The sequence below is a fragment of the Armigeres subalbatus genome, chromosome 1 (assembly GCF_024139115.2).
Source record: "Armigeres subalbatus isolate Guangzhou_Male chromosome 1, GZ_Asu_2, whole genome shotgun sequence".
In the NCBI taxonomy this organism is placed as follows: domain Eukaryota; kingdom Metazoa; phylum Arthropoda; class Insecta; order Diptera; family Culicidae; genus Armigeres; species Armigeres subalbatus.
In genome coordinates this window covers 304,351,208-304,595,642 of record NC_085139.1, presented here as the reverse complement: position 1 = coordinate 304,595,642, position 244,435 = coordinate 304,351,208, and the positions used below count along the sequence as shown (strand labels likewise).

At 41.7% G+C, this 244,435-nt stretch overlaps 3 protein-coding genes across 7 annotated transcripts; 1 reads left to right on the top strand and 2 right to left on the bottom strand.

The window, feature by feature from the left end:
- Nucleotides 1-2,291: 2,291 nt before the first annotated feature.
- Nucleotides 2,292-189,162, top strand: LOC134207863 (calcium/calmodulin-dependent protein kinase type II alpha chain). Of its 4 annotated transcripts, none has more exons than XM_062683815.1 (3): nt 2,292-2,504; nt 2,563-2,783; nt 186,759-189,162. In XM_062683815.1, the coding sequence occupies exon 3, from the start codon at nt 187,225-187,227 to the stop codon at nt 188,695-188,697; it is 1,473 nt and encodes a 490-aa protein (XP_062539799.1). In that variant the 5' UTR covers nt 2,292-2,504; nt 2,563-2,783; nt 186,759-187,224; the 3' UTR covers nt 188,698-189,162. The 4 variants fall into 4 exon arrangements, with proteins under 4 accessions (XP_062539799.1, XP_062539801.1, XP_062539798.1 ...); XM_062683817.1 differs by lacking the exons at nt 2,292-2,504; nt 2,563-2,783 and adding exons at nt 111,630-112,105; nt 129,814-130,084; XM_062683814.1 differs by lacking the exons at nt 2,292-2,504; nt 2,563-2,783 and adding exons at nt 111,630-112,158; nt 129,814-130,084.
- Nucleotides 189,163-193,246: 4,084 nt separating this feature from the next.
- On the bottom strand, nt 193,247-197,227 carry LOC134207532 (uncharacterized). Its single transcript, XM_062683235.1, has 3 exons — nt 197,097-197,227; nt 195,556-197,045; nt 193,247-193,386 (listed from the first exon to the last, which is right to left on the bottom strand). Exons 1-3 carry the CDS (start codon nt 197,225-197,227, stop codon nt 193,247-193,249), a joined length of 1,761 nt encoding a protein of 586 aa, XP_062539219.1.
- A 25,811-nt stretch (nt 197,228-223,038) lies between these two features.
- LOC134217201 (uncharacterized) lies at nt 223,039-224,223 on the bottom strand. Of its 2 annotated transcripts, none has more exons than XM_062695986.1 (2): nt 223,705-224,223; nt 223,039-223,634 (listed from the first exon to the last, which is right to left on the bottom strand). In XM_062695986.1, the coding sequence occupies exons 1-2, from the start codon at nt 224,213-224,215 to the stop codon at nt 223,615-223,617; spliced, it is 531 nt and encodes a 176-aa protein (XP_062551970.1). In that variant the 5' UTR covers nt 224,216-224,223; the 3' UTR covers nt 223,039-223,614. The 2 variants fall into 2 exon arrangements, with proteins under 2 accessions (XP_062551970.1, XP_062551974.1); XM_062695990.1 differs by having other exon boundaries at nt 223,039-223,544.
- Between the last annotated feature and the right edge of the window lie 20,212 nt (nt 224,224-244,435).

Genomic DNA, 244,435 nt, shown 5'->3' with positions numbered 1-244,435 from the left:
TGAACCTAGTCCTCCGACATCGACCGCCATATGCATGTTATGGTTGAAACTAGCGTCTTTGCACAAGGGTGCGATGGTTTGCGGGCTCGTGCTTCAACATACGCCCAATCGAATAACCCAACGGATTAAGACCCGGACTGCTAGGGGCCTACAATTCTTCCAACCAAAACTTCACGTTGTTCTTCAGCCATTGTTGGGTCGATTGGACGTGTGGTATGGCAACGTTTTGATCCTCGGGGAATTTGGCCTTCACCCAGGGAAGCACTTGCTCCTTAAAAGTACCGATAATCAATTCGGTATTCAATTTAACCCCAACATCAATGAAAACAGGCGACACTTTCAAACCGTTGGACGCCACCAAGCCAAACATCATGACACCAGCTGGATTTGTTTGGTATTTAAACTTCACTTTCTCCAGAATATCCGCAATTTTCTTCGGTGAAATGGCGTCAGCATCGATGCTGAAAATCTGTTCGCGTCGGAGAACAAGATTATATTTTTTTCCTTCTTCAACAAAGAAAGCAATCACGTTTGGCATACGTGCAAAGCACGGACGTTCACTTCCCGGCTTTTGCTGTTTAGACCCATCATGCAGAGACATTTTAAGGCAATAAACTGTGGCCAAAAGACATCCTACCACCTTAGCAATCTCATTCGGCATCTTCTGGGCGAGCAACAAACTAGTAATCACTTCTTTTGCGTACATTTTTACAAATTTGCAATAAAACAATTACAATCTCTCGGTGCGGCATTTCAAAGTAAACATAAACAAATATACTTTCAACAGAAATTAGTCACTAGCTAGTCGAATTAACCCAATATTCAAGTTTAAACATTTTCGCATTATTTTCTGCCGCACCCTGTAAGGATCAAAATATAGTTTTAATGGATCATTTTCCAAAAAATATTCTTTATGAAATCTCCTGAACTATTTTATGGATTTATGGTAGCGTTTTATGGAATATTTGGATGTTATTAATGGATCGTTTTTCATTTTTGTATGGATCCGTTTTTATTGTTTATACGCAAAAGTATGTTTTGCAAATGTAAACGGAGCGGTTTGTACAAGATGTCGCCGTTCTTTGGCTTAATTGTGAAATCAAGTTAGCAATTTATTCTCACAGATATATTCAACAACGCTTTTATCACTTGTCATAAGACGAGTTCATACAATCCCATTGAATTCCACCACTTAATTGTATCTTGACAGATACGTATTTCGACCTCAACAGTAAGGCCGTCTTCAGTGTCTCGTACTTGACTCGACTTCGAAGTCGAGTCAAGTACGAGACACTGAAGATGGCCTTACTGTTGAGGTCGAAATACGTATCTGACAAGATACAATTAAGTGGTGGAATTCAATGGGATTGTATAAACTCGTCTTATGACAAGTGAAGACATTCCACTAAAAAGCTCAAAACAATTTTCTTATCAACGCTTTTATGTTTGAACTACATTTATGATGTATTTCATACATAAATAATGACAAGAAAAGTGATAGATGTAGTCGAATCTATCACTTTCCAGAATTCTTTCACGAACTGGCTGTGTACGTGTAGACTGGACTAGACTAGAATAGTTGCAACAAGTGAAATGTTCAGTAGTGAAACAAGTTATGCTGCTTGGGTAGCTATTCCCATTGAGCACAAACGAAACCGCGAGGAATTCCGACGATCAGGTGTTGAATGCGGGCCATTTGAAAAAAAATTCGTTCGTCTTGGGTCTTGGAAGGATAAAAGGGCGTTCTAGGACGAATTCCTTAATTTCCTGAAGCACAATTCTCAAATTTTCTGAAAGATTTTTCGGAAAAAATGCTTATATTTGCCTGCCATATCTCGAGTTTAGTACCTGCCTATTTGGAATGATTGAATGAGAAGGATTAATCAGTAAGAGCGAGTGTGCGAGTCGTGACCTAAATGATCGTTGTACTTCCTTCCAAAAGTGAAATTTTTCCAACCAGATACGGATTCTTCCTCACCGTAACGTCGCCAGCGGCACAACTTTTGGTCACTTTGGACCATTTGCTCCACGAGTGACTGTTGAGTTGCATTGTGCTCATCAACTCCGTGTCACTTCACGAGTCGAGCAAGGTGCGTGTCTCGCTGCGAAAGTGTGTATGTGCATTTTTAGGAACGCGCAAGTGTGTTGGTTGCTGCCACTCTTCGGTGGGTACTCTCGACCAAAACGGAAAGCAAAAGTGCATAGATATCTATACGTTTGTAGTTCGTCTGAAATTCAGTAGCAGCCAGTAGAAGTACACAGGCCAGAACAGAGAACAGACTGCCAGTGTCAGTCAGTGGAGCGAGCTTGCCAACCCTGCCATCAACCCGTGTCCATCGTCATCTGTACGAGCAACCGAGGAGCAGGCCGTGAGAAAAGAGAAAGCACCGAGAACGTCGCCTGCTTCGTCGGCCTCCGTCAGTGTGGTGGATGAGTGTGCAAATATCTATCAGTGGTGATATCTGGTGAAGAAGCGATACACACTTCTATTGTGCTCTTGGGGTGTAATAAAAAAATAACCATTCAAGCCGAGAAAATAGTGACACCTCTGTTACTTTTCAGGATTAAAGCCTAAAGTGCAACGTGAGTGGAAGAGAATTTGCCTGTGGAAACGCTAATCTCCATCGCGAGAAGAACCGTACATTGTTCGATTGCAAGTGTCGTGAAAAAAAAACCCCTGGTGAAAAAGGACAGTCAGCGGGAGAAAATTTCAAAGTGGAAAATTCACAAGGTGGCAGAAAGTCGACTCCGGAGTAGCAGTCAAACCGTAGCATCTAGCAAAGGTATGTCAGTAGATTTAATTTTCCCATCCATGGCCGCTCTACAGGTATCCGCACCTTCTATTATGGAGTGGGATTCCCGGAACAGAAAATCAATCCATGGCTTGCAGGGATCTCCAAATCAGATCTCAAATATCAATTTAGATTTTCTTCCTCCGATAGGAGAGTCTCCCCGTCCTTCCGCCCTTGCCGTGCTGTCTCGCAACCCCTTTCTGATCTTTTCTCTTCGAATCCCCGGGTCCCTTTACCATCATTTGGGGGCTGGCTGCCGATGGTACTGTCGTCTTTTCTTGTGGGGTAAAATTATTACGACCCAATTTTCCTCAATTTTTTTCTCATTTTCATGCTCTCCCTCTCTCTAGCGTTGACTTTTCTACTCTATGTGCTTCCATCCCAGTTGTCCCCGAGTTGGGATGTTAATATTGACTGTTATTTTTGTATAAATAATAGGGCCAGTGCGCAGCAACCGGATGGTGGACCTGCGCAGTAGGCGACGACGGGATTTTCACGTTTCCGCCTGACTTCATGTCTCGTCGTCGCCTGCCTCGCCGTGTGTCCGCTGCGACAACAACAACAACAACAACGTCGATAACTCGACACAACACAGTTTCCTCCGAAAACGGAAGAGAATTTGACAAAAGATTTTAGCTGTTTATGGACTGTGCCTTCACAAGCGCACCGTTCCTTGGTTGTATGAAGGTCTGCTCTCCGTACGGGAGAGTGCGAGTCGCGAGATAAGTCGTTCACATCAGAAGCAAGGAGCGATGCGGAGAACGAAGCTAATAAATGGTCTCGGTCAGTCGCATCAAGAGGGCTGCTGGGCCGATATTATCGTCGTTTCGCGCTCTCCAGAAAACCATCATGGTTGGTAAACAACGCCTGGTTTTTCTTTCGAACTCAGGGGCGCAGATGAACTTATCTACCGTGCGTCTCCATCGGTTGTTGTCTCATGGCGAGCTTCATCAAACGGTAAAAGTGCATTTCGCAAGCAACTAAAGTGCGGAATCGTTTTGAGCACCGCAATCAAAATCTTGCAAAGCCAACTTTTCAAACAATATCAGTCGTTTATATGATATTATATCGTGTTTGATACAGGCAGAAGTTTTATTTTCCATATGACGTTAAAATATGTAATGAAACAGTTCCAGAAATCTTATTTTTTTCTACTCTGGTAAAAAATCATGGTTATTTTTTTAATTATTTGGCTAGGTCGAATGGAATGTTACATAAAATTATTTCCAATTTATATTGGATTTTTATACTCCAAAATGTCAGATTTGTTATCGCGAACACGATTACAATTGCCTAACACTTTCCAGTAAACCGTTTTGCGGTGTACAATTTTGTCCTATGCTATAATTTTTCGATATTTTCTCCAAAAAAAAATCTGCTTCCCTAAATCTGAAAAGTTTCCTAATTCTGAAAGTTTTTCCTAAATTTCCACGGGTGATCTCCTCGGAAAACCACGTCAACTTAATTTGAATACTAGCTGGCCCGTCGAACTCCACCCAGCCCAAAATTAATTAATTTATAAATGCTACATTTGGTTCCATTTGCTTTTTAGTTCTCGAGTTGGAAATTAGTATTTTATTTATATAGCAGCCCCCTTCCTTCAAGCTAAAATTTGATTTGGGAAATATGACCTTACACCTTACTGTGGATTACAATTTCCTGGATGGTATTCTGATGATGACGTCGGATATTTCGTTCCAAAATATTGCATCATCTGAGTGGGAGCTACCAAAATATTATCATCCCAGGTCTGCAACGGAAAATCTACTTAACAAATGATAATTGGGATGGCTACTGGATTTTGCTTTCAAGAGTGGATATAAATTAAAAATTAAACCCTTCTGTCTCTTATAAATTAACCGTCATCATCAGTTTGCAATGGTGGTTTTACAGTACTTAACAGATTGTACCCTGTTTGGCATAAAGTCGTTTGGCATAATGTCCGTTTGACATAATGAATGGTCGTTTGGCATAAGGTCATTTGTTATAATTGTTATTTGAGCTATGTAATGGATAAGATTTATTGAACCATTCAGTTACGTGGTTTCCTTACATGATAATTGGAAACGGTATTGTACGGCGTGACAAATTAAGAATAAAGCCCTTAACCTACCAGCAAGATAGATTACATTGAATTAAATTGACATTGGTTGCTTGTTTTGTTTTTCATGTAAGGAAAAGCCAAAAAACTTGCCCATTTTTCCCTTTTATTATCAAAAGGTTTCTAAGAAAGAATCATATCTCCCCTTGCATTGAACCGAGCAAACCAAATGCTCGAATTGAAATAAGGGGCCATATCCTCTCTGGCTTCTGCTGGGAAAATGCATCCTTTGAAAAAAGAGATCATTACTTCCCTTTTCTTAAGCCAACAAATGCCTGAATTGAAGAAAGAAATCAGATCGTCCCTTGCCGTCTGCCGGGCAAATGCATCCGTCAAAAGAAGGGAAATGTCTTCCCGTGTCTTGACCTAAGCAATTTGAACTAAGGCCACTACCCCCAACGCCATTCCCCCCAATGACATCACCCCGAGTGGGACACTACCCCGAATGAGCCGAGTAAATGCTTGAATTGAAAGAAGGAAGCATATCATCTTTTGCCTTCTGCTGGACCTTTTGACATCCTTTGAAAAAAGGAATCATATCTTCCCTCGCCTTCCCAACTTTATTTTAGTATCCCGAGGCAAAACAATTGCATGGAACAACTGCCCTGATATGTAAAGCAACTTTATCCAATGGAAATCAGCAGGAAATCGATAATTTCAGCGTTAACTTTTGGTTTTTGTACAGGGGGTCCATTATACGCACGAGGTCCATTACTAGCACTTACTCACTACGTTCTGTAATCGGTTTCTTTAATAACAGAAAATGGGGTAGGGAGTGAATGCTAGTAATGGACCCCGTGCGTATAATGAACCCCTGAACAAAATCCCAAATTAAACGCTGAAATCGACTTTTTTCTGCAAACTTCCGCCGGGAGGAGTTGCTTCATGTAAGAGGACAGCAGTTCCATACGTTTGTTATAAACAGGGAAGAAGGAAATTAGTTATATTAACTAATTTGTAAATGTAAATATGCTGAAGGGTTCATTACTAGCACAGAAGGGGGGTCCATTATAGGCACGAGGAACATGTGGGAATGGAACATGTAAATCAAATGCGGGGACCATAATACGTATATAAACAAACTCGACGTTGCGTATTATGGACCCGGGGGTGGCCAATAGTGAAAATTAATGTTTTAGCTGGTTTAGGTACTAAACACGATGCTGATACCTGTTGCTTGTCACCTGGTGCAGCAGAACTACAATTTGTTGAGGCTCGCTGTAGCGAAGCGATTGAAGTAATCTTTAGTCGTTAAGGGGTCCACTACTAGCACTCACTCCCTAGAAACGCTGTGCAGCATCGTTTCTGATGTTCCTTCTTGTAAAAATATGCCTGAAATATGTCTACAAGACCATCTTTGGCGGTGTGCAAGAAGACGGTGTGTGGCGGCGAAGAATGAACCATGAGCTCGCCCAACTCTACGGCGAACCCAGTATCCAGAAGGTAGCTAAAGCCGGAAGGGTACGATGGGCAGGACATGTTGCAAGAATGCCGGACAGCAACCATGCAAAGATGGTGTTCGCTTCCGATCCGGCAGGTACGAGACGGCGTGGAGCGCAGCGAGCGAGATGGGCAGACCAGGTGCAAAACGACTTGGCGAGCGTGGGGCGTATCCGAGGATGGAGAGATGCGGCCTCGAACCGTGTATTGTGGCGTCAAATTGTTGATTCAGTGTTATCTGTTTAGATGTAAACTAAATAAATGAAATGAATGTCTACAAGTGGAAGCCATGATGCAATCAATATACCTACAGATAGGACCTTAGAAGCCATGTGTATGATTCAACCATCTAGATTTGTTTAAATTGTTTAAATTCTTAGTTCTCTAAATTGTCCTGTAGTTCAGACCAATTGAGCTTGAGCTCGATGACCGCACAGTTCGTAGTTGCTACTCCGTGATTGACCAGAACAATCAAAATTGCACAGGGAATCAATAGTTGGGACTTGGGATTAGCTCTCCAACGTCATTGTACACAGATCGAGAGTTCAGTAATTAATGGATCGAAAACGGTGCCGGCCACGTCCTTACGGTCATCTGGGATTGGAAGGAATAGTTGGTATGACATGTGTTGTTACTAAAGACCGAGATCACCTCTGCATCTCCACAGTTGTTACAGGAGGGATTTATGCTAGTTGGATTGGGTAATTAGTTGCACAGATCAGGATTCACCTTGGTAAGTGATGCGACCCATGTAATCTCAAAAAGATAAAAAAAACATGCTTTGTATTATTTTGATCAAGAGTTTAATGCTAACGTAAGTCGTATAATAACATAATAACATAATAACGAACCACTCAAAGATTTTTCTTTAATACGAAAACGAGAAGCATGCTTGAAACCAATGTGTATGATACGAGTATAGAAAGTTTACACATGTTGTGGAAAGCCGTAAAAAGAATGGAGCATGTCTTTTACAATCAAAAGTTGCTCTAAAGCGTCTTATTCCCCAGCGTTTAGCCTTTTCAGACTCTCTAGACGGTCCTACTATGGATTCCAAACTAGGAAGTTGTCATGAAACTTTCAAACAAATAGACCTTGTGCTGTATTCACTTCAAAATGTTTACATCTAAGATGAATGTTTGATTATTAAATATCCCAAATATGCAATTACAGCACAAAAGGAGCCACCAACATCTTTCATAGTGACATGGACCATAACTACATAATAAGAGAAAAAATGGAGAGCCTTCGGTGCTTTAATTCATTTATTCTGAAAATAATAGATGAGTACTCTTTTGAACTACATATCGGAAGGGCAATGGTGAAATGCTGGATATATTGGGCAACTCTAAAGACTTTGAAGACGGGGTAACTTTAACAGAACATGAAATATTCCTAACTCAAGCAACCAGAAGTTCGGATAAGAAGGGGATGTTTTGGCTAATCAGATCGCATTTTAAGTATTTTTTTTGTTGTATGGTGGGAGCGTAAAAGTTTTGTTAAGGTGCTTCGAGTTGAATACGAACACATTTAAGTACAATTTGAACTTCTGGTTGCTTGGGAAGTCTTGATGAAAAGTTTTTTTTTCAAATTCATACTCTTCAAAAATCGAGATTGAATTTGTACGTTTTGCATGATGTATAAAATATATTTGACATATATGTATCGTGTTAAATTAACCATACATGAGTTCTATATGAAATATACAGCCATTGGAGAGGAGAAAATGTATATATATATATATATATATATATATATATATATATATATATATATCTATATATATAAATACACCAAGCTTGTATTTCCAAACAAGAAATATTCCTCTTTTTTGATAGAAAACCAGAAAACAAAATTTGTTAAATATATAAAATATACATAAAAAAGAAAATCAAAATATTGACAATGTAGGGTTTCTTACCCCATTCCCGGCCTAACATGCGTACGACTGCATTATTCAATCGATATTTATGACAGGAAGCATCTTTTCCTGAATTTTGTGGGCTGTATAAGACTGTATTGGGGTTCACTTCTGCTTAAAAATAGCTATTCGTGCTAAATATCGTTCAAAAAAGCTTTTATTTGATTTCATTTAACGAGAAGCAGCACTCATTTCAGTCATAGCGATTGCCATTCCGGCATACCATAAAACCAATTCCCGGCCTAAGCCAAATTTCACTCAATCTCTCAACATTTTACTCTCATTCTCTCTCGGGACGATAGAAAATGCGACGTAAACAAAAATATGCACGATCCACGACATCAAGATGCTAGATGGTATTATTCATAATCATTTTTATTTGGTTGAGAAGAAATATTTACTCATCCAAATTTCTCCCAAATACTTAAAAACAATATGTTTTCACCTTTTGAAATTGAGAGAATTATAAATAACATGATAGCGTCAACGTATTCGACAGTTTTTCTATTTACGATGAAGGATCATTTTGATAATCCTGGCCTTTCGGCAGCACGGTGCGGCTAGAAGTTCTTGAGCCGAGGTGAATTTTTGTTCGGTTTGAGGATACATTTTTAAATGTATTCTAATATGTTTATAAAAGTCCTGGTGAAACAAACAAATAGGAAGGATCGAAGTGCGTTAGTTTAGAATCATTGTGTGGTGTTTAACAGCTTCAAGCAATGATTGTATCAAGAACTGTGACGATTTTCAGGTAGGTGTTTAAATGATGATACCGTTTTGTAAAAGTGGAAAGAATCACTCCGGCTCAGTGGTGTGGCATCGGAGAGCGAAATTTTGAAACCCACATTTTTATTTTCTACAATTGGATCAATTAGGAGTAAAACAAGTGATTGAAAAATATTGAGTATTGTGAAAAATAAATAGGAGATTTTTTAAAAATTATCAATCATAATCCTACGGCTTCCAAACAGTATAAATCATTAGTTTTTTGTGCAGTGAGCCGGGAACCGGGTCCATAGGCCCAAGTAGTGATTTACCCTATGAAAAGAAGCGACCGATTTTTTTTTTTTTTGAACTTTTGTTTTTTGCGACAGATATCGCCAACAGGCCTATAGACTCCGACACATCCATTCAAACTGTAACTACAGTGCACGTAGCTGCACATACGGAGGTCGTTGTGAATCAGTTCCGAAAACTCTAGAAACAACAACAAACCTTTTATAATGAAATTAACAATATTTATTTTTTGTAGTTATGACAATTAAATATCAATGGTACCGATAGAAGCCACCCTACATCTACATGAGTAAACGATAAGCTTCACACTAGTTTACAGATATACATGTGTTCAGAAGAATAGCAGCGGAAACTGACTTTCATATAAAATATCCAACCCTGACAAGCCACAAACCTGCTCCCCGACAAACACCCATAAAGCCACATACCACAATTATTAAAACCCCTAGATCCAAAAATTACACACCTGGTTCAACCGTTCAAAATAATAGCAGTTTCTATTTTGAAAATATTTGAAAAACAATAGATTGAAATGTTATCAGTTGTATGTATCAGTTGTACGTTATGTATAGTTGCGTATTATATTAAAACATACGAATAGTAGGACATGGCATTTGGATTGGCCAGTATGTCATGAGCATGAGCATGAGCATTATGACCGCACAATTCGTAGTTGCTACCCGACCAGTAGATAGTAACAGATATATATCAGACCTTGTTATTCTGTTATAGCAGTTTTGTATAACAGCGGTTGTTATAAAACATGTACCATTAGTAGTTAAAATAACAAAAATTGTAACAAAATCTCTTCTAGTTTTAACAAAATTATTACTGAATATGTTATTAATTTAACAAAAATATAACTCGTTGTGTTACATAAAAAGTGGTGAAAATAGCTTGTACTATAGCAAATTATGTTCCTGAAAAGATTATGATTATCCATAATGTAGGCAATTAAGTTTGTCCAGCTGGTTCAACTTTGGATGTAGATTCAAGTTATACTGTAGGTGGTACCTCACTTTTTTTCCAATTCTTATCTACCAAAATGTAGGCAATTTTTTTTTTCGGTAGAAATAAACATAACACATTATGTTATAATCATGTTATGACGATCAAAAAAAATATTTTTCTTCCATCTTTGGCAGAGAATTTATAACAAAATTATTACAAGTTTTGTTATGTGTAACATATATTGATATAATTGTGATAAAATTTTGTTATGACTAACTAGTCGGGTACTCCGTGATTGACTGAACTTGCGAAATTGTACAGAGAACACAATGATTGGGCTTGGGATTAGCTACCCATTCTCAATGTACACGTTTCGGGAGCTCAAATATCTAAAGTCAATAACGGCACCGACCACGTCCTTACGGTCATATAGGAAGGAAAAGATTGTTAGTTCGGCTCTCGTTGCTACTAGAGACCAAGTATACCTCTGCAGCTCCACAATTGTCTTGGGATAGGCATAGGATATCGTATAAGTTACAAAGGATAATGTATCTGGATTCACTTCGGTAAGTGATGCGATCTAAGGGATGGGAAATGACATTAATACGAGTTAAAAGTTAAAAAAAACATGCACGCCCGGTGGCATATGAAAGCTAAGGAGATTCGCGTTTTGAACGACCGCACGGAAGCGCAGCACTCTGTACTCACTTGTTCGATGGCTACAGCAAGCTATTAAAGAAGTCCCTTTTTTTCGACCGCGCGCGACATGCGCATGAGCCACCGAACACAAGATAGATACTTACTTGTTCGATAGCTACTCTTATTACCGGCCGCGCAATGCAGAACAAATATTTCGGCCGATCGCGCGATCATTCTGCAGTCCGAAACAAGAGAAATCTCGCACTGAACTGATTTTTATTACCGGCCGCGCAATGCAGAACAAATATTTCGGCCGATCGCGCGATCGTTCTGCAGTCCGAAACAAGAGAAATCTCGCACTGAACTGATTTTTATTACTGGCCGCGCAATGCAGAACAAATATTTCGGCCGATCGCGCGATCGTTCTGCAGTCCGAAACAAGAGAAATCTCGCACTGAACTCGTTTGGATTTGCCAGTATTTCATAATCAAAAACTGCCACTGCCCCAAACAAGCAGACTCTCCTAACGAGTGGCCCGAAAAAAATCTACACTTAGTATACGCATGCGTACTTTAAGGTCACTCCTGACGGAATCCAATTTTCAAAATCACACTTTCGCATAAAAACCACTAGATTTTTTGGTTACGTAATTCTCGCTTAACTTTTCAAAAGGACCTAAGTAACATTTTTTTCATGAATTAATTTGAATACTGCCATCAATAGCTCTCATGTTGTTCTGATGATTGCGCTATTCAAATTAATTCATGAAAAAAATGTTACTTAGGTCCTTTTGAAAAGTTAATCGAGAATTGTTTGGCGTCGGTATCGGAATCATAGCGCCAGTGTCGGTCCGAGCATCGGCTGTCGGCGGATGCTACAGCAATTTATTACCTACACGGAGATTTTCATTTACCCAATAATGGCTACTTTTATGAGGCATCTCTTTCTCCCTGTAGAAAAATTTACCCATTTTTTGAAGTTCAGCATCATAACAGACAGATATAAAAGTACCCATTAATGGGTAAATAATGGGTTTGCTCGTAGATGAGCCCGTACATACGCTTGACTCCTCCACGGCGAGCCAACCGACGGATTGCAGGCTTGGAGATGCCCTGGATGTTATGGCGCTTGGCCCCTTCTCTGCCGCGGCCGGTTATTATTATGTTAGTGGACTACTGGTGGGTGTACGTGTCTATATGTATGCCTAGCTGGTCTATCTGTGCGATCTGAAATAGCATGCACGGGATTTGAATCCTTTGGATTATTCATCCCCAATGGTGTTATTCAAAGTTGGCGTAGCAGTTTAGTTCCGACCAAAAATTGGAACAATATTTCTTCACATGGAGGAGACAAAATCTCTTCAAGTGTGCCGCTCAAATTCATGGTCAAGCGTTATTCATTATAACTATTGCATTGGACTAGGACATGCACCCAACCGGCGGTTGTTAGATTTTCTAACAATTCTGTATAATAATCTAATAAAACCTGTATAAGAACTGGGCATATGCGAAATTTTCTTATACGAAAAATGTAAGCTATCAAACAAATATTGTTAGAAAAGCTTACAAAATTGTTAGATTCTTATACAATACTTGTATAAGAATCTAACAATGTCGCGTGTGCCCAGTTCTTATACAGGTGTTGGTAGAGTCGTATACAGAAGTGTTAGAAAATCTAACATCCGCTGGTTGGGTGTGGTTGATTGTCAGGGGATACCACAAGTGGTGCAGATTGGGGGGTATTCTTTTGTGATCCAGTAACTATGGGTGAGACGGATGTGGCCAATTCGCAATCGGGAGAGGGTTCTACGGTATTTAAAGATGTTATTATCAAGCCAAGGTAGGGTGGAAGGTTTTATTCTCCGGAATGCAGTGTTTCTTTTCGAGAACCAGCAAACCAGTTCCAACTATCTCGGGTTTTCTCCATGATCCATCTAACAGCATCTATAGATTGAATGGGAACATCCTCCCGAGAAGCATCCCGGCCAAGGTCGGCAGGCGATTTGCCCTCTCATTGCCTTAGATGCAAGAGTGACCTGGGATCAAACAGAAGACAATATTGTTGGCTAGAGCTCGCCTTTCAGCCACCTGTAGCCTCAGGGAGGAGGAACTCATTTCCCGGGAACAGTTAGCAAAGTCACTAAAAACAACAGTGGGTCTATTGTGTTGAGTGGGGTTTGGGATGGAGGGTATCATCAAATGGAGCAGGTTGGGGGAAGGGAAGAACTGATTGTCGGGATATCCTTTTGCACAAATTGAAACACTAAACACAAAACTGAATAATCTTATCAATACTTTTTTTTATTACTGGCAGTCATTTTTCTTTTCAGAGTTTTCTTTTCTTTTTTTTTTCATTATCCACACGCGTCCGTTCTCATCAATCTTCGTCACAAAACTGATCTCTCGTATTTCTTCCATGCTGAAACAGAGCTCCTCTTTTCTCTTCGCTCAGCATATATCGCGCTCTCAGCCCAAATAACGAATACGGTCTCTAACAATTGAATACAGCGCTCGTTGAATAAGAGGCATTTCAGCATTTCTAAGATTGCATATCGGAATGGTATTATAAATGTTTTTAAATATACCAATTTTTAATATCCAATTTCAATACACCCAATATTTTTTTACACGGTTGGTATTCTTTAATTTCCCGATCAACCTGATTTTTCTCAGCTTTCTAAATGCCACCTGAATTTTCTTTTTTTTTTGTGAATTTTTTCATGGGGCTAAATCATAGTTTCATAAACGCTGAAGGTCGTTATCAACTAAAACCCACCCTTGTAAAAAAGAATCGGGTGTATCATATTTTTATTCTATTATATTCCCTACATCCTTCTTCTCCCTACTCTTGAAATTTTAAACAAAAAAAACATCCATTTCTGAAAAGAGAAAAATCATTAGCATTTTATATAAGAAAAATATATTTGAAACGGGACTTACTAATAATTCACCACTTAAGCATCAAGCTGCTAAGCATTTTATCACATCGTCAAAATCATATTTCATTTCATGAAATTTTTCATCATTTCAAATGTTATTTCATCCACCTTTACGAATTTTCATTTGAGAGTTTATTTTTGCTGTCATGGAAGTTTTCCAGGCTTAAGAATTTCAATCATGCATATAAATTGAGTTTCATGCAATTATGGGTAGAGCGTACTAGGCTCTAGAAAATCAATCTAGCATCAACAACAGAAAAAATCAACAATACTCTTAGTTCATCTCAGTTTACACTTGCCAACTCCTTACAAAAGGCAATAGCTGATCTTGTTCATGCAGTCATGGGCAGAGCTTACCAGGCTCTAGATAGTCAATCTTGCATCAAAACCAGAAACTAATTCAACAATGTCTCGGTTCATCTCAGTTAACACTTTCTATCTCTATACACAAGGCAATAGCTGATCTTGTTCATGCAATCATGGATAAAGCTTACCAGGCTCTAGAAAGTCAATCTTGTATCAAAACCAGAAAATTTTCAACAATTCGCTTAGTTCACCTCAGTTTACACTTTCTATCTCTATACACAAGGCAATAGCTGATCTTGTTCATGCAATCATGGATAGAGCGTACCAGGCTCTAGAAAGTCAATATTGCTTCAAAACCAAAAAGAAATCAACAAAATTGTCAGTTAATCTATGGTTACTCTTCTTGTTCTATACACAATATCATATCTGATTTTATCATGCAGTCATACCGTCATGGAATTCATAACTCGGATATCAAAATTGCCTGTTTAGATCGATCGGATTTATTCGCATTAAACGTCCTCTCAGAGTCGCACCCACCCACTCGGAGATTGTATTTTCTTTAATTTGGTCAACCCGGATCAAACATCATCTCAAAGACGCACCAACTCGAAGATTGGATTTTCTTTTATGTGACTCGCTAGTTTTAGGGATTGAATGTACAGTTTATTAGTTTAAAGCGGGCTTGGTAGTCATAGGGCTACTGCTTCTGCCTCCTACGCGGGAGGTCGTAGGTTCAATCCCAGGTCCGTTCCATTCTCCTACTTTATATCTTTCTCTTTATTTCTCATGTTCTAGCAATCGCTAGAACTGGAAATGGACTTCCATACCGTTTCCATTACTATTCCTATACCTTCAACTTGAGTATTCTATCAGTAATCTGCTAGAATTGGAAATGAACTATAGAGCTCGTTTCCTACATCCAATTAGAAATTCCATCAGTTACCTTCTCCTATCTATCACATTGGCAGCTCGTTAACCAAGACGGACCTCTGCCTCTCCAACCTAACCCAGAAATTCCAACAAATTCCGCATGAACTCGTGGCAAGTGCAGAGGTATATTCGGCTTGCAGTGGGCGAGTGATTGCATCATCATTTCCTCCCCTTCCCTACATTGACTTGCATTCTGACGTGGCAGGCGCCAGTATGACCTAACAAATGAGATCACCAGTACTTGTACATTGAAGATGTGTGCTAGTCCCAAGCAAACATCTGTTGGTTCCTTGTGCAAGAACAGCTGATCTGGTCATAATGGAGTAGCAACTACAAGCAGTCAATCAAGCTCAAGCTCAAGCTCAAGCTTGAATGTACAGTTTATGAGTTTATCACAATAGAGCCTTAATAAAACTTTAAACGATTTTCAGTGATCTCTTAATATAGTATCCAAACGCTTAGCATTTTTTAATTATGCCATAGAAGATAAAATTAAGCGCACACCAGGGTCACACTATTGCTCTTTGTAGTAAATTTATTGAAAAACAAAACATTGCGAAAAACTGCGTCCTCAAACTACCTTTTGATATACTCAAAACTATCTTGACTAAACATGTACTGTACATTTACAAAACAGCATTATCCAGGATGAATTACGATAAAATGAAGCACTGAAACTAACACCACAAAAATTATTACAAATAAACGCTCATTTCTGATTTTTAAATTTCATGGCTACCAACTCGACAACTATTCTTTCGTTGCCGAGTCTACCCATAAGCAAAAGGTTGTGGGTTTCTTGCACCACAATTTTAAACACCATTATTTATGTAAAATAAAATATGTTCTCTACCATTACGGGAGACTGATAAGCTGATCCGTTAAAAGACAAAGTAAACAAACCAAACCTCCATTTATCAAAATTGGTGATTTTTGTTCTAGAAAAGTTCAAGAAAACAGTCATCAACTTACGTGTATTATTGGTTGCAGAAGCATCATTGAGCAGACACATTTTCCTTTAACAACAATCTGAAAATGGCTTAACAAACACTATTTTCCACTTTGCTGCACAAAGGTTATTATTTCCGCATAAAAGTTCCATAAATGGCACCAAAAATTGGGAGCACACAACTTCTACCGACCATGCCATTGTCGGGATTTCCTTTTGCACAAATTGAAACACTAAACACAAAACTGATTAATCTTATCAATACTTTTTTTTATTACTGGTAGTCTTTTCTTTTCAAAGTTTTTTTTTTCTTTTTTTTTTCATTATCTACACGCGTCCGTTCTCATCAATCTTCGTCACAAAACTGATCTCTCGTATTTCTTCCATGCTGAAACAGAGCTCCTCTTTTCTCTTCGCTCAGCATATATCGCGCTCTCAGCCTAAATAACGAATACGGTCTCTAACAATTGCTAAGAATGCATATCGGAATGGTATTATAAATGTTTTTAAATATACCAATTTTTAATATCCAATTTCAATATCATATTTTTTATTCTATTCTATTTCCTACAAATACGTTATGCTGAAAATTGCGAAAAGTCTGGAGTTTATTAGGCAAAGATATTAGCATTTTACTGGAGTGTTGTAGGGGTGAATTTATTTCTTTTCAAAGGTAAAAGAAACGAAATTTGCTCAAACCCCATTTCAGAGCAATGCTAATAACTTAGCCGGGCAAACTCTAATCTTCTCGCGGTTTTCTGCATAACAATCTGTATTAAATTCTTCAATATCTGAATGAGTATCATAGTTCTTCATCGTAAGTTGTGCCGTCCAACTGCAATTAACTGTTTTTGGTTGTTTCTGCATACATATTTGCATATAAACTTACAACGAGTTTAGCACTGCCCAAACGTTGACCGATTTCAAATAGGACCGAATAAGAAGGCGGCCCATCAAAAAAATTGGAAAAAGTTTTTCCCATACTAATTTGAGCCACCCTAATGTAGAGCTTAGTCTTTGTTTCCGAAGCTTCTAACAGTGGTTCCAATAAATGTTGTTGCAATAATCTTGGATTATCATTACATTGATTGCTAAGCTATTTATTTCAAGCGCTTCTCTTTTTCTTGGTTCAAGATTTTTTATGTCTACGATTGCTTATTCCTGTTTAGTTATAACAACAATTGAAAATCCATTAAAACCACTGTTGGCACATCCAACGATGCACTGTTCACTAAACCGCAGATCTTACGTTGTTTCTGTGCATCCCTGCATCTTTTTCCTAGAGAGTTCTTCAAAAATTGTTGGGTAGGATTGTCGGACCTCTCTGGAGAATCGCTCAAGGTTTAGAAACCTTAACCATGCCTTAAGTATCTGTACCTTTTGGTTTCCAATTTTAATTTCCAGCTATTCCCCCCAGGTGAATGCAATGATCAATACAAACCATGTTATTAGTTCTGCTATACCATTCGTATTACTGCAACGCGATGTTGAATGGCAGGCACGAAATATCATTACTAGAGCTAGTCATAGGGTCGGTGCATTACCAGGCCACCTGAGTGACTTCTAAACGTACTGAAGGATTGGATGGGTTCGAATATCACATTCTACTTTGGTGATGGTGTTCTAGCTCACCGTTCACTGGGGTACGTATCTTAGGCTCTGTCTCATTTGGAGAATTAAACCGAAATTAAACTTAAAAGTGACATTTCAATAATTATCAAATAACCCTGCCCGCAGAGCAAGATTACTTTGACAGATATCGAATCATTTTTATCAATGTCTTATTGAATTGCTGGCTAGCACCAGCCATTCTTATGACTGGGTGATTTTTAAATTTCCGAACTGTCACTTTTAAGTTTAATTCTCCAAATGAGACAGAGCCTTAACGAGCGCTCGCTACGTGGCTGGATCCAGCAATGGCTGACGGGACACAACAGAAATTGGTGATAAAATGGCGGTACAGCTGGTTTAACGAATTCTGGAGCTGATTCTCGACTACAGCTGCTTGCAAAAGGCGTAGTTAACCGACGTTAGTAAAGCAGTAAAGCCGCCATTTGTTGAGCTGAGGGTGGTAATGGTAATTAGGGCCACGGTTCGAGAGCTTTGTCCTCCTTTATATGTATTTATGGACTAGAGGAGCAATGGCGCTTCTTCAAAAATATATTTCGGATTTCATTTACGTTCACCTGACAAGCGGTCTCCTGACAAGCCAATCAGAAGGCTGTCTTAATAAAAATATCGCAAAAAGTCCTATCGAAAGGACATTCAAGGATCAGTCTCAACCCATCAGTAGTGCGGAGTGGGTTTAATCACATGAACATTTTTTCCACAAGCACGACTGATCTACACGCTTGCATGTTTCAAAGTGAAAGTTAATTACTCGCCAAATGTCGCAGAACCCTTAAGCCCGTCCATCACGGTATTGTTCTATCATAATTTGATTTTTTTACGGTTTCAACTTTGAAGAGGTGATTCAGGATCGAAATCTGCTGGTAGTTTTCCACATTCTGTGTATTCCCCGTTTTGTGAATACGATTGATGCAAGCTTTCAATCATCAGGAAATACTCCCTCAGTCAAGGATCGGTTGAAGATTACAGTAATTGGTGGAAGGGCACAAAGTTTGATGAAAGCGGGTGGTAAGCAATTGGACTTTTGATTCATCTACAGAGCTGCGAGCCTCAAGAATGTTGGGGTTTTCGGAGGTGGCCAGAGGAAGACGGGGACCGTATTGAACTCGTTCATACATCTCCTTGGCATTCTTTAAATTATTCATGTTTCCTAATTTTTTGTCGCGGAAGTAACGTTTTCTACTTTTTCTTATGAGATTGCGCAGGTTACGGAGCTGAGATATCCACCATGGTTGGTTGAAGCGATAAGAAAAAACATCGTACTTTAAAAGGAATATTTTCTCGAATGATTTGTTCGATGCAGTTGTAGTGATCGAGTAGAGTAATTGATTCCAGTCTTCCAGTCTGAGCGATTCGTGAGCAGATGATCTGCTGATCACAGCGATTGAAGTCACAGTCTTTACCAAGCACCGAAGTTGATTCTACTGCATTATCAAAAGTCCACAACTAAAATAAATGGCTTTAGGTGTGCATCTAATTTTAAAATGACAGATTTAGACCTAAACAGATCTGCGATACATGGGCCATTTACGAAAACCAAATTAACATTTTGCTGTTCGCGTTTAGATTGTTTGATAGTACAAGCCAATTGATATCATTGGCCCTACGAGAGCAAGTTCCTTTTTGGTTGTAGCGTTGATTGACAAGTATCCAGTATGGACTCAGAAAATTTTTATGACCAAAACACTATTTTCAATCAATTACAAGAACGGAACCATTACATATATGTGATTGAATCAGTGGTTTTCGGATTAATGCTTGTTCCAAATCTGACTTTAATAACTTCAAACTTATTTCTGCAATCAAGCACCAAGCACTATTGCAAACTTTTCTTTTATCACATTAAATATTCGTGAATCAAAACTCATTACATAGATTTTAAATCTGAACATCCTTCTGGGGAAACGCATCTTTGTCTACAAAATCTATCTCCCGCCCAATTTGAATCACTTCTGTAGATTAGTTTCAGTTTCTCTAATTATAAATTTTGAATTTATGCGAATGCGTTAAGTTCTAATATTATCCAGAGTTGTTATAATATGGTATAAAACAATGTAGGGTTCTACAAGTTTGAACCAGCATCAGAAGTTATAGATGAGATGAGCGGTGGCGATCTTTTAATAGACAATTTGATTATCGTTCAAACATTCTTCTTCTTCTTATTGGCATTACATCCCCACACAGAGCCGCCTCGCAGCTTAGTGCTCACTTAAGCACTTCCACAGTTATTAACTGCGAGGTTTCTAAGCCAAGTTACCATTTTTGCATTTGTATATCATGAGGCTAGCACGATGATACTTTTATGCCCGATACAATTTTCAATCCAAAAATTGGCTAGACCGGCACCGGGAATCGAACCCAGCCACCCTCAGCATAGTCTTGCCTTGTAGCCGCGCTTCTTATCGCACGGCTAAGGAGGGCCCAAACATTCTATCTGGCATAAACAACGCAGTTGATGAACTGTTTTCTCCTACAATCAAAATTTGTGAAATAATGAAATTCTACACAATAATAAATAAAATAAATTTTCATCGTTGACAAAGTTCGAAAAACCCCTCATATCAACTTTGGTTCATTGAAAATCAATCCATTTTATTTTCATTCCTTCCATACACATATTTTGTGTCAAACTATTGCATTAGTATTCAGAACAGCCTCTAAATCGTTATTGTTGATGAGCTATCGTTTTATCCCATCCAGCGTTAAATCATTTTCCGGTAGAGCCTGCTAAACCTTCTACTACTCCGGCAGGCTGCTGGCTGAGCAAAACGGTAACGGCATCCAAGATGTTTTGAAGGTGCAAATCATTGAGCTGCATTTTTTCGCTCCTTGCAATCTCGAGCCAATTGCCTTGCGAGGGAATATCACACATCGGACTGGACTCGCATCTGTACTACAAAAAATAGAGGTCTTGAGAGAACTCGTTACGAGTATCACGTAGAGCACACATTGATACGTTTTGAGACACCACTCTTAACTTATTTTCACTTCTACACAACTATCCATAAATTGATCACGTCTACGTGTGAAGTGAATGTGAATGAATTATCTACTTCAATATTCAATTGTCCGTCATGACAATTGTGACAAATTTAATGTAGACTATTACATACTTCAATGTTAAGTAGGTGAAGCCCATTTAGAACAGAGGTGACAATCCACATAATCCGCTTGAAGAAGCACGCATAGCATAATGCGAAAATGGCATACTTTCCCAGTCGGTAATTGCCTTCCAGCGCCATCATTTTCACCTTCTATCGTCGTTACGGCAGTTCCTCCTTTATTTGTTGATTTGTTCAAATGACAGCGGACTGGGCTTAAAAAAGCAGACTTAACCTGATTCTTCAAGTTTCAAGCTTCTTCGTCCCTTTGGCCCAACAACATTGTTATGATCCACAGTCATGTCATTCACCGATAGTCCTTCTGGGAACGACTAAATCATCCCTTTTTCCGAAGTCCGCGTTCCTCGCGAAATAAAGCCCTACAGGCGACGAAGCCGGTCCCATATATGACAATAATGGTGTGACACTTGTTCGGTCGCTAGCTAGCCATTCTCTCGGAAGGCTGCTTAAGAATTCATGATCAAGTACCCGGGTCCGTCTTAAATAGTTAACCGTGGTTAATGCCATTCACGAGGAGCATCCGTGCTTGGGTTGGCTCCCAATGCACATCAACTTTACCACCTTTATGGTGTGACAGTCTGGCGAAGCTACTCCGGATGGCATGGCATGCTGTGTTCTTCAAACGACGGATATCTCACCGAGCAGTCAGTCTTTCAACCCAACAACCCAACATACCACCCGCGTCGGTCTTGGTAGACACTTTTCTTCGCCAACTTGGATTGGGTTGTGGATTGAGTTTTAAGGTGATGGTACCGTTGGCGACACAATTTGACAATTTGAAATTTACTTTTTGCAAACGCTGCTTGATGCTTGTCCCAACTCCTAGATTGGATATTCACCTTAAAAGAGTGATGTTCCATCTCATATCCTATGTAACGGACAAACGTCGACTATGACGATGAAGACGAGGACGGTGCATGAAGGGGATAACACATTATGTTGTGGGGAGTCGTCGACCGGTCGGGTGGCTGCTGGGTTATGTAGAAAGCAGCACCCAACGACCCGAGTCGAGCGCTCGGTGCGGTGCAGAGCGAGCGAACGTGCCTGAGCTGCCTCCTGTGCCGGCAAGCCCGATTACTTAGGATAAGCAAATTTTGGCGTGGAAAGCTACTTGGCAACCATACATATAGTGACGATGCTAAGGTTTGCCTTCGAAATGCTTTTCCATAATTTTTCTATCTTTACTGCTAACGTCAAACGGTGATGCGGTGGAATGGCTTGGAAGGAGATACTCTGACTTTGGATTCCCATAGGGACGGATGACTCGATTGAATTAGGAATGAGTTGATGTTTTTCCTCCAAGTTGTCGACAAAGGCTTATGCAAAAATAATCGCTTACATTCTCGTTCCAGGCGAACCACATTACCCTAGAGTAGACTATGGAAATTGGTCAATTTATTTTTTAAAATTTTGTCTCTTACGTCTATTTGGATAAAAGGTAGCAGCTATTATTATTAATTTTATTGTATTTTTATTTGTTTCGATAAAAGTAGACAAAATTATTCATAGAGCTTGGTATGTGACTATGGAAACCAGAATTCTAATGGAGAAGAATCATGTCGACGGATGCGCACGGACTTTCATCGACGTTGTCCTGGATGCAGGAGAACAAGATAAGATTGTCATGCTTTTGAGTTTTGCCAATTCATGATCGTAGCAACCACGCAACGGTTGAAGCCACTGAACTAAGAGGAACACACTTTTCGTTCCTTGCATTTTTCCTTTTCTTCTTATATTTCTAATCTAATTGTAGCAGAACACGGGAAAATTAACGCACTCATGCGAAACACTGCGGTTCAAAACAGGACGCTGACATTATGAACATTTCGGTTCGTTTGGCTCTAATTTAAAGGTTGGCGACGTACATTAATTCACATTTATTAAATTTACCTGGCATTATCTTGAGCACAACCATGGTGTCCTGAGCTGCGGAGGTTTCACAGTCGAGTTCTACTTTTAGTTTGCCTTACTGAACATATTACATATTTGCTTTTTTAATATTTGAAAGAAAATTTCGGGACCGATTTGCGATTTGGGCGTAACTCAGGGTGTCTACTACCTGGAAAAACCTGGAAAACCTGTAATTATCAGGGAATTTCTCCCCACCTGGAAAATACCTGGAATTATCAGGGAATTCCTGACATAATCAGGGAAATTTCAATACCCGGTGATCATGAGTGAAATTCATTCAAAAGATGAAAAAAATCATTGAAAATGTTTGAATACGTTGATAACGAAAATTCTAGGTGTAGTTCTCTAGTTCATTTTTCCAATTTATTTTTGCTGTACAGTATGGAATTTTATTTTGGATTTTATATCTGTATATACAATCGGATCGTTTGTTTGCAAAACCGATTACATTGATCTTATTTAATTATCTTAAAGATAACTCGTCCAGCTCAAACCTTTGTAGGGGTATGTGGCGGGACCATCATCATCATAAAAATACCAATCAAATCTATTGAAAATGTAGTGAACGTTAATGGATCGTTGTTCCGCAAAAAACGTTTTGCCATCTTCAAAAGAATTCCTGGAGAATTTCCGAGGCTATTCTTGGTGATATCTAGGAATTTATTCGGGAAATCAATTAGGGATTACTTTGTAAATTCTTTTGAGTATTCCCTCGAAAATTCTTTTCGAATATATTAAAAAATACTAAATTAGTTAGGATTTTTCAAAGCAAGTCCTGGTGGAACTTCCGAAGGAATTTTGTGATCAGTTTTCCAAGGAATTTTTCAGAGAAATCACTAATAGAGTGTCTATAAGAATGATTAGCAATTTTTTAAATTATTTCTGGAGGAATTTCCAAGATAAAAACCAAAAAGAATTCCCGGAGGAATTTCAAAACGAATTTCCAGACGACTTTTCGTTAGTTTCATTAATAAATTCCCGAAAGGGAACTTGAAGGGATTTTCAAAAAAAAAGTGTAAAGTGATTTGTGAAGGGTTTTTTTTCTAAAGTAATTCTTGGAAGAATAGCCGAAGGAATCCCGAATGGATTTTTCAAAGGAGTTTCTAAAGGTATTCTCGAAGAATTTACAAAAAATCTTAAAAGCTAAATTTCCTCAAGATTCTTCTGAATGAGTTCCTAAAAAATCCCTAGGAATTTCAAAATAATACCCGAAGCATTTTCCGAAGGTTTTACAGTAAAGCAGTAATAGAACGCTAGTGGCGCTGTAACCATTGAAATTATTCTGCCAAAATATGCTTCAATAAGCTTAATAGACTATTCAGATTACGATTAGATTATTTATCGTAATAAATATCGTGTTAAAGCTGAGAAAGAAAATTGAATGTATGGGGATGGCATCAGGTTGTTATTATGTTAAGCATAAAATGCCCCAAAAACAGCCCACGACATAAGGTATTATCTGTCCAGTTAGAATCCGGAATCATTTATTGTATTGCAGCGGCACGGAAAGTGACCGCTGCAAGAATTATTTTACAGCGGTATGTCCACCTAGGCGCCCACTTTCTGTGGTATAAATTTCATGGTGTTTCGTGCAGCGAGTCAAAAATTATTCCAGATAGAAGCCGAGAGGAGAGAAAAAATTCTGCACACCCCCGTTGATATTCCTGCTCGACGGTGGAACCTACGTCAAAATAAATTTAGGATAGCCTCCTGGCCAAAAGTTTGCTTTTATGGACAAATTTGCCAAATGATTTGGCGAGGGATATGCAGCTGTAGAGCAGAGACAATAGAGGTAATAAACTATAGAGGACGATTGTCGCTGCGGTTCCCTTTGTTATCGTCCCCAAACATGTTGGGTACCTATCTGTCAAAACGTACTGATTTTTCCTTCGTTGACATTTAGTGCCCTATCCTCGCCAGCAAAAGATGTTTCGCCAGTGACGACAGCGACAATGTTCCTCTATAGTTTAATACCTCTATTGCAGAGACCAAAGTGTTCGTGACGAATAAGACGATGGACTCTAAACTGTACAAGGAAGAATGACTCAAAAACCGCGTACCGTCGTCGGGGGTGACAATGGGTCAAATGGGGGTGAGAATGGGTCACTGTTTCAACTACTTAGAATGCTTGTAGAATGGATTGAATGTATTTGAGGGCAAGAAGACTAAAATATAAGAGACATTTTTGAACGATTTTGCGCTACGACCTCCAGGCTTCCGGTGAGAGCGATGACCCATTCTCACCCCCAGACCCATTGTCACCCCCGATGGCGGTACTAAGTTTCATGAAAGCCCATGAAGGTCCCGTGATGATTTGGCGAGTTGCAACTACAGCCGGGAAGTCGCCCAGTTGTACCACAATAATAACGTAGATTTCAACAATAAAAACATAATCCACCTAACTGCCCGCAGTTTAGGCCCATCGAGACATTTTGGGCAATAAAGAAGCGGAAGCTTGAGAAAAGTGGATGAACAGCTCGGGACGCGACTCAGATGGCCAAAATATGGAACAAATGTGCCAAGGAAGTCGTCTCCGGAGGTGTGCAGCGTTTGGTGAGAGGAATAAAGAAGAAAGTGCGAATTGTCCCAAGAAAACTAGAAATGATTTGCATTTATTTTTTTTCCTTGAAGTACAGTAAATTAACTTTGTTTTAATGTATTGACCTTATTTGTGTGTCAATCCGATACCTAGATACAGATGTTTTATTATTCCGAATTCTAAATGGAAATAGCTTTATGCCTTCCGTCATGGACCCAAGCAATTGCATCATGTTTTTGCATCAACACATTTCCTAAAGGAGTTTTTGTAAGAAGTTCTGAAGGATTTCCTAAAGAAATTTCCAAACATATTTCCGGAACAATTCCTTAAGAAGTTTTCTTAAGTTTCTTTAAAAAACAGCTGAAATAAAATTCAAAGAAATTTCCGAAAGAATTATTAACCAAATTTACAAAGAAATTCCTGAAATAAATTTTAGAAGAATATCTGATGAAATTTGCAAAGTATTTTATAAAGGTATTTCCGAGGGATTTTCACAAGACATTTTCGAACACCGAACACCTAAAGGAATTTAAAAAAAAATCGTGAAGAATCGTCAAATGCATCTTTGAAGGAATTTGCGGAACAATTCCTTGAGATGTTTTCTAAAGTTTTAGCAAAGAAAATTTCAAATTAAATCTTGGAGGAAGTTCTGACCAATTCTTAAAATCCGGAGGATTTTCCGATGGAATATATGGAGAAAATTCCACGTTTGTTTTTACCTGGAAATTAATGTAAAACACCTGGAAAAAACCTGGAAAAATCAGGGAATTTTGTTTTCACAGATGAGTAGACACCCTGTAACTTATTTTGTAAACAAACATTGAAAGGCGAATTCCTGCTAAATCAAGCATTTCATGAGCAAACCACGGTATGGATCCGACAGATTAAGCTTTCCTCTACCAGATAAGGGAATACGTTTGGGATAAAAACGCTGGCATTCGCCGGAATCCATGGAACAATGTTTGTTTACAAAATAAGTTACGCCCAAATCACAAATTAGTCCCGATTTAGCTTGATTTTCCACGCCTTCTTGTGCCTGCTGGGTCAAAAGCGAACTACATCTTTGCAGGGTTGCTGTCCGACATTCTTGCAACATACTCTGCCCATCGTACTTTTCCAGATTTAGCCACCCTATGGATACTGGATTTGCCGTAGAGCTGGACGAGCTCGTAGGTTCATCCTTCGCCACCACACACCGTTGTTTTGCACACCGTCAATGATAGTTCTAAGAGAGGATGTTATCGATCATTTAGTAATTTGCGTTCGATTATTTAGTAGTTTGTCAAAAACTCATTCTAGAAGCTGAATTTCAAAATGTGTTGTATGGTGGACTTCTAGTGCAAAGGTTTTTCTACAACTCTGCCCAATGGTTTGTTGTGAGAATTCATCTAATAACGGAGTAATAGCGCTAGTTGTAGTAGCTTAAACTAAATGATTGGAATGTTGTTATCATTTAGTCCAAGTTACTGAAAACTCCAAAACTGCTTTGGAAATACCCCCAAGGAAATTACTTCAGAAGTTCCCTCCAAAATTCTTCCAAGAGTTTCTCTAGAGATTCATCCACGAGTTCTTTCGGGAATTTCTCAAGAAATTCCTTCGGAAATTCCTCTAGGATATCCGCGGGAGTACACCCAGGAACTACTCCAAGAATTCCAATTCTCCTTCTAAGGAAACCCTGAAGTTCTTCTACAAATTAATCCCTAAAATCCTCCAGGAGTTGTTCCTGAAATTCTCACAGGACTTCTTCGAGAAACACCTTCAGAAGTTCCTTCGTCAACATATCTTCCAGAAATTGCTCTAGGAGCCCCTACGGAAATTCAGCAAGCATTTCTTCCGGAAATTCCTCGAGGAAACCCTACGAATAATCCTTCAGCAATTCCTCCAGATAATGATCCAGGAGTTTTTCCGGAAATTCCTCCAAGAGTTGTTTCGAAAGACTGCCAAGACTTTTCTCAAAAATTCTTCCAAGAGTTCCTTTAGAAATTACCACAAATCGGATGTACTTCCAGGAGTTTCTTCGTAAATTCCTCCAAACGTTCTAACGGTAATTCCTCCAAGAAATTCCTCAAGTAGTTCCTTTGGAAGTTCACGCTCGAATTCCTCCAGAAATTCCTTCAGGAGTTTCTGCGGGAAATCCGCCAGGAGTTTTTCCAGAAATTCATCTCGAAATTCCTCCAGGAGTTCTCTCGAAAATTCCTCAAGAAGCTCCTTCGGAAATTCCTCCTTAAACTCACCTAGGAATTTCTCCTGAAATTCCTGTAGTATATAAGATCAGGTCTATGAAATATTGGAAATAAAATAATCATTTGTGTTATTAGCAATCATTCAATTTCGAATTAGAATATACCTCTTTGTAGTGTATTTCTTTCAAGCGTGTAGCACGCTACCTTAGACTTCAATATATTTATTTTGATTCTATTATTATTAATTATTCAGTCTAAGGCCGAAGTGGCCTGTGCGGTATATAAGAGTCTTCTCCATTCGGCTCGGTCCATGGCTACACGTCGCCAACGGACGGAGGGTCCGCAAGTTATCTTCCACCTGATCTATCCACCTTGCCCGCTGTGCTCCTCGCCTTCTTGTGCCCGTCGAATCGTTATCGAGAACCATTTTCAACGGGGTTACTGTCCGACATTCTGGCTACGTGCCCGGTCCACCGCAGTCGTCCGATTTTCGCGGTGTGAACGATGGATGGTTCTCCCAGCAGCTCATGCAACTCGTGGTTCATTCGCCTCTTCCACGTACCGTCCGCCATCTGCACCCCACCATAGATGGTACGCAGCACTTTCCTTTCGAAAACTCCCAGTGCGCGTTGGTCCTCCACGCCCTTCGTATTACTCCCTCTAAAAGATGTTGAATAGCAGACACGAAAGACCATCACCTTGCCGTAACCTTCTGCGCGTTTCGAAGGGATTCGAGAATGTCCCTGAAACTCGAACTACGCACATCACCCGATCCATCGTCGCTTTGATCAACCGTGTCAGTTTATCCGGAAATCCGTGTTCGTGCATTAGCTGCCATAGCTGGTCCCGATCGATTGTATCATATGTGGCTTTGAAGTCGATGAATAGATGATGTGTGGGCACGTTGTATTCGCGGCATTTCTGCAGTACTTGGCGAATGGCGAACACCAGGTCCGTGGTGGAGCGTTCGCCCATAAAACCCGCCTGTATCCGGGTACCCACGGACTTAAAATGATCATAACATTGTCAGTTTTTCACCGATTTTGACGATTTTGGTTGCTGCAGATGCAGGAACTTACCCGCTATTCGATACATGTTACAGAGAACCGATTCGGTAACCGGAATTCCGGATTAACTGGGCCAAGTCCCAAAGTATGTGTAAATTGAAGATATATATTCAACCAAATGAAGATTTCTTGCGTCACGACTAATGAACTTCGTTGGAAATTTAAAGAATATAACTTAACTACGTTACAGGACCATCTTATGAATTAATCCCGGAACGGTTATTCCGAAAACAGGTTCTCGTCGGGCTTAAAGTGGCCACAAACTTATTTTGAAGAAACCCTGGCAATATGGGTATCAAAATTCATGAAATTGTATCGGAAGCATGATCTGATAAGTAATTGGACCATAGGATGGTTTGATAACGGACTGGTCATCCTGGAACAGGTTTCCGTGGGGCCTGAGGTGGCCACAAACTCGTTCTGAAGAAACCTTAGCAATATGGGTATCAAAATTCATGAAATTGTATCGGAAGCATGATCTGATAAGTAATTGGACCATTGGATGGTTTGACAACGGACCGGTCATCCTGGAATAGGTTCCCGTGGGGCCTAAAGTGGCCACAAACTTATTTTGAAGAAACCCTGGCAATATGGGAATAGGTTCGTGAATAGGTTCCCGTGGGGCCTAAAGTGGCCACAAACTCATTCTGAAGAAACCTTAGCAATATGGGTATCAAAATTCATGAAATTGTCTCGGAAGCATGATCTTTTGGGTTATTATGCCATAAGATGGTTTGACAATGGACCGGTCATTCTCAAACAGGTTTCCGAGGGGTCCCTCCGTTAGAAGAAACACTCACTATCTTCTTTTTCCGTTATTTCTTGTCAAAAAGACTTAAAAATTCTTGACAGGTACTCAGAAATGATTTATAATGAACCACAGACATAAAAAGCACGACTAAAATTTTCAAAAATTTTTGTTGTGACAAAATGGGTCAAAAACGTGACAAAATCGGGACGTGATAAAATCGGGTCGAAAATGTGATAAAGTCGGAGGTAAATAAAATCGGGGAGTGACAAAATCGGGTCAACACTGTGTAACTTTTCACTTCTCTCTTCTCTCTTTTCACTTTTCTCTTCTCTCTTCTCATTTCTCTCATTTCACTTTTTTACTTTCCACTTTTCACTGCTCACTTCTCACTATTCACTCCTCACTTCTCATTCAACCCAATAACCATTCGGCCTAACAGCCATTCAGCCTGATGACCAAACATCAGTCCCATCTTCTTGGAAAACATGTTTCCGACAATATTCCAAGAATTTTGATGCCAGGGTGTCTTCTAAATGAGTTTGTGGCCACTAAAGGCCTTTCGGGAACTTGTTCTAGGATGACTGTTCTGGTTGATATCCATCTTATGGTTCCAACTTTATGGATAACATATTTCCGAAACAATTCCAAGAGTTTAGATACCCATATTGCCAGGGTTTATTTTAAATGAGTTTTTGGTCCCTACGAGCCTTCCGGGAACCTGTTCCAGAATGACCGTTCCGGTTCATATCCATCCTATGGTCTCAACTACATGGAAAACATGTTTCCGGAACAATTCCAAGAACGTTGATACCCATATTGCTAGGGTTTATTCTAAATGAGTTTTGGCCCCTATGGGCCCTCCGGGAACCTGTTCCAGAATGACCGTTCCGGTTCATATCCATCCTATTGTCTCGACTACATGAATAACATGTTTCCGGAACAATTCCAAGAATTTTGATACCCATATTGCCAGGGTTTATTCTAAATGAGTTTTTGGCCACTACGGGCCCTCCGGGAACCTGTTCCAGAATGACCGTTCCGGTTCATATCCATCCATGTGATCACGTGGTTCTTATACGTTGGGAAGTGATAATCCTCGAATTTTCTGCGAAACTGGTAACTCAGGATACAAGAAATCATCATTTGGATTCTATAAGATCAACTTCTCCATTTCTGAGCCATGGTCTAGCAAATCCGGAACTCCGGTAACCAGGTAATCCGGATCGGTCCTATGTGACATGGATCGGATAGAGGATGAATTTCTTAATCCATAGCAAACGGAATCGTCCATATCGGTTGAAAACTGACGAAGTTATGGTCATACCAAAACGTGGGTACCCGGGTACCCTGTCGGTACGTTACGGGGTAAAAATATTCAGAAGCCCCTCCCCAAGTACCCCCTTACTGGATTTTCATTTTCGTACCACCCAAACCTTAATTTTGCCGAGTTTGAAGATGTCGAGGAGTTTCAATTTCCTGCGATGTTTAGAACCCTAAAAAAAATTCACTTGAAAACGAAAAAGGTACCCGGGTACCCTGTCGGTAACAAAAGGGTTAAATAGCTCTCCTGGTAGTTGGTCAACCCCAGGGGCTTTGTTGTTCTTCAGCCGGCCAATCTCCTCCTGGATTTCCTGGAGATCCGGAGCCGGTAAAATTAGGTCCTACGCGCGTTCTCCCAGGTCCATCACCATACCGCCATCTTCGTCTGCCACATCGCCATTCAGGTGTTCTTCGTAGTGCTGCCGCCACCTTTGGATCACCTCACGCTCGTTCGTAAGAAGGTTCCCGTTTATGTCCTTACACATATCAGGCTGTGACACGTGGCCCTTACGTGAACGATTTAACTTCTTATAGAAATTTCGTGTGTTATTAGCACGGTACAGTTGCTCCGTCTCTTCACGGTCTCGATCCTCCTGCTGGTGCTTTTTTATCCGAAATCTCGCCCATGCTGCATTCTTCTCTTCTACTAACTACTCACATTCGCCGTCATACCAGTCGTTTCTCTGATCCGGGGGCACAGTGCCAAGTGCAGCGGTTGCGGTGCTACCAATAGCGGATCGAATGTCTCTTCACCCATCTTCAAGAGACGCTGCGCCTAGCTGCTCTTCCGTTGGGAGTGCCACTTCCAGCTGCTGCGTGTATTCTTGGGCTAGTCTACCTTCTTGTAGTCGCCCAATGTTAAGTCGCGGCGTCCGACTTCGACGTGTGTTGTAGACCGTCGAGAATTTTGAGCGCAGGCATACTGCGACGAGAAATTGGTCGGATTCAATATTCGCACCTCAGTAGATGCGGACGTTCGTGATGCCTGAGAAGAATTTACCGTCGATTAGATCGTGGTCAATTTGGTTTTCTCCATGGAAGTGATCTACATGTGGCCTTGTGGATATTTTTGCGGGGAAAGAAGGTACTTCGGACTACAATTCCGCAGGAGGCTGCGAACTTTATGCATCGTTGGCCATTGTCATTCGATACGGTGTGCAGACTATCCGGTCCGATGACCGGTCTATACATTTCCTCCTTCCAACCTGTGCGTTCATGTCACCGATGACGATCTTGACGTTCCCGCAGTGGACATCCACATGTCTGCTCCAGCTGTGCATAGAACGCTTCTTTCTCGTCGTCGGGTCTCCCTTCGTGTGGGCAGTGCACGTTGATGATGCTATAGATGAAGAAACGGCCTTTCATCTTCAGCTTGCACACGATGGCGTATCTCACCCAGCACTATGAAGCCGGTTCCCAGCTCGTTGGTAGTGCCACAGCTGTCCTGTCCAGCAAATCTCCTGCAGCGCCACGACGTCGAAGTTGCGGGGATGTAATTTTGATTCTAGCCTTCATGGAAACAGATCGGAATAAGAGTGTCAAAATAGAGTGAGATTCAGTTTGCTGAGTGTTGTTAAGACGAACGGTCGAGACTAGATATCTCGTCCGGGTCACGACATTTCCTACAATAGTTCATACGGAGAGTTTGCCAGGAGTTCCTCTAGAAATTCCGCCCGAAATTGCTCCGGAAATAATTCCGATTTTTTTTCGCAAATGGTCTCACAAATTCTTCCAGGAAATCCTCCAGAAGTTTTTTTTTTCGAAAAGTCCTTCAGAAATTCCTCCGGAGATTCCTCCAAGAGTTCTTCCAGAAGTTTCATTGGAAGTTGCTCCTGAAATTCCTCCAAGAGTTCCTTCGATAATTCTTCCAGGAGTTATTTCGGAAATTCCTCCAATTCCTTCGAATATTTATTTAGGAATTCTTCCTGAAATCTCCCCAAGAATTTCTACTGAAAGTCCGCCAGGAGTTCTTCCTGAAATTTCTCCAGAAGTTCCTCTAGGAGTTCTTCCAGGAGCTCCTTCGGGGTAGCTTTGAAGGAGTATTGGAGTAATTTTCCTGCAGAAATTTCTAAGGAATTTTCGGAGTATCTCCAGGAGGAACATCTGGAGGAATTCAGGGTGGACTTTTCGTGGGAACTCTTGAGGGAAATTCATGGATAAATTTCCGAAGGGACTCTTGAAGGAATTTCCGTAGAAACTTCTTGAGGAATTTCTGGAGGAGCTCTTGAAGGAATTTCTTAAAAAACTTTCAGAGAATCTTCTGCATGAATTCGAGGAGGAATATGCGTGGGATTTTTGAAGGTGTTTTTGGATAAATTTCCTGAGGAATTCCTGAAGGTCTTTCCGAAGAAACTTCTTGAGGAATTTTCAGAAGAGCTCCAGGAGGAATTTCCAGAGGTAACCCTTGAAGAATTTAAGAAGGGAATAATTTTCCCAAATTCTTCCAGGCGATCTTTCTAATCCTTTCGGTAATTTGTGCAGGAATTCCTCTAAAAGATTCAATAGAAAAGGCGCCAGAAATTAATTCCAGAACAGCTGTCGCAAATTCATCCATAATTTTTTTTGGGAAATTCCGCTAGAAATTCCTACAGGAGTACCTACGGAAATTACTTCGAGAACTTCTTCAGGTGTGCCTCCAGATATTCCTCAAGGAGGACCGTCGGATATTCCACCAGGAGTTCCTGAGAAAATTCCTCCAGGAGTTCCTCCGGAAATATGTCCCAAAATTTCTGTCTCAGCCTCTCCAAGCCTCATCCAATTTGGATTCCGTGAGGATTGTCCTTAAGTGTTCGGAATATGAATCAAAACGGTATCATGCGCGCAGAAATTCTTCAGTTTAATGCATTTTCCTGGTGACAAAATAAAAGCAAAATAGAAACTTTTTTTGCTTAAGATGATGAATTTTAGCACAACTCTCCCAAACTGGCGTACCGTATTCAATTCCGTGACAGTGTCGACTGTCGACTTTCGATTGATTAATGGATAGAGCAACTTTAGCAAAATGCTGCACTTGGTAACAGTTTTGTCAACCTGCTGTCTAAAGATCAGCTTGCTATCTAGGTTAAGCCAAGGTAATCAACAGTATCAGCCCATTCCACCGGTATGCCTTTCAAGATGATTTTACAATCCGCAGCCGGAACAAGTCTAGGGGATCGGGAGTGAGGGAAGATATTGGTCTGTGTCTTTGCCGTGTTGATGCAGATCTTCCAGCTGGCGAAGTATTCTGTCAGGACATCCAGGCCTCGTTGGAGCTTCAATATGAGGGCTCTGATCACTCTACCATTGTAGATGATGGAAGTGTCGTCTGCAAACGGAGACAGAGTGCCGCCTCCAGGGAGTGCTGGCATGTCGGAAGTAAACAAATTAAATAACAGGTACCCGAGGATACTGCCCTGTCGATAAATCACTTTTTCAAAAGGCTTAGATAACGTTGGGAGAAGGCTGATTGGTCGATAGCTTTTAGGGGAGATTGGGTCCTTCCCAGGTTTCCTGATAGGGATCACTTTGGCTGACTTCCAGGCTGAGGGGAAGCTAAGCCGAAAAACATGGCAAGATGTTCCGAAAACGGGTCACCTATGTGCTTGATTTCCAAGTTGGAGATGTTGTCAAAACCTAGATCCATCATATTTTTGGAGCATAGGTCGACATTTCATCAGTTGCATTCGCCAACTCCTCCAAAAAGCCGTTGGGAAGTTGATCAAGATATTCTGTCCAAGACTGTGTAAGTGAACGAAGTGTCGGCATATCTGAGCAGCCAGAGTAATTAAACGGTCCGTTGAGTCATTGTTGTCTAATGGGATCAACGTTGGGGCGTGGACGTGTTTTGCTGTTCAAAATTTTAGTTAACTTCCTGAACGGTCCAGAAAAATAATCATTTCCGACGTCCACCATTATGTGCTTGATAATTTTGGTCAAGCGATTGCAGTCTGTCTTCAAAGATGGCTGATTAGTGCGTTGAAATTGCCTTCGTTTGACATTGCGCTGACAGATTAAATATTTGGTGAGTGTATCAAGGGTTAGGACATCGCCTCCTCGATAAAATGTAGCTGCCGGTCGATGCTCTCAGGCGTCTCGGGTTGTGTTTCGTAGTCGTAGTTGCGTCGGGTAAGATGGGGTCGATTTGCCGAGGATCCCACCTTGTAACAAACTCTTATGATGGTGTCCGTACGCCTGCAGAGTGGACGTCCTTACGCCCTCCAGACTAGCTCTCTTTGCTATTATGGGGTTCTCAGGGTCGGCTAGATACTTCCTCAAGGGGAACACAGGAAACTTATCGCAGCGGAAGCGGACAACACGATAGACAACGAAATGACATGCAACCGAGGGCTTAGCCTTGAAACAGAAAGTAAAGGTTGTACATTTTATACATCATTTATTGTGGGTTCATTGTTTACGTTAGTTTTGGGATGTTAGTTCGATGCGGCCGTTTGATGACGTTGGGTACCTTTAGAGTAGTCATGCGACATGAAGTAGGATACGCGGGTGACATACCTTTCGTGGCGCTTTTTGGTTGTGACGGGTTTGGATGTCCGGAACAGTGGAGAGGGTCCTCGAGTACGATGGTTGCGTAGCCTGGATGTGCTTCGAAGAAGATCTACGCGTTGGTTGGCTGTCCCAGAGCAGACTTGAGGTTGGACACGATGGTGGTGGCGTAGCCTTCATGTACGCCAGAGGCGTTTCACCGGTTGGATCGTGCTGTTGGTTGGATTGGTTCTCCCGAAGGTAGCGAATCTGGATGGGCAGTATTCTGCGGGTTGACTGACCCGGAACAAACTTGAGGTTGGACACGAAGATGGTTGCGCAGCCTTGGTGGACCTCGGAGGCGTTTCACCGTATGCCCGGAACAATGGTGAGACACACCGACGGTGATGGACCTGAATGGACACTATTCAGCGGGCTGCTGATCCGGAATAGCTTGAGGTGGCGTACGACGATAGTGACGGAGCAGGGGTTGACCGTAATCCGCAGGTTGACTGACCCGGAACTAACTTGGTTGGACACGTGGATGGGTGGACCGATTATGAGGTTATATTCGCCGAAATGGTCGGCTTGGATGGCGTTTCACGGGTTCTACCGGGCCGGATAGTATACTAGGATAGTATACTGGAATACCCGGGACCGACTAGTTGACCACCACTGCGTTCTCACCGGAAGGCCAGTACACGGGCTTAACCAATCTTCTCCGGTGTATGCAGGAGGCGATCCCATATTCACTCACTATTCCGGAGCACTGTTTTTTTCGACCGTCCACTCTCACGGTTCACCACCTTACCTTCTCCCCCGATCTCGAATCTCCTTTTCCTCGTTCCTTTCTCTTTTCGTTCGGGGCTTGGGTTACCCGATAGAATTTCGCTCGGATTGCCATAGCCTGAATCCATTTTTGTTTGTGTTCACATGGTTAAAGAAAAATAGTCAAAGAAACGTTATTTGACTATTTCACTTATTTATTTATTTATTTATTTATTTATTTATTTATTTGTACACATTCAACTGACTCATGTGGTCTTATTGAATAACTTATTAATAGTGTACAATGGCGTTACATTGAAATACTTCTCGGAATTAGCAATACGGACAAAAATTTCAAAATATTATCCTATTATCAACCTTACACTTTGGCATACACACTTGCAAATCTTCAACAGGCAATAATTACACAAAGCAAATTAAATTAATAGGCAAACATAACCTCAAAGAAAAAAAAATATTGAAGCAAACAACAAAACAAAATTTATGCACAAATACAGTTACGTTAAACTTTAGTTGGTTTCCACGTTTTCCTGGGCTTTTCGATAAACTCGCGATATTTTATTTCAGTCGGCCACATATGTGATTGCAACGCTATTCCCTTATATTTATTGTCAAGCATAACTTTAAATGATGCATAGTCAACTGAATTGCATTCTTTCCATTTAGGAACAAGTTTCTTAACTCTAATGGAACTATTATTTACTATCCCGAGCGATTGCATCACTAATAAACTGATCTCTTGCTCCGTTACCTGTCCATCGATGTTCGTCATAAATAAAGAGAAACTGTCGTTTCCACAAAACGGTTCTGAGTTTGGGAGCATCTCGGTTTGTAATGCAAATGAACTTGTTTCATTTTTGCGTCCTTCCTGGAGTTTCGTTGATCGAATTGGAGTGGAATGAGGTGGCTTTGCTTCTTCAAATCGTTTATTTACTTCCTCGGCGTCGTCCATTGACGAAATCAGTTCCTTCAAAGCGCTGACCTTTGCTGTGATGTCATCGGCTAGCTCTGCAACAGCAGATCGGGATACACAATTTTTTGGATCATCTGATTTCGAGTGCTGATGGCGTTGACGATCATGGAACGCAGAGAGGCAATCATCACACAGCCATATAATGTTCCGAACAAGACAACAAACACTAGTCTCGGAAAGGCCGACACAGCTAGCGTGAAACGTTCTGTAACATTCTCCCTCGCATACAACAAACAATTGAGCTCTGCAGTCCACTTGTAGCAGGCACTTTCCACAACACATGATTGGTTCGGCTTCACAAATGAGGTAAATGATGGCGCACCTTGAGCTGGTAGGAATGGTTGTGTTTTTCGCAATTCTCTTCCAAAATCGAGATACAAATCCTGTTCACAGTTACTGCAATCGATACTGCGATACACTAATGCCAACAATATTCAATTTGTTCGAGTTTTAACAACTTTTCTACGGGATTTCGAGGCAATTAAACGGACATCAGCAAAAACGTCAACACTTGCTTAGCATGCAACTTTCAATGGGTAACTCAACTATGGGTAACTATGTGCAAACTCTCACATTTCTGCTTTAGTACTTTGTTTTTATGATGCAATAAAGTTGGGGTATTGTCAGTTCGTTGGCTTATTGTGACCTTATACTGTAACAAACTCCAGCACCACCGGATAGTGGTCAGAGCTGAGATCTTGATGCAACACCGGTGGGGAAGTGTCAACAGAAGCCGACGGAACAGGCTCAGAGTGAGCTCCATAATTTTCTTCCTGGGAGTAGAGGTTTTCGGGCTGCTTGTCTGTGGGGGCATCGATCCCCACGTTCCCCAGGCGGATGGGAGAGGATTCCGCAATGGTGGAGTTTTGGCGGCGGCCGCGAGGCGTTGCTGTACAGACGAGACCGGGACACTGGTTGCCCTCTATTGGTTTGGCTGGAGAGGTTCGGATCAGTGTTCAACAGTGGAGGGTGGACATTGCTTTTTTTTTTTTTTTTGTCTATATTAAGGAGACTTTCAGCCCGAGGCTGGCTCGTCTCCGCGGACATTGCTGTTAATTCGATGGCGGAGGTGATTCACGTCTTCGTCCTGGCTGTTTTTTTTTCGATGAAGCCTTTTTGTAATAAATAAACTCGGCACGTATGAAGCAGGAACGACTGCTGCCCTCGTGATTAGCACCGCAATTGGCACACTTGACTACAGCGGCTTTCTCTATCGGCTGGCATGTTGAGGTTTGGTGCGCTCCGACGCACTTATTACAGCGGGGCTTCGTATGGCAGTTCCTGGGGTGGCATTGCGCACCTCGATTCGAAACGAACAAACCATGAAAGCTGTCATACGAGAGAGCTGTCGAAAGGAGATGCGCAATGAGGCCCCTGGTTCCGCGGCCGCTTAGAGCCACACGGTTGCTGATCATCATCCGATGTTTGTGAATGATTTTATCAGCTTTGCTTCTTATATAAACAACTAGGGTAAGACACCCAGAAATCGCCCTCCCCCCAGTTTTCGCCCACCTATTTTAAAATCTTCATTTCTCGAAAACTAGTTGTTGGAAACAGATAAAGATCAGGTTTTTTCATGATTGATTGATGCTTGTATGGAAAAACCTTAACTGTAACTGTTTTCAACAACTAGTTTACGAGAAATGAAGATTTTAAAATGGGTGGGCGAAAACTGGGGGGAGGGCGATTTCTGGGTGTCTTACCCTACACGAATTTGGCTCCTCGTATTTTTGTTCGTTCTACATAATATCTTCCTCCTGCTCTAATATATTTTGGCAGGATTCAACGGTTATGCAGTACATATTAGTGCTGTCCAATGAGAGCTTGAAGTAGCTCGAAGTTTCTCCCTGTCCTGCTCATGCCCATTTGTTGACAAAAAAGAACAAGCAGGACGGGAACAACTTCGAGCTGCTTCGAGCTGCTCATTGGACAGCATTATTTTCTCTTGAGAAAAACATTATTAAAATAAGTCATGCAAAAATATCTTAAATTTAATTTAATTTAGTTGTTGTCTAACAATTATGTGTGGACAAACGCTCTATGATGCACTACGACGAAGCATCAAGTTAAGTTGGTCTTAAGTTTTCATTTTTGGATGACTTAAATATTAATAAATCATTCCGTAGTATTACGTCCCAGAGCTATCAGCAAACTAGTATCCAATTGGGGCACTACACTGTCGAAGTAAGTCCTAATCGAAACCGCATCTCGTGTAACTTCTCGATAAAGAAACTCTCGTTACGGTTTATCATCAATATTACTCCCCGGTACACAGTAATCACTATTTATGAACTTTGAAACTCATTATAAAACTTTTCCATCCCGGTGGTTTCCTTCGACCGGGTTTCTTTCATCCCATCTATGGCAACCTCTTTCATCTTCCTTCTGGATGGTGTTCGGTGATTCCCATAATCGTGCCCCCATCATCGCCTTCTGATGGAGCGGGCAGCCTTGAACTCGACCCCCATCACCAGACACAATCGATAGGAAGCACCAAGAACAAAGCTCCCGGTAGCCAGCAGCGACCTAATCGGGCAGTGTGCAGAGGGAGAAAAAAATGTCATTTTTCGATATCTAACGACCATCGCGCGCCTCGCAGCGTCAAAGACAATCGCAGTGTAGTCGTTGAAAATCATCGTCAACAAAGGAAAACAAATGCCACCGACCGGCGTTGTCGTCGCCTACTTTCGATCAATAACGAATAAAAGCCAAACGAACGACAATCGTTTCGCTCCCCGAGTCATCGATTAACGATTTGTATTTTTGTATTATAGGGAAATCCCTTTCCATCCGCCGGCAGCGCAGCGCGGTCGTTAGACGGCATTTATTGATGTTTCGTTACATGGCAGTAACATCACTCAAAAAGGGGGCAACCTACTGGCGAAGAATTTATTACAGAGTGATGATCCTATTCTTTTCAGCAGTTTTGTAGATTTATTGCATTTAATGATTTGATTTGATGACTAATTATTGAGTACAGATTCTCAAAGTCACCAGATGGCTCTTGCCATTTTTCTCGTTGACGATCGTAACCTTCTGACGATTCCGAATCACTTCCTAATGTATGGTCATTCAATTTTGCACCCCACAATTTGTCTCCCGGAATCATATACATTTATGATTATTTTCATATGTATTTTCTCCTAGCAAATAACTGATGCCATCCAAACATTGAAAAAAAAATCGCTTAATATTTGACAATTTTTGTAATTCAAAAGAGTTTCCGGTTTAATTTATAACGCTTTAGACTAGAAATTTCTTACGAAAAAACTCAACATGCGTTCGCTTTTCCCATTTTAGCGACGATAGACTGAGGGAGGCGCTTGGTGCATTATAAAATTTATGACCAGATGGTGCAATCTTATGCCCTATAGCAAGTATTATACGGTATCTATGTTTGGGATGCATGGCCTGGAGTTGATTCAAATAGAATAGGCCAATTAATTGAATTTCAACAATGGAATGTCATGCAGGACTTATTCAAATTCATCTTGATTTCCCAATGCATCCCGATGTCATGCTGGGGGAGCTTTGGGTTGTGTCATTGTGTATTTTTATTACCACCCATCGGAAGGAAATTGGATGAAGATTTTGTTTTCTGTTCCCTGCTGGCTTCCACCTGAGCTCTTATTTGAATCACGACATTGTGAGGAATGGTTATTGCTTCGGGAGCCGTCATTTGTAACATAAATGCGATAAATATTAGATGAGATTCTTGACTAGGACGTACCGCCATGGAGAAACAAGATTGTATCGTGGAGGTGTAAATATTTCAGATATTATTATTGTGTATTGATTTGGTCCAAAGGATTCAGAGGACGGTTGATTTATTTATTTCAAACGATCATTTTGCACCAAGGTTGAACGGTACCTCATTCAAACGGGGTTTATTTTTAATTTTTCTGGTTACTCTATTTGCATCAGAAAAACTGGTTTCTGGCTGCTCTTTCTGCTGGTTTGTTTTGATTCTGCATTCCGTTTCACGATGTTCCATTTTTCTTTTCTCGATTCCACGTGGACGTCATCATGTCCTTTCTGGATAACCGCGGGGAATACAGCAGGGTGCCAAGCCAGTACCACCAGAAAGGAAGGATACTGCCAAAACGTTGGGAGAAGGTCATTAAAACGGCTGACCCTAAGGAATGGCAGGGGCAAGTGTCTCCACCAAAAAGGGTGCTGAAGTTCAGAAGGTGACAGAAGAGGTGCTGGGTAATGGGGTGCATGTTAAGGCCCTATGCCCAGTAGAAGTAGACTCTGGAAGGGGGAAGGGTCGTTTGGCCTAAACCCATTCGGCCGGAAGCCATTTGACCGAACGAACCATTGGGCCGAAACCCATCTGGCCGAACAGGTCATTTGGCCGAATAAATTATTTGGCCAAATAGGTCATTTGACATCTCACTTCTCACTTCTCAATCATCATTTCTCACTTCTCACTGCCAAATTGAGAAATAAGAAGATAGAAATTATGAGTGAGAAGAGAGGCGTCTCGCTTCTTACTTCGCTCTTCCCACTTTTCACAGTGAGAAATGAGGATTGAGAAGTGAGATGTAAGACGTCAAATGACCTATTTGGCCAAATGATTTATTCGGCCAAATGACCTGTTCGGCCAAATGACTTTCGGCCTTATGGTCTGTTCTACCAAATGGTACATTCGGCCAAACAGCTTTAGGCCTAATGGCCTTGGGTCAAATGGCATTCGGCCGAAAAGCAAAGTGAGAAATAAGGATTGAGAAGTTAGAAGTGAAACGTCATATGACCTATTCGATGCTGGGTCATTATGCCGGACGGTCATTAGGCCGAATGGCCATTAGGCCGCGAATGAGAAGTGTGGAGTGGGAACCGAGAAGTGCGAAGTGAATAAAGGAAGAAGGAAGAAAGAAGGAGATAGAAAATAGAAGGAAGAAGGAAAAAGAAAAGGAAAGAAATAAGAAGAAAGAAAGAAGAATGTAGAAGGAAAATGCGAAAAAGAAAGAAAGAAGAAATAATGAAGACAAGAGAAGGAAGAAAGAAGAAAAAGAAAATAAGAAGGAAGAGGGAAAAAGAAGGGAAAAGGATGAAGAAGAATAAAGAAGGAAGAAGGACGAAAAAATAAAGAAGGAAATGTGAAGAAGAAAGAAGGAAAAAAGGAAGAAGGAAGAGGAAAAAGGAAGTAGAAAGAAAGAACAAGAGAGAAGGAAGAAAGAAGCAAAAAAGAATAAGGAAGTATGAAGAACAAAGAAAGAAGAATGAAAGAAGGTAGATGGAAGAAGGAAGGAAGAAGAATGAAGAAGGAAAAAAGGAAGAAGGAAGAAGTAAGAAGGAAGAAGGAAGAAGGAAGAAGAAAGAATGAAGAAGGAAGACGGAAGAAGGAAGACGGAAGAAAGAAGAAGGAAGAAGGAAGGAAGAATAATGAAGAAGGAAAAGGAAGAAGGAAGACGGAAGAAAAAAGAAGGAAGAAGGAAGAAGGAAGAAGGAAGAACTATAACGAAAAAGGAAGAAGAAAAAAAATGTGGATGAAGGAAGAAGCAAGAAGTAAGAAAGAAGAGGAAAAAAGGATAAAGGAAGATAGACAAAAGAAGAATGAAGAAAAGAGAAAGAAGAAAGAAGGGAAAATAAAGAATATAGAAGGAAGATGAAGGGAGAAAAAAGAATGAAGGGAAAAAAAGAATGAAGGGAAAAAAAGAATAAAGAAGGAAGAGGAAGAAGGAAGAAAGAAGAAAAATGAAGGAAGAAAGAAGGATGAAGAAAAATAAAAGAAGAAGGGAGAGGAAGAAGGAAGAGGATATAAAAAAAAGAGGAGAGATAGAAGAAGGAGCAAGCAAGAAGGGAGAAGGAAGAAGGGGTAAGGTGAAGGAATAATTTCTCATTTTTCACTTTTTGCTTCTTTCTGCTCATTCGGCCTAATGACCGTTCGACCTAATGACCATTCGGCCTAACGACCTTCGGCCAAATGGCCTGACACCGACCTACTCAACCAAATGACTTTCGGTGCAATAGTCTGTTCGGCCAAATGGTATATTCGGCCAAACAATTTTCGGCCAAGTGGCAATTGGCCGAACGATTTTTGGCCAAACGGCTTTTACCCCGTTTTTCCAAAGAACAGATTCTCAAAATAACTTCTTCTTATCTGCATATATGCTTCCTTACGTTTCATCTGCTGTACGAGCATTATCTCGCCTTTATAATCCCACCACGTCTCCTTTTTTAGTCCGGACCTTGGATATAAACTTGTCTAAGTTTGCAGATGCACTAAGTCGCGAGTTGTGCTAAGCGCTTCGTCAACAATATATAACTATGCACACATACACACCACAGCCAGTGTACCGGAACGATCGACAACATCTGGCAAAATGACTTCCTTCCTCCGCGGCGAGGGATGGGGTGTCTTTTGCACCAAGACACGATACACGAAGAAACAACCTCCCGGCCCCCAGTCCGCCCCAATAAGTGGTTGTACATAGCGCCGCGCCGTATCAGCCCGAACCAAACTTGGCGTACACATATATACGTAGTTCCACCTCCACCAAGCGCAAGCCGTCGTCTCAGTTCAGAGTTGATGAATAAAATATTGCAATTACTCTTTTCAATTTACCACCCTCCCGGCCAGGACTCGCTCGCTGGTTCGATGCTTTTCCCATCGAAAGTTCCGTCGCGCGCGCCCCCTCCCTCCAGAAAAGCACTGCCCCGTAACTATGCTTCTTCCGGGCTCCCTGCGCCAACGCATCTCCTTCGCAGGAGCGTTGCTCCTGGAACCCATCCCAACCCACCGGGCAACGACGTCAGTTTAATCAGTATTATCGTTATAGATCATATTTAGAATTCTGGCAGTATAGCTTATTCGTCTTGTAATTATATACGCCATCTCATCAAATATTCAACGAGCGAACGCCCGGCCTTCTCATCCACCCCCGGCCCGGGGACCCGGGGAACGAGCGCCGCCCGCTCGGTGGTGGCGGTCGTTCCAGTCGGTTTGAAGGATAATGGGGCTTCCAGTCTGCTAGTCAGCGGGAGCATCTCAAAGTCAAAGCATAGATACTTACACTAAACGAGACGATTGATTCGTTTTTGTATTCCTGCATATTGAACAACAATGGTTTGTATTCCGTTCGTTTGCGTTCCGTCGTTAGCTTTTTTCTTTTTTGGATTGAATTTCGGGGATTCAAGAACCGATGTAAAACGATACGATGGAATGTTTATGACGGATTTCATCTCGAGGAAGCGGCTGTAGATTGACTGAGGAGCTATCAGAACTGATTGTTTCACGTAAATATGTTGGGGCATATTTCTGGAAAGTACGGTTCGGTTTATATACCTACTTTGCTGTAGGCTTTATTGGTTTACAAAAGTTAAACAGTTCATGCAACTTTCCTTTTCTCAGGGGCATTGATGTTCTTTTTCTTTTAGAATAATAAAAATTATATCGATATTCAACAATGTATCCAAGGGCTATTTATTCTTTGTTTGCTGGACAATTGTACATTAATGAGCGTGTTGTGGAAAATGGAAAAGTTAAATCCCTTGGAACGTTCTTGAACTGGGGCTCAGTTCCAAAAGTACCATATACAAGAAGTTCACAACTCTTAACTTGTTTGACCACTCTGCGGTTGGATAATATTTAAAATCTCACAGCGATGAGCTACACGACTCCTAACTCTTAGAGTACACAGGATTCTGTTTTTACACGTTTTTTTTCGCTCGTATTTTTGATCCAGTGACTTCATTTCACCACCAAATTCTTTGCAATACCTATGTTTCAAAAAATTTATATCCAGCTTTTTACGGGTTGATGCCTGCGTCCACCACCATGCTGTGCACTATAATATTTATAGACGGATCTCAGCAATCGGTGATTCATACAAGATTTTTTTTGTTTACAACATTAAAGTGTCATAATTTTTCCTGGAACTCGAGCATGCTTTTTTATCTTGGTTTAATGTTCCATCTGTATTAAAACATATCATTTATTTCTACTTCTTTTAGGTGTCTGTGAGTACGGTACATGGGACATGCCTTTGGATTAATGGTTAACGAGGTTTCATGCATTATTTCAAGAATAAATGACACACTCGTTCTAAACAGTGTGGTATTATAACACTTGCTATGGTTTTGCGGCCAGAGATCAATAATGTATGTCATCTAAAATATGAGTTGAATGAATTTTTGTTTGAAATTTTGAATTAATTGTCTTAAAGCCGCCCGTTTTCTCTCCTCAATTAAGGATAAAATACAATATCTACTAATTACAGAACTCCTCATGAGAGGAAGAGCGTAATGAGATACATCTTTTCTCTCACATGGGCTTATTTCACGAGTAGAGAGACGAGACGAATTATTATTTCATTGATCAAAGTCGAATGCTCTTATGTCAAATTCGTATACTATAGTCGATTCACGAGAGAATAACCGGAAAGTTCGTCCTACTTCACTCGAAAAATACGAACAATTTTAAAATGACTTTTTATTCATTTCTTGAAATGCCTAAAATGGAAGAATGGTTAGTACCTAATAAAGAAAATACTGAAGTGTGAATTTCATTGTTATTTAAAAATAAACAATCTAAAAATCTCCGTTGGTAACGAGAAAGATTATAACTCTACTTCATGACTACCTACCAAGATATTATTTTAAATTTATTATTTTAGGTTCACAGCATATGTCAAATTCGATTCACCCCTTGTTAATTTATGGCTGGCGTAAAAATCTGGATTCATAAAAATAAAGTTCTGTCTGTCTGGACCTTATAGACTCGGAAACTACCGAAGCGTTCATCTTAAAAAATTGTATGCAGAGGTTTCTGGAGCCGCGGATGGTTCTTAAGATGGTTCGAAGCCCCTCCCCGCTTTGGAAAGAGGGGCTCTCATACAAATGAAACATTAATTTCTTCATAACTCAAGAATTAATCAATCAAATAGAACCAAATCTGGCATGTTGATGTTTAGGAAGGGAAGATATATTTCTGTGGTGGTTCGAAACCCCTCTCCCTTCTGGGAAAGGGGGCTACCAAACAAATGAAACAGAATATTCTGCATAACTCGAGAACTACTTAGAGAATAAATCAATTTTAGGCAAAACGAAGTTTGTCGAGTCTGCTAATTCTGAATAAATCAAACTAAACATTTAAGAAGAGTGCAAAATAGAGAAAATGTAAATCGTGTAAAAACAGAATCCAGTGCATTCTGATCTCTCTATTCATTTGAACACTCGGATAAAAACATAAAAACACAACATCATCTTTAATGTTCAAGAACTGGTGATTAAAAAATAAGCAATGACAGGGGCCCTCCATTACTTCTAGCATTCTTCTGGGAGATAGGCAGTACTTATTGTACTCGCTCATTCACGCTCACACAGGCACTGGGTGCTTTCTCTAACACACTCTCTGACACTCTCTCTGACGCACCATATGAGTCTTACTTGGATGCTCACCCTTTACGCATCATGTAGGTATGTGGGACTAACTTCGATGCTCACCCTGCCATGCCTCGAGGTGGCGACTATGGTTGCCGCTCGCTGCGACACTATTTCCTCAGCATGTGCAAACCTCTCATTCACATCCCCGCAATCAGCCTGTTTTCGCTCTAACTAACCAATCACAAGTTAGGCACTGCGTTCCACTTCTCCACCGCTTGGCACATCCTCTGCATAAGGGTATCCGGGGTTGTGTCTGACCGCAAACGTCTAGCTTTCGACGTCGAAACGAGAACATACGAACAGTATGTGCTCTGCAGTTTCATCAACACCTGGGCAGTCCCTCTGAAACCCATCAAGCGGTACGTGCCCTCCAGCTTCCGCAGGCAACTGGTTACCCCCAGAGCTCTCGCCCAGGACGGGCCTCCGTAACTAAGAATAGATACGGCAACGCTTGCCGGTAGCACGTCTACTGGGCAACATCTAGGAACTGTTGGACATCATCCTCGATCATGCCGCAACAGCAGTCGAAGCCCTCTTGTACGCATAGTCGACATGGCTGACAAAGGTCAAGTTGTCATCAATTACGACTCCAAGGAGCATCAAACTCCGTTTTGATGCGATCCCGACTTCACCCACGTGACTCACTGCATGTTGAACCGACTTGCGGTTGTTGACGATAACCACCTCCGCCTTAGGTTGAGCGAGCTGCAGGCCTCTAGCGCTCACCCAATCCTCCGCCGTGCTGATCGCGTGTGCTGCGATCAGTTCTGCCTCGGAAATTGACTCCTCGTAGACCTCCAAGGCTACGTCATCGGCAAAGCCGACGATCTTAACATCAGGAGGGAACTTTAGCTTCAGAACTCCGTCGCACATGAGGTTCCATACTACCCGGCCCAGTATTGAACCTTGCGGAACTCCTGCGGTAATAGGAACGCTTCTCTGACCAGCATCGGTCTCAAATAATAGTACACGCTTCTGGAAATAGCTTTCCAAAATCCGGTACAAGCCTACCGGCAGGGTAAGCCAGTGTAACGAGAGCGTGATGGCATCCCAACTTACGTTGAATTCGTTTTTCACATCAAGTGTCACTAACGCAGAGTATCGAATGCCTCGCCTTTTCTGTTGGATCGCTATCTCGGCGGTCTTTACCACCGAGTTGAAAGCGTCCAACTTACCCTTGCGAAAACCGAACTGATTGCTTGACAGGCCGTCCGTACCCTCTGCGTACGGGATCAGCCTGTTGAGAAAGATCCTCTCTAGCAATACACCCGTCGTGTCTATAAGATAGATTGGTCTACACGCCAATGGGTCGCCTGACAGCTTCCCAGCCTTCAGCAACAACACCAATTTCTGCCATTTTCCATCTTTTGGGGAATCTACACTCATCAAGGTATCTTTGCATCGCTAGACTGAACATGTTCGGGTTCGCTATGATCGCTGCCTTGAGAGCGCTGTTCGGAACTGCATCAGGCCCTGGATCTTTGTTCATAACCAGGGATTTGGCAACCGCGAATAACTCTTAGTTCGTCACCGGAGCCACAATTTCGGCTGTACCCATATTGGCTTGCGGTGTAGGAGACCAGTGACTTGTGGCTCAGGATGGGAAGAGTACCTCTATAATCCTCGCCAACCTCACCGGGGACCGTTTGGCGGTTGAAGAGCTCCCTTTGGCCTTGGCCATTACTATCCTGTAGGCGTCACTCCTTGGATTCGCGTTGGCTCCTTCGCATAGGTTGTCTAAACACGCTCTCTTACTGCTCTTGATGGCCTTGCTAAAGACCATTTTCCCAGCTCGGAACACATCACGGCGATCCGCTCTTTCATCCTCGGTGCGGGTACGTTGCATCCTTCGTCTAGCCTTGAGGCAGGTTGATCGAAGGGCCGCAATCTCGGCACTCCACCAGTATACCGGGCGTCTGCCATTCCTCGGCATGGTGGCGTCGCACGCGTGTGATAGGACAGCTACCAACGCATCCCCACTTAGACCTTCAGTGTTGGCTTCCAGTCCCAGGGCCGCGGTGAAAACTTCGCTGTCGAAGTGATTGGTCATCCACCCACGGATCTGACAGGGATCCCCGGACCTCGGATGTTGCACGCCATAGTTGATCTTAAAGCGGGTTGCTAGATAATCATAATGGGTGTAACCCTTCTCCACCCTACAGTCCAATTCTGGTGCCTGACCAGGGCTGACAAACATCAATCCATGACTCGACCCCGTTCCTGCTGAACATGCTAGCGGTACCATCATTGACTAGGACTGCGTCGAGCTTCGCTAGCGCCTCTAGTAACTTGACCATTTTAATTGGTGCAGCGGCTGCCCCACTCCTGCTATGACGATTGGCTTACGACCCACTAGGTAAGTCGATAGCATATCGATCATCGGGTTGAACTGTTCTAATGACCTTGGTGGAGCATAGCAGCTACAATAGACCACACTGTTGATCTTGGTTATCGCGGCACCCTCAGCAGAGGAATGTACCACCTCTTGGATCGGATACCGCCCCGTAGTGCAAATAGCCGCCATCCTAAATCCGCCCGCCATCCAATTGCCGTTACCGACAGCGACGTTGTACGAGTCGAACAGGAGGGCGACATCGGTCCTCGACTCTGAGACCGATTGCCACAGCAGCTGCTGGGCAGTTGCACAGTGGTTGAGATTCAGATGTGTTACTTGCATGGTTTCTTCTTGTTTATCTCTCCGATGGGACGCGAAGATCCGCCCATATCGTGGTTACAGGCTTGCTTTTTGCTGGCGCAGATGATGCACATTCGACAACGACGACACAGGTTGCTACAGTTTGGTCCCTTATCGTTCTAGGACTTGTGCCCCTACTCTAAGCACCGATATCACCTGTCCACTGAAGGCGGCTGGAGTTTGCTTACTGGGCATACTGACCAGCCGATCTTCAACTTCCCTCGCTCCATTACCTTTTTGGCTTTCGCAACCGGTAGCCTAAGGTAGGCTACCTGCGTGTCAAAAGGACCGCCTCTTTCTTGGGCGTACAGAGGCCTTCTCGACCTCTGTACTGCACTGGTCTCTGACGGCAGAGCCAACGTCGTCCACGTTCTTAACCTCGTCAAGTTGCTTACACTGGAGGATCACTTCCGCCCCCAATAACCCCACCTCAGCGTCGTCACCCAAGACCTCTTGGGTCAGCTCCCTGTACTGCCGTAATCTGAAAAAGTGACGTATGCGCCAAATTGAAACATGCATGTTTTCTATTTTTCGGTTAAAGAGTTCGGTTAGTACAACTTGTTAACACCATTTTTGGAAATGGCAAATACGTCACTTTTCCAGATTACGGCAGTGTAGTCCGTCCCACTAGCTTGCGCTCCGCGTTTCAGAACTAAGATCATCTTACCGGTTTTGGTGCGTCTGAAGCTTTGCACGTCCTGACTCAGCGCCGAAAGCTTTTCGGCCACCCGGTTTGATTTAAGGGTATTATCAGTTACCACCAACAAGGCCTCGCCTCTGTCCAACTCCTTTTATTTCGGTTCAATCAAAGTTAATTGTCTATATTCCGGGGTTGAAACCACCCGACTTAGACATTAATTTACAATTTTATTTCTTTATTGAGGCTACGCCGCCATAAGGCCTAGGTCTCCTGCAGTAAATCACCTTGGGATTAGCCATTTTGCATAACTCTACACAGATTAATCGTTGTTATTCTTTTATGCAGAACAGCAACGATGAAACCAAATCGTTATTGTATCAAGAACGTCAAAGACGAAACACAGAGTAGACTGTGAAAAACACATAATGCGAATCTATATAGGCGACAATTTGTTGAAAAACTAAATAAAAACAGACTCATAATCCCATCCTTCTAAAATTTTAACCTCAAGTTGAGATTGAATAAAAGTAGCCAATTATTTTGGGGAAGCAAAAAGTCAACTACACCATTGATCCGGTTAGTGCAGTAAGCTTGAGCATGAGCATGATGATCGTGCATTTTGTAGTTGCTGCTTTGTGATTGGCCAAAACAATCGCAATTGCACAGGGAACCAATGGTCGGAAGCATGGGATTTGCTCGCCAACCACAATGTACACAATTCGAGAGGTCTAGTATTTTAAATGGTCGATAACGGCGATGGCCACGTCGGGGATGGGAGGAATTGACGATGCAATCACTCGCCCGCTGCAGGCCAAGAACATCTCTACACTCGCTACGAATTTATGCGGAATTTTATTGAAATTTGAGGGTTTGGTTTTATGGCAGAGGTTCGTCTTGGTTAAAAGGGCTTCCGAGCCTCTTGAAAGGAGGCTTCCGAGCCTCTTGATTTGAGGCTTCTGAGCCTCTTGAAAGAAGGCTTCTGAGCTTCTTGAAAGGAGGCTTCTGAGCCTCTTGAAAGGAGGCTTCTGAGCCTCTTGAAAGGAGGCTTCTGAGCCTCTTGAAAGAAGGCTTCTGAGCCTCTTGAAAGGAGGCTTCTGAGCCTCTTGAAAGGAGGCTTCTGAGCCTCTTGAAAGGAGGCTTCTGAGCCTCTTGAAAGGAGGCTTCTGAGCCTCTTGAAAGGAGGCTTCTGAGCCTCTTGAAAAGAGGCTTCTGAGCCTCTTGAAAAGAGGCTTCTGAGCCTCTTGAAAGGAGGCTTCTGAGCCTCTTGAAAGGAGGCTTCTGAGCCTCTTGAAAGGAGGCTTCTGAGCCTCTTGAAAGGAGGCTTCTGAGCCTCTTGAAAGGAGGCTTCTGAGCCTCTTGAAAGGAGGCTTGAGCCTCTTGAAAGGAGGCTTCTGAGCCTCTTGAAAGGAGGCTTGAGCCTCTTGAAAGGAGGCTTGAGCCTCTTGAAAGGGGGCTTCTGAGCCTCTTGAAAGGAGGCTTCTGAGCCTTTTGAAAGGAGGCTTCTGAGCCTTTCGAAAGGAGGCTTCTGAGTCTTTTGAAAGGAGGCTTACAAGCATCTTGAAGGGAGGCTTCCGAGCCTCTTGAAAGGAGACTCCCGAGCCTCTTGAAAGGAGAATTTGAGGCCTCTTGAAAGAAGGCTTCCGAGGCCTCTTTAAAGGAGGCTTCCGAGCCTCTTGAAGGAGGCTTCCAGGCCTCTTGAAAGGAGGCTTCTGAGGCCTCTTGAAAGGAGGCTTCCTGAGCCTCTTGAAAGGAGGCTTCTGAGCCTCTTGAAAGGAGGCTTCTGAGCCTCTTGAGAGGGGCTTCTGAGCCTCTTGAAAGGAGGCTTCTGAGCCTCTTGAAAGGAGGCTTCTGAGCCTCTTGAAAGGAGGCTTCCTGAGCCTCTTGAAAGGAGGCTTCCAGGCCTCTTGAAAGGAGGCTGAGCCTCTTGAAAGGAGGCTTCCAGGCCTCTTGAAAGGAGGCTTCTGAGCCTCTTGAAAGGAGGCTTGAGCCTCTTGAAAGGAGGCTGAGGCCTCTTGAAAGGAGGCTTCCTGAGCCTCTTGAAAGAAGGCTTGAGCCTCTTGAAAGGAGGCTTCTGAGCCTCTTGAAAGGAGGCTTCCAGGCCTCTTGAAGGAGGCTCTGAGCCTCTTGAAAGGAGGCTTCCAGGCCTCTTGAAGGAGGCTGGGCCTCTTGAAAGGAGGCTTCTGAGGCCTCTTGAAGGAGGCTTCCAGGCCTCTTGAAAGGAGGCTCTGAGGCCTCTTGAAAGGAGGCTCTGAGCCTCTTGAAAGGAGGCTTCTGAGCCTCTTGAAAGGAGGCTTCCAGGCCTCTTGAAAGGAGGCTTCCGGGCCTCTTGAAAGGAGGCTTGAGCCTCTTGAAAGGAGGCTTGAGGCCTCTTGAAAGGAGGCCCGGGCCTCTTGAAGGAGGCTTCCGGGCCTCTTGAAAGGAGGCTGGGCCTCTTGAAGGAGGCTGAGCCTCTTGAAAGGAGGCTTCTGAGGCCTCTTGAAAGGAGGCTTGAGCCTCTTGAAGGAGGCTTCCGGGCCTCTTGAAAGGAGGCTGGAGCCTCTTGAAAGGAGGCTGGGCCTCTTGAAAGGAGGCTTCCAGGCCTCTTGAAAGGAGGCTTCCAGGCCTCTTGAAGGAGGCTTGAGCCTCTTGAAAGGAGGCTTGAGCCTCTTGAAAGGAGGCTTGAGCCTCTTGAAAGGAGGCTTCTGAGCCTCTTGAAGGAGGCTGGGGCCTCTTGAAAGGAGGCTTCTGAGCCTCTTGAAAGGAGGCCTAGAGCTCTTGAAAGGAGGCTTCTGAGCCTCTTGAAAGGAGGCTTCTGAGCCTCTTGAAAGGAGGCTGGGCCTCTTGAAAGGAGGCTTCTGAGCCTCTTGAAAGGAGGCTTCCAGGCCTCTTGAAAGGAGGCTTCCAGGCCTCTTGAAAGGAGGCTTCTGAGCCTCTTGAAAGGAGGCTTCCTGAGCCTCTTGAAAGGAGGCTTCTGAGCCTCTTGAAGGAGGCTGAGCCTCTTGAAAGAGGCTTTGAGCCTCTTGAAAGGAGGCTGGGCCTCTTGAAAGGAGGCCTGAGCCTCTTGTAAGGAGGCTTCCGGGCCTCTTGTAAGGAGGCTTCCAGGCCTCTTGAAGGAGGTTTCAGGCCTCTTGAAGGAGGCTTGAGCCTCTTGAAAGGAGGCTTCCGGGCCTCTTGAAAGGAGGCCTGAGCCTCTTGAAAGGAGGCTTCTGAGGCCTCTTGAAGGAGGCTGAGCCTCTTGAAAGGAGGCTGGAGCCTCTTGAAAGGAGGCTTCCAGGCCTCTTGAAAGAAGGCTTCCAGGCCTCTTGAAAGGAGGCTCTGAGGCCTCTTGAAAGGAGGCTTCTGAGGCCTCTTGAAAGGAGGCTTCCAGGCCTCTTGAAAGGAGGCTTCTGAGCCTCTTGAAAGGAGGCTTCTGAGCCTCTTGAAAGGAGGCTTCTGAGCCTCTTGAAAGGAGGCTTCTGAGGCCTCTTGAAAGGAGGCTTCTGAGCCTCTTGAAAGGAGGCTTCCAGGCCTCTTGAAAGGAGGCTTCCGAGCCTCTTGAAAGGAGGCTTCCAGGCCTCTTGAAAGGAGGCTCTGAGCCTCTTGAAAGGAGGCTTCCGAGCCTCTCGAAAGAAGGCTTCCGAGCCTCTTGAAAGAAGGCTTCCGAGCCTCTTGAAAGGAGGCTTCCAGGCCTCTTGAAAGGAGGCTTCCAGCCCTCTTGAAAGGAGGCTTCCAAGCCTCTTGAAAGGAGGCTTCCGAGCCTCTTGAAAGGAGGCTTGCGAGCCTCTTGAAAGGAGGCTTGCGAGCCTCTTGAAAGTAGGCTTCCGAGCCTTTGGCAACGATGCTACTGATCTATTCTTACCATATTATTCAATATGTTAAATGTTTAAACTCATTCGACGTTTTTCTTTTTGATCTTTTGTCCCATACACTGTGTCATTATTCATTCATGTGCTAGTTGGGATGGGCAAGATTCTTTCCAGAGATAAAATAACAGGCAACAATATCAAAAATTTGCACCAAAATATCATTTAAAAATCAAGATATGCTATGGATAAGAACAAACTAATGGCACATGATATTGATCGCCTCCTTTATAAATATCCTAACTTGATTTTAGTGCAAATTTGATATTGTCGTCTGATCTTTTATCTCTAATATCAATCATGTCCATATCACATTTTGCTTTCTAATCAAAATTTTATATTATTGAGCTATTTTCGACTACTCGGGGTATAATGGATGGCTATCTGTGCTGTTCGTGGAAAGAAGTTGACATTGGTTTTATGTTAACGGTCAATGTAGCCGAAGAGCCAATCAACAACGTCTTAGCGGTCTCAGAAGCGGTTAACAGAGTATGCAACAGAATTTTATACACGTAATTCCAAAGAATGTAATTGGCACATTCTAGTAGATATGTGCTCTTTCCCATTGATTAGGCATATGAGGCCACGCGACCATTCATTAGGTAGTTCTTCATCCTCCAATATTTTCCGCATAATGGGGTGCAGAAGCTCGACCAGGATTTCGTCCTATCATCTCATTTAGGACCTTTTCAACCTCATCCTGCGCTGCTGATTGACCATCACGACGTAGACTATGTTCATTCTGTTCTGTAGCAATATGACGGAAGATCCTTTTTCTTTTGATCTGCACGTCTGCGTCTCCGATGATAATCTTTACATTGTGTGTTGGGCAATCTCCGTAGGCCGTTTCAAGACTCACACATAACGCATCCTTCACGTCATTAAGCCTATTGCAAAAGACGTTCTTCGGTTTTGAGCTAGCAGATGTTTTATTTGCTGGATTGCTTCCATGTTCACGCTGACTTTCTGCAGCTCACGAACCCGAAGTCTAACACTGGTGAGTTCATTCAAAGTTATCGCGTATCCTCTTCGACGTTGCCCTTAATACGTTGCTGGATCTTATGCCGTTGAAACTATTTTCTAGACTTTTGCCTTTCTTAGTGACCGACTTGGTGAATGCGTTTCTGTGAAACTGTATACAGCCTTTTGAAGCTTTGTACGTATCGGCCTAATCAGGCTTATCGGAAAGCCATATTCAGACATCATCTGTCACAGCGCATTTCTTTTCTTAATGATCATTATATTGTATTCGTCGACGAAGGACTTCTCATACGACTAAACCTAATAAACATGGTATGCCGAGTTCTTAAGGGTAGTTTTTCATAGACCTTATTAAAGAACTCTCAGTATTAATCAAGCTTATTGTTCGCTGGCACGAAGAAGACTTTATTCATGATTTATTTTATGATTGTCTTTGAATTAGAGATATTAAACCCAACTAGTGGTGATCTCATATAAACTAGCGCTGCCACACGAATGAATTCCAAAGTAAACTGACTTTCCTATCGTCTGAGACAAAAGCTGTTGGGGAAAAAATTCTGAGGATGTCTCTAACAGAAAAAAAACATTTCATTTAGTTAAGAATCCAGGGTTTCTCTGCCCATGAAGCCATAAAACAGCAACTTGGGAACAATTTTCATCCGATATTTTAGGACATTTCTATTCATTAACAGGCTGACAGGAAAAAAGGGTTACCCCGTTACGCTAAATAATGACAAAAGATGGCGCCACTGCCGCGCTTTACCCCGGGCCTCACAACGCCTGGAGCATTAAAGCGAATAATCCCTTAGGGGGGAGAAACTCGAATAAGCAACACACGACCGGCGTGCCTTTGCTGTTGTACTCCTCGGTTTTCTTCATCACAAAATGAAAATGTGTTGTTTTCCACCACGGCGCAGCGATGTCCGCTGTTGTGCTTTTTGGGATATTTTTTTCTATCGCAGGGGCTTGCCATGGGATGGTGATTTTCCGGGGACCATTTAGATGTTGTACGTCCGTCGTCGTCGTTCGGAGTAGAAGCAAAGAAAATGGAAAATTATATCCCATCAGATACCAAACAACCGACATTAGTATGGCGTTGGGAAAAAATGAATTAGTCAAAATGAGCTCCGGGAAAAGGGGTTTCAAATGGAACATGATGTTTTTTTCTTTTCTACGAACTGAAGTTTCCTTGTAACAAAGTTCCGAACTTTCTTGTATCTTCTCGAAAGAGTTGTTGATGGGCGTTGCGCATTGCTGTTCTAACCTGTCAGCTGATATGTCACAAAACTAGAAAAGCAGAAATTGATAATCTTCTCGACTGCGTAACCGTGAACCCGATCCACAGTGAAATGGTTGCAAATTAAAATGGATTATCCATCGGTCACTGGATCCGAACGTGACCGCTTCCTGTTGGGAAGCCCTTTCGGTTCAGCTGCTATCGGATCCGAGCGGCGAGCGGGCGGGCGTGTCAGTCAACCCACACGGACGACATAGGACTTGGTGCGCTCGGCCATGATGAACCTGTCAGTTTGATCGCCTGCATCGGAGTATGTCATGCATTTGGATAACATCACAACCGTCGTCACTTACGCCGGGGAGCTGTGAATGATGTAACATCGTTGCATCGGTATCGAACCTGTGCTGTGTAGGTATCTAACAAGGCCAGGAAAGAACGACGAACCTAATCATCCCTCTGTATGTGATTAAGCAACTGAGTGCTGCAGATGGCAACGTCATTTTCGAAGTAACTTTGTCTGGAACGAAGACACCGACAATTATTGTGCCACAAGGCACCGTTGCACCAGACTAGCCGGATGGTACGGGTCGCCACCCACGCCGAATGGCAACGTCTTGGATAACGATAATAACAATGAATTGCAATGTTAATTGGCCCAGCTTATGTTCAGGATTACACCACCGGGTCCTTTGATCCGTGTGTTTGCGGCCAATTAGTTTGTCCACAGAAGAAATATCCCTTCCATTCATTTGGTTGTCCATTTTTTTTTGTCGGACGATATCAGGATGATTGTTTCAGTGCGATTGCCGTACGGGCCATGCTGATTATATCCCACAATGCAGAGGATTCTATAGGGTCGATAAACGTTCCTAATACAAAATTACTGTACACAGTACTGTTCGTATTGTAAGGCTACTGTTTGCCTTATCATTGCTCTGCGAATAATCGTCATTGTGCCATGACGCCAAATTACAACCAAAACAGAAGCAACAAGATAATCGGATGTGTTAGTGCATTAGTGTTAATGTTTTTCAATGATACGATTGAAAATATAATTACTCTATTAATATTATACATAGTTCTTGTATGGTTAGGACTTTAATATTTTTAACGATTCATTATAGTATTGTAAACTGATAAACGATGGTGGCGATTGTGCATGCCGAAGTGAATTGCGGCTTGTCTGGGTGGTCATAATGACATGTGGCAACAACATTGACGGCGCCTATCACACAAAATGCTTTCAATGTATTTTCCTTAATGTCTCTTTCTGCGTACGCCGTCGGAACAATGTGTGGTTTTGCTTCAATGGCCAGCACCGTTGCGTCGTTGATAAGCCCGAGGTCCCCGGAGTGCAATTGCATCAGAGCGAATGCCAGCCAACAGTGTGGATAATAATAGCGGGGACATTTTCATATCCGATATTCCAATCTGCAACTGTCACTCGAAAGAGGTGCATTCATTAAAGGGCAGTGGGGAACCGAAGCCAATGATAAGTAATGGTTGATTCACATGCAAGTAAGATTAAACTGATTATTTTTATCATATCCCGACTAGCAGGTCATATAAAAATTATATCAACATATGTTATTGTGTTATACTAAATTTTTGTTACAAAATTTGTTAGAAACATGGTGCAGGATGTTGTTAGAATATCTAAATTTCTATCAGAAATGACTTTACTTGAAACAAAAAACTATGTTATGTGTTACAATTTTATCATAAAAATAACATATTTTGTAAGAAATTTATAAGATATAAAATATATTGTATACTGTGCAGTTTTGCAGTGCAGATTGTGATCAACAATTAGAAATTTTTGTTTTTGTTGAAACTAACAACAATTCAAATTAGGCAACCTTTCAAATTATACCAGCGTTGTGATATCTATCTATATATGTTCCAGCATAACTTCTGAACGCGTTGACCGATTTCAACCAAATTCGGAGGGGGAGCAGTGTGGAAAGGGTGGAGGGTGAGGGGGCAGGGGTATTGATAATAAAACGAGCAATTTAGTTTAACTTTTAAACCACTTGACCGATTTCCACCAAATTCGAAACACACATTTTTTATCTTAAGGAGATGATGATAGGGGGATTAGGGATGCTCTTTGTTAAAGGGGGTGGGTGTGGGGGTAGGGGTGTTGTTTAGTGATCAATCACCAAAATGGAACTTCTGATCTCCCCTTAACCGATTTTAACCAAATTTGGAACACACGTTCTTTATATTAAGGAGACGACGATAGTGGGTTAGGGATGGAAAAGAGGAGGGTGTGTGGGAGAGGTGTTGTTTAGTTATCGATCAACTCAACCCTGCATCGAAATCATGGTTTGCACAGTAAAAAGTCATTATTAATGTGTTTCCTTCTGGATGGTGAATGTGATCTCTTCTTTAAAAATAGACGTTTGCCCGGAATAAGGCATCGATGGATGTTTTCATTTCTTTAGAAATACACGATTGCCTGGAATAAGGCGATTGTGGGTTTGATCCTTGCTTCAAAATCAGTCAAGGTTTTCAAATGAAATCTGCCTTCTTTAAATCAAATGATGAAGTATCAATAAGAAAACACAATTGTCCTGTTGACCAATTGATTTATTCATTTGTAAAAAACTGCGAATCAAACTGGCAATTCCGAGCAAGGCCGGTACATACAGCTAGTAGGGTATGAATATCACAATATGTTAAAATTGTGTTAAACTTTGTTATGCTCTCCTAGTCAGGATATCATTGGAAAAGTACTGTTAAAAGCCGTATTTTTTTTCAGCAGCGAATAGTGCTAGCAGTTTTCTACTATTTCTATTTGTCTAGCTATTTTACTATTTCATAGTTGGTAGAGAGGAGAGGTGTGAAATGTTGCCAAAGCAGATTCGATGGATACGGGGAATTGACTGATATCTCATCGTTATTAGCTTGTTATGGAACAACTTCTCACAAGGGCAGCAGTTGTATAATTGGTAATACGTTCGTGTACTTAATGAAATAGTGTGGGTTCAAGTCCCAGCCGGCAGTCGAATCTTTTTTCGCAATATCTCATAATAATAAAAAAACACCTTAAATAGGCACACTTAACTAAGTGTATCAAAATTAAACATCTTTTCCAAAAAATATATCTTTCAAAGGTTAGGGAATCCTCAAAGGATCAAAGGATCAGGGATCCTCAAAGGATTCCGTTCGGGAATCCTCAAAGGATTACGTTCGGGAATCCTCAAAGGATTCCATTCGGGAATCCTCAAAGGATTCTGTACTCGAATCCTCAAAGGATTCCGTACGTAAATCCTCAAAGGATTCCGTTTGGGAATCCTCAAAGGATTCCGTTTGGGAATCCTCAAAGGATTCCGTTTGGGAATCCTCAAAGGATTCCGTTCGGGAATCCTCAAAGGATTCCGTTCGGGAATCCTCAAAGGATTCCGTTCGGGAATCCTCAAAGGATTCCGTTCGGGAATCCTCAAAGGATTCCGTTCGGGAATCCTCAAAGGATTCCGTTCGGGAATCCTCAAAGGATTCCGTTCGGCAATCCTCAAAGGATTCCGTTCGGGAATCCTCAAAGGATTCCGTTCGGGAATCCTCAAAGGATTCCGTTCGGGAATCCTCAAAGGATTCCGTTCGGGAATCCTCAAAGGATTCCGTTCGGGAATCCTCAAAGGATTTCGTTCGGGAATCCTCAAAGGATTCCGTTCGGGAATCCTCAAAGGATTCCGTTCGGGAATCCTCAAAGGATTCCGTTCGGGAATCCTCAAAGGATTCCGTTCGGGAATCCTCAAAGGATTCTGTTCGGGAATCCCAAAGGATTCCGTTCAGGAATCTTCAAAGGATTCCGTTCGGGAATCCTCAAAGGATTCCGTTCGGGAATCCTCAAAGGATTCCGTTCGGAAATCCTCAAAGGATTCCGTTCGGGAATCCTCAAAGGATTCCGTTCGGGAATCCTCAAAGGATTCCGTTCGGGAATCCTCAAAGGATTCCGTTCGGGAATCCTCAAAGGATTCCGTTCGGGAATCCTCAAAGGATTCCGTTCGGGAATCCTCAAAGGATTCCGTTTTGGAACCCTCAAAGGATTCCGTTTGGGAATCCTCAAAGGATTCCGTTTTGGAACCCTCAAAGGATTCCGTTCGGGAACCCTCAAACGATTCCGTTCGGGAACCCTCAAAGGATTCCGTTCGGGAATCCTCAAAGGATTCCGTTCGGGAATCCTCAAAGGATTCCGTTCGGGAATCCTCAAAGGATTCCGTTCGATAATCCTCAAATGATTCCGTTCGGTAATCCTCAAAGGATTCCGTTCGGGAATCCTCAAAGGATTCCGTTCGGGAATCCTCAAAGGAATCCACAAAGGATTCCGTTCGGGAATCCTCAAAGGAATCCACAAAGGATTCCGTTTGGGAATCCTTAAAGGATTCCGTTTGGGAATCCTTAAAGGATTCCGTTCGGGAATCCTCAAAGGATTCCGTTCGGGAATCCTAAAAGGATTCCGTTCGGGAATCCTCAAAGGATTCCGTTCGGGAATCCTCAAAGGATTCCGTTCGGGAATCCTCAAAGGATTCCGTTCGGGAATCCTCAAAGGATTCCGTTCGGGAATCCTCAAAGGATTCCGTTCGGGAATCCTCAAAGGATTCCGTTCGGGAATCCTCAAAGGATTCCGTTCGGGAATCCTCAAAGGATTCCGTTCGGGAATCCTCAAAGGATTCCGTTCGGGAATCCTCAAAGGATTCCGTTCGGGAACCCTCAAAGAATTCCGTTCGGGAATCCTCAAAGGATTCCGTTCGGGAATCCTCAAAGGATTCCGTTCGGGAATCCTCAAAGGATTCTGTTCGGGAATCCTCAAAGGATTCCGTTCGGGAATCCTCAAAGGATTCCGTTCGGGAATCCTCAAAGGATTCCGTTCGGGAATCCTCAAAGGATTCCGTTTGGGAATCCTCAAAGGATTCCGTTCGGGAATCCTCAAAGGATTCCGTTCGGGAATCCTCAAAGGATTCCGTTCGGGAATCCTCAAAGGATTCCGTTCGGGAATTCTCAAAGGATTTCGTTCGGGAATCCTCAAAGGATTCCGTTCGGGAATCCTCAAAGGATTCCGTTCGGGAATCCTCAAAGGATTCCGTTCGGGAATCCTCAAAGGATTCCGTTCGGGAATCCTCAAAGGATTCCGTTCGGGAATCCTCAAAGGATTCTGTTCAGGAATCGTAAAAGGATTCCATTCAGGGATCCTCAAAGGGTTCCGTTCGGGAATCCTCAAAGGATTCCGTTCGGGAATCCTCAAAGGATTCCGTTCGGGAATCCTCAAAGGATTCCGTTCGGGAATCCTCAAAGGATTCCGTTCGGGAATCCTCAAAGGATTCCGTTCGGGAATCCTCAAAGGATTCCGTTCGGGAATCCTCAAAGGATTCCGTTCGGGAATCCTCAAAGGATTCCGTTCGGGAATCCTCAAAGGATTCCGTTCGGGAATCCTCAAAGGATTCCGTTCGGGAATCATCAAAGGATTCCGTTCGGGAATCATCAAAGGATTCCGTTCGGGAATCCTCAAAGGATTCCGTTCGGAAATCCTCAAAGGATTCCGTTCGGGAATCCTCAAAGGATTCCGTTCGGGAATCCTCAAAGGATTCCGTTCGGGAATCCTCAAAGGATTCCGTTCGGGAATCCTCAAAGGATTCCGTTCGGGAATCCTCAAAGGATTCCGTTCGGGAATCCTCAAAGGATTCCGTTCGGGAATCCTCAAAGGATTCTGTTCGGGAATCCTCAAAGGATTCCGTTCGGGAATCCTCAAAGGATTCCGTTTGGGAACCCCAAAGGATTCCGTTCGGGAATCCTCAAAGGATTCCGTTTTGGAACCCTCAAAGGATTCGGTTCGGGAATCCTCAAAGGATTCCGTTCGGGAATCCTCAAAGGATTCCGTTCGGGAATCCTCAAAGGATTCCGTTCGGAAATCCTCAAAGGATTCCGTTCGGTAATCCTCAAATGATTCCGTTCGGAAATCCTCAAAGGATTCCGTTCGGGAATCCTCAAAGGATTCCGTTCGGGAATCCTCAAAGGATTCCGTTCGGGAATCCTCAAAGGAATCCACAAAGGATTCCGTTTGGGAATCCTTAAAGGATTCCATTCGGAAATCCTCAAAGGATTCCGTTCGGGAATCCTCAAAGGATTCCGTTCGGGAATCCTCAAAGGATTCCGTTCGGGAATCCTCAAAGGATTCCGTTCGGGAATCCTCAAAGGATTCCGTTCGGGAATCCTCAAAGGATTCCGTTCGGAAATCCTCAAAGGATTCCGTTCGGGAATCCTCAAAGGATTCCGTTCGGGAATCCTCAAAGGATTCCGTTCGGGAATCCTCAAAGGATTCCGTTCGGGAATCCTCAAAGGATTCCGTTCGGGAATCCTCAAAGGATTCCGTTCGGGAATCCTCAAAGAATTCCGTTCGGGAATCCTCAAAGGATTCCGTTCGGGAATCCTCAAAGGATTCCGTTCGGGAATCCTCAAAGGATTCCGTTCGGGAATCCTCAAAGGATTCCGTTCGGGAATCCTCAAAGGATTCCGTTCGGGAATCCTCAAAGGATTCCGTTCGGGAATCCTCAAAGAATTCCGTTTGGGAATCCTCAAAGGATTCTGTTCGGGAATCTCAGAGGATTCCGTTCGGAAGTCCAAAAGGATTTCGTTCGGGAATCCTCAAAGGATTCCGTTCGAGAACCCTCAAATGATTCCGATCGGAAATCCCAAAGCATTCTGTTCGGGAATCTCGAAGAATTGTGTTCGGGAATCCTCGAAGGATTCCGTTCATGAATTTAAAGCATTCCGTTCGGGAGTCTCAGAGGATTCTGTTCGGGAATCCCAAAGGATTCGGTTCAGGAATTCTCAAAGGATTCCGTTCGGGAATCCTCAAAGGATTCCGTTCGAGAATCCTCAAAGGATTCCGTTCGGGAATCTTCGAAGGATTCCGTCCGGTTATCCTCAAAGGATTCCATTCGGGAATCCTCAAAGGATTCCGTTCGGGAATCCTCAAAGGATTCCATTCGGGAATCCTCAAAGGATTCCGTTCGGGAATCCTCAAAGGATTCCGTTCGGGAATCCTCAAAGGATTCCGTTCGGGAATCCTCAAAGGATTCCGTTCGGGAATCCTCAAAGGATTCCGTTCGGGAATCCTCAAAGGATTCCGTTCGGGAATCCTCAAAGGATTCCGTTCGGGAATCCTCAAAGGATTCCGTTCGGGAATCCTCAAAGGATTCCGTTCGGGAATCCTCAAAGGATTCCGTTCGGGAATTCTCAAAGGATTCCGTTCGGGAATCCTCAAAGGATTCCGTTCGGGAATCCTCAAAGGATTCCGATCGGAAATCCTCAAAGGATTCCGATCGGAAATCCTCAAAGGATTCCGATCGGGAATCCTCAAAGGATTCCGATCGGGAATCCTCAAAGGATTCCGTTCGGGAATCCGCAAAGGATTCCGTTCGGGAATCCGCAAAGGATTCCGTTCGGGAATCCGCAAAGGATTCCGTTCGGGAATCCGCAAAGGATTCCGTTCGGGAATCCTCAAAGGATTCCGTTCGGGAATCCTCAAAGAATTCCGTTCGGGAATCCTCAAAGGATTCCGTTCGGGAATCCTCAAAGGATTCCGTTCGGGAATCCTCAAAGGATTCCGTTCGGGAATCCTCAAAGGATTCCGTTCGGGAATCCTCAAAGGATTCCGTTCGGGAATCCTCAAAGAATTCCGTTCGGAAATCCTCAAAGAATTCCGTTCGGGATTCCTCAAAGAATTACGTTCGGGAATCCTCAAAGGATTCCGTTCGGGAATCCTCAAAGGATTTGGATCGGGAATCCTCAAAGGATTCCGTTCGGGAATCTCGCACTCCTTGAGAAAATTCCTACGAGTTTCAGATGGTTACTCCTTTTTGTTCTAAAAGGCAATATTTACCAATTTCCGAACAAATCTCATGGCAATTTATTGGAGGACACTTCTGACTATAGTTTCGTAAGAGCGCACCCTTCAAGAGGAGCTTTTTTCTCCTTAGTCACCGACTGAGTTGCATCTGTGAGGTTTTGCCTTTCTAATATGTCAAAGTTTTTAGGATTTCTGAGTACTCTTGGCAGTAATGCTCAGTGTCAAAAGAAACTGGTCCGCTTTCTCTGTTCTAATGGCTAGTTTCCTCTTAATAAAATATAAAAACTTGTTTTTGATACTGCATGCCTTTATCGTTACACAATTATTAGTACATAATTAGTATCTGCAGACACCCAGTGATTAGCAAGTCATTTAATTGGAATGCAATCTCTGTCTTAAGATGGTTCCTCCACGAATAAATTTTCTACTTTTAGGCTCTGATAGACAGTTACTAAGGCTCCTATTCGAAATCTCCCATCACCCATACACCAACGCGCTCCTTGAACCGATTTTTGTTTCGCTAGTCCGTCCCCGGATTTTGCCAAATTAGGCACCCACTCTTACACACGCACACATAGACGGCTCCGTTGCTAGAGGCTCATACTGCTAATTGTCTGCTCGTCGAACGAGACATTTCGTCGTCACCCAACTTCATTTTCCTCCACTAATAGGCTGTGGGTGGGTATTCCCCGGTCAATAAATCAAAGCAAGCTGCGAACAATCATAGCTCCACGTTCACGCAACAACGGAGCGTGCTATGGGCGCGTGGGTGTTGCTATGATCCCGATTCCATTTCTTTCCGGTCGTAAGCAGTTTCTCAGCATCGGCATCTCTTGGCCTGGGGGTAGTTTGCACCCGCGCGTGGGTGTGACCCCGGTAACTGCCCGTCATTGGTCTAGCTCGCGCCACGTATGATAGCAACATTCGTCCCTGGTGAGTATCTTTGCAAATCCGGTATCAGGTTTAATTGTGCTTGTTAAGTACTCGAGACAGAAAGCATGGGCGGCCACGGGAGGGAGGAGATGGATAAGTAAATAGGTTTTTGAAACAACCTAACGAAAGCAATTCAGGTGGGGTATGGGGCTGTTAGAACAGATGTCGTCGTCGTCGGTATCGCTGGATGGATTGGTTGTGCAATCCCGTCTCAACTTCATCCGCCCCAGAAAGTCTGCAAAAGGGGTTTACGGAAGCAGGCGGTAAATGGCATCCTTGTTATATGAGGATGAAACACACAAATAGACTTGTTTTCCGAGAATAAGAAGGATCGGAAAAGCGGTGAATCCACAGCGTTGGATAATTTAAATGGTATTTACCGTTATGCAAGATTTCCCCATTCCTGTCGGAGGGAGGTGTATGTTTAAATGTTCTTTTTTGTCGTTTTCGATCCGAAACCCAGAGGCAGGGACGAAACATATTTTATCCCAGGATTTATCAAGTGGGCAGCCCGGAGCGAAATGTGAAGCGTAATCTACGTGATGACGTCAAACGGGACAATGGAATGGCAAAAAGCGAAACGGTTGCTGTTGAGTTCCAAGGGAGAATCGACTTCCTAGCGGGTTTTTTTCTTCTCTCGAATGAATCGGTCTATTTCTATATAGATAACCCACAATCTATGTGTATCCTTTTCAAAAGAAACAGGTGTGACGTACAATTCAGCAAGGCTTAATTTTAAATTGATGCTCGCGAAAACGAAGATCCATAATTTCAGCTATTTCAACGATATTTCTAGAAGAAATCCTTGTAAGTTTTTTTTAGATGAAATTGAATTCTATTTTTGAAGGATTTGGTTTTGCACTTCCGGAAGAAACCCTTCAAGATTCTTGGAAGACACACTTCCTCATTGCAGAAAAGGATCCTTAGGAATTCATGACAGTGCCTTAAAAAGACAATAAAAGCCAATCTAGGATACTTAACATGATTTCGCATTTTCTCTTCGGTCCAGACACCGTACTTCGGGATTCGCGAAAGTTAGATTCTTGGAAAAGAAATCCTTCCACCGTAACACTGGATAGACACCTTTACGTAGTGTGTTCGGAGGAAAATCCACTGTAATGCAATAAACGTTAATGTAAACTGTTGTGATATTTGCTGTTCTCGAAAGGGAGTGACATGTCGCCAATTGCGTAGATGACGGTTATAAGTTTGCGTGTTTTAGGACTAGGAATTATTTTATGACCCTATGTTATTTGCTGCAGGAAATGTCCCATTGTCTAATCGAACGATTAGTAATACAGTAATATCCCGATTTTATCACCCCCCTGCTGAATTTTGGGGTGATAAAACAGCGTATGTGACAAAATCGGAAAAAAATGATTTGAATTTTTTTAATTCATTTCACAAATATGAATCATTTTATGCCTTGGAATCCTTCCAGAATCCTTCCCAGGTACTCGGAAGTCATTTATAATAAACTACAGGCGGTTAAAGCTATTTCATGGAAATCAACATTGTTTGCGGTATTATTTACGAAAATAAAAACGTGACAAAATCGGGACGTGATAAAATCGGGTCGAAAACGTGATAAAATCGGGGGTAGACACCGTAAAAAGTTGCGCGACAATTTCCAACGCCATATCATGTGTTAGTAGGAATTTCCTCCAAGATTGAAATATTTCTGCAATCTTTAAGAATTTCCTTCCGGGGCTCCCAAGGAATAAAAAAACATAGGATCTCGGGATTGGGAGAATTTTCCTCCCGAAATTCGTATAAGTTTGTAATAAATCAAGCATAAAGGCTCTTAGTACTGCAGCAGAATTTTCGGAATTCCCAAACAAAATCCTTTGGGATTCCCGAACGGAATCCTTTGGGATTCCCGAACGGAATCCTTTGAGATTCGCGAACAGAATTCTTTGGGATTCCCGAACGAAATCCTTTGGGATTCCCGAACGAAATCCTTTGGGATTCCCGGACAGAATCCTATGGAATTCCCGAACAAAATCCTTTGGGATCCCCGAACGGAATCCTTTGAGATCCTCGAACGGAATTCTTTGGGATTCCCAAACGGAATCCTTTGGGATTCCCGAACGGAATCCGTTGGGATTCCCGAACGGAATCCTTTGTTAGGATACCCGAACAAAATCCTTAGTTGGGATTCCCTAACGGAATCCGTCGTTGGGATTCCCTAACGGAATCCTTTGTTGGGATTCCCGAACGGAATCCTTTGTTGGGATTCCCGAACGGAATCGTTTGTTGGGATTCCCGAACGGAATCCTTTGGAATTCCCGAACAGCATCCTTTGAGATTCGCGAACGGAATCCTTTGGGATTCCCGATCGAAATCCTTTGGGATTCCCGAACGGAATCTTTTGGGATTCCCGAACGGAATCCTTTGGGATTCCCGAACGGAATCTTTTGGGATTCCCGAACGGAATCCTTTGGGATTCCCGAACGGAATCCTTTGCGACCCCCGAACGGAATCCTTTGGGAATCCCGAACGTAATCCTTTGGGATTCCCTAACATAATCCTTTGGGATTCCCGAACGGAATCCTTTGGGATTCCCGAACGGAATCCCTTGGGATTCCCGAACGGAATCCTTTGGGATTCCCGAACGGAATCCTTTGGGATTCCCGAACCGAATCCTTTGAGATTCGCGAACGGAATCCTTTGGGATTCCCGAACGAAATCCTTTGGGATTCCCGAACGGAATCTTTTGGGATTCCCGAACGGAATCCTTTGTTGGGATTCCCGAACGGAATCCTTTGTTGGGATTCCCGAACGGAATCCTTTGTTGGGATTCCCGAACGGAATCCTTTGTTGGGATTCCCGAACGGAATCCTTTGTTGGGATTCCCGAACGGAATCCTTTGAGATTCCCGAACGGAATCCTTTGGGATTCCCGAACGGAATCCTTTGGGATTCCCGAACGGAATCTTTTGGGATTCCCGAACGGAATCCTTTGGGATTCCCGAACGGAATCCTTTGGGATTCCCGAACGGAATCCTTTGGGATTCCCGAACGGAATCCTTTGGGATTCCCGAACGGAATCCTTTGCGACCCCCGAACGGAATCCTTTGGGATTCACGAACGTAATCCTTTGGGATTCCCTAACATAATCCTTTGGGATTCCCGAACGAAATCCTTTGGGATTCCCGAACGGAATCCTTTGGGATTCCCGAACGGAATCCTTTGGGATTCCCGAACGGAATCCTTTGGGATTCCCGAACGGAATCCTTTGGGATTCCCGAACGGAATCCTTTGGGATTCCCGAACGGAATCCTTTGGGATTCCCGAACGGAATCCTTTGGGATTCCCGAACGGAATCCTTTGGGATTCCCGAACGGAATCCTTTGGGATTCCCGAACGGAATCCTTTGGGATTCCCGAACGGAATCCTTTGGGATTCCCGAACGGAATCCTTTGGGATTCCCGAACGGAATCCTTTGGGATTCCCGAACGGAATCCTTTGGGATTCCCGAACGGAATCCTTTGGGATTCCCAAACGAAATCCTATAGGATTCCTGAACGGAATCCTTCGGGATTTTCGAACGGAAACCTTTGGGATTCTCGAACGAAATCCTTTGGGATTCCCGAACGGAATCCTTTGGGATTCCCGAACGGAATCCTTTGGGATTCCCGAACGGAATCCTTTGGGATTCCCGAACGGAATCCTTTGGGATTCCCGAACGGAATCCTCAGGGATTCCCGAACGGAATCCTCAGGGATTCCCGAACGGAATCCTCAGGGATTCCCGAACGGAATCCTCAGGGATTCCCGAACGGAATCCTCAGGGATTCCCGAACGGAATCCTCAGGGATTCCCGAACGGAATCCTTTGGGATTACTGAACGGAATCCCTAGGGATTTTCGAACGAAATCCTTTGGGATTTCCGAACGGAATCCCTTGGGATCCCCGAACGGAATCCTTTGGAATTTTCGAACGAAATCCTTTGGGATTTCCGAACGGAATCCTTTGGGATTTTCGAACGGAATCCTTTGGGATTTCCAAACGGAATCCCTTGGGATCCCTGAACGGAATCCTTTGGGATTCCCGAGAAGAATCCTTTAGGATTCCTTAAGGATTTCTGAACGGAATCCTTCGGGATTCCCGAACGGAATCCTTCGGGATTCCCGAACGGAATCCTTCGGGATTCCCGAACGGAATCCTTCGGGATTCCCGAACGGAATCCTTTGGGATTCCCGAACGGAATCCTTTGGGATTCCCGAACGGAATCCTTTGGGATTCCCGAACGGAATCCTTCGGGATTCCCGAACGGAATCCTTCGGGATTCCCGAACGGAATCCTTCGGGATTCCCGAACGGAATCCTTCGGGATTCCCGAACGGAATCCTTCGGGATTCCCGAACGGAATCCTTCGGGATTCCCGAACGGAATCCTTCGGGATTCCCGAACGGAATCCTTCGGGATTCCCGAACGGAATCCTTCGGGATTCCCGAACGGAATCCTTCGGGATTCCCGAACGGAATCCTTCGGGATTCCCGAACGGAATCCTTCGGGATTCCCGAACGGAATCCTTCGGGATTCCCGAACGGAATCCTTTGGGATTCCTGAACGGAATCCTTCGGGATTCCCGAACGGAATCCTTCGATTCCCGAACGGAATCCTTCGATTCCTGAACGGAATCCTTCGGGATTCCTGAACGGAATCCTTCGATTCCTGAACGGAATCCTTCGGGATTCCTGAACGGAATCCTCAGCGATTCCCGAACGGAATCCTTCGGGATTCCCGAACGGAATCCTTCGGGATTCCCGAACGGAATCCTTCGGGATTCCCGAACGGAATCCTTCGGGATTCCCGAACGGAATCCTTCGGGATTCCCGAACGGAATCCTTCGGGATTCCCGAACGGAATCCTTCGGGATTCCCGAACGGAATCCTTCGGGATTCCCGAACGGAATCCTTCGGAATTCCCGAACGGAATCCTTCGGAATTCCCGAACGGAATCCTTCGGGATTCCCGAACGGAATCCTTCGGGATTCCCGAACGGAATCCTTCGGGATTCCCGAACGGAATCCTTCGGGATTCCCGAACGGAATCCTTCGGGATTCCCGAACGGAATCCTTCGGGATTCCTGAACGGAATCCTTCGGGATTCCTGAACGGAATCCTTCGGGATTCCTGAACGGAATCCTTCGATTCCTGAACGGAATCCTTCAGGATTCCTGAACGGAATCCTTCGATTCCTGAACGGAATCCTTCAGGATTCCTGAACGGAATCCTTCGATTCCCGAACGGAATCCTTCGGGATTCCTGAACGGAATCCTTCGATTCCCGAACGGAATCCTTCGGGATTCCCGAACGGAATCCTTCGGGATTCCCGAACGGAATCCTTCGATTCCCGAACGGAATCCTTCGATTCCCGAACGGAATCCTTCGATTCCTGAACGGAATCCTTCAGGATTCCTGAACGGAATGCTTTGGAATTCCCGAACGGAATATTTTGAAATTCCCGAACGGAATCCTTCGAAATTCCTGAATGGAATCCTTTGTGGGGCTTCCGAACAGAATCCTTTGGGATTCCCGAATGGAATCCTTTGGGGCTTCCGAACGAAATCTTTTGGGATTCCCGAACGGAATCCTTTGGGATTCCTGAACGGAATCCTTTGGGATTCCCGAACGGAATCCTTTGGAATTCCCGAACGGAGTGCTTTGTGATTCTTGAACGGAATCCTTTGGAATTCCCGAACGGAGTTCTTTGTGAATCTCGAACGGAATACTTCGAGATTCCATAACGGAATCCTTTGAGATTCCCGAACGGAATCCTTTCGAATTTTCGAACGAAATCCTTTGGGATTTCCAAACGGAATCCCCTGGGATCCCCGATCGGAATCCTTCGGAATTTTCGAACGAAATCCTTTGGGATTTACGAACAGAATCCTTTGAGAATTCCCGAACGGAATCCTTTGTGATTCCCGAACGGAATCCCTTGGGATCTCCGAACGGAATGCTTTGCAATTCCCGAACGGAATATTTTGGAATTCGCGAAAGGAATATTTTGGAATTCCTGAACGAAATCCTTTGGGATTCCCAAATAGAATCTTTTGGGATTCCTGAACGGAGTCCGTTGGGATTCCCGAACGGAATCCTTCGGGATTCCCGAACGGAATCCTTTGGGGTTCCCGAACGGAATCCTTCGGGATTCCCGAACGGAATCCTTCGGGATTCCCGAACGGAATCCTTCGGGATTCCCGAACGGAATCCTTCGGGATTCCCGAACGGAATCCTTCGGGATTCCCGAATGGAATCCTTTGGGGTTTCCGAACAGAATCCTTTGGGATTCCCGAACGGAGTCCTTTAAGATTCCCGAACGAAATCCTTTGGGATTTCCAAATAGGATCTTTTGGAATTCCTGAACGGAGTCCTTTGGGATTCCCGAACGGAATCCTTCGGGATTCCCGAACGGAATCCTTCGGGATTCCCGAATGGAATCCTTTGGGGTTTCCGAACGGAATCCTTTAATTCCCGAACGGAATCCTTTATATTCCCGAACGAAATCTTTTGGGATTCCCGAACGGAATCCTTTGAGATTCCTGAACGGAATCCTTTGGGATTCCCGAACGGAATCCTTTGGAATTCCCGAACGGAGTGCTTTGTGATTCTTGAACGGAATCCTTCGAGATTCCATAACAGAATCCTTTGAGATTCCCGAACGGAATCCTTCGGGATTCCCGAATGGAATCCTTTGGGGTTTCCGAACAGAATCCTTTGGGATTCCCGAACGGAATCCTTTAAGATTCCCGAACGAAATCCTTTGGGATTCCCGAACGGAATCCTTTTGGTTTCCTAACGGAATCCTTTGGAATTCCCGAACGGAGTTCTTTGTGATTCTCGAACGGAATCCTTTGAGATTCCCGAACGGAATCCTTTGGGATTTCCGAACGGAATCCTTTGGGGTTTCCGAACAGAATCCTTTGGGATTCCCGAACGGAATCCTTTAAGATTCCCGAACGAAATCCTTTGGGATTCCCAAATAGAATCCTTTGGGATTCCTGAACGGAATCCTTTGGAATTCCCGAACGGAGTTCTTTGTGATTCTCGAACGGAATCCTTCGAGATTCCATAATGGAATCCTTTGAGATTCCGAACGGAATCCTTTCGAATTTTCGAACGAAATCCTTTGGGATTTACGAACAGAATCCTTTGAGAATTCCCGAACGGAATCCTTTAGGATTCCCGAACGGAATCCCTTGGGATCTCCGAACGGAATGCTTTGGAATTCCCGAACGGAATATTTTGGAATTCCCGAAAGGAATATTTTGGAATTCCTGAACGAAATCCTTTGGGATTCCCAAATAGAATCTTTTGGGATTCCTGAACGGAGTCCTTTGGGATTCCCGAACGGAATCCTTTGGGTTTCCCGAACGGAATCCCTTGGGATCTCCGAACGGAATCCTTTGGAATTCCCGAACGGAATATTTTGGAATTCCCGAACGGAATCCTTTGGGATTCCCGAATCGAGTCTTTTGGGATTCATGAACGGAGCCCTTTGAGATTCCCGAACGGATTGCTTTGGGATTCCCGAACGGAATCCTTTGGGATTCCCAAACAGAAACCTTTAGGATTTCCGAACGGAATCCTTTAGGATTCCCAAAATCCTTTGAAATTTCCGAAAGGAATTCTTCGGGATTCCCCAATGGAATCCTTCAGGATTTGAAAACGGAATCCTTCGGGATTCCCAAACGGAATCTGAATTCCCGAATCTAATCCTGCAAAAATACCGAACTGTGGATCTCTCCTTCGGGGTTTTAAGTGGAATCTTTCAGAATTGCAGAACGGAGTCCTTCTGGACAATCCCAAGTAGTTTTTTCTCAAATCTTGAGGATTCTTAGCTGCGATTTTATTAGGATTTCAAGTAATCTTTCTGTGTATTCAACAGGTATATTCTACACATTTTAATTGGAATATTTGCTGCTATTAAAGCAAATATAACAAGATTTCTTCGGATTTACAATTTTCTTCTCAAACCATCACGCGTGATTTGTTTTTAATCGAATCTTTCTCAAAAATTCTAAAAAGAAATCTCGCGAGCCAGATAATTCTAATTTTGCGATCATAAAACTGTTAACGTCCACAAACTACGCAAAGCTTTTAGGGGGGTGTAGTTTCAGTGAAGTGTGACAACCCATAAACAATTTTCAGATGCTTCAAACAAAAAGTGTGACATAGGGGAGGGGGGTTGAAAGTCTCAAATTTTTGAGTTAAGTACGTTATTAATGGATCTTCCCTTTATTTTTTCAGCGAACGACAGTCACCAATCGTGTTTTTACTGCATGAACTGTCATTGCGTAGAGCATAAGTAGTTTTCAACTCAATAATGCTTCAATTGATTAATGTGTCTTTGTAATCCAAGAGAAGGCAAGCCGCTTTACAGCAAAATTTGATAAAAAATAATCTTCTTAATACGCTCTACATAGTCTAATCATATGCGGATATTGAATTTAAACAAATTGTAATATTTTTTTTTCTTCTCTATTTACAGGTAAGCCAACATAAAGTCTTATTTTGTGTCATCTTGAGAATAATAAATACATATAGAAAAATCAGAAAGTGAGTACTGCTACATGAAAAAAAAATCTGTTTTAAAACAATATTATGTTTGTTTTTCAATAATTCTCAATCTGAAGTACAAGTTTCTTCTTTAATTAATTAATTCGATTTGATCTGTAAAAAATATCCTAAACTGAACTCAACATACTCAACAAAGGAGACTACTGTAGAGGTGAAACTTAAGTTCACATTTCTCAAACTGATGGAAGTAATTTTGTACAAACTTATTGTCAAAATATGGAAACACTCCGCTAATTAAGCTATATCTGTCCTGTCCATATTATTCGATAGACTCTTCATTATCGACTGTAATCTGTAATCAGTCCCACTGGAACAACTCGATCATTAAGCAGAAAAAAAGAGCTCTTAATAAATTAATCCAAGCTCAGTGCCGAACAGCAAAACGAGCGTAATAATTAAATCGCCAAATCGCAATACTCTTACACTTTGGAGAATTAATTAACATCAGCACTCTCCGAATTGGCTCGCACCATCACCACCCGGGCGCGCCAACAGCACTTGAATAGGAACAAAGTTATTTAAAGTATTCAGTCTCTATCAGACTGGAGGTGGTGGTGGAGGTCGCATGGTACGGTGGGATGAGGCACGGCCCGGTCCATTTGTTGGATCGGGTCGGGTACGAACGAGCCCGGGCTGACACAGATCCTCTTGCCCTATTACATAAACACACACCGACCAAGGACATCGGCTCCTAACAACGGCTGGACAGCCAGGGCGAAGCAGACTTTCAGGCGATTATTCTCCATTCCTCCATTATTATTGCGTTGCCTGTCATGCCCTTTTCGTGTTGTGGTGCGGTGCGGTGCGGTCCGACATATAATTCCTATACTACCTTCGCATTAGATACCCACCGCACCGGGCGAAGATAACCTGAATGTGGACGGAATGATAACGAAGTGAGGTTGGTACCCCTTAGAATAGAATTACTGCGATGGGAAAGACCAAACCACAAATCAACGGACGTTGCAACGTGTTTGGTTGAAGGGGCATCATTGTTCAAACGTCAAGCAAGGACGTCATTGCAGTTTACCGTAGTGAATGTTTAGCGGAATATGTTGCCGGTTTTTATGTCTGTTTATCTGTGGATAAATTAATACATGTTTTCAATACGTTATCATTGTTATCATTTGACCCATTTCGTAGTTAGGAGCAAAAATTGTAGAACAACAGCAGTACCTTATTTTGAATTGAAACAAATACCATCATTCTGGTGCTGTGGAGAAATTCAGAGTTGCAAGGCATGAACAGGCAAGCAACGACAATAGGAGAATACCAATCCACGCATAGACCTCGTTGACGCGAATGAACGCTTGCTTATGGGTTCTGTGGATCCCGAATATTACAAAGGACCGTCTTGAAAGTTCTCCATCCATTCTATACGATGTAAAGGTCTCGCCTCAACGCTGTTGAGGTTAGATTTCGGTCGACTTCTTTTATTTCCTTCTTATTTTATCTCTTTCGAATTGGGAGTCCCATAATACTTCTCCGGGGCCAGAACGCGCTTAAGCTAGATGTAACAAACCTACGTCATTCATATACGATGGTTAGCTGACAAAAATGGAATAATAATAATCACAAAACTACCATATTTGAATGAAACATCTAATGATTTTGCAAGGCGAAACATTTCCACGATCCTAATCTACCATGCGCCTCCATACACTGTCGGAAATGTCGTGGCCGAGCGAATATCCTTAGGACATCCGTCGAATATCTGATGGGCTGTGTACTTACAAGTATGTTCTGACAGAACGAGTGGCTCTAGTGATACATAGGCGATGTACCTAATATTCGAATTAGTATCGTATCTTTCTTTGTTTTGTTCTGTCAATCGAGCTCATAGTCGTGTGCTAATGAGCGCCTACTATTGGAACGCCGATTGCTTCGATTTTGCAATTCAAATCTCATTCAAATAATTCATGCTTCCATTTCGTATCTTTGATTATTATTGTAGGGTGCTGTCAATACGATACACCGCGCGGCTGTTGTAATGTTTCCAAAAGCGCATTTGCACAAAATTCCACGCGGCGATCCACATTCGAAAGGAACAACCGCACCCTAGGAAACGCCGCAATGTTATCTCCCCATAAGAATCGAGTATACGGGCGGCAAAAAACGCGGTGCGTCGTATCCTTTGGGGAGCGCCGCGTGTACTTTTGGGCAAATGTGTTAACATTTCAACACAATCCGTTACTACTACAGGAAATTCAATAAAACTTCATGTAGAAAGGAATTTGAAAAGGGATTTTTATTTATTTTTATATAGGGGAACTGTTCCATTTTCCATCTCACTGAACATATATTCATCTCATCGCAAAACAGAGAAATACAGCACCAATCTTGTCGCTTCTTTTTGTTAATATGCGTGCTAAATATCTTTTTAGTCAGTTGACCAATTCGCACCAAACCGCCATGTATTCCTCAAAAAATTATTTTTTTATCAATTGAAATGATTATAAAAGTGATTCGATAGAAGGCTCGGGTAAATATAGCTAAATAAAAGGCTCAGGTGCACTGGGAAAAGTGACCAGTAATGAATTATTTATTTATTTCATTAATAATTCATCCTAAAGTAACGCGATTTTTTCTATATTATTTCTGATAATAATCTTGGAGTTAACTCGCAGTTCTCACTCACCGATGACCGTAGGTAGTCACCGGCTTCGGCGGCCTTCCGAAAAACCCGGAACTTTCGTAAAACTGGTCATTTTTGAAAGTTCGTCCTACAGGAACGCATTTTTTTTTTTTAAGCAATTTCCGACGATGATATTAGAGTTAATACACAGTTCTCACTATGCTATGACCACAGGTGGCCACCAGACGGTCTTCCGGATAATCCGGAACGTCCGTAAAAATGGTCATTCTGGATCTGGATAGTTCGTCCGAGAGCAGCCCAATTTTTTCTAAACCATTTCTGGTGGTGATTTTGGAGATATTCCACAGTTCTTACTCTGCTATAACCATAGGTGGCCACCAGACGGCCTTCCTTATAATCCGGAACGTCCGTAAAAATGGTCATTCTGGAAAGTTCGTCCGAGAGCAGCGTATTTTTTTCTAAACCATTTCTGGTGGGAATGTCTGGGAATGGGAATGAGCTAAAACACTTTTCTCACACTGCTATGACCACAGGTGGCCAACAGACGGCCTTCCTTATAATCCGGAACGTCCGTGAAAATTGTCATTTTGGAAAGTTCGTCCTAGAGCAGCGCATTTTTTCTAAGCCATTTCTGACAAAAACCTTGAAGTTAATTCGCAGTTCTCACTCACCTCTGGCTGTAGGTGTCCACCACACGGCCTTTCGGATAATCTGAAACGTCCGTAAAAATGGTAATTTTGAAAAGTTTATCCTAGAGCAGCGCAATTTTTTATAAACCATTTCTGACGGTGATATTCGAGTTAATACACAGCTCCTACTCTACTACAATCGAAGTGGCCTTAAAATTCGGAACATCCGTAAAAATGGTCATTTTGTGAAGTTCGTCCTAGAGCACCGCAAATTTTCTAAACCATTTCTGACGCTGATTTTGGAGGAAATTCACAGTCATTACTTACACCAGATGGCCTTCGGGATAAGCCGGAACGATCGCAGAAATGGTGATTTTGGAATGTTTTTCCTAGAGCAGTGCAATGTTTTCTACGACATTTTTGATGGTGGTCTTAGTGTTAATTCAACGGCCGCAGGTGGCTACCAGACGGCCTTTCGGCAAATCTGGAACGTCCGTGAATGGTCGTTTTGTACAGTTCGTCCTAAACCAACGATTTTCTTCTAAACCATTTCTGATAATGACCAGGAAGTTAGTCAATGCTCTTTACCATAAAATCTTGTAGAGTTTTCCATAATCGCCAAAAGTATAATAACAGCCCAAAAATATGTGCACTACGCAAACAAATGATTGATGAAATCTATCATAATAACTAGGGGTGGTGGAAATTCGCGGCAAAATTTTCAAAATTTCGCGGACAGCCAATTCAGAAAATTTGGAAATTCGCGGCCATTTCGCGGTAAATTATATTTCGGTACAAAAAATTAGACAATGTAGATTCCATATGGTATTTAAATTGTTGCGTTTATTAATTTCATTTTTTTTATTATTATTTCTTTGCATTACTGGTCAAAAGCACTTAGTTGGACCGCAAGACCACCTAAAGCAGAGCATCGTGTGTAGCCTCTATTCATTCGTGTTGTTAGTTTTGTGTGCTTCGAACCAACAGCCCAAACAGCGTTCGGTTGGCAGTTTGGCGCGCACATTCCGAATAATTGTATATTCTTTGAGGCCAAATTGACTTTTCCCGTCAAACAATTTTATTGGGGCAATCGATTAATTCTCTTATTTAGGATAAACTTTCCTAAAGAATCCATATTTTTTACATCTCCAACAAAACAAAATTGTTCTTCAATATAATTTTGGCTCAACATTCGACCAACTTCGGACTTTGCACTTCAAAAAAAAAAAATTCGAGACGTCAAAATGTTTGTCGAGTTGGTATTGACTATTTCAAGAAATCGACTGATACAATAGAATGGAATAAAATAATTGATGGAAAAGGTTAATTTCGCGGGTTTTCGCGAAAATGTTTCAACGAAATCGCGAATTTCCACCACCCCTAATAATAATACTTAAATAGTAGTCATTGATGATAATAACCACATCAGGCATTCGAGAGATATTGAATACCAAATCAATACCTCGTCTAAGTTAAATTATTCGACAAGTATGATGTGTTTGTAATGGCCATCTAAATTCCTGATGAGTACCATACCTACTTGAGATACATACAGTGCACTTTTCCTTACTCGATGTACACAATCTATATTAACCCTGGCTAGTATGATCAGTAGGGTGGCTCAAATTAGTATGGGAAAAACTTTTTTATTTTTTGATGGGCCACCCTCTTATTCGGTTCTATTTGATGCCCTGATGCTCTGGACAAAATTTCAGCCAAATCGGTCAACGTTTGGGCGGTGCTAAACTCGTTGGAAGTTTATATGGAAAAATGTATGCAGAAACGTCCAAAAACAGTAAATTGCAGCTGGACTACACAACTTAAGATGAAGAACTATGATACTCATTCAGAACTTGGAGAATTTAATACAGAATGTTATGCAGAAAACCGCGAGAAGATTCGAGTTTGCCCGGCTAAGTTATTAGCATTTCTCTGCAGTAGGGTTTGAGCAAATTTCGTTTCTTTTACCTTTGAAAAGAAATAAATTCACCCCTACAACACTCCAGTAAAATGCTAATATCTTTGCGTAATAAACTCTAATCTTCTCGCGGTTTTCAGCATAACATTCTGTATTTTATTTTACAAGAACTGAATGAGTATCATGGTTCTTGATCGTAAATTGTGCCGTCCAACTGCAAATCACTGTTTTTGGATGTTTCTGCATACATTTTTCCATATAAACTTCCAACGAGTTTAGCACTGCCCAAACGTTGACCGATTTGGCTGAAATTTTGTCCAGAGCATCAGGGCATCAAATAGAATTGAATAAGAGGACGGCCCATCAAAAATTTGAAAAGTGTTTTTGAGCCACCCTAATGATCAGTTTAATAATTTTGATAATAATAACGAGTGACCAATCCTTACAAACATTGAATGCTGTTAAAGGTTTTATTTAGCCAAAAAGAAGCTATTTCAGCTAAAAAAGTTTGTTGGGATGTGATAGGAACGCAAAATACGAAATTCTAATTGGATGTAAGAAACAAGTTTTTCCTGCATTTGCCATTCTAACAGTTACTGTTAGACTAGTCAAGTTGAAGGTATAGGATTGAAATGAAAACGCTACGGAAATCCATTTCCTGTTCTAGCGATTGCTGTAACATGAGAAATATACAAAAAGATACAAAGTAGGCGAATGAAATGGGCCTGAGATCGAACCCAAGACCTCCTGTGTATGAGGCAGAAATGGAAGTTATGTGACTATTTATCAAGCACACTTTTCTGAACACATTGGTTTTCAAATCCCAAATAACCAAATTACGGCACTTTCAAATCCCACATAGCCTACGATGTCTAACAAAACTGGTTGATCCATATATCACCACCCAGCGGATGTAATTCAAACTAAGCAGTTCTTCAGAATAATGGTTTTTATCCTCGAACAGCTGTGAAGAAGACGGCCACTCTCTAATATCACAGATCCAGGTTTATATAATCAAACTGGTGGTCACACATTTACTATCACTACTCTACGGATGAATTTCAAACTTCACAATATTTCAACATATTGGTTTCCAATCCCCGAACAACTTTGTAGAAGACGGCAATTTTCTAAATCCCCAGATCCCAAGATTCGAATAACTGATATCTCATATGCAGTAGCACCTCCTTGCGGATGAATTTTGAATTATTCAGTTTTTCAACATATTGGTTTCCAGTTTACGAACAATTTTGTAGAAGACGACAATTTTCTAAATTCCACAGAAACTGAAATATCGAACTAAACTTATCTCTCATATACACTAGCGTTGCCTTATGGCTTAATTCTGAACTAAACAGTTTCTCAACATATTGGTTTCCAATGCTCGAACAACTTTTGTAGAAGATAGCAACTTTCCAAAACCAATAGATCCTGAAATATCAAACCAAACTGATATCTAATATACAGTAGCGCCTCCTTGCGGATGAATTCCAAATGTTTCAGTTTCTCAACATATTGGTTCCCAATCCTCGAACAACTTTGTAGCAGACGGCAACTTTCTAATTCCCACAGATTCCGAGATATCAACCAAACAAATAACTCATATACACTAGCGCCGCCTTACGGCTGAATTCTGAACTAAACAATTTATCAATATATCCTCGAACAAGTTTGTAGGACACGGCAACTTTCTAATTTCCATAGATCCCGAGATATCAAACCAAACTAATAACTCATATACATATGTGGGCCCTCCTTAGCCGTGCGGTAAGACGCGCGGCTACAAAGCAAGACCATGCTGAGGGTGGCTGGGTTCGATTCCCGGTGCCGGTCTAGGCAATTTTCGGATTGGAAATTGTCTCGACTTCCCTGGGCATGAAAGTATCATCGTGTTAGCCTCATGATATACGAATGCAAAAATGGTAACTTGGCTTAGAAACACGCAGTTAATAACTGTGGAAGTGCTTAATATGGACACTAAGCGGCGAGGCGGCTTAGTCCCAGTGTGGGGATGTAATGCCAATAAGAAGAAGAAGAAGAACTCATATACACTAGCACCACCTTATGGCTGAATTCGGAACTAAACAGTTCCTCAACATATTGGTTTCGAATCCTCGAACAACTTTGTAGAAGACGGTAACTTTCTAAATCCCACAGATCCCGAGATATCGAACCAAACTGATATTTTCATATACACTAGCGCCGCTCAGTGGGAGAATTATAAATCAATTTTTTTCTTGACTCGTAGGGCCGCATGGGATTATAGATGGATTTAGAGTTTTTTTTTTCGGAGTTTTTAGAGTTTTTAGAATTCTTATAAGAAACATTGCGCCATTTATTGAGAAGATGGACTGTTTTCACCGGTGTTCCGTTGGTTCCGGATCTTCCGGAGGACCAGCAGAAGATCCATTGGACTTTAAAAATGTCCTCAATGAGAGTATATATCCTCTTTATTATTTTCCCGAAAAAATCACGTTGATATCATTTGAATTGGCTTCATTATGACGGATTTTAGGACTGTTGTACGTTTTACAACACGCGAGTTCTCGTGTTATTGAAGTTGAAGCGAGTTGCGGAAGGTTAACAGACTGAGCCCGCTTGAGGAGTCCTTCGTCGGCGAATACCAGGCAGGTTTTCGTGAGAGCCGATCAATGACGGATTAGATGTTTAGCCTGCGAATGATCCTTGATAATTTTCGGGACTTCAACTTGCAGACTCACCATCTGTTCATAGATTTCAAAGCAGCGTACGATTCAGTGAAGAGAAATGAGCTGTGTCAGATAATGTCCGGACATGGTTTTCCGGCAAAACTGATTAGACTGATACGTGCAACGCTGGATGGCTCGAAATCAAGTACTCAAGTACTCCTCGTTTGCTACCTTAGACGGATTGAAGCAGAGGATGCACTTTCGAATTTATTGTTCAACATTGCACTCGAGGGCGCTATTAGGAGGCCTGTCGCGCAGAGGAACGGCACTGTCATCACACGGTCGCATATGATTGTGGGCTTTGCTGACGACATCGACCTCATTAGAATCGATCGCAGATCAGTAGTGTAGGCTTTTGTCCCACTGAAGAGGGAGACGGCGAGAATAGGCCTTACCATTAACTCTACCAAGACAAAGTGCATGGTAGCAGGTAGAGATAGGGGAAGACCTAGTGGTGTTGGTACAGAGGTATGAAGTTGTTTAAGAATTTGTTTACCTTGGAACGCTTGTGACATGTGACAATGACGTTTCCCGTGTAGTGAAAAGACGTTTTGCTGCTGCGAATAGGGCCTTTTACGGAACCAGCTTAGGTCCCGCAACATGCAGACAGAAACGAAAATTGCTTGTCGGAAGAAAGAATAGCGAAAACAATATTCAACAGAGAACGAGATAAGAGCCATCGACTTCGTGGAAGGCTACGAACACGCTGGCTGCACGCGGTGGAATCGGACCTGGGGACCCTGAACGTTCGGGGAAACTGAAGGAACATCGCCCAAGACTGACGATTATGGAGCTCTATAATACGCCAGGCATAGGTGTATCTACGCTGTAGCCAACCAGGTATCCAGGAAGGTTTGTTAACCCGAATGGTTTCGAGAAACCATTGATTTGAAAAAACAACCATGATGCCCCACTTTCATATACAAAAGATACTTAATTTGAGAGGAATTTTCTCTTCACAGTACAAAGCACCACCTAGCTCCAGTCCTTTGTTTTTTTTTTCAATTAAAGGATTTTTTATTTGATTTTCAACTTTTAACAGCTTTGAGATTTATACAAGAGATACAACTTTAGTTTTTCTTCTTTAGTAGTTGTGTGAGATAATTGATACATTTTTGTTACAGGTTCACGTAACTATTTAGATTTGTCTACATTAAGTCAGTATTTTCTACTATCTACTATTTACATCCTTAAAACTACAACTATAACTACTATTTACACAATCTAATTTAAACACTACTATTTACATTTCATACAAATTTCGGATTATCTCAAAGTCCGAGTTTTGCGCTTTAGCTTTAAAATTTTCAGAATATTTCTCGAGCAACATATGATGACGGCCGAAAAGCCAACTGAACCGAGAAAAATGAGGTTCAAGTTTTCTATGACTAATTTAATTTATTTATTGAAGTAGAAACACATTGCATTGCCAAAAACATGTCAATGCTATACGTAAATGGTTATATTATAACAGCAAATTTAGATTTTTTGAAAAACTATTCGAAATCTACAAAATTTCAGCTTAAACAAAAATCGCGCCGTTTACTCGCATTACCGGCAGCACGTCTGGCTTTTGAGCCGTTCGCTCAAAGCTAGTAATATCATCGGATTTGTTCAGATTTGTTAGCCAGAGCAGTTCTGCTATGCGATATATTGATAACCTAGTGAGAATATGCATTTTAAAATAACTTAAAGCCAGATTTTCAAATAAACAATAAAAAGTGAACGGCCTAAAAACCAAAGCAAAACGCTCAGCATGGTAGTTAAGGGCGCCAATCAAAGGACTTAAAAACCACTATGGTGCAAATGGTTCATGAGACGTTCACTCAAAATAACAATAAAAGTGTTGTTTAAGGAATATCAAGAACGGAGTTTTACCTAGCATAGAGATTCATTAACAAGGCAATCGTTAATGCCGTCGTAATCATGTTACGCGAGATTTGTTAATTCTGTTATAAATGTTACTTATTTGAGCTGCTTCGTGGAGATCATCGATTCTGGTAAAGCGAGAGGCATTTAAAATTAGTCTTAAAAATTTATTTTGTATAACTTGCAGCTTTTTTTTGTGTGTCATTGCACAAATCTCCCAAATAGGCATAGCATAATCTATTACTGGGGCGACTATTTGTTTGAATACATTCAATTTATTTCACGTTGACAGTTTAGATCTTCGGTTTATTAGTGGGTACAGACATTTAGCAGCGTTAAACATTTGTTTTTGGTTTTATCAGTATGAAACCTGAACAGCAATTTACTATATAGTGTTACTCCTAGTAAAGTGACTTCATCCGACCAGTTAATTTGGTTGTTTTCTATACAAATTTTACAGTCATCAGGAGGCTTCAGTTTATAAGACTGTCTGTGTAGGAACATAATGGTTTGTGTTTTCGCTGAGTTTAGTTTAATTTTCCACTCTGTCATGTATTTTATAAGAATGTCGAGGCATCGTTGGAGTGTGTTGGTTAATTCCCTTGGTTTCCTGTTCTTACCGGTACCGTTGGAGAAACCTGTATTTTGGAGATGATTCGGAATTTTCATTCCCACTGAAATGCGCGCGTTAAAGTTCAGTATTGAGCTCATTGGGATTGACACAATTTAATTAGATGCTTTTGCATTCACGATCGGAGACTAACTGAGCTGCCCTGAGTATATAACACGATACGCAGGGTCAGCGTGGTGAATATCTTGCGCGCCTATAACCGATCGCGGACGATCGGTGCCTAGCTACATTAGCATCTATAGGCAGGAGTACGTATATTGATAGTGATAAGAGCAAAGAGAGTAAGAATACTCCGACAATGTGGATGATGTTTGGTTGCCAGTTCTACTGCATAACTTACTTCTGAACACCTACCTTTAACCGCCACAGATGTATCGTCGGCAAAAAGTGCTAGTACATACCCGACTAGAAGGTCATATCAAAATAAAATCAACCTATGTTATTATGTTACACTCAATTTTTATAACAAAATTTGTTAGAAACTTGGAGCAGGATGTTGTTAAAATATCTAAATTTCTATCAAAAATTACACTACTGGAAACAAAAAACTATCAAATTTTGTTACAATTTTATCATAAAAATAACATATTTTGTTAGAAATTTATAACAGAATCAGATACAAAATATATTATTTCTGTGCAGTTACAAATTTCTACAGCTCGTGATAGGTCTCCAGATTGTGATCAACAATCAGAAATTTTTGTTTTTCTCTGAACAAGAAAATTTTTCGAGAACATGAAACTAACAACATTACAAATAAGAAGAACTTTGGAAGACTTTGCTACATCTATTTTAATTGCCTACTGTTGGGCAATTCGGTGTTAAGCATTTTTAAATCATATTATGATAAAATCCTGTTACAACATTTGAAAGATAATGGCTACTAAGAACAAAATTGTATCAAAATAAGTTATAAATATCACAATATGTTAATATTGTGTTCAGTTTCAGTTATGCTCTCCTAGTCGGGTAGCCTTCCGGGAGAATTGGAAGATCTGAAGTAAAAATATTGTAAAGAATCGGTCCCAATAAACTGCCTTGGGGAACACCTGCTGGCACAGAGAAGCTATCTGACAGTGATCCTTCTAGCGAAACTCTAAATGTTCTATTTGAAAGATAGTTGCGAATAATTTTAATTAAGTACAGAGGAGTGTTAAATCTATTTAGTTTATAAATTAGTCCATCGTGCCATACATTGTCAAAGGCTTTTTCGACATCTAGGAGAGCCATGGCGGTAGATTTGGACACTGATTTGTTCTTCTTTATGGTGTTCACCATGCGCTTAAGCTGATGCACTGTTGAGTGACCCTGTCTGAAGCCGAACTGTTCCGGAAGCAGCACCTCGTTGGAGTTGACGTGTTCGAGTAGCCTGTCGAGTATGAGCCTCTCGAATAGTTTGCTTAGGGACGAGAGTAGACTAATTGGTCTATAACTTGACGGCGAGGTGGGATCTTTCCCAGGTTTGAGAATGGGGATGATCTTTGCTGCTTTCCAGCTACTGGGGAAGTAGTTTAGTTCCAAGCACCGGTTGAAAATGTTGGACAGAAGAGAGAGTACTTTATTTGAAGACTTCTTTAGAACAAGGTTGAAAACTCCATCAAAACCAGGAGCCTTCATATTTTTGGATCGTTTAAGAGCGGCGGAAATATGTTCAATCGTGATTCTCTGTTCAACAGGCACCTCACAAGGAGAGTTGTCAACATCTTGTATGCACTGCAAGACGTCGTGTTCGTGGGGGCTTCGTATTGTGCTTCCAAGATTATGTGAGGAAACCAGATGATTTCCAATAGCCGCAGCTTTGTCTGATGGAGTTACGAGCACCACTGAAACTAGCTTCAGTGGAGGGATAGGTTTCGGCTTGTTTTTAAGAACTTTACAGACTTTCCAGAAGGGTTTGGAATTGTTATCGAGGCCTTGTAGAACCCGATCAAAATTTTTGTTCCGAAGCTGGTCCATTCGATCTTTAATATATCTGTTCAAGGTGAGCATTTGATACCTTTTGCTCAGATCACCATTCCGTTGAAACTGTCTACGACAGCTATTACGTACTTGGATGAGGTATTTGGTGTGGGAGTCAATATTCAAGTACTCACCCTTAAGTGTCAGCCGATTGACGCATCTCTCGTCCGCTAGATTGATCGCTGCTTTTAATCCTTCTAGTGCAGTGTCGATGTCATCAGTGTTGTTGAGCGGCGGATTTTCCACAACATTGCTATCCACCAGTCGTTGAAAGGCTAGCCAGTTCACGTTGTGATAGTCCTTGCGAAAACGAGCCGGAGTAGCACTGGCTGTCACGTTGAGTTTGCACACTACTGGGTTGTGGTCGGAGCTGAGATCATTTATAGCGGTCGGTTTCGAGATGTTGAAGTTTGCCAGGAAGAGATCCAGCGTGCTAGTAATGCCGGCAGGAGAGATGAATGTCCCTTCGTCCGGGTACTCAATCGTGTAGTAGCCTAGCTGAGCGTGGTCAAACAGAAGACAACCGTTTCTGTTGCGGATGCGGTTGTTCCAGGTTTCGTGCTTGGCGTTTAGGTCTCCCCCAATTATGAGTTTTGTGCTACATCGTGTCAGCAAGGTCGTTTTTAAAGCTGGATGTGGATCCGTGAATGTTCTTGCATTGTCGAGGGTAGTAGGCAGTAACGATGCGAATGTTGCCAGCAGGGCATTCCACTTCTATACCCAGAGATTCAATCGTTGAGACAGCGAAATGTGGTTGAAGAGAAAACTTGATCCGATTCTTGATGATGATGCAGACGCCACCACCGCTCGATGTTGTACGGTCCAGTCGAACTGTGGTGTATCCTGCTAGGCTAAAGTTATCCGAGAGCTTCAAGTGCGTCTCGGCAATGGTGCAGACGTCAACGTTGTGGTCGTTGAGGAATGACGATAGTTCTAGCGAGCGTTCCAGGTCATCATATTCAGAATGTTAGCACCCATACTGGATGACAAAAATACCGAGCACTTGGATCTGCTCGAATTTTGACTTGCAGCTGCGGAGGGCGCTTGACATTTCGTTGAATATCCTCATGAGTTCCGTAGGACTAAACAGCGAGCTTGATTCTTCAGCGTTCCACGCCGAAGCAGGAGCAGGATTTCGAATCTGTTGAAAACCAGGTGGAGGATCGCTTGCTTGCTTGGACGGGTTACCATTCGGTGGTGACATCAGCGGAGGAAAGTTTGCGTTGTTGTACATCGGTGGTTTGCTGGTGTGCTTTCGGTCCGGCTGGTGGTTGACAGTGGCTTGCTGACGAATCTTCAGGAATTCGGCACGTTTTGCGCACGACTTATCGGAAGCGGAATGCTTCCCATCACAGTTGGCACATCGAAGGTCAGTGTTTTCCCCAGATGTACATTTTTCGGTAGGGTGTGCCGCCCCACAGAGGTTGCAGCGGCTGGATCGATGGCAGTGACGCGTACCGTGTCCAAAATTGAGACAATTCATGCACATGGTTACGTCGTGTTTGGAGCGATACGGGACCCAGGATACCATGATGCTGGAGATTGAACGGATTTGCCTCAAATGCTTCAGTGTGGTTGACCCACGGGAAAAATGGATGAGATACATGGTGTCTCTGTACTTGGAGTTTTCTTGTCGATTGATTTCGTGCACCTCGATGGCAGCCAGCTGGTGTTCCACGAGAAGCTGCTTCTTCAGTGACTCCGCTGTCACGCTGGGAAGGCCGCGAACGATAGCCTTGAACGGCTTGTCTCCGGGTTTGTCGTGCGTGAAGTACTCCAACTGTAGTTGCTTCAACAAATTTTCCACCGTCTGGAATTCATTTTCAGAACGGCAGAGGATTTTTGTGCCGATACCACTTATTTTGAAGCCGGGCTTGACACCAGTTTTCTCCACAAGTGGTTGAAGTTTGTGGAAACTGTAGTTAACCACCACCAGAGGAGGAAGTTTTACTTCGGTTGGCGCCTCCATTGAGGCCTTCGATTGTTTCCGCGAGTACTGCTGCTGTTCACCATTCGGCTCGTTGGCCTGGTCCTCGTCGAGATCGGAGTAAATATTCTCCGAATAGATGCTACCCGACGCGATGCTTACACCGTCGGCGTCTTTCTTCCGTCTTTTTGTTCCTTTCGCTTCCTTCCACGAACCGGTCGCGCCGCCGGCCATAAATTCCAACTCCATCTCTTGCGCTTCGAACGATTTTACCACTTTGCACTTTGATCTGACGTTCGATGATGGCGTTCCATAACGTTCTTTTGATGCAGCCAAGATGGCAAGATGCAGTCCTTTGTTAATTTTTATGTGCACAAATATTATGTGCACCTTTATCGGTTAATAAAGAGGCGGGGCCAATGGGCTTACTTTATTGGATACCTAAAAGCTGCTTTCCTGCGCGCGCGAGCCTTTTATTCGACATTCCATCGAAGCCGAGCGGTCTCACCAGTATCGGCTTCGATGGAGGTCGACGTGATTACTGCTGAGAACTTCTTCCGAAGGATGGCCGTTGTCAGCAGCAAGTGAACCGTATAGGTATTGGCTGTCTACAGGTGGAAAAATGATGCTCTGAGGTGGCGTCTTCAGCGATTTGATGATAAATCATCGCGATGCTGTCGTCGGCATAAAGAGAAATTTTGATTTTGAAAGACCACTGATTCCAAATTTATTAATTATCACGCGGTTGTGTTCTATTATCTTGAGAAAATTCACATCGCTTCATCCTTTTCTTCTCTCCAATCACAAACAACAATCAACCTACGCGCCAAACACTGATACCACCGAAATAGTCCATAATTGCAAAATCAATAATTTCTTTCCAGAAAATGCTGGTCCTGAGAAGAATCGATTTACTTTCCCCAAATGTGCCTTTCTTAAAACTAACATGGCAACTTGCGTTGGAATTTTACTTTGTGCTAAGACGCCACCATTTAGAATAAATGTTCAGTATCACCACTGGACCACAAGAGACGCCATTTTTGTTTCAACCCTTTCTTCACATAAAATTCTGGTTCTGAAAAGAACTGATTTTCTATTCACAATGCAGTTTTCTAATCATCAAAAGCAACCAAACGTTAGTTCGATCCCTGCGTTGAAATTTCACTTTGTGTTGCTGCTGTCGGCGACGATGGCCAATCGCCGCTTCTGCTAGTCGACTACGCTGGTGCTGACTAAAGGGCTATCGCTTCCATCACTGAGGCTGAGTGATCTGTAGCAACCATCGCGACGACTACCACCGGCGGTAGTTTTCCGTTGAGACGGCTACCAGCACCTTCGCGCTGCTGCGTCCAATCTGCGTGAAATCTTGTTTGAAGTGAGGATTAGATCCAAACTATTTCAATTTTTTTTATCAATTGTTGATAATAGTATATAGTTGAAAATTAGTAGTTTCAGGAGAATACAGGCATACCTCGTACAAAGAAGCGTTGACTCTTGCTTGATCGAATGGTTCAAAAACAAAGAAATCCATCAAGAAATTGCTCTAAATACATTTTATAATGTACGAAAAAGACATTGACGCAGCATGAAGGATTGAGTCGGTTTTTGGTATTGTTCAAAATAGATCAAACGGCTGACGAATGTCATTTGCTAAAGCGAGCTCCACATCGAAATCGATTTTTTCACTCAATAAATTCGATATAAATGTGTATATTTCTAACCACTAACAACCAATGTTTTCATCTATGTTCTACTGGGCTCATCAATAAACGATGCACGATTACTTACCGGTCTGTTGGAAATGGTTGGTTGGAAATGATAAATTCACTATCCGAGACAGAGCGGAACGAAACCGAAATATGCCACCCATATAGGTTCAACCTTTCATATGGGCAGGTCGAACATACATCGAATTTTCGGCTTTCTTCGTTTTATTGTATGCCCTATAAATGTTGGGCCAATTACCGACCCCAAAACAAAATAAAATTTATGTATGCCAGTCTGTAAATTGCGTGTATGTAAATTAGCACATAAGTGGTGTCGATCGAAAAATATAAAAATATTTATGGAACGCGAGCTTCAGTTTGAGAAACAATTCATACTAAAAGGCATCCATCAAGAGTATCCGCATGCACGCGACGACGACGACGTCGATATGGATGGGTAGTAAATCATCGAGCCTGCCACTACTGAATGCCGCGTGCATCGCGGCCGTGTCGCGATGTCAGATAGGCAGTCTCATAACAAAGCGGCCGCGGCCTGCTCTATCCTAAAACCTGAAAACCTCCCCCAGGGAGCTACCATCTTTGGCACACGTGTGTGTATCGTGCCTCTGAAAAATTCACGATACCGTCATCGTAGAACGTGCTCCACCTGCTCCACACATACCGACACGCACATGCGGATCGGCGGGCGAACCTCTCGCACGAACCACCCGCTGGGCAAAGTAGGCTTATCATCACAACAATGCTGCCACTGTCAGGGAAGAAAAAAATAAACATACGCGCTAAGTGACGCTGGTTTCGGTTTGAGCAACTGTGCAAACAGCATTTTTCCTCGGTATTGTGATTATTGTGCATTTATTTGGGCAATTCATTCTAATGTAGGCCTATTTGGGATTCGTAATCAATAAAAGGAAAGACATAATATTTGGTGATGGACTTTGACCACTTATCAAAGACGAGCGGTGCTTTAGGTTATTGACTAAATTTATTTCTAGTTGTCATATCCAATAAACTATTTTTGCAAAAAATGCACACATTTGGTCAATTGAGGCGATTTACAATTTCGTCTTCGGTCTACCCATGAACAGACAGTCAGTCTGAAATTCATATCAGAAAAGCAACGAATCTGATATCCGTTTTGGTCAGTTTCAGTGGTTTGTCCATAACCAAATGCTTCCGCCAGGAAGATCCTAATCTCATAATCGTATGCCAGTCGATGACACTGAGTTGAATGATGAGAAGAGGCATCGTCGGGGACCGACGGCGACGGCTTCCAAAACAATCGAAGACTAAACTTCGACACGGCGGAGCTGCGTAAACATGCTGCCGGACGGACGTCGGGTGTATCAATCTTGTCTCCTTTCAACACAGCCCAGCCCTTCACGGAGCCTTAGTCAGTGCTGTGCCGAGAACGTCCTCATCCTTGCCAACAACCAGTAGTTGACGGGTGAGACCCGAAAACACTTTTGCGGTTGTCGTGCGTCGATCCTGCCGTCAAACACGCGACAGTGAAAAGGGAGTGGAGTTGTGATGGGATTTTCGATTTCCGCTACTTCTTGGGGAGCTTTTTGTGTTTGCGTAGTCCATCGTTGTCCGTAGGCCTCCACCCATCATAATTCGCCTCCCTGCTGTGTGTTTCAGGGCCATGTCAGGAGCTGGCAGAAGGGCTTGATATATGGAGAGCAAACATTGTGTTTAGTGCACTAATAAAATAAACTGTTTGTCGTATATTTCTAAGTTTTTCAAATTACTGTGGGCTGGGCACCATTCTCAAATAGAGATCATCGTCGTTTGTTAGTACAAACACTTCTTGATTGTAAAATTGTGAATTGTTTATCGACTACAGTGAAGTCAAGTAGAAGAGACTGAGGCCAGTTGAGGTCTAAGTTTATCATATCAAAAAGTTGGAATCTAATGGTGAAATCAGATCTAAATCAACATTAGAAAAGAACGGTATTCCATCACCCATAATCTGAGACAATAGCTTCGATCTGTATATTATTGGTTTCACTTGAATTGTAAATCGCTATCTTCAACACTTGAAAAGTAAATCGCTATCTTCAAGAACATTATAAAGCAATAATTATTACTTAGGATGTTACCCGTTAAAAGTCGTATTGCTGCTGCGAAAATGGTCTTGTAAGACGTAAGTAACCAGTTTGCTGCCCATAAAAGCATGAATAACTCCCGCAGATATGGAACGAATCAAATATGAGACTGTCGAATGTGTAGCAGCAACTTAGGTTCCGTAACATACTTACAGGAATGAAATTCGCTCTATATAAAACTTTAGGTCAACTGGTAGCCAGTTACGGACATGAAGCATGGAAATTATGAGAATCTTTTGTGGTCTCAAGCAAAATGTGATGTGTACCACAGAAACTATGAGATAGTGTATCAAGAGGAAATATTATGAATCCTATAAAATATGGCATATTGACAATGGGCTGGCAATCTAGTACGAATGTTGGAAGAAAAATATGTGAATACAACATTGAGCAAAGAACTGGATAAAGGCAGGAAATAGATGATAATTGCTGAAAAAAGATTGTGATTCGTGCAAAAATAAAAAAAAATACCCTAAAAATACTTCTAAAACGCTTAAAATACAGATTTTCAACATTTTTGATACGTTTAAAAAATGATTTTCTATAAAGAAATTGCCATATGATTTATCCATTGCTGAGTTATCTGAGTTATATTCTTTCAAAAAATCGCCGATGGAATATTTTAAAACACCCTGTGGCTCGTTTCTAATGACATTGCCTAACTTTCTGTGAAAAAAATTAGAGGTACATAAACTTCGATAATAATTCATTTTTTTACACCGTGGCAAAGTAGAGAGAGATGTCTATTTGGTTTGATATTGAGCATAGAACATCATGTTACTATAACGGTGACCACAACCGTATCTCTTTTTCTACTTAATCGATGTGCGTTTAAAGTGTAGTGATTGGACATTAGACGACACATGGTTCGAATTAAGTCTCATCCCATTTAATTTTTTTTAACCATGGACGCTTCAACACCTGCGGACGAATTGAATGCAGTCATCTACCCAACCAAGGTTTCCTGACGAACTAATGAGAAAAAATCATCGAAGATGATTTGCCGATCGTAAATCTCACCTACCACAGCGCCCACCTTAGCCAAAGAGTCCGCTTTTCTATTTCCCGGGATCGAGCAATGAGAAGGGACCCAAGCCATGGTGATTGTGAATAACCGTTTTGATAAAGCTTAAAAAGACCCGTAATGCTGGGTAGACACCTTTACGTGGTGTGTTACGGGGTAAGATCTACCACGGTTACATTGCCAGCTATAGGCAAATCCTGACCCAACGGTTACCTTCCTCATTATCCAACTCCGTGGTACTTATGAGGGTGTCGCTAAGTCGGTGGCCTCTCGTTAAGTAAGTACTACATCAACGCTTCCTTCCTCTCCCTAGTTACGTTGAAGATGGAAGTGGCCAGGAGTAGTAATCCTCATGCTTTTGTTATTTTTGTTTGAGACTGGAATCAAGGACCACTTCCCTTCTTGATTTCTGATAGCATTCTAGATAAGAATCTCAAAAGTAAAACATGAGTATCACTAGTGTCCAATCTACGAATTACACCGTAACAATGCTAATGTTAATGCTAACCGTTTTGATAAAGCTTAAAAACTATGAAAAACGTTAAAAACACCGAAACCAGTGGAATCATCCATTTTTGAACCGCCTGTAAAAAAGCTTCTCTTCTCGCTGGTGTGCCCGTATTTGCTTGCAAATAATGGAGTTATGACCTCCGCACGAAGGAAGTCTGGTATTTCATGAACCTCCTGCTCATGGATAGAATTCATGGAAATTATTCTCAACTCTTGTTATACCAGGATCCGCAATTTCACAAAAAGCCAAAATTTGAAAATTTTAAAACCGTTTGTAGCACTATTGTGTGTGTGTGTGTGTGTGTGTTTTTTTTTTTTCTTCCTAAACAATGGAGGGGGAATCTGCTCAACAGACATCCTGGGTTGACCAGGAAGTGCTGGGTTAGGGGCCACCTCCAATGAGGGAGGCAGGGCTGCATCCCCGACCAGCTAAACCGTTTCCATTGCCGCCAAGCCCATCGTCCCTTCGGTACAACCAGAAAGTAATGCTTCAAAGGGGGCCAGTGCATGACGCACCCTCGAGGTTAGCTGCGTGTCCTTGCAGCATCGAACATCGTGACTCGCTTTTTTAGAAGAACATCATGGTATCGTGCCAGCGCATTGCCGGCTTTCCAGGTGGCCTTACCACGCCCTATGTCCTCGGAAGGTGGGCAGGGTCGACTTCGCGCCTGCTTCCCTCTGCACGACTGGTATCAAGAATGATGATGCCGCGTGCACACCAAATTGACCTTTCTGCGATAGGGCCTATTCGCCAGCACACAGAGGGACTTGCCGACGCGGTGCCTACGCCTGCCCCAGCCTTGACGAGGACCCCTTTCCGTCCTCGGGCTCGGAACCCGCCTGGTTGACCGACGCCGCGAAAGCGACGATACCATGTTGTTCTTCGCGCGGCCACTTGTTCGATAAAAGGATCGAGTTCGACCACAGAGCATGACCACCGGTATGACCCATGAAGCCGACTCCGATCCCTTGGACCACCTCTTATTTGCGCCTGAACTAGCCATCCTTGAGTCCACGCGCCACCTTCTGTGTAGCTCCGAGACGATTTGGGCGATAGCCGATAAAACGACGTTCCAGCCAACTTCGTCTTTACACATCCTCCGAACTAGGTTGTCCGGGGTAGTGTCCAGACCACATGTGGCAAGCATGTGGTCACGCATTGCGCGAAAACGTGAGCACACGAACAACACGTGTTCCGCCGTTTCCTCTAAACCTGCGCACACCAAACACTCGGGCGAAGCCGAGCAAGCCAGCTGCTTTACCTGCACTTTGATTTTGCAGCACGCTTAAACGCCGGGCACATCGAGCCCCCATGGGTGCTTGCTGTTCACAGCTTTGCTGGAATAAATAAAACAATTGGGAGGGTTCGTGCAGCATTGTGCCGTATGTCCCTCCAATCCGCAGCGTCGGCAGAGCTTGCTTCTGTCAGGGCCTTTGCAGTCCCATTGCTTTTTCCCCGGCTCCAGGCAAACAAACAGGGCACATCGACCATCCCACCTTGACGCTCCCTAACTTGACTACCTTGGAGGCGTCCGCTGCAGATAGCCGAACCAATGCTACCTGCGTCCCTGCCGGACCTTTCCGTAGCCGAACGGCTGCGGTGGGCGTCTCCACTTCACACTGTCGCCGCAGTGCCGTGACGAGCTCTTCGACTTCAGTGATCTCGTCCAGGTCTTTAACCCTTAGATTCACCTCCGTCGTGAGTGCCCTCACCTTGACCGTCTCGCCTAGGACCTCCTCCGCCAACTTCTTGTAGGCGGCGCCCTTTTGCGAGACGCCTCGCTTCAGCTCGAGTATCATCTCGCCCATCCGGGTACGTCTTATTCGACGTACGTCGGCGCCGAGTTCACCGAGCTTGACGTCACTCCTCATCGCCTTCAAAACATCCGAGTACTTAGCCTCGTCCGCCGTGATGACTAGGGCATTGGCGCCTACCCTAGACTTCTTGCTACCCTCATTCGCCTGGGTCTTCTTTTCGGCCCTTGACGTCTTCGGTTTCCTCTTGTTCTTGACCAGGGTCATCCCCCTCTATTTCCCTGGTCTGGTGCGGCTGAGAGCTCTCAGCCTGCCGTAACCCCTTACCACCGTCTTTCCTGGGTGAACGGACCTTTCCTGGTCCTTCCTCCCCCGGTTTGGGAGGTACCTAGCCGGGGTTCAGCTTCCCAGCCCCACTACCCTTGTTCGGGGTAGTAACGCTCCACGTTTTAGAGCGGCCCCCAAAGAGCATCCGTTGGAGCAGTCACCCCCGACGTGCCCGCAAATACTTGAGCCTCAGTCTGGGTAGACTTTGGTACCACCGTCTTCGCTGGCATGCCCTCAGTCGATTCGACCTTGCCCGAGTCCGCGAATCCTTGGGCCTCAGTCTGGGTAGACCTCGACTCCACCGATTTCACGGGTTTAGACTTGGCCGTCCCGACCGCCCTCTCCAGCTTGGCGTCCAACATCGACTTTCGAAGTTTCTGCAAGCTCCTCTTGAGGTCCTTGCTGATATTATGCTTCGATGACGCATAGTCGATGATGGCGTCCAGCTGTTCCGTCGCCACCTCGAAGGCCGAAAGCCCATCGCGTTTGCGATTCATCGACTTCACAAGCCATGGGCCATCCATAACCTCTACCGGCGTAGCCGAGGAGAAGGATAAGTGACCCACGCTGGCGCTACGCACCGAGTTGCCGACAATTGCCTCTGGACTCCTAGGCGGAGACCTGAACAACCCACCTCTTGCGAAGGGGTTGTCGCTTACACTACTACCACTAATTGAAGAATTGATTTGGTTTTCCATTTTGGTCCCACGAGTTGCTCGGGAAAAGAGGTCCACCACGCCAGAGCCCAGCATGACGCGGTAAGGGACAATTACTGTGTAGGATGCCCAGGTACCCCACAGGCTCCGTTAGAGGCCTAGCTCATTATTTCCCCCCTGGCCATGCGTCCCCTTGGCACGGGTCACTTAACGCCTTGGGATTAGGGGTTAGGAACGATGGTCCCCTTGGTCGCACCCCCTCACTCTAGCTGATGTTAGAAGGACAACAGTGCCCAGCTAAGTACTACCAGCTGCACTACCAGCTAAGTACAAAACCCTTAGCTGGCGGTCGATTGTCATCCGAAGAATAGGATGAACAGCTAGTCATAACATGAACAGCAAAACTTCACAAGGACGCCCTTATTCGTAATAACTACTCAGGGAACAGAAGGTCGAGAAGAGCCACCGTTGCTAACTAAAGCGTGAACCAGATACCTGGGACTCCCACAATATCCGCAGCAATAGCAGCATCGATGCCCTATACGTACATAGTATTAAAATTATTTTAAAAGCAGTGAAAGAGAGAAAAATAAAGAACTGGAACGTGCTCACCCGATTAGTTCGTCAAAAAAGCTTCAAGTTTGAACACGACGCACCATGGATATCCAGGAAGATAACATAATTTGCATGAATTTTGCACGTCTCACCCTCCTTTGCTTCTATCTGAACTGCAGCCTATTGTGTTTGATTTGGCGTCTGAAAAGATCCTCATGTGGTTCATAGTTGTGAAAATTTCAAGGATGCTGTTCTCGCCGATGCAGGTGAATGAATCGCCTGCTTTGAGCGTGCTTACAGCGGCACACTAGGAGTTAACTTTCTGAAATCAGTATGGCGAAAGGCATCTAAGATTCGATTTCTCAAAGTTAAGCACATTAATCGAAAAAATATTTGGTAGACGTAGTAGCGGACACCTTCCTTCATAACCGGTACCAAATAGTTTTTCATGAAATATTCCTAATTTTGAGAAAATCCGAGTTAGATGTCTTTCGCCATACAAAAATTCTTGCGGTTAACTCATGCTGGCTATTTTGCGCATATACGATAGTGCCTGGATGTGGAAGCGGCGGGTAGAAAATCAGCCACTGCCAATAATTCATGGGTTCATTTCAGCAAAGATTATAGTGCCTTCACATCGAGTCTTGCAATATTGCTTTGCTATTAGAGATGTCGTAAAGCCCGATTAATCGATTAGTTACTTATCGCTTACTCTTGATTCTTGTCGATTATTGAATCGATTAATCATTGTATAGTAATCGATTCAAAATTAATCGATTATCACAACGATGAATCGATTAATCGAAATAATCAATTAATTTTCGACATCCTTATGATGTCGTAAAATTCTGATTAATCGATTAGTAACTAATCGATTACTCACGATTCATCTCGATTATTGAATCGATTAATCGTTGGGTAATAATCGATTCAAAATTAATCGATTATCACAACGATGAATCGATTAATCGAAGTAATCGATTAATTTGCGACATCTCTATTTGCTATGGCGAAGAGTTGTCATACTTAAGAAAGTCTGGATCCAACAGATCAAGGAAGGTCTTGACGAATTGATCACCCAAAGTACGCCGAACGCCAACCGCCCAGTCAAGTCATTTAAAACCGTTTGTAGCACTATTACACATAAATCGGTGTAAGCAATTCTACGCCGATTTTTTAAAAACAAGTTAAATGTGATGTGAGAACAATGAAATTGCCATAGCATCATTCCAAAAATAAATATGCAGAAGATACAGTACTGACACGATTTTGAACATGTCCAATTTTGACTTTCCCTGGAATGTAAAAATATTTTAGTTAAGGGCGTCATATTGTAACCGGCGTAAAACGCACTGCGCCTAAACTTTATCATTTTTTTAAATGCATAATATATCAGAGAATGTTCGAATGTTCGAATTTGCAGAACTTCTCTGACAATAAAAGAACGAAGCTTCTTGTCCTATACACTCACAAAAAACTCTGCATTATATTCATGAGTTCACTCATGGATTTTTGCAATGGGGGTAGCAAAATGGATTCCATATTTTCGACACATATATTCCATGGGCCCACATGCATTTCATGAGTGTTCACACATACTATCCATGTGGGTCATACACACTTCGTTCTGCTCGGCATTTTTTGATTCTTTTGCCGAAATCCGCAAAGCCGAACTCTCAATTCGTGACTTTCTGCTGATATCTCAGCTGAAAAAGCAATTTGTTTACTGCGGCACTCAAAGGAGCCACCGTAATCATACGTTCATTCAGCCGTTATTTCAGCTAACGAACTTTAACCGAGATTTGCACAGCCGAGATCGGTGGGAAATTTTAAGTGTGTACTATCTTATTTAATTCGACCACTTGAGTGTAACTTTTTAGATAATGTATTTTGATCTCAACAGTAAGGCCATTTTCAGTGTCTCGTCTCGTACATGAGTCCACTCCAAGTCGAGGTGGAATTAAAAATTTCACCAAATCAAAAGCTCTGAATAATTTTCTTATCAAAACGTAGCCCGTTAAAACGTGATTTCTCCTACGCAGTAAAATCGTACCAATCATGTATACACCATCAACCGTCTTCTATAGACCACAATCCGAATCGCATTTGTAGAAACAATCAATTAACGGTTCCACTTTGTTGTTTTCATTTCAGGTAATGCCACGAGCCCGTCCATAACAGCACCGTGTAAACGGCAATCAGTCCACGCGACTTTGACCGACTTCGATGTGATAATGAGTTAATCAAACTGAACCGGCGGAAATACAGAATCGTTGGGGCGAGCGTTAGATCGCCGAAGGCAAGGGCATATTCACACGTCGCAGCCCTCTGATTCAAAAGGTAATCTGAGATGATTCGGTATTTAGTTATCTTTGCATCCTTGGAAAGGTCGAAACTGTAAAAAGTAGAAACTGAAATATTTCATGCGTGACGTGTGCTAATAATCCTTGATTCTAAGACAATCGGATGTTGTTGATCAAGACAGCGCTCAATAAAAAATTGTCATAAACCAAACGTATCAAGTTCTTAAATATCTCCCGAATTCAACAATAATTGTAATTAATTGTTAAAATAAACAAGCATCATCTGTAAGACAATGTATTTTCCTTCAAACCCAAGGATACTTTTCGTCTTCAGCATCACCCTATTTTGTCCGGCCCAGAACACTGCTGCTGTGAGCGAGTCTCGGCGAACGCGGAGAGTGCTGCATCAGAAAGGCTATCCATGCGAACCACCACCGGCCGTATGGGTAAAGAAGCCTTGACCGACTGACTGCTGCGGTACCGGGAAGTAAATGCCGAGCGAGAGCGATAGCCATTTCTCGCGGTGGTTCAGCAGCGTCAGCGTTGCCAGGGATGACCAATCTGTAAACATGCATTTGGTCCATCTGCGGCCGAGTGAAGAGTCGATTTGTGCTGTGGTGGTTGGCTCTGTTGTGGGCTCGTCTCTGCTCTCGAAACAAGCAAGGATACGTGCCGCTGCAGGCACGCGAGAGCATAAACTTGTATCCTTGGGTAAAATGCCTGAACGGAGGCAAAAGTGGCCTAATGGTAAAAGTTTCTCGGAATTGTGATATCTGCGCTGGTACGTGAGGTGCTGATTACTGCCTCCTCGTGATTGCTGGGTTTCTTCGGGTTGATTGAGCTCATTTGTCTGGCTACGGTTTAGCTCTGGAGTTTATATTTGATTAATGTTTCTTACGACTTTGAATTGTATCATGACACCCACCTTATAACAAGATCCAATTATCAATCGACAGTCAGTTTTATCTATTTCATTATTTTTGATGAAGATCTTCAATATTGAAAGTTTGAGTAATTGGAAAGGTGTATAATATTTTTCCTACATTGGTCACGCTCCAGCTTTGGCTTTTTTTCTGTACATTTAATTAGCTGTAGTGTTGCTCGAACTCGCCATTCTTCTGAATATAGTCCTTTAAACATGGCACTCAACGACATGTACTAATTGTATGGAAATCGTACTAGACTGTTAGATGAGGATGACACCATCAAGCGTAGTATTGACACTAAGGCTTCACTTCGCCCGCGGTGGCAATCGAATGAGATGGAATGTTATCATTAGCCCAAGGCAATTCGCATATGAAAGTACCATCGAACAGTCCGTTACTGTGGAACTATTATCTAGCTGGGAAGAACCGCTCCACTGCCACACAACCTTGCTGCGCGAATTTCCGTACACGAAAGAGAAAGATACGGCATTAGTTAATTTGAAAAAAAAAGGATAACCCAATAACTATTTACACTAATTTATACAAAAACAGTTTGATAGCCTAAATTGGTACGAGCGCCTTTATCGCGTCGGAAATCAAACTGTACCTCGAGTAAGATGTTGTGGTGTTCGGCAGACTCAATCAGCCGGCTGTAAATTGACTTTTCAAATAGCTTTGATATTCCCCTACCCAGGCTTTCGGATAGGGATGACTTTCGCTGACTTCCAGGACGGTAGGAAGTAGCTAAGACGGAGACACTGATTAAAGATCAGTGAAAGGTACTCGAAGAAGGGAGCACTCATATGTTTGAGTTCGAAATTCATGACTGTTGTTGGATTACGACTGTGAGTTTTGTATTTCGATTTTCGGATTGACTATCAGTCATGAATAATAGCGTTGACATTTCTATTTCATTGCCGACGTTTCGATCCAGGGATGGGATCTTCTTCAGGCCTCGTCATGACAAACACCCATTTTAATATAGCGATAATTAACAAATTGACTGCCATCGAGCCCTGAAGAAGATCCCATCGCTGGATCGAAACGTCGGCGATGAAATAAAATTGTCAACGCCATTATTCATGACTGATAGCCATTTCGAAAATCGAAATACGAAATTCATGAAATTTCGTAAACGGATCAAGTCTTTGGTGAGTGTATCAATGGTTAGGATGTTGCTCACCTAAATTGCCTGTTCGATGGAGCGCAATCAGACATCATGTACGCGTACAAAAATGGATGAGATTGAGCAACGACTGCTATGCGCACATAAAATTTAGCGCACGCGAGTCTCACGAAGCTTGTGTACCTCACATTAACATTGGTGAGTCGCATTGAGACATCTCAATGCGATCAGCTCATGCGCTGTTTGCCATGGCAAACCTTTGCAAACAACAGCGGAGGTGCGTAAAACAGCTTGGGCGGGAAATTTTCATTCAATAATATCGTCACCTAAGTAACGCCAGCTATGCTTTGCTAGCGCATGAGATGAGTCTCATGAGACGTACATTGAGACACGCTCACTCAGTTATTTTATGCGCGCGCTAGCTTCTCTCGTCGCACTGAATCGGTGCTACGTGAGCTTTTGTAGCTCATGGCACACTGTCTCATCCATGTATACACGAGAATCAAGAGACTCTGAGCGCAACTGCAAGTCGATGTCCTCCGAAGTTTCATGAGGCGCTTCGTAGTTGACGTTGGAATCGACGACCTACCGGAACCGTTCCCAGTTTGCTCGGTGGTAATTTCGCCGGGACCGCTGATGCCGAGTGGTCAAAGAGCGCACTTCCGCTACAATCGGAAATGTCCGAGCGGAGCTCCTGGTAGATCACCGGGTGTGAAATGTGATCGTGCATATTTGTGATTAACAGGTCGATTTTAGATTGGGGGTATCCTGACTCGAGATCTTGTAGTGGCCTTTTTTTCCTGTTCGGGTGTGCCACTGCGACCAATTATTAGATCTATTGTAGCGTTACCCGTATCCTTAGTGTTTAATTGCATGTCGAATTACTCCAGTGCTATTGAGAAGCAATGCAGTATCGGTTTCGATACAGTTGTTGTTTTGTTTTCTCAAGACCACCATGACAAGGTCCCACTATTTAGACCCTTCATAGAGAGCAATCCCATTTAAGGCGCGCCCTTATCAAGGAAATCAATCCTTTCTTGAGAAAACAGAACAGTAATACTGTTTTGGCCATGCATCTTGTAGTGACCTTCCTCCATATCGTTGCTCCAGATGGTGCCGTTTCGATGTCTGTACTGACCAGGCCTCCGAGTTAGCTTGATGATGTACCTTCGCAGGGTGGCCGGCGAACCATCGCCGGCTCTGGCTTGAGTTGGCTTCCGGAGGAACTTCTAGAGGAACTCCCAGAGGAACTTCCGGAGGAGATCCCGGATGAACTTCCGCAGGAAGGAGGACTTCCGCAGGAGCTTCCGGAGGAACTTTTGCAGGAACTTCCGGAGGAACTTCAGCAGGAACTTCCGAAAGAACTTCCGGAGGAACTCCCGCAGGAACTTCCGGAGGAACTTCCGCAGGAACTTCCGGAGGAACTTCCGCAGGAACTCCCGCAGGAACTTCCACAGAAACTTCCGCAGGAACTTCCACAGGAACTTCCACAGAAACTTCTGTAGGAACTTCCGCAGGAATTTCCGGAGGAACTTCCACAGGGACTTTCGGAGGAACTTTCGGAGGAACTTCCGCAGGAGCTTTCGGAGGAACTTCCGCAGGAGCTTTCGGAGGAACTTCCGCAGGAGCTTTCGGAGGAACTTCCGCAGGAACTTCCGGAGGAACTTCTGCAGGAACTTCCGGAGGAACTTCCCGAAGGAACTTCCGGAGGAACTTCCCGAAGGAACTTCCGGAGGAACTGCCGGAGGGACCTCCGGAGGGGGATCCGCAGGAACTTCCGGAGGAAGTTGCGCAGGAACTTCCGGAGGAACTGCCGCAGGAACTTCCGGAGGAGCTTCCGCAGGAACTTCCGGAGGAATTTCCGCAGGAACTTCCGGAGGAATTTCCGCAGGAACTTCCGGAGGAATTTCCGCAGGAACTTCCGGAGGAATTTCCGCAGGAACTTCCGGAGGAATTTCCGCAGGAACTTCCGGAGGAACTTCCGCAGGAACTTCCGGAGGAACTTCCGCAGGAACTTCCGGAGGAACTTCCGCAGGAACTTCCGGAGGAACTTCCGCAGGAACTTCCGCAGGAACTTCCGCAGGAACTTCCGCAGGAACTTCCGCAGGAACTTCCGGAGGAACTTCCGCAGGAACTTCCGGAGGAACTTCCGCAGGAACTTCCGGAGGAACTTCCGCAGGAACTTCCGGAGGAACTTCCGCAGGAACTTCCGGAGGAACTTCCGCAGGAACTTCCGGAGGAATTCCTGGAGGAACTTCCGGAGGAACTTCCGCAGGAACTTCCGGAGGAACTTCCGCAGGAACTTCCGGAGGAACTTCCGCAGGAACTTCCGGAGGAACTTCCGCAGGAACTTCCGGAGGAACTTCCGCAGGAACTTCCGGAGGAACTTCCGCAGGAACTTCCGGAGGAACTTCCGCAGGAACTTCCGGAGGAACTTCCGCAGGAACTTCCGGAGGAACTTCCGCAGGAACTTCCGGAGGAACTTCCGCAGGAACTTCCGGAGGAACTTCCGCAGGAACTTCCGGAGGAACTTCCGCAGGAACTTCCGGAGGAACTTCCGCAGGAACTTCCGGAGGAACTTCAGGAACCTCCGGAGGAACTTCCGCAGGAACTTCCGGAGGAACTTCCGCAGGAACTTCCGGAGGAACTTCCGCAGGAACTTCCGGAGGAACTTCCGGAGGAACTTCCGCAGGAACTTCCGGAGGAACTTCCGCAGGAACTTCCGGAGGAACTTCCGCAGGAACTTCCGGAGGAACTTCCGCAGGAACTTCCGGAGGAACTTCCAGGAACTTCGGAGGAACTTCCGCAGGAACTTCCGGAGGAACTTCCGCAGGAACTTCCGGAGGAACTGCAGGAACTTCCGGAGGAACTTCCGCAGGAACTTCCGGAGGAACTTCCGCAGGAACTTCCGGAGGAACTTCCGCAGGAACTTCCGAAGGAACTTCCGCAGGAACTTCCGGAGGAACTTTCGGAGGAACTTCCGCAGGAACTTCCGAGGAACTTCCTGAAGGAACTTCGGAGGAACGAAGGAACTTCCGAAGGAACTTCCGAAGGCACTTCCGTGGGAACTTCCCGAAGGAACTTCCGGAGGAACTGAAGAAACTTCCGGAGGAACTTCGAAGGAACTTCCGGAGGAACTGGAAGGAACTTCGGAGGAACTTCCGCAGGAACTTCCGGAGGAACTTCCTGAAGGAACTTCCGGAGGAACTTCCAGAAGGAACTTCGGAGGAACTTCCCAGGAACTTGGAGGAACTTCCCGAAGGAACTTCCAGAGGAACTTCGAAGGAACTTCCGGAGGAACTTCGAAGGAACTTCCGGAGGAACTTCCCGAAGGAACTCCGGAGGAACTTCCCGAAGGAACTTCGGAGGAACTTCGGAAGGAACTGGAGGAACTTCCAGAAGGAACTTCCGGAGGAACTTCCTGAAGGAACTTGAAGGAACTTCCGAGGAACTTCCAAGGAACTCGGAGGAACTTCCGAAGGAACTTCCGGAGGAACTTCCCGAAGGAACTTCCGGAGGAACTTCCCGAAGGAACTTCCGGAGGAACTTCCCGAAGGAACTTCCGGAGGAACTTCCCGAAGGAACTTCCGGAGGAACTTCCCGAAGGAACTTCCGGAGGAACTTCCCGAAGGAACTTCCGGAGGAACTTCCCGAAGGAACTTCCGGAGGAACTTCCGGAGGAACTTCCGGAGGAACTTCCGAAGGAACTTCCGGAGGAACTTCCCGAAGGAACTTCCGGAGGAACTTCCCGAAGGAACTTCCGGAGGAACTTCCCGAAGGAACTTCCCGAATGAACTTCCGGAGGAACTTCCCGAAGGAACTTCCGGAGGAACTTCCCGGAAGAACTTCCGGAGGAACTTCCCGGAAGAACTTCCGGAGGAACTTCCCGGAAGAACTTCCGGAGGAACTTCCCGGAAGAACTACCGAAGAAACTTCCGAAGGAACTTCCTAAGGAACTTCCGAAGGAACTTCCGCAGGAACTTCCGAAGGAACTTCCGCAGGAACTTCCGAAGGAACTTCCGCAGGAACTTCCGAAGGAACTTCCGCAGGAACTTCCGAAGGAACTTCCGCAGGAACTTCCGAAGGAACTTCCGCAGGAACTTCCGAAGGAACTTCCGCAGGAACTTCCGAAGGAACTTCCGCAGGAACTTCCGAAGGAACTTCCGAAGGAACTTCCGCAGGAACTTCCGAAGGAACTTCCGCAGGAACTTCCGAAGGAACTTCCGCAGGAACTTCCGAAGGAACTTCCGCAGGAACTTCCGAAGGAACTTCCGCAGGAACTTCCGAAGGAACTTCCGCAGGAACTTCCGCAGGAACTTCCGGAGAAACTTCCGCAGAAACTTCCGAAGAAACTTCCGCAGGAACTTCCGAAGGAACTTGCGAAGGAACTTCCGCACGAACTTCCGGAGGAACTTCCGAAGGAACTTCCGCAGGAACTTCCGAAGGAACTTCCGCAGGAACTTCCGAAGGAACTTCCGCAGGAACTTCCGAAGGAACTTCCGCAGGAACTTCCGAAGGAACTTCCGCAGGAACTTCCGAAGGAACTTCCGGAGGAACTTCCGAAGGAACTTCCGGAGGAACTTCCGAAGGAACTTCCGGAGGAACTTCCGAAGGAACTTCCGCACGAACTTCCGGAGGAACTTCCAGGAACTTCGAAGGAACTTCCGGAGAACTTCCGGAGGAACTTCGGAGGAACTTCCGGAGGAACTTCCGAAGGAACTTCCGGAGGAACTTCGAAGGAACTTCCGGAGGAACTTCCGAAGGAACTTCCGGAGGAACTTCGAAGGAACTTCGGAGGAACTTCCGAAGGAACTTCCGGAGGAACTTCCGAAGGAACTTCCGGAGGAACTTCGAAGGAACTTCCGGAGGAACTTCCGAAGGAACTTCCGGAGGAACTTCCGAAGGAACTTCCGTAGGAACTTCCGAGGGAACTTCCGTAGGAACTTCCGAAGGAACTTCCGAAGGATCTTCGATAGGACCTTCCGAAGGAACTTCCGAAGGAACTTCCGAAGCAACTTCCGAAGGAACTTCCGTAGGAACTCCCGTAGGAACTTCCGGAGGAACTTCCAAAGGAACTTCCGGAGGAACTTCCAAAGGAACTTCCGGAGGAACTTCCAAAGGAACTTCCGGAGGAACTTCCAAAGGAACTTCCGGAGGAACTTCCAAAGGAACTTCCGGAGGAACTTCCGTAGGAACTTCCGTAGGAACTTCCGGAGGAACTTCCGTAGGAACTTCCGGAGGAACTTCCGTAGGAACTTCTGGAGGAACTTCCGTAGGAACTTCCTCCGTAGGAACTTCCGTAGGAACTTCCGAAGGAACTTCGGAGGAACTTCGAAGGAACTTCTGGAGGAATTTCCGTATGAACTTCTGAAGGAACTTCCGGAGGAACCTCCGGAGGAACTTCCGAAGGAATTTCCGGAGGAACTTCCGAAGGAACATCCGGAGAAACTTCCGAAGGAACTTCCGGAGGAACTACCGAAGGAACTTCCGGAGGAACTACCGAAGGAACTTCCGGAGGAACTTTCGAAGAAACTTTTAAAGAACCTCCGGAGGAACTTCGGAAGGAACTTCCGGAGGAACTTCAGAAGGAACTTCAGAAGGAAATTCCGGAGGAACTATCGAAGAAACTTCCGGAGGAACTTCTTAAGGAACTTCCGGAAGAATTTCCGGAGGAACTTCCGAAGGAACTTCCGGAGAAACTTCCGAAGGCACTTTCGGAGAAACTTCTGAAGGAACTTCCGGAGAAACTTCTGAAGGCACTTCGGAGGAACTTCCGAAGGAACTTCCGGAGGAACTTCCGAAGGAACTTCCGGAGGAACTTCGAAGGAACTTCGGAGGAACTTCCGAAGGAACTTCCGGAGGAACTTCCGAAGGAACTTCCGGAGGAACTTCGAAGGAACTTCCGGAGGTACTTCCTCAGGAAATTCCGGAGGAACTTCCGAAGGAACTTCCGGAGGAACTTCGAAGGAACTTCCGGAGGAACTTCCGAAGGAACTTGGGGGGAACTTCCGAAGGAACTTCCGAAGGAACCTCGAAGGGAACTTCCGAAGGAACTTCCAAGGGAACTTTCGGAGGACCTTCCGGAGGAACTTCCGAGGGAACTTCCGGAGGAACTTCCGAAGGAACTCCGGAGGAACTTCCGGAGGAACTTCCGGAGGAACTTCCGGAGGAACTTCCGGAGGAACTTCCGAAGGAACTTCCGGAGGAACTTCCGAAGGAACTTCCGGAGGAACTTCCGAAGGAACTTCCGGAGGAATTCCTGGAGGAACTTCCGGAGGAATTCCCGGAGGAACTTCCGGAGGAATTCCCGGAGGAACTTCCGGAGGAATTCCTGGAAAAACTTTCGGAGGAATTCGGAGGAACTTCCGGAGGAATTCGGAGGAACTTCCGGAGGAATTCCCGGAGGAACTTCCGGAGGAATTCAGGAGGAACTTCCGGAGGAACTTCGGAGGAATTTCCGGAGGAATTCGGAGGAACTTCCAGAGGAACTTCCGGAGGAATTCCCGGAGGAACTTCGGAGGAACTTCCGGAGGAACTTCGGAGGAACTTCGGAGGAACTTCCGGAGGAACTTCCGGAGGAACTTCCGGAGGAACTTCCGGAGGAACTTCCGGAGGAACTTCCGGAGGAACTTCTGAAGGAACTCCCGAAGGAACTCCCGAAGGAACTCCCGAAGGAACTTCCGGAGGCAGATCCTTTTTGAGGTTTAGGGTCATTTGACCGAATGCTGTTTGGCCGAAAGAGTCATTTGGCCAAACGCCATTTGGCCGAATAGTTTAAATACGTTTTTCATTAAGTGTGTGAAGTAAGAAGTGAGTAGTGAGGGGTAGGAAGTGTTTGTAGTGGGAAGCAAGAAGTGAGAAGTGACAAACGAGAAAGCGAGTAGTAAGCAATACGAAGCAAGATATTTTCTGAATGAAGAATAAACAAAGAAGAATGCAAGTAGAAGGAAAAAGGAAGAACAATCAAGGAAGAAAAGGAAGAAAGAAGCAGGAAGAAGGAAAAAGGAAGAAGGAAGAAGGAAGAAGAAAGGAGGAAGATGGATGAAGGCAGAAGGAAGAAAGAAAAAAGAAGAAGGAAGAAGGAATATAGAAGAAGGAAGAAAGAAGAAAGAAGAAGGAAGAAAGAAGAAGGAAGAATAAAGAAGGAAGAATAGAGGAGGAAGAATAGAGAAGGAAGAAAGAAGAAGGAAAGTGGTAGAAAAAAGAAAGAAGAAAGAAAGAAGGAATGAGGAAGAAGGAAGAAAGGGGAAGAAAGAATGAAGAAAAAGATAGAAGAAGGGAAAAGGAAGATGGTAGCGGGAGGAAGCAAGAAGGAAGAAGGAAGAAGAAAGAAGACAAAATAAAGAAGGAAGGAAGAAGAAGAAGGCAGAAGGAAGATGAAAGACAAAATTAAGAAGAAGGAAGAAGCAAGATAGATGAAGGACGAAAAAGAAAGAAGAAAAAACTAAGAAGAAGGAAGATGAATTAAGAAAGAATAATCAAGAAGGAAGGAGGGAGAAGGAAAAAAGGAAACAAGAAACGGTGAGAAGGAAGAAGAAAGGAGGAAAAAGACATAAGAAAGAAGGAAGAGGCATGGAATATGAAGGAAGAAGGTCGAAGGAAGAATGAAAAAGTTCTCTGCTCTCAGTTCTCCGTTCCCAGTTCACTTTTCTCTTCCTATTTTCACTTCACACTTCCTACTTTTCATTACTCACTTCTCATTTCTCACTCTTCACTACTCGTAATCTGAGGATTTTTTTTTAACTATTCGGCCAAACGACTCATTCAACTAAATGGCGTTCGGCCAAACGGCATTCGGCCAAACGGCCTGACATCCTTTTTGATGTTATCACATAAGTAGTTTTGTATCCAGTTCTATATTTCACTTCATTTTATAAAGTATTTTGTAAAGTTTATATTTTCTGCTAAAAATTAGGTTTCTGCGTCTTCTAGAACTTCACAGAAAAAAATATGAAAATTAATAAGCGCGTAAGAAATAAAGACGTGGAAAATTACCCTTTTCTGAGCGTACATGGTTCTTTTCCGACAAGTTCGACCTAAATGTATACACTTTCTATAGCATTATGTCAATTGCTATAGCATAAGACATATGAAAAGTGGTATAATGCAATAGAAATTGCATACATTCAGGCGATAATATCGTTTAAATTTACACTCTTTTTGGCGTTCCCTTTATGTGCATTACTTTCGTGTAAATTTTTTTAAACTTTTTCTATCTGTGTTGACAAAATGTGACTGACACAAGTGGGCTTTTCCCATAATATATTACTTACCCACAATCGCATATTTGTCCTGAATATGAAATCCAGCAACGATGGGACTAATATTCGATCATAGGCAGTAAAATCAGATGAAAGAGATAATTAAATACAAATACAAATCTGTGCAAGCGTAACTCATTCAATACTTAGTTGATCGGATAGGTAAACTCCAGGGTGCTTTGGAGAACCTGGGTCGTTCTACGTATATAAAAAGGTAAATTTAATTTAAATAAATTCTGCTAAAAAGGGTTTTCTCGGACTAGATGTTGAGACATTTTTGTTATATCTTTGGTAAGATGTTTATATTGAGACATAGTATTTTAGGACATTTGACCTTTTACAGCCCAGAATACATATTCTGTAGGAATGAGCCCGTTTTACACGTTATGGAAATGGTCTAATGCTCTCTGAGTAGTTAAGGGGATGTGGATAAAAAATAAAGATAAAATCAATGCCAATAATTCCCAAATTTACAGTTTGTTAGACAGACCCATTCATCGCTCTTTTAAAAAATTGTATAGATAACTAGTTGAACCTGCCAGATCTCGCTCGGGTTTTATTCTCGATTTGTCAATCATTTAGTTGATTGAAGCGTCGCACTCTAGATCGATTTCAGTTCGAGCTTGATGGCTTTCTTCGAAACTCATGAAACTATTGCATTTTGTCAATTATTTTCCTACTTTCCTCGTCACATGAGCATGAGCATGAGCATGATTGACCGCCCACGGTTGCTACTCCGTTATTGCCAGGTCAGCTGTAATTACACAGAGAACCAACAGATGAAGTTTGGGACTAACATCATCTTCAATGTGTAAGAACTGGTGACCCAAAAATAAGCAATACCAGCGCCGGCCGTGTCCGAATGCAGGTCAATTAAGGAATGGGTAGGAAAATGTTGACGTGATACTCGCTTTGATAGAAGCCGACGAGTCATCTGCACTTCCACGAGAAATCACTGGGATGTTGGATATATGGGGTAGGTATTGTGGCAGGGTTCGTTTTGGTAAACGGTATGCCGTGTATAGCGTGTAGTTTGATGAATTCAAAACATAATCGAACGAACACTAATTATTTCAATTACCGACCGCACTAAGCAGAACAAAATTGTCGATGACCAGCCGATCTCTCTGCTAACCGCACAAAGCAGAACAACTTTTTCGATGACCGACCGATCGTTCTGCTTACTGTCGCGAACTGAATCTTCACTTTCTAATTAATTAACTCACCCGCACAAAGCAGAACTATATTTCGATGATCGGGCGATCGTTCTGCTAACCGTACAAAGCAGAACAAATTATGTGATGACCGGCCGACTGTTCTGCCTACTAAATAAATCACGACTGTACGTGACCTATCAATGCTGTACATTTGTCTTTCAAGCAACAAACAAATATGATCTACTTTTTTTCACCCAATTCCGACAGAAAATTTGATACTCCTAAATAAACGTCTCTGAGGCATGTTTTCAAATACAGCATTGCGATTAATTAAATCTATTCACATATCGACCGCACAAGCAGATAAAAAGCTTCTGATTCTCGCGAATAATCTGCATATCTAATAAAAACGCACTCTGATCTATTTTCTTACCGACCTAATAACTACTAGCATTTCTACCACTCTTCAATGAATCAGCTATGTTTTAGGTTTTAATGTATTTTCTACTAACAAAATGGAAAGCGAGGTAGATAGTTGACAAAAGAGATATATTTGAAATAGGCATTGAGAAGAAAGATTTGAATATAGTCAAAATAGAATGCAAGCAAAGGCCAGAATAAACATATATGTATTGTGAAATTTACCTTCGTAAATCGGATTTGTCTTACTCCAATTCATCTTCAATAATCCACTACATTCCGGCACTATATTTTTCTCGAATTGGGAAATATCATGTGAAGGTAACTGTTTACAGAATGCAAAAACAGAATACACAACTTGGGTAAAAATGGATTTAAAATTACTACCAGGCCAATCGTTTTATATTAGTTTTAAATTGCGGTAATTACTTATAGTTTAAGTTCGCTTTTTGTGCAGAAGGTTATTTAGCAATGGATATTAAGTTTTGAAGGGAACTGACAGTGACACAGAAGTTGTACATGGATGGAACGCTTAAAGATACGAGTTTTGATAAATATTCATTGGAACAGGAGTAAGGTTTTGTTAAGACTTGATTTAGTTAACCGTCACTACTCGATATTTGTGCTAGAGTGTTAAGCACTCATATTAGACCTACATTAGGAAAAAGACAAGCCATGGATTCAACCCAAGATTTGTTGTAGCTCATTAACCGTCTGGAGCTTTTTACTAAGGAAACAGACGGCTGAAAGCAATAGATACACTTAGATAGTGATGAATTTTAAGTTATTATAAAACGCATTATTAGAGATAAAAACACATAATAGATAGAAAAATATTAAAGAACTGGTTTGACCTCACCGAAATCGTTCCGTGATGCGATGATAATCGTTGATTTATAAGTTTTCCAAGAATCGATAAAGGTACTCCATTTGTGATCGTTGTTACACCTAAACGACCCAGGCGCAAATTTAAAAAACCACCATGGCACCAAGGACACCATCGAAGTCTTGAATCCATAAGCAGAAACGAAAATTCCGAACCTAATTCCCGATATCTGGTTTCCGGGTAGAAGCATGTCTGGACACAACGGGATTCAATCTTGGATTCAATGCAGTATTCAGTTTTGAATTGAACCATCACAATCACTTCCCAATCCTCGTATAATATAACTATTATTTTACAATGATGAATAAGATGGAAACGACAAAATTGACAGCACAAATTTTTCACGTCCGATTCTTGGCTCAGCATACTACGATCCCCTATTTTCCTACTTTCCTCGTCACATCACTGAAACGGTCATCCCGTTTGTGAGTTATTTTGCCTCAAAGGAAATGCAAACTCATTTTTATATATGGAGATTTGATATATTTGCTCAACTTGTGTTGTCCGATTCGCTCAATGTGAACTCTTTAGCATAACTACACATAATCTCCATTTCTAATATTTTTGAAATTTGAATTTGAACTCACTTCGGAAAATTATGTGCATGAACCCCAAATATTTGAGATCTATTTTGGTTTATGAAATTACATTAAATTTTAATGTTTCACAAACGTTCGCAGACTTTGCCTCACCCTACTGAACATTCTGTTCTCTACAGCCGAGCTATAATACTGAGAAGCTGTGCTAAAATAATTGCCAACCAAACTACTCTCGCCAGTTTATCACCAGCTCTAGTCAGTGACGAGCACGGCTGCGGTGAGCACCACACGTTGAAAACAGTCCGTTCCCCGCGAAGTAGCAAAGCGGTAGTCGACATTCTGCTGCGCTGTGCATTAAGGCTATAATAGAAAACCAGTACTCCTTTCGGTTTCCCAACCTCAACCCGAGAGCATCCGTTCCGTCGTTGACGTTGTCGCGTTGCGAATCGCGAAAAGAATCCATTTTACGGTTCGATAGATCGCGGCAGATGCTTTTTGTGTTGCCTGGATGTCCGTGAACGTATGAATCGCTGCCGACAAGTGATGCCGTTGTTGGGCCCGTGAAAATTCGAACCAGCATGCGTTTGGTCTCACGGAAATCGATTTTCAGTGCGTCGTCGTCGTCAACTTCGTCGTATAGTGCGTCCTGTGGAAACAAATCAATTTCAGCAGTGCATGCCTGATAACCAGTGGCTCCATCATCGGCAGTGATATTCAGTCAGTGTGAGTGTCGGTGGTTGGTGGTGTGCGGGGTGATATTCGAAACAGAAACAAAAGTTAGTTTTAAGGGGAAGCTCAGTGGCGCGGCCGATAAAATGCACCTTGGCGCGCTTCCCGATTTTTAGAATTTTTAGGAAAGGAATTTCAAAATTCTAAACAAATCACCTTCTTTGTTAGATCCTAAGGCTAATTTACGTTGAAAAATATTTTAGATATATGAAAATTTGGGAAAACTGGACTCTCGACAAAATGGAAATTTTGACCGAAAAAAGTATCCCCGGACCGACTAGTTTTATGTTTGCACAACATTCTCGGCCAGATATACCAAATTTCCCGATGAAATTTTATGTCCGTTGCATTCTGCTACTCACAACGATTCGATTGGTATATAAATTTTACCATATTCCATGGAAAATGTCGAAATTAGAAGCATTTTCCTGAAAGATTGTTGAAAATTTTCATCTCTCACCGCTGATCAACAACAGCGAACGATGACCTTGGACAGATGCGAACGGGAGAAAACAAAAAGATAAAAGAATTAGATTTGCTTTATTGAAGTGATTTAGATTTTACACGAAATGATGATAACAATCATGTTGTTCACTAGGACGACGTTCAAGTAGAGCAGCGTGTTCGTGGCTATTCTGTTGGACTATTTTTTGCGAGCTACGAAAGAACTTCGGAGTGTTACGTTTTATTGCGTACCATATAGGAGATGAAGCAGAGCAGCGTGCTGGCGACTATCAATTGGGTTGGTTTTTGTATTCTATCTGCGCGCCAAGAGTTCGCATTTTACGCATTGACAATTCAATTAGATTTCATGTTCGCAAAATACACTGCGGCGGAAGTGAAGCAAAGCAGCGTGGTTGCGACTATTCGATTGGGTTGGTTTTTGTATTCTATCTGCGCGCCAAGAGTTCGCGTTTTAGGCATTGACAATTCAATTAGATTTCATGTTCGCAAAGTACACTGCGGCGGAAGTGAAGCAGAGCAGCGTGGTTGCGACTATTCAATTGGGTTGGTTTTGTATTCTATCTGCGCGCCAAGAGTTCGCATTTTACGCATTGACTATTCAATTAGATTTCATGTTCGCAAAGTACACTGCGGCGGAAGTAAAGCAAAGCAGCGGGGTGGGGACTATTCAATTGGGTTGGTTTTGTATTCTATCTGCGCGCCAAGAGTTCGCATTTTAGGCATTGACAATTCACCTAGATTGCAGGTTCGCCAAGTACACTGCGGCGGAAGTGAAGCAGAGCAGCGTGGCTGCGACTATTCAATTGGGTTAGTTTTTGTATTCTATCTGCGCGCCAAGAGTTCGCATTTTAGGCATTGACAATTCAATTAGATTTCATGTTCGCAAAGTACACTGCGGCGGAAGTGAAGCAAAGCAGCGTGGTTGCGACTAGTCAATTGGGTTGGTTTTGTATTCTGTCTGCGCGCCAAGACTTCGCGTTTCACGCATTGACAGTTTCAATTAGATTAGATTTCATGTTCAAACTACGACGAAAGTAAAGCAGAGCAGCGTCCTTGCGACTATTCAAATGTGATATTTTTTGTACTCTATCTGCGCACCAAGAGTTCGCGTTTCACGCATTGACAATTCAATTAGATTTTATGTTCGCAAAGTACACTGCGGCGGAAGTGAAGCAAAGCAGCGTGGTTGCGACTATTCAATTGGGTTGGTTTTTGTATTCTATCTGCGCGCCAAGAGTTCGCGTTTTAGGCATTGACAATTCAATTAGATTTCATGTTCGCAAAGTACACTGCTGCGGAAGTGAAACAAAGCAGCGTGGTTGCGACTATTCAATTGGGTTGGTTTTGTATTCTATCTGCGCGCCAAGAGTTCGCATTTTACGCATTGACAATTCAATTAGATTTCATGTTCGCAAAGTACACTGCGGCGGAAGTAAAGCAAAGCAGCGTGGTTGCGACTATTCAATTGGATTGGTTTTTGTATTCTATCTGCGCGCCAAGAGTTCGCATTTTAGGCATTGACAATTCAATTAGATTTCATGTTCGCAAAGTACACTGCGGCGGAAGTGAAGCAGAGCAGCGTGGCTGCGACTATTCAATTGGGTTAGTTTTTGTATTCTATCTGCGCGCCAAGAGTTCGCATTTTAGGCATTGACAATTCAATTAGATTTCATGTTCGCAAAGTACACTGCGGCGGAAGTGAAGCAAAGCAGCGTGGTTGCGACTATTCAATTGGGTTGGTTTTGTATTCTATCTGCGCGCCAAGAGTTCGCGTTGTAGGCATTGACAATTCAATTAGATTTCATGTTCGCAAAGTACACTGCGGCGGAAGTGAAGCAGAGCAGCGTGGCTGCGACTATTCAATTGGGTTAGTTTTTGTAATCTATCTGCGCACCAAGAGTTCGCATTTTACGCATTGACAATTCAATTAGATTTCATGTTCGCAAAGTACACTGCGGCGGAAGTGAAGCAGAGCAGCGTGGCTGCGACTATTCAATTGGGTTAGTTTTTGTAATCTATCTGCGCACCAAGAGTTCGCATTTTACGCAAAGACAATTCAATTAGATTTTATGTTCGCAAAGTACACTGCGGCGGAAGTGAAGCAAAGCAGCGTGGTTGCGACTATTCAATTGGGTTGGTTTTTTAGTCTATCTGCGCGCCAATAGTTTGCGTTTTAGGCATTGACAATTCAATTAGATTTCATGTTCGCAAAGTACACTGCTGCGGAAGTGAAACAAAGCAGCGTGGTTGCGACTATTCAATTGGGTTAGTTTTTGTATTCTATCTGCGCGCCAAGAGTTCGCGTTTTAGGCATTGACAATTCAATTAGATTTCATGTTCGCAAAGTACACTGCGGCGGAAGTGAAGCAGAGCAGCGTGGCTGCGACTATTCAATTGGGTTTGGTTTTGTATTCTATCTGCGCGCCAAGAGTTCGCATTTTACGCATTGACAATTCAATAAGATTTCATGTTCGCAAAGTACACTGCGGCGGAAGTGAAGCAGAGCAGCGTGGCTGCGACTATTCAATTGGGTTAGTTTTTGTATTCTATCTGCGCGCCAAGAGTTCGCATTTTACGCATTGACAATTCAATTAGATTTCATGTTCGCAAAGTACACTGCGGCGGAAGTGAAGCAGAGCAGCGTGGCTGCGACTATTCAATTGGGTTAGTTTTTGTATTCTATCTGCGCACCAAGAGTTCGCATTTTACGCATTGACAATTCAATTAGATTTCATGTTCGCAAAGTACACTGCGGCGGAAGTGAAGCAAAGCAGCGTGGTTGCGACTATTCAATTGGGTTGGTTTTTGTATTCTAAGTATCTGCGCGCCAAGAGTTCGCGTTTTAGGCATTGACAATTCAATTAGATTTCATGTTCGCAAAGTACACTGCGGCGGAAGTGAAGCAGAGCAGCGTGGCTGCGACTATTCAATTGGGTTTGGTTTTGTATTCTATCTGCGCGCCAAGAGTTCGCATTTTACGCATTGACAATTCAATAAGATTTCATGTTCGCAAAGTACACTGCGGCGGAAGTGAAGCAGAGCAGCGTGGCTGCGACTATTCAATTGGGTTAGTTTTGTATTCTATCTGCGCGCCAAGAGTTCGCATTTTACGCATTGACAATTCAATTAGATTTCATGTTCGCAAAGTACACTGCGGCGGAAGTGAAGCAGAGCAGCGTGGCTGCGACTATTCAATTGGGTTAGTTTTTGTAATCTATCTGCGCGCCAAGAGTTCGCATTTTACGCATTGACAATTCAATTAGATTTCATGTTCGCAAAATACACTGCGGCGGAAGTGAAGCAAAGCAGCGTGGTTGCGACTATTCGATTGGGTTGGTTTTTGTATTCTATCTGCGCGCCAAGAGTTCGCGTTTTAGGCATTGACAATTCAATTAGATTTCACTGCGGCGGAAGTGAAGCAGAGCAGCGTGGCTGCCACTATTCAATTGGGTTAGTTTTTGTATTCTATCTGCGCGCCAAGAGTTCGCATTTTACGCATTGACAATTCAATTAGATTTCATGTTCGCAAAGTACACTGCGGCGGAAGTGAAGCAGAGCAGCGTGGCTGCGACTATTCAATTGGGTTAGTTTTTGTATTCTATCTGCGCGCCAAGAGTTCGCATTTTACGCATTGACAATTCAATTAGATTTCATGTTCGCAAAGTACACTGCGGCGGAAGTGAAGCAGAGCAGCGTGGCTGCGACTATTCAATTGGGTTAGTTTTTGTATTCTATCTGCGCACCAAGAGTTCGCATTTTAGGCATTGACAATTCAATTAGATTTCATGTTCGCAAAGTACACTGCGGCGGAAGTGAAGCAAAGCAGCGTGGTTGCGACTATTCAATTGGGTTGGTTTTTGTATTCTATCTGCGCGCCAAGAGTTCGCGTTTTACGCATTGACAATTCAATTAGATTTCATGTTCGCAAAGTACACTGCGGCGGAAGTGAAGCAGAGCAGCGTGGCTGCGACTATTCAATTGGGTTTGGTTTTGTATTCTATCTGCGCGCCAAGAGTTCGCATTTTACGCATTGACAATTCAATTAGATTTCATGTTCGCAAAGTACACTGCGGCGGAAGTGAAGCAGAGCAGCGTGGCTGCGACTATTCAATTGGGTTAGTTTTTGTATTCTATCTGCGCGCCAAGAGTTCGCATTTTACGCATTGACAATTCAATTAGATTTCATGTTCGCAAAGTACACTGCGGCGGAAGTGAAGCAAAGCAGCGTGGTTGCGACTATTCAATTGGGTTGGTTTTTGTATTCTATCTGCGCGCCAAGAGTTCGCATTTTACGCATTGACAATTCAATTAGATTTCATGTTCGCAAAGTACACTGCGGCGGAAGTGAAGCAGAGCAGCGTGGCTGCCACTATTCAATTGGGTTGGTTTTTGTATTCTATCTGCTCGCCAAGAGTTCGCATTTTACGCATTGACAATTCAATTAGATTTCATGTTCGCAAAGTACACTGCGGCGGAAGTGAAGCAAAGCAGCGTGGCTGCGACTATTCAATTGGGTTAGTTTTTGTATTCTATCTGCGCGCCAAGAGTTCGCATTTTACGCATTGACAATTCAATTAGATTTCATGTTCGCAAAGTACACTGCGGCGGAAGTGAAGCAGAGCAGCGTGGCTGCGACTATTCAATTGGGTTAGTTTTGTATTCTATCTGCGCGCCAAGAGTTCGCATTTTACGCATTGACAATTCAATTAGATTTCATGTTCGCAAAGTACACTGCGGCGGAAGTGAAGCAAACAGCGTGGCTGCGACTATTCAATTGGGTTAGTATTCTATCTGCGCGCCAAGAGTTCGCATTTTACGCATTGACAATTCAATTAGATTTCATGTTCGCAAAGTACACTGCGGCGGAAGTGAAGCAGAGCAGCGTGGCTGCGACTATTCAATGGGTTAGTTTTTGTATTCTATCTGCGCGCCAAGAGTTCGCATTTTACGCATTGACAATTCAATAAGATTTCATGTTCGCAAAGTACACTGCGGCGGAAGTGAAGCAGAGCAGCGTGGCTGCGACTATTCAATTGGGTTAGTTTTTGTATTCTATCTGCGCGCCAAGAGTTCGCATTTTACGCATTGACAATTCAATTAGATTTCATGTTCGCAAAGTACACTGCGGCGGAAGTGAAGCAGAGCAGCGTGGCTGCGACTATTCAATTGGGTTAGTTTTTGTATTCTATCTGCGCGCCAAGAGTTCGCATTTTACGCATTGACAATTCAATTAGATTTCATGTTCGCAAAGTACACTGCGGCGGAAGTGAAGCAGAGCAGCGTGGCTGCGACTATTCAATTGGGTTAGTTTTTGTATTCTATCTGCGCACCAAGAGTTCGCATTTTACGCATTGACAATTCAATTAGATTTCATGTTCGCAAAGTACACTGCGGCGGAAGTGAAGCAGAGCAGCGTGGTTGCGAATATTCAATTGGGTTGTTTTTTGTATTCTATCTGCGCGCCAAGTGTTCGCATTTTACGCATTGACAATTCAATTAGATTTCATGTTCGCAAAGTACACTGCGGCGCAAGTGAAGCAGAGCAGCGTGGTTGCGACTATTCAATCGGGTTGGTTTTTGTATTCTATCTGCGCGCCAAGAGTTCGCATTTTACGCATTGACAATTCAATTATATTTTATGTTCGCAAAGTACACTACGGCGCAAGTGAAGCAGAGCAGCGTGGTTGCGAATACTCAATTGGGTTGGTTTTTGTATTCTATCTGCGCGCCAAGAGTTCGCATTTTACGCATTGACAATTCAATAAGATTTCATGTTCGCTATTTCAATAGTGTTTTAAAAAAGGGCAAACAGATTTCAAGTTCGCTTAAGTGCACATCGATGCATGGCAGTGAATCAGAGCAGCGCTACTTTGTATCTTTCAATATATGTCTTATATTCTAGTAATCGCTAAAACTGGAAAACGTCCTTCATACCGTTTTCATCTTCTATACTATTCCTACAACTTGACTAATAACAGGTAACTGTTAGATTTTGAAGTGATCAAGAAAACTCGTTACGGCGTCCAATTTGACGATACTACTCATCGATTACTATCTTATTGGGAACCAAATAACCAAGACAAACCTCTGTCACAGAACCTAACCCTCGGATTCCAATAAAATTTCACATGAACTTGGGGCGAGTCCAGAGATGTTCTCGGCTTGCAGTGGGCGAGTGATTGCTTTATCAATACCTTTCCATTCCCAATAGACCGTAAGAACGTTATAAACCCCCGTATAAACCATTCGAAATACTAGAGAATATTCGGTATTCGGTAGGATCTCCGAAGGAATTTCCTTAGAAATTTCCAAAAGAACTTCAGAGGGAACTTCCGTAGGAACTTCCATGAGATCTTCCATATGAATATCCGAAGAAACTTCCAAAGGAACTTCCGTAGGAACTTCCAAAGGAATTTCAGGAACTTCAAAAGGAACTTCAAAGAAACACCCGTAGGAACTTCCGAAAAAACTTCCGTGGGTACTTCCGATGAAACTTTCGGGCGAATTCTCGAAGAAATTCCCGAAGGAACTTCAGAAAGATTTCCTGTAGGAACTTTCGTAGAAATTTTAGGAGGAACTTCCGTAGGAAGTTCCGAAGAAATTCTTCTTCCGAAGGAACATCTCAGAATCATTCTGAGGTATTCCCGAAAAAACTTCTGGAAGAATTCTCGAAGGAACTTCCGTATGAATTTCAGTGAAAACTTCCGTAGACGTTTCCTAAGGAAGTTTTTTTTCGGACGTTGCTACGGAAGTTCCTTTTGAAATTCCTCCGGAAGTTCCTTTTGAAATTCCTCCGGAAGTTCCTTTTGAAATTCCTCCGGAAGTTCCTTTTGAAATTCCTCCGGAAGTTCCTTTTGAAATTCCTCCGGAAGTTCTTCAGGATTTTTTCCACAAGTTCCTTTTGGAATTCTTCCACAAGCTCCTTTAGCAATTCCTTCGAAAGTTCCTTTTGGAATTCTTTCAAAAACTTCTTTGGGATTCCTCAGTAAGTTCCTTTTGAAATTCCTTTGGGAGTTCCTTTTGGAATTCCTCCGGAAGTTCCTCTTAGAAATCCTCAGGAAATTCCTTTTGGAATTCTTTCGGAAGTTCCTTTTGGAATTCCTCCTTTTTCTCTTGGATTCCTTTGGAATTCTGCCAGAAGTTCCTCTTGTAATTCCTCCGAAAATTCCTTCTGGAGTTCATTTTGGAATTTCTCCGGGAGCTCCTTTTAGAATTCCTCCGGAAGTTTCTTCGGGAATTTCTACTAAAACTCCTGCGGGAATTCTTACGGAAGTTCCTTCAAGATTTTCTCCTGACAATCCTTTGGAAATTCCACCGGGAGTTCCACCGGAAGTTTTTTAAGAATTCCGTCGTAAACTCCTCTGGCAATACCTCCAGTAGTTCATCTGGGAATACCATTGTGAATTCCTGTAGAACTTCCTTCGGCAGTTTCTACGCAAGTTCAACCGAGTTTTCTTCCGGAAGTTCCTTCAGAAATTCCTCCGGAAGCTCCTTCACGAATTCCTCTGGAAGTCATTCCACGAATTCCTCTGGAAGTCATTCCACGAATTCCTTCGGAAAATCCTTCACGAATTCCTCCGGAAGTTCCTCTTGAAGTTCCTACGGAAGTTCCTCCGGAAGTTCCTACGGAAGTTCCTCCGGAAGTTCCTACGGAAGTTCCTCCGGAAGTTCCTACGGAAGTTCCTCCGGAAGTTCCTACGGAAGTTCCTCCGGAAGTTCCTACGGAAGTTCCTCCGGAAGTTCCTACGGAAGTTCCTCAGGAAGTTCCTCCGGAAGTTCCTCCGGAAGTTCCTACGGAAGTTCCTCCGGAAGTTCCTACGGAAGTTCCTACGGAAGTTCCTCCGGAAGCTCCTACGGAAGTTCCTCCGGAAGCTCCTACGAAAGTTCCTACGAAAGTTCCTCCGGAAGTTACTCCGGAAGTTTCTACGGAAGTTCCTCCGGAAGTTCCTCCGGAAGTTCTTCCGGAAGTTTTCCCGGAAGTTGCTCCGGAAGTTTACTCGGAAGTTCCTCTGGAAGTTCTTACGGAAGTTGCTCAGGAAGTTCCTTCAGAAGTTGCTCTGGAAGTTCCTCCGGAAGTTCCGTCGGAAGTTCAGCCGGAAGTTCCTCCGGAAGTTCTGCCGGAAGTTTCTCCGGAAGTTCTGCCGGAAGTACCTCCGGAAGTTGCTCCGGAAGTTCCTCCGGAAGTTCCTCCGGAAGTTCCTCCGGAAGTTCCTTGGAAGTTCCTCCGGAAGTTCCTTGGAAGTTCCTCCGGAAGTTCTTACGGAAGTTCCTCCGGAAGTTCTTACGGAAGTTCCTCCGGAAGTTCCTACGGAAGTTCCTCCGGAAGTTCCTACGGAAGTTCCTCCGGAAGTTCCTACGGAAGTTCCTCCGGAAGTTCCTACGGAAGTTCCTCCGGAAGTTCCTACGGAAGTTCCTCCGGAAGTTCCTACGGAAGTTCCTCCGGAAGTTCCTACGGAAGTTCCTCCGGAAGTTCTTACGGAAGTTCCTCCGGAAGTTCCTACGGAAGTTCCTCCGGAAGTTCCTACGGAAGTTCCTCCGGAAGTTCCTACGGAAGTTCCTCCGGAAGTTCCTACGGAAGTTCCTCCGGAAGTTCCTACGGAAGTTCCTCCGGAAGTTCCTACGGAAGTTCCTCCGGAAGTTTCTCCGGAAGTTCCTACGGAAGTTCCTCCGGAAGTTCCTACGGAAGTTCCTCCGGAAGTTCCTACGGAAGTTCCTCCGGAAGTTCCTACGGAAGTTCCTCCGGAAGTTCCTACGGAAGTTCTTCCGGAAGTTCCTACGGAAATTCCCCCGGAAGTTCCTACGGAAATTCCCCCGGAAGTTCCTACGGAAATTCCCCCGGAAGTTCCTACGGAAATTCCCCCGGAAGTTCCTACGGAAATTCCCCCGGAAGTTCCTACGGAAATTCCCCCGGAAGTTCCTAAGGAAGTTCCTACGGAAGTTCCTCCGGATGTCTACGGAAGTTCCTCCGGAAGTTCCTACGGAAGTTCCTCCGGAAGTTCCTACGGAAGTTCCTCCGGAAGTTCCTACGGAAGTTCCTCCGGAAGTTCCTACGGAAGTTCCTCCGGAAGTTCCTACGGAAGTTCCTCCGGAAGTTCCTACGGAAGTTCCTCCGGAAGTTCCTACGGAAGTTCCTACGGAAGTTCCTCCGGAAGTTCCTACGGAAGTTCCTCCGGAAGTTCCTACGGAAGTGCCTCCGGAAGTTCCTACGGAAGTTCCTCCGGAAGTTCCTACGGAAGTTCCTCCGGAAGTTCCTACGGAAGTTCCTCCGGAAGTTCCTACGGAAGTTCCAGAGGGAGTTCCTGCGGAAGTTCCTACGGAAGTTCCTCCGGAAGTTCCTAGGGAAGTTCCTCCGGAAGTTCCTACGGAAGTTCCTCCGGAAGTTCCTACGGAAGTTCCTCCGGAAGTTCCTACGGAAGTTCCTCCGGAAGTTCCTCCGGAAGTTCCTACGGAAGTTCCTCCGGAAGTTCCTACGGAAGTTCCTCCGGAAGTTCCTACGGAAGTTCCTCCGGAAGTTCCTACGGAAGTTCCTCCGGAAGTTCCTACGGAAGTTCCTCCGGAAGTTCCTACGGAATTTCCTCCGGAAGTAGGTTTCTTTGAAAATTTCTATGAAAGTTCCTCCCGAAGTTTCTATGGAAGCTCCTTAGGAAGTTTTTATTGAAGCACCTTCGGAAGCTCCTAAAGCAGTTCCATCGTTGGTTCCTACAGAAATCCCGACGAAGGTCCCTACGGAAGTTCCTTCTGGAATTCATCCGAAAGTTTTTTCGAAAATTCTTCCAGAAATTCTTTTGGGAATTCCTCTGGAAGTTTCTTCGAGAATTCCTCTGGAAGCTCCTTTTGGAATTCCTCCGTATCTACGGAAATGGTTCGGAAGTTCTTTCGTGAATATTTCCGGAAGTTCCATGGAGAATTCCTTCAAATGCACCTACGGAAGTTTCTCTGGAAGTTCCTTCGGAATTTGCTACGAAAGATCACACAAAAGTTCCTGCGGGAATTTCTCCGCCAGTTTTTCAGGGATATCTCCGTAAGATCCTTCGGAGATTTTTTCGGAACTTCTTTCGGGAATGCCTCCGGAAGTTCCTTCGGCAATTCCTTTGGAAGTTCCAGAAGATCTTTCGGAAGTTCCTTCGGGAATTCGTCCGGAAGTTTCATCTACAATTGCTCTAGAATTTCTTTCAAGATTTCCTTCATAAGTTCCTTTCAAAATTCCTATAAAATTCCTTCGGACAGAGATTTCTTTAGAAATTCTCACGGAAGTTCCTAGGGCAATTTCTTTGGTAGTTCCTACATAAGTTGCTTCAGAAATTCCTCCGGACGTTTCTTCTAAGTTCGTTCGCGAATTCCTCCGGAATTTCCTCCGAGCACTTCTTCGGAAGTTCCTAGAATTTCTGTAGAGGTTTCTTCGGAAATTTCTCCGGTATTTTCTTTGGGAGTGCCTCCAGAGGTTCCATCATGAAGCAACTTCCCTATAAATTCCTGAAAGAACTTCCGGAGAAACTTATAAAGATACTTCCGAAAAAATTCACGAAGGAACTTCCGAAAGAATTCTCGAAGAAACTTCTGAAAAAATTCCCGATGGAACTCCTGAAAGAATTCCCGAATGAACATCCGAAAGAATTCCCGAAGGAACTTCCGAAGAAATTCACGAAGGAACTTCCGAAAGAATTCCCGAAGGAATTTTTGAAAGAATTCCCGAAGAAACTCCTGAAAGAATTCCCGAATGAACATCCGAAAAAATTCCCGAAGGAGCTTCCGGAGGAATTGCTGAAGAAACTGACGGAGGAATTCCCGAAGGAACTTCCGGAGGAATTCCTGAAGGAACTTCCGGAGAAATTCACGAAGGAACTTCAGGAAAAATTCCTGAAGGAACTTTCGGAGGAATTCCTGAAATAATTTCCGGATGAATTCCTGGAGGAACTTCCGGAGGGATTCCCGAAGAAAATTCCGGAGGAATTCCTGAAGGAACTTCTAGAGAAATTCCTGAAGGAACTTCCAGAGGAATTCCTGAAGGATCTTCCGGAGGAATTCCTGATGGAACTTTTGGAGGAATTCCTGATGGAACTTCCGGAGGAATTCCTGATGGAACCTCTGGAGGAATTCTTGATGGAACCTCCGGAGGAATTCCTGAAGGAACTTCCGGAGAAATTCCTGAAGGAACTTCCGGAGGAATTCCTCAAGGAACTTTCGGAGGAATTCCTGAAGGAACTTCCGGAGGAACTCCTGAAGCAACTTCCGGAGAAATTCCTGAAGGAACTTCCCGACGAATTCCTGAAGGAACTTCCAGAGGAATTCCTGAAGGAACTTCCAGAGGAATTCCTAAAGGAACTTCCGGAGGAATTCCCAAAGGAACTTCCGGAGGAATTCCTGATGGAACTTCTGGAGGAATTCCTGATGGAACTTCCGGAGGAATTCCTGATGTAACCTCCGGAGGAATTCCTGATGGAACTTTTGGAGGAATTCCTGATGGAACTTCCGGAGGAATTTCTGATGAAACCTCCGGAGGAATTCCTGATGGAACCTCTGGAGGAATTCTTGATGGAACCTCCGGAGGAATTCCTGAAGGAACTTCCGGAGAAATTCCTGAAGGAACTTCCGGAGGAATTCCTCAAGGAACTTTCGGAGGAATTCCTGAAGGAACTTCCGGAGGAACTCCTGAAGCAACTTCCGGAGAAATTCCTGAAGGAACTTCCCGACGAATTCCTGAAGAGGAATTCCTGAAGGAACTTCCAGAGGAATTCCTGAAGGAACTTCCAGAGGAATTCCTGAAGGAACTTCCAGAGGAATTCCTAAGGAACTTCCGGAGGAATTCCCAAAGGAACTTCCGGAAGAATTCCTGATGGAACTTCCGGAGGAATTTCTGATGTAACTTCCGGAGGACTTTTTGATGCAACCTCCGGAGGAATTCCTGATGGAACCTCCGGAGGAATTCCCGAAGGAACTTTCGAAGGAATTCCTGAAGGAACTTCCAGAGGAATTCCTGAAGGAGCTTCCGAAGGAATTCCTAAAGGAACTTCTGGATGAATTCCTGATGGAACTTCCAGAGGAATTCCTGATGGAACTTCCGGAGGAATTCCTGATGGATCTTCCGGAGGAATTCCTAATGGAACCTCCGGAGGAATTCCTGATGGAACCTTCGGAGGAATTCCTGATGAAACCTGCAGAGGAATTCTTGATGGAACTTCCGGAGGAATTCCAGATGGAACTTCCGGAGGAATTCCTGATGGAATTTCCCGAGGAATTTCTGATGGAACTTCCGGATGAATTTCTGAAGGAACTCCCGGAGGAATTCCTGAAGGATCTTCCGGAGGAATTCATGATGGAACTTTCGTGGGAATTCCTGAAGGAACTCTCGAAAGAATTCACGGAGGAACTTTCGAAAGAATTCATGAAGGAACTTCTGAAATATTTCCCAAAGGAGTTCCAGAAAGAATTCCCGAATGAACATCCGAAAGAATTCCCGAAGGAACTTCCGGAGGAAATCCTGAAGAAACTTCCGGAGGAATTGCTGAAGACACATCCGGAGGAATTCCCGAAGGAACTTCCGGAGGAATTCCCGAAGGAACTCCCGGAGGAATCCCCGAAGGAACTTCCGGAGGAATTCCCGAAGGAACTTCCGGAGGAATTCCCGAAGTAACTTCCGGAGGAATTCCCGAAAGAACTTCCGGAGGTATTCCCGAAAAAACTTTCGGAGGTATTCCCGAAGGAACTTCCGGAGGAATTCCGAAGGAACTTCTGGAGGAATTCCTGAAGGAACTTCTGGAGGAATTCCTGAAGGAACTTCTGGAGGCATTCCGGAAGGAACTTCTGGAGGAATTCCTGAAGGAACTTCCGGAGGAATTCCTGAAGGAACTTCCGGAGGAATTCCTGAAGGAACTTCCGGAGGAATTCCTGAAGGAACTTCCGAAAGAATTCCTGAAGGAACTTTCGGAGGAATTCCTTAAGGAACTTCCGAAGGAATTCCTGAAAGAACTTTCGGAGGAATTCATGTAGGAACTTACGGAGGAATTTGCCGAAGTTACTTCCGGAGGAATTCCTGAAGGAACTTCCGGAGGAATTCTCGAAGGTACTTCCAGATGAATTCCCGAACTAGCTTCCGGAGGAATTCCTAAAGGGACTTCCAAAGGAATTCCCGATGATACTTCCGAAAGAATTCATGAAGGAACTTCCTGAAGAAACTCCCGTAACGAACTTCCGAAAGAGCTTCGGTAGAAATTCTCGAAGGATTTTCTGAAAAATCTTCCAGAGGCATTTCCGAAGGAGCTTCCGAAATAATTCCCGAAGAAACATCCAGAGGAATTCCCGGATATACTCCTCCAGATTTTCCCATATGAGTTTCCAAAGGAACTACCGGAGGAATTCTCGAAGGAACTTCCAGAGGAACTCCAAAAGAAACTCCTGGACGAATTCCCGAAGGACTCTAGAGGAATTTCCGAAAGAACTTCCGAAGGAATTCCCGGAGGAGCTTCCGAATGCATTTCCGTAGGAACTTTCTAAAGAAACATCCGTAAGGAACATCCAAAGGAACTTCCGTAGAAATTCTCGGGTGAATTCGTGAAAAAACTTTCGGAGGAATTCCCGAAGAAACTTTCTTATGAACATCCATCGAAACTTCAATATAAACTTTCGTAAGGACTTCCGAAGGAACTTCCGTAGGAACTTTCGAAGAACTTCTGTGTGTACTACCGAAGGAGTTATCTGAAGAACTTCCAGAGGAATTCACAAAGGAACTTCTGGTTGAATTTCCAGCTAAGCTTTCGGAGGTATTTCCAGAGGTATTTTTGGAAGATATACCAAAGGAGCTTGGATATTGGTCAAAACGAATCGAGTATTGATAATCACTTGCGCCGCCAAGCGGAGGACTTTCAAAACAATATGATCTTCGACAGTTTCGTTTTGAACTCTTGAACAAATTTTTAGAAGACGGCAACTTTCTAAATCTTTTGTATTCCACGATATCTAACCCAACGCTTATTTTCACATACATTAGCTCCACCAAGCAGAGCATAAAAAATTCACATTCGTGAAACAACTTCGGCCCGAATATTGAAAAACGTCGAATGATTATTCAAAACATAGAATGACTTACTTAGTTTTTTTCTCCACATATTATTCATATGATTCTTACTGAGAATGGTCACTGCGTTCGAAGAAAACATAATTAGCCTTGTTTATATTTACTTTCAGTGCAAAAATGTCCCTCAGTTGAACTCCGGGGTCAGATCTAAGTAGGTTATTGTTTAAAACATCATATTTTACAGTAATTGATTAATTTACGAAATCTAAATAAATACTCACTGACATATATTGGATCGGAAATTGTGAGTGTTCAGCCGAATATGAATATGTTACGAAGTGAGGGTGACAAAGAAGGCCGATGAGCTTCACCAAAAATATTCGATTATTTAAAGCTCTGCCGCCAAACGGATGAGTTCCAAAATAATATGATCTGCAACAGTTTCTTTTTTTCCTCCATAACAAATTTGTAGAAGATGGCAACTTTCTAATTCTTAGGGATTCCACAATATCCAACCAAACGCTTATTCCCATGTACACTGGCGCCACCAAGCGGATGAGCTATGAAATAATATGATTTGCAATAGCTTCGTTTTGACCTCTTGATCAAATTTGTAGAAGGCAACTTTCTAAATCTCACGGATTCCACAATATCCAACCCAGCGAGTATTGACATAAAAACTAGCTCTGCCAAGCGGATGACTTCCAAAATAATATGATCTGCGACAGCTTCGTTTTGACCTCTTGAACAAATTTGTAGAAGAAAACAACTTTAACAATCTTACGGATTCTAAAATATCTTACATAGGGAAAATGTCGGCTTCGGCATGTTTTGTTCTATTATTGTCAGGGGGTTTTCTATTTTCTAATTTGGCCTAAACATTTTTTGCATATCAAAGACTATTTTGGCCGAATTCCATAAAATTTGGTCAACAAAAACCCTCTGACAATAATAGAACACAACCTTCCGAAACCGTCATTTCTCGTATATCAACATAAACATCGAGTTGAAGACCTTGTGAACACCTACCATGCAATTTGCATGAAAATTAGGACTTGCTTTGATGTTTTGAGGAATCAAGAGGTCATTTTTGATCTGATCGGAGGTCTCAACGTCTCAGACAAATCTTGGTGGGCGGGAAAATTTATGACTCCCGAAATTATTCAAATCGGTTTACTAACGGTTTAGATACAGCGATTTGGGAAAAACGTTCCGACTTTTTTCAAGGCTTGGTCTCTCGTGTAAGTAAAACCTATCTCGGTCTCGGCTGAGAATTATTCCCTAATAACGGAGCCCTGTCAAGCCCAAATCGGGTAGTCGCTGGAGTGAGGCAATGATGTGTGTATACCATCTCCGCCAATAATCCTCATCGTTGTCGACGAGATTATAGTGGGGGTAATTGATCGTGTACCGAACCGTGGGCTGCTCTGACATCCTCTTACTATGAAGCACCGGATGATGTTACTCTACTAGCGCAACGCTGCTCTGGTATGCAGAGAAGCAGAACGACCTGTCCGAATGCTTGTTTACAGCAGGTCTCACAAGTCAACAAAATCAAAATCAACAACCCCTCCAACTTTACAGAAACCGGGCAAGCAGTAGAGGAGATCGAAAACTTTCAATATCTTGCAGACAGGAGGCGTCGGGTGGTGGAACCATTTGACAAAGGAGTACAGATCAAGAAGGTATTAGCCAATCCACTAAATTTCACCACACATAAATTACAAGTATTCCTCAACCGATGTCTACGTTTTAGAATTCGGACCTTCATCGACAATGCTTTCAAAAACCAATATCAACAGGAATTCTAGAGCGTAACCCAACAAACATTGCAGGTGGGTAAAGCGCTTATATGACCAAAAATAGTCTTCCTCAGCTAAAAAACTAGCTTTGTTCAGTTAAAATTGTTTGTTGGGAAATGGAGGTGGGTCGGCCACACATTACGAAAAAGCGGCGACGAAATCTGAAATCAGGTGGTGAACTGGAATTCAGCAAGACATTGCAGCAGAGGCAGATCCAGAGGCTCGTAGCGACGAAGCCTCGATAAAGAAATGAAGGAAGTCGACAGGAATCTGACTTAGGCCCAGGTCAAGGGTAGAGCGAGCGGCCGAAAAGGATGGAAATCTTTTACGTTGGGCTTCTGTATCTCAAGACACATGAGTGACTCAGTCAGATTCATGATTCATTTACAGAGCATCAGCAAATGTGAAACTGAAACATTACCAATGACAACAACATTGCCCTTTCTTGCTATGATAAACTCATCTCGCAACATGCAAATTTCCGGAACGGCAAAACAATAGTATGTATGTAGTAATGATTGCCTGTCGCGCTTCTAAAATAATCGGTTCATGATAATGAGATAAACATTTATAAGTTGTCAATTTTTCTGTATAAAAATGACAATATGTTAACATGATTTCAGTTTTGCTTCTGGAATTTACAAATAACCGCTCACACAAAAAAATACTTCATTATACTTGGTGCATATAAAATACAATCCAGTGTTGTCTTTGTCCTCTGCAGATTTGGTCAAAGACATTGTACTACTCCAAAATAAAAAATACATTATCGCTAACAGGATACGCCCTGAGGCCTCATTGCGCATATCACCTCCACATCACCGCTTGGTGCAATATTTTACACAACTCTTTTTGATTCGAGACGCACTATGCTTCCGGGTAGGCGATCTAATGCTCTGTCAGCTCTCGCTGATATAGAGGCAAGGCAAATCTTTTGTAATATTTTAGATCTTTTTTGTTCTATGCGTGGCTTTGTGTTCGCCATCGCGCGATCATCGTTTATCAGCGGTGAGAGATGAAAATTTTCAACAATCTTTCAGGAAAATGCTTCTAATTTCGACATTTTCCATGGAATATGGTAAAATTTATATACCAATCGAATCGTTGTGAGTAGCAGAATGCAACGGACATAAAATTTCATCGGGAAATTTGGTATATCTGGCCGAGAATGTTGTGCAAACATAAAACTAGTCGGTCCGGGGATACTTTTTTCGGTCAAAATTTCCATTTTGTCGAGAGTCCAGTTTTCCCAAATTTTCATATATCGAAAATATTTTTTAACGTAAATTAGCCTTAGGATCTAACAAAGAAGGTGATTTGTTTAGATTTTTGAAATTCCTTTCCTAAAAATTCTAAAAAATCGGGAAGCGCGCCAAGGTGCATTTTATCGGTCGCGCCACTGAGCTTCCCCTTAAATCCCACAGTCGAAGAAGGTTGCGCCAAAGTGCAGAAATCAAACCGTCGTCGCCGCGCCATCGGGATCAAACGGAGGTGTAGCCAATTCGGTGTGTTGTGCTCTTGAATTGCTGCACTGATCAAAGTGATTTCGCTTTGGAGTCGTCGTCGTCGTCTTGCTTCTTTCATTCTTTGTCGTTTGTTCCTGCGGAGCATCGCATCGAGTCGGGGGCCAGACCAACACAATAAACCGCAGCGACAGACAGTCAGCCAGCCAGCAGCGCCAGAAATCGAACGCGGGTAAGGCATGGAAGAGGTCTCCTCGAGAATGGTGTTCTCTTATCAACGCGACAAGAGCCGCGGAGGAATTCTCCTCTCTACTCATGGGCATTATTTTGTGTGGGGTTACATGCTCGGTATGATGGTACCGTTTGATGGGGTTAGCTCGGGAAGCTTTGTATTCTATAACGGACACGACACGAGAAAGTAAACACGCTAACTTGCATCTATTTAGTATTCAATAGAATTGCATTGCCTTTTTTCCACGGTATTTTGTCACTTAAAGCGAGGATATTCACAATTAATAATAATATTCCTTTTTTAATATAAAGTGAAGACATCTTATGGTGGATATATGGAATTTACTCAAACTATTTTTGCTAAGGAAAATCTTTAGCTCAGCGGTTTGATGCGTTTCTGCAAAACAAGACCCTAAAATGGTTGTTGAAGCAACACTGATTACTGAATTGAGATGCCTTAGTTGAGAGAGCTCCAATGAAGAGGATAGGCTTCGGTGCTGATGATGTATTCCAACTCGTTTTACACATTTTAGCTTGTTTGTGACACGGCTCATATGTGCACAGGTTAAATTGGGCCATTTTGCCGAAAGCTGCGTGCCTCACATCAATCTGATATCCGTGTTGGGGATACATGAACGGGATTGGTTGGTTCTGAAATATTAATCGGGCGTGCAGGAATTAAAATTTTCAATACTTTGACGTTGATAATCAATAATTTTAATATAATTAGCAAGTTTGTGGAAAGTTTGCGAATTGATTGATTTATAAATCTTAAAAATCCATTGAAAGATAAAGGCACTATTAACGTTTGAAATCTTACATGATTTCATGACGGTCAATCACCTTACATCTGCTCAGGAACGGAAAAAATCAAATTTTCAAATAATCGAAGATGAACACCACTCTCACGCGATAACATATCCAAATAATCAATTGGTAAAAACTCGAGTAAGAATCTTTCGATAATTGTGCCTCGATTTAAAGCATTTACCGCTACTTTTTGATCTTTTTTCTACACATAACATCAAAATACAATGCCAAACATCTTATTAAACTTCATTGTTGACATAAAATTAGTTCTGGTTAGGTTTACATTTAAATGATAATTTTGTGTTTATTATCAATGGATTAAAAAAAATGAAAAGTTATCGCCAACGACAACTCGCCTACTTTTCACACCGAGAAGTTATCAATTGATAATTCCAATCATTATCGTATGATAATGATTCAACACAACCCTGCCTCTGCTCCATGTAGACAGAATGGTGCAGAATGATTTATGTTGATCAGTTTATACAATTTTTTCGAATTATGAAGTGGATGTCATAAGAACGATATTATTATTGTTTCAATTATACGATGCAGGATTGAAACAGCAATAAAGTTCGTTTGAATAAAGCAATGAATCAGTGTTGAAATTTAAAAATATCCTCGTTGTTTGATGCAACAAAAGAAATAGTTATTTCGAACGTACAAAATTCTTCTGCGTGTATGAAAAACTCTTCAAAATTTCCACAAGGAATTTCTCGAAATTTTCACTAAATTTTTTCAGAGCTACAACATTTGATTTTAAAAACTTTACGGGAAGCGGTTTGGTTTTTAGGAATTTTTAACGGATTCGTTCGGAATTCTATGGGAAATCCTTCGAAAATTCTACGGAAAATTACTAAAAATTGGGAAAGAGTCGTTTGGCCGAAAATTATTAGACGGAAAGACATATCGGGCGAAATGGTTGAACAAAACAATAGCCGTTTGGCCGAATGAGTCATCAGGCCGAAATTGCCGTTTGGTCGTAATGGTCGTTTAACAGAAAGAGCCGAATGGATCATGCGACCAAATGGCCAGACGACCATTACTGTCAAATGACTTTTTTGGCCCAAGGACCATTTCGGCAAACGGTATTTTCAGTCAAATGATCTATTTGGCCAAACGATGACCAGTTCGTCTGAACGACATTTTCGACCGTATGGTCATTTCGGCCAAATGACATTTTCGGCCAGATAAGTTTTAATTTAATGGTTTATTCGGGCAAAAACCTTACGGCCAAATAGGCTTTCCAATCGTTTGGTTGAAAGTCATTCAATAAAACGCCACTTGGCCGAATAACACAGTAAGCCGAATTCCAAGCGGAATCAAACGTTTGTCCGGAACAGTTGTTCAATCGAAAAAGATTTGACCGAAAATATTTGGAAAACAAAGTTGTTTGGCACAGCAGGCCTTTAGGCTTAAACTGTCGTTTGGCCAAAATGATCATTTGACCAAAAATGTCGTTTTGCTGAATAGATCATTTAGCCGAAAATGCCGTTTGATAGAAACGGTCGTTCGGCAGAAAGAGCCATTTGGCCTGAAGATGACCTTTCTGCTAAACCTAAACCAAGGGCAGAAAATCTCTCAAATAAAGACAAAAATAATAATAAACTTTTTGCGAAACACTCCGACACTTTCGGCCGGATGTTCATTTCGGCTAAATGGCTCTTTCTGTCAAACGACCATTTCGGCCAATGGAACTATTCAGCCAACAGATTCCTTCAGCCAAGGGAACAGTTCGGCCGGACGACATTTTCAGCCGTATGTACCGTTCGATTAAATGACATTTTCGGCGAAATTACTAAATGGTTTGTTCGACATATGGCTTTCTGCCGAACGACCCTTCTCCGTTCAAAATTTTTATTTCAACGAGAAATTCTTTGGATATTTGCTTGAACTGTTTTGAAATCCGTAATTTCTAGTATTGCTTTCTATAGCAGTTGAAATTTGATGATAGTGTTGCTTTATATATACAAAGAAATATTCATCAAACCTAAAATCATCATGGGCTTCATTAATAATCCATTTAAGATTTCAGTAGAAGAATCTGCATTGGCAAATGGCTGAATTTTGTCAGTTTCGACTGAAAAAATCATAGCTGTATATATAATAACTGTAATAGCATTTATTTGTGTATTAACCCTATATAAGGCAGACGAAGCTAAACAATAAATTAACAAAAACTAGACCAACATTTGAAAAGGGCGTAACAGCCAAAACTTATTCCTTCTGATTCTTCGTCCAAATACAAAGCTTTATATGTAGACGAAGAATCAGAAGGAATAAATTTTGGCTGTTACGCCCTTTTCAAATGTTGGTCTAGAAAAGGACACAATGTTGACATGGTATTATATTCAAATGTATGTTTGTTATACATAAAACAGCTATGAAGCATTGAAAAATTGGGGGCAATATAGATGCCGCTGCTTTGCAAGCGGGAAAACAGGCAACAACAAAAATTTAAAAAAGATTTTTTAAAACTAGGTTTTACGTAAAACAAATCAAAACAAGGCACGTTGGATTTTTTAGTGAAGATGCCTAGTTGGAAAACGTATTAAAAGTGAAAAAAAATTCTACTTTTGTTCCCAAGGGGGGACCCTTGGAAAAAAAAAACACAATTTCGTCAAAAATCCAAAAATCACAAGAGAGACGATGGAGCTCGTTATTTGAGATCCAGTTGTGAGGCCACCAGGCCCGAATTATATACCGCAGGCATCTGTTGATGAACACCTGCAGCCGTTGAGTTTTCTCCACTGATACACACCTTATTTCGCTAGCGTTAACAGTGCTCCATAGTTATAGGCTGCCATAGCAGTACGCGGTTTAAATTTACGATCAATCGCACCTACCAGAATCTCGATGACGAACAGTAACGGTGACAAAATACATCCTTGCCTCACACCAGCATCCTACACGAGCAGGCCTCGTACTGTGCGTCGATGAGGCCGATGATTTTCTCAGGGCGCCCAGATACTTTCCTGATTGAGACGGTCGAAACGAACTTTTTCGTAGTAAATGAATACCAAGTAAAAGGACTCTTGGAATTCGTTGACCTGTTTCTGAATGATACGGAGCGTGAGAATATGGTCCACACAGGATCTTCCGGCAAGGAATGCGGCCTGCTGCCGCTGGAGAATCGCATCGATCTTTTCCTGAATCCGGGCCAGGATAACTTTGCATAGAACTTTGAGAACGGTACACAGCAACATAATGCCCTGTCAGCTATCGCATACAGTCAGGTCACCCTTTTTGGGCACCTTCACTAATATATACCTTGTATCCAGTCGACCGGGAAAGTTACGAAATAAACTATGCAGTACATCCAACCAGTGCATGGTAGATTTTAATACAGTTCTGCATAAGAACCTTACAGAAACCATATAATAATTAGGCATATACAATTTCGGAATATTTAATACAATCATTGTATTAAGTGTTACAGATTTGTATTAGTTTAATACAGTATCTGTATTAAAACTTACGGTTCTTGTATAAAAACCTTGCACATATGCCACGAGTATATACAATAATTGTAAGATTTGTTTTTTGAGTGTAGTTGAGCGGATGCCATGGGGTCATCTCGGCTGATAAGCGATCGACCCCTGGGGCTTTATTCGATTTCATGCTTTGGGTGGCTGTTTGAATCTCTAGCAGTATTGACGATATTGACGCGTGTCATACGACGGATCCTAGGCAGATCATACCGAGGTGGCGATGGCCTGGCTGGCACTTGTAAAAGTTGTTTGAAGTGTCGCGTTTCAGCTGGTCAGTTGGGTCGGTCAATAACTAACCATTCACGTCTTTCACCGGCATCGTTGCATTCATCTTCGCCCCGCTTAAGCGTCGTGAGATATCGTTGAGGGGGCGAATGTCCCCGGTTGCTGCGGCTCTCTCCCCTTCGTCGACCAGAGAGTCCGGCCATGCTATGTCCCGTCGAGATGGTAGTTTCACTTCTTTTTCCAGAGCCGAGTATCGTTGGCGGGCTAAGATTTTGGTTCCTCTGGTTTTTGATCGTTTTCTTCTTCTTCTTCTTATTGGCATTACATCCCCACACTGGGACAGAGCCGCCTCGCAGCTTAGTGTTCATTAAGCACTTCCACAGTTATTAACTGCGAGGTTTCTAAGCCAGGTTACCATTTTTGCATTCGTATATCACGAGGCTAACACGATGATATTTTTATGCCCAGGGAAGTCGAGACAATTTCCAATCCGAAAAATGCCTAGACCGGCACCGGGAATCGAACCCAGCCACCCTCAGCATGGTCTTGCTTTGGAGCCGCGCGTCTTACCGCACGGCTAAGGATTTGATCGTTTTATTGCGGCTTTATCACCGATGAAATATTGTCAGGTGAAACACGAATGAATATAAATTTGCGAAACTCGAAAGAATAACTTATGACTAAAAGAAGGAAAAAATTAACAATCAAAATCAGACAAATACCTAACTATAAATGTGCGAAACTCGAAAGAAAGTCTTTGATTAAGACAAGAAAATATTGAACAGGGGATGGACAAAATAATTAGGATAGCCAAATTTTGTGTAAAATTAGATGTGTTGTAACTATCTTAGTTATCATCCGATTTTGACAATTCAGGCATGCCCGAACTAGAAAATTAATGCAGTTTGACGGTATGCCCATGGAACCGACTATGGCCACCGGATTCCGGAGATGTTCCGGGTTTTTCGGAGGTAGGTTCAAAACCGTAAATTTGAGGTGGATATTAGGAGAAGTTGTGGTTAAAAATTGAATAATATTAGTAACCACAAATGAAGTAGGACTCTTGCTGATTGGAACCATATATTGAGATTTGGAATCCGAGGAACCTGTGGAAGGAGACATTTTAGTTTTAGCACCAAAACCAGCCATTCGACAGCTCTTCATCGATCAGGAGGGGAAGTACGAAAATAAAATAGATCATCGACGGCTCTGACCGCTTCCAGAACCCAAGGATTGCCCCCGGGGAACCTGTGGAACGGAACATATACTGCCGTGAGTCGCATATCGGTCCCATCTTTGCTGGGTTTCCTATTCATATGGGACAAATATACGATTCACGGCAGTATAAGTTTTAGCACTAAAATCATTTATTCGACGGCTCTTTTTATAGGTTTTCGATCAGGAAGCAAAGTATAAATATAAAAGGACCATTGACAGCTTTGACCGCTTTCAGTACCTACTGGTTGCCCCCGAGGAACCTGTATAAGGGGACATTTTAGTTTTTACACCAAAACCAATCATTCGACAGCTCTTCTTTAATATAAGCAAAGTATGAAAATTGACCATTGATGACTCTGACCGCTCTCAGGACCTACAGATTCCCCCCGGAAAACCAGTGAAAAGGAACATTTAAGTTGCAGCACCAAAACCAATAACTCGACGGTTTTTTTTTGTGATTTTTTATCAGAAAGCGAAGTATGAGTATGAATTGGACTTCCAGGACCTACGGGTTGCCCCTGGGGAACTGTGGAAGGGGATATTTTAGATTTAGCACAAAAACCAATCATTGGACGGCTCTTTTTTCATGGATTTTAATCAGAATGTGAAGTATGAACAAGAAATGGACCATTGACGGCTCTGACCATTTTCTAGACCTACGGATAGCTCACGGGGAACCTGCCTACTTCATACTTCGCTTCCTGATCCAAAGCCATGAAAAAAGAGCCGTTGTATGACTAGTTTTGGTGCTTTAACTAAAATGTCCCCATCCGCAGGTTTCCTGGGCCATTCTGTAGGTCCAGAAAGCGGTGAGAGCCGTCAATGGTCCCTTTTATATTCATTTCTCGAATCCAAATCGAAACCACTAGAAAAGAGCCGTCGAATGACTGGTTATGATTCTCCAGGAGCAATCCGTGGGTCTTGGAAGCGGTCAGAGCCGTCAATGGGCCATTTTATATTCATACTTCGCTTCCTGATCGGAAACCATGAAAAAAGAACCTTCAAATGACTGGTTTTAGTGCTAAAACTTAAATGCCCCCTTCCATAGGTTCCCCCGGGGACATCCCAGCGACTCCAGGATCCGTTTATTCAATTGGTTTTTCATTCTTGACACATTAGAGGCCTTCTAGAATAAAATCATAGTGGACCATCTATCGAAAAGCGAGATTCAAATGAAGTTGTGGCCTGACTCCTTAGATAAGTATCGATCGGAACCGATTATAAAGAAATGGCCATATCTCACTTGATTCTGGTCCGATTTCAAATCTCAATATATGGTTCCAATCAGCAAGAGCCCTACTTCATTTGTGGTTACTAATATTATTCAATTTTTAACCACAACTAGGAGAAGTTGTATCCACCTCAAATTTACGGTTTTGAACCTACCTCCGAAAAACCCGGAACATCTCCGGAATCCGGTGGCCATAGTCGGTTCCATGGGCATACCGTCAAACTGCATTAATTTTCTAGTTCGGGCATGCCTGAATTGTCAAAATCGGATGATAACTAAGATAGTTACAACACATCTAATTTTACCCAAAATTTGGCTATCCTAATTATTTTGTCCATCCCTTGTAAATTTGCGAAACTCGAAAAAAAGCTCATGATTAGAAGAATGAAAAATTCAACAATCAAATGAATCAGGTTAAACACAAATAATACAAAGAAGGAAAAATAAAACAATTAAACACAAATAAACATAAATGTGCAAATGAATGGTTGATCAACAATCAGCGTTTTGCTCGTTTTTTTTGTGATTTCGATCTTTTGACCTTCGACCATTCGATCTTCGACCTTTTGAACTTTTTATTTTCGACCATTTGTCCTTCGACCTTTTGACTCAGATATTCTGTAATTTCGATCTTTTGACCTTCGACCATTCGATCTTTGACCTTTTAACCTTCGACCTTTTGTCCTACAATCGCAATTTCGACCTTTCGTCCTTTTAATTGACCTTTTGTCCTTCGACCTTTTGTCCCTTCGACCTATTGACCCTTCGACCTTCTGTCCTTTCGACCGTTTGACCCTTCGACCTTTTGTCCTACAACCGTCTAAACAGGAGTAAATGTCGCAATATATGAGAGCTTTTTCTTTGGGTCACGATCCAACCAGCGGAATAGATCAATCAAACCAAAAAGTGACCTATGTATTAAAATCCAAACCAGTGAATTATGGCTGCACTACCAACTTGATATATGATATGCTTTTTCAACAACATTCAAACAAAACTGATGTTCTCCATTTTAATTTTAAAAGCCCTGATTGATCCACCTAGCGGTGTTTTTGCCTTTCTCGTACATTAAATATACTAACAAAAATTGAGTGAGAATTTCTTAGCGTGTTTTTTTTTTTGTATATAAATCGTATTTTGGCCATAACTAACCATGGTCCGATCTTGGCCAATTTTCAATAGGAAACAATTGGACAGGATTCCCCGTCGAATGCAACTGAATCGGATTAAGATAAGTGCCTTAAAGATGAGTGAGTTTTATTTTGCGCACATACATACACACACGCACACACATACACACATACAGACATAATCTCAATTCGTCGAGCTAAGTCGATTGGTATATAACACTATGGATCTCCAGACCTTCTATCACAAAATCGTCATGGAAGTGAATATATAACCTTTTCGTTACACCTTGGTGTACGAGAAGAGCGATTCCAAGCAACAGCATCAAAATTTAAGAAAATTTTTAATTCATGATTTTCTATTGAGTTGAAACTTTGCACAGTTTTTCAATTTCATCTAAATCGTCATTTTTCGATATCAAATCTTCATATTGAGTCACGACTAACTTTTCAAAAGGGTGTATGTGAAAATGGTTCAAAAATATTTAAAAGCTGCACAGCAAAAACGGAATGTTCGATTGTTATGATTTTTCAGCAAAGTTAGACAACTAAATGGTGATTCTTAAGAAAATGTGCACAGTAAAAAAAATTTTTTGCCTTTAAAAATCTCATTTTTGTCACAAAACTCAAATATCTCAAAACCCTATCTTTTTCGAACGTAATTTTTTAGGGAAAACGGTCCATTATATTAGCTATCTACCATAAAAATTTGGTGATGGTAAACTAATAAACAAAAAGTTATGACATTTCAAACATTTCACAATTTTCACATATAGTAATCAAAAAAATTTCCGTGTACTTTTTTTTCAAGAATCGCAGATTTGATGCTGATTTTATTGTTAAGGGCCTTGCGTGAGTTAAACAAGTTGTTTGTATGATATTCCATATTTATGTATTCATCGATATTATGTATATTATATGTATAAATATTATATGTATAAATAAATAAAAATGAATTAATATTATCCTAAGTATTAAATTAAATGTGGCAGTTACACAATGTTGTTATAGAAACTCTAAGAGTTTTGGGTTTGAATTTTGGTATGGGTTATGATATCATGAAAACAGTTTATTAATACTTATTTTTTATTTATTTTTATTCAAATTTTTAAAATATCGAACACTTTTGAATTATTATCAGCACAGTTTGAGTATAGTTTTGCTTTAATTTTATTTTCCGACAATGGAATGAAACAGTGAAATTTTTGGGTTCCTTGGATCGTTTTCGCGTTATTAAATTGCTCGCTGAGCTCTGAAGCCTTTATTTCGTACTCTTCAGTAGTAGTAAAACAAAATGATAATTTGGTTAAATCTTTTCTTTTCTACGATTTGCCCAATCAAAAGTTCTTTCGCAGTTTTAATTGGATGCTCACGTTCTTTGGCTAAACTTGCTCTTGTGGCCATGCGCTTTATTGTTCCTCCAATAGCATCACAAGGACCTTTGCCATGTGATGTAGCAAAAAATGCCATTCTGCATCAATTCCGTACATTGATTTAAATTGACATAGGCTCGAAAAATTCTTACGATTTTTGTACTGCGACGCTGCTCCATCAGACATGAAATATATCTTTTAGACTTCTTTATGCTTATCAACGCGTAAAAAGTTAATCATTTTTCAATGAAAAAGTTTACGGATACTGAATCGTGACTTAAATGTTCGGAAATTCTAATAAAACTTAAGAGTACAATTTGAGTACTTCCATTAAAATAAATAACGAATGGATGAATTGTAGCTTGTTGTACGTTCCAGTGATGGGACTGCACTTCATCTTGCAATACAAAGCTGTAATTTTCAGAAAAATCACAAATGACTAAAAATTCACTATTTTGTAATGTATTTTTCGTATTTTTTAAAAAGCTGGATTGTTCTGTTTTAATGAAATTGTGAGGGATTAAACTTTCTAATTTCAAGCAAAAATATGACACAAACTCATCTACAGGTTTTACAATAGTTTCTATGTCACACCTATCCGTGGTCACCCATTGCTCAAATGATAACTGATCAATATATTTTTCTTCAAACTCAGCGAATAAAGTATTTTCCAATGATGAAGAATCTGGACAATCCGAACAAGATCGTAGATAGCAATTTGATGTTGTATTTGCACACAAAAGACTACCAGTTAACATTTTAATATCCTTTGTTAAATTGATTCTTTTCAAACTATGTAAAATAAGATTAATATTCTCATGGGTTGTGCACACACACACATTATGTGTTCCTGAATTGGAAAGAAGCTTACATTGCCTTGGCCGAAGGTTTGCAAATGAGGAAAAACCTATTTTAATATTATCGTGAATTTCCTTGAAGCGTGTGTATGCTTCTTTCAAAGTCGTCATCATTAATCGTTTTTGGATTGCTTGACGCTTTCCATCTTTTTTTACTGATACATAATCTTTTGACCAGGCATAGCTCGACTTACTTCATCATCTTCAAAATATTGAACTACTATTTCTTTTGTCTCATCTGTTAATGCAGTACTAGACCTAGTATTTTTGGTTGAAAGACAGTTATTCTTCAATTGTTTTGCCTCTTTTACTGTATTTCTATTGGTTTTGAACTCATCAATGGCATCCTGAATAGACCACGAACTTGGCAGCATCGACAGAATCAATAATTTTTCTTTCCTTGTCGTGGCTGCATTCGAGAACCTTTCCTTCATATTTATAATTACCTCATCGTAGTCTGTATTTTCCACATCATCAGGTCCTAATTTGAAGAGGTTTCTTCGTACAGCTTCGTTTATTTCACGGTATTTTTCTCCGGGTAATAAACGTAGTCCATCTTACTCCATTTAATCGGAGTCACTTTTATCCCAGCTATGCCCTCGTTAAAGCGTTCGATGTTGACCTTTTGGATACACTCATCTTCCGATTGATTTGTTGAAACAGATTTCGCTGATGGTACGGTGGCAAGGCTCTCAGCACTTAATACTTCTGGTAATTCCTCAGTTGTTGTCGATACATCTGGCAATTCCTCAGTTGCTGTCGTTTTCGAACTTCCTGCGCTCTGCTCAACCGATGATATACAGATTGCTCTTTTGTCAACGTTTAGACGGCAGGACGTGCAAATGCGTAAATTTGTATTCAATGTGGACATTGGAGCATAACCAGTCGCTTTCAGTTTATCTATGGTGCTTTCGGTGAGATTTCGTAACTCTTTTGAACACTTTTTACCATCAAACGGCCTACAACAGTTGAGAAAGCGGCTACTCATGTTGTTCGTAATATTTCAATAAACAAAATCACTTTTAAGTTTTTACTGACTAGTTTGGTGTCATTTGCTTGACTGAAGAAAAAAATTACTATAAGATCTTTAACAACCTTAGTAGTAGTAATTTTTTTGCTTTTTCGTGAGCATTGTCATGGTATGTACCTATCATGCATTTGTTGTTGTTGAAGATACCCGATTCCTCCCGATCATAAAGTCTATTCTCTAAGAGGTATATTTTTTGCAGGTAAACTATAGACGTACACGTGTATATAAATCTTTGATTTTGCAGCTTTTGTCTTAAAAATAACATTTCTGATATGTTTCTATCAACGTTATTATCAACAGGTTTCAACACTATTAAAAGAATTTTTCGCCAGTCACGTGCAATGAAAATTATGACACTATCAATACTTTTGATCACAACACTGGATCGTGTCTAAGTTTCTTATAGATGCTATGAATAATTAAATCAAAATATCATGAAAACAACTTGTTTAAATCACGTCCCTTAACAATAAAATCTGCATCAAACTGCAATTCTCGAAATAACTCACACAGAAAAAAATTTTTTTTTACTAAATGTGAAAATTGTGAAATGTTTGAAATGTCATAACTTTTTTGTTTATTAGTTTACCATCACCAAATTTTTATGGTAGATAGCTAATATAATGGACCGTTTTCCTAAAAAATTACGTTCGAAAAAGATAGGGTTTTGAGATATTTGAGTTTTGTGACAAAATGATATTTTTAAAGGCAAAAAAAATTTTTTTTACTGTGCACATTTTCTTAAGAATCACCATTTAGTTGTCTAACTTTGCTGAAAAAATCATAACAATCGAACATTCCGTTTTTGCTGTGCAGCTTTTTAAATATTTTTGAACCATTTTCACATACACCCTTTTGAAAAGTTAGTCGTGACTCAATATGAAGATTTGATATCGAAAAATGACGATTTAGATGAAATTGAAAAACTGTGCAGAGTTTCAAATATTTTCGAAATGGTCGCTCAGGATCGACTGACATGCCCCCGTGGAATGCCTCGAAAGGCAAAAAAGTCATGAAGACAACTTAATTAGAGTTTTTATTTTCAATGTAATACATTGAGCGAATTAAGAACAGCACCACCATGTTTTGCCTTTCTCGTACACCAAGGTGTGACGAAAAGGCTATATGTTCACTCCAGAAACGATTTTGTAATAGAAGGCCTGGAAACCCATAGTGTTATATACCAAACGACTCAGCACAACGAATTGAGACAATGTCTGTCTGTGTGTAAGTAAGTAAGTAAGTTCATAATTTCAGAATATAATCGTGAAAAAAACATGGTGGTGCTGTTTTTATTTCGCTCAGTGTAGGCATCTTTACTTGCCATTTTTTTAAGTGTTTTCTGGAGCTGATGAAAATTCTTTAGATTATTGAAGTTCATTCAGAATTCTAAAAAAAAACATTGGAGATCATTAAGTTTGATAAACTAAAAAGTTTTCCAAAATAACAGAATTTCACAATATTTTTATCAAAACCAAGATCCAAATGGCCCTGATTTAATGCAATAATGTAATACATGGTGGTTACTTAAGTAAGTACCACTCGACAAAAAGGTTGAGAACCACTGGTTTAGTACATTAAAGACAACCCCAGTAACATTTTGGTTTTAAAATGGTTTTAAGACACTCTTGTAGAGTAAATAAATGTCTTATAGAGCAGAGGTTCCCAAACTGTGGGTCGCGACCCCCAGGGGGGTCGTGGGCTGTTCAGTGGTGGGTCGCGAAAGACAAATCCTAATTCATAATTTTGTTACTATTTTGTCCCACAAATCTATTCCATATTTTGAATTAAGGTCTAACTAATGATTGGATGATTTAAAGAACAACAAACCTGACGAGGTCAACGGCCTTTTTTTGTTATACGATATTTGGGCGAGTAGAAAGAAGTCCTATACAATCCAAATGTAACCCCCAAACTAAATCCAAATCCAACCCAAATTCAATTCAAATTCCATCCAAATCCAATCCACATCCAATCCAAAAAAAATGACTTTTTGACAAATAGAATGCTGGGATATAAAGCAATTTATTATAATTTGTCCAATCTAACGCGAACTCATTTTTATCTAATTTCACAAAATCAATGCATTTGGTACCTGGTGGGTCGCAAGCAATATGGGATTCTGCTAGGTGGGTCGCATATCCAAAAGTTTGGGAACCTCTGCTTTACATTAATATTTATTAATATTTATTACATTAATTCTTTCCATAGGATCTTGAATCATGATTTAAGATTTGAGTCAAAACGGTAATTAAGGGTGCTTATCTTCAGCGAAATGGACAGTGGTATAGTCATTTCACAGACTTTGAAACATGAATTCAATATGCTTTTTTGCAAATTTGGTAAACGAAAAACGAATTAACCACCCAGTTTGGAACAAATGAGACATCAGCGACATCTATAGGGATGCACATTCCATCTAAATCGGCATGCAGTTTGTGGTCACTGCCTACAGCTGGGTCAAGAACATCGGTTGAGTTGGCCACACAAAACGTCTTGCTCTCGAATTCGATATTAGGTCTTTAGTTTCTAGCTTTGGTTTCTTGCAACGCGCGCCGTTTGTTTTCCATTAAGTTCACTTTCCGTTTTCGATCGTCTGGCATTCGGACGCGTAATGTCACATTTGAGGCATTTTACACCAGACTAGTCTTTCCTCTTCTGGACCTTCTGACGCGTTCTCAACGGGCCCGCTCCTTCTGCACCGCTTGATTTTTAATCAGCATTGCCAGAGCAGGAGAAAATAACTCAATAATACCTATTTTTCTTTTAATACCTTACTATGTCATGAACTTGCCTTGCATAATACCAATACCAAACCAAAGAAGTCATACCAAAAATTAATATGCAAAATACTTCAGGCCTAGGATCTTCAGGCAAAGCATACTCTGTTATTACAATACAAAACGCATAACAAACTATTAAGCATGTTGTATTTTGCATATTAGTTTTTAGTATTATTTTATTGTTCTTATGCAAGGCAAGTTCATTCCAGTTTCTGTTATAGAGGTCGTCGCTCTTGCTCCTGCTTTGAATTAATTATTCTTGTTGAATTTAAGGTGATTATACAATAACGCCAGAAATCGGCCATTTTGTAAAACACGTGCTTTTCCAATACTTTTGTCAAGAGCACAGGATGAAAGAACCATAACGCGTATGGGGCTGAAATAATGGTAGATCGTTTGCTTATTTATGCTGAACAATCATAATTTGAGTTTCGGCACTGTACGAAAACTATTACGCCAGATTTGGGCTTTTGGAAATGTATGTAGATAAACGTGTGGTGAATTTGAAATTCACCACGGGCTTCATTCTATAATCACCTTAAGAAGGATTTTATGTGGCAATTAAGGAGAAATTCCCATGAAAATTCAGATGAGATTTTCGCAGAAATTCTGAAGAATTTTCCGTAACATTTCTAAACAATTTTCGCAATTCAGTTGAATTTCAATTTGAAATCAATTAATGATAAACGCTCGCATAACTGTCACATATAGTTATGAAATCCTTATCAATATGGGACAGTTCCGCCTATAGCGGCAATATAGTGCTTGGAGGAATATTACAATAAGCATGAAATTATAAAGTCACTCCACCTTACGTTCACCCTGTTTGCCAACTTCAGCGCACTTCGAGATTCCTTCGAACACAATCCAATTGAACTATCCAAGACAGGCTTCATTTGACGGTGAAATTGATCGTCGCAAATGCTATAATCACACGAAGCTCTCTCTTGCTCTTGCCTTCTCTAACGTTCTCTTCGGCGACAACATACGGAAGACGACGACGACATCGGGCGACGGTTCTCGGAATCGCCAAACGGGTATATCATTTTCAAAGAGCGCATCATCATGTTGCGATTATTCTTCTCGCAATTCTCACGCTCCTTCGATATGTGTCCACCTTCACAGCGCCGCTGGGCCAGTGTTGCCAGTTCTGGTGCAGTGCAGTGCAGCGCTGGGGCTGTGCAAAGCAGAAACGCCAAATGGGGAATATCTGTGATGATTAGTGTGTTCAATCAAGTGCATATTAGCATATTAATGGAAACAAATCACCGTCGATGCACACTGACTGGAGGCAGGTCGAAGTCAGTGAAACGGGTGAGCAAGTAAGTAAGATGGATCCATGCCAGGCGGTGTGGTGTCGCGCTGTCGCCCGGCCGATGATGACGACGGATATGCATATAGCTGAAGTGATTCAATGGGAAATTTAAACTTTTGTTCGCAAGCTGGATGCTGGAAGAATTTACAAAGAAGTGAGTTACGATTATGACTTCATATAGGGGTTGATTTGTGCTAAGAATCGTAAGTGAATGCCCAAATGCGATTCCAACTCAATAACAAATTCTTTTTGAGGGAATCGCAATTTGGATATTAAGTGAAATCACTTGACACCTCAACTTATAATGGTATACATATTCTACTATACGGCTTGTATAATATTAACACGAGAAATCCTGGTTGAGATATTTTTTTCTTGATGCAATAATGGACATAGAAAAACATATGTTAGATAAAAACACATAATTTTTGAATAAATTTCATGATATAATGACTTCTAAGCTGGTCAGTACATCTATTCGTGAATAATTTATCAGTTCTACAAGCAATTCAAATTTCCAAATGCTGCAAATGACGTAATCAGATAGAGCACATTGCATTGAAAAGACGCCAAAATCCAGTTTGGGGTACACAATCGCAAAGTATCGCATTTAATGCGTTCGGCCAATTCACGCCATTCATTTGATGCACTCGGGCCGCCGAACCCTCTGCTGAAGTGCGTTTCCCATATATCGGAACATGGATCGTCAGCCACAGCCGCCCCGAATACGTTGCGCTAAGTGCCTTTTTGGCCACAAGCGGAAGCGGGCAAAAAAATCGATTCCAATTAACATGTGTGTGCGTGCACTATAGTCATACTAGTCAGGCTAACTATAGAAGCCAGCTGGAGTGCCGGAGGTGCTGGCACTTGCCACTAGTCCATAGTTGTTGAAAATGGTGTCCGTCCTTGTCGGCCAGCTTTTTGCTTCTCCCCAATGGTCATTTTCGTTGTCATCGTCCACGGTGTGATGCACCGCGCACCGTGCCGACGACGTGCAGTGATTTCATAATTCAGCTTAAGTGTGGAATTAGGTTAGTAGAGGGTGGCTATTTGTAGCCAAGTCATTGTCAGTAACGAGGTGTGATTTAAGGATATATTAATGGTGTAATGAGAATAGTAATAAATTTTGAAGTCCGTTCTGTGTCTTTTGTGGCGATGCAGATGATCATTCTTTTCGCGGCTTGAGAACAAACACGATATCTACAAGTATGCCCCTCTCACACTTTTTAGAAAAAAAAATTCCTCAACATTTATTTTAAGACAGGGCATGAAAACCTGCACTGCATTAATATTCATGTTATTACCATTTACAACTCGTTAATAAAAAATATGAACAAATTGTCGACAAGTTTTTGTTTTTTGTATTATTCTGGGCCCTCCTTCGCCGTGCGGTAAGACGCGCGGCTACAAAGCCAGACCATGCTGAGGGTGGCTGGATTCGATTCCCGGTGCCGGTCTAGGCAATTTTTGGATTGGAAATTGTCTCGACTTCCCTGGGCATAAAAGTATCATCGTGTTAACCTCATGATATACGAATGCAAAAATGGTAACCTGGCTTAGAAACCTCGCAGTTAATAACTGTGGAAGTGCTAAATGAACACTAAGCTGCGAGGCTGCTCTGTCCCAGTGTGGGGATGTAATGCCAATAAGAAGAAGAAGAAGAATTAATCTGTTCAAACAATTTAGATATTTTGATTTAAAAACAATGCACAAATGCCCATCATAAGAACTTTCATTTGATGTTTAAATATCTATTCTAATGGTTTTCATATCTGTCTATTTCACGTACCGTGCTTTACATCCTCCAGCTTAACATTTTAATTACAACTTGTGGTCCAATCAGTGTCATATCACGAAAGGATGACAGGACGAAAGGACGACATTTAACTTGTATCCGTATCGTATGGTCGTACAGAAATTTATTTGAATTTTAGACACAAACCCCAAATTTTGGTCACAAAGTATCCGATTCCGGACAGAAATTCTCCGACATTTAGACAGAAACTTTCCGAATGTCTATTCTTCGTATCTTGGATAAACATTCTCTGATTTCCGGTTAGAAATTGTCAAGAATTTGGGCAAATCATTTAAGAAATTGACAAGTTTTAAACAAAAAAACGAAAAAGTTCTGTTTTTCAAGATTGGCCTAAAATTTGCCCGATTTTGAACGAACATGGGGTGAATTTTTCAGGCCGGTTCACACGTGCAGCACTTTTTCGGTTTTTGTTTTCAATTTTTAAAATAGTTGAGGCTCCAAAAAACATGGGTTCTTCGGGAAAATTGACCTTAAATGAGGCAAAGAATCGACTGAGATAATTAAACGAGATACGATTTTCGACGGGAAAGGAAGGGAAGGAATGTTAGTTAAATATCTACTAATGAAGATGCAGGGAACCCATAATACCTTCATAAATGTCTCGGGAAGGAAAATTTGTGTTAGCGGGTAAGGCGAATAATAGGAAGCTCTATTCGACAATATAGTGCATTTGTCAACAATATTATATTCTGAAAAATATTAAAATATATTCATTAATTTACCTACGAAGCGTCCAAAGCAGAACAAAGCACCCCGGATCATGCAAATGTTTTGCATCATATATAACACACGTTCAATCGCACACTTGTTTATCGAACGTTCAAAACAGAACCGCAAACTCGAATTTCACGAATGTTCTGCGTCCTACCTAAAACACGCCCGATCGCGCACCAATTATTTATTCACTCGACCGCGCGAACAGTAACACGACAAAACAGGCACTGATTCGGAAAGAAATTTTTCGGATCTCTTAAAGTAATTATCCACGCTCAGACTAAGAGTCTTGAAAGGCAGAAATTTTCCGAATCTCAGACAGACTTTATTCAAATTATTATTAACAGATTATCTCCGGATTTTGGACTGAACATCTTTGAATTTGGAAATAAAATTCTCCAAATTTTTGACAGAAATTTTCCAAATTTCGGACAAAACTTTACCGAATGTCGAACAGAAAATCTCCAAATCTCGGTCAGAAATTTATCTAATTTCGAAAAAAAATTCTCCGAATTAAGACCGCAAATATTCGAGTTTCAGACAAAATTTTATCGAATTTGGAATAGGAATCCTCCAATTTTCGAATAAAAATTCTCCAAATCACGGACGAAAATACTCCCAATTTCCGGCAGAAATTGACGAGAAATTCAAAAATTTCCATTATTTCGAATGTAAATTCTTCGAATTAAAGACAGAATTTTTCCAAATTTCTGGATCTCGAATAGAAATTAGCCCCTTCCAAATATTTATTGAAAATTATGTCCTACTAGTCTTCGAGTTAAAAATGCTTTGAGTTTTCAGTGCATCCATTAATAGTTCTATTCTTGGCAGCACAATTCAGTTCTATTCGGTTTCAGCAACTGCTACATAACTAAATTTGATCGTATAGGAGTCACATTTACTATATGGTAACAAGTGTGTTGCTCGGGACGTTATAAGTCAACTTTACAGTGACTAGCACCGCGCCCTCCTGCATGAGGGTCGTGCTGCTGCCACACAGGAAGTTCGCTTCGCATAATCTATCTAACATTGAAATCGTTCAGTCCAGAATAACTCCTAACACCCTCAAGTGTATGATCTTCGGGTATGGGTTTCTTTCTATGGTCGCCTTTGACGCGCATTCAGAGACTACAGTAAAACGTTTGCGACGCAGATTTGGCGAATCCTATCCATACTCTCTTCACCCACTTACCCAGCGCCTTGGAGGTGGCCCTTGATACCGCTATAGTACACTAGGAGGATGTCGTCTGCCTACAAAAACTACACAGAAGAACGTCTGTAACAAGATATAGCGTCACATAAAGGACAAGCTCCTGTGGTACTACGTTCTTCTGCTGGTATGCATGAGACAATATTTAAGTGCCTTCATATGAACACCTTGAAGGTGCGCTCCGAGAGAGGAAGCTTTGCAGACCGGAGTGGCCTGAGCAAGGTATCCACCTGATCGATCCACTTTGCTCGCTGTGGCTGTGCACCTCGCCTTCTTGTTCCCGTCGGATCGTTGTCGAGAACCATTTTCACCGGATTACTGTCCGACATGCTCGGCCCACCGCAGTGTGAACGATGGATGGTTCTCCCATCTGGCGATGGCTGATGCAACTCGTGTTTCATTCCCCCTCCACGTACCGTCTGCCCCCATCATAGATGGTACGCAGCACTTTCCTTCCGAAAACTCCCAGTGCGCGCTGATCCTTCACGAGCATCGTCCAGGTCTCGTGTCCACAGAGAACTACCGTTCTAATAAGCGGTTTGTAGATAGCAGTTTGGTACGGCGGCGAACTCTATTCGATCGGAGCGTTTTGCTGAGTCCAAAGTACATCAACTCCCTGCCATGATGCGTCTCCTAATTTCTCTGCTGGTATCGTTATCGAAGCTTGATATGAATACAGAAAATAACGTTCTATTGCAGCGGTGAGAGAGGAGGCTTCAGAGCCTCTTGAGAGGAGGCTTCCGAGCCTCTTGAGAGGAGGCTTCCGAGCCTCTTGAGAGGAGGCTTCCGAGCCTCTTGAGAGGAGGCTTCCGAGCCTCTTGAGAGGAGGCTTCCGAGCCTCTTGAGAGGAAGCTTCCGAGCCTCTTGAGAGGAAGCTTCCGAGCCTCTTGAGAGGAGGCTTGGAGCCTCTTGAGAGGAGGCTTCCTGAGCCTCTTGAGAGGAGGCTTCTGAGCCTCTTGAGAGAAGGCTTGAGCCTCTTGAGAGGAGGCTTCTGAGTTTCTTAAGAGGAGGGCCTTGAGCCTCTTGAGAGGAAGCCTGAGGCCTCTTAAGAGGAGGCCTGAGCCTCTTGAGAGGAGGCCTGAGCTTCTTGAGAGGAGGCTTCTGAGCCTCTTGAGAGGAGGCCTGAGCCTCTTGAGAGAGGAGGCTTCCGAGGCCTCTTGAGAGGAGGCTCGAGGCCTCTTGAGAGGAGGCTTCCGAGCCTCTTGAGAGGAGGCTTCAGGCCTCTTGAAGGAGGCTTGAGGCCTCTTGAGAGGAGGCTTGAGGCCTCTTGAGAGGAGGCTTCCTGAGCCTCTTGAGAGGAGGCTTCTGAGCCTCTTGAGAGGAGGCTTCTGAGCCTTTGAGAGGAGGCCTGAGGCCTCTTGAGAGGAGGCTTCTGAGCCTCTTGAGAGGAGGCTTCCAGAGCCTCTTGAGAGGAGGCTTCTGAGGCCTCTTGAGAGGAGGCCTGAGCCTCTTGAGAGGAGGCTTCTGAGCCTCTTGAGAGGAGGCTTCTGAGCCTCTTGAGAGGAGGCTCTGAGGCCTCTTGAGGAGGAGGCTTCTGAGCCTCTTGAGAGGAGGCCTGAGCCTCTTGAGAGGAGGCTTCTGAGCCTCTTGAGGAGGAGGCCTGAGCCTCTTGAGAGGAGGCTTCCTAGCCTCTTGAGAGGAGGCCTGAGCCTCTTGAGAGGAGGCCTGAGCCTCTTGAGAGGAGGCTTGAGCCTCTTGAGAGGAGGCCTGAGGCCTCTTGAGAGGAGGCCTGAGCCTCTTGAGAGGAGGCCTGAGGCCTCTTGAGGAGGAGGCCTGAGCCTCTTGAGAGGAGGCCTGAGCCTCTTGAGAGGAGGCCTGAGGCCTCTTGAGAGGAGGCCTGAGCCTCTTGAGAGGAGGCTTCTGAGCCTCTTGAGAGGAGGCTTCTGAGCCTCTTGAGAGGAGGCTTCTGAGCCTCTTGAGAGGAGGCTTCTGAGCCTCTTGAGAGGAGGCCTGAGGCCTCTTGAGAGGAAGCCTGAGCCTCTTGAGAGGAGGCCTGAGCCTCTTGAGAGGAGGCTTCCGAGGCCTCTTGAGAGGAGGCTGAGGCCTCTTGAGAGGAGGCTTGAGGCCTCTTGAGAGGAGGCTTCTGAGGCCTCTTGAGAGGAGGCTTCTGAGCCTCTTGAGAGGAGGCTTCTGAGCCTCTTGACAGGAAGCTTCTGAGCCTCTTGAAAGGAGGCTTCTGAGCCTTTTGACAGGAAGCTTTTGAGCCTCTTGACAGGAGGTTTCTGAGCCTCTTGACAGGAGGCTTCTGAGCCTCTTGACAGGAGGCTTCTGAGCCTCTTGACAGGAGGCTTCCGAGGCCTCTTGACAGGAGGCTTCTGAGCCTCTTGACAGGAGGCTTCTGAGCCTCTTGACAGGAGGCTTCTGAGCCTCTTGACAGGAGGCTTCTGAGCCTCTTGACAGGAGGCTTCTGAGCCTCTTGACAGGAGGCTTCTGAGCCTCTTGACAGGAGGCTTCCGAGCCTCTTGACAGGAGGCTTCTGAGCCTCTTGACAGGAGGCTTCTGAGCCTCTTGACAGGAGGCTTGAACCTCTTGACAGGAGGCTTCTGAGCCTCTTGAAAGGAGGCTTCCGAGCCTCTTGAAAGGAGGCTTCCGAGCCTCTTGAAAGGAGGCTTCCGAGCCTCTTGAAAGGAGGTATCAGGTATCAGGTATCAGAACGTCGGCTCAGGAGGCACGTTCCCCTCAATTTGGGAGATTTGTGCCATCGCCTTCACTGGCCTTTCTCATCATTTACCTGACGGAAAAGGAAGTGAAAAGGGGAAAGGAAGAGGAAGTGAAGTTGGAAAGGAGAATGGAACAGGTTTCTGGAGAAGGAGGATACAAACAATAATACATACATACGATGCATTTTGTAAAACGCAATGTAACGCGAAGTATAAAATATACTGGATAAGTCACACAATGCAAATGCATATGATATACCATTTATAGGAAAACCAATTATGTAGACTCACGCGCATTTAGCCAAGGACTAAAGAGAGGTGTAACAAAACACTGAGGACGTAACAATGGACGAACGTGAAAAACGAAAAACATTTTTTTTTTTAATTCTTTATTTGAGTGATTTTTAAGATTTACAAAGTTCATCACTTAAAACGAAACACAGAGTACACTGTGAAAAACGCATAATGCGAATCCATATAGGTAACAAACACAAAGTACATTGTAAAAAAACGCATAATGCGAATCCATATAGGTAGCAATTTGTTGAAAAACTAATTACTAACTAATAACTAACTAACTAACTAAGAAATTCATAATCCCATTCTTATTGAACCTCACGTTGAGATTGAACAAGAGTAGCGGAAGCCGAACTTCAAGGGCGAAACGCAGAGTACACTGTGAAAAATGCATCATGCGAATCCATATAGGTGACAAACACAAAGTAAACTGTAAAAAACGCATAATGCGAATCCATATAGGTGACAATTTGTTGAAAAACTAACTAAAAAAACATATTCATAACTCCACCCTTATTCAACCTCAAGTTGAGATTAAACAGGAGTAGCCGAAGCCGAACGTCAAAGACGAAACACAGAGTACACTGTGAAAAATGCATAATGCGAATCCATATACTGCCGTTCTACGCATAACTGTCCCATGTATATAGGAAATACCAGCAAGCATGGGACAAATATGCGTATGACGGCAGTATAGGTGGCAGACACAAAGTACATTGTAAAAAAACGCATAATGCGAATCCATATAGGTGACAGTTTGTTGAAAAACTAAGTAAAACACATATTCATAACTCCATTCTTATTGAACCTCACGTTGAGATTGAACAAGAGTAGCGGAAGCCGAACGTCAAGCACGAAACACAGAGTACACTGTGAAAAATGCGTCATGTGAATCCATATAGGTGACAAACACAAAGTACATTGTAAAAAAACGCATAATGCGAATCCATATAGATGACAATTTGTTGAAAACTAAGTAAAACACATGTTCATAACCCCACTCTTATTTAACCTCACGTTGAGATTGAATAAGAGTAGCCGATTATCTCGGAGAAGCAAAAAGTCAACTACACCATAGCTCCGGTTAGCGCAGCGAGGGCTGAATACTGTGAAGGTTGCCCTGGTGCTTCACAGGCTCCGTTTGCGGTTAGGTTCTTATTAGACCCCCTAACCATTCATTCGTAGGCACGGTAAGCATAAAGCCGCATCACACCGAGAATTAGGGGTCACCTGTATGCTGGACTTTTACCACTGGAACAGGCAATCCGTGATGTTATTCTTAGCCGAATAACCAGCTGCCGACACCACACGGCTATCTAGGCTGTTCGTGGAGAGAAGTTGACATTGACTTTACGTCAACTCTCAATGTGGCCGAACAGCCTCTTGAGAGGAGGCTTGGAGCCTCTTGAGAGGAGGCTTCGAGCCTTTTGAGAGGAGGCTTCGTAGCCTCTTGAGAGAAGGCTTCGGAGCCTCCTGAGAGAAGGCTTCGAGCCTCTTGATAGGAGACTTTCGAGCCTCTTGAGAGGAGACTTCCGAACCTCTTGAGAGGAGACTTCTGGGCCTCTTGAAAGGAGACTTCCTTGCCTTTTTTTTAAAAAAGGTTTCCGAGCCTCTTGAAAGGAGGCTTCCGAGCCTCTTGAAAGGAGGCTTTCGAACCTCTTGAAAAGAGGTTTCCGAACCTCTTGAAAGGAGGCTTCCGAACCTCTTGAAAGGAGGCTTCCGAACCTCTTGAAAGGAGGCTTCCGAACCTCTTGAAAGGAGGCTTTCGAACCTCTTGAAAGGAGGCTTCCGAGCCTCTTGAAAGAAGGCAGCCTAACCACTTGAAAGAAGGCAGCCTAACCACTTGAAAGGAGGCTTCCGAGCCTCTTGAAAGGAAGCCTTCGAGCTGCTTGGAAGAAGGCCTCCGAGAGGCGTAAAAGGATGCGAGAGAGGATTAGAATCTTGCAACGAAGCAACCGAATTTTAGTGAAAAAAAAACATTTTGTTCATTCGACTTTTTGTTCGTTTGATCTTTTGTTCCGCAGCCCTTCGTACATTGTGCTGGTTGTGTCAATTGGAATTTATTGATCGCATTACATATTATGTACAATATAATTTTTTGAAAATACACAATTATCAAAACTATCAATGAATTTTGATTGAGATTGTAATTTGTCCGCCAATACGCATTTTTGTCAGGGGTACCACCTAGGGCCAGCGAAGGTACCCCAGGGGTACATGTACCCCAGGATGAGAACCGCTGTTCTATTGGAATCACCGATGCTCTAGACGAATTTTACTGGTTTCAATCAGTTTAAATGCGGTTCAGGAAGTACAAAACTTCCATAGAATGTCATTAGTTTTGAAATCATGAAGTTTGATGGGTTTTACTTATTTACCAAAATTGACCTTTGAACCGGTACTCGGTAAATCCGTTAACCGGTTCCAATCGGTTCAAATATGGCTCACGAAATACAAAACTGCCATAGAATGCCATAACTTTTGCAATCATGAAGTTTGATGTGTCGCATGATGGTATTCGCCTATTTCCGTAAAAAGACCCCGTAATAGGTTCCGGCGGAACGTCTAGAATCTGGATTACAGGCAATTTTTGGGACCGATCAAGTTCCTGAACAAAGTTGGCATAGTTTATGCGTTTTTTTCCAATCAAAACATCTAAAATAATCATTTCCGAAGTATGCGTTCTGAGAAAGGGCCAAAAGCTAACACCCATTTTAAATTCGGAATAGCTCCGGAATCAAGTGACCAATACTGAAAATCCATAAGACTCTAAAAACTTGAATAAATTCCGCTTCTTTTGGTGAAAAGAAATGTTGTAAGGCAAAAAAGGTAAAGCCAAAAAGATGTTTATTTTCGTTTTCTGAAGGGGGGTTAGTAAAGGGTTAAAAATGCTAATATATTTTTGTTCTGTGGAAAATTCTTAATTGTTTTGCATTTTTTGTAGAAATTGTATGATTATTTATAGCCTGATTTCTTTATTGGCAATTTCCTATTTTTTATGGAAAATTTCTTATTTTCTAGGGGGAGTTTTTATTTTAATCCTCGAAGTTATGCGATAAACTGGCTAAATTAGGAACATGGCCAAAACTGAATGAATTGTGAATAAGGATCATTAATAATCCGATCTAGAGTGCGGCGCTTTAAAAATTTACATTTGAAAAACCAATGCTCCGAACTCAAGCAAACGCAGGGTACGCCAGTATGTAATAAAATGCTGTTAGTTAATTGTTGTTTGAATGACGAATAAAATATAAATACAAACCGTGTTTCGATTCCGAATGAGAAAATAACTAAACCATATACCATTCAATTATCAAAATGTGCTTTGCTTTGTATCATTTCTACTGAAACGTTTCGAATGTTTCGCGAATCCGTTCAACAAGCTGCAATCCATTTTCTAATCTCCCTCAGTTTGATCTCTCCACCAAACGAGCAAAAAAAAAACAAAAGTTAAGTTCGTTGTTCTTCTCTTATCGTTATTTGGTGCGTGCTTTTGAGCCCATTTCGAGTTTCGACAGCCAACAAGCAACTAAACTTATATGGTAGAATGGGGAAAAAATGAGCTGGTACCGAAATATGTTATTATGTCGTTATTTTTGTCATATAAAAGGTCTATGTTCGATAACTATCTATTATTGAACAGATCAAGCTGAAAACGACAATTCAAAATGTTGATACCCGACCAGTTAGTCATAACAAAATTTTATCACAATTATATCAATATGTGTTATAAATATCAAAGCTTGCAATAATTTTGTTATAAATTCTCTGTCCAAAATGAAGGAAAGAGAATTTCAAGATCGTCATAACATGATTATAACATAATGTGTTATTTTTATTTTTACCGAAAAAAAAATGCCTACATTTTTGGTAGATAAGTTTTGGAAAAAACGAAGGTACCACCTTCAGTATGACTTGAACCTACATTCAAAGTTGAACCAGCTAGACAAAGTTAATTGCCTACGTTATGGATAATCATAATCTTTTCAATAACATAATTTGTTATAGTATAGGTGATTTTCACCTCTATTTATGTAACACAACAAGTTATATTTTGTTCGATAAATAACACATTTCTCGCTTAACTTTTCAAAAGGTCCTAAGTCACATTTTTTCATGATTTAATTTGAGTATTGCAATCAACAGATTAACATGAAATATGTTGATTGCATTATTCAGATTAAATCATGAAAAAAATGTTACTTAGGACCTTTTGAAAAGTTAAGCGAGATTTAGAAATATTTTTGTTAAAATTAAAAGAGATTTTGTTACAATTTTTGTTATTTTAACTACTAATGGTACATGTTTTATAACAACCGCTGTTATAAAAAAATGCTATAACAGAATAACAAGCTCTGATATAAATCTGTTACCATCTACTGGTCGGGTATACAAGTCGGTCCGCCCAACAACTCGATTATGACTTTTTTGTGTAGCTAACCCTAACGTCTGTTATCGAATCTCGCTTAGTTGGTCACATGAACCGAAGTAATAATAAGGAAATTCCTTGTGGGTAGAAGAACCTTCCACGTTCATTACGTAACCTAACTTGCGACAAAAAATTGTATCCATTGCATGTAACGTTCTTCGATCCGCACAGACCGATACTCACGAAAACAAAATCCTCTCCCGCTTCCTGACCCGATTTCGGGTCTCAATGACACTTAATTTAGACCTCTTACGAAAATTTCAACGAGTCATGTTTCCGTCGAACGTTCGATAAAAATGCGTGCGGGTTGCGTACAGAGAACGGACCACGGACAATGATCGCCGGCGTGCGTCTCCAGCTGGGCATGCCAGTTGTTACAATTCCTCGAGAGATTCGATCAGATGGAACAAAGAAAGACAAAACGGGTTCTCTGCGGATTATTGTTAAGCGGTCGTGCACCCGAAACGTTGCTCCTGCTTTAGAAATCCAGTTTGTATTTAATCGTTATGATTGGCGGTTCCTTGAACCGAAGTCAGATTGATCCTACTGTTTGAAATGTATCATTTTTGAACTCTTATAGCATACTCAATTTTTCGAAGCCCAAATTGAGTATTTTAAGGGGAAGAAAATTGTAAATGAATCAAATATATTGTATAAAAAGATCGTTTCCATTTAAATAAAAACTACATTAACAAATAATCAATTGTAGAAGTCCCCTTTACTTTCCGCCTACAAATCTACATGCCTCCAAGGAATGGAGTTTGTTCCGACAGTAACCGTAATTTTTGCACTGATACTTTCCAAGCTCAATTTGAATTTAATTCACGGGTCAGACAGCACATCTGCAGCAGAAAAGCAATTTTGCGATTTGTTTTAAACAATAACAAGTAGATGTATCATCAATCATCATTAACGAGTCTATTATATGATAATATGAGTAGAAGAATGAGCAGTCTATACCGCCGTCAAATGAGACTTCTTTCTTATGCAAAACTATGCCAATTTTGTTCCGTAAAACAAAACAGAAAAGCATTCCTTTAGTTGTAATTCCAAGTTCATGGTATCCAGCAACATTTTTTTGTGAAGTCGGTACTGACATTCAGCATTGAACCTGCGAGGAAAAACAAAATACACACCCGAAAAATGTTCATCCATACAAAATTATGCTTCGAGACTCGAAGCAGCCACGCTTGACCGTTTGACCTTAGGCGAACCGATTGTTTTCACCGAGTCTTCCGAAAAGCATGGCAGCAAAACACAACGCCCAATAATCGCAGTTTACTTTGCGCGCTTGTGTTATTTGTGCAGCAGTTCATAAATGTTGCGCATCTTCTGTTCGTCAACACAGCAAGATCTGCGTGATCATTTTGGTTGTTTTCAATTTTTCAAATGTGTACTACTGCGGGAGCGTAGGACTACGTCTTCGGCAGACGAAAGTCGGTGAAACTGAAATTAAGTATCCACAACAGATGTTGGGTCACTTTTCAAACGCTTATTGCAATTGGTTTTTACAACTTGAATCACGTGGATCACTCCATTGCCTTGTGAGATCGTTTGAAATCTTGATCATCCATGCAGTAGATTATTGGTCTTCAGTAGTTAAAACGCCAACGTTGTCACTTATGTCACTTAAAGCTTTCATCAATTAAATTTGTGATCTCATTCTCATTTCACTAAAACATTAAAACAAAATCTATGAATCATTTGTTTATTTTTGCAGAAAGGGCAATTAACAGAAAATGGGTTAAAAAGGTTTGGAAGAAAGTATTCGCGGATGATCTTATTAGGTACTCCAAAGAATTTTTCGTAAACTAGTTTTTAGTAGTCCTTTAGAAATTTTTTGGTATTCACAACATCTTCCAAGTTATTGGAAATTGAGTGTGCCAAATTCATGTATAGATGGGTGCTATTTTATTCAATTAATGCATTAGAGCAGCGGTTCTCAACCTTGTTGATAAGTGGTACCCCTTGAGGCTTTGGCATTGTTTGAGGTACCCCTTAAATTTTTTATCTGGCTATTCAAACTTGAAACTACTGTTTCCTGAATCGTCAACAATCAATAGCCAGGCCAGACCAGGACACAAGAGACTCTCCGGCAATCCCAGGGTCGGCTAACTACTGGGTAATCAAGAGTTTTTCGCGGTAAACAAAAACTAACATCACAGGAACTTTCACTTTTCTAATATAATTTTATTTTTCCTATTTGTGGCGTGTGCGTGTTGTTCTGTGTAATAAATTTGTGTTAATTTGTTAAGTGTGACCTAGTTCTAAAGATGGTACCGGTACATACCGCTGCTGCTGATGGTGACGGGAGCAGAATGGCCGACACAGCGACTCCTGTCCAGCTGTGCGACCAGAAATCTCGCCGGAATAGCGAGGCGAGCGGCTATGCGGACGATCTTCGTCCGACGGGACCAGCGGGCGTTGCTGGACGATGGTGGGCAGGCGTCTTCCCTCGTAGGCGCGATCGGCCGGCCGGGGCTTAGCCACCTTGGACGGCCGAGAAGGGAATTCCTCCTATACGGTTAGGGCCTACAGCCCGAGGAATCGTCCGATGAAGGACGTCAGTATCCTTGACGGATAAGGCGCGGAAGCCTGAAGGCTTTGCGGGCCGAGCCGTGTGCTGAATGGAATCTACCACAAAAGGTAGAGGAAGAGACAAAAGAGGTCCTAAAGGACCGATTGGTATTAAAACCGGGTTTTCCAGTGCACAGCGTCGAATTACCTTAACAGGTTTCCCCAATTATAAAATCTAGCTCCTGCTAGGAAGGGGGGAGGGGTTCTCACACTGTTTCAATTGCACTTTTTAAAAAAACACTTCTTCAGCACACGGACGCCTGATATTAAAGAGGCCGAATTTGGGAAATTCCCTCCATATTTCCCGCTACTTTGCATGTCATTTCCATCCAACATGGCATTTATTCAAGCTTGATGCCATGTTGGATAATTTATAGCACTCTCATATAATTAGAGCGGTACCAAACCCTAACGCTTCTGTGGTAGCTCTGCTGTTTTTACACTAGAAACGTGAAGGTTCCGAAACAAACAAACAATAATTTGGAAATTAATTTTCGATCATTTTTCAGCAATTTCGACATGAAAAAAAACAAAAACTATCGGTTGAATATAAATAAAATGGGATATGATTGATCTTTTGAAATCCTCAGAAATCGTTCGTGAAAATTAAAATTGCTAGAATTAATTGGGCATTGGTTTTCGTTTCTGAAAAAAATGGTTTTATTCCCAAACTTTGATTTCATGGATGGGAAAATCCGTCCACCTCATTAAAGGAATTTGATATAAACAATTTATGAATCATTTATCCTATCGTTCTCGCAGGCTTTAAAATTAATACAACAAACATTATTGTCGTGACCCGACCGAGATATCTAGTCTCGACCGTTCGTCGCAACAATAGACTAACGCAAAATGAACTCCCCCAAGAAATTATGACGTTTGAGCGGGTCGCATAATGAACGCAAAATGAACTTTTGTTCGAGAAGACGACCCGCTCAAATGTCAAAATCCATCAGGTGAGTGAATTTGATGAACTCCTGCACAGGTCTATTAGGTTCTGCAGCATGACGTCACGAATGAATTCGGTCCTCGTCAAATGAACTTTTTTGACAGTTCAGTAGTACTTTCCACTGACTCCGACGAGGACTCCGACAAAGTTCGAGTTCGTGATTGGTTGGCTGCCCCCGAGTCCAACGCGAAGTACTACTAATCTGTCATCAGTTTGAGGTTAGATACAGACGCTGCAGAACCTAATACTCAGCAAACTTATTGCCATTTCGCTCTCACACGATCATCCCGAAAAGTTTCTTGCTAGATGGAATCAAAATATCTGACAATCTAAGGTCATTCGCTACACGTTTAAACGAAATATACTACAAAAGAGTATGATCTAATGGGATAATAACTGAATGGAAATACGACAATGAAGTAAAGTGAATATTGTTTCCGACACGTTATAGACCCAATCTTATCTACTACAATTATAAATAATTTTTCGGTGATCGAAACCTGTTGATGATTATAAATAATTCGAAAACCGACGAACGCCTTTTTTCGCCTATTAAAAATGTACCAAATGTACTGTGTTTTTACCAAATTACATTAAATAAAGTTCAACCAACGCAGTACGCAATTAGTGTAGTCCATCAGTCCATCCATCAGCTTAAGCATCTGTTCACGGATGTTGATTTTTTTTATTCAGGAGGTGATGAATTGTATCAAACATCTGACAAACTTTTCATGATATTTATATGTGAGAGTGTAACACCCAAAGAATCAGGCCCCCATGCAATTTTACTGACGGCGAATGATTTATTTGCTTCCGATTTTTGTACTTTGTAGGCACTTCTACATTAATATATTGAAGTGCTTAGATGTTTTCATTTTTCAGTGTCCCACGGTAGAAGTTTTATGTTTTTTATGCATTTTATTTATTTTTCTTGGGATTTTAATGGGAATCTGAAATTGTAATACTGTGAATTGAATCAATAAGACCATTTCAACAATTCAACAGTTATTATTATTTATTTATTCAGACTAAGGCCGAAGTGGCCTGTGCGGTATATAAGAGTCTTCTCCATTCGGCTCGGTCCATGGCTACACGTCGCCAGCCACGCAGTCTACGGAGGGTCCGCAAGTCATCTTCCACCTGATCGATCCACCTTGCCCGCTGCGCACCTCGCCTTCTTGTGACCTTCGGATCGTTGTCGAGAACCATTTTCACCGGGTTACTGTCCGACATTCTGGCTACGTGCCCGGCCAACCGCAGTCGTCCGATTCTCGCGGTGTGAACGATGGATGGTTCTCCCAGCAGCTCATGCAACTCATGGTTCATTCGCCTCCTCCACTTACCGTCCGACATCTGCACCCCACCATAGATGGTACGCAGCACTTTCCTTTCGAAAACTCCAAATGGGCGTTGGTCCTCCATGAGCATCGTCCAGGTCTCGTGTCCGTAGAGGACTACCGGCCTAATGAACATTTTTGTAGATTGTCAGTTTGGTACGGCGGCCAACTTTATTAGATCGAAGCGTCTTGCGGAGTCCAAAGTACGTACGATTTCCAGCCACTATGCGTCTTCGAATTTCTCTGCTGGTATCATTTTCGGCAGTCACCAGTGAGCCCAAGTACACAAATTCTTCTACCACCTCGATTTCGTCACCACCGATGCAAACTCGAGGTGGGTGGCTCACATTGTCTTCTCTTGAACCTCTTCCTACCATGTACTTCGTCTTCGACGTGTTGATGAGTCCGATCGGCTTAGCTTCCCTCTTCAGTCTGATAGGCTTTCTCCATCTTCTCCAAGTTACGTGCCATAATATCTATGTCGCCGGCGAAGCCAAACAGCTGGACGGACTTATTGAAAATTGTACCACTCGTATCACAGTCCTCCATACACCATAATTCTAAACTTACGCACTTGATTTTTCTCTATTTGTTCGTATCACTAGAACTTTTATAAACATATTAGAATGTATCCTCAAACCGAACAAAAAATCATCTCGGCCAAAGAACTTCTAGCCACACCGTGCTGCCAAAAGGCCAGAAGTATGAAAATAATCCTTTATCGTTTATAGCAAAACTGTTTAATACGTTGACGCTATTATGTTACTTATAATCCTATCGATTTCAAGAAGTAAAAAAAATATTGTTTTTAAGTGTTTGAAAGGAATTTGGATGAGTGAATATATCTTCTCAACCAAATAAAAATGATTATGAATAATACCATCTGGCATCACGTTGTCGTCGAACGTGCATATTTTTGTTTACGTCGCATTTTCTACCGTCCCGAGAGAGAATGAGAGATTAAGATGTTTAGAGATTGAGTGAAAATGGCTTATGCTGGGAATTGAATTGAAGTATGTCGGAAAAGCAATCGCTGTGACTGAAATACGTGTTACCCTGGTTTTTCAACTTAAATGAAAACTGAAAAAACTGTCAAAATTTTTATCGGGAAAAGCGAAAAAAAAATGGGAATTTAAAAATCAAATTTCAGTGGCCTGTGAGCCTCTTGCAGAGGTTTGTGAGCCTCTGAAGGCACGCTTCCAAGCCTCTTGAAAGAAGAATTGCCTCTTGGAGGTAAACTGTCGAGCCTATAGAAAGGAGACTTACGAACCTCTTGAAAGGAGGCTTCCGAGCCTCTTGAAAGGAGGCTTCCGAGCCTCTTGAAAGAAGGCTTCCAAGCCTCTTGAAAGGAGGCTTCCGAGCCTCTTGAAAGGAGGCTTCCGAGCCTCTTGAAAGGAGGCTTCCGAGCCTCTTGAATGGATTCCTCCGAGAACCGTAGGATGCTTACAAGTTTCTTGCAACGGTGCAATTGCGCTTTTCGAAAAAAAAAACAAACATGGATCTCAAATGAACTTCCGCACCTTCAGACTCAAAATATAAGTTCAGAAGCATATCTACTCCTAATGTATTATTCAACATTTTGTTTTAAATAGGTTCATTGCATTACAAAGTTGTTCATTAGACGTTTTGTCCTTTTGATTTTTTGTCTCGCAGCCCTTCATACACTTCATATGCTGGTTGTGGAGGGCAAGTTTCAATAGGTTTGATTACTGATCGCCATGCATACTATACTTTATACAAGAAGGGTTTGACAAAATTCCCCAAACTCGCTAGAGTTAAGCCTCCGGAGCGACGCACAGAAGAGTAACTAGAACAAATTCGTGGACAAAACCCAAAAAAAAATTTTCAACGTTTATACATTCTTATATTTTTTTTAGATACTTAAAAACATTCTGCATACTATGGCTATTTCAGAAATGACCCAAAATTTTGTAAAAAAATATAATTAGGGCTCAAAAATGAGGTATTGGATTGGATTTTATCTACTTTATTTGTGGAGTATTTGGAAAATCTGATTTTTACACAACATAAATGTTATCAACCAGCTATTATTAGTACACAATGAGTAGATTATAGTTGTATGTCTCCATTTTGTTCATGTTTATGGTCAAATTATAAATTTTATGTTTCAGGTGATGACCATTTGAAAATCACTATTTTTTCTATTTTTTATGTTTTTCTTAAGAGGAAAAGGTAATCTATACGGCAAGATCCGGCAAAGATAAGTCACTTGGGTGTAACTTCAAGATATGGACTAAGCATTCCACGTGAAAACTCGTCCGCAAACGTCCGCAAATTAGATTCTGAGCTATTGGAATAAAATGCAATTTTTCATCATTTTAAAACAAAATTTTAACATTTGTTCATAAATTACCACATATAACGAATCCAGGAAAAAAATGTAAAAAGCTTGCTATTTCGCATGGATTTTGTCAAGACACAAATAGAATAATGGGTCTCCCATGAGTTGCGTTGATATCTTTTTGCAAACCTTATATTGAAATCGCTTATCAAAAATTCTGCATTGTAGAGAAATCGGTTATTACCTAGATTTAGGATGAACCCGTTTTCATTGGAGTGATCATAATTTATGAACGGTGCCTTATTATGATACTTTCGTCATGGCTAGCTATGATATCTTGTGGGCTTCGATTCGGACATGGTAATCGTTGTTGTTTCAAGCCATGGTATATAGAATACAGATGATTTATATTTCTTACTAAAGGCTTCACCTTTTCAGACCCTAATTTTAAAGGTTAAGATTTAAGGTAAGGAGAAAAGAGTGTTCAAACATAGAACAGTGTTTACTTTTGTGCATGCGAATTTATACAACCATTTTTCTTTTGGGATCTTGGGCATGGGTTAAAATAAATTAGATTTTTTTTCCTATGTAAATGTTAGAAAATCCATTTAAGAATAAAGCTTCAACTACGGGTTTTTAGCTATTTTGTGGATTATAGCCATCTTAGAATCGTTTGCGTAGCGAAAGCAAGAGATTTTACATAAAACGCGAGGTTTTATTTGAAAACATATGTTTTGACATTTTTATCTGGTTTTACACTGTTAGTTGGATAGATTTATCCAAAAAATCGCATTTTCCTGCATAATTGGCAATTATTACTTCGTCCTAGAAATATCATGCCCAAATAACCGCAAAAAATAGTTTTGGCCAAGAATTGGCTTATTTACTCCTATGTTCGACGCTTTGTATGTGACGAAAATTGTAGATGCTGTTTTGATCGGGAGCAGTCGTTATTTTCTTACGTTCATCGACGATGTTAGTCGAAAAATAGTGATATATTCTTTGAAGTCCAAGGTAGAAGAACTCAAAGCATTTCAAGACTATAAGGCTTTTGCAGAGAATTAAACGGAAGCAACGATCTGTATGGTGCATCCGCACTGACGACGGCAAAGAATACGTGCATCGAAATGTTCACATCTTTTCGCGTTAGAACGGACTTCAAGAAATATCAGCTCTTTACAGCCCATAAAAGAATGGTTCATCTAAAAGGATGAATCGGACAATAGCCGAATTATAAAATAAATCAACCGTCGATGATGAAGATATTGAAAATCTGTGAAGATGTCCTTGGTGAAACGTTTTACAGCGATGCAAATTGCGCACACGCTTAGTTGGGATAACCTAAAAGTCGGTAAAAAATACCGATTATCGAACTAAAGTGCACATACCTAAAAAGTCGGTAATCATCGATTACCTAAAGTTAGGTAATGGTGGTCAACAAAAATTATCGTTAAAAATGACCGATTTCGGAACGTTACTTTTTACCGAAAAATAGGTTTTTCTTTCTTGTTTTGGTTTTGAGAAAACGTTAGAAATTACCGATAATTAGGTTTTTATTCGGTGTTTTGTTTATAAGAAAAACAATTCTTCCAATAATTTCTTTTATTCTTAAATATAATGAATATGGGAGCTATACATGAAGTATTAATGGTGTTGCCAATGCACATCATTGCGGAACTATCTGGCGGTACCTAATATCATCTAATCTAATTAAGGACGACCTGGACTTGTAGTATCCGGAAACGGAGTGCGGCGATGAAGGATGAACGACGAGCTCGCAGGGCATGTTGCAAGTATTGTATACGCAGCAATTCTGCAAAAGACCCGGCTGGTCGAATATACCGTAAAATGCTGCTAGCAAGTTGGCCAGGCAAGATGTAAAACAACTTGGCGAGCGTGGTGCAATGGTGCATAGCCAGGTAAATGGGATATGGCTGCGATCCGAGTATTTTCGCGTCATATTGATGATGCAATATTAGCTGTATAAATGTGGGCAAAACAATAAAAATCGCGCTTTTCAAAACAAACCTTATTAAGAGGACTGTATTCGAATCCTTGATCCGGCCTAGGAGTTTTTCGGGTGAGATATTTGTATGACAATCCGGGGGCACAGAACATTCGTGTTTATCGCAAGATATGTGCATTCTTGAATGGCCAACCCTGAGAACCAACCCTGTAAGGATTTGCTCAGAATAATGACCTGCCGCCTCAAAGTTCTAGTCGATGTTCTAGTTCTTGAAGGAATATGATACCAAGAAATCATTTTCCGGATTCCTGTAAATAAACAACAGTTCCTGTACTCGAAAGTTGGTCCTTAACAATGGAACACTTACCATCAATTTTCAATCGTAAATTAGTCCGACGAAAGCAGCAGCAGGAACAGGAAGTGGAGATTGCAGGAGATTTATAGGAAAGGAAGTGCACAATAGATAGACAGCAGCAAACAACTTTTTTTTGCAAACACATGAAAAATGTAATTTTAGGTAAAAAATAACGTCCTCGTCTGAAAACGGCAAATACCTAAAATTCGGTAAAAACTAACGTTAATTATCGTTAATTTTTACCGATATTTGTAGTAAACATCCAGTACCTAATTTTAGGTAAAATAAAAACCTAATTTTAGGTAATCTTATCTAAGCGTCCAGCCAATAAGCATTCAGAATGTTCCGAGTTACCTTGAACCAAGATGAATACACAGCTAGGTGTTGCAATGTGCTCAGTTTGTGGAAGAGAAGAAGGCGGGGGTGAAAAATTCATTTTCAGTGCAAAACGAAAACAAACCGACTGGCTCTCCCATACTAAAATCCAAGATGGCTGAATCGTGAGTTTGGCACATTGGAACACCTAGTGTACAGTGACTATAATAACAGTGTCGTGAAGTGTCAGAATTGGAACAGAATCGTCTGTCAGTTGCATACACATGCGCGTCCCAAACGAGCAGGAGACCTGTCAAACATGGCACATGGCGATAGTCTTCTTATAGGACTCTAACCTAGTGGTGTATTCATCTTGCCTTGAACAACCAGAGGACCAACAATCATTGGCAAGGCGCAGTGCCATTCCTATCAAACAGAGCATAAAATATTCATCTTCATGAAGCAACTTCAGTCCGAATTTCGGCAAACATCGCATGATTATTCAAAACATAGAATGACATAGTCAAACGACTGCTCCACCAACTCATTCATTCGACTGTCACTGAGTGTGCTTACTATGTGCAGAAAAAAAAACAAAATTAGCATTGTTTATATTGATGTTTACCGTTGAAAGGGCCTCGCGGATGCAAATCGGATTTTGTTCTGTGTGATAAATTACTTTACTCAATAAAAACGTGTTCAGATTTCAGATAATTTATCGATTTGTAGAATGATATTGTAGCAAGGCACCTGCCGATAGCACTGGCCATATCTGACAAACGATTTGATCATGATTATGCTATTGTTTGTATTTCATCAGACTCCTGTATGAAGGGCCAAAAATGGGTGGGGTGGTTCCATAAGCAAAGACGCTTATGCGAATCCACGGGATGAATAGAGAATCTCCTTCCAGAAGAAAGTTCGTACATGCAATATTATAATCTAGCCCTCGTTTCCCAGATTGACCCAATAGATGGGGAGAAGAGCCCGCCCTTTATCCACGAGATGTTAACAATAGGAAGTTGGCGATTCCACTCTTCCTATCCAAATCGCTTCAATCGGGTGCCCTGATGGTTATTTTATATGTATATAATCATACAGTTTCAATAAAAATGAATATGTATATATATAATGGAATTTCCTCACCAGATTTCCGAGCTTGAAAAATACATCTTTCATCGTTTGTCCTGGTCCTTTCATCAGCACCATTTGTTTTGGAATAAATTGATCTCTCCAAAATCGAGTCCAAAATATCCTATTTAGAATCAGGTGAGTTGTCCAAATCTTGAAAATATTAATCTTGAATCCTAGAAAGATGGGATAAAAGAGGGAGCAGTATCAAACGCAATAACAAGCTAGTTAATTTATTCATCCTATTCCATGTTGTCTGCACCCCAAAAGATCGTCAATTTATCAAAATCGGATTATTTGAAACGCGGTAAGAAACATTAAAAGTTATGATCATACAGTAAACATTTTTTTTTATGTGCTGTGACTTAATATGTTTTCTAGTCTGATGTAAATCCTGTACCAGTGTTACCTGCTTAACTCTAAATTGTCCTGTGTTAGATGATCGCTTCGATATTAAGTAGATGACAGTTTAGTATAGAAAATAACATTCAATTCAACAGCTAATAAAAGCCCTTAATTGACCAAGAACCTCCTAAGGTTTTGGCAATACGGGGTAGCACAATTCTACATGCATCATCTATCTAACTGTAACCATACATCTTGACCCCAACACTAAGACCATCTTCAATATCTCACAATTGACTTCAGTCTGATGCTGAAAAACGTCCCCCGGGTACCATCAAAACGCACATCTGCAAAGCCACAATCATTTTTACAAATACATATTAAAGACTAGAATACATGAAAAACATATTTAAGCAAACGTACAGCGGGCAGCCCAAGGTATAAAACCAGAAGTACAAGAACAATTAAAATAATAATTCTTTGATTCAAATAATTTGCTGATTTTATTTATTCATTATAGAAATGGCAATCGTTCCCTACCCAAATATGAAATACAAAAAGAGCAAAAGTTGGATTGTTTGTTAATGTGTCAAAGACAGTTAGTGCATGGTGGACAATCAGACTTGACGAGTGTTAAGCACAGCCGTCGATGAAGGGACTCCCCACCTTTAAAATATCATTTTAATAAAAAATGATTTAATTTTAATAAATAAATAAAAATGATTTGTGTTCCACCATTGAAAGGGTTCAAAAGTAAGGGGCATGAAAGACGCTGTGGTAAAATTTCAGTCAAGTATTGTAAAATGTTTGTTTTCACAGCTTTTTTTCTACACCCATCAGAATGAATGATAATTCGTAGAAAGTTATTAATATCATGAACCTTCAAACTAATTGCATGAATCAAAGCTCAACATAAAAAGATAAACAGTTTTAATTTTGCATCTTATAGTTTCTTTTGGGAATGAAAAAAAAAACAATATAAAATTTAAAAAACAGTAGAAAATAGTTACAAAAATTGTTACTTTTTAACCATTGTACAGTTCAAATTCGCTGTTAGTATTAAAATTAGTGACAAAATTATAAGCTTAAATAATCAATAATAAGATCAAACCATTTGCACCGTGTCATACAACTGTAAATTTTTCATCAGTCATAATAGTCATTGTTAATTACATATTCGTTCTCTACAGTGCACATTACCAACGACCAATAGAAGCTGTAGAGCCTTAAAGAGGTATAAAATAGAGGCCACCTGAAAAATAATAATTCGTGTCCATTTTGCTGCCCTCAGTAGAAGCAAACCATGATACGATCACGAAAAGGGCGACGTTTTTTTTTCATAAAACGCAGACTAGCTATACGCCCGAAGAATATCACCAAGGGCTCATTCACAAATTACATAACGCAAAAAAACACCCACCCCTCCGTGACTTGTTTGTAACATTTCATTCATACCCACCCACCCCCATCTGTGACGCATAACGTCTTACTAAAATTTGACAAAAAATGATAAATTGGTATATTTAGTGAACTCTTCCTTAACTTCCTTCAATAATACTGTAAAATTTGAATTTAATGAGAAATTTCGTTTCTTATATTATTTTATTATATAAATTATTAATGTTACCCGTAACAGAACTAAACAAACCCACCCACCCCCTAGACGAACCGTAACATTTTGTAACGCAATAGTGTGTACCCACCTACCCCTTGATGCGTTATGTAATTTGTGAATGAGCCCTGTCTTCTATTCTCTAACAAAATGTTGGTACTGCACGGCAACGTACAAACTTAGTGTTGTGTGGAAGTAAAACCAGGACAGGACAGTTTTTTTCCTTCCAGTAAAGAAATTCAAAACAGGGAGAGTTTTCAAAGTGATGAAAATTACGATGAGTTAGAGAAAAGTAGAGCAGGAAAGCTCAAGTAGGACGATTTAAAAATATTAATAATAAAAAGTAAAGTGAATTGCTCCAAAAATACTTAGAATCTTCAATAAAATATCCTTTTTGTAATCCTGCAAATCGAGCACCACTTCTGATACATCTTGCCAACCGTCATCCTCCAAAGTGTAGACTTTCAAATCTTCATCAAAAAATCCAACAGCCGCATACAGTTTTTTTTTTCTTCAATTGTTTCAGTAGCTTCTTCGGCACATCGGTGCAATAATATCATAATTTATCGATTTGTAGAATGTGCATAAATATTCAATGACTAATATTCAACTGAATATTGACAGTCCAGAGCCGAAAATGAATGTGCCTGGAATTGAGCTGACAAGTGAAGAAAGGTGGTCTTCACCAAAAAAAATCGATTATTTTACACTCTGCTATCAAATATAGTGATATTAGGAGCTGTAAATACTTGTCTTAAAAGGCGTTCAGAAACGATCCAGACGGAATACGAGGTCCTGGTTAAGAATCAAAAATGGGCATTATAAGTTTGAACTACCGAAAGGAAGGAAACCTGAGTTGATCTACGAAGTGAAGCCGAACTCATGGATTGATTAGTGGAGCGATACAAAGCTCGCCTTGGTTTTCCCAGATAATAGGTGTCGATTACGATGAAATGTATTGTGATTAAGTACGCTATCATCCGATACTTGATGTCGATGTCCGTCAAGATGAACATTCAAATCCATCAACTTGATGCGATGACGGCATTTTTTCAAGGAGTTCTAGAATTTGGGACATCCGACCAATTAGACGTGGGAAACTTTCAACAAACATCACATGCAGTTGTTTGGGACTTTTATCACTGATTTTCCAAATTTATCCATATTACTATGCCTAAAACCAATGACAAGATAAAAGTAAGCATGAGTAAATTATTAATTCACTTTTGAAGATCTTTCGTAGCTCAACGATAACACGCGCGGATACAAAGTAGGCCAAGCTTAAGGTCACTCCTGACGGAATCCAAGATTCAAAGTGCTCGCGTTTTCGGGGGCACACCACTCGATACGGAAGCAACGTACAACTGTCATTTTTATTTTTTCACGCATGCTGCGACGCAGCAAAACTAAATCAACAAAAATGACAGTTGTGCGTTGCTTCCGTATCGAGTGGTGTGCCCCCGAAAACGCGAGCACTTTGAATCTTGGATTCCGTCAGGAGTGACCTTAAGGTGACGGAGTTCAAGTCCCGGTTTGGCGACATAGAATGTTTGTGCTGGTTACATTACACACGAATGGATAAATGGAACGCTTATCTTAAACACCGACATAATAGTGAGTGCTAGATGAATAGTCACAAGTGCGAAGTAGCAATCCCAGAAATAGAGAAAAAGGAAAATCTCTTCAGTTTATTCCATCGCTTGCACTTTGATCTTAGAATCACATATAAAACGTCCACTTCGGCATTATATACGATCGAGTGTTGGCTGAGATAAATAAATTCTGAGAATCTAAACTTGTACCAAAAATATAGCCAAAAATGTGATTCCATCGCATTGTTATTTCTCGGTCCGAACGCAAATATTTTCCAAACTAACATCGGCCCCTAACAACTTCGGCAAGCAAATCAAGCCCCACCGTCGTCGTCATCATCATCATCCATACTAACATTTCACTCGAAAACATTCCACAATTCCAGATGTGGAACATCCCGAGTCCGCCCGTCAAGATTTAAAAATAAGGAAACCATTCGTGCGAGAGCATGTTGTATACATGTTTATTAGCGGCGATGGAAGTCGGTTCACCCGCCCTCAAGCTTGCCATCTGACCGTGACTATCACGCCGAGATCGATCGCCGATCTCGGCGGGAAATATTTATGCACAAGTTCAAACAATAGCTAAAACAAACGGCAATGGACGCCTAATTGTGGCGATAAGTAGCCGATTTTAGACACCGAGATTGAATGTCGGCGATTGATGTTTCACACGTGTTTTTACTGGCCTCCACAGTGCAACATTTTCCGGGAGATGCGAATATCGAATACCAAAATGGATTGCAATACAGAATCAATCTGCAAGCAGTAGGGAGGAAAACATGTCACAGATCCAAAGCAATCAAAGCTTCGAGTTAATCAAAGTGACAGCCTGAATTCCTTGACAACTTGTCAAGAACAATCCCGAAAGTAGGCTGTGAAGGAACAACCTGACGATGAAATCGCCTGCTGTACATCGTTTATGCCACATTCCTCGGAAGCTTTCATCGAACCGAGCCGTCGTTGGCGTTTAGTTTGCCACTCTAATTGTTTACAACAGCACATCGCGTGCTCGTGAAGCATTGGGGGAACATCAACGCCAATGATGATGGATTCAATCAGTGACGAGGACCGCCGCGTCTCGTCACGCCACTACCGGCCAGCCCCGGCCCGTGCGCTCCAACCGAACGCGACGAGAGTCAAGGTAGCGTGGATCGGCATCTGGTTCGACCAAAGCCGCGTACTATAAACAAAACAACAAACTAACGGGCGCAGTACATCTTCTATCGATAGAATAAATACAAGGAAAATTCGACTAACCGACTGACCGTTAGAGATTGCCTCGCGTTCTAAACACAAGCTCGCAAAAATGATAGAATTGAGACAGGGCGAATCCGTTCACATGACCGCACAGGTATGGCCCACGTTGAGTCAAAGCAGAAACATTTGATAGCATAGGTGACTTTGATTGCTCTATTTTAAGCAAATGTGTCGCGTCCGCGGCCACGCCCCGCACGAGCGTAAATACGTTGCATGCCGTGTAAATCAGACACCAAATGTCTCCGCGCGACGACGACGAGGACGCATTTTTCAGACTCCCGAAATTTGCGCGATCTGCTTCTCCCGGCTGACAAGGGCGCCAGCTCCGCACCGCCGGTGTGGTGGCCGGCCGGCCAGCCTCCGACCAACCCACCCACCCACACGATGATGCCGCTCCGTTGTTTTTCTAAAAGTGGAAACATTTTGATTTCACCCAATGCTCTTGAGTGGTTATATTTAGAACATCGGTAAATATCACAGTTTTCGCCCGTTTTGTTCTTCTTGCTCCTCGGCGCGGCAATGTCTTTCTCTTTGCCCAATTTTCCACCCACTCGGTCATCGCTTTGAATAGGCGAGTTTTTCGCATCACTCCTCTGTGTGTCTGCTGTTGGCGGGGTTTGATGGTGCGGGCCGGGGCCATGCCTGCCTGATGATGGTGGATGTATTTTTTTTCTCCTTTCGCATGCGGGACGTGGGATGCGGTTTGAGTCGTTCATGACGTGCGGCGTTGTTTGTATGCTCAACGGAAAAAAGTTGTGTACTGGACGGGATAGTGGCATCGACGTAGGACTCAAATTGTAATCCAAAAATCAGGGAAACGGAAGACTTTGAGATATCTTTTAACTAATGTCGACTGGATGCGAAGAATATCCAAAAGTAAAAAGAAACATAATGGCAGCTTTCGTTTGTAACATGAAATAAACCTTTGAGTAAAAATAAACCAGTCTATTTATAGGAATTTTCAGCTTTTTCAAAGAATATTCCAAAGAAATTGGAAAATACAGGTTGAACTTCCCCGACAAAAAATAATTATTGGATGGAATCGATAAAAGATATTTTAGTAACTAGATAAAGATTGTCGCTGTCATCGCTGTCCGGAACATCTTTTGCTGGCGAGGATAGGGGATCTAAATGTCAATGAAGGAAAAATATATACGATTTGACAGTTTGATACCACACATGTTTCGGACAGCAGAACAAAGGGAATCGAAGCGACAATCTTTATCTAGTAACTAAAATATCTTTTGAATCGATAGACACAAATGAACTTCAAGCGAAAAAGGTCAATGCCCGTAAGAATTCATGACAGCATTTTCGAAGTAGTTCACAGAGAAATTTTCAACACAAATGTACCAGAAAAATGTTCAATGCATTTTTTTAGATAATCTCAAGGATTTTTAGGCTGAGTTCACAGATAAATCTCAAAACCCAATTCAAATCAAATCCCAATCTAACCCGAAATCAAATCAAACCCAATCCAAACCCAATCCCAATACCAATCAATCCACATACAATTCAAAACCAATCCAAATCGAAACAAAATTCAATTTATGTCAAACACAAATCCAATTCAATTAAAATCCAAATTAAATCCAATCCCAACTCAATTCAAATCCAATTTAAATCGGAAGAAAATCCAATCCAATCGCTATCAAAATTTGATGCTGGGCTGAAGGCCATTAGGCCGAATGAGAAGTGGATAGTGAGAAGTAAAGAAGGAAGAAGGGCAGAAGGAAGAAGAAAAAAGAAGAAGGAATAAGAAAGAAGGAAGGAGGAAGAATGAAGAAGGAAGAAGAAAGAAAAAATAACGAAGAAAGAAGAAGAAAGAAGGAAGATGGAAGAAAAAAGAAGGAAGACGGAACAAGGAAGAAGAAAGAAGGAAGAAAGATGAACGAAAAAAGAAGAAGAAAGAACGAATAAGGAGGAAGGAAGAAGGGAAAAAGGAGAAGGAAGAAGTAGGAATAAGAAAGAAGAAAGAAGGAAGAAGAAAGAAGAGCATGAGCATGAGCATGAGCATGATGACCGTACAATTCGTAGTTGCTACTCCGTGATTGATCAGAACAAGCAAAATTGCACAGAGAACCAACAGATGAAGCCGGGACTAGCTTGTCATCCTCAATGTGCACGTTTCGAGAGTTCAAAACTTATAAGAATCAATAACGGCGCCGGCCACGTCCTTACTGTCATCTGGGAGAGGAAGGAATGTGAGTGTGACATCCGTTGTTACTAGAGACCGAGTATACCTCTGCATCTCCACGGTTGTCACAGGAAGGAATTTTGTTAGTGGGTAGGGATGTATTGTTACATAAATCTGGATTCACCTTGGTAAGTGATGCGATCTATGTAACACTTGAATTACATTAAGTCTTCCGGCAGCCGGCTGCCGAAAGAATACAATAAAAATTATTGTATACTTGTGTATTTAAATTTAATCATACGTTGATCAATTATGACTGTTTTACCTAGATAGTGAAGCTTATGTTGGATTAACTCAAAACTGGAACGGTTTATCCCGAATATTAGAATGGAATAGTGAAGTCTCAACTCTGTAACATTTTGCATAAGACACTCAATATTAATTAATCAGTAGACCTTGCTAGCTACGTATGAAATTTCACATGCCTTGTTTCAAAATTGAATGGAATTTACTGGTGTACTTTCATGATCGATTACCGAAGCACTCACTTTAGTTCCACGAAACTTTAGAGAAAGATATTCTATGTTGGTATATGTTTTAGTTTCAATCATTTTCTATTGCGCTTAATGACAAGTAATTGTATTGTTATATATGTACCGGAACTCAAAATAATTTTGTAAATCAAACGTTTGTAACTCTTACGTATTTTATTGCTGGATAGATAATTTGAAATGCGATTTTTAACCTTCAGTGTCAATCAAAGTCGCTTATCAAATAACAAAGCCATTGCGCGTCCGTATTTATTATTTTGCTATTACGTTTAATTGACCAGCTCACAAGGGAAAAGATCAAAATAATTTGAAAGTGTATGATTCTTGAAAAACTAAGTCGGTATGTGGGGCCCCAAAATGTACAAAAAGGTGGGTTTTGGTACATAAGATTTGTGGGGCTCAGGGCCATAACCCCCAGCCCTCCATAAATCCGGCCCTGGTCCTGGTATATGTACTGTCACAACATGTTTAACCCACTCATCCCCTGAACGACCCCAAAGTTCATCAGTAGTTCCCAATAAAGATTTTTGTTGATACAATTTTTATACAAATTCATAGATGAAGATGAATGAAAAGAAAATATATCATGGTAAATGATCAACCGATTATTGATTTTAATTCACAAAACAAAAGTTAACCTCTGTCATTAGTTCTTCACTCATCCAAGCTAAATTATGAGCACTTGATCATTTATTTATGATTATTAAATTTTTTTTCTCTACCTTGGTGTAAATGCTAGTTAGCCTTATAGGTTTCTGTTACCATTTTCAATTTTTTGCCCCTCGTACGCGATCTCGATCACTCGATAATCCGTTCAATATCGAGTAAGGGAGAATTCACTAAAAAAGTTTAGAAGTTTGGATGTGTCCTAATATAGAAATAGAGATATATTGAAACCTAAAAAACCTAAAAAAATATTTATATAAAATTGAAAACTTGCGCAAACATTTCAAAATAAACTGGACGCAAAATGTGTTTGTTTCTAAACTTAAGTCGTCCTAAATTCAAACCTAAACAACCCTGATTTTAAATGAAGTACCTAATCTTAATTTAATATTGTAATATTGTAAAATTATTGTCCAGTATGAAAAATTTCCGGATATAAAAACTGATGAGTTCTTATAAGACTCTAATTTTAGGTTATTTCAGAAAAAAAAAAGAAATAACGGAGGCAATGGATCAACTATGGGAAATGTAAACTAAAATATGTTTCCTACCAGGAAGAATATAAATAGAAGAGATAGCTATATATGTGATTGTGGAATCGAAATCAACTCGTGATTGGTCTACTTTCTCATAAATGTACCTATATGAATACAGATGCATGAGTAATCAGGATCAGGCTTGTAAAATGTCATCTGCATGTCATTTGACTAATTTGCTCATAACTTTCTTTAGAAGCAAAATTTCTTCCATAATTTTGAATGTACTCATAACGCTTGAGTAGGGTTATATTTTTGTCCAAGGGTACATTGCTCTAAGTATAACATCAAAGGCTGGAGAGTGAAAACTCTCCAAAATGTCACGTGTCATTTGACATAATGTCATTTGAATGACATTTTGCCTCCCACGCCCCAGATTACATATTTACAGCAAAGTCTCGTTAGACAAAGTTGTAGGCCCATTTAACCGCTATGAGTTCGTCATACAACATGAATTGATAGCTACCTTCTGCCACATATTCTGGGAAACTTATACAAACGAATGCAAATGACATTTTACAACACTGAGCAGGATCATCTCTTTCCAATGTTCTAAGAACGAGATATTTACATATGTGCATATCAAAATAGAATACTAAATACGAAAGAAAATATTTAAAACATAGATAAAAATTATACTTAATAATCTGCACCGAGAAAACGTGCAAATGTCTCAATCGGCCCTTAGAAACAGTGGCAACCACGATCACGCTCGAATTCAGGCCACGACGAATAGGATTCACTAATATTTCACAGCCTTCAGATCATTCTTGATTCGCCCGCTCTATTTCCTTGAATTTCGTCGTATCCTGTAGAAATACATGATCGTGGGTTGGTGACTCGTCAGGATGTCCGGTCGACGGGGGTTGCAGCGGCAGCAATTTCGACCATCTTCAAGCCAAGCCATATCTCTTCATGTGTTGGTACTCGGCCGAAATTTTGGTTTTCCGCTGTTGTCAAATCGAAAAAAAATCTGACGCGTGAAAAAAAACGTCTGCGTCGCAGCGCAGCAAACTACGATTTTCAAAAAAAAAAAAAAAAAAAAAAAGGAAGAAGAACAAAGAGAGAAAAAAAAAAGAAGAAGGAAGAAAAAATGAAGAAGACAGAAGTAAGAATGAAGAAGGCAAAAGGAAGGAGAGAGAAGGAAGATAAAATAAAGAAGAAAGAAGAAATTAAGAAGAAGAGAAATTAAGAAAAAAGGAGAAGGAAGAAGGAGGAAGGAAGAAGTAGGAATAAGAAATAGGAAAGAAGGAAGAAGAACGAAGAGAGATAAAAAAAGAAGAAGGAAGAAAAAATGAAGAAGACAGAAGTAAGAATGAAGAAGGTAAAAGGAAGAAGGGAGAAGGAAGATAAAATAAAAAAGAAAGAAGAAATAAAGAAGATGGAAGAAGGAACACTCAGGAAGAAAGAAGAAAAATTAAGAATACAAAAGAAAAAAGAATGAAGAAGAAAAAAAGGAGAACGAAGAAAAAAGAAGAAACAGCGAAGAACAAAGAAGGAAGAAGCCATAAGGAAGAACTGCCTAACTACCATTCGGCCTGAAAATCCAAATCCCATCCAATCCAAATGCAATACGATTTCGATCCGAATCCAAATCAAATCCAATTCCAAATAAAATCCAAATCCATTCCAAATCAAAACCAATTTAAATCCGATCCAATTCCAATCCAAATCCTATCAAAATCCATTCCAATTCCAAACCAAATCCAAATCCGATTCCAATCTAATCCAAATTAAAACCAAATGCGATTTAAATCCAATTCAAATTTAATCACAAATTGTATTCAAATCCAATCCAACTTGATTCCAATTCAAAATCAGATCCGAATGCGATCTAAACCCAATTCAAATCCGATCCAAATTCAATCCAATTCCAAATTCAATCCAAATCCGATACAAATCCAATTAATTTCCAATCCTAATGCAGTAAAAATTTAATCAAGTCCAATCCAACTCGATTCCAATTTAAAATCAGATTCAATCCAAATCAAATCTAATCCGAATCCAATCCTATTTCAATCCAAATCCTATCAAAATCCATTCCAATTCCAAACCAAATCCAAATCCGATTTAAATTCAATCCAAATTAAATCCAAATGACGAGACGAGCCAGCACGAGACGAGCCAGCCTCGGGCTGAAAGTCTCGATAATAAAGCCAAAAAAATCCAAATGCTATCCAAATCCAATTTAAATCCAATCCAAATGCAATACAAATTAAATTCAAATCCAATTTAATTCGATTCTAATTCAAAACCAGATCTAAATCTGATCCAAATCTAATTCAAATCCAACAAAAATCCAATCCAAATCCAATCCAAATCCAATCAAAATCCAATCCGAGCAAAATTCAATCCAAATCCAATCCAAATCCAATGCAAAATCCAATCCAAAACAAATCCAATCCAAATCTAATGCAAATCCAATCCTAATCCAATCCAAATCCAATCCAAATCCAATCCAATCCAGATCCAATCCAAATCCAATCCAAATTCAATTAAAATATGATCCAATCCAATTGAAATCAAATCCAATCCAAATACAATCCAAATCCAATCCCAATTCGATCCACATCCAAATCCAATCCAAATTCAATTTAAATCTGATCCAATCCAATTGAAATCAAATCCAATCCAATTCAAATCCAAATACAATCCAAATCCAATCCCAATCCAGACCTACTCCAAATCAAATCCTAATCCAATCCAAATCCAATCCAGATCAAATCGTAATCCAATTCAAATCCAATCCAAATACAATACAAATTAAATTCAAATCCATTTTAACTCGATACCAATTCAAAATCAGATCTAAATCTGATCCAAATCTAATTCAAATCCAACAAAAATCCAATCAAAATCAAATCCAAATTCAGTCTAAACCCAATCCAAATCCAATCCAAATCCAATCCAAATACAATCCAAATCCAATGCAAATCCAATCCAAAACAATTCCAATCCAAATCCAATCCAAATCCAATCCAAATCCAATCCAAATCCAATCCAAATCCAATCCAAATCCAATCCAAATCCAATCCAAATCCAAATCCAATCCAAATCCAATCCGAATCAAATCCAAATCCAATCCAAGTACAATCCAAAACCAATCCCAATCGAAACCCACTCCAAATCCAATCCAAATCCAATTCAAATCCAATCCAAATCCAACCCAAATTCCATCCACATCCTAATCAAAATCCAATCCAATCCAAATCCAATCCAAATCCAATCCAAATCCAATCCAAATCCAATCCAAATCCAATCCAAATCCAATCCAAATCCAATCCAAATCCAATCCAAATCCAATTCAAATCCAATCCAAATCCAATCCGAATCCAATCTAAATCCAATCCAAATAAAATCCAAAAACAATCCCAATCCTATCCAGATCCAATCCAAATTCGATCCACATCCTAATCAAAATCCAATCCAATCCAAATCCAACCCAAATCCAATCCCAATCCAAACCCACTCCAAATCCAATCCTAATCCAATCCAAATCCAATCCAAATTCCATCCACATCCTAATCAAAATTCAATCCAATCCACATACAATCCGAATCCAATCCAAATCCAATCCAATCCAAATGCAATCCACATCCTACCCAAAATCCAATCCAATCCAAATGCATTCCAAATCCAATCCAAATCCAATCCAAATCCAATCCAAATCCAATTTAAATCTGATCCAATCCAATTGAAATCCAATCCAAATCCAATCCCAATTCAAACCCACTCCAAATCCAATCCAAATCCAATCCAATCCAAATGCAATCTAAATCCAATCCAAATCCAATCCAAATCCAATCCAAATCCAATTTAAATCTGATCCAATCCAAATGAAATCAAATCCAATCCGAATCCAAACCAAATACAATCCAAATCCAATCCCAATCCAAACCCACTCCAAATCCAATCCTAATCCCATCCTAATCCAATCCAGATCAAATCCAAATCCAATCCTAATCCAATCCATATCCAATTCAGATCCAATCCAAATCCAATCCAAATTCGATCAACATCCTAATCAAAATCAAATCCAAACCAAATCCAATCCAAATCCAATCCAATCCAAATCCAATCCAAATCCAATCCAAATCCAATCCAAATCTAATCCAAATCCAATCCAAATCCAATCCAAACCAATCCAAACCAATCCAAACCAATCCAAACCAATCCAAACCAATCCAAATGCAATCAAATCCAATCCAAATCAATCCAAATCCAATCCAAACCAATCCAAACCAATCAAATCCAATCCAAACCAATCCAAATCAATCCAAACCAATCCAAACCAATCCAAACCAATCCAAACCAATCCAAACCAATCCAAACCAATCCAAACCAATCCAAACCAATCCAAATCAATCAAACCAATCCAAACCTAATCCAATCCTAATCCAAATCCAATCCAAATCCAATCCAAATCCAATCCAAATCCAATCCAAATCCAATCCAAATCCAATCCAAATCCAATCCAAATCCAATCCAAATCCAATCCAAATCCAATCCAAATCCAATCCAGATCCAATCCAAATTCGATCCACATCCTAATCAAAATCCAATCCAATCCAAATCCAATCCAAATCCAATCCCAATCCAAACCCACTCCAAATCCAATCCTAATCCAATCCAAATCCAATCCAAATGCAATCCACACCCTAATCAAAATCCAATTCAATCCAAATACAATCCGAATCCAATCCAAATCCAATCCAAATCCAATCCCAATCCAAACCCACTTCAAATCCAATCCTAATCCAAATCAAATCCAAATCCAATCCAAATTCAATCCAAATCCAATCCAAATCCAATCCAAATCCAATCCAAATCCAATCCAAATCCAATCGAAATCCAATCCAAACCCACTCCAAATCCAATCCAAATTCAATCCAAATCCAATCCAAATCCAATCCAAATCCAGTCCAAATCCAATCCAAATTCAATCCTAATCCAATCCAAATTCAATTCAAATCCAATCCAAATCCAATCCAAATCCAATCCAAATTCAATCCAAATCCAATCCAAATCCAATCCAAATCCAATCCAAATCCAATCCAAATCCAATCCAAATTCAATCCAAATCCAATCCAAATCCAATCGAAATCCAATCAAAATCCAATCCCAATCCAAACCCACTCCTAATCCAGATCAAATCCAATCCAAACCATTTTAAATCTGATCCAATCCAATTGAAATCCAATCCTTATCCAATCCCAATTCAAACCCACTCCAAATCCAATCCAATCCTAATGCAATCTAAATCCAATCCAAATCCAATCCACATCCTAATCAAAATCCAATCCAATTCAAAAGCAATCCAAATGAAATCCCAATCCAATCCAAATCCAGTCCCAATCCAAACCCACTTCAAATCCAATCCTAATCCAAATCAAATATAATCCAAATCCAGTTTAAATCCAATCCAATCCAAATCCAATTCAAATCCAATCCTAATCCCATCCTACTCCAATCCAGATCAAATCCAAATCCAATCCTAATCCAATCCAAATCTAATGCAAATCCAATCCAAATCCAATCCAAATTCGATCAACATCCTAATCAAAATCAAATCCAATCCAAATCCAATCCAAATCCAATCCAAATCCAATTTAAATCCAATCCAAATCCAATCCAAATCCAATCCAAAAACAATCCAAATCCAATCCGAATCCAATCCAAATCCAATCCAAATTCCATCCACATCCTAATCAAAATTCAATCCAATCCAAATCCAATCCGAATCCAATCCTAATCCAATCCAAATCCAATCCAATCCCAATTTAAACCCACTCCAAATCCAATCCAAATCCATTCCAAATGCAATCTGAATCCAATCCAAATCGAATCCACATCCTAATCAAAATCCAATCCAATCCAAATCCAATCCAAATTCAATTCAAATCCAATCTAAATCCAATCCAAATCCAATCCAAATCCAATCCAAATCCAATCCAAATCCAATCAAAATCCAATCCGAGCAAATTCAATCCAAATCCAATCCAAATCCAATCCAATCCAAATGCAATCTAAATCCAATCCAAATCCAATCCACATCCTAATCAAAATCCAATCCAATCCAAATGCAATCCAAATCCAATCCAAATCCAATCCCAATCCAAACCCACTTCAAATCCAATCCTAATCCAAATCAAATCCAATCCAAATCCAATTTAAATCCAATCCAATCCGAATCCAATCCAAATCCATTCCAAATCCAATTCAAATCTAATCCAAATCCAAATCCAATTCAAATCCAATCCAAATCCAATTCAAATTCAATCCAAATCCAATCCAATCCAAATCCGATCCAAATCGAGTCCAAATCCAATCCAAATCCAACCCAAATCAAATTTAAATCCTACCCAAATACAATCCAAATCCAATTCCAATCCAAATCCACTCCAAATCCAATCCAAATTCATTCCAAATCGAATACAAATTCGATCCACATCCAAATCCAATACAAATCCAATTTAAATCAAATCCAATCCAAATCCTTTCCAAAAATAATCCAAATCCAATCCAAATTAATTCCCAATCCAAATCCAATCCAAATCTAATCCAAATCCATTCCAAATCTACTCCGAATCTAATCCAAATTCGATCCACATCCTAATTAAAATCCAGTTCAAATTCATCCCAAATCTGATCCAAATCCAATCAAAATTCCATTCCAATCCAAATCCAGTCCAAATCCAATTCAAATCCAAACCAAATCAAATCCAATTCCAATCCAAATCAACTTCAAATCCAATCCAAATTGAATCCAAATCGAATCCAAATTCGATCCACATCCAAATCCAATACAAATCCAATTTAAATCAAATCCAATCCAAATCCTTTCCAAAAATAATCCAAATCCAATCCAAATTAATTCCCAATCCAAATCCCCAAATCTAATCCAAATCCAATCCAAATCTAATCCAAGTCCAATCCAAATTCAATCCGAATCTAATCCAAATTCGATCCACACCCTAAAAAAAAAAAAAAAAAAAAAATTAAAGTCCAATTCAAATCCAAACCAAATCCAATCCAAATCCAATCCAAATCCAATCCAAATCCAATCTAATCCAAATCCAGTCCAAATCCTAATCTAAACCAAATCAAATCCAAATCCTATCCAAATACAATCCAAATCCAATTCCAATCCAAATCAACTCCAAATTCAATCCAAATTCAATACAAATCGAATCCAAATTCGATCCACATTCAAATCCAATACAAATCCAATTTAAATCTAATCCAATCCAAATCCCTTCCAAAAATAATCCAAATCCAATCCAAATTTAATCCCAATCCAAATCCAACTTAAATCTAATCCAAAACCAATCCAAATTTGATACACATCCAAATTCGATCCACATCCTAATCAAAATCCAATCCAAATTTAATCCCAATCCAAATCCAATCCAAATTCAATTCAATTCATGTCCGATCCTAATACTATTCAAATCATATCAAAATCCATTCCAATTCCGAACCCAATCCGAATCCTATCCTAACCCGATCCCAATTCAATCCAAATCTGATCCTAATCTAATCTGAATTCAATCCAAACTCTATCCCAAAATCAATCCAATCTGAATTCAATCCTAATCCAATCCAAATCCAATCCTATCCCAATCCGAATCCAATCCAAACTCAATTTCAAATACCAATCTAAATACCAATTGAATCTCAATTCAAATTCCAATACAAATCCAACTTAAATCCCATCCAACCTCAGTTTAAACCCCAATCCAAATCCCATTCTAATTCAATTCAAATAATTTCCTTATCTGAGGGTTGACGACTGAAGTTTTGCTATTAAGATTGATTTATTTCGGCGATAGCAGTCTTAATAAGTAGCAAATACTTTGTTGCTCCTGCATCAGACGTTTCGGTTAATTTATTTAATTTATTTGCTACTTATTAAGACTGCTACCGTCGTAAGAAATCAATCTTAATATCAGATTTTTTTTAAACGATCTATATCCGAGGCAAATTAAATTCAATCGACATGTAGCGAAGATTTTGGTGGTAAGCTGAAGTCACATGATCAAAAATACGAGCGAAAAAAAATCGTGTAAAAACAGAATCCTGTGTGTGTGTGTGTGTGTGTGTGTACAAACTAACCCCCACTGTCTGGCAGTGATGTTATGGAAGAAAGCTGTCTGTTAAAACAGTCAGATTTAATCCGGGAGTTAGAAAGTGCTAGCTCTACTGCAGCTCCAGTAACCCATTTCAGAGTGCCTGGTATTTCATGTCCACTCCGAGGTCACTATCACTAACAGTAAGCCTGGTTATGCTACCGTTTATCAAATGGATAATGGTATCATAATCAAACTTCCGGATTCAAAATATAAATAATATATTTTGAATCCAGCGCGTATTTAGTTGAATTCATTATACATATATTTTTTAAAAGTTGTTGTATCTTACCATTTCTATGTTCCTCACTTTTATTTACTAGTCGCATTTTCGACCTGATTTTGTCACCCCAAAAAAATTTGAAAAATTTAGCCGTTCTTTTTATTTTTCTGAAAAATACCGCAAACCACAATGATTTTCAGGAAATAACATTCACCGCCCGTGATTTCTTATGAATCATTTCTGAGTACCTGTCAAGAATTTTGTAAGCCTTTTCGACTAGAAATTACTGGTTCTGTTAACGTATTTTGCCTTTTCAAGGCAAAAACTGATCGGGGTCGGGGTCGGGGGTGTAAAAACAGAATCCTGTGTACATCGAAATTCAATCGAAATTATATCAAAGAACATAATAAAATTAATTAAAATCAGACAGTAAGGTGGGGCAAGATGGGTCACGGGGTAAGATGGGTCACTGGGTCAGGGTCGGTTTTGAGCATCGTTTACATTTTGACGCAGAGTCATGGCTTTTTAAGAAGAATAATTTGGTTCTACTTTATTGTCACTCGATTTGAGGATAAAATTTCATTTTGGTAGAGTATGACAAGGTAAAATATTTTTCAGCTATGTTTCTTATGCGAAACATACTTCCTATAAAACGTGTGCAATGTGAATTTTAAACATTTTTTTGTAATATAGTGAAAGTGTCATGTGTAATGAAGGGGATGTTGTATTAACCGCTTTGACATAAATAAATTTGATCGAAAATTAGACATTCTAACATGAACTTGCAAATGGGGCAAGATGGTTCAGCACATACTGAACTGCAGACTTCGTATCCAACAAATTAGTTTTTTTCAGAGCTGATATAATCATTTTGAGTGTATCTTTGAACAATACTTTGTATCTTTGAAAGCAATACACGGACGACATGTTTGCATCAAAATCTAGAAACTCCCTTTTTATTCAATAAAATTACTAGCAATAAACCTATCTGTGATATGTGATAAAAACAATATTAATTACAGAATACAAAGATAACTCAATTTGCCCCGCTATTTGACTCATCTTACTCCGGCATTTTTCGATCGACAGAAAAATAGACTTTAGTTTAATGTCGCAAAATGAGCCAAAAAGTGGAACTTTCGTTTCGAGCTATTTTTATGAATCCATGTTGAACAGTTAAATGAAAATGTTTTTGTTTTGAGACATTGAGATTCGCCTTGGGCTGCCTATCTTGCTCCATTCTACCCTCCAAATACGATCGAATCGCAATCAAGTACAAATTAAATTTGAATGTGACCAAAGTTTAATTTATTAACTATTTTTATTTAAATCCACTCGAATTCAAATTTAATCATAATCCTATCCTATACGAAATCCGAATCCCATTGACTACTACTCTAATATAAGTCAAATCTAATCGAAATCCATATATTATTTCTTTACAAAATCGATATTCCCCAACGTTAGAGATTAAAGACAGAATAATTTCTACATTTTTTACAAACTACGATACAGACTGTATTCAGACCGAACAGCTTAAACGGAATAGTATTTCAATCAGGATCAATCCAGACCAGTCGGCGTCACGCCGTCACGTTCCTTCGGTGCCACTCACTTACGGAACATTGATCCCCGGAGCGAATAAAATACCATCCCGGAAAGCGCAATAAAAACGGATTATCTTTCTCACTCTCGACTCGGTTCGACTCTACCGGAGCGAACGGAGTCCAGCAACAAATACTTAGTAGTAGAGAGCCCCAATTCGAAGGTACCACATTTCTCGGAAGAAGCATGCCACTCGACTCGACCCCCATCGAGCAGCACCCACTCCATCAGCGGTGCGGTGGCAGCAGCAGTAGCCAGGGTAGATAAACCTCCTTCCACCTTTTGGTTCCCTTGGTGTCTGCTCCCCCTTGCTTGGTGATTGGCTCAGCGAAACTCAATTTACAGTAAATCCCCATAATCATATTGTCTGTGTCCCGATGATAAACAAAAACTAAACCCGCGCGCATTAACCCGAAATCGAAGGCAAACCCCCCCACCCACAGCCCAAAGGTCAAAAAGATATCTAATTTCTCTCCCTTTTCCACTCTTTTCCCCCAACAGGACGGAACGGCCGCCGGACGCCGAGTTTCGACTACGGAACGCCAGCCAGCACCAAGTGAGCCCCGGTTGCGGTGGAAATATGAGAAATGCTGTAACGACCTCAACAAGGCTTGCTGCGCTTCCCACCACCGTTGCTACGACTACGATCACCACGATAACGACGTAGGCGACGCCGATTAACTCATCATCTCCTGCGACGAGAAATTCCTATCGCCGAGAGGAATAGCAGCGATAATAAAAAAAAAAGTTGAACACACGTGTGCGAGCACCAAGTGGTTCGTGACTTTGCGCCCGCCAGGCAGAGCTTCGTAATTGCAAACGCGGGCAGGCGGCTCTTGAAGATACGAGTGCGGGAAACGTGATTAGTGGGTGATTGGATTTTTTTTCCAAAGGTTGATTGTTTGTCTCTCGGGGGTGGTTCGGTTAGTACTTAGGCGGCAAAATTCTCGCCAGCTTAGTGAACGAGATGGCTGCCCAGCCAGCTTGTACCCGGTTTTCGGACAACTACGAGATCAAGGAGGAGCTGGGCAAGGGTGCGTTCTCGATTGTGAAACGATGCGTACAGAAGTCGACGGGATTTGAATTTGCGGCCAAGATCATCAACACAAAGAAACTAACGTCACGAGATTTTCAAAAGTTGGAACGGGAAGCCCGGATATGCCGTAAGCTGCAGCACCCGAACATAGTCAGGCTGCACGACAGCATTCAGGAGGAGAACTACCACTATTTAGTGTTCGATTTGGTGACCGGTGGTGAGCTATTTGAGGATATTGTTGCCCGGGAGTTCTATTCAGAAGCGGACGCGTCGCACTGTATACAGCAGATCCTGGAATCAGTTAATCACTGCCATCAGAATGGGGTCGTGCATCGGGATCTGAAACCGGAGAATCTACTGCTAGCTAGTAAGGCCAAGGGTGCAGCCGTCAAGTTGGCTGATTTCGGTCTAGCGATCGAAGTCCAAGGAGACCAACAGGCATGGTTCGGTTTTGCCGGAACGCCCGGTTACCTCTCGCCAGAAGTGCTGAAGAAGGAGCCATACGGGAAAGCGGTCGACATTTGGGCTTGCGGTGTTATCCTTTACATTCTGCTAGTAGGTTATCCGCCGTTCTGGGACGAAGATCAGCACCGATTGTACGTGCAGATCAAAGCCGGAACGTACGATTACCCGTCACCCGAGTGGGATACCGTAACGCCGGAAGCGAAAAACCTAATCAACCAAATGTTAACAGTTAACCCGTACAAACGGATTACGGCAGCCGAAGCCCTCAAACACCCTTGGATCTGCCAGCGCGAACGCGTCGCATCGGTTGTGCACCGACAGGAGACCGTAGACTGCTTGAAGAAGTTCAACGCCCGGCGCAAGCTCAAAGGTGCTATCCTCACTACGATGCTCGCCACCAGGAACTTCTCCAGCAAGAGCATAATGGCCAAAAAGGGCGACGGCTCGCAGGTCAAAGAGTCCACGGACTCCTCCTCGACCACGGTCGAGGACGATGACTGCAAGGCCCGCCGGCAGGAGATCATCAAAATCACCGAGCAGCTTATCGAAGCCATCAACAATGGCGACTTTGAAACCTACACCAAAATCTGCGATCCGCACCTAACCTCGTTCGAGCCGGAAGCCCTGGGCAACCTGATCGAGGGCATGGACTTTCACAAGTTTAACTTCGAGAACGTGCTCGGCAAGAGCAATAAGGCCATCAACACGACGATCCTGAACCCGCACGTGCACATCTTCGGCGAGGACACGGCCTGCATCGCGTACGTCCGGCTAACGCAGTACGTCGACAAGCAGGGCCATCCGCACACGGTGCAAACCGAGGAGACCCGGGTATGGCACAAAAAGGACAACAAGTGGCAGAACGTGCACTTCCACGGTAGCCGCAACGGGAGCTTCAGCAACACGGCGACGCAGTACGACTTCGTCAACCACAAGTAAAGCACGGCCAAACGGCAACGGCGCCGGTCCCCGCCGATCACCACCTGCACCGCCGCCGCCGGTCGCGTACCGCCGGCGGGGATGTGGGGCCAAATAGATTTTCGCTGAGAGAGAAAGAGGAACGTGAAGGTGCATCAGAAGAAAACAAAAGTAAAGAAGAGAGATAGAGAGAGCGAGAGAGCGCACGTGAGCAAACATACATACACAAGTGAACACACTGGAAATTCATGGAGCAAAAATTGTAGTTAAAAGAAACAAAAGCTGAAATTGTAGGATTTAGTAGGAAACTCGAGTTGACAACACGGCAGTTGAGGAGGCAAGTCGAGAAGAAAATGGTGGTGCATGGTTTAGTAGTGTTGGTGGTAATCGACAACCGAAATTGTTTTGTTTTGATTATTGGTAGAAGAAACATAGAAAAAAAATACAAAAAAAAGAACTGTTCGTTGGAGAGATTTAAAACGAAAATTGGAAAAACGAAAAATTATTCAGCCACAGGTGAAAGTCTTTCACGATTGAAATGGTCTGACGAGCAACTGATGATGTGGGATGAAAAAGCTTTGACTTGCGTCAAATGGAAGGTAAGGTCCGAGCAAAAAAATGTGAAATTTTAAAGTTGTGGCGTTAAAAGGAAAAGCAAATAGCAGCACTTACGCGCATCATTGGACACAGTTGCTTTCAAAGTAAATTTGAAAGTGATCCTGTTTGTGTAATGACAAATACCGTCCTACCATGAAACATTCGAATTTGTTCATATTTGATTATCTGTTTAATGGCTTTTGTGTTTTCTGGGCAAAGCGTGAACTAAGATGGGTCTTATCAAGTATTTTACAAACGCTGATTGCCGTCTCTATCATGTTTTTGTCATTAAACAGCATAAGCCACGTCGGAGTCAGTGTGGAGTTCTAAGTTGAATGTAAGCTGATTTGAAGAAAGTGGCTAAAGCAAGTTTGAAGAAAAGAGACGGTTCATCGAAACGAAGAATTCTTAAGCGGGTCGTGTGACAGCTCAAGCTTCATGTTTTTCTAAATATATTGTCGGGCCGCCACCAAACCGGACCGCGCGATTGAGCACACGCGCTGCGACGCGAGTCGCGACAATTTGAAATATTTCATTAGTAGCGCGCATCATGCACGCATGGATGTACTATCATGCGCACTAATCAGAAATGAGTTGCGACGTCTGATAACTGCAGATATTTCATTTTATTGAAAACAAATTTTCGATTTTCTACTATACACGGAATAAATAAAATGGGGTGCGCTTCTTTCCTTGACCTGTAAAAATGGTATTATAGAATATTTTGTCAAATTAACAACCATCCGGTTCGTAGTGCACCTAATAGTACTGTCCAATGAGAGCTTGAAGTAGCTCGAAGTTTCGCCCTGTCCTGCTCATGTTCATTTGTCGACAAAAAAGAACGAGCAGGACGGGAACAACTTCGAGCTACTTCGAGCTGCTTATTGGACAGCACTAATATAAACAAAAATTTGATCTGATCTTGGAAAGTTAAGGAAAAAATAATTTTCCCGGAACAACTTGTAACTCCCGGAGAAGCTTTGGAAAACTTCAGAATATCTGAAAAGAAGTTTTGATGAAATTTATGGAAAGACGGTTCTTGTGGAGGATTTTTTTTATTCAGCTGAAAGTTTGAATAGGATCCGTAACTATTAGATAAATGTATACTGAAATTCTTTGACGACATTAAATTTGTAGCTTTTGAAGGTCCTTCAGAAATCATGTTTGAAGAACCCAATTATAATTCTATCCAAAATTTCGAAATCCAGAATTCTGCTGCGTTTTCAGAAAAGATTTTGTTGAAAATCCAGAAAAGTCTCTGCCCAGATTGAATGATCCGGTTTTTTACTCTGAACCCATAGGAGATTCAAAGAGAATTTGAATGCAAGAATTATGTAACCTGATTTGAATATTGAGCAGATTCTGCTTAGAACACAGAGCGGTTTTCACTTTAAGGAGGCTCTGAATAAAGATATGATTGTGGTCAGAATATGGAAAGCACTTAGCCAATATAAGAAGGATTTTTTTGTCCAGAGTTGAGTTGTGAATCTGCTCAAAATTTTGGATGGTTTCTATTCATAATCGAGATAAAGATCTATTTTGTATTTCAAATGTATTTACGAACCATGTTGAATTCTGGTTAATTGCGAGTGTGACGTTTTGAATCGTTGTTTCAACTTGCCCCGCACCACGCATTTCTATTTACCCCGATGGGTTGAAAATGCGAAGCAATATCAAATTACCAAAATACAAAAATTAAAACGTATCTTTCATCGATTTTTCATAATCATTATGTTTATTCAACATTGAATGCTTACCTCCCTCGAAAATTTGATGAAAAAAACACTTCCAAACATCAATTTGGGACCTGTTTCATTGGTACGTCAAAAAGTTAGTTCGAATTTTGCAAAGGGCGAAAAATAAACAATGGCAGGGATTGCTTTTAGTAGCTGCAATCTTCCGGGAATAGCAGTCAGAAGGTGCGTTTAGGGGAGTAATTTGTTGGAAAAAATAATCAGGGCATTCGGTTATTGCTGATCTAAATTACAGCTTCCGTTTCAACTTACCCCGCATTTCAACTTGCCCCGGTGTATCTCAGTTTTTTAAAGAGATAAAACAGTTTAAATCTAACAAAATGGCGCCTATTGTCAAAGCTTCTCGAATTTCGCGTAAACATAAGCTTTCCAACAGAATTTTTTATAAGCAAAATTGACAGTTTTTAAGAAAATTGTAAATCGGCATGTCAACAAAATCTTCTTGATGATCGGAACGAAACACACTGTCAATAATTTGTAAATATCTAGAAACAGTAGAGCCTGTGGCAGCCCTAAAACGGAATATAAACGGTTGGAGCTATTGAAAATCCAATAAATTGAGATTATTATGAATATCCCAAATTTCTGAATTGGAATTGTTTCGCTGATACTTGGATTTCATTTCTAGAAAATCAGATAATATATTCAACGGAAAGAAAACAGATTTCGAAAAAGATTGATGGTTTAAAAAACATCGACAATACAAAGTGTCCTCTTTATAAACTGAATAGTCCTTAACAGAAGATTTCCCCTACAGTGAAGAACCGAATCTGCTCAAAACTCTGGAAGAATTGGGCCCTCGTTCATGGTTGCAAAGGATAATGCATCGGTCAAGAATATTTACGCATTTGCCCAAAAGTACACGCGGCGCTTCCCAGAGGAAAAGACGCACCGCACTTTTTGCTGCGCGTATACTCGATTTATATGGGGAGATAACGGCGTTTCCTAGGGTGCGGTTGTTCCTTTTGAATGGGAAACGCCGCGTGGAATATTGTGCAAATGCGCCTTTGAAAACATTACAATAGCCGAGCGGTGTATCGTATCGACAGCACCCTACAATACATGAACCCAGAGGGTTTGCAGAAATCGCTCTCAATAGAAAACGAACAACGATCAAAGAAAGGCAAACACTGTTCCGAAGTAGAAGTAGGCGCTTGCCCGGATCAAGGCAATGGTGGAAGTGATTTCTTCTTTAAAAGTAGGCGCTTGTCCGGATTAAGACAATGGTAGATGTGATCCCTTCTTCAATAATAGGCGCTTGCTCAAATAACGGCAATTGTGGGTAAGATCTCTTCTTCAATTGAAGCCGTTTGCTTGGCATAAGGCTGTGGTGGACGTGATTCCTTTTTTAGAAGTAGGCGCTTGCCCGGATTAAGGCAATGGTGGATGTGATCCCTTCTTTAAAAGTAGGTGCTTGTCCAGCATTAAGCAACGGTAATTGGGATTCTTCTTTTGGATGTAGGAGTTTGCCTGGAATATGTGAATGATGGACGTGGTTCTGCCGTTTCACTTGTTTCCTTCTGAAAAATTTCTACCATCAGTCTAAATCTTTCAGAACATTTCCTCTACGTACTCTGTCTATGTGAATAAAAATACAACAAATAATCCTTTCCTTTTCACAGTTTCAAATTATGCCAAATGTCCGTTATGCCAAATGACCTTATGCCAAATGACCCAGACCCATTTAGGCTGAGGCTTAGCAACTACTGTTACTGAAAAGGCAACATTTCAGAACGAAAGAAACCGTCAGGTCCATATATTAACTGTCAAAGGTCAAGTGCCCTGCGGTGTTTGGCTACTACTGAGTTGACTCAGAATTATGGAACATTTTCCCGTGAAGTTAAGAAATGAGTCTCCTTAAGGTTCTAAAAGAATTCTGCTCATAATCTCTTCTGCTCAAAGCGCAGATTTTTCCGCACGAATTCTGAGACCAAGCTTCTCATAACACAGACAGCATCCCAAGAGAACCCAATTGCATGGATTGTGTTCCCTGATTTGAATACTGCGAAGATGTTGTTTACAACTCGGATATGTTTCTGACCTGAACATTTTATAGTCAGAGAGTCCCCTTTAACTGTGAATTTCTGAAATCCCAAAAGCTGTCTTCATCTGTCCAGCAACGGGTTTTGTTAGCACATCCGTTTTCTGGTTACCCGAGCTGATGTGCCTCAATAACCGATCTCCTTCTCTGCTAGGCATATTGTACTACGGTGGTTCATTTATGTCAAGAAACTCGAAAGCCACGCCACCACAACGCCTCCTGCGATGCAGCTGACAAGGCCATATATTCGACCTCCATCGTAGAGAGCGCCACAGTTGGCTGTCTTCTGCTGCTCTACGAGACTGACCCACATCCAAACTGAAACAGGTATCCCGTGACTGATCGTCGTGAATCGGGGTCGTTTCCCCAGTCTGCATCACTGTATACTTCAAACGCCGCATCAGATACCTTCCGGAAGACGAATCCCTGCATTTTTGTACCTTGAAGGTAGCGTACTTCGTACTTGGCCTTTGTCTAATTGGCTTCACCAGGATTTGTGCAGAAGCTGCTGACAGCGTTAACCGCGTACGCGATATCAGGACGAGTACATTGCGCCAAAAACTGTAGACCGCCAAATAGCTCGCGGTACGGAACGTCCTGCATCCTTTCCGGCTTCTGCTGCGTCTTTGGGCTCATTGCTTTCACAAGCCGCTGGCGTCGACGTCGGATTACAGTCCACCATATTGAACTTTTCAAGCAACTCATTAATATCCCAAGTAACATTTTAAGTTTTATAACGCTCTTGAAGACCATTATTTACTCTACAAGAGTGTGATAAAACCAGTTCAAACCCAAAATGTTACTAGGGATATCTTCGCTGTTCCATCGTTATGGTGTCACAAGTTCGCATTCCAGGCACCTGTTTGACCTCACCCAAATCCTTCATATGGAACTTTTCTGACAGCTGTCGCTTCACCGAATCAAGCCACTCGGTATCGTCCGAGAAGAGCAGTAAATCATCAACGTATAGTTTATTGTTTATTGTTTGCTTTTAAATTCATCTGACAAAACATTGTCTTAATGAATAAAATCTTATTAACTAATTCGCATATCCTAATTAATCCGCCGGATGAAGGTTACCAATGGAAGATTGAAGTCGAATTCAGCGTACACCGTGTTGAAGGATGCAGCCATTGCACGGATCGGTTCATGTGTCTATTGCGGGCTTCAAGAGAAAGAAAATTCCGTGGTCTCATTATCCGTTCCGGTGCGTAGATATTGAACTGGCGCAGAATTTCTGGAGAATCTATGAATCCGGTTAATAATATAGCAGTAAAAGCTATTTGTGCGATTCGACGTCGGTTTTCCAGAGTGTCAATTCCTATCAGTCTGCATCGATTCGCATATGGGGGTAGATTCACCGGATCGCGCCAAGGTAGGTGTCGCAAGACACGACGAACGAATTTCTTCTGTACGGACTCAATTCTGTCGATCCAGTAAGTCTGATAGGGGCACCAGACGATGCAACAATACTCTAGTTGAGATCGTACGAGCGAACAGTAGAGCGATCGTAAACAAAATGGGTCTCAAAAGTCATTCGCAATTTTGAAGATGAATCCGAGCGTACGGTTGGCCTTATTAATGATTTCATTGTAGTGGTGCTTGAAAGAAAGCCCTGATCTAAAAGCACTCCCAAGTCTTTAATGCTGTCCACTCGTTCCAAAATAATCCCGGACATGCTGTATTCAAATAGTACTGGATGCATCTTACGGTGAAAGGAAATTGATTTGCATTTTTGAATACTAAGCGTCAGATTGTTAGTGGTACACCAGAGCTCGAATTTGGTTACAAGCTCCTGCAGTTGCACACAATCTCCAATGCTGTTGATTACCATGTATATTTTAAGATCATCGGCAAAGAATAGACGGCAGCCGGGTGGAAGTACATTTGCAACTTCATTGATGAATAGAGAGAAAAGCAGGGGTCCAAGGTTACTGCCCTGAGGCACTCCAGAGGGGTTTGAAAAAATAGCAGATTCAGCACTTCCAATTTTGACACAAACCGTGCGATCAGTGAGATATGTTTCAAGCCAGGAAACCATGTCGTGACAAATTCCGAGCTTTGCGAGTCTGCTGAGCAAGATACCATGATCAACTCTATCGAACGCCGCCTTGCGGTCAGTATAGATTGCGTCCACTTGTCTGCCTGAATCGATATTGCGGATACAGAGTGACACAAACTCAATAAGATTAGTTGACGTTGACCTCTTGGAGTAAAATCCGTGCTGAGATGTCGTAATGTAGTTTTTACAGCTTGCAAACAAAGCTTCGTTAATAATAATTTCGAATATTTTTGAGCAGCTGCACAGAGAAGTTATACCTCTATAATTCTCAACGTTCGATTTGTCACCTTTCTTAAGAACTGGGAACATGTACGAAAATTTCCATTGCGTAGGGTACTGGCTTTGTCGTAGTGATAAATTAAATAGTAACGTAAGAGGTGACACCAACGTGCTTGAGCATCTTTTCAGAATAAGTGAAGGAATACCATCGGGTCCAACAGCTGCAGATGATTTCAGCTTTCTTATTGCAGATCCAACATCTTGCTCGTTAATCCGGAAGCAGCGAAAGTCGAAAACGTTCTCTGGCGTTTGTCGGGTGGCATTTTCGATTTGACTATTAGTCGCAACATGGCTGTTGAACGCGTGCATGAAATGAGATGCAAACAATTCGCATTTATCCTCGTATGACTGAGCCCAACGTTCTTCAAAGTGCATCGATGATGGAAGACCACTCTCCTTCCTCTTAGAGTCAACAAACGACCAGAATCGTTTCGGATTTTGTCGTAGGTCTCGTTGCATTCGTACAACATATTTACCGTACAAGAATCGATTGTACAGTCGGTAGTCATTGCTGCAGCGGGTGAAATGTTGCTTCGTGTAGGCGTTACGATGATTGGAATATTGTCTTAAGGCAGCTGCTCTCAGCCTCTTTAGACTGCGTAGACGACAATTCGACCATGGAGGTTTAGGTACAGGTCGTTTCAGAGGCACATGAGTTTGAAAAATTCTGTTGATAGTGTCACAGAAATATTCAACACCCTCGTCAATATTTTGTGCAGTCTCAATCGGTGACCAGTCAATCTGGGCGAACTCTACCTGAAGTGCTTCAAAGTCGGATCGTCGGAAATTGTATGTGGGAGCAACAGGGGACTCATCATAAACGATTGGCGTAGGCAGCATCAGTAATAAATAGAGCGCTGGGTGATCGGCGTCAAGATTTACCAGTGGATCGATAGATTCTCGTACTGCACAACAATCGAGAGCAGGTTCATTGGCAAAGACTAGGTCCAGATAACGCCCATTTTGGTTGGACACCATGTTAAGCTGTGCTAGTTCGTTAAAACACATACCATCGATCAGTGCGCTGGCAGAGGCAGAAAGTATTGAATTTGAGGCAGGCTTTGGGAGTCCATCATCTGATATTTCCCACAACAATCGTGGTTGATTGTAGTCATCAAACTGAAGAAAAATATCGTTGTGTTTCAAACCAGCCATGACGTTTCGAATGGAATCTAGATGGTTATGAACGCAAGACAGATCGTTTCGACGATCGGGCGGAAGATACAGAACGCCAATGCTAATATGTTTGTTCTCACATTTGATTCTGACCCACAATTGTTCCAAAGAGTAACTGATCAAAGCAGGGTCGAGGAAGCAGGTAAGCCTTGAAGAGACAGCAATCAGAACACCACCGCCGCGGGTTTTCTGGCTGTTTAGAGGACAACGATCAGTTCTGAAAACTGTGTACTTATCCCCGAAAAATTGTGTAGAAAGCAGGCGCGCGTCTAGCCACGTCTCAGTCAACACGATGACGTCATAATTGCAATCCAACGCCGCGATGAAAAAGTCATCAATTTTGGTTCTCAAACCGCGCACGTTCTGATAATAAACGCTGATGCTCTCGGCACTGGAAGGACACTTGTTGTCACGTTGCTTCGGCGACGATTGATTCACAACTCGGTTTTGTGGTGCGTAACTGCAAGTGTTATGTACATCAGGAAGAGAACTGTTCGGACGGCATATATACTTGCCTGCAGTGGGAGTTTGGAAGCCCCCTTCTCCGTTCTCAAACACAGGACTGGGATGACTGTTGTTCGCTGGCAGCGGAGGCTCGACTGTGTTGAGGGGATAGGGGGCTTCCTTCGAGCTAGCAGGCATGCATCCCAGTGTCCGAGTAGCCACAACCGGAACCGGAGGATCAGACGAAAGAGGAAAACTAGGAGCGAAGCATATTTCAGATGGCGAATAAATTTTGTTCAATACGTACTTGCCTGTTAAGGCAGGCTGGAAGACCCCTCCTCCACACCCAAACACAGGTCCGGGATGACTGCAGAGCGCTGGCGGGAGTGGCACGACTGTGATGGGGGGACTTGGGGCTTCCAATCTGCTGTTTGTATTGCATCCCGAATTAAAGATGTTCAGTTCAGCTCCATCACTGGTGTGATTGGTGACGATGTGATTAAAGGTTGCAGTAACGGCGTTGCAGGTTTCTTGTTCTTTGGCAGCGTTCGAAATTTTGAGACTCTTGAGTCTCCAAAGTCTTCGAACTCGCGGAATAGTAATCCATCAGGCCAAGTAGATTTGTCCAAAGCTTTTGCTTTCAAAGATGGGTCGAGTCCAACCTTGAATGATATGAACGAGAGTCCGGAGGTGTCCTTATCCTTGGGAACTAGTTTTACAACGGAAGGGTTGTCATCAGTCTCCAAATTCGTTTTGATAAAAGTTGAAACAGCTTCATTAGTGGCATCCGGTCTGAATTTCGAAACGTACAACCAGAATTTTGAATTTCTGTCATCACCGATAATGGGCACAATAAGAGCGTTGTCGTCGGTTTGCTTGGTACCCACTTGGCAAATGCTAGAAGCCCTTACTCCTGATTCGAACTCGCGTGGTCGTTTATTAGCTCTTCTTTGCTCGAGTGTAGGCCACATGTTCCTAATTACAGGTGTTGATTGGGCCGGGGGCTTCGAATTCAGTTGCTTAATTTCAGTTCGTAGTTCGGAGATGGCCGTCGCCAAAGAATTCAATGGGGACATCTCGTCAGCTCTGGTCGAAATTGCACGGAAATGTGAGTTTTCGAAGAGGTTCGCACAATTATCACACATCCAAAATAAGTTTCGTTTGTGGGATGTAAAGTACGATAGCAGAGCGCGAGTAACTCCGGAGCATGCATTCATATGGTATGTTAAACCGCAATATCCACGACAGACAACATATTCGATTCCAGTGACTGCCTCAGAGCACGTGTCTCAACGAATGGTGTTCAGATGCTTTTTGGTGCGCAGATGCGTGTAGACGTGTGTACTATGGCAATGAATCGACAGCTGCGGGCAGGAGCTTTCAGCAGACAATGCTACTAAAATAACAGTTTTAAAATCGGAAAAACAGCACAATAGCACAAGCGGCGGAAACTATTTCAGTGTAACACGATGCACTAGTCACTTGACTATTACTAAACGATCACAAGAGGTTTTTACGAAGCGGATTGAAGTGAATAAAACGAATATAAGTTATGAACAAAAACAACAAGTCAAACAAACATAGCAGTGTTGTCAGATTATCATTGCGATGATAATGATCCGCTTCCCGTCCGCCATAAAGTATACGCAAGGATCATAACTGGAACGTTGGAACTTCTCCTCCATAGCGCGTTGCCACAACTGCTTCTCATCGGATGCCATAGCATCTTGAAAGGACTGCAGCTCAACAGTGCTCGAACCAGCGCCGCCGTGTCGGGTGGTGGTTCCTGAGACACGGATAATCTTTTAGGGATAACACTGAAAGTCATATGGGGCCCTCCTTAGCCGTGCGGTAAGACGCGCGGCTACAAAGCAAGACCATGCTGAGGGTGGCTGGGTTCGATTCCCGGTGCCGGTCTAGGCAATTTTCGGATTGGAAATTGTCTCGACTTCCTTGGGCATAAAAGTATCATCGTGTTAGCCTCATGATATACGAATGCAAAAATGGCAACCTGGCTTAGAAACCTCGCAGTTAATAACTGTGGAAGTGCTAAATGAACACTAAGCTGCGAGTCGGCTCTGTCCCAGTGTGGGGATGTAATGCCAATAAGAAGAAGAAGAAGAAGAAGAAGAAGACTGAAAGTCATATTATAATCGCGATACTTGCCTGGTATATTGCGCTCCCGTTCACTGTGCCTGATCGCGAGAGGAGCTATTGATTGTGAATGGAGCGCGATGGCTTCTTCTGATGATGATTCCAAAGATTCGTCTGCACTGATATACAACGGCGCGTAGTCATCGTCGTTCTCGAATTCTGCAACATCTTCGGGTTCTTCACCAGCTCCGTCATCCACTTTGTCATCGAGCATTAACGGTGATCGGTCTACTCCTCCTACTTTCGATTCACTGATCAGAATCTGCTGCACCACTGTCCGACTTTCCGGAAATACATTCACTGGAACTTCTGCCGAAAACTGCTCCTCTTCGCTCAGGAAAACTGCATTTCGAACAATATATATCGCTTTCGTCCTCGGTAGGTACACTCTATATCCTTTCGACTGGTATGCAAAGCCAACAAAGATACCCGGCTCAGACTTTGCATCCCACTTTCACCTGCGCTGCTTGGGAATGTAACACATCATCTTGGCGCCAAACACCTTTAGTCCAGATAGATCCGGTCGCTTTCCGGTTAAACGGTCCTCCGGAGTCACCGGAACACTCTTGGTTGGCGATCGGTTTATCAAGAAACTCGCCATTGCTGTAGCTTTCGCCCAGAAGCGCTTGTCCAGGCCTGCGTCCAGTAACAAACAACGAGCCTTCTCAACAACGGCCTTGTTCATGCGCTCCGCCAGCCCATTTTGCTCGGGGTTATACGGCACAGTCGTTTCGTGACGAATACCGCAACTGCGCAAAAACTGCTTCATCTCCTTGTTGACATATTCGGTGCCATTGTCTATGCGAATTGCTTTAATCCTCTGCCCGGTCTGGTTCTCCATTAGGGCTTTGTATTCTTTGAAGCAGTCAAGTACCTTTGTTTTTGACTTTAGAAAGAACACGACCAGTTTGCGACTGGCATCGTCGATTAGCGACAGAAAGTATCTGCTACCAGCGATTGACTCCTGCTCCATCGGACCGCACAAGCCCTAATGTACCAGCTCTAGCACCTCGGCCGCTCGTGTGCCTTCGTTGTTGAACGGCCGTCGAAAATGCGTTTGCCTTCCAGGCACGTGATGCACGTAGAAATCTTGGCATTACCGAAATCAACTCCATCTGCCAAATTTCGGAGCTTCATCAAACTTTACTCATTGAGATGCCCCATTTTGCGATGCCACAGTATGATGTCACCCTTCGACTTCGCAGCGCACGAGATTTGCTTGTCGGTCAAGCACAGTTTGTACAGTCCACTTATTTCCTGTCCAACGGCCTGTTCCTGTCCAAATCACCACTGTTGGACCACACTTCGCACGCATCCTTGGTGAACTGAACTCTGTAGCCCTTACTGCATATCCTACTCACCGAAAGAAGGTTGATCGCAATCTCCGGAACACACAGAACATCGGAAATCGCCAAATCACACGGCTCTCCTCCAATGTCCGCCTCCAGCTCCACATTCCCAGTAGCAATCACGGATAGTTCAGCATCGTTGGTCACACTAACGCGCTGCGACGCTTCCTGCACATTCAGTAATAACGCCTTACTGCCGCATAGGTGCGATGTGGCACCTGAATCGAAAAGCCAATCCGACTCACTTTTCTTCGGGTTCTCAAATGTGGTCATCGTTGCATTCCTTCTTCCAGACTTGTCCTTCTTATCCTTCGGTTCATTTGGTCCTTTCTGCTGGCATTACGAAGCAAAATGACCGAATTGCTTGAACCTGTAGCACTGGATCTTCAATTTATCGGCCTTCTTCTTGTTGGCGGGCTTCTTCTTGCTGTAGAATGCTTCCTGCTTGCAGTCTCCCGTCGAAACAGCACCAATCTTCACATCCTGGGGTATCTTTGCTTTGACTGCGTCCGCCGTGATACGAGTTGATGCTTCGAGACCCATAATCATGGGTTCGTATGACTCCGCCAAACCCATCAGCAAAAGACACGCAAGTCAGGTATGTTCATGTTCGTTTCCACTGCAAGGAGATGTCGCTCATAATATGGTTGTGCTCAGAATATTAAAAAACACATTGTGGAAAAACATTTTGCCATTTTTAAATATCAATAGTCACGATTAAATTTTCAACAAAGATCTCAGGATCAATTTTGACAACACTTGTCAAATGTTGCTTGGTTGTCACGGAAACTTCGATACAATGTTGTTTTATACGAAGCGTTCATCCCACAATCATCAGAAAAAATAGGCCAAAAACGTTAAATCAATTTTGGAAATATCAATTTGGTCGGCGAATACAGACTCCATTGGTTACGTGCAGAATTCGACAAATCAAGTCAAACGTTAAAGTGGCTAATCGTATCGATTTTTTTAAGTAAAGAACCTAAATATTAACACAAGAAAATCGACTCTCACGCTGTGAGAGTTTTCGTATTTTTCCCGTTTTTTCCTGCCCAAAATAAAAAAAAGAAAAATCAATATTTCTTAAAAATTTTCTCTATAATTCATGTTCAAACAAACCAAGTATTCAATGGAAAGCAAACCAATCAAGTGACGTGACAAAATAAACGAAATAAAAACAAACAATGGGTACTTAAAACACAAATGCTAACTTAAAGAAAATGCTCTCTAGAACATTTAAAATAAAAACTAGTGAGGATATAATCCAGACTTAAGTAAAACTGAAAACAACTACTAGTAAGTAAAATAAAAAAGAGAGGCAAACAACAACAAGTAACAGAAACCATAGAAACCTATTAAAATTCGTATAAAACTTATCGTTAGTGCTGTGCTACTTTAAACTAAAAACCAGAAAAGTTCTAGACGCAGAAGAAACAATGCAAACGTTTGCTGCTGTGATGCGAGACAAAGATGGACACAGGTAGAGACGCGAGAGTGAGAAAGATGTCGAAGAAGAAAAGAAAGTCAGCCTAAGAACCCAATGCCAGCAGCATCACAAAACGGCACAGCAGCCATACAACCGCAACAGTACACAGAAAGCAAGAGAGAGAGACACTCATGACACATCATAACACTCAAACACGAATAGAAGCATGCCGATAAACAGGAAACAAAAATAACAAAAGACGAAATGGAAGATAAACATCGCATCTTATAAGCTACAACTACTACTATTACTACTTACAAACAGACATCGTCGCCATATTAGATAGAAAACGTTTATAAATACTTGGAAGAAAAAATGCAAGGATAATATTGAAAGCAAACAAAAACAACACTATTTACGCGCATAATTGTAAAATAAAATTATCATCAAGAACACAGAAAACGAAGCTATTGCAGAACGCAGAATAATAGGAACCAAACCGCGAAGGTGGGGTCAATCGAGTAGGCATAGAAAGTTTTCTCTCGTCGTCGGATCTTTTTTCTCTCACTTTTAAGGCAGTTTTCAAATGCTCACTCACACCAAATCAAATCATTGCATCGTTGTATTCACCGCGCCCCCCATTGCAATCTCACACACACTCACGCATACACATGAACAAACACACGCACTTGCATTCTAAAAAAAAAGAAGAAGAAAAGAACTTACATAGGATTGTAGTGTAGCTAAAATTCGGTTTTCAAGTAAACGAACCAAAAAGCAAAACATTTATGAAAGCTCGATTCTCTCGGCTTGTTGACCAAACAGAAGCAAAACAAAACTATAGAAAATCATTCAATCGCACCGCAGGGTGCGCATACTAGGACCTTAGAACGGAAGGAAAGTTAGGATCGTATATTGTCCCCTATTTGGAACGAATCTTAGCGAAACAAAAATGGCGACGAAGCAGATCAACTGTCAAACGGCTGGCTTCGTTCCTAGCTTTCTCGCAGACCTTAGTCTCGAAAGGTAGGAACGAACCGACCGTGTGATTCTTCCTTGATCCTTCGTCACACTTCTAGCACTTGAAATCTCCCACAATGCAACCCGCCCCAGTAAAAGAATCAGAAACCAATATGAAACCCGAATCGTTGTTAATCTCCCCTTCTTTTTAACATTGACAACCACGATTGTTAGAGTTTAAGGCGCTAAACCGGAACGTTGATCCGAATCGTTTGCACTGATGGGCACACCATCTCGCAGGCCACCGCAGGCAATTCGATTTCCGCATCGTAAAAAATATGACCTTCTCACGGCAGCAAAAAAAGAATCCCCAGTTTCCCGTAGTCAAAGCAAAAAAAAAAAGATGCATGAAAAGGGTTCCACCTCTCGAAATTGATTATTAACCTCTCGAACACCCGAATCCGACCTCCAGCGTGGCGAGACACTGGGCTGAGGGAAGGGATGATAGCAAAGCGGAGCACCGGTCAGATAACTAAGATTTTTTCCCTCGCGCCGGATTGGGACGGATCACGAATAAATAAGACCAGTTCGGTTCAGTACCGCCCGGTTCAGTGCGGCTTCTTCGAAGCCGAACTTTATCACCTTCGGTCGGCGGTACACGGGCGAATGTATCGTGTCGGGGGGGAAAACTGCGATTGAAGTGCTTCATAACAAAAATCAAACATGACCGGGCCTTGAAAATGGAACTTTGGATCACCCGTCCACATCCAGCTCGGTCGGTCGGAATATTGAAAAAGAGCACATGGAGTAAACACAACCCGAGATGATTAACGATTGCCGACGAAAGTGAAAATGGGAATCAATCTTCGCTTCGGCGCGGGCCTCCCCCGGTCTGGTCCGTAGGAAGACACGCGGCGGAAGCAGAGGACACCGAGGCCTAACAGAAAACATAACGGTAAGTAGCTACCTTACTACACATACATACATTAAATATATACCGATCGGGGGGCCAGAATTAGGTTAGGGAGTTTGGAAAACAGACAATTTGCTGGTTCCTGGATCATGTTCGGTTGGATGGAGGACGTGTCGGATGAGAGATTTATACAATTATTGATTGGATGCGAATGAATGGATAACCTTGGCGGCGCGCAAATAGCTGACGCGATTGATGGATGTGGATTGATTCAGGTGATTTATTTTGCCATCATTCCGAGTCTCGGATTGAAGACAAACATACCACCCCCATTAATGTTTCGAAAGGTTTTACTGCTTCATTTTTGCTGTGCTGTTAGAATCAAACTTCTTGGTGCTGTACCATTTTTCACCTGAATACATCTAATGGAAGTATAGTGAAACTGAATGGAGAATTATTGTGATATAAAGGCAGACGTACCAAATATACAGATTTGTCTTTATTATGTAAATACTCAAATTGTGGGGTTTGGGTAAGATACCTTCAGCGTGTGTTCATAGATTCACACTTCAGTGTGTCAATCGGTGAGCAGTAAAGCCATGACTTTGACTCTGTATCTTTTTTCAGATCTCGGTACTGTTGTGCACACGCATCCACGAAGAGCCGCCATTCCGGACTTTTAGGGCCATACACAAATTACAAACATAATGCAGAGGTTTGGTTTGAAGGAACGAGCTATGGACTAAACGGCTTGTCTTTGCACTGTTGGGCTTCTGTTCTTGATAAGGAAAGACTGGTGTACAGATTTTCTAATGTTTATTTTCTTGATGACTTAAAGGCTAGGTTGCACATAGGCAATGTCATGTTCTTCATTTTCATTTATTTAGTCTACATCTAACCAGATAACACTGAATCAACAATTTGACGCCACAATACACGGTTCGAGGCCGCATCTCTCCATCCTCGAATACGCTCCACGCTCGCCAAGTCGTTTTGCACCTGGTCTGCCCATCTCGCTCGCTGCGCTCCTGCCGTACTGCCGAATGGGAAGCGAATACCATCTTTGCAGGGTTGCTGTCCGGCATTCTTGCAACATGTCCTGCCCATCGTACCCTTCTGGCTTTAGCTACCTTCTGGATACTGGGTTCGCCGTAGAGTTGGGTGAGCTCGTGGTTCATTCTTCGCCGCCACACACCGTCTTCTTGCACACCGCCAAAAATGGTCCTAAACACACGTCTCTCGAATACTCCGAGTGCTTGCAAGTCCTCCTCGAGCATTGTCCATGTTTCATGTCCGTAGAGAACAACCGGTCTTATTAACGTCTTGTACATGACACATTTGGTGCGGTGGCGAATCTTTTTTGACCGCAGTTTCTTCTGGAGCCCGTAGTAGGCCCGACTTCCACAGATGATGCGCCTTCGTATTTCACGACAAACATTGTTATCAGCCGTTAGCAAGGATCCAAGGTTAACGAATTCCTCGACCACCTCGAATGTATCCCCGTCTATCGTAACACTGCTTCCCAGGCGGGCCCTGTCGCGCTCGGTTCCGCACACAAGCAAGTAATTTGTCTTCGACGCATTCACCACCAGTCCAACTTTTGTTGCTTCACGTTTCAGGCCAGTATACAGTTCCACCTTTGCAAATGTTCGGCCGACAATGTCCATGTCATCCGCGAAACGAATAAATTGACTGGATCTGTTGAAAATCGTACCCCGGCTGTTACACCCGGCTCTCCACATGAAACCTTCTAGTGCAATGTTGAACAACAGGCACGAAAGTCCATCACCTTGTCTTAGTCCCCGGCGGGATTCGAACGAACTGGAGTGTTCGCCCGAAATCTTCACACAGTTTCGCACACTATCCACCGTTGCTTTGATCAGTCTGGTAAGCTTCCCAGGGAAGCTGTTCTCGTCCATAATTTTCCATAACTCTACGCGGTCTATACTGTCGTATGCCGCCTTGAAATCAACGAACAGATGGTGCGTTGGGACCTGGTATTCGCGACATTTTTGAAGGATTTGCCGTACAGTAAAGATCTAGTCCGTTGTCGAGCGACCGTCGACGCAGCCGGCTTGATAACTTCCCACGAACTCATTCACTAATGGTGACAGACGACGAAAGATGATCTGGGATATCACTTTATAGGCGGCATTAAGGATGGTGATCGCTCGAAAGTTCTCACACTCCAGCTTGTCGCCTTTCTTGTAGATATAACCCCTTCCTTCAACTCTCCGGTAGCTGTTCAGTTTCCCAGATTCTGACTATCAATTTGTGCAGGCAAGTGACCAGCTTTTCAGGCCCATCTTGATGAGCTCAGCTCCGATACCATCCTTACCATCTGCTTTATTGGTCTATTTATATTATATATTTTCCCTGAAATTTAATTAAATGCGCCAAATTGTTCTGAGAGAAAAAAAACTGATTTCCGCCAATTTGCCAATTGTACCTATTGAAATATTTTGACTCCTCGAATTTCTGTAAGAATTTCTTCAGAAATTCCTTCAAAAAATCTTTTCGAAAATCCTTCAAGTTTTTGTTCAATTTTTGAAATTATTCCAGTTATTTCTTCGAAAATTTCTAGTCTAGTCTAGTCTAGTCTACACATACACAGCCAGTTCGTGAAAGAATCCTGGAAAGTGATAGATTCGACTACATCTATCAATTTTCTTGTCATTATTTATCTTTGATGCACATTATAAATGTTTTTCAATAATAAAAGCGGCCAGGCCTACTGTGCAGCGTTGTTTAATATAACTGTGATAATCAGTTTTAAATTTTATTTCACATTCAAACCATAGAACGGGGACATCTCGTACCAACCGTTCCGTTTATAATGTTAAGTGATGTTTAATGAATCGTTGGTAGTGACTTTGCTATAAGGAAATTTCTTCAGTAAAACTATTAGAAATTGTTTCAACTTCTCTAGGAATTTACCTAGGAAATTCGTTTCGGTGTCCCTCCAGGCAGTCCTTTGGATTTTAGAAAATTTTGTTGTAATATTTTTTTTTTGAAAATTATTAAAGATTGGAAGGAATTTTTGGAAGAGTTTCTAAAGAAAATTTTAAACATAAAATTTTCGAAGGAACCCTTGAAGTAATTTCCTAATGATTCTTAAAACAATTTCTGAATGTATTTTTGAAGAGATTTCTGAAAGAATTTCTTAAGTCATATCCAAAGGTCTCAAGGAATGTATTAAAATTTGAAGGAAATCCTTGATGAAGTTCAAAGGAGCTCCAAGAATTTTCTCCTAGAGTTTTGGAAGGGATTTTTAAAAAAGGGAGAAGTTCCTAAATAAAGAAAGTCACAAAAGGAATTCTGCTAAAAGAATTTCGGGAGATTTTTCTGAAACAATTCCCATAGGTATTCTTAAAGGAGTTCCCGAAGGATTTTTGATAGATATTTCCAAAGACATTTTCAAAGCATTTCTAAAAAAAATGTATTAGGATTAGGAATTGCTTCGGAAATTGGTTAAGGTATTTCTTCGAAATATAATATGGGATTTCTCAATTTCCTTCCAAATTTCCCTTGAGAGCTTCTTCAGAACATGCTCTCAATTTTCCGAATTTTTTTTTTCGGAATTCCTTCCGTCATTCCTCGCGATTTTTTCAGCAACCCTTCCAGAAAATGTTTAGACCATGGAGATTTCTTTTGCAATTACTTCGGATTTTGTTTTGAGTATATTTTCAGAAGCATTTAGAAATTCTTTCAAAAATGTTTCGGTCATTTAGAATTCCTGCGAAAAAATCCTTTTTTTTCGAAATTCCGTTAGGAAATCGTATGGAATTTTCGGTTGAAGCTCCTCCGAAAATTCCTTTAAGATTTACTATTTTATTCTTCAAAATTTTTTATCAAAATTCTTGCAGGAATTTCCGATTTATATTGTTTTACTAAGGAATTTCTGGAGGAATTTCATAAATTATTTTTAGAGGAATTCCAGAAAGAACTATTGTATAATTTTCTAAATTATTTGTGGAAGAAATTCCTGGTGGGATTCCCAAATGTATTTCAGGAGGAAATTCCGAATGAATTTTTAAAGCAAATTTTAATGCACAATTAGACTAGATTTTCTAGTAGAATTTTTTGATGAGTTTCTGAAGTAATTTCCTAAGAAATTATTAAAGGAATTCATGAAAGAATTTTCAATAGAATTTCCAAACAAAAACCTATTGGAATTTTCATATAAATTTCTAGATTTCTACATGAATTCCTTTTGACTCGTTCCTTCAGGAACAACTGAAGAAATTCCTTCGGGAATTCTTCCATGAATTTTTCCAGGTTTTCGATCAAAAATTTCAGAACAATCGTTGTTTAAAATCTGAAAAAATAAGACAAAAATATCGGAGTTGCAGTCGATTCTTCATCATACTTCTTCAGATATTCTCAAGAATTCCTTGGGAATTTACTTCAAGAGTTGTTTCGGAAATTTCTTAAAGTAGGGGAGTGTCTCCGGTTGTGGGCCGGGTTGCGTATTTCGCTCATAACTTTCTTCAAGTCAACATTATGCAGTAAAATGAACACCAATGGAAAGCTACAGACCTTAACTTTTCTCTAAAATAACTAGGGTAACGGTACCAATAGTGGAAATAGTAGTAGATCAAAAAAAAAAATATTTTTTTTAGATTGAAAATTATGGGAAATTTACAGCTTTAATATCTTAGTCAATAAATAAACTAATAAATTTGCTAATAAAAATGAGATAGATGCAATTTAACATCAACAATTACCAAATATTGCTTGCACCACTATGGGCACACTGTTCCTTTAGTGGCGGTAAAAATTATTTTTGGTTCCCATAGTGGTGCTATCCATTGGTTTCTTATGAGGCTCGCCACTATTGGTACCATTGCACCACTATAGGTCCAAGGGAGTTAATTTTGTTTAGGAAAACCATTGTTTTCAATAGTTTTTCAAATGAAATCTTAAGATAAGTTGCATTTAACAGGATATTTGAAGCACGACGCATCAACTGAAACCATCGTTAAGAGTATAAATATGATAAATCACATTAAAACCCCACTACCTCCACTATTGGTGCTACCTCCACTAAGTTACCCTATGTTGTTTCGAAAAAACGGAAAAAAGTTGCGGCTACTTTTATAGAGTGTTGATTTCTGCCCATGTATTGACGAAAAAAGAAAGTTTATTTAGGGGAACTGTTCCGTTCTCCATCTCACTGTACATATATTCATCGCATACGTTCTCACTGCTGAAAAAAATACAAAAATAATAAACAAATAAAATACCTTTTTATTGCTTTGTTTTTCATGTGATGGAAATCAGAGCTATGAGATGAATTCAAGGAGCAGTAACCCTATTTTAGAAGTCTTCATTGACAAAAACGACAAAATAATGGGCTTCAATTGCAAAATTAAAGTGAATTAGGCCGTTACAAATATTATATTGTAATTATTCCACAGAGAACAGACATGGATGCTCGAACAAAATTTCGTTAAAAACGTGTGTAAAGATTTAAATCGCACCTCAGCGCCGCCAACGCAGGCTGCCCGACATAAAAACTCAATTCCACTAAGTGATGGCGTTGGCATACACTTCATAAACAATGTAGTGCTGCCACCTAGGAGCGAGCCTGGGAGCAATTCGGAATGAACACTAGCGCTAAAAAGTAAAACACGGCAAATTTTAACCATATTTATCAGCACACTAGCACCGCGCAACGGGGGCATAACGACATACTTTAAAATGACCAGTACAAACTTTTACACAAGCACGCGAATGAAGATGAACGTCTGTTCTGCTCTCCGAAAGGTTCAGGGGAGGGGGGTGGTATAAAAAATAAATATTAAAATTGAAAAAAATAAAAAAAAACTCCTCGGATTTGTTAAAGAATGTTTTGAAAATCCTTAAAATTTCCCACATTTTTTTTGCTACCCCTCAAAATATTGTTTTTGGCCTTATTCTTGCATGTGAAATAGCTGGTTGTCATGCCAGCGCGCTTGAAATACACGGGCCTACATTTAGGTAATTTATTGACCCACTACCGGGAATGATAGACATTTTTCGTTTGTTCATCAAATTTACGTAACACTAACATTTCACTGAAATTTAATATCACATCACAAAGTACACTAAACGTACTAAATTACAAAATATATAACTCACCTCTTTTCAATGTTTTGCTTCGATTAATCGATTATTTGAAAAATTACCGAATATAGAAACAAAAAAAAAAACAAATCCCGATTCCTTTGTTTTCTTGCTGAAAGATGCCATATGCGTGTGCCCTCTTCGATATTGGCTCTGATTATGTGTGGTGTCCTTCTACAAGCTTGTCATTGCTCAGATTTGTCGTATCTGTCAAGCGTCAAAAATTATTCAGGGTAGCCCAGAACCGGGGCCGGCTCACAATCAAGGGCAATCCCCTATTCATCCAGGCGATATTTCATGAATTCATCCAAAAGTTCATTCGGAAAATCCTACAGACATTTTTTCGTAAAAAATACCTCCAGTAGTTAATTTGGTTAGTTATTCCGAAATTCATTCGAGCACACCTTCAAAAATTCCACTAGGAGTAACATTGTAAATTACTAATAAGGCAAAGACAAAGATGCTGTTTGAACGAGATGGCGCCACAACATTTAAAGTAAAATTAATTTCCTTGTATGGACAAATCATCCTTTCTCATTAACTACGCATCGCATCAATATGAAACCTAGGTCAAAAAGCAACAAATAATTTTTAGATTTTTTGTTCCCACGACTTGTTTTACAGTTCTAAACAATAAAAGAGATTTCATTGTACCTCCATACTAAATTCTAGCTGTATACTTTCAATTTCTTCAAGACTGTTCTCCACCTCGTGTGTGTGGAAGGAACATTGAAAGCTTACGATATCGAACAGCAGATGTCACTAGTGTATATGCAATATTACATTGATACAAACACACAGCAACACCACCTGTCGCCTGATATTGAAAATATTGCAATTATACCGTCAGGTGTAGTAGGGTGTAGTGGCTGTTGTTTAAATATTTAGGAAGGGCCTCAAGCGGAATTTTTGCTAGAACGCAACTGACGATCTCCTATTCATCGATCTCCCGTGATTCATTACAAAATTCCTCAAGGAATTTCTTTAAAAATCCTACAGAAAAAATCTAGAAAAACCTTCAGAAAATCCTTAAGGAATTGTTTGAAAAAAAAATCCTTCAAAAATTCTGCTGAGATTTTTTTTAGAAACTCTTTTGCGAATTCCTTCCCGAGCAGGAGGAATTGGCTCAATAATACCTAATTCTGTTATTGATACCATACTCTGTTATGAACAAGCCCTGCATAAGAGATAAAGTACTAAAGGAATAATACCAAAAATTAATATGGACAATACTTCAGGAATAACATGTTCTGGTATAAAATTCTATTTCAATGCCAAATGCATAACTAATTATTATTCGTTTGGTATTCAAGTTTTTGGTATTATTTTTCGGTATTTTACCTCTTATGCAAGGCTACTTCATACCAATTTATGTTATCTAGGTCGTCGCTGCTGATCGGGCTTAGCAATATTTTCAGAAATACCTTCAAGTATTTCATCGGAAATTCTATTCCCTCAACTTCAGTAATTCCTTCGGACTATTTTTCAGGAATTTCCGGACGGATTCCTAAAGGAGTTTCTGCAGGTGTTTACTAAAGGAATGTCCGACTCTCTCTCTCTCTTCTCTGGGTATTCCTCCAATAATTCCTTCGGAATTTCCTCCAGGTATTCTTTTGAATAATCCCCAGGAAATTACTTTGGAGACAGTTCCCCAAATTCCTTTGGAAATACATCAAGATATTCCCTAAAGAATCAAAGAAGGGATTGCGTCTTGGGAATTTCTTCGGAAATTCCTTCCGAAATTTCTTCAGAAATTACTTTGGAAATTTCATCGGAATTCCTACGGAAAATTCTTCGGCAATACTTAAGGAAATTTTCTGGAAAACCTTCCGAACCTCTTTTAGGATAACTTATTTAAGAATTCATTTAGAAATTGCTTCAGGAATTCCTGAAGAAATTGGTTTAGGAATTCCTTTGAACTTTTTTAAGAAATTGCTTCAGCAATTATTCCAGTAATTTCTCAAGAAATTCCTACGGAATCTCTAGAAAGAAATTCTTGTTATTCCTTAAACATTTCTTAAAAACTTCATTCAGGAATTCTTTCGATTTATTTTAGGAATTTCTATTCAATTTTTATATTATTTTTATTAATATATTATTGGAAAAATTCTCCCAACAAAATTTCCGGAATCAATCCAGCAGGAATTTTGAAAGGAATTTGGTATGGATTTACTGAAAGAAAGGATTCCTGGAAAAAGTTCGGAAGGAAGTAATTCTCCTGGAGTAATTCCCGGAATAATTTCTGAAGGATTGCATACTTCCAGAAATTTTTAAATCAATTTCATGAGAAATTCCTCAAAGATTTTGGGAAGGCATTCCCAAGACAATTTCTGTAGGAATTCCTGAAGGATTTTTTTTGCACAGGTGGCAATTTTGTTCCTAACATTCAAACTCTTGATAGATTTCTTGTCATTCTTATACAAATATATACTTGGATTATGCGCATTTGTCATATGTTTAGTACAAATTTACAATTAGGTATAAATACATAACCCTACACGGATTTTTTACAGGCGACATGTGATATAAAGCAACTGAAATGCTGCGATGGGGCCGCGTTGTATTTTACTCCACGATAAATACCTAAACGACGTACCGCCACATGTTCACGCTAGCTTTCATCTACTCAGTGACTGAGTAAAATTGTATTGCTCTCTCTTTCTATCCCACGGAAATTTTACTCAATTTCCGTCAAAAGCAATACAACTCAAAACTATGAGTAATCCTGCTTTTGACGGAAACTGAGTAAAATTTCCGTGGGAAGAAAAGAGAAGGCAATACAATTTTACTCAGTGTCTCTGAGTAGGTGAAAGTTAGAGTGTTGTCCATCACGTGCACTTCCAGCCAAGAACAATTTGCCATGCATCATACACGCATTATTTTGTATGTGTAGGTCTCCTGCTTTAACCGCAATGGGCGATGTATAGGTAGCCAAGGCGTTTATAGTTAGCAGTGCACGGTTTGGTGCCGATGCAGAAAAGCACATCGCACACTGTTTCAGAAGCCCCCAAAACGTGCCGCCTCTTGCCGCTTTTCATGGTGTGTTGATGTGAAAATTGACTATTTTTTCTAAAGATTCCTTATTAACTTTGACAGATTTCAAGATAGATCAAAGTAGTCTTCTAGACAAACATGTTTTTTGAAATTATGCACAACTTTCTAGAATAAACTATAGTGCTAAAATCATTTCCAAAAAAGTTATGCTCAAAATATGATTTTTGGGGGTCATTCATACAAAACGTGCTCTAATTCCTTACAAAACCGTTTGTCCAATATTGTGTCTTCAGAAAAGATGTTCCAATTCACATTCTTTTTAACATTGCCGAGAACAACCACTGCTTTTGTACATCTGCTCTGTGTTTTGGACATAAAAGCAAAAGATATTTTAGTTACTAGATAAAGATTGTCGCTTCGGTTCCCTTTGTTCTGCTGTCCGAAACATGTGTGGTACATACCTGTCAAATCGTATGGATTTTCCTTCTTTGACATTTAGCTCCCCTATCCTCGCCAGCAAAAGATGTTTCGGACAGCGACGACAGCGACAATCTGTATCTAGTAACTAAAATATCTTTTATAACAGCTCCCAGAGACAAAATTTTTAGAAGAATTTTTTTTTCGAAAGAAAAAACTTCAGGAAATCCGTTCAAACCCCCCCCCCCCCCCCCCAGCGACCAATTTTCTGACTTTGCCACTGATTTTTAATATTATTTAATTTTCTGAATACATAACTATTAAGACTTGTCTCATTCCACGAAATGACTTGAATTAAATTTAAAAGATACTGTTTCATTGAATAAATGTCTTATATGTATTGAAAAGCATTATTATTCCCCAGATTAGTTTGTTTTTCAATTTAACGCACTGTCACTTTAAGTTTAGTTTGAATTTAATTCGATAAATGGGATGTAGCATAAAAGCAGATAGACGAAACATATAGGATCGTTTATATTGGATGTGTCATTTCAGGTTCCTTTTTCAGGTCAAGTATTTCTCAAAATATTTAACTTTGATACGAGAAGCACGCATAATCGTTAACTCGTCATTATTTTCCTCATTGAATTCTTAACTTTTTTCTACAACAAATATAATTTTGAAAAAGTATCACCGGCGCGTGCTTCCTTGTAATTTTAATGCTGATACATTGACAGCTACTTCAGGGCAGCAGGGACTATGTCCGAGGGCTTGACGATTCCTTTCCCTGACGGTTTGACAGTGCATGTATCCCCAAGTAGGCTCCGCCAAAGCGACCGTGTGCCGCTCAAAGCGCACAAGCCCAAGTCCTGGTGTTAGGTGGGACGCCAAACAGTCCTGACACGACGGCCTTCCGACGAGACAGGAGGTTTGCACAGGCCCAATAAGCCGCCTTTAAAAACAACTATTACGAACGACATAGAAGATAATACGACTCGATACAATCGGCAACGACCTAGGCGACGAATAAAGGATCACGATTGGAAGCTTGGAACATGGAACTGCAAGTCGCTAGGCTTCGCAGGTTGCGACAGAATAATCTTCGATGAATTACATACCCGCAACTTCGATGTCGTAGCGCTGCAGGAAATCTGCTGGACAGGACAGAAAGTGTGGAAAAGCGGGCATCGAGCGGCTACCTTCTACCAAAGCTGTGGCACCACCAATGAGCTGGGAACCGGCTTCATAGTGCTGGGAAAGATGCGCCAACGCGTGTTTGGGTGGCAGCCAATCAACGCAAGAATGTGCAAGCTGAGGATAAAAGGCCGTTTCATCGACTATAGCATCATCAACGTGCACTGCCCACACGAAGGGAGATCCGACGACGATCCGAGACGTCCCATCTACAAAAAGGGCGATAAGCTGGATTGTAGCAACTACCGTGCAATCACATTGCTGAACGCCGCCTACAAGGTACTCTCCCAAATTTTATGCCGCCGACTAACACCAATTGCAAGAGAGTTCGTGGGGTAGTACCAGGCGGGATTTATGGGTGAACGCTCTACCACAGACTAGGCGTTCGCCATACGTCAGATATTGCAGAAATGCCGCGAATACAACGTGCCCACACATCATCTATTTATCGACTTCAAAGCCGCATATTATACAATCGATCGGGACCAGCTATGGCAGCTAATGCACGAAAACGGATTTCCGGATAAACTGATACGGTTGATCAAGGCGACGATGGATCGGGTGATGTGCGTAGTTCGAGTTTCAGGGGCATTCTCGAGTCCCTTCGAAACGCGTAGAGGGTTACGGCAAGGTGATGGTCTTTCGTGTCTGCTATTCAACATCGCTTTGGAGGGAGTAATACGAAGGGCAGGGATTGACACGAGTGGTACGATTTTCACGAAGTCCGTCCAGTTATTTGGTTTCGCCGACGACATTGATATCATGCCACGTAACTTTGAAAGGATGGAGGAAGCCTACATCAGACTGAAAAGCGAAGCTAAACGGATTGGACTAGTCATCAACACGTCGAAGACGAAGTACATGATAGGAAGAGGCTCAAGAGAGGTCAATGTAAGCCACCCACCACGAGTGACGAAATCGAGGTGGTAGAAGAATTTGTGTACTTGGGCTCACTGGTTACTGCCGAAAATGACACCAGCAGAGAAATTCGGAGACGCATAGTGGCTGGAAATCGTACGTACTTTGGACTCCGCAAGACGCTCCGATCGAATAGAGTTCGCCGCCGTACCAAACTGACAATCTACAAAACGCTAATTAGACCGGTAGTCCTCTACGGACACGAGACCTGGACGATGCTCGTGGAGGACCAACGCGCACTTGGAGTTTTCGAAAGGAAAGTGCTGCGTACCATCTATGGTGGGGTGCAGATGGCGGACGGTACGTGGAGGAGGCGAATGAACCACGAATTGCATCAGCTGTTGGGAGAACCATCCATCGTTCACACCGCGAAAATCGGACGACTGCGATGGGCCGGGCACGTAGCCAGAATGTCGGACAGTAACCCGGTGAAAATGGTTCTCGACAACGATCCGACGGGCACAAGAAGGCGAGGTGCGCAGCGGGCAAGGTGGATCGATCAGGTGGAAGATGACTTGCGGACCCTCCGTAGACTGCGTGGTTGGCGACGTGTAGCCATGGACCGAGCCGAATGGAGAAGACTCTTATATACCGCACAGGCCACTTCGGTCTTAGTCTGATTAAATAAATAATTATGCAGCGAAATGAACACCAATGGAAAGCTATAGACCTTAACTTTTCTCTAAAATAACTAGGGTAACGGAACCAATAGTGGAAGCATTAGTAGATCCACAAAAGAAAATATTTTTTAAAAATTCAAATTTACAGCTTTAATATCTTAGTCAATAGATAAACTAATAAATTTGCTAACAAAAATGAGATAGATGTCATTTAACATCAACAATTACCAAATATTGATTGCACCACTATGGGTACACTGTTCCTTTAGTGGCGGTAAAAAATAATTTTGGTTCCCATAGTGGTACTTTCCATTGGTTTCCTATTAGACTCGCCACTATTGGTACCATTGCACCACTATAGGTGCAAGGGAGTCAATTTTGTTAAGAAAAATCATTGTTTTCAATAGTTTTTCAAGTGAAATCTTAAGATAAGTTGCATTTAACAAGATAGCACGACGCATCAACTGAAACCATCGTTAAGTGTATAAATATGATAAATCACATTAAAACCCCACTACTTCCACTATTGGTGCTACCTCCACTAAGGGTACGGTTACCCTATGTTGTTTCGAGCAAACGGAAAAAAGTTGCGGCTACTTTTATAGAGTGCTGATTTCTGCCCATGAATTGATGAAAAAAGAAAGTTTATTTAGGGGAACTGTTCCGTTTTCCATCTCACTGTACATATATTCATCGCATCGAGAAACAAAGAAATACAGCACCGAATTCGTCGCTTATTTTTGCTAACATACGTGCTCACCGCTGAATTTTTTTTTTTTTTTTTCATTTAACCCGTTGGCAGTCTCTCGACTCAAACTCTACTCCGGGTCCATCCCTGTTATTCCCCACGGTAATTAAATTTTCTTCTATGAGCCTCTATTTTAGATCAATAACAGACGTTCCTAAGCCACGTTGCTCAAATGGTCACTGTTTTAGGCCTGATCCAAATAGTGTTATTAAATAGTCCCCTTCAATAACATGATCATCGTTTTCACCATTATAACTATCACTCATCTCTCCAACTTAACATTAGGTCTATTCCTGTTGATCCGGTGATTAAATTTGCTTCTACGAGCCTCTATTTTGATCATTAACAGACGTTTCTAAGCTACGTTGCTCAAATGGTCACTGTTAAGGCCTGATTCAAATAGTTTTCTACAAAATAATCCCGGTAGCATCACTTATTATCGTTTTCACCACCATCACTATCATAATTACTATTGTCCCTGTCATCACAAATATCTTATTTACAGTCATGAACACACACACAATGAATCGATCTTCAAAACAGCGCTGTTATATATCATATAAGAACCGACACTTCTACTAGCTTTCATTGGACATGTACCGAATATTTTACATTATTTCTAGTATAATTATAAAATAATTCCCACTTCTAGCACCTCAACTCAATATTGCATTTCATTCTTCATACTCACTGCGAACATGTTCTCATCCCAAATCAACTCTATCTTTTACCTAGCTTCTTCTGTCACTATGTCTACACCACCAATACCAACTTGTGTATTAACCTTTTCACTAACACTTGCATAACCACATAACATCACCATTTTTATATCAACAACCATTTTTTCACAATTTCATCGAGATCAGCAATTATCACTACTATCCCTACTACAATGTTAACGCAAACAAAAACTAGTCAGTCATTTTTTTTCTAAATTTGCAGTTTCCATCAAACAAATGAAGCTCAAAAAATAATAAGCTTAACATCTATCGCGAGAGTCAGTCTTATTGTAGATATGATGACAAAGAGAGAAAACTCGAATAGAAGTGCATTTTGAAACATTAATAACGAACTAGATTTTGATAAATATGACTCGTTTAAAATTTATTTTGGAATCTATTTAGTCTATTTACAAGGCCACACTTCAGTACCGTGGGCCCAGCAATTATCAAAAATTCTCAACTTAACAACACCGAATACTGTTGCTATGTGCCTGTTGGTCTTCGAAAGCTTCGAAATCCCTCCGAATAAAATTCAACAGGTAATAATTTTACAGACATTTCTTGAGCTTCGAATTTTTGATAGGATTAGGAAGTCTTATGGTAGATCTTTATGTATATGGATCTACTGTTAATCTAGTCATAATTATGTTTCGCACTGTGTCATTATAACTCTGTCTATCTTAGTTATCTTATGTTTCCTACGTTATTCAGTTCAATTGTATACTCATTATAGATTATGTTACGTTTTGATGTCAGCTCATTGTCTCTATTGCTAAAGGTCACCTCCTCTCAGGCGAGTATCCTAGTTCAAGCGTAGTAAGTAGTAAGCACCGCTTAAGAGTTAAGCAAACGTGAAAAAATGCAGAATGTCTTGATGATATTTTCTACTGGTTAATTCCTACCTAGCTATGTTTAAGCGTGGCTACGACTCATCATCATCAGGGAACGCCTCTGAAAAGTATTGCCGCATAGCAGAGATCATTATCACTGATGAAAAGGAACTCTACCTGTCTGCACCACCAAGGCTCCAAGATACGATGTCCGTTGAATCACATGCACATGCGTAAAATCAGTGCATCAATGCCAGATTATATGTGACGCGGCATTACACAAAAAATAGTCAACATGTGATATCACTACGACAGGATATGTCTTTGGTTGTCATATCAGTGCTAATGGCGTAAGTCCACCCATCGCGGCAAGATAACCTATCCGAGGGGAGGGAGAAATAATGTATGAAAAATACTTGAGAATATCATTTCAAGACCAATGTCTCGAAACTACCCATACGCTGCTGCAAACAAAGACCCAAACGACGACCCGACGAATCCAACAGCTCTCCCATGCAAACCAACACCATCAACACGCACGCGCCACCAGACTCCCGAAATCGACACTCGAGCTCGAGTCCCCGCCCACAAAGACAAGTCACTGTTCAAACGAATGTTGCCTTAATTGACTCCCCCATCCCGGGCACAGATTCTTTCCGAGGGATACTCAATATAAGTTCCACCGGGAAGCCAATCACCAGAGATTGAGGAAAATAAGATAATCCAGCATCAGGGGTCTCGCGTCTGTTATTTAAGCAGAGAAGATGTTACAGGTGATATTCTCAATACGGCCGTTCAGAATGGTTCAGCGGATGTAAATCATGGATCATTATTAGGTCTTGTAATTTTGAACAAAACATTCTGAATACACGCGATAAACTATGAATATTATTATATCGGAGTTTTTAATTAGGATCGCGAATCAAGTAAAAATACTGTTAAGTATAAGTTTGTAATTACTACCGACATTGTATTTGTGATTAAAACTGACATTGTGTTTTTAGTTAAAACTCAAGTATACTAAATACGTAACGGAATAAAGTAGTGTTATTAAAAAATTATAATAATTTACATTATAAATTCTGATTAATATCAAGATACTGATCCAACATCACATCTTCAAGGGCTCCTCACAAGCTACACATTTCATTCAGGCACTTTAGAACGTCCATGTAGTAACTTGTTCACACTTGAAATCTGCCTCGGCCAAGTTGGCAGAACGCGCCCTTACCCTTTCTGAACCAAAGGGCAGGGACGTTCTCACTGCTGAAAAGTAATACAAAAATAATAAACAAACAAAACACCTTTTTATTGCTTTGTTTTCCATGGGATGGAAATCGGAGCTATGAGATGAATTTAAGGAGCAGTAACCCTATTTTAGAAGTCTTCATTGGCAAAAACGACAAAATCATGGGCTTCAATTGCTAAATTAAGTAAATAAGGCCGTTACAAATATTATATTGAAATTATGTCCTACTGCTCTATGAAAGGTTCAGCGGGCTGAAAAAAAATCAAAAAGCTTCTCGGATTTGTTAACCTTCCTACACTGCCGTTCTACGCATGCTTGTACCAAATTCAAAAAACGACAATAAATGGCATTTAAAATTGAACCCTAATTTTCATTGCTGGCGTATAATCTGGATGAAATATAAGACTATTACATCACATAACCATTCAGAAGACCTAATTTCATAGAAATCATTCTTAATTTTCACCCACAAATAGAATTTGCGACAACTATCATTAAAATAGTTTGGCGGGACAGTTATGCCGAGAAATAGAGCACTTGTTTTATGGTTTCTACGCATATCAGCCCCGTTCAATGCATGCTTTCGTGAATGACTACTGCGATTGACATATCTAGACCAACATTTGAAAAGGGCGTAACAGCCAAAATTTATTCCTTCTGATTCTTCGTCTACATATAAAGCTATATATGTGGACGAAGAATCAGAAGGAATAAATTTTGGCTGTTATGCCCTTTTCAAATGTTGGTCTAGATATGTCTCCACATGCTTTATCTATGGAAGTGAACCTTCCACGTGGTTGAAGTGATTATGTCGCTTAGAATGAGTATTGTACAAATTGCCCACATTAAACCAGTGCAACAGGCTAAGATTGCAAGATCTAAACAGAAAATGCTATTTCAATGTGTGTTGCTCCATAAAATAACAGAATCCGCCATAATGATGAATTTAATCACCGCGAGACAATTATGCGTAGAAATTAAGCAATGGGACAAATAGACTTGATGTTGTTTTCAATGATTTTCAGAACAAAGTTCGAAATCTGTTAGAGTTTTCTAAAAGTATACATCAAAATAGACTGCTCTATGGTGAAAAGTCAAAATCCACAAAAACTAACATGGGACAACTATGCGTAGAAGGGCAGTACAGTGCTCAAGAAAACTCACACTTACGGTGTTCGGGTCATATTGACCCGCATTTGACTTGGCAATATTTCTTTCACAGCCAAATTCATATGTTTATATACCAAAATAATCGTCTGCTCATAAATTTTCCGAAACAGACCGAACAGATCAGATTGTTGATCGACCACACCTACATCCTGTAATCGTCGGAGGAAGGTTCTAGGAGGTGTTCTAGGTTCTGCAAACCATTCTGAAATTTAAAGCCCTTGTCTACCAAGTCAATTACGCTTGGTACGAAACCAATAGCAATCCATGTTGCCCATACATGCCCTTAAAGGCAATGCGCATAATTTATGATAAAGGTATGTCTAAACCATATGTTCTAAGTTCTCCAAATCATTCTGGACTTCAGACGAAATGATCTACCAAGATTACTGGGCTTGATATGAAGCCAATAACAATCCATATAGGTCCCTAGAGGCCACGCGCATGATTTGCGATTAAGATATGTCCAAACCTGATGTTCTATGTTCTCCAAATCATTCTGGAGTTCAGACGAAATGATCTACCAAGGTTTTTTTTAATTTTTATTCAGACTAAGGCCGAGGTGGCCTGTGCGGTATATAAGAGTCTTCTCCATTCGGCTCGGTCCATGGCTACACGTCGCCACCCGACCAGTTAGTCATAACAAAATTTTATCACAATTATATCAATATGTGTTATAAATAACAAAACTTGCAATAATCTTGTTATAAATTCTCTGTCCTAGATAGAGGAAAGAGAATTTCAAGATCGTCATAACATGATTATAACATAATGTGTTATGTTTATTTTCGCCGAAAAAAAATTGCCTACATTTTTGGTAGATAGGAATTGGGAAACAAAACGAAGGTACCACCTTCAGTATAACTTGAACCTACATTCAAAGTTGAACCAGCTGGACAAAGTTAATTGCCTACATTATGGATAATCATAATCTTTTCAAGAACATAATTTGTTATAGTATAGGCGATTTTCATCTCTATTTATGTAACACAACGAGTTATATTTTTGTTCAATAAATAACACATTTAGTAATATTTTTGTTAAAACTAGAAGAGATTTTGTTACAATTTTTGTTGTTTTAACTACTAATGGTACATGTTTTATAACAACCGCTGTTATTAAAAATTGCTGTAACAGATAACAGGCTCTGATATAATTCTGTTACCATCTACTGGTCGGGCAACCACGCGGTCTACGGAGGGTCTGCAAGTCATCTTCCACCTGATCGATCCACCTTGCCCGCTGCGCACCTCGCCTTATTGTGCCCGTTGGATCGTTGTCGAGAACCATTTTCACCGGGTTACTATCCGACATTCTGGCTACGTGCCCGGCCCATCGCAGTCGTCCGATTTTCGTGGTGTGAACGATGGATGGTTCTCCCAGCAGCTGATGCAACTCGTGGTTCATTCGCCTCCTCCACGTACCGTCCGCCATCTGCACCCCACCATAGATGGTACGCAACACTTTCCTTTCGAAAACTCCCAGTGCGCGTTGGTCCTCCACGAGCACCGTCCAGGTCTCGTGTCCGTAGAGAACTACCAGTCTAATAAGCGTTTCAGACGAATTGATCTACCAAGATTCCTCAACTCGATATCAAGCCAATAACAACCATACATGCCCTTAGATGCCGTGTGCATGCTTCACGATTTGGATATGTCCAAACCGGATGTTCTAAGTTCTCCAAATCATTCAGGAATTCAGACGAATTGGTCTACCAGAACAACTGGGCTCTATATAAAGCCAATAGCAACCCATGGTGTCAATACAGTGCCTCGGAGGTCATGTGCATGATTAACGTTTTAGATATATCCAAAACGTATTTTTGAAGCTCTATAAATAATTCTGGAGTTCAGATAAATTGGTCTACAAAAAAAATATATTAAGCTCGTTTAGTGGAATGTGTTAAACCGTCTAAGACGAATTAAGTACTGTCCATTTAATTCCACCAGTTAATTTTCGTTATCTTTGCAGATACGTATTTCGACCACAACTGTGTGGTCGTCTTCAGTGTCTTGTACTTGACTCGACTTGAAGAAAACAATCGCAACTTACACTATTTATACTACGCTAGGTACCTAATCTAATCTTATTTGCCTACTTTATTTACCTATACAGTAAATTACTTTATTGTTTAGGTAGAAACTTGAAGAGCCAAGAGCTGCCATTTCCCTGATCCTTATTCAACAGCGCTGTTTGTACCTGTCGGTGGATTTCCAAACTCTCAGTAATTGGGTGATTTTCCTTATACACATGCTCTGCTACCTTAGATCTAAATTCGTAATGTAATCCCTTATCGTTTTCTCTTTTCGCCTTACTCACTTCCGCCATATGTTCCTTGAACCTTATATCTAATGATCTTTTTGTTTGGCCTACATAGATTTTTTCACATTGGGAACAACTTATCTTATAAACGCCTGCCTTATTCAACATTTCTACTTCATCCTTCGTTGAACCCAATAGAGACTTGAGTTGGTTGCTTCTACTGGAGAATACTAGATCGATGCCGAATTTCCTTAGTCGAGGGCGTAGCTGGTTGGTGATGTGTTTATCATATGGGACCGAAACTCTTTTCAGCGGCTCCTCTATCGGTGTCAGCGTTGTATGTCCATTTCGTCGTAGGGTCCTTTCCTTCTTGTTGATGATCGCTCGTATAGTCCTCTCCTGGTATCCGTTGATCTTCGCTGTTTCCAAGATGTATTGTAGTTCCTTCGTTTTTCCTTCTTCGCTCAGGGGTATCGTCTGCATCCTGTGGATCATGTGATGAAATGCTGCCATTTTATGTTGGTACGAATGGTTCGATGTATATGGGATGACTCTCATGGTGTTCGTGGGCTTCCTGTAGATTTCGAGGCTCAATTTTGTATTTGCTTCCCTGATGACTAGTAGATCCAAGAAAGGTAGTTTACCTTCTTTTTCCTCTTCGAAGGTAAATTTGATGTCCTTATGCACGTTGTTTATCGCTTCCAAAATCCTGGGTAGATCCTTTCGGTTGATGATGCTGAAAATGTCGTCGACGTATCTCCACCACTTCTGGGGTAGTATTCCTTGTTCTTGTAGGTTGTTCTCCAGATTCGCCATGAACAGTTCGCACAAAAACGGTGATAGCGGATTTCCCATCGGTGCTCCTTTCGTCTGTTTGTAGTAGTTGCCACGAAATGTGAAGTAGTTCTCCGTCATGCATAGCCTTGCCAGATTTAGGTACATCTTCACCTTTCCTCGCCATGTTGTTTCCGTCCCTTGTGTTAGCAGCCAATCCTCTAGAAGATTCAGAGCATCTTTCACTGGAACGCTAGGGAACAATGCCGCTACGTCGAATGATACCATTATGTCCTCTTCTTCGATGTGTCCTGATTCCAACAGCTTCTGGGCGAACTCCTGGGTGTTGATGACTGACCTGCTGGGGAATGGTTTCGGCATACTTTGGAACTCCTTTACCAACCCGATGCGAGAGATAGTTTCATCAGTGGGTTCCCCTACCCAAAACATAGCCAAATGGTTGGTAAAGGAGTTCCAAAGTATGCCGAAACCATTCCCCAGCAGGTCAGTCATCAAGGCCATACACTGTGTTCAGAATAATAGCAACGGAAGCCGTTTTTCATACAAAATGGTCAACTTTGAAAAGCTGTAACTTTGTACCCCGATGACCGATTGAGCTGAAATTTTAGCAGTGAACTACAAATATGTTGACATTTACACATACTAGATAACATTTTTTTCGAATGACGCGTTCAAAAATTCCGCACTAGGTCAAATTTTTCAAAATAATAGCAGTTTTTGTTTTGGAAATATCAGGAAACCAATCAATTGGAATGTTATCAATTTGAATTCAAGTGCTGCGAGACACTAAGTCAGGGATTGAATTTATCATTTCATTATCATTTAGTATTCAGCCAATAACTCATTCCACAGGCGGAATTCCGAAAAGTGTTGTATGGCGGACTTCTAGCGCTGATTCCCCTTTACAACTTTGTCTAAGGGTACATTGCTCTATGTCTAATATTAACAGCGTGAAACGCTAGTACCATTTTATATACTAAATGATAATAACACTTATTATCATTTAGTATTTTCACGCTGTTAATATTAGACATAGAGCAATGTACCCTTAGACAAAGTTGTAAAGGGGAAGCAGCGCTAGAAGTGCGCCATACAACACTTTTCGGAATTCCGCCTCTGAAATGTAATAACTCATTACTGAATACTAAATGATAATGAAATGATAAGTTCAATCCCTGCACTAAGTATATTATTAAAAAAAATACAAATTGTGGAATTTGATAATTGAATTGGTCAATATATCAAAAATAAAAACTGCTATTATTTTGAACAATTTGACCTATTGCGTAGTTTTTGAACGCGTCATTCGAAAAAAATGTTACCTAGTACCTATGTGTAAATTTCAACATATTTATAGCTCACTGCTAAAATTTCAGTTGTCGAGTCAAGTACGAGACACTGAAGACAACCTTACTATTGAGGTCGAAATATGAATCTGTCAAGGTACAATTAAGTGGTGGAATTAAATGGGATTGTAAAAACTCGTCTTACGACAAGTGAAGACATTCCACTAAAAAGCTCAAAATAATTTTCTTAATAAAATTTCAGCTCAATCGGTCATCGGGGTACAAAGTTACAGCTTTTCAAAGTTGACCATTTTGTATGAAAAACGGCTCCTGCTGCTATTATTCTGAACACGGGTGTACATATGAACACACAATTTAGATATGTTCCCATACGATAATCTGAAAGCTCAAAACATCATATTTGGACTGGACGAACCAAGATTGTAAACTGTAAGCATTGCCGATAGTAGCTTGAATATATTGGGTTCCTATCGGTTTTGTTCCAAGTTTACTTTGTACATCAATTCTGAACTCTTTAGTGATTAAAGTATTTAGCACCATATGTTGCTTTAGGTTTTGCACCGAGCACAATTGATTGACATAGACCAAATGGTTTGAATTCTAGAACGATTTGAAGAGCTTAGAATATCCGATTTGGACATATCTGAATTCTAAATCGCATGGCTTCAAGGCGCCTATATAAACATCATGGATTGCTATTGGATAAGTATCGAGCCCAGTTGCTTTGGTAAACCAGATCCCTAGTAGCATAGTTCAGTTCGATTGGGTTGCAGCTACTCAAATGTGACTGAATTTGCGACAGTGACTGATATATGACAAGTGTGCTACTCGGGATGGTCTAAACTCCAGAATGATTTGAGTAGATTAGAGTATTTGATTTGGACAGATATAAATCGTAAACCATGCACATTGTCTCTGAGCGCCAATAGCCAATAGATTGCTATAGGCTATATACCAACCATAGTTGACTTGAACATATTATGGGTATATCTAGATCGTTAATAATTCACATTGCCTGTAACGGCCTATTTGAGCTCCATATCTATGTTTGGGTTGCTATTGCCTGTTTGAGTTGCTATTGTCTTTGAATTAAGCCCAGCTGTCGAGGTGGATCAATAGGTTTGAACTCAAGAATGATTTGGAGAACTTAGAGCATCCGATTTGAGCATATCTAGATCATAAATCATGCATATGGTTTACAAGACCTGTATGGGTTGCTGCTGTCATTGAATATCTAGATCGTAAATCACCTGTATGGGTTCTAACTGGCTTGATATCGAGCCCAGTAATCTTGGTAGATCAATTCGTCTGAACTCCAGAAAGATTTGGAGAACTTAGAACATCCGGTTTCGACATATCTAGATCGTGAATCATGCACAAGGCCTCTAAGGGCCTGTATGGGTTGTTATTGGCTTGATATCGAGCCCAGTAATCTTGGTAGATCAATTCGTCTGAAACGCTTATTAGACCGGTAGTTCTCTAAGGACACGAGACCCGGACGATGCTATACCAACGACGATAGACCAACGCGCACTGGGAGCTTTCGAAAGGAAAGTGTTACCATCTATGGTGGGGTGCAGATGGCGGACGGTACGTGGAGGAGGCGAATGAACCACGAGTTGCATCAGCTGCTGGGAGAACCATCCATCGTTCACACCGCGAAAATCGGACGACTGCGATGGGCCGGGCACATAGCCAGAATGTCGGATAGTAACCCGGTGAAAATGGTTCTCGACAACGATCCGACGGGCACAATAAAGTGAGGTGCGCAGCGGGCAAGGTGGATCGATCAGGTGGAAGATGACTTGCGGACCCTCCGTAGACTGCGTGGTTGGCGACGTGTAGCCATGGACCGAGCCGAATGGAGAAGACTCTTATATACCGCACAGGCCACTTCGGCCTTAGTCTGAATAAAAATAAAAATAAACCTTGGTAGATCATTTCGTCTGAACTTCAGAATGATTTGGAGAACTTGGAACACCAGGTTTGGACATATCTAAATCGCAAATCATGCGCATAGCCTCTAAGGATCTATATGGATTGTTCTTCTTCTTCTTCTTCTTCTTATTGGCATTACATCCCCACACTGGGACAGAGCCGCCTCGCAGCTTAGTGTTCATTAAGCACTTCCACAGTTATTAACTGCGAGGTTTCTAAGCCAAGTTACCATTTTTGCATTCGTATATCATGAGGCTAACACGATGATACTTTATGCCCAGGGAAGTCGAGACAATTTCCAATCCGAAAATTGCCTAGACCGGCACCGGGAATCGAACCCAGCCACCCTCAGCATGGTCTTGCTTTGTAGCCGCGCGTCTTACCGCACGGCTAAGGAGGACCCTATATGGATTGTTATTGGCTTGATATCAAACCCAGTAATATTGGTAGACCAATTCGTCTGAACTCCAGAATGATTTGGAGAAATTAGAACATACGGTTTGGACATATCTAGATCATAAATTATGCGCATGGCCTCTAAGGGCATGTATGGGCACCATGGATTGCTATTGGTTTCGTACCAAGCGTAATTGACTTGGTAGACCAGGGCTCTAAAATCCAGAATGGTTTGGAGAACCTAGGACATCTGTAGAAATATTGTCAGCATTCACGATTCATCATTACTGAAATAGTATTATGTACATTTCTGAGAAAACAACAATAAAATCGTTCATTCGCGATATTTGTGTGCAATTTTCCTCCATGTAAAAGTGGCCAACTGACGATCCTTCCTCCGACGATTACAGGATGTAGATGTAGGTGTGGCCGATCCAGATTGTTGATCAATCTGTGGTCTGTTTCGGAAAATTTATGAGCAGAGGATTATTTTGGTATATAAACATGTGAATTTGGCTTAGAAATGCCTGAGATATTGCTAAGTCAAATCCGGGTCATAACCATATTGCGGATGTGTGGAGCATTGTTAGCTAGAGTTTTTCGCAATCAATATCAGTGTTGGTAAACTCATTCATAAATCTCAATCATTGAGCGCTCTCGCGCGAACTAACTCGTTTGCGATTTTAAAGGAATGCATCACGTATGAGTTTTTCACAAATCATTTCTTTCATTTCTCAAAAAATCATTTCGTTCCTAAAAGTTCCTAAAAAACCTACGATGATTCATTCAACTCAGTCATAAATTTTAAGGTGCTGAGTTGGGTGCGTTTAAACTTACGATTGATTTGAATCGTTCATGAGTTTTGAGATTTTGAGTTTTTACTTAAACATTAAACACTGATCAATATACCTACCACCCATTTTTGAAATGCGAATAATAAATATTAGCGGTTTACATCTATGTCTTACATCATATCTTAATACAAATGTTTTAGACACGAGTTCTACGTTCCTAAGCTATGACAGATAACATCCAGGTCCAGACGTGTTTTATTCGTGAAACCGGCGTCTAAGCATTTTGAAAACACCGGATTGCATACCAAAAACTGTAAATCTCTGGCAAAGTGTTCGAGAATACGAAAATTTAAAATAAACGCTATTTCAAATTGATATTGGTGAAGAGCTTCAGTATCTCATTGGTTTCAAGGAGACCGATAAGACTTCTTCACACCTTCTAGCAAGGTATTGCGCAACCCTTAGGCGTATTTTATGACAATTGAGGGAGCCGCATAATTATTAATAAGAAATTTAGAAATCTTGCGTGGATTTTCTTGTTGATACAAAAATAAACAATGGGATAGGTGTCATTGGTAACGGGAACAATCAGCGGTTGCGTAGATAGGAATTTCAGTTCAGTGTCGGAAAATAGTTCTTGTCAAACTTTTTATAGCATCCGCCATTATGGTGAGCATGGAAAGCTGGATTCGACAAAATTATTCGGATTTTACCGAAAGCAGTTTTTTTCCACGGCCAGCTAACTTAGAGCTCCTTTTGAAAATTCCTCTGAGTTGTGTACAAACTCATTTTCATTTTTCTCATAGCCTGAATGGGAAACATTTTTAATGTTCTCATTTTATCTTATTTTGATTGTTATTAAGCAAAGAAAACACGAACCTGGATGTGTCTGATCTATGCATGATGGTACATGGTTCTAGCGAAGGATATAGGGACCAAATCTCGATCATATGTGTTTTTTTTTGGTGCAGGTTTCCCTATATGAATGCGAAGAAAGTTATCAAACTTATGGGATACCTATTTCAAAATGCTGTCCACATATATGTGGTTCCTTAAGAGCTACGATATTTGTGCCAACAGCTTCCACCCACATTTCTCTCCGAATAGCATAACGGACTGTTCGCGTAATTGGAAAACGATGGAAACTATCTTTATCAATGCCATACTTCGCGCTACAACTACTGTTGCGGGAGGTGTTTGCTGGGGACTTCTAACCGATGCTTACAGCAAATGAAAGACATCTTTTATCAAACATTAGCTAAAAAGAATTTCGGTGACTTGTCAGGGGCCGATTGTGCCCTGCAAACACTCGCTGTTTGAGGTTTCGTTGTCTTTATATATCTACCGACTGTAACAACTACCGTCGAAACATTTTCGACCATGTCTCGTCTCTTCTAAATAAAATCTATATTGCTTTTTTTGTCGCCTTGTTCTACATCTGTCACTAATGCGCTGCTTTCCCATGTTTTTGTTTGCTTCCATTTCAGGTGTCAATCCAAAGAGAATCTTTATCCGTCGTGGATTCATAGGTTGAAGAACGCCCATCGGTCCTCCTCCAACGGAAATCAGTTGGATTTCCTGGAAAACACCCGAAAGTATCCACACGGGGTAGACACACGCTGGAAGAACAATATGGTGAAAGGCGTCACCATGTCTACCAAATACCCAACCATTAATAATTCATTCCAAGGAGCCACAACCGGCACACAAGATAAATCGATGAAATGACTTGGCAGGGATCGCCATCTGTAACGATAAACACCTATGCGAGACAGATTTCCCATTAGAGCTTTTTCTGGAACCCATTATCGTCGGTTGACAATAGCGAAAACAAATCGGCATCTACCCACAGACGACATAACGTTCGATTGGATACAGCAACTGGAGTACCCCTCGCACGATGCTATGGGCTATGGATGCCCACTCGTTGGACGAACGTACCAGCAGCAGCGCCGAAGAAGATTACAACATTTTGAAGAGATTTCCATCACTTGATTTCACGAACCATCCAAAAAGCCGGTCCCCAAGTAGGGTTGATTGATTTTTCAAGGGGTTTCGACTCCAGCTCGAAATTCAATAACGCGGCGCTGCCGGCGAGCATCCTTCACCTCACGGAAAGGGAAGGCACAGTTAATAAATCGCTTTTCCAAGGTTATTTGGGTGGGTACCCGGCGGGTCACGATGCTGCCGGAAGGTTGATAGCTTTAAATCACACACACAACACACATACACGCGCGCATGTGTTTTTAGTAAATATCGCGTTTCCTGTGAGACTGAAGCCAAAATATCTGTCACCGCCAGCAAATTATCACCACAAGATGCGTCTCACATAAGCAAAGAATTCTAGAAGTGATTTTTGACTTTAAGAAGAGATATGTTAGGGTTTGATGATTTTTTTTGTTCTACGCCTCTGTCAAGAGGAACATCATTAATAATTTAGCTTTCGCGACCGCACGTGAAATTGTTTTGATAGTCAATAAATGAGTTTTCCCCGAATGTGGATGATGAATAAGAAATTACGAATGATTATGTAATTGAAGGTGAGCCCCCGCGCCGCACGGCTTGTTACTGACGAATGGGCATTGAAACCACAGTACAGAAGAAATCGAAATGTTTTGAATTTTTAAAAACCATTGCCTTGGCTTGTTGGGTCGGAAGCGGGCACAGCGGTACCGCACACAAACACGTGCATTTTTTATTGGCTGTAAAAGTTCGACCCGAGACGGTGCCAGCATATGCGGGGAGGTGCGGGATTAGCAGACAGGGCAGCCATTGGCGTTAAATTATGCATGGTCCGTAAATAGACAGGAATCGACATTTTGAGGCTCCGGAAGGGACCCATCTGGTCGAGAATCCATTTATTAGCGATTCCGTTCTTTGAACTGCCGGTAATAAGCGGTTGTTTGTGTCTATTTTAAAAACCGGAACAAACAACAGATGGCGTTATGGATTTCTTGAGGATAGTGATAAAGCTTCATGTAGAGGTAGACCAGTTCAAAGAAAAAGCTTCTCATGGCTACGGAAGTGGCTAAATTCGATAGGTTTGCGGAGTTCCGACCTTCAACTCAACGGTTCATGCAGTGTTTGTTCCTCTGAAAGAAAATCACAAATTCGTGATTCGCCGTTGGAAGGTTGTTACATACAAACGAACAAAAGTTTTACCTTTTTAAATTAAAATATGGGCTTTACTAATCGGAAGTCATAGGTTATCAAATGTCGAATCCGACACGAATTCCATTGGGAATCCAAACCGGATCCGACCCGGATACCGTTAAGTATCTGACCTAAATTTCGATGGGAATCCGACACAAATTCCTGTAAAAATCCAACACAGTTTGAGAATCCGACAAGCATTCCGAGTAGGAATCCGACACGGAATCACGGTGGGAATCCGACACGGCATCCGGGTGGGAATCCGACACGGATTCCGGGTGGGAATCCGACGCGGATTCCGAGTAAAAATCTGACACGAATTCCGCGTAAGAATCCAACACAAATTCCAAGTGGAAATCCGACACGGATTCCGAGTGGGAATCCGACACGGATTCCGAGTGGGAATCCGACACGGATTCCGAGTGGGAATCCGACACGGATTCCGAGTGGGAATCCGACACGGATTCCGAGTGGGAAACCGACACGGATTCCGAGTGGGAATCCAACACGGATTCCGGGTGACAATCTGACACGAATTTCGAGTGTTAATCTGACACGGAATCCGAGTGCGAATCCGACACGGATTCCTAGTGGGAAACCGACACGGATTCCGAGTGGGAATACGACACGGATTCCGAGTGGGAATCCGACACGGATTCCGAGTGGGAATCCGACACGGATTCCGAGTGGGAATCCGACACGGAACCCGCGTGCTAATCCGACACGGATTCCGAGTGGGAATCCGACACGGATTCCGAGTGGGAATCCGACACGGATTCCGAGTGGGAATCCGACACGGATTCCGAGTGGGAATCCGACACGGATTCCGAGTGGGAATCCGACACGGATTCCGAGTGGGAATCCGACACGGATTCCGAGTGGGAATCCGACACGGATTCCGAGTGGGAATCCGACACGGATTCCGAGTGGGAATCCGACACGAATTCCGGGTAAAAATCTGACGCGGATTCCGAGTGTAAATCTGACACGAATTCCGCGTGAGAATCCGACACAAATTCCAAGTGGAAATCCAACACGGATTCCGGGTGGGAATCCGACACGGATTCCGAGTGGGAATCCAACACGGATTCCGGGTAAAAATCTGACGCGGATTCCGAGTGTAAATCTGACGCGAATTCCGCGTGAGAATCCGACACAAATTCCAAGTGGGAATCCGCACGGATTCCGGGTGGAAATCCGACACGGATTCCGAGTGGGAATCCGACACGAATTTCGAGTGGGAATCCGACACGGATTTCGAGTGGGAGTCCGACACGGATTTCGAGTAGGAATCCGACACGGATTCCGAGTGGGAATCCGACACGGTTTTCGAGTGGGAATCCGACACGGATTTCGAGTGGGAATCCGACATGGATTCCGAGTGGGAATCCGACACGGATTCTGGAGTGGGAATCCGACACGGATTCAGTGGGAATCCGACACGGATTCAGTGGGAATCCGACACGGATTCAGTGGGAATCCGACACGGATTCAGTGGGAATCCGACACGGATTCCGAGTGGGAATCCGACACGGATTCCGAGTGGGAATCCGACACGGATTCCGAGTGGGAATCCGATACGGATTCCGAGTGGGAATCCGACACGGATTCCGAGTGGGAATCCGACACGGATTCCGAGTGGGAATCCGACACGGATTCCGAGTGGGAATCCGACACGGATTCCGAGTGGGAATCCGACACGGATTCCGAGTGGGAATCCGACACGGATTCCGAATGGGAATCCGACACGGATTCCGAGTGGGAATCCGACACGGATTCCGAGTGGGAATCCGACACGGATTCCGAGTGGGAATCCGACACGGATTCCGAGTGGGAATCCGACACGGAATCCGACACGGATTCCGAGTGGGAATCCGACACGGATTCCGAGTGGGAATCCGACACGGATTCCGAGTGGGAATCCGACACGGATTCCGAGTGGGAATCCGACACGGATTCCGAGTGGGAATCCGACACGGATTCCGAGTGGGAATCCGACACGGATTCCGAGTGGGAATCCGACACGGATTCCGAGTGGGAATCCGACACGGATTCCGAGTGGGAATCCGACACGGATTCCGAGTGGGAATCCGACACGGATTCCGAGTGGGAATCCGACACGGATTCCGAGTGGGAATCCGATACGGATTCCGTGTGGGAATCCGATACGGATTCCGAGTGGGAATCCGACACGGATTCTGTTAGAGAGCCTTTGCTGGGGACTATCGTCTGCCCTTGTCGTGACCTCAGGGTCGTTTTTCTAAATGCTCTTGGGAGAAATTGAGGGGTGGTGGCGGAAATACTTCCCAAAAAAGAAACGAAGTGGACCACAAAAATGAAATAGAGATGGAATTGTTTTTTAAATTATAAAAATAGTTAATTACATTTCTTAATAAATCCGTTACATTTTAATCTGCTTCTGGTTAAATGTTCATGGATACAAAGGAGAATAGGAAAAAGGAGTACTTTACCACAACGTTGATCCCCTCTGTGGCGTCATGTTAAATCCTGTCCCGCCGCTCTGCAGTGGGATGGCCGGTCGAGATGACGCTTCGGTGAGGTCAGACATGCGGAAGGATGCTTCGGATACCGACGGGAAATTCGTCGGTCAGCCAGAACCGGTTTCGTCTCACCTTGGCTTCCCGTACCTCTGAGATGGATGACACCGCTTTTTCCCCCACTCGGCACCAACCGACGATCGGGTAACAAAATGGCGATTTCTTCAGCAGCTAGGGCGAAGGTATACGGTACGCCTACTATGACCGGTCTACGTGTGGAGATGGTGAACTTAATGACGGTCTTCTGGCACTTCGGGATGGGTAACTGCACCGGTAATAACTTCCTTCTCGTTGCCGCCGAAACACGTTGGAACCTTCTTCGGCAATCCACCAGTAAGGCGCAAGATGGCGAAATTTAGCACTTTTCCTCTTTTTGCCGGCCGGGCCAATACGATCGTGGCTGTCCGGCTGCGGTCGGTTGACGAGATGCGAAACGGTGAATATAGCACTCAAGATTTCCGTCGCAACGTGGAAATACGCGTCACCTTGGTACCAGCAGCAGGAACCGGCACTATGGCGTCTAATCACTAACGTTCACCTTCTAGCCGCCTGATCTCAGGAGGACAGGCGTTTTATCCGCTTCGGGCTTCGGCGGGTCGTCACTCACTCTCCGAGGATGACGTTTGATGATGACAGACATCATGGACAATGATGATGTCCGTAATGAGCTGTGGCTCACATGCGTAACGGGTCTTGTCGGGAAAGTAGGGATGGGCAGGGTGAATTCAAATTCGATTTCTTTTTGATTTTTCTTTGTTTTTGCTTTAGCTTTCCTAATTACTTTATAGGTTCCAGTTCAGTTATTGGGTTTCAAAGTTGGTAGAATCATTTCATTACTATTTTAAATTACTCTAGGAGCTAATCATAATATTTACAAAAGCTAAACTACAATGGAACCAAATTAGCGGGTTACATTCATCCCCGACCTCGTTTAAAAAAAACTTGTTTTTTTTTTTTAAGCTGGAAGTTGAGGAATTCTATTCTAGTAACTCTCCTTTCAATGAGAGTTAGTTTGATTTAGCGAATTGATTTTTCCGTTCTTAAGAGAGGAGCTCTTTTTCGCGAAATTACTTAACTCTTATTGATAGAGTCTGGCTATTAGAATAGAATGGACGATAGCTCTCTTTTCATTGAATGGTGAATAGATTTGGCGGAATGATTTGTCCGTTCTTATGAGAGGATCTCTTTCCCGCGAAATCACTTACCATTCAGTAATAGAGTCTGGCTGTCTGAATGGAATACGTAGTCGGGAGGCGGTAACTCTCTTTTTACCGAATGGTGAACAGCTTCGGCGGAATGATTTGTCCGTTCTTATGAGAGGAACTCTTTTCCGCAAAATCACACACCATTCAGTAATAGAGTCTGGTTACCTGACAGGTAAGGATAATGGGTTCTACATCAAGTAGCTCTCTTTTAATTCAGCGGTGGACTGATTTGGTGGAATGATTTGTCCGTTCTGACGAGAGGAACTCTTTTCCACCAGATCACAAACCGTTCAATTATAGAGTCTAGCTACGAAGGGAATAGGTCTTGGTCAGGAGTTCTCGCTGTTGCAGCTCTCTTTTGGTTACGAGTTGACTAGATCTGGTGGAATGATTTGTCCGTTCTTATGAGAGGAACTCTTTTCCACCAGATCACTTAACTCTCAACCATAGAGTCTGGCTGCTCAGCTAGTGAACGAAATGAATCAAAATAATATGCATCACCGGGAATCATGGCCTTCCGGCATAAGGGTTCGTCAGAAAAAAGCAGGTCCAACCTCTCGAAATCAAATCTTTAGAAATATTAAGCTTTTATTTACCTAATTGATACTTTTATTGTAAATTTAACTTAAGCTAAGAAGAGAAAAATAAGTATTCTAGAAACCTCTTCATTTTATTTAATCATCACCGAAGTGAAATTCGGGATTAAAAAAAAACTCACTCACCCTTTCATTCAGTCCCCCCACCTTTCATACAATTTTCATTCACTCTTTCCATTCACACTGTTGTCTGGTCAAAAAACATCCTACCAAGAACAACACTCATACACACTAGTTTTGACGACTATAATTATTATTAGGGCCCTAATCCTATAATTTGAGAAGGTTTAGTGTTCTCGCCAAACCTCTCGATGTTGGTGTAATTCGATTGACGATATTTACCACCTGGGAGTGGTTACTATTCTAGTAACCATTTTCCCTAAATGTGCCTCTGGCAAAACCGAGAGACGAGATAAAAAAAATTAAGCAGAACATGATGTGAATGAGGAGTAAAGGACCATCGGTACTCTGACGACTACAAGAGCCGAGAAGCATGAATGATTTTTTTTTTTAATTTAAGTTGATTTTCCACGGTGAGAGGCAATCCTATGAGAAGAGGAAGTGAGACAGGAGTTCCACTGGCAATTTTTATGTTCTATAGTCTGCCATTCTCGAGCAGTTAGAACAGAGGGAGCCAGTGTCGACTAGAAGCCTGTTTCTTCCTTTGTGTACTCGATCAGGGCGCATCCTCTGATTGTGGTTTGTGGTTATGAACATCTACCAGATATCCATTCCACAATTACAGCTGATGGCCTCTATGTTGAAGGTAGAACAACCTGTAAACGAACGTTGAGCGTTTCTTCGCTCGATGTACGTAGGTTGACGAAGTCCCGGAATAATAATATCCCATTCGGGTTGCGGGAATTGTGAACTGCGTCCTTAATCAGGATAATAAGGCTATCACTGTCAAAAAGCGCGCAAAAGTTTATGCCGTAAACTATTACCGAAGTATGGGAACGATTCTCGTTGGGAAGTTGGTAAATCGAAGTCGAAGATACGTGATAAAAACTATCTGAAGCCGACCTGAAACAGGCGGGACGGCTTACGCCAAGAAATTGTGGTTCAGCGGCCGGCGGTTTTGGGCTCGCTGCCCTATCGTTTTTTATGCAATGCGGACAGTTACGAGCGGGTAGCCTTGAAACCCACTATCTTCGCCCAGCACTTCATTCGGAGGCCTGCATGTGTCCATCCGATGGCCGAACTTATCGCAACTAAAGCACTGACGAATTGAGAGAGGCTGATGGGACTCGGTACTGTATTTGAGTGAGAAGCTGTCGTATGATCTTGTGAAAAGGATGCGGAACTGTACGCATAATGTTCAGTGGATTTAACCGAATTCTCGAGCAGTGCATCACTGATATTGTTAAAGTCCGCAGCGACTCGATGAGTGGCTGGATAGGGAGTGACCGGGGGTTTTAAAATCGGAGTACTAACTATTTCTCCCCAATTCACATCGAATTCTACCTGAATTATTTTCTGAGGTTCATTCTCGTTTGTCAAATGCCCATGAAGGCTTTTTCGCCTCCGGAAATAGGTGGGATCATCAAGAATTACCATTGCTAGGATATTGAGCTCAAATTCGAGCTCATAGGGCATTAAATGGTCCACCCTTAAGGAGTGGTACCATTCTAGAATTTTGTCGACTGCCTGGGAATAATTCATTAGTGCTTCGGCCATTTTCGAAACCGAAAATGCTTTAAAAATATTAAATGCGAAAAATATATACAATAAATTCTACCAAATAATCTAAACCTAAAGAGTTTACCCCTAATTAGCTACGATTCACAAGAAATGTGAAAAAACCGTAGCTTTAACTAAAAAAGAAGGCTAAATTCAAACCTATGCTGTCGCATAAATTTTGCGACCAAGGAGAAACTAGCATAAATCTATGCTATTTCCCTAAGCTAAACCCTAAACGAAATTATAAAACTAAAAAAATTACAATTTTGAAAAACTGTATAAATGAAAAGTTGTTATTTAGAATCACTTATTATAGGCTTAATTATTTACAATGTATCAATGTATAATAGATTAAATTTCTAAAGTCGATTGAAAGGCGACAATTATGAAAATTTCTCATCATCCGAACCCATACCAGAAAATGAATTAATGGATGCAATGATTATAATGAATACAAACCTTTTCACTTTTTAAAGAACAATTGGAATAAAGGATTCCAATTCCTCCCGGAGCTTACTTGAAAAGGGTTCCACTTTAGGGTTAAAGTGGAAACCTTTTCTTTTAATTTTCTTTTGCGTTGAGCGCCAATTGTTAGAGAAACTTTTTGCTGGGGACTATCGTCTGCCCTTGTCGTGACCTCAGGGTCGTTTTTCACAATGCTCTTGGGAGAAATTGGAGGGGTGGTGGCGGAAATACTTCCCAAAAAAAGAAACGAAGTGGATCACAAAAATGAAATAGAGATGGAATTGCTTTTTTTAAATGATAAAATAGTTAATTACATTTCTTAATAAATCCGTTACATTTTAATCAGCTTCTGGTTAAATTTTCATGGATACAAAGGAGAATAGGAAAAAGGAGTACTTTACCACAACGTTGATCCCCTCTGTGGCGTCATGTTAAATCCTGTCCCGCCGCTCTGCAGTGGGATGGCCGGTCGAGATGACGCTTCGGTGAGGTCAGACATGCGGAAGGATGCTTCGGATACCGACGGGAAATTCGTCGGTCAGCCAGAACCGGTTTCGTCTCACCTTGGCTTCCCGTACCTCTGAGATGGATGACACCGCTTTTTCCCCCACTCGGCACCAACCGACGATCGGGTAACAAAATGGCGATTTCTTCAGCAGCTAGGGCGAAGGTATACGGTACGCCTACTATGACCGGTCTACGTGTGGAGATGGTGAACTTAATGACGGTCTTCTGGCACTTCGGGATGGGTAACTGCACCGGTAATAACTTCCTTCTCGTTGCCGCCGAAACACGTTGGAACCTTCTTCGGCAATCCACCAGTAAGGCGCAAGATGGCGAAATTTAGCACTTTTCCTCTTTTTGCCGGCCGGGCCAATACGATCGTGGCTGTCCGGCTGCGGTCGGTTGACGAGATGCGAAACGGCGAATATAGCACTCAAGATTTCCGTCGCAACGTGGAAATACGCGTCACCTTGGTACCAGCAGCAGGAACCGGCACTATGGCGTCTAATCACTAACGTTCACCTTCTAGCCGCCTGATCTCAGGAGGACAGGCGTTTTATCCGCTTCGGGCTTCGGCGGGTCGTCACTCACTCTCCGAGGATGACGTTTGATGATGACAGACATCATGGACAATGATGATGTCCGTAATAAGCTGTGGCTCACATGCGTAACGGGTCTTGTCGGGAAAGTAGGGATGGGCAGGGTGAATTCAAATTCGATTTCTTTTTGATTTTCTTTGTTTTGCTTTAGCTTTCCTAATTACTTTATAGGTTCCAGTTCAGTTATTGGGTTTCAAAGTTGGTAGAATCATTTCATTACTATTTTAAATTACTCTAGGAGCTAATCATAATATTTACAAAAGCTAAACTACAATGGAACCAAATTAGCGGGTTACAATTCCGAGTGGGAATCCGATACGGATTCCGAGTGGGAATCCGATACGGATTCCGAGTGGGAATCCGATACGGATTCCGAGTGGGAATCCGACACGGATTCCGAGTGGGAATCCGACACGGATTCCGAGTGGGAATCCGACACGGATTCCGAGTGGGAATCCGACACGGATTCCAAGAGGGAATCCGACACGGAAATCTCCGTTGGAAATCTGACCCAGATTCCGTTGAATATCCAGATTCCATATGGAATTCTATCCGGATTCCGTTGAAAATTCAACCCTGATTCCGTTGGAAATTCGACTCAGATTCCGTTGGAAATTGGACTCAGATTCCGTTGGAAATTCGACCCAGTTTCCGTTGGGAATTCGATCCGGATTCCGTTGAAAACTCTACCCAGATTCCGTTGGAAATCTGACCCAGATGCCGTTGATTATCCGATCCAGATTCCGTTGGGAATTCCATCCGGATTTCGTTGAAAATTCGACCCAGATTCCGTCGAAAATTCGACTCAGATTCCGTTGGAAATTCGACCCAGTCTCTATTGGAAATTCAATCCAGATTCCGTTGGAATTTCGACCTAGATTCCAATGTTAATCCAACCCTGATTCCGTTGGAAATCTGACCCAGATTCCGTTGGTTATCCGATCCAGATTCCGTATAGAATTCCATCCGGATTCCGTTGAAAGTTCGACCCAGATTCCGTTGGAAATTTGACTCAGATTCCGTTGGAAATTCGACTCAGATTCCGTTCAAAATTCGACCCAGTTTCCGTTGGGAACTCGATCCGGATTCCGTTGAAAACTCTACCCAGATTCCGTTGGAAATCTGACCCCGACTCCGTTGGATATCTGACCCAGATGCTGTTGATTATCCGACCCAGATTCCGTCGAAAATTCCACTCAGATTTCGTTGGAAATTCGATCCAGATTCCGATGACCGACCCATATTTTTTTCCATCCGGATTCCGTTGAAAATTCGACCCAGATTCCGTTGGAAATCCGACTCAGATTCCGATAGAAATTCGACCCAAATTCCGTTGGAATTTCGACCCAGATTCCGATGTTAATCCAACCCTGATTCCGTTGGAAATCTGACCCAGATTCCGTTGGTTATCCGATCCAGATTCCGTTGGAAATTCAACTCAGATTCCGTTGGTTATCCGACCCAGTTTCCTTTGGGAATTCGATCCAGATTCCGTTGGAAATCCGACTCGGATTTCGTTGAAAATTAGACCCTGATTCTGTTGAGAATTCGATCCAGATTTTGTTGAAAATTCGACTCAGAATCCGACAAGGATTCAATTGGAAATGCGACTAGGGCTCCGTTGGGAATCCAACTCAGATTCCGCTGGAAATCTGACACGGATTCCGTTGAGAATCGAACACGGATTACGTTGAAAATTCGATACTGATTTCGTTGGAAATCCGACAGGGGTTCCGTTGAGATTCCAACCCGTATTCCGATGTTAATCCGACCCAGATTCTGTTGTAAATCTGACCCAGATTCCGTTGGATATTCCATCCAGATTCCGTTGGAAATTCTATCCGGATTCCATTGAAAATTCGACCCAGTTTCTGTTGAGTATTTCGTTGGAAATCTGAATAGGATTCCGTTGAATTCCACCCTGATTCTGTTGAGAATTCGACCCAGATTCCGTTCGAAATTTGACTCCGATGTGAATCCAACCCAGATTCCGGCGGAAATCCAACCCAGATTCAGTAGGAAATCCAATAGGGGTTCGGTTGGGATTCCGACCCGTATTCCGATGGTAATTCGACCCAGATTCTGTTGGAAATCTAACCCAGATTCCGTCGAAAATTCGATCCAGATTTCGTTGGAAATTCGACTCGGATTCCGTTGAGAATTCCATCCGGATTCCGTTGAGAATTAGATCCAGATTCCGTTAGAAATTCGACCCTGATTCTGTTGAGAATTCGATTCAAATTCCATTTGAAATTCGATCCAGATTCCGTTGAAAACTCGACTCAGATTCCGTTGGAAATTCGACGCAGATTCCGATGTGAATCCGACCCAGATTCCGGCGGAAATCCAACTCAGACTCCGATGTGAATCCGACCCAGATTCCGACGGAAATCCAACTCAGATTCAGTTCCGACAAAGATTCCGCTGGAAATCCGACTTGGATTCCGTTGAGAATCTAACACGGATTACGTTCGAAATCCGACACGGGTCCGTCTACTTCTTCCGGAAATGTTTGCATGTTGTCCGCATATATATCGTGATGATCATCGGTGACTGAGAAACTGTAAAACTGAGATTCAGAAGTATATAAAATCATCAGACTGGGTAATAGTCATCAGAGAGAAAATTTTCATGGTAATTAAAAAGGAAGAACTTGGATGTGCAAATTTTCTTTATATCGCTTCCCCTTCTCAAACATCTTCTATCTATATATATAAAAATCAATCTATGTATGTATGTTCGCTAACTACTTCTGAACCACTTGGCCGAATTCAACCAAATTTGGTACACACGTTCTCTATCCTCAGGGGAAGTTGACAAGGGGGGTGGGGGGGTAATTTAGAAAGGGGGGCGGGGTTTTGTTTAGAAAACGAACAATTATGTGTAACTTGCATCTCCTAGGACCGATTTCAATCAAATTTTGTACACATATTCAATATAAGGAGACAACCATATGAGAGTGTAATCTTTGAAAGGGGGAGGGTCTGGAGGGAGGGGTATGGTTCAGAAAACGGGTAATTCAGAGTAAATTCTGAACCCCTGCACCGATTTCAACCAAATTTGATACAAACATTCTCTACCCTAAACAAAAGATAACAAAGCGGGTGGGGCGGTCATTGTAAAAAAGGGGAGGGTAGGGGGGGAAGGGTTGTCTTTAGAAAACGAGCAATTCAGTGTAACTCCCAACCCCCAGTACCCATATCAACCAAATTTTGTACACATATTCACTAAGAGTAGTCGATCATATGGAAGTGTAATTGGGGAAAAAGGGAGGGGCTGGGGGAGGGTATTGTTCAGAAAACAAGCAATTCAGTGTATCTTTTGAACCCCTGGACCGATTTCATCCAAATTTGGTACACACATTCTCTATCCTAAGGAGAAAATAACAAAGGGTGGTATGATCATTGGGAAAAAGGGAGGGTAAGGGGAAGGGTTGTATTTAGAAAAGAGCAATTCAGTGTAACACCTAACTCCCAGGACCGATTTCAACCAAAATTGGTGTACACATTTTCTATCCCAAGGAGAAGATAACAAAGGAGGTGGGAGGGTCATTGGGGAAAAAGGAAGTTATGGGGAAGGGGTTGTCTTTAAAAAAATGAGCAATTCAGTGTAACTCCCAGGATAAATTACAACCAGATTTGGTACACTTATTCTCTATTTTGGAAGATGTTTATTGAAAAGGTAGAAGGGCCAAACAAATATATAAAAATAGATTGATACAAAGGAACAATTCTATGAGCGGTAGATCTACCTCTGTGGGTTTTGTGCTACAGCATTGGACATTTTAATTGAATAATTTACTTTTCAGTCCCTAGCAAAGCCGAATACATATAGCTATTAGCTATCTATATATTTCGGATACTTATTCAACGTATGTGACGTATGTGATTTTGTAAACAAAAATTTAAACGTTGATTTCTGCAATCTGATAGCACTCCCACGCAAACCATCGCCACATACAGGTAGGGGGAGGTTTCGGCTACATGTTCGTTGTGTTGGTTTGCGTAGGAGTGCCATCATATTTGACAAATCGACGTATGCATCTTTGTTTACAAAATCACATACGTCCTTTTGAATAAGTACCGAGATATATAAAACTCAATGTTTGTATGTTTGTGTGTATGCTCCAGCCTAACTTCTGAACCCATTATTGTATTGTTTAGTTATCGATCAATTTAACCATTTATCGAAATTATGGTTGCCCAGTGACAAGCAATGATTAATGTGTTTCCTTCTGGATGGTGAATGTGATCCCTTCTTTAAAAATAGACGTTTGCCCGGAATAAGGCATCGGTGGATGTTTTTCCTTCTTTAGAAATAAACGTTTGCCCGGAATATGGCGATTATGGGTTTGCTCCTTCTTCAAAACCAGTCAATGTTTTCAAATGAAATCTGCCTTCTTCTGATCAAATGATGAAGTATCGATAAGAAAACGCAATTATCCTGTTGACCAATTGGTTTATTCATTTTCCGATTGTGAAAAAAAACTGCGAATCAAACTGGCAATTCCGAGCAAGGCCGGGTACATAAAGCTAGTTTGGGATAAAGATGGATAAATTTGGTTGAGTTGTAAACAAGAAACGGAAGTAAACATTCTGCCATCGAGTTTGGTCAAGTTCGTTAGCAAATGACGTGCACGCGTCGATTGGCCTACTTTAGAATAAAATGCTGCGGTTGGGTCGATGTGGCACTTTTTTATTAGACAATGTCTATTGTTGTCTAGAAAACATTAAAGGTGAAATTCAAACAGCAGCTGTCAAAACAATGCAATGCGGATCAAGCGAAGTAGGCTTTACCACGAGACGCACGGGTTGTGTGTTCTCAATGTGCGTGGCTCAATATGCTCTTGCCATGGTGTTAATCATTCTATTTTTTTAAAGTTTTCATTCTTATACAATTTTGAAATGTTTAAAAATAATTGTTAACCAAATTTATATTTTTTGTCGTTTTTGCGCCGAACAAACGAGCTATTGTCGGTGAAGATTAATATTGTTTTTAAAAACGAAATATCTGAAATCTTTGCATTAGAAACGAATCGCTTTATCGAAATTAGTAGAATAGCAATCGTGAGAGAAGTAAAACTTATAAGGTTAGTTCAATTTATTGAGTGAGTGAAATGTAATCCACTAACAAACATCTCATATAGGAAGTAATTCGAACAGAACATAACAACCAAAAAAAAATAATGGCACCTTTCAAGTTTCAATTGTGTCGCACACTTTTTCCCTCTTTTTAAAACCAGAAATCCAAGAATTATATAAAAAGAAAGTATAAGAATCTTTTTCCTCCTGTCTCTCACATATTCAATCAGTGTTTGAAACGAAAACTAAGCAGAAGGAAGCGAATGTAACCCATCAGCTAAAATATGTAAAGCAAAACAACAGA

What these genes read in the sequence shown, in the direction of transcription:
- LOC134207863 (XM_062683815.1), top strand. Translation starts at nt 187,225, where the DNA reads ATGGCTGCCCAGCCAGCTTGTACCCGGTTTTCGGACAACTACGAGATC.
- LOC134207532 (XM_062683235.1), bottom strand. Translation starts at nt 197,227, where the DNA reads ATGCCTGCTAGCTCGAAGGAAGCCCCCTATCCCCTCAACACAGTCGAG. An exon ending in CAAACTCCCACTGCAGGCAA is followed by an intron (nt 197,046 to 197,096) that starts GTATATATGCCG and finishes TAACACTTGCAG; the next exon opens with TTACGCACCACAAAACCGAG. An exon ending in TGCAGCTGTTGGACCCGATG is followed by an intron (nt 193,387 to 195,555) that starts GTATTCCTTCAC and finishes TACCTGTTTCAG; the next exon opens with TTTGGATGTGGGTCAGTCTC.
- LOC134217201 (XM_062695986.1), bottom strand. Translation starts at nt 224,215, where the DNA reads ATGCCGAAACCATTCCCCAGCAGGTCAGTCATCAACACCCAGGAGTTC. An exon ending in CTTCGAAGAGGAAAAAGAAG is followed by an intron (nt 223,635 to 223,704) that starts GTAAACTACCTT and finishes CGAAATCTACAG; the next exon opens with GAAGCCCACGAACACCATGA.